This window comes from Anomalospiza imberbis, chromosome 6 (assembly GCF_031753505.1).
Source record: "Anomalospiza imberbis isolate Cuckoo-Finch-1a 21T00152 chromosome 6, ASM3175350v1, whole genome shotgun sequence".
Taxonomy (NCBI): domain Eukaryota; kingdom Metazoa; phylum Chordata; class Aves; order Passeriformes; family Viduidae; genus Anomalospiza; species Anomalospiza imberbis.
This window is the reverse complement of record NC_089686.1, coordinates 58,313,861-58,524,640: the sequence shown is the minus strand read 5'-3', so window position 1 is coordinate 58,524,640 and position 210,780 is coordinate 58,313,861. Positions and strand designations below refer to the sequence as shown.

The 210,780-nt window shown below is 42.3% G+C and overlaps 2 protein-coding genes across 5 annotated transcripts; both read right to left on the bottom strand.

Moving 5' to 3' along the window:
* Nucleotides 1–22,975: 22,975 nt before the first annotated feature.
* Nucleotides 22,976–86,110, bottom strand: PARVA (parvin alpha). 3 transcript variants are annotated; one of them, XM_068194660.1, is made up of 13 exons: nt 85,823–86,110; nt 46,829–46,918; nt 46,659–46,729; nt 45,941–46,043; nt 43,812–43,952; nt 41,742–41,857; nt 36,269–36,327; nt 35,411–35,430; nt 34,122–34,183; nt 33,386–33,454; nt 32,075–32,176; nt 31,199–31,271; nt 22,976–27,840 (listed from the first exon to the last, which is right to left on the bottom strand). In XM_068194660.1, the coding sequence occupies exons 1-13, from the start codon at nt 85,956–85,958 to the stop codon at nt 27,764–27,766; spliced, it is 1,119 nt and encodes a 372-aa protein (XP_068050761.1). In that variant the 5' UTR covers nt 85,959–86,110; the 3' UTR covers nt 22,976–27,763. The 3 variants fall into 3 exon arrangements, with proteins under 3 accessions (XP_068050761.1, XP_068050763.1, XP_068050762.1); XM_068194662.1 differs by lacking the exon at nt 85,823–86,110 and adding an exon at nt 74,085–74,166; XM_068194661.1 differs by lacking the exon at nt 85,823–86,110 and adding an exon at nt 57,492–57,827.
* Nucleotides 86,111–94,900: 8,790 nt separating this feature from the next.
* MICAL2 (microtubule associated monooxygenase, calponin and LIM domain containing 2) lies at nt 94,901–209,229 on the bottom strand. 2 transcript variants are annotated; one of them, XM_068194658.1, is made up of 36 exons: nt 209,102–209,229; nt 186,278–186,635; nt 168,664–168,871; nt 167,911–168,027; nt 166,829–166,930; nt 164,894–165,049; nt 163,879–163,979; nt 162,001–162,258; nt 161,058–161,173; nt 159,873–159,999; nt 159,593–159,683; nt 159,352–159,499; nt 157,097–157,296; nt 156,501–156,613; nt 153,386–153,457; nt 152,660–152,809; nt 151,438–151,542; nt 150,080–150,292; nt 149,767–149,868; nt 149,041–149,169; nt 143,451–143,549; nt 142,962–143,042; nt 141,430–141,616; nt 140,271–140,359; nt 139,844–139,943; nt 123,538–123,730; nt 120,399–120,571; nt 119,309–119,383; nt 115,335–115,432; nt 112,311–113,637; nt 106,742–106,836; nt 104,768–104,860; nt 103,264–103,357; nt 97,790–97,889; nt 96,489–96,562; nt 94,901–95,612 (listed from the first exon to the last, which is right to left on the bottom strand). In XM_068194658.1, exons 2-36 carry the CDS (start codon nt 186,539–186,541, stop codon nt 95,428–95,430), a joined length of 5,835 nt encoding a protein of 1,944 aa, XP_068050759.1. In that variant the 5' UTR covers nt 186,542–186,635; nt 209,102–209,229; the 3' UTR covers nt 94,901–95,427. The 2 variants fall into 2 exon arrangements, with proteins under 2 accessions (XP_068050759.1, XP_068050758.1); XM_068194657.1 differs by lacking the exons at nt 94,901–95,612; nt 96,489–96,562; nt 97,790–97,889; ... (19 more) ...; nt 156,501–156,613; nt 209,102–209,229 and adding an exon at nt 188,972–189,129 and having other exon boundaries at nt 156,781–157,296.
* Nucleotides 209,230–210,780: the final 1,551 nt, after the last annotated feature.

Here is a 210,780-nt window from a genome sequence, read left to right as displayed (position 1 = left end):
AGAGATAATCCATTCCCTGCTGCAACTAATCCTTGAAGGCCAGGTTTACATGGTTTTCTTGGTAGGAAAATTATGAAGAGTCATTTACAGTTGATTGGTAATGAAAGAAGAAAAAATTACCTAAAGCTGCTGGGAAATCCTCATGGTGTGTTGTTATGCAGTTAGATGGGCTCACCTCAGAGGGATGAGAACCACTGAACCAAGTTTCTGGTTGGCTGTTACAGAATCTGTAGTAGTAAATATCACCATGTAAATCCCGACCTTTCCTCATCCCTCCCACGGGGGAACCACAAACACTTTTCATCTAGCCGGTATTTAGGAAGACAGTTTAGAATCAGGGGTGGAAAAAGAGTCAGCTGAAGATGTAGGAGCCACCGGGGCTAGCTGAAAAGGATCATCAGAATAGGATCCCCACTTTTCCTTTCAGCATCAGACTGTCTCTTCTCTCACTGCTTTTTCTGTCGTGTTCCGGAAATGACAAACAGTAACTGGACTGACAGTGTTACTTGAAATTAAAACCCCTGTTTATTGTATTTAAAATTCAGAGTTTTGCAGCTTTGTGAGCTCCAGTGGATTGAGTGGCTGCTATGAAGCTTAATCCTGATTGCAAATGCTCTCTTTGCTCTGGCTTTTCTGCTCCTATGCTCATGACATGTTACATCTCGTCGAGAGCCAGTCAGGACACTGTGCCAGAGCTTGGAGCGGTCCATGGAAGTGAAGGACCGCCCCAAACCAGAGCCCTGCAGGAAGAGCAGTGCCTCCCAGCCCTGGGCAACAGCTGTGCAGTCTGCATGGCCAGGCTTTGTCAGCAGGAGGGCAGGGACGAGCAGAAGTCCGGCTGCTCAGCCAGTGCTGCCAGCCCAGGGCACAGTGGTGGCACAGGTAAGTGGGACACGCTCACACTGGGAGTCACAGGCCCTCTAGATGGTCATTAAAGAGCTGGGTAGAGGAGCGTCAAGCAATGAGATGATGCAATGGGCAAATGTTTATCATAAACACAGAGAATCCTGACCTCATTTCGCATGTGATTTCATCTTAGGTGACCTCACAAGCCCAGTTACTCCATCACCTGCACAACCTCGTCTGTTTTATGCTTCTTTTACCCTCGAGATCCTGAGGAAATTAATTAATTTGTTCTTTTTCATAATCAGTCCCAGATGGATGATAACTGTCAGCATTTTCCAATTGCATTAACATTTATCATTTTCAAAGCACTTTATACACACAAACCAGTTCATCCTCACACCACCCCTGTGCCCTAAACATCAGTATTTCCTTTTTACCAACTGGAAATTGTAATGGGAAGTCAGAGCAATCCTCACAGTAGCTAAGGTAACAGCAAAATTCAGTACCATCCAAATACACCTGTAGCACATCAGACTTTCCTAATGCAAGCACACACACCACGCTGCCCTCAAGAAGTATTTCTTTCTTATTTACATACAAAAAAACCCTCTCCTCAGCTCTGGTAGTTCTTCCAGCTTTCTAGTCTCTGGACAGTTGAAGAGCCAAGCTCCCAACCATTCCACAAGTCAGCTTCCAAAACGCTCTAAATGAGTGCAACTTTCTTATGCCTTAAGACATTTTATCCCAAATGTATTCCAGATACAATCAATAGTTTGAAAAAGTCATCTTTCTAATTTATTCGCTTACTACGAGGTCACAGGGTCATCTAAATTCCTTGTGGGTACAGAACTGAGGTTCACTGAAAATCAGGCCCCAGCTGAGCTTTGGTGAATTTTTAAAGTAAGCAATTAAATGGCTTGTAAAAGAGAGGTATTTCCAAGCTGCCATCAGTAACTCTTGGAAAGGACTGAAGCTCAGAGGAGCTGTGTTCTCAGTTGCAGTAGAGCATTCAGCAATGTGAAACTCCTTCCAAGCACATGCAATGGGGAGTAGTTTGATTTATTAATAATAATGGCCTTACATACACAGTTGTAGGCAGGTGAAGGCTTTTGAGTCACATTTAGCGGCCAAAGGCAAGTAAAGGAGAAACCCTGGGTAGCAGTTAGACAAAATTCAAAGCCTGTAACCCCTTCCCTGGGCAGTGTTCCCTCCTCTGATCTTGTCCATACGAGCAAAGGGCAGTGGTACCTGCCTGAGCTCTGCCAGAACACCAGCCCCTGCCACCCCTCAGCACAAAAAGGTTCTGTGACCCCTCTGCTCATGTGAGTCCTCCACACAAAAAATTACCTGAATCAAACCTCGACAAAAGCACCTTTTTTTTTTTTTTTTTTTTTCCATGAGACTGTATTTTCCTTCATTCCTTTCAAAAATGTTTTCCCTGCATGGTCTGCGTGACCCCGGAGCTGATGCTCTTGAGGATAAACCTCCCCAGCTCTGGGTGCCGCAGCGCTGCCCGACGCTTTCGTGTTTGACGATGCTTGGGAAGAGGCAGGTGCCCCACAGTGAGACTCAGCACAGGTAAATGAGAGGTGCACAGTACAGCTAGAAGGGAAATCCTGGGGAAAGCAGTTGGAGGCCTGTCTTTTGTGAGCATAAGGACACTTGTGTGGCACAGAAGAAGGCTGCTGTGGCTGGGGCCCCAGTGGCCTCTGCTGGGGGTGAGTGTCTCTGATCTGCCCTTCAAACTGACAGATGGCCTCTGTGCTTCGCAGAGAGGAGGAAGGGGACATTGCCATCCACTCCCTTGCAGCAAAGTAGTTAGGCTTCAGTCCGCTCAGCACTGAAGGAAACTCAAGTTTAATGTCCTCCTCTGCCCGAGATAAGTCCACTCCTTGAAGCTCCAGGGAGGCAGCAGTGCCTAGCAGGGGGCTGCTCTAGGGCAGAATAGCAGGTTCTCCTCCTGAGATATTAATTGCATTTTACTGTGCTCCTGGCAGAAGAAAGCAGTGGGTTTCTCCCAGAATTTCTGTGCAAGATTAGTATTATATCCAACAGTGGATATTTCCCATTAAACTGGGAATTGAAATGGGATATAACCTCCCCTTTCCATGAGACCAGGAGCATGGCCACCAGTGGACCTTTCACAGAGGTAAGGGGGCTCCATCAGTTGTGTGGCCTCAACTTAGCCCAGGAAAAACGTACTTGTTGGTTTAATCTGGACTGGAATTAGGCATTAATGTACCTCTGCATTGTAACTCCTGCTCACTCTGCTCCCTTTTGCAATAAAAGAATTAAAGGTTGAAAAAGGGCCAGAGGCAATGGGAAATCTAAAGCCAGTTGGAAGGAACAACTGCTCAGAAGGAGCACTCATTGACTTTACATTTTCAGTCCCTTCTAACCAGGCTCCTTCTAACCAGGCATTAAAGCAAAACAATGGGGAAAATAAATTTACATGGGATCGAGGTGTTTTAGTAACACATCAACATAAACATCCTACATGTGAAACACTGCCCATACCTCCTTAGTCTGTTTTCTTTTCTCCAGGTGACTGCTGTCTAACCTGCCTCATTAATTCAGGCCAGTAGAAAACAGTAAGTAAAAACAGTTTGTTTGAGACACGGGCTTGTTCTGCTGCCCAGGTTTGAAGGGTTTGTGGCTATTTACCAACATCTCATGATGAGCAGTGGCTCAGAAATGTGAGCCGGTAGCAGTGGCTTAGCAAGGCAATGCACATCAGCTGAGCTATGGCTGCTCAGTTATGTCAGAGCTTTTCCATGGCATCCATGTGAATCCTGCAAACGGGGAATGAATCTGGCATCCAGGCTGCAGCCCTGGGGAGGGACTTCATTTCTGCCTAATTTTTAATTTCCAAAAGCTTGAAAAGATCCATTTAAGTGTGGCAAATGGACGACACGTGCTGTGCTCTTCTATGGCACCACCTCTAACAACTGATGGCTTATGTTATTGGTGAGGAGGAGAGTTGAGCTATTAAAAACCTAATTTACTTCTCTTTCTTCAGCGTGTGACTCAAACCAGTTTTGCAATCAGTTACAGGTTAACTAGCCAGGGTTAGGCAGGGTGGGGCCTGCAGTAGATTGCAAAACTGGTTTATTCAATTCACAGAGCGAGAAAACATCCTTAAAAATAGGCGTTCTAGAAGAAGACCAGATACCTTTGCTGTCAATTACGGCACATCGTGCGACAAAGCAGATTTTCAGGCGCTGGGCGCCTCGCTGGTTGAGGCGCTGCCTGCACCACTGGTGACCCTGCACTGCTGCAGCTGCACTGCTGCCCTGCCTGCAGCCCGGGGCTGTGCTCGGGGCACACCCTCACCTGCAGCTCCCGTGCCAGGGCAGCTGGTTAATACATCACACATCACACAGCAGCCCGGCCAGCTGCCCCGCACACGGGGCACGGAAGCGCAGGGAGCAGGTCTGGAGCTGCCTGGAGATCCACAGCGAGGGAGAGACACGGAAAAAAACCTCTCGTGTTTTCAGCAAAAACAGAGAGGGGCTGCAGTCTGTTGTCACCTGCTGGGTTCTGCTCTTTCTGAGAGGGCAGGCAGAAAGGCAGAAGGTGAGAGCTGCAGGCTGTTTGGACCTGTACAGCTTCACGTGGATGTGGGAGCTACCACAGAGCTGGTGCACCTGAAAGCTGTCCTTCGGTGTTAAAGTGAGGAAGATGCAATACAGAAAGCATGGGGGGAAAAAATTAAATTGCATCAAAAGTCTCTTGCATATGTGTTAAAATATGTGACGGAATCTTGCACCCTGTCTTGTTCTCAAGGCAGTTCTTTTTATTATTTCCAGACAATACAAACGTAGGCATTGTACAACACACTCAGAGAAAAGATGAAGTATATGATCTACTTTTCTTTATGCAGCCAAAAACATCATTGTACTTGGGAGTTTTTCCAGTCCATAGCCTTAGAAAAGTCCTCAGAAACTGAGAACCCCGCTTTCACTTACATTAGTGGGCCTTTTGTGTTGCTCTAGCAATGTAAAAAGGCCCTAAATTTTAAGTTAAAAAGGCACTTTAGCCAATTTCACAGATATCACAGAGTATTCTGAGTGGGATAGGACTCACAAGGATCATTGAGTCCAAGTTTTAAGTGTAACATTGTCACAGCAGTGAACATTTGTTGTGGTGAGACACCAGAACAGACTGGTGGCTCAGAGGAACTTCCTTCACTGGAAGTTTTTGGGAAGTTAGGATGTGCGTGTGCCAGGGTGGTCTGGGAGCATTTGATCCCATTTCAGTGCAGGGCTAGACTGAGTGATTTTCTGAAATCCCTCACAGTTCTGCAGTTCTAAACATTTCTGGTTTCCTAAGAGAAAATTTCTTTGTGTGTCACTCAGTGTGGTCTGGTTCTATCGCCAGAACATTGCTCTATATTTTTGTAAAGGCTATCAGCTTACCCACTGTAGTAGTGAAAATTAAAAACTGCATTCCTGAAATTGGCCCATTTCCTAACAACATACCAAAGAAAATACACAGAAAAGGTATCACACATCATTTAATTAAGATTGTTTCTTATGTGTTTGCTACAGTGTAAACATATTTTCACTTCTTGCTCCCCAAAACTGTCCAGCCCAGCTGAGTTGTGAGCTGTGATCCTAAGGACATCCCACTATTGTGCTTTTAAAAAATGTAATTAAAGATTCCTCCTTTCATCTACAGATTCCCCAAAACTGTTTGAAGTCCTGCTCTGTCTGCTTGGCAGACTGATTTTTTACTCTGAAGATGTCAGCTTTAAAATGAGGCTGCCACCTTTGGTTCTGAGCACAGAAGCCCCTATTTGTTTCACAGTGACATCTGTGGGAAGGCACCTTCACAATGCTTCCTAGTGAAACTCCAGATATAACTGCTTTAACATCTAGAACAAAATCAGTGTTCAGGTTGAGTGGTAATCCACTGCTCTCCTGTCCCTTGCCCGTGGAAGTGGGCAGTTTTAAACCAAAGCTCTTCAAGTGTCCTCACGCTGCCCCACAGACGAGGCATGAGAATATCTTCACTGGAACCTACAGAGCAGTAGAGAGCCAGGGGAGCAATCTGGCTTGGGAACTCCTTCACTGTCATCCCACAGAGCTGTTTCGCAGGGTAACTAGCCCATGTTGTGGTCTGGGTTGCAATATCTCTTCAGGGCCAGTGTAGCCCAGCTCCCAAATTTCCACGATGAAAAAGAAACTCCAAGTTGTGTAGACATTACTGTCAGCATTTTGTCGTGTCTTATTCATGCTAGAGGCATCAGTCCCAAGGGAATCAGACTAGAGCAGGCATTTCCCTGCCCTGGAAGAGAAATGGAGCAGCCCTTGGTCAGAGCTGCTCTCTGGGTGACTGGAGTAATGAGGTTCTGCAGTCCATAACTTTGCACTGTGCATTTCCTCCCTAAGGAGTCACAGGCTGGTTTATTGAAATCACACACAAATAGGTCTCAGTGCATTTCTTGGCGGCAGATATTGGGAAAAAACCCTCAGATAATTGTGAAATGCTGTGGCGGAACCTGCAGAAATGTGGGCTTTATTCCTGGCTGCGGGACCAGCTGGAGGGTTGACTTCAAAGGAATCTTTTAACCTGTTTGTGTTCCAGTTCCCCTCAGCTGTAGAAGAGGCACACTCACCTGCTCTGTGCTACTGTCATGCCAGCATGGGCTGAGCTCCTTCTGGGAGCAAGGCTGGCTGGTGTGACCTCCCACCCTGTCCCCTGGATAGCTGGGCAGCTTCAGCTCCAGTGGCAGCCAGGACAAGATCTTTACCAGCACCCTTATCCACAAAACAAGCACGTATTTTTATTGTTGTTATGACTGCAGCTTGTTGACAGAAATCTCATAAAGCCTGAGGTTGTAAAAAAATAATAAAAAACATTTAAGGTTACAAAAAAGTTACTTTGATGCCAAGTGCCAAGTTGGCACGGCCAAAAGTGACCTATCACAAACACCAACACTGCTCCTGCTCCCTCCACTCATGGAGAGGCTTGGGTCACTCTGCACAGCCCCCTTGGTCCTGACACCACCTCAGCTCACCCCTTCCCAGAGAAATCCTCAGCCAAACCTTCCTCCACTCCAATCAGGCTACTTTCAGCAGCTGTACAAGTGGCTCTGGGTTGTGCTGCCCAATTCCAATTCAGAAATTGCACTTGATGAGGCAAAAGATACTTTGCCAACACCTCATCCTCTGTACCCTCTGCACCCCCTGCCCATGTAATGGACGTATTTGACCATTTCATGGAAGCCAAGCTCCTAATCTTTTCACTGCTGCTCTGCAAGTCATCATTAACATTGATCTGCAGTTATGTCTCATCTTGGAATGTTCTATCATAGCATGTGAAGTATTATGAAAGTTAGCATTTTTCTAGGGCAATAAAATCTGCCTTTCAGAAAATCTATGATGAATATTTAGGAAAAAAATTAGGCAAGGTTTAGTTTATTTTAATTTTTAATACTCCTCTGGATGGCAGGACAGCTGTATTGGCTGCATAACATATTTTTTAGAGTTAGAAATATATAGCCATCTGTTCAGCTCATAACATTGTGTTAATAGGTATCTCAAATTTCAACTCAAGAAATAAACATTTTAATAAATAACGTAACAGCAAGAAACTTGGGTTAAGTGATGGAGACCTAGCTGTAGTAGTAGTGCATCTGTTTGACTTACTCATTACAGAAATATTCAGGTACAAAGTACTTGGCTAAATGGGGACCTTTAGCTAAAAAGTATTTAAAAACTGCATTTCCTGGAAGCTTGTGACTGAGATTTTAAAAAAAGACCTGGCAAAAAGATTTCCAGGTTTGTGTTGACACTTGGATACATTTTAGAGAGATGAGAGACCTTTAGTAACCATTTACTCACCCAAGCTTCATAAACTTCTCCTACGGTCTTGGTGGGCCAGAGATGACCCTTTATAGAACTTCAGACCCAGCTGGATTTGGAGTTCAGGCCCCTAACTCTAGAGAAAGAAAAAAGCCCTTACAAAATAAATGAGTTAAGAGCAGCATTAAATTAATCCCAAAATTGTGCAGCCCCTGTAGGACAATATCCAGCTGAAGTTGCTGCAGTGCAGGCAACAGTCAGCTCTGAGTTTGCTCTCAAAGGTGAGTTAGCACTGGGTGATTGCACTGGGAAACCTTGCACAGGTAAGCATGAAACAACAAAGTAAAAGTGTGTTTGGGGTTTTTTTTCTGTTTCAAAAGGGTATTTTTGCTGCATGGTAAAAAGAAGTGCAAAGAGCTGTAACTCCAGGTCTTTGGTTGCCAAGATGAAGAAAATGTCACTCTCAAGCAGATGGTGCTGCTGATGCAGAAGGTCAGAGACTTGGAAATTCATTTAAACAACCCAAAACAAAAGCAAGGGAGCGGTAGAGACAGTCTGTTATTATCTTTGAATATTACAAAGAGGGCTGAGGAAGCACAGCAGAAAATGAAAGCCAGTTTATCCTTAGATTAGCTGCAGAAAATATATTTGACTTCCTTAATAAGAACTCGAGGGAATCATAAGCCACCAGAATAAATCCTGGTCAGATCCTTGGACTGACAGGTGCAGATCTCACCTGAGTATGGGGAACCACAGAGGACACAGCATCACCATAATGAATGGTCTTCACACCATGTTTCATTGCAGGGGTGCATTCCACTTCCCCACCAACCACCTGGCTGCTGGAGGGGGCTGACTGCCCTGGCTGATGCTGCTGCTGGCCCAGCCTTTAATTTTAGCACTGGAAAGAACACAGAGCAGTTGCCTTCTGCCATCCCCAGACAGCTTCCAACTCCAGCTCAGCAGACTGGTGAATTCCAGTCCTTTGTGGCTAGCCCAGGTCAGATGTGATACTGGAGAAGTTACAAGAATATGGCTTTATGATTTCATAAAGTACCTTCACAGGAACTAATTAGGGGGTACGTTTTTAACGGAGAAACCACCAAGTTATGAATGAACTGTCAGTTGCTGTGCCAAGTAGCTTGCATCAGCAATTACAGTCCTAAATGTTCTGGGTAAAAGCACACTTAATAGGACCCTTTCACGGGCTGTGCAGTCTCTGTCACAGGAACAATTTAGTGGTTCCTTTGTCTGTGCCAGCCACAGAAGGGCCTGGAAGATCTGTGATCTCTATTCAACTTCTGTGACATAAATTTGCACCCATCTTTGCTATTCATTAACCACTTCCCTCCCCTCCCCCAACTTTTTAGCTCTTATGCCTGGGGAGAAAATGTGATTCAAACATATTTTGGAACAGCAAGATCTCCCTGAGTTTGCAGACAGCCTAATAAGATCCTTGTGAATATAAACTGCCCTATTCACATTGATCAGTACCTTCACGTGTCTCACGACCACAGAGCTGCTAATTTTTCAGCAATACACCAAAATTGATTGAATTTTTCATGTGTGCTTTCCCAGAGACACAGGGCTTCACACTTTGTTTCTCCACTCTGCTGCAATCTCCCAGCAGCAGTTCCAGTGGTTCTCCTGGAAGCAGGGACCTGTGGGATTGTGGTCCATCACTCCCACTCCCTCCATTCAGTCAGGCAGCTACAGAACTCACCTCCGGCTCAGCCCCTGCTGGTGTGGCCACACAGAGGTGACACCAGGAGCCCACACCAAAGTTACAGCTCCTGGCACCCACACCCTGCCTCTGGATCTCCAAGTTTGCTCAGAAATGGGTATTCCCACGTGTCGACCTGCCAGCCCATCTATCTGCAGGAGCTAAAACCAACCAGTAAGCTGTATTTTTGCATGCTCTCCTCATCCCTAGAACAGCTTGTCAAAATCCAAGCAGCTTTTAACAGTTGCACAGTAAAACACAAGCATCATCAAGCTTTTGCAAAAACAGCTCCAAACAGAAATAATTCCCAAACAAATAGGCTGCCATAGCTCAGCAGCACACACAGAGTTTGAAAACTCTTGCAAACAGAAAGAGACGTGGCATCTGACTGGAAAGAACAACTTTCTATCTTGGTTTTAAAATGGAGTTGAAAAAAAAATTATCTTCCATTTTTATCTGTTCCTTATTAAGAATCACATAAAAAAAAAAAAAAAAAGAAATACTCATCTTAAAGTTTTCTAAGTAAGAAACTGGCTGTTGGTACAGTGCTTCCTATGTGTTAGTATTCAAGTACTTCCAGATTATGATTAAAATATTATGAGCTGCTTTTATGAGAGCTGAAGTCATGTAAGGAGACTTATATAGGCTATTGCAACCTTCCTATCAACTGCAACTTTGCTGCAGGCTACTGTTTACGCTTTCAGAAAATACTGGAGATATCCAAGGTCTAAGGCACCAGAAAAAAGGAAAAGGAGACAAGCATCTGTCATGCTACACAGAAAATGAATCCTTCTGGCAACTCCTGCCCAGCCCTAGATTAATATGGATTTACAATTAACATCATCAGTGAATCAAGCAGCGTTGTAATTGTTTTTGCAGCTATTCCAAAACTTTCTTCTGCACAGACATAACCCAATTCTAACTTAGTGAGACAGAACAGCTTGACACATTTGTTATCTAAAGACCACTTCAGCCAAAGAACATAATGAAAAAGCATGGGAACTTGACTCAGAAGCAAAGGCTCTTCTTTAATATTGGTTCTAAAAATAAAAAAGCCTCTCCCCCTTACAACTCTCATTATTTTTGATTCTTGAAGGTCTAATTTTGCCCCAAGGACTGCTTCAAAAATACATTCTCTTTGATAGGATTGCTTAATACTGCTCAGTCAAGTGGGATTAGAGCCTTCTGAGGAAAGGAACATATTTCTTATTCATTTTCTTGGCTAATTAGTAAAGATTACTTTGGGAAACCTTAGCTGTAGATGTATCACTCACCTCTTCTTCACAGTGGGGATTAACAAGCAGTGGGCTCTTGCCCAAGAGCAGTGACAGGCAGATCTGTGACACCAGAGCCTCGTGGAGCCAGTGCCGGGGCTGCAGTCCTCCTGTAGCAGCCACAAAGGGGGACGAACCAAGCATAACCCCCTCTGGAGTCGTGCCTCCAACCAGTCTTCAGGGAGAGCTGTGTGAATTCTCATCTTATGCACCAGCTGAGGGAAGGAAATATCCCTGTGACCACTGTTCTGGAAGTAAAGTGACACCAAGATGAGCTGGGAAGAGCAGACACGATGGCAGAATCAGTTTGACGTCCTTTCTTCTCTGTGCCATGGCTGGACACACCTCGTTTGGGAGAATTAATCATGTTCCTCCAAATTTCTTTCCTTAACTAAGTTTCTTTCCCTAAACTCAGGGAAATTGTACAGTCACACAGAGTAAATAAAAAGAATGTGCCAGAGTTTGTTCAGCTATGAAGTCTAAGAAGCAAACAAGGACTCTCACTTTGTGTGGAGCTGGGTTTTCACTGTGTATTACACCATCAATACATTCAGGTACTGACACTTGAAATGACTTCTGATAAGGCTGAGACAAGACAAAATCAGACCCAAGGATCTGAGGCTACAGTTCTCATTAAATCAAAAGCAGAACTGTTGTCAACATTTATGCTAAATAATGACCCAGACCTTAAAAATCCTTGATGTTGACTTATATTTGTGATTTTTTATTTTATATACCCGACTGTGTTTAGAGTTCTACCCGTGGGTCCAAGAATAAGACCTGGCCATTGCATTTCCTAAAGTTGATTTGCTGGAGTGTTTTTGTAATCCAGTAGCCAAAACTGTCAGGGGGTGAGGCAGAAAAACAGGCTTTAGGAAAAAAGCAAGAGACAAAGCTGAAATGAACTTCCCAGCATGAGGAGAAAGGGGTTTTTCCTGTTCCTCAGCACCACTGCCCACCGGCTGGGCTGGGACAGCCGCCCTGCAAACAGCCACCTCAGATGTTTGATTGAGCCACAGGGCTACAGAAGGTCTCCTGACTTCTTTGGAAGGCTGTAGCTCTAAAATTCTCTGGCTTTCTGGTCCAACTGTGGAAACTGGGGATGTCAGACAGATGCTCAGAATTAAGAATACAACACAGATCCTGCAAGAGGCATTAATTTATTTTTTTTTTTCTGAGAGAGGAAAGTACTCTAGAACAAAATTCCCACGCTTTGTGGCACACTTTCACTCTGAATTTCTGAAGAAAGAAGGATTTCTTCCTTTGCCTGAGTGTCTGGTCATTAGAAACACACTGACAAGTGGTCTTTTTTGTGGAGAGCCATATGCACCAATCTAGGTAATGACAGGATAACGTATTGGGAATTGCCACTTCCTCATGCCCAAAGAGCATTTTTCACTTGCTGGCAGAGGTCAATAGATGCCAAAAAAAAAAAAAAAAGAAGAACCAAAAGAATCCAGGAAGATCATTCTTAAAGCACTGCCAGAGCTTCCACTTTGACAAGAGGGGTTGGGTCTATTACAGCAGGTGATGAAATCCATTTCTCTTCACTTGACAGAATGGGACCTGATCATAGGATTTAACTGCTTGTTTCTCTTTCTTGAATTTATGTCCTAAAAAATGAAAATGGTCTCTGAGCTTGACAGCATTAGCGATATTATTTCTGCCTGACATTATTTTGGGACTTTTGCAAAGACCCCTCAACTAGCACTGAGCTGTAAAAAAATCCTCTTTTTCCCTAAATGTAGCAGAATGTCATGTGTTGCCGTGTCCACCAACTGCAGACATGATTTTTCAACAGCTCCAGGGATTAATGCAACACAGCTGTAAACATGAAGCTTCTAGGAAGCACAAAAGGACTTCTGGGAAGCACAAAAGGACCTCTGGGACTCTGCAAGCCTCCCTGACACCTCCAGAGAGGGGTTCTATGTCCAGATTTCTCTCTCAGGAAGAAAACCACCACATCATGCAGCAAGGAATCTGTGAGGTGCTTCCAAGCCTGAAAGATTGCAATGTAGCATTTTACCTTCCCCCAGAACATCAGAGGGAGTCTGAAGAGGCCGCTGTGCAAACCCTTCACTAACACATCTGCACAAAGCAGAAGAGCATCCACCAGGGCCAGTGGAGGAAACGCCCCAGCTCAGGGTGTGTGATGCCCCTGCAGGAGCCAGCAGCAGTGGGAAGTGGCACAGAGGCACGTTGGGCTCTGCTTGGTTGCACACTCACCGTGGATCATGTGAATGGCTCCAGGTTTGCTGCTGGGAAGCACAACCGGCATCTCTGGAGCTTCTGCTGAGCTCTGCACCAAGGAAAGGGCAGCCCCTTCTCCTGACAAACACCCCCTTGCCACAGGCTGCTGGTCCCTGCGTGTGGATGAACCAGGCTGACAGGAGTGAGGCTGGAGCAGGAGGAAAGGGCAAGGCTTTTGCTGAACATCCTGTGAAACTCACAAGGAGTCAAATGTTAGAAGACGTGGATGTTCATAGGAGGCCTTGGCCTCCAAAGACGCTGAAGTAACAATCTGGAGGGCTGTGAACAAACAAAAGCTTAGTTCTTCAATGATATTTGGGCAGCCAATTCCTACCTGTATTGGCAGGCACTGGGCCTTTAAGGATGTAGGACAGCAGCTCAGATTTAATTAGACCAGTGACCACCACAGTCCTACTGCTTCAAGCTCCTGCTTGACTCTGCCTTGACGGCAGACATTAGGGAATGCTTGACACTGGCAGTGAAGTGGGCATATCTGAAAAGTCCAAGTAAATTAGCCATGGTCTGGACGGAAACATGGTGGCAGAATAATGAAAGGAAATAATTTTATTGCTAGAGACATGGTTCAGTGCCTAAACTTCAGTGCGTACTTCATTTCAGAAGCCATAAGCAGTCATAACAGAATAACTAAACCAATCAAAACCTTTTCAAAATGTTTCACTGATAATAATGTAACTGTCTGGTTCTTTGCTACAACCAGAAACAGATGTAAATAGTAGTAAGAATAGTAGTATGATGAATTGTTAATACAAAATGAAGTTAAAACAGTAATTAAACCCAAATCTCTATATAGCAATGTACATTTGGTCATTAATCTTGCTGGGACAACATTCTGGCTAGGAGGCAGTTAAACTTTTGTATTTTCAATTTGATCTTGTCATGTCATGAAACGAATTTGAAAATTCTGTAGGTGGTATCTATTTAAAAACTTCCAGTCTGAAGCGCATGGTTAGCACAGGACAAATGTTCTACATTGATATGCGTGAAAGATTTTGCCTCAAAGATTTTCCTTAAATCAGAACACTTTCATAAGCACAGGTTCTCTATCCCCACGTTGGGAAGCAGGTCCTGTGGTCAGGTAGAGCACTCTGGGCAGTTTCATAGGAAAATGGTTAATGTGCATCACAACAAACTGTCGCGCTTTTGGAAAAAGCGGCTCTGCCATGGTGTGTTCTGAATTACAGGCAGGCCTCAAATGATCTCCAGATGCCAAGTCACCAGTTCAGATATCCCATCTGTCCCAATGGCTATTGCATTTCTTCAGAAATTTGGGCACATTAAAAAAAGGGGTTTTTTTGGTGCCTCTGTTTTCCCTCTCACCCTCCTCCACCAACTTCACCTCCTTTAAGACGTTATGCTTCCAAATGGCTTTGGGGGCAGCTTTTGCAAAGGAGTCCCACTTTTGGATGCTGTTCTGACTCACCACAGTAATAGTCTTTTCTTCTCCTTACACAGTAGTGTGCACTTCTAATATTGCAACACAAGATCCCTTATCCACGTACATCCCTAATACAACTCTTCTGAAGTGAATGAAATTACTTCAAGAACTGTTTTGGCTGTTGATTTTAATACCAAAAAAAGGTGCCTCATCTAGTGAGGAAGTAGAAACTTAACACAAACCTTGGCGTGTTAGACAGCCTCGTCACCACAGCTCTCTGTTTGCTTTTGAATAGGTTTATTATCCACATCCGTTACTTCTAAATCTGGATATTGCATTTGTTACGCAAAAAAGAGAATTAGCTTAACTGCTCGAGACAGGGAGTGCTGAGGCAGCTGAGTTCCAGCATATGTTAACAGTCCAACTGCCCTCATTTAAAGAGATACTCAGACCTCTAATAAAATGCTCGTTTTTAAAGGTTTCTTCTCCTAAAGTACACGTAACTACCATGTACCATTGCCATCTAGTGGAAAGGTAAGTAAGGACACAGGTTTTCTTCACTTTATAGCCACCCGTGACGATCGCTGAAGATTATTTCAGCTAATTTGGAAAACCTCTAGGAAGTGTATTGTTGGAGTCCACACATCTCAGTGCCTGCCCAGCTCCCAGGGAAATCAATACCTTTCCATTTTTCTTATCTTTTGGTACGATAAAGAGAAGTGTTTGATTGCTGTTAGCAATCTACTGAAAAGAAGGTTTTTTTTTTTTTTTCTGAAACATGGGAAACTTAGCTTGTTTTCTTATAATTGATTAAAAGTAACATTAAATACCTTAACAGAAATACAGCATGTTAGTGGACACCCAGGGTTGATGAGGATGTATTTCAGAGACAACTGCTATGACAGGGGAGGTGGTGGAACAGCAGAAATAGAAATAACACTGCAGTAATGCAGCTTCTCCTTGGCTTGTCTAAAAGATTGAAATTAACGCTGCTTTTTGCCATTCAAAGCATATGGAAGTTTTGGGAAGGCTGGCAGATTAAGCAGCAAATTGAGGAGCTTCTATACAAAAACTCTAGTCAGGCTGGAAGACTTATTTCTTGTAGCCATTTGTTTAATGACTTTGCATCTGCTGTAACATTCAAAGAAGTCAGCAGAGCTCAAGTGTTTGACAGCTGCTCTTAAAAAACCCAAGGAGGGTGCACTTTGCTCATCTTCCTCACAGCCTTTAGATAAGGAGGAGAAATGTTACACAGACACACTGGAAAGCCTTAAAGGCAAAATACATGATATCTAGTTTTACTAGATTCTTATAGTTTACAGCTCACCCTAAAACTCCCACACATTTGTTTCTTAACGTCCCTCATGCTCCGTTAAACCTCACTCCAGCAATGTTCCCATAGGAATGTGGCCACTTGCCAGACTCTCTCATGAACATTTCATTAATCTTCTTGGCTCTCATACAAACTACAAAACATTATTTGTTAGTAATTTAACTGTTTTGCTCCCAAATGTGCCAGAAATGTGATCTTTGCTATGCTTTCATTCAAGAATACACAAGGATAATTATAGAGTAAATGAAAAGAGGTTTTTTTACATTTAGCAAGATACAGTGCCAAGAAAGGTGAACTGATTACATCTCGTTTCTGGAATTAATTCTCATGCTGTCCTAGATGCCAAATCACTCTCCAATGTTAAGATCTAATTTAGCAAAAGTTACTTAGCAAAGTACATGTTTAGATACAGTTTTATTTCATTACACTACACAAATATCTCTGACTTCTTTGAATAATTCAAATCATACCATATAATGCATTTATTTCAGAGGATAATTTAACAGAAAATGTAAGTTCTGTTTTCCAGAAGTCTGCCCTGACCCATGCCCAGTGGTGTTGAGAAAAGACAATTGCTGGCTTTGCAGTAAGGAGGAAGGGTCTTGGAAAGCCTGCAAAGCTTTCAAAGCACACATGACTTGCTAAAGACAAGGAAAGCCATTTAAAGAAGCTTCATCTTCTGCAGACCAGGGGAATTTATTCTAGACATGCAAATACACAACTTTTATTTCATAAAATGGGAAACTTCAGAGTGAGATCTGTGGATAAAGCTGTCCTCAGGTGCATATGACACTGTTAGGAAAGAAGTAAGTTTTATCACTCAGTTTTTGTGGGCTTAAAACCCAGCAGTATCACACAGACACAAATGCAACTCAACTTCAAGTGAGAAGTGAAACATCTTAATTTCCTAAGTTCCATTACCTTCATATATGTAGACTCCATAGGGTTTGATTTTTTTGGGTTTTTTTTTTAACTTACAAGAAATACAGTTACTGCCTCAAATCTCATGTTCACTTTTTATCAAGGGGACTGTTTTCAACAATGTGAATCCGTGGCAGTGAACACAAAGGAATGTGCATCAGCAATGGAGAGGTGAAGAGTAAAGAGTGAATTAAGACTACAGCCGCTTAAATGGACAGGAACTGAGAATTAAAGGGATAGGGATGAACAACAGCACTTTTATGGATCTGTTTTCTCTTCTGCCTTCTGTAAGTGCACACAAGACACCAAAACACTTGGGAGGTATCCAAGCTCAGGCTCTTTTGAGGTTTTCCCAGCACATTTTGGATTTAATATTGCTCTGCAGTGTAATGGGCAGAGACATGGAGCCACACTCTTCATGGTGTGCAGGCACTAAACTTCAGTCTGTGAGAGCAGACACGTATTTGACCAGCCATGAATGAAGCAATGCCCACATCCTGTTTGCTGGCTCAGAATTTGGATATTTTTCTTAAAACAATCCTAAGGAGAAAAGAAGAAGGTATTGCAAATTATGTTGCAGGATGTGCTGGGCTGTGGCAAGAAGGGATTGATACAGATCTTTCAACCCTACCTTTAAAATTATAGCAGGAGGATGAGTGAGAGATTGTCCTGAGTGTGTCCACAGAACATGAGAGGCTGATGATAGAAATAAGAAGTTCTATCAGCTGTTACATGCAGCCAGATGAAGAAACCATTCAGAGCCTTTCATGTGGCCTGGAGAAAAGAAAGAGGAATGGCATGGTGTTTAAGAACAGTTTGGAAAGAATGGGGGTTTGGTGAAACAAGGGCATGATCAGCTGCATGGCTTTGATGGCTTGGATGTTGAGTTCAGTAGCTGCCTTAACCAGGGAGAAGGGACAGCTAGAAAATGAGGTAGGTGTTAAGGAACCAACAGATGAAGGGGTACTGGGGAGCTGGGAATTTTGGAAGGGTTACAGCAGTTAGGAAAATTTGGTACAAAGGCTCATAGAAGATCTCAGGAGAGTGAGTCAATCAGGAAATAACCAGTGGCACCCAGGAAAGTACCTGTGGCTCTCAGATGGTGATGGGACAGCTGCTGCAGCTCTTCTAGCGTGGGACTGAGAGCACTCACCTGCAGCGCTGCGAGGGTTAAAAGAGACAAGTCCATGTGTGCCAGCCCAGGGACAAGCACATTTGTAACTTGGAATGATTACTCCCAGTTTAGCTTTCAACCAGTGGCAAAGCCCAGCCAGAGCAGTGAGATGCCCAACACAAATTTAGGCAAAGCTCTGCTGCTGTGCACTCTGAAAGCTGCAGGACGAGGAGTCAATAGAGTATAACTGACCTCATTTCTTATTTTGATTTCATAACTAAAAACAACTCCAGGGAACCCTGAGCACAGAGTCTTGCTCAACCCACACCATAATTGGACTGGCTGATTGAACCAGCTGGTTGGCTAAAATTGTGTTCTGATTAAATTGTAGGACCTTTTCTCCAAATGGCAAAGCTCTCCTCCCTGTAATTCCTGGGAGATCTATCTGAGAATTACAATCTAAAGAAGAAGAGAGTGCACAGTGTCAGGCAGCCTCTGTTGTTCCCCTTAGCAAGTTATAAATAAATACAGAATACTTACAGTGCTCTGTACTAGAGAAAGCCAAGATCAAGGCCAAGTGTCACAGTCCTCCCTGAAAATAATTGCAGCATGCAATATAATCCCACATGCACTAGCAATATGTAGTCTAAATAGAAATGAACAGCATAGAACTGGATTGTGGGTGGTGGAATTGTACCAAACCTTGGGAATTTTATGTTAATTAAGAAATGCTGATTAATACAGAATCGTGAGTTTTAATAAGTCAGTAATAAAAGAGAAATTGTGTTTAAATAACAGGTGTGTCTTGATTCCTTGAAACAAATATTCTGATTTTTAATTGGGGGAATTCACCCAGTAGGAAATTTTGTCTGGCTTGAGAGAACAGTTTTCTGTTGCTGTTTCATTCCCCATCCCAGAGGTCTGCCTGGGTAACTGAGCCATTGGGAAAGAAGTCTAAGAAGCAGTAGAAGTTAATGGTCTTGACACCAAAATTCCTGGGTGAGGTTGTGTCACACTAGAGGAGAGAACAGAGGATCACAAGACTTCTGGGGTTAAAGTATGGAAAACCCAGCAGCACAAGACAGTTCAGCTTAAATTCCTGTAAGTGCTCAGAAGGCAAATTACAGGTTTGCTGAGAAGTATTTTAATGAAGGTGCTGGGACTGTTGTGCCCAGAGATCCATCTTCTTTCTCACATCAGGGTACAAATGCTTTTTCCCCCTTCTAGTGGCACAACTAAACATTCCTTAAGTACAAAGTGAAGGAGAGCCCTGGATCTTTTCAATTTCTGAGCACGCATGGTAACAGGAACATCCTGAGGTTTGATGCGGATTTCCTTTTACAAATATCCCCAAAGGAGGGAGAGGTGCCTGCAAGAAATTTGCCCATTACTGTGAAACCATCACATCATTCTCTGCACCTTGATGTAGATCTACAATGCTTTATAGATTATATAAAGGAGCTCTGTCCAATAGAGGGACATTACTACAAGCATAAAAAAGGAATCTAGACAGGTTTGGTATATCCAGCCTCAACCAATGATGGCATAAGAAATCCACTGTAGCAAAGGAAAAATGAAAAGCAAGGTCTAGTTATCAGCAATGGAATTTCAGAAGTTAATGCTCAAAACTTCCAGCTGAGGATCACACACGTCCCTGAAATGCAGCATAACTGTTTACAATATCTGGATAAATCTGTGCCCTAACTCTGCCTCCTACCACCTGGGTAACTTTCTACAGTGATTGGGCAGTGCAGAATGTAACAATTCACTGCCACACTACTTTGTCTGGCATGGGAGGACAGTGCTTCCTCCAAGGCAGAAAAATCTCTGGGTCTGGACATGGAGCTCTGGCTAAATGAAGGCGAGTCTGCTACGTGCCTTTAATTTCCTTGCCTTGATGAAAGCCTTAATGTCACCACTTAGGCAACGAGAAGGTGAGTTAGGGCTTTATCAGGACTAACTGGCAGCAGGCAGAGCTGAGGGCAGATCTCCATTAAGTGCTCTAAGACACTGGAATTAAACCGTGGGACTGCAGAGTCTGGGAAGTAGCGGTCCACATGCAAGTTTTCATTTCAGAGCTCCTCAAACGAAGCCTCTTTTAAAACCTGACCTTTTCCCTCCAGCTCTCCTCTTCATCCTCCAGGTAACCTGGGCCCTGCCAGAGCAGAAACCTAACATTAGTCACCAGACAGCTGGTGGCACACAGAGCCCACTCCTGATTAATTTATCAGTCTGGGTTAGTTTATGCCTAGCTGGCCCATCCTTCCCATGTTATATGAGCATGCTGCAAACTATAAAGTGATCACAGAAAGATACATTCCTCTCTCTTTTCCCTTCAGCCTCTTTGCTGTTATTCTGCGCTTGTTTCTTTAGATACTCGGTAGAGCCATCCCACCCCACCACAATCTCTGAGTGCCTGCTTCCCATTTGCATTCAGAATCCCTAAAGTGCCCTGAGGAAAGTTTAGTGATAAGTGAGATTCACCCTTTGATTTCTGTCAGGATTAGAGAGGGGTGCTTTTGTTTCCTTGCTTTTATTTTGATTCTTTTGAACTTGTGTAAATATAATTAGTATCACTTCTGTTTCGATATTACTTTAAGTGGTGGCTCAGATTACCCTCCCTGCAATTTAAATTTCAGGAGTTTATTTTATTTTAATATTGATTTATAAAGAGAAGGCACAATGATCCAATTAGAAATAATGATAAGGATACTGACCAAATCTTTACATTTTATCTTAAAAAAGAAAGAAAGAAAGGAAAAAATCTCAGGCAGCAAAATTTTGAAAATCACAATGGGAAGTGCCACCTTAAGACTGTACTTCTACTGAAATTCTAACCACTACAATCGTTTTCCATTTATCTGAAGCAAGATTGGAAATATTTTCCCAGTGTACTAAAATTCTGAATTTTTTTTTTTTTTTTTTTGTTCTTACAGTTTGCAAGGCAAACAATCCAACCCGATTAATTACAATACTTTAACAGTCTGTCAAATACAGCAGTCTTGTCACTTACCTTTCAGGCTAATGCATTCATAGGAATTTTTTTTTTTTTTTGGTAGCATTATCTCATAAAAATACACATGTAAGTTTAGCACAAACCATAAAAATGTGTCATACACTTCAGCTAATCTAGTATCTTTCATTTCTAAGGAGGATTTGGGTGGAGGCCAAGTTAATTAAAACCAGAATAGAAATGGGTTCTATTCACATGAGTCATATACCTCTGACTCACAATAGAGTCTGTGCAGCTAATGGGTTAATTTGTCCTGAAAACAGGAAAAAAATAAGCTGGAGGTTATGACTGTTTGGAGTGCTGGTTTCAGACAGTAGATGTACAAGGTTTTTATGCCATTGAGAACACAGACCTGCTCTAATGATGTTCTTTCTGTCTATTCAAGTGCTGCGACAAACAGTTCAGCAAGATCTGGAGGTACAGAAGGCTCAGAAATGCAGGACTGACGCCTTCAAAGCTCTATTATTGTAACAATATGCACATGGAAGTGTCTAAGTTACTGTCACAGAGAGGAAAGTCTCATGCAAGCAGCTTGTAATGCTGGCAACAGGATGATGGCCCTGCAGAACTTCAGGGGGAAGGATTCCTCCTCCAGACACCTGGGAAATCACACATTCACCGACCTCAGTGGTCCAGTGCTGAGCACCCACATCTCCACCACAGGAATGTGGAAATCTTCTAAGCTAACATCCTTCCTACCTCCTCTGGCCCCTTGCCCCTGGGGACTGGCATGCACACCAGCCTCACTGGTCACTCTTTAGCTCCTTGTTTTACACCACAACTTAAAGGCAGAAAGGTCCAGAAAGGGGCACTCGGTCCCTAATCCACATCTATTGTTCCTATCATGAGCTAGAGAAGTGCACAGCTCTTCTCCTCCTGCACTCCTGCAGGACTGTGAGCCTTTCAAGACAAGTACTTTATCACAGCATCACCATTCATGCATTCAGGGTATCATTACATATATGTTATGCAGAGTCCTGGCAGGGAGGAGACAAAACAGAAGCTCAGCAGGAACTTTGCAGTGAAAGAGAGGCAAGACAGAGGTCAGTCTGTTTTCTCTTCAAAATATGTTTGGGAATTTTAACACCTTTTGATTGACTGAAATACAGGAGCAGGCCTTAGAGGAGGCCCGGAAGACAGGTTCTTCCCCCAAATAATTTTCCAGCTTTTCAACAGCTTTATCACCAGCTACGCTCCCTCTTCTGCTCCCCCTTCTGTCTCAGTTAATGTGGAGCTACTCTACACACTCAGCTCATCTTAGGCATCAACAGTGCCCCTCCAACAATAGTAAAAACACCATTTCACCTTCATTTCATACTGCAGGATTCTAAAAAGGAGGAGGAATGACTCCCATGGCTGCAGAGGGGTATTAAAGCCTGATCTTCTGCTTTCTGCATGAACAGCAATGCAAAGATTGAGGTAGCCAGACCATGACCTTTGTGCAAGGTTTGCAGAAGAGCAAGTCTACTTGTTCTTCAGGACAAAACCCACAAAATTCAGGACAAAAGCTCCAAGTGCCTGTGGTGGGGGTTAAGAATGTGGATCCTAAGCAAGCAGAATTGCTTCTATCCAGCTCCTGAGTAACAGACTGGGATTGAAGACTGGCATTAAAACTCACCCTGTCTTTAGTGTTCCCTGTTGATTAGGCAGCTCTGCTTGGTGGTTTCAGCTTTACAAGAAGACCTAAAGATCAAACACCTGCTTCTGGATTCCAGCCAGTAATTCAGTGGCTATAAATGTCGATCTGGAGCACTTTGGATGCCTACATTTTGGACTGATTCCAAGCTCTGCATTGAAGCTCCTGCATTGAAGGGTCGCAACAAAAACAAGTTTATAAAAAAAACAGATCTCAAAATCTTCCTAAATTCAATTTTTTTCTGACACGGACAATATAATTTCAATGTTTTGCTAACATTTTGTTAGATTCAAAATTAACCAAATTGCTCTGCAGAGAATTGCATTATATCCAGCTGGGATATCCCCACTGAAGTGCTCAGCACCACAAAGTTCAAAGTAAAGGTGTTCTTTGCTATTTTGAGTCAAAGACAGCATTTTCCTGACCTGCTGCTGTTAATCATTTCAAACATATGTTTACATGACTGCTTTTGCCAACCCCCATTCAGCTGTCACCAGCCCCCACAGAATATAATAATAAACACCTTGCACACCCACAAAGGGGTTACTGGAAAAGGGCTGGGTGCATGGAGAGGTCTGGAAGTTTCAAGAACACAAAAAACACAGCTTCCCTAATTTTTTGTCAGAAACTCATCCTTTGACCCAACAACAACATGCAGTGTTGATTTTCAGGTGCAAATTTTATTGTGGATCACAACAAAAGGTTTCAGGAAAAGCACAGGGGAAAAAAAAATCAGCAAGAGTGTGTTTTTTACTTACAGAGTACATATATTCTGTGAAAACTACTAACTCTGCAGCTGAAGGCAATGCAGCTTAACTTAAACTAATAATTATTTTTGGATACTTGTTTAGCAAATTTTGAAAATATTATTTTTTCTCTGTTAGTTTGATATTGAAATTGAGGACCAAATGTTTCAATGACTCTATTATTGTTGCAGAGTGCATGGTATTACACATGGTATTATCATTAGAAAGAAAATAAAATCTCATTCTTGCAGAAACAGTCACACAAAATATTTTCAGAATACAGAAAATTAGCCCTTGTAAATGTTGAATGACTCAAAACCTCTTTGGAAAATCTGTGGGTACTGAGGTATGCCGAATTTTAAAATTTTGGTGTTCCTATCTCAATTTTTCATGTGACAAATCAAAATAAAATATCTTCATGCAAGCTAATTGTAACTTTTTACAAAGGATTTCTTCAGCCTGTAATTGTACTTTGACTGTAAAGAGAAAGCCCACACTAATTCTTACAATAAAATGACAGAAGTCTACTACAGGTAACAGTGTAAAAATCTTGCAAGAGGTCTTCAAGGCACTGTTTTCTCTTTGAATGCTTGGCCATTAATTAAGGTTGTTTTGAGAGGAAGACAAGAATAACAAAAACTACACCTAAGGCTGGCATCTAGTATACTAAATATCACATATATCTTTATCTAATGAAATAAACTTCTAAAAGCCATTCTGCTTTACAACACTGTGGCGTGCAGTGAGGTGTCTGCTAAAATAATGTGAAACATTAATTAAAAACAGTACTTCCAGAATAAAAAGTATGAACAAAAGCCAACCAAGTACCCCAGTCATCATGGTCTGCTTGAATGCAACCATTCCCCAGCACTGACACGCTCTGTAAGACAGAGGCTCAGGTGATTTCCTGCCACTTGGTCCACAATTCACTGCTGCAGATTAGGACCTCACCCAGCTCCTGCTGGTCCACTCGAATTCCTGAGCTATGGAGCTGCAAGGGCTGCTACCCTCTGTAACATGGAGATACTCCTGACTAGGGAATGTAAAGGACTGCATATTTTGCAGTCAGTGCATTTAATTGGAAACTTGGTTTGTCTGGACTCCATCAGAAATACAGAGCAACCCAATTCTGGGCTTTATGAGTGTGTCTTGGGTAAAATTATGCAAAGGTTCCTTTTCACAGGACTTATTCTTTATGGCAAATAACAGCCAGTCAGCTGAAAAAGAAACTGAAAGGAGCTGACCTCAAGATATTAGGATTTTGGGTAAGCATTTTGACAACACCTTATTGACATACTATGAAAAATCTGTAGCTCCTCTTTAAAAAAAAAACCCAAACAACAAGTTTTGGTGTGGTTGAAAGAGCATGCCAGGATCCATCAAGAGGGAAAGAATGCCCATCTCCAGCCACAGAAGAAACCTAGATACCATATTGCTGGATGCAATGGATGAATCAGAAGTCAAAGGACTGTGGTGGTTTCACAATGCCCCAGCAGCAGCAATGTTTACTGCTTGTTTGCTACTCAAGGCAGGCCAAGAATTGGCCACTTTTTAGTGGGCTCAGCTGCCTGTGGGCCTTCGTGTGCCATAGCACAACGGACAGGCACATTGGTCTGGTGGGTGGGATCCCAATACCACCACGAGATCCTCAGGCAGGGCCTTGGATTTACCCTACCTGGCTTTAGGATCCAAAGTGCTGAGACAGCAGCCTCGAGACCACAGGCTCCCTCTGGGACCACCAGAGGAACTGGCCTCTCCAGGTGGCTGCTCATGTCTTACGTGAGCTAAATCCATCAGTTTGGGTCTACTTAATTATTTTAAGTAATTATAAACAAACCTGGGATTGACTAAAATTTAAACAGCTTCTATCTTGATATAAACAGTGAGGAGAATTCTTCTTTCAGCAGTATGTCAGGGTGCACTGCTATGTGTCAAGAATAAAAGAAACGTAAGTGGGGCAGAATTTGGCCCAGATAACTTTTCCCTTCCCTGAAGGAAAGGGCTGGCCTACACCAACTGCTGAAAAGCAAGCTGTCTACAGTAGCATTCTATATTTCTCTTATATTCTGAATCAAAGCAATAAATATTAGATATAATCTCTATATTAGATTTTGTATTTATCTGATAGCTATTTAAATCTACACTGTCAAAAATATAAGCAGTGACCCACTCCTACATGGCAGCATATACTATTTGTGTGTAAGTGTTAAACCTATCACATGGATCTATATTTACATAGGACACTGTTGTTTATATAGCAGATTTTAATTTACATAAATTCTTACCATAGGATAGATAATTGTGGAAAGATTGGATATTGTTTAAATGCTTCTACGGTTCTGCATAATTGCATTTCAGCATGAGGTTTTAATAATTCTGTCTCAGTTTTATGTTTTATAAAGATGGAAATGGAGTCTGACAGATAAATCTCCAATAATGTTATTCCAATATAGCACAAGAAATACTTATTTGCAAGTCCAGGCAAAGAAAACAGTTTCACTGTTCACTTTACCCATATAAATCTCCTCTTTAAAGAAAGTGCACTCCTGAAAACAAAGGCTGTCAAAATCTTTCAGCACTGTTGAAATGTGGAAGTGTTACAGCTGAGCATGGTCTGCAGAAAAAAAACATCATTCATTTTTTAATTAGCTATTACAATTACCACTAGGTGTGCAAATAAAAAACTTGCATGTTAAACATTAAAATAAGCTGAAATTGCTGCTAATATATACGTGAGAAGTTCTGTCTCAGTTTGCTCAAAAATGTTTGGTTAATTCCTATTGTTTAGCTTCTCTGACACTAAAGATATAATGAAAATGCTCATTTTCATTGAGGTCAAAATGTCCAGCTATTTCTCCCGGTAAAGGGGAAATAACTGCTGTTTTCTGTACCTCTAATTTCAGAAACTCAGTTAAAAACACATAGGTAAGAAAATATTTTAATAAAGATATTTAGAGTGCTTATTACAATCAGATAATTTCTGAGATCAGAGAACATCCAGGTATTGTCCTTTGAATTGAATACTGACTTTCCCTTGAAAAAGTTCATATTATTTCTCAGGAAAATACTTTTATAGCCCCCCAGCAGAAGTCAGTATCACCTTATTACTAAACATCAGCTGATGTTTAGCAAAGACAGGAAATAATTGCTGGAGTTCCCTCTGTGCTAACGTTATACTGGAAAGCTCTACATAAATTAAAAAAAAAAAAAAAAAAGCACTGGAAAATGGAAAACTATGTAATGCTTTACATCATGAGTAACATCCAGCTGTTACTGAGTGTCCTTGCCAGCTCTGCCTTTCTCCTGATGACGATTCAAGAGCTGACAGATGGCTTTTCCTTTGACCTAAGCCAGTTCTGCTGCAATTGGACGGCTGTTAACAAGTCTCCTTCCTGCACTAAGCAGTCCCAAGATTTCCGAAGAGTTATCAAGGAATTTCAGCCTGAGGAATTTTTTTCCTGACTGTGTAAACCAGGATCTCAAGAATTTGTGGTTGCAATGGAACACTTTGTTTCAGAAGTGATCCAGGCAGCCTCTACCAGCTTCCTCTGGAAGCATAACTGGTGCTTGGTACCAGTCTAAGGGAAGAATCAACTCCTATTTCCCTTTTTTGTCTTTGTTAAAGCTAAAACCAAACAGAAAACATCTCAGCAGGTGGAAATGAAATAAAAAAATCTTTGTAGCCATGTAAAATCACCAAAGAACTTTACGCTCTAATGGAATCTTTGCAGATGGAAGTAGTTTTGGCCATTTCTAGAAAATGGATCTTATTTTTTTTGTGTTGAACATTATGCAGCAACATACATTCATCATAAAATCAACCAAAGGGACAATTCTAAATTCTATTTAGCAATCCATCTAAACTTGCAATCGGATAATCCTCTGATTAAACTGCCAAAATAAAAACAAGCCATTCTTCTACTTTCTAAAATTATGCAATAATACAAATATTATATAAAAGCTGTATTACACAGGTGTGTCTTCCTGAAAAGTGTTCTTTGCAAATAAGATCTCTTCCTTGAACAAAAACAAGCGACAAGCTGCAAAGTGTGGGTCTGTGGAGTGCTCAGTAGCACATATTGAAGCAGAGTATCACGTCATAGTAAGTCTGAAGGAATGAGTAGCCACTTCAAGTTTGTACCCTTAAAATTAAAGCCTAATAATAGCACTGGAACTATATATTCAGCAGGTTAAGTTTCTTCTTCTTAGCTGTCATGTGAACAAGTGTGTTTAACTGTTTCTCCCCATGCACATTCCTCACAATCAGAATGGAACTGTCTTATCATGGCTAGAAAATACTCTTCCCCTTCCCAGATTAAAAAAAGATATATATAAAAAATAATTAAGTACTCAGTACAGAATATTACTATGATTGGCTCCAAAGGCTGATTTGAATTAAACTTACTAATTTTTTTTCATTGTTGCTTCACCTATCAAAAACAATGTGAAGACAACCAAGGCATGAATTTTCCCAGAATATACCCAGATACCTTCCCCCAAACCCTTTTTTTCTCTATGAGTTATATTAGCTTTAAATCTACTGTGAAAATAGTAGTGCCAGAATAATCAACTAATAACCAAAAATTCTTCAGGTAAATGGTTTTGTTCCTTTTAGGATAGAGATGCAGAGGAACACTGATGAAAGATATGCTATTTATGATGTTCTCTTTGTTAACACTCCTTTGTGACTCAAATCAGTTCTTCACTCCACATTCCTGTATTTGGAAAACAGATTGTACAGTACTCTCAGTGTAGACTTCAAGTCACAATTAACAATATCTAGAAAAAAGACAAGGGAAGACAAATTAGTAACTTCATTAGCTCCAAATGTTCTCCAGAAAAAAAGTGCTCATTTGCTACTCCTTTCCCTTGCTCGCATTAATAACCATGAACATTAGATCACAAGGATAGCAAAAAGGAATAGAAATATCAATAAAACACAATTTTCAAACTGGCAACTCAAAACTTGGTGTTTTAGCCACTTCTAGTTAGGTATACAAATAGCTACTGCTGCTGCTGATGAAATGTAGCCGAGCTCAGATGCTCTTGAGCCAAGTGTGCCCAGGATTATACACTCTTACATGATTTCATCTTCAGACAGTTGTGGCTGAAAAGTAATGATTTTGAAAAAAAAGTCATCAGGCAGTAACCAATGGAACCTTCCTCTAATGTAAGAACTGTAGGGCATGGCACATTCTGGGCTGCAACATCCTTCACTAGGCCTAATTTCAGCAAGATAGTAGAGGCAAGTTTAAATCTTCCAGAGGATCTAAAGAAGGTAGGTGTACAAGTGCCCCTTGAACAAACATCTGAAAATTCTTTGAGTTAGCTGACATTCAAGTCTGAATCAGTCCTCAGAAACTCAACATCTAAAGTAAAGGATTTATATGAAACAAAAAGCTAATGAATACCTTCTGTTTCAAAGAGCAGTTCTTGAGAAAGTCAATATTATTTCACAAGAAATCTATAAAACAAACTGACAAGTACTACTGCAGCAGTCTACACTAGTGCTTTAGTCAATCTCAAACAGGGATTCAGAATTGCCCTTAGAAAGAGCAGAGTGGAATTAGAATTGTCCCATCTCCTTCTTCTAAGTGCATAGGAACTCAAACTCCTAACTGTGGCTCATGGAATTGGCCAAAAGCTCCAAGCAAGCCCAGTAAGTGGTGTATTGCAGTCATCAGAATTTAGCCATTGCTTTTATCTGCACTGAAGTTTCTCACAGACTGTGAAGGGCTCACACTTTGAATAATTAATCCAATCAAACCTATGCACGGTGTCCTAAAATGTGCCAACTAAAGACATTGAATTTACATCCACGGACAAAGAGTGGAAACAATCAAGGCCAGATTTTATGCCAGGCCTGTGCACGGTCATATAACCAGAGCCAGCATGGGTTTGTGCCTCTTTATAAATCAGATGAAAAATGCTTGGTATAAAATGAAGAGGAAATGCCAAAAGCTGTAGGAAAGGTGCACTGCCCCCACAACATCCCACTGCAATCTGTAATACTGTTTGCATGCAACACTGGAAATTTCCTCTTTCAGGCCAGCAGCAAGGTGCAGAATTACTTTTTTTCCAAATACAGAACTCCTATTATTAAAAGAAGTAACTTTGTTAGGTCTTTACAAAGACGCCACCACAAAAGAAGATACCACCACCACCACAGAATTCTACAGAAGGGCTCAAAGTAAAAGAAGCACGCTGCCAGAGAAAGATGGGTTATTTCCATTGCTACCTGGGTTTGATCGACACATGTAACATTTCACTGGTTGCAAGTTTCTAAAAGAGAAACCTGAGTTTGGCTTTGATGTACACATTGCAAGGAGCTCTGAAAAAGCTCAAACTGTAAATGAATTCGTTATAGATTCAGCAGATTAATGTTCCAGCCATTTTTGAAGTAAAAGGTCACAGAAAGCTTTTTAAGGCCTTTTCGATTATATTGCAAATAACCCAAATAAACTGTTGACCCCATAAAAATAATTGATTTTCATACTCATTTATTTAACTGCATTCTTTTTCCCCCCCTAAATATTTTTTTCATAGTCTAAAGCACTTTTCAGCATATTTTTTCCTCAAGAACCTCAAAGAAACAGTGTAGGAATTCAAAGAGTATTTAGTGTACACATTTAGGGTAAGAACCTTTTCAATACCCTTTTGCTCACTGGAAATTTTAAGCACAGGCATTGTGCCCAGTGTAACAACACATAAAACAGATGTGTTTTTCCATTCACTTTGGGCAGGAAGTTTCATATTAAGCATTTCAATAATTGCACAAGAAATGTCTTATATATGCTGAAATATCCTTATGGCTTGATTTATACTGGAAAAATTAGCTGTCCCCTAGAGCAATAAATACCTGAAAAATTAAATGCCATAAGAATTTTAAACCATCCATGGGGAGTAAGGGATCACAGATACTCTGTGTTTTACTTGGATCCCTCGACTTCACTGTTACCCCATTCTCACTTTGAGTATTTCAGACATAAAGGCTTGTGATACACTCACCAGCAGTACAGTTAAGCATGACGGTGGATAAGAGTTCAAGCAATCAAAAGAAGTAAAAACACCAAGCTGGGTAGGTCCAGATTGAATGCACAGGCTCAGTCCTGAGATGCATTATTTTGTGTGTGTGTGTGTGTGTGTGTGTGTGTCTCTGTGGCTGTTATAACCTGGAAGTTGGGAGGGATGGAAAAAGCCCTGAATAGAGCAGAACCTGACTCAGCAACGAGTGCCTGAATCTCCTGAGAGTTCTGACTGTTAGAAGCAACACTCTGACATGAGCTTATGTCAACTCCTCAGGGAATGACAATCCAATATTGTGGCAGGAAAAGACTGTGAGCACCACGGAATGTAAATCTGAAATTGGTCTTGAAAAGACACAGCTATGTTGATTATTGTGGCAGGTTACCAGCAGGAGGCCAGATATCATTCCTGGTGGGAAGAGGGGAGGAGAAGCTGCATGCCCAGCTCCTGCACGGTAAGAAGCGGTGACTTCTCACAGGAGGAGCTCCCAAAACACCCATTTACCTGGTGAATCAAGGGCTCTGTCTCCAGCCTGAAAAGCTGTATTTAAACACTGTATGTGTATGAATGCAGTGGAAATCCCAATGCTCCCAAAGTCAGCAGCAAAAACTTTATCCTCCCTGAAGCACATTCTACTGTCAGTCCCCAGCTCTACATCTAATTTAGATATGCATGATTAGGTCCTGCATTCAAAGGCATGCATGTGAACATTTGAAATTCTTCTTCCACAACATCTCCCTCTTTTGTGAAAATCTTATTAACAACAGGAATACTCAAGGTTTAGTGTGAAAATGTTAGATGGAGGAAAATGGAGCAATTGGAGCTATTCACATCGGTCAGTGACACCAATCACAACTGTGTTCTCTTTCTTTCAGGGAATATTGGAGTATTACTGCATATGTTTGGCCAATGAAGAAAGGAAGCATTGCAACCTTTGAAAAAGTGCATTTAAAACACAGAGTTCCTTCAGCACTAGAAAATGTACCTTGCCTTTTGCTGCTGGATTAACTTGCCTTTCCTTTAGCCACACTGTAACCTTGTAAGATCTGGAGCCAACACAAATTTTCCAACACAAACTTTTAAGGAGATACAAAAAAGGTAGAATAGGTACCTTCTGGTCTCGGCTTTGGTTTTTCCAATCCACCATCCTGCATTAGCTCAAATGCAAAGGACACATTGACGACCTGGCAATACAACAAAGGCAGTCACTCTTGTGAACTCTGAGCAGTGCAAATGGTCAAGACAAGATATATTTAAAGTTGCAGACCCAGATATTCAGAAGGAAAAAATAGTCAGGGCTCTGTATCTGGTCTTTGGAATCCAGACAATTTGGTGTTTTGCTGTTTCTGGGTGATGGTGGTTGCAGAAAGATAAAGGTAATTGAAGGTTAACATGAACTAACACAACCCTTAATAAAATTACTTACAAGTACTTACAACTTACTACTTGTTACAAGTAAGCACAGCCCACCTCCTACAAGTTCAAAATCTGGAACATGATGGCCCCTGAAGTGCTCTTGTCTTGAACAGACAGATGAATTGCATGGATAGCTACAGACACTGATGTAATGTTGGTCTTAAATTGACACATTGTACATATATGCCTTTATGTTTCCAAAACCCATTAAACCTTTCCAATGTTAAGTTCTTGGATTTTGGACACACAAAAGAAATCAATTCTTTCATCAGTGCTTGTGTGTAATTCTATATGTGTTAATGAACAGTAGGTCTTGTTCAATGACAGCACCACACAATGGCTGCCAAAATCTGTTAATACTTGCTAACCACCCCATCATTAATATAATTTTCTGTTTTATTCCAGCTAAGTATTAATAGTGATTTTTTTTAATACTTGGAAATGGTTAGCAGTACGATCCTTTCTTGATTTCAGCTATTAGCATCAAACTTCTGCAGAAAGTTTGTGTTGCCCTTCTACAACTAGACATATTTATATGTTTGTTTTTAACAGAAAATTTAAATCTAGTTACCTTTTGTTCAAAACTATCAGGAGTCAAGAAAAAGCTGTGCAGGGGAACAAAATAGCCTTCCAGGAGACCCATTAGCAGGACTAAGTACACTCCATCTGCAAACTGTGAAAAAAAAACGTTTCTCAGTACATTTTCTGAAAAACAGCTCACTGCTTTTCTTATTGAACAATGGAGTACTGGAACAGGATTGCCCAGAGAAGTGGACGCCCCACCCCTGGAATGGACCAAGGCTGGATGGGGCTCTGAGCAACCTGGTCTGGTGGAGGTGTCCCTGCAGGAGGGACGGAACTGGATGATCTTCAAGGTCCCTTCTAACCCAAACTATTCCATGTTTCTGTGGTTTTGTCACAGGCCTCCCACTCCTACCCCAGAGGCATCAGGTCTATGGGTCTATCAACCTGAAGCAGGTGATTTTCTTTCAACTGATGGAACTACAACCTCTCATTTCAGGGAATGTTGTTTCAGATAGATGCTTAAGGAGTTTCTAGGTCCATTTGAATGTTTTCCCCCAAGGTAAACCATGCAATAAGCAGAAACAGGGAATGCCCTTTTGAAAGCCCTTACACACAATTTCCACCTAAATCTTAATTTTACCTTTTAAAAAATCTCTATCAGTTTGGTAGGTGTGTAAATAAAGCAGAGATTCTTAAAAACGTGAATCAAGACATAAAATAAAGCCTGACCTAAAGACACCTGGGGATTTTTGATAGTGCAGATCCCATCCCTTCCTGCCTGACCCCGTAATTTCTGCAGATAACTGCTGCAATTGTTCACATGGGGAGGTAGGACTAAGCTTTTCTTTTAGCTTCTTTCCAGCCCATTTAGCAGCTGAGAACAAGACAGAAGAGCATGCAGCACATTATTTCTGTGGTGCAATCAAGCCTGCAGCCCAGCTATACAGCTGCCTGTACACTTGAGTAGCTTTGCTCTCGAGAATCCCCAAATTCCCCCTGAACAGAGGCGTTGTGATCCCACGTGGCTGCGTGCCTGTGCAAAGGTAGGCACACCAAGGGCACCCAATTCCTTCCTGACCAAAACAAGCAGGTCCTCCTTACAGCACTTGGCAGCACCCAGAAGGTAGCATTTGGTAATTAATTTTTATGCTAATGGAAGTATGAAATTGTTTTAGACGGTTAATTGGTGAGGGTCTTCTTTGTACAAAAATATTTAGAAATGAAGGGTCACCTGCTGAAATAACATCTTAGAGCTCATTCAATAATAATTCAGTGAAATTTCTGGATAAAGCGGAGGGCACAGTGCATAACATAGCCCAACTACTTCTCCCCTTTAAGAGAGGCTATAAAATCCTACCTGCGTGTCCAGTTCAGTCACCTCCAAATTCAGTTTATTCAGATGCTTGTTCACAAAGGTGATGAGAGTCTGAAATACAAAAACAGTGCAATGAAGGCCTATTCAGCAGGGCAGCAGTTTGACACCAGCAGTATGAGCTCCACTCAGAAGAGAATCTGAATGAGTGAAGAGACTGCAACACAATCTCCAAGTTTTGAAATTGAAATGTGACATTAAAAATTGTTTTTAAATTATTTTCTACAAGAATGAAGAACTGAAATAAAATGAATGTGATATATATAGAAGAAATACACTGTTAAAACACAGAAAAACCCCAAATTTTTAGCAGACTGTGGGGAAGTCAGTAATTGGACTCCACTCAAATCTGACAGCAGCCAAAATACTGCAGGGTCAGACCTCTGGCAGCTGTAAACTGGATATCTTGTTGGCATCGGTACAGTCAATGTACCAGTTGGGTTCTACTCAACACACACTTTGTGAGAACTTTTCTGATGGAAACTTTGATAACTATACGTTGTTCCATGTTCCAAAGTTAAGTTCATGCTGCTAAACATTAAATAAAAAGTAACATTATAATCATGACTTTGTGTATTTAAGCATAAAGCTTAATTGTATTTCATGTATGCAAAGCATGCCAGTTATACATCATATCCACACACACCACATCCACACCATCTAATACATGCAAGCATGCACATGAACACATCAGGTATTTTAAAAATAAAAAGCTTCCAACCTTTTTCACTACATTGAGCTTGTCTGGGGCATGGTCAAATAAAGTGTCGAATGCATCTCTTTCTGAAAAACATTCAGTGCCATTAATATACTGAGCAGCAGTTGTTCCAGTGCAGAATAAACACTTACTGAGACACACATTCATTTGAGACAACACAGTCAGCAAAATGGTTCAATATAGTCTCTGTATTCCAAGTACCAAGTAGTTTGCATATTTCTCTCTTGCTGCGAGCTGCTATTAACTTTTTCTCTATTATTCACAAAAAAGCATCATTTTCAGGTAGGATTTGGATCACCTAAAGACCCTGTTTCTCAAAAATGAGCAAAGAATAGCATCTTTATGCATGAGATCTTAAACAACCACATAGAGACAGCCAAGTAACCAAATAATTTTCTGCAGAAGACCATGAGTTTACATTAGTCACTACATCTACAGAGAAGGATTTTCCCCAAGGGCCACTGACTGCATTATTAAACATCTCAAGCAGGTTTATGATTATGCATCTGCAATACAGTCCTTTGCATAGAGGTTTTGGGCCATTCTCAGATGCAATTTAGGGCACTGCCAGCAGGACAGCCAACCTAAGGTAGCATGACTGGAGTGCTACTGCAGTCACCTTCTGAAGAAAACAGAAAAATATATAAAAAGGCACCAGAGCCTTTTCTGAGCAATTTGTGTTTCAACAAACACCTGAGTAACAGCAAATGACTCAACAAACATTAATATTCCTCAATTAAAAAAAAAAAAAAAAAGCTAGAGTAGATCCAAAGGAATTTGTAGAAGGCAGACTTTACACCAAGCAAGACTCAGGTGAGTGTTTTCCATTGACCAGCCTCAATCCTGGCAGTGAGACACACAAGGCACAGGACCTTGCATGGCATGCAGGCCTGCTGAATAATGACTCAACATCTTTAAAGTATAAGTAGCTGGTGGATGTAGAATATCAGCATTCACCAGCTGGTTCGTGATAAGACACCATTTCACATTATGCTGGGAACTCAGGACCATTAATACCACTGCACTAACGTTCTGGAGGTTAAACCACAAAGCATATGCAAATTAACATGTGCTGAAAAGCAATGAAATGTGTTTTAAAGATGGTCAGGGTGATTTCAGTGTTGGTTTTTTTTTTCCTTTTGTTAACTGCCACAACAGCCTGTGGCGCATATTTGCCAGAGCAACTTGAAATCCTCTCCTTTCTTGCCACTTGATCAAAGTGACCACCCACTGCAGAACTCATGTACCTTCTGGCTGCCTCAAGAAAAGAGACAATAATCAAATGAACTTACCATGCCTTCCTGATAATGCCCTGTGGGGGGAAAAAAAAAAAAAAGGAAAAGAACAAAACAGTTACATGTAACTCACTTGCAGATATTGTGCTGCAACAAAACCCAGCATACATGGTAAGATCTTCAGCTCGGTGAATTATGGAGTAGATCCATAGAATTAGGAGAATTTTGTGAATAACTTCACCAAGTAACTCCAGGGTTACTCTGGAGTCTATCAGTATAATATCTCTTGTCTTCACCAAAGTCTCACAGGAGGCCAGATCTCATATTCCCTACTTTGAACCAAATCAGCACACCTTGCCTGAGTAAAGAAGGCTTTTTCATGTTGATTTTGTGAAAAGTTTTCCCTCTGCTTTGAAGATGCATCTACCACACCAACCACAATAGAAATCCAGCCCAAACAAGGCTTGGGATGGGTTCTTAAGGACTGCAGGAGTTTGCTCCAGTTGATCCTTCATATAACTATCACACACAAATCCACGCAGATTAATAATAAATCAGTAGTGAAGCTTCTCTCCATTCAATTAGAAACCTGGATATTCTATTACTGTTCCCTTTTGGTTCGGAATAGCTTTTCTGTTACAAAATGTTCAGTGAGATGGCACATACAAGGCTTACTACCATGATTTTACACACCTAACCTCCTGCTTTTAGTTCCCCACCTCTCTATTTCCTCCCTCTTTTGTATTTTTAGATGCTTGTTTGCAGCTCTTGAAAAGGCTAAAATACAGTCACTGGCTGACGCATCATCTTCCCTGGAACCCCAATACTGAAAGCTAAATATCAGCAAATGTTTGAATTTCTGAGACACATCTGTGCTCAATTACTGAACTGCTGGCAAATGTGGTGTTGACATACTCAGTGTTACCAGTTATTTCCTCTTGGATTTGTCGAGACTGGAGGATTCCTTCTCGTTTCTGGAAAAAGGAAAAAAGCGACATTTTTCTCAGTAAAGTTTAATGCTTCGGATACAGTAAAAATTTGTGATCCACAAACATAATTAGATAAGAAACCTGCAGAATAAGAACTTTTATTATACAAATTTTCAGTAATGTATTATTTTACCTTGCAAGTATTTCAGAGAACTCTTTTATACATTAACAAGAAACCTGAAACTCCACCTGTAGAAGGAAGTATTTATTTTCCTTTCTCCATTGTTCTTAATTCACTTTTCTTTTAAAGGCCCCAATTCAGCGAGACATTTGAAACACCCAAACACATATGTAAGTATTTTAGTGGATATATGTCTAGGTGAGCTGAATTTAGCCCTGTATTTCAATGAACAGATTGGCAGATGGTACCCATGCTTCTCTTTTGCAAAAATCTTGCTCCCAGGCTATTTGTTCTTTTTGCCCTGCTCAAACTCTTTTTTTTTTTTTTGTTTTGTTTTTGCCTTAGTGTTTCCTTTCTCTGCAGACAAAGAGCTCTATTGGCTTCTGACAGAAAGCAGAATGGGGCTTCCATTCACACTCCTGTCCTGGTCCAGCAGTGACCCTGATGTTTCTCAGATGGGAGCAGCCCTTCCTTGCTGGTGCTGCGGGGCCTTTGTCCAGAGGCTGTGCCCAAGGTGGCAAAAGCCAACTCCAATCACTGCTGTTTGAGTCAGCTGCAAAATGAAGCACTTGAAGAGTTTGACATTGTTTCAGTTTGCTGATCACACTCATCTGGGGCTGGTGTAAATACCGCACATATGTCGTGCTTCTCTTTGTGTTCTCTCTGTCAATTCTGTTCACTGGTATTACCAAAAACTTGCAGTACACGGAGAAAAGTCAGGCAAATGCTGACAACTCCATTTCAAGTCTAGACATTAGGCAATTACTCGTGATTCTTCACTCCCTGTCATACAAGGAAATGAGAAAAATAGATTTATGCTGGTCCTAGACTCATCTTCTAAGTGTAAAAGAGAAAAGGAGAATAACCTTTTAGAAAAATCCTTCATGGCAGGTGAATTGGGGATGCTGCTTTTCCCTTTCCTTGAAGAAGACAACACATCCCTACCTGAGGCAGTTCTCAGAGTGAGATGTGCTGAGGACTATTCCTTTCCACACCGCATTACTAAAATACATTTCTTGATATATTTTTCCTTCTACACTGTATTACTAAAATATATCACGAAATATATTTATTTCTGCAAGAAAAGCTGAACATGGCCCTCTGGGTCACTCCAGACTGGCACTTGGAGTAATGTGAACTGTCCTTTCAGCTAGATGACAGCTTCAGGGGGTTTCCATGATATTTTTCCAAGTCCAGTATCCTGCACAAAGTGAAAAATACATTCAGGGAGGACCTTGGAGCACTTAAAAGACAGAGGGGAGTCCAGGGTGTTACACAGTGGAAGAGAGGGCACAGACCAGCTGCAGAGGCATTGCCTATCACACACCTTCAAAGCCTGAAGAAGAACATAATTCAGGGCTACCTCCACTCCCAGATTGTGCAGACAGCAGTGAGTGCTGTCTCCAGTACTAACTGAAGTAACTCCAAGTTACAATCTAGTTCATGCTAGCACAACTTAGAATTCCACTCTGTTTGGCGTTTTTGTTTATTTTTCCCTTTGCTGCAGGGTGAAAGGAAACTTTTATTTCCTCCTCATGATGACTCTGACATGCCACCGATGCCTTATGCAGCAAGAACCCTGCTGCTCTCATCTCCCACAGGGGCTGAGCACCGCAGCAATGCCATCTGTATTTTTCAGTGATCAGACTGGGAATATGGGAGCAGAAAAAGGTTTCTAATGTTTTACACCTTCTCTCTGTAAGCACACAAAAAAACACACAAAAGCTGTCTGAAATATATTCCAGCTCTGATATTAAGAATATTTCCTTTTTTGATAAACTGCAGCTAATATCTTAAAATAAAAAAGTCTGCACCTTAATCTTGTTGTTGGCAATAACAACAAAAACAAACAAAAAAACCCAAACCAAAATGATCCCAAGCCCTTGTTTTGTGTCTGGCACCTGACCACTAACACTGATGGGATTTCCACACTGCCCAAATGCAACGTGCATCCCCTGGACACTGATTTGATCAGCACATGTCAAGACAGACTTTCCTGTACTTCTGATTTGTAAAAAGACTGGTGAATTCCCAACAGAATGGACCATAAAATACTGGTCTAAGCACCTTCTCTGAAGGCTGCTTCTCATAATCTCCTGCTCTTTAAAAACTCTTCACCTCAAAATTGACCCTAACACTGATGTCACCTATTGTGAGGTTTGTCTTATACTAGACAATGAATGACACATTATTCCTGAAAATACAGAGAGGTGCTACTGAGCACTCAAAGACTATCCAGCATGTTCCTTAAAGGCAACAGTGGCTAAAAGTGAAACAACAAACTATAAAAATCAACAATTTGAAAGACTCTGAGAAAAGAGGCATGAATTAAGATTCTCCATTAAAAAGAAAAGCTGGACATGCATTCCAGTGATGACAGAAGACCTTAATGAACAGGCTTGGCATTTTCTTCCCTCACAGCTGAAAGACTTCACAGAAGGCCCTGAAGATATTCCTAATCACTTACCATTTAAAATTGGCAACTCCCTAGAACAGAAAAAAAAAAAAATCTGAAACTGGAGTAGTGTATCTGTAAATAGAAAAGATCTCTTCTTATCTCCTTTTGTGTCAGCATTTTTGTGTAACTGAGGGCCAACTGCTTAATTTCCCCTGCAAAGACCCAGTCTGAAAACCTTGCCATTATTTGGATGGCTTTTTACCTGTGTCTTGTTACAACTCATTTCACCTGGAGGAACGTGTTTTATAATTGCCCCACCAAAGTGAAATGCAGAATTATACTGGAGCTTGAAAGAACAAATACATTTGTCAGAGGTCCAGAGAAGGCTTCATTGGAACCTGGAGGCAGTGCTGCTCCAAACCATTTCAGACCTTCCCAGGTAGCAGTACCAATGATCTCTGATTAAGGTTGTGATTTACACACTCATCTAATTTCAATAATTTCCTAGCTTTGCCTAAGAGTAGTTTATGCACCCCAGAACATGCTGAAGCCATTCTGGCTGCTCTGCCAATGCATTCTTACACTCTCTGATTTCCATCTCTTGGACACAAACAATCTGTCATCTAACCATTTGTGGATGGTAAAAATACATAATTTTTAAGAAGAGGCAAAATGATGACAAGACCCAGCTCTCCAAAAAAGCTCTCAGTCATTTCAGTAGATACAATCAAACAAAGCCCGGGCTTTGTTCAAAGTTATTTATTCTACTGTTATGGCAGGAAAAGAAAATAAAAGAGTAACTACAAAAGGTCCAACTATCACATTTTTTCCTAAATCAGCTTAGACCCAGATTTCATATCACTCTCATTGCTAACAGCTTTTGTACAAGACAGCCAAAGGAAACAAGCTTTCATAAGAACTAGGCTGATTACCTGTTGGACACGAGCACATTTTTTGTTTCACAAATATGTTTTTTTCTATTTCAATAAACTACATCCAGCCAACACAGAAACCCTCACGTTCTGTTGTTTCTATGCCTAACAAAATCATGAAATGAATTAAGGGAGTCTTTCCTAAAAGACTTCATAAAAGTACTTTGTTCTTTTATTTCTGTCTCTCCTGTTCTCTTTATCAAACCATAAGTAGCAGAGTTTTAAAACAGCTACTGCATAGTCTGTTAAGCTTCCCTAGGCTTGATCTTTCTTTACAGAATGCATGAGTGTTTAGAATATGAGGTGTGCAAGTCTGACCACTAAATCAGGCATTAGGATCTGCTGATGGTTAATTAAAACTTTTATGAGTTCAAAGGGTACACACGATGCATGATAGAGAATCAGTCCCACAGGACGTCAAAGACAGATTTAAAAAATAAAACCCTCACCCACCAAAAAATAAAAATTATAAATGTCTCAAACAATTACAGTAAATATACTGGCGCTCACCCTCTGTTAATAGGAATCAGCAGAGCTCTGGAATTTCACTGACTGGCTTTCACCAAGGTCAGGGTCTGCAGGACAAAATCTCCTTCAACATTACTCGGATATTATTCTGGTGCAACTGCTTCCAGTGCAAACCACTGGCGCCTGAGCTGCAGCTGTGTAACTAAGAGTGAGCCAGATTCTCCCACTACTTATTGTTTTAAATTGGTTTATCTGTACTGACTTCAGTGGATTTGCTGTTGAACTACATTAGCCTGTTTAACAAGAGGACAATTATGCCCACTGATTTCAACTGGAATTTTGTCTGGACGTATGGAGTGACTGCAGAGGTTATGGTTCTTTCTTTAAGGACTCTGTCATTTTTCTCATTTAGCTTTTCATCATAAAGATGCCCTGCTCACTGTACTCCAGATTTCTTAAGCTGGCTTTGGTGGAACTTTGAGATAAACCAGTATAAATAATACATTTATAACAGCCAAAGGAACTAGGTTTCTTTGAAGCCTTAGACACTAAGTGCAGATTCCCAGGGATTCTCCTTCATCATCTGTAGAGAAACCCATGAAGCAGAATCTGAGTCAATGAGTCACTACCAGACATCAGTGACATATTTACCAGAGACTCTCCCTCAGCTTTCTCCCTAAGTTACAAAACTTGTCCTATTTGAATTCTAGAAGAGAGAATGTTTACTTTCTCAGATCTGTCTTGCAGATTTTCAGCCACACAAAACTTGAGCAATAATTCTTTCAACCAGTTACTTCAGGGTAACATCAGTTAAAAGGCATAAATAAAGACAGTTGCAGTGTGAAAAATAAAGGCAAAGAAGGGAAAGAAAAGCAGATTAAATGGAAAGAAGACAAATAAGATAGAGAAAGCACAAGTTCAGCTGAAAGAAAAATGATGAACAGAAAAACGTGAAGAGTTTGAATGGATGAGGCCCTAATAAGGAGACTGACAAAAGATTTAGTTGATGGGGATTTTTTTGCATGCTTTTGAGAAAACCAACACTGTAATCAGGCTAAATTAGCATGCACAGAGCTGAAAAAGAAGTTAGTCACTTAACATAAATGTGAATGTAATAAACAGTGACAATTCATCATTCAGTGCCAAGAATTATCTGAATCTCTACACAAGTGAGAAGAGCATCAAAAAATGGGGAAAATAATAATTCTGGGTGATGAACACATTCCAACAATAATAATGTTTCATATATTTTTACTGTCACAGTCTGGCCACTTCACAGTCAAAGTAAGAGATTGTGAGGCACAGCTCAATCTGCCTTTTTCTGGTTGAAGCACGGACAGCAGGGAAGATGCACGTGTGTTCCTTGTCAGCCAAAGAGACACGCGCGTGCCTGCCCAGTCAGAAACTCCAGATGCATTTTTCAAGAAACCCCTCAGTCAACTTCACAACACTACCAAGAGCTGTTTAAGGCCCCTCTTACCTGCACAACAACCACTTGAATGGACACATGGTCAGGGAGTCGGATTGGTGCTCGAAAATACTGAGATAATGCAACCAGAAGATGAAGTATCGCTACGAGACTTTTAGCATGAACAGCTGAAATAGATATTAAAAGCACAAGTTACAAACTGCACAGTAACTAGGGCACAGATTTTTACTTCCGCTTAGGATGTAGGGATTATGGGACTCTTTTCCTCTTGCCACCTGGAGCTAGGGGGCACCTTTAAGGCACTGGCTGTAGTGGTCTCCTGCAAGTTGCGTCAGCACCAACGCACTACTCTTTACAACATCTGAGCCACAGGCTCATGGAGATGGAAATCTAAAGTTAATCCAAAAGCCAGATTTTATGTACAACAGTTTAAGTGCTGTCTCTGCATTCTCCTTGCCTCGCTTTTATTCCCTTTATTTCAATAAGGATTTATGGACTAAGAGAAAGATATTTTTGTACTCATAACATGCACTTATTCATTTTTAAGTGTCACAATGTCTGCAGGATGATAAATGAGCCTGTTTTGGCACAAGCCTTAAGCAATAACTTATTAAACTCAATGACTCAAACATTCCTCATGAAGTTGTTCTAGTTCTGTTATTGAAGCTTTTTTTGCAGCAGGTTTCATATATGGGTAGTTAACACTAACACAACTTACAAGATATCAAAAGCCAAACTCTAGGAAATCCTTGATCAAGTATCAAACCATTGGCATGCACGTGGATAACTTCCTATCCTAATTATTGCCTTTCTTCTTCTTCTTCTTCTTCTTCTATTTTGTTTTTGCATTCCTCAAAGTAGTCTTCCTAGAAGATCTCTGACATTGCCATGCACTTAGGTTTTTTGTACTTGAACTAATCATTAAGTACTATCTTACTGCACTGCTGAAACACAATCAGATTCACTAAAATATCCTTCTTCATAATCTTACAGTGCAAGTGTCAGCTATGCCATGGAGATACACATTCATATAAAATGTGGCATTGCTGGCAAATGCTGCTGGAGTGCCCGTGGTCAGGGATGAGGTGCTTTAGCAGAACACTACAAAGATGTCTGTCTGCCTACCACTGGTGTGTGCTACAGCTGGACACAGCTGCTGCTCTCTATCTCTACTCCAGCTCTAAAACACATGTAAAACATTAAATTAAAACTAGGAGTTAAATTGTCAGGCCACTCCAAACACCCCGCCTCCAGCTGCATCACAGAGAATGGAAAGAAAACTCAGGGCAGGTTGAAAAATAAAAGGGGACAAAAAATTCAGCAGGACCACAGAAAGGGGAAAAGTCAAATTGCCAAATGTTCACTCTTCCTCCCTTGAGATATTTATCTCCTTCTAACTGATTTGTTGTGAATGGAACAGGATACAAAACTGCTCAGCACAAGACAGGTACAGGAGACAGGGAAAATGTGGTGGACTGGTCAAGGTATTCACCAGCATGAAATCATTCTGAAAATCAAACTTAAAACAGATTAAGAGACCTAATTTTCTAAAACTGATAACCTGCTTTCCACAATATGTATCCACTGAAGTGTCTTGTGTTGGGCCACTGAAGACATTTCTATTAGATACTGCTATGTTCACTCTTCTTACAATAGACCAGGAAGGGCACAGAATTAGTCTTGATTAGAGTTTTGTAACCAAAACTAGTGGTTCAGACTTTGCCTGAAATGATCAGAAATATTATTAATAGCTATGTTGCAAATTTCACTCAGAGTTCTAGGACCTAAATCTCCTTATGACCATCTACTGCATTTCTGCAGGTACTTGCCTGTTTCAACAAATCAATTTAGCAACACAAAACTTAAGCTGGCATGCACATGGACTTCAGAGCAAAGCCACCACACTTGGACAGACTCTGAGAAGACACCTAACTAAACAGAAGGCTGAGCACCAGAAAAGAGGACAGAGTGGCACATCTGGAAGTGCCCTTCAGAGCAGTTGCTACCATAAATCCCAGGTCTCAGCCATCCATTACCATTGGATATTTCAGAACCCCAGATGACACCGATGACCTCCCAGCTGTCAACAAATGAGAACAGTATAGCAAACACAAAACTTACAGTCAACATTCCACTTAATGCTTCTTGGAGGGAGTTTAAGGGTTTCATTGATCTTTTCAAGCACTGTCTGTAGCTTCTGCTTCTGAGCAATTTCGGACTGAGTGACTTCTGCAACATTCAGCTTCTCACTTTCAAGCTTCTCTGAAGTGATAGAAGAAAAAATGGAGGGGAAAAAATTGTCAGCACCATGAAGAACACAAAGACATTCTATACACCCAGAGGTACATTCAGGAGACATCAGACTTCCTAATTTTATATCTAGGTTTTTTTCCAGAGCCACTTTCCCTCCACACTTGTGAGCTCCTTAAGATAAGTTCACATTTTGCCTTTAGTTACACACTGACAAGGAGAAGGCCAAGTATTGCTCTATGCCACACCACTGGCTAACAAATGTTTGCTGCAACTCCCTTTAGGAAGCACCAGACTTGGAGATAAGGCCCATTATTTCTATTGCTTCTGGATGAAGGCTATTCTAGATGCAAGCGGCTTGTACAGCAGACCATCAAACCTAGGAAACACACACCAAATTTATTTCATCAGTCTCAGCCTCCCAGCTTCTACCTCAGATGCAGGAAATAAAAATTTTACTTGGCCTAGTAGTGATAAAACTGAAGTGATTCCGTATTCATAGAGGCAGAGGATGCATCAAAGAAAGGCAAACAAGTTTTCATGAAAACACCTAAAACCTCAGGCAATTTCTCTCCATGAAACCACAGCCATTTTCTGCACTCAAAATTTGCAGTAGATTTTAAAAATACTTTATGAATTGGTTTGTTACAATTAGTACAGTTGCTATGTATAACCATACATGGTTTACTGTTTACCCTTAAAGAGTAAGCAAATAAAATACAGCAGCTCCCTGGTGACAACACCAGAAACAAAATGCTTGGTCACTTAACAATTTAGTTCTACAGAAGAGTATCTTGTTAAGAATTATCTTATTTGGTAAGAGCTGATCTTGTTCCCATCAAAGCCAATTGAGCATCTTCCCAAAGTGAGTGAGCCTAAACTACCAGCCTAAGATAGCTGGTATTTACTAATCCTGCCTACGAGACTGCTAACTCCTAATCCTGCCTAAGAGACTGCCATCTCCTAATCCAGCAACCTCCCAATCCTGCCTAAGAGCTGCTATTTCCATAGGCTTCTTGCACCTCCTTAGAAATCAGTTTCTGCATAGTCTCACCACACAACTGGAGATTTAGTAAGCACAGACCTGGTCCACAAGGTACTAAGGGCAGTAGAAAAGATTCCTCTGCAATCAATAAATGCTAGATCATTGTATGCATATTTAGAGTCAGGCTGTGCCCGATACACATTTTTTGAATTTTGGGTGAAGTCACTGGAGGTCTGCCCACGACAATCCAATTGTTCAGTCTGGGCATATCCAGTCCATCACAAAATATCCAACAGCTTAACCATTCATAGAAGGGAATAGCCTGCGAAGTCTTTATTAGAAATGCTCACATGATGTTTCAAGATTCATTTAGGATACTGGAAAGAAATTTACTGGAGACTTTATGAGCTGTAATAACTAAGAAAATGGCCTTCAAGCCAACAGTGTAAAAAGCACATGCCAACTCTGCATTAGCAGCTTCTTTTCTCTATCTGTTTCTCAGCTGAAGTTCAGATTGCAGTCCACTGGGTACCATTACCTCAGTCATGTTAAAAGCCAGACATCAAACCAGGAAGAAATTCCAACTTTCCAGAGGAACCTTGCGATGAAGAAACTATAGCACGGAACGAGCAGAGATTAAAAACATCCACCATGGTACTGAGAATGCCCTCGCCTGCAAACTTACTTTCCACTTGTAACATGGCAAAGTTTGTGCAGCCCATATGCAGATAATAAATTTAATTGGAATGAATACTGTTGCCAAGACAAGAGCCCTCCCTCTGCAGCACCCCAGGTAGGCTTTGTGCTGTTCTCATCAACTGCAGAGCACCACACATTGCCCTGCAGCCACGAGGGCTGTGCACACAGCCCATTGCTCAGGGGTCTCATAACACAATGCTATTTTTATATCACTTGGTGGCATAAATGTAAGATGATACCGAGGCTCCTGAGCAGGAACAAGAGATCCACTTCTTGACAAAGTGCCTCAACACTGTGCACGTGTATTTTTTCTTACCAAATAATTTCTGCAACACTTGTCCATCATACAGGTCTTCAGCCAAGTCTTTCACAATAATCCTCTCTCCTACCAACACATCATTAATCCAGTCAATTAATACCTATGTGGGAAACACAAATTTGGCAGTATTATACACTATTCATTTCCAATTTAAACCACATGTCATTTTTCTTAGCAGAAAGAATACCAAAGCTGCAGTGGCTCAAAACACAGTCTGACATACCTTCAGGAGCAAACAGGAAAGACTCAGGAAGGACTCACCTGAGGTGGCTGTGCCAATGCACCACAAGGTCTAGACAAACACTAATCAATGCAGTATCTTCTGGACTGAAAACTTTCCCTTGCTTTCAGTAGCATTTTAACATCTTATTGTGAAGCAAAAGGTGTAGAAGTTGATTTTAATGAAGCATCCTGCTAAATTTGTAACCCCAAAAATCACAACGACAAGGGAAAATCAGTGTGATCTTCGACTGGGGGTGGGATGGGACAGAGACGCTGGACTCAGGATTTTAATAGAAACGTTTAAGTCTCCCTGTGCCACATCTAGAGAAATATACTGCCACAAATGACCTCCCCATTTCACTGGGATGTACATACCACGTGGTTCCAACTAATTAATATCTAACTAGTGCTTTCAAGTGTTCAAGTGAAAGAGGCAGGGATGGCATTAAAAAATAGCTCCACTTTCCTGACAGGGTTTACATGCTTTAATTACCTTCATTAGTTCTTGTAATTTTGGATCATTTCTTGAATTTGGATCCACCATTGTTCGGACTTCATTTTCCTCTGGAAGGTTTAAGAGAAAAACATTAGAAACTATCCCAGGCACAACACTTCATTTTACATCAAGTTTTCATGTTGAGATGTAAAATTTTTGTGAATTACCTAGCATAGTGTCCTCAGGGTCTAGTTCAAATGGAATGGGACTGAGAGGTAAGTTAATGGCATTTATTCCTTCTTCCTGTAATTCAGACACTAGGAAATAGAAAAAGAAAAGCTTGGTCAAATTTCAACTTAATTTTACTTACTATTTCACTCTCACCAGAAGTAGCATTAATTGTCTTAATTTCTTTGTAAGAATATGACTCTATTAGATAAGCCACTGCATGTAATTACAGCAATAAAGGAAAGCTAACAAAAATGGGAGGCCCAGCCAACAAACCTTAACTTGCATGAGTACTTTTTTCATGGATAATGGTGCTGGAACCAACACAATTACCTCAAATCTTTTCCAGGACATGGCCCATTGTCCTCAATTTTTCAAAAGGCTCACTTGCATGTTAATGGTCCTGACATTTTAACACTAATGAATCATTTCAGCTGAGGGAGATGGTTACTGCTCTCAGTATGTCATCATGGCTATGGAGATGCTTCAAGTTTAGCTCCTTGGGAAGAGCTGGTGTGGCTGTGTACCCACCCACCCAGGAGTCACCAGGCTGAGGAACGATTCTGGACTGAGGGTGCAGCTGCAGCACACAGCACATTCTGCTGTCCAGGATGCTGATGGGTCTGCACTCTCTAGAGTGCAGACCTGCACTGGAGCAGGCTGCAGGATGCTTCTGGCCTGTGTTCTTGGCCTTTCTTCAGCAGAAATCACAGCAGCAAGACACAGTGTAGGATGATGAACCCACAGAAGGGTTGCCTTAGTGTGGAGTCGAGGTTGAAAAAGAACTTCCCCAGGAATGGGGAAGTAATCCGAGACCCCACAGTTTGGACATGCCAGCAGTTGTCAGGAAATATGGACAAGGTCTTACTCAGACAGCCAAAGTCCCCAGATTCTGCAAAAATCAATGTTCTTGAGAAGAAAAGACTAGAAAGATCCAGAGAAGGGGTGTAAAGGGAAGCCTGTCACTTGTTCTGTACCCAGTACAGGCCAGAGCAACTTTGTTCATTCCTCTGGGTGACCCAAACTTTAATAGGTTGCAAAGACAAAACCCTTCCTAAACTGCCCAAACATGCCTCCCTAACAGAGGGCAAGAAAGACCAACAAGCCAAGACACAATCAGTCCTGTGCTGTGGAAGAACTCCCAGCACTGAGCAGGGAAGGAACCAGAGTGGGGATCACACAAGTTTGTACCTTGCTTCGTGAACAAGAAATCAGTGCAAAGCTCATTTACCAAACCAGGAAAAGGGCGCACTGTCTTATCCATGACCAGGATGTAATGTTGCATCGACCACTCAATTTCCAGTGCACACACCTTGAACAGAACTGGTTCTTATCTCATCTGTTCCAGTCAGAGCTCAAACTTAAATAACTTAATCCAACAATCCTACAAATGGCCTAAAGATTCAGGCAGTTGTCCACAGCTTCTGACATGTACTGAATTATCTGGCGTATGTGCAGATGCAAGATTCACCATCCAACAATTCAGATGTACCAGCTGATGCTTTCCTCAGTTTATTCTGAAAATTATAGAGACAATTTGGTTTTTAAGAAAACAGAGAACTACTCTAAAGATCTTCTTTTGTCTCTGCCCTCATGGCTGCCTCATAAGTTAGCTTTACTTCCTTGGTGCAATAAGTATAGCTAAATTCACGTGAACACTGTGATCATCAGTCAGTTGGTGCAAGAACAGGACTTAGAAATTTCCAAATATTTTCTGTGCTTCATGAAATGTTCTGTAGTCTGCCAGATGAAATGTTTCTGTGCATGCTTCAAGGATCTGTGTAGCTGTATTCAAGCATCTATGTAAGACTCACAGCAATAATGGCTGCTAGAATGTTTATTACTTTTCATGGTACAAAAATAACTCTGAAAAATCCACTACCTTCAACACTGAACCCATAGCTTCACTCCATACACTCACCCTGCTTATGTATCTGTAAAATACAAATACTGAGCAGCTCTAAAGAGTCATAAACCAATGCTGACAATAATAGTTCCCTCGATTGTTGTATATTCTCTAAAACTGATGGCTGAAAGCAATGGACCAAATTAATCCCTCATGTAACTCCACTGAGTTCTGAGGAGTTATAGCAAGGATGAAGTTGGTCTAGCATGTACAATCTCGGGAACTGCCTGCACATTAAGTAATGGCAATTGTTGAAACTGCTAGCACTCCTTAGAGAAAATCACTGTTGGTTTCTTGGTTTCATTAACCCCTTTGATTTTTTTAATTATTTTTTTTTTGGTTCAAAATGGTTATGGGCAAATGTCAGCGGGTAGAAAACTTCCCTGTGGAGGTCTTTCTGCTCTGAAATGTTTAGCTCATGGAGGGCTTCACACAAAGCTTCCTAGGCAGAAAATGTGGGATTTTTTTCCCATCAGTCCCAAGGGGGAGCATAGTAAATAAAATCCATTCAAGCCACTGCCTCCACTGAACTCTCCTGGCCCAAAGGGATGGATGCTCTGCTTGGGTGAGACACACTGGAGAAAGCAGTCAGCCCATTTTCCAAGTGAAGGACAGTAGTGAAAGCTTTTGGTTCCTCTCTCCAGGGAGCAGCTCGCTGGCAGAGCTTGTTGACAATTCTCCAAGGAGACAGAGTGGACCTTTCAAGGTTAAAGGTTATGTAAGGAATTCTTTACAAGGCCCACTGAACCCTGCCATACCTGTCCTCTAACGTGCACATCATTCTACCTTTAATAACATGACCTCCACCATATTCTCAGAGAAAATAAGAGAAAGCAAACACACCCCTGCCACATCTTTGCATGAAAAGTGAACATAAAATACAAATAAGACAATAATAAATATACATGGGGAACTAAAACACTGACGTGTTCTAGAATGCAAGTGTTCTATTTACTGCACAGCAGGGGCTAAGCTCTGCTTTCTGTACACAGCTGTAGGCACAGACATTTTGCACACCTGCCAGAGCCATTCGCAGAACCTACCCACCACACCTCCAGATGATCCAAAGATCCCAGATGGATCCAGTTTTTAGAGAGGACAGCTCCTCCTCAGCTCTGCTTTCTGCAGTGGACAACGCATGCCCCAGGCTGGTATTAGTCCCATAATAAAAGCTTCTCCTGCCCTCCTGTCCCCCACAAGCAAAAAACATGATGGAGAAACCCTGAGACTGACAGCTTCTTTTTCATTTTTTTTCTCCAATACTGAAGAGCAAAGATTTAACTGCAGATTAGTAATACTACTAAATGGAGCAGGTAAGCACATGCATTATATCAAGCTGTATGTAAACTGAGAGAAAATGTCTTATGTAGTACAGCCTCACTTTCTAAGACTTTCCATCAAAAAATACCATGACAAATCACTGCTATACACTTAGATGTTTATAGAGCAACCACAAATATGTGATTGAGGTTAAGAGTTTGCATACCACAGTTTCAGTAGAGGAGTCCATTTTTCAGCTGCTTTTCATTAATTTGTTTTAATTAATTTTCATGGAAATCACTTCAGCAACTTAGTATTTTAATAAAAAGAAAGAACACAGTATTGGGGCAATTTTTGCAGCAGCAGAAATTAGCATAACATAATCTGATTTCTTGAAATACTTTGAGGAGTGGATTTGGAGCATCATTAAGAGCTGCACTCCAAGCCCTACAGTGTAAAGCACCAGGAAGGGAGGAAGGGATGGGATGTACCTGCAGCAGCTCATCTCTACCACACAGGCTGCCAGGAGCCAGAGCAGTGCACTGGGAGCTGTGGCAGTTCCTGTGAAGGACAGCATCCAGGGCTGTGTGCTGGGCACAGGGCATGCTTGGCCACTGGACAAGGCCAGCAATTAAGAGTTAAGACCCCTTTGTGTTCTCACCCTCTGCTGTGACCCAGATCCAGCCCAGCTCATCAGCTACCACGGGGCTTACGCTCATCATGCTGTCATTGGGAAGATTAGGGACTTCATCTCTTTGGGCATGACAGCAAAATCCAGTCCTTCAGGGATTTTTTTTTCAGTCACCATGCTGAGTGGAACTGGGGGAATGCACTTTTAAAGCAAGACCCTGAAAAGCAACAGCTACATCTGGGCCAGACAAATCTCTGTGGATTGGCAATGTGAAAGTCCCAGTTTTAACTCTGGATGAGGGAATGGACATTTCTGCTCAGACTTCTGATTCAGCTCCACGTGCCAAATTTCTTATGATGTAATCAAGTGCAATTCCACCGCTATCAGCTGTCAACAGACTTCCTCCCATCACGCCAGCACCGAATTTGGCCCCAGAGCCGGGGAGCCCTCGAGCCTGTATCAACAGCAACTACAGCAGCTATTTTAAGCTGGATGGAATTCTTACTGTTTTAGATGCTCTAGGATTACGAGGTCATAAACCTATGCTATCAAATCCAGGCGTGTGCTCCGAGCCAGAGCCTGCCCTGTGATGTGTGCATCCAACTGCCATTGGAGCTGCACATCTGAGAGTGCAGCACTGCCCATACGGTTCAAATTGCCTTAATTCCTCCAAAACATGCAGCCTGTTGCTCCACATTGTATTTATTAGACAGTTTCATTTGGGTTTTTTACTCATTTATTTTGTGTGCTCGAAGGCTTTTTGCTGCCCTATTTAGTATTCAGGGCTTAGAGTTATTCTGATTTGAATGAAACACATCTCATTATTTAACTGAGCTCAGCAATGCCACATCACCCAGTGCACTCTCTGTGGTTTAGATGTATTTTATATCCATCAGAAGAATCATGAAACAAATACAACAAGATGCAGAGTAAAACAGCCTCTCCTCTGAGTGCTGCAGCCATGTCTTCCCCATCTGTACTTACAGAATTAAAATTAGTGAAGTGCTATGACAGGAATGGATGAATCCTGAAAGTGTGCAATTAACTAGAACCAAACCATTCTGGAGGAGCACAATGCCACACTGCTTCTAACCCCAATCTTTCAAATCCAGGAGGTTTAGATAGATGCATATACACCTACAGACATATAAACATACATAACATTTCTGCAGGTGTTCAATTTTCTTTCTTTCTCTAGCATAATGGTTTTCCATTCAAGATCCTCAGCATTTTTAAGGTTTCATGTACATTGGGTTGTTTTTTTTTTTTTTTTTTTTTTTTTTTTTGTTTGGTTTGGTTGTTGTTTTTGGTTTTTTTCTTTTTTTGTGGAAGCTGAGATTTGCTGACATTTATATGACTCCAAGAGTTTAAGCTTTCTCTGAGAAAGTCAAAATCTCCCTGATATTTTAAACTGCTACAGTAGGCAGCAGCTTTACACATCATGTCTCTGTCTTAAGCTATTTTTTCCTGGAACAAGCACCATTTGGAAGGCTAGCTGCAGACATCATATTGCCAGAATAACCCTAGATATTTGTATGTATGCCCATATTCAAACATGCATGCCTATGCTACATACATTTAGACATGCAGCCAGAAATTACAGCCAGTTTAGAAAAATGCTGATTTTCAGCACGATACATCTTTACTGCTCTTGTATAAGACAAACACTCAATTTTAGCTGAGCCAAATTTAGATGAATCAGGTTTTGGTTTCACCCTTTATTGGGTGCAAACTTCTGGTAAATGCCCATGACCTCGATGGTTTGCTTTTGTAACCACTCGTGCACAACAGCAGCTTTAGTTCTTCTACTGCCTGGATAGCCTGAATGCAGACTTGAGTGTAAATGACTGTATCCACACAGATCTCAGTGGATTTGTGCTGATTTATACCAGCTCACTGGCTCAGCATGACTGCTGTTCCCTCTCACATACTCTAGTTCTATAAACTGATATAATTCCAGTGTGGTAATTCTGGATTTGTAATGGTAAAATAGCAAACTGATCAAAATTACTTACGATAGCTATAGAATGAGAGAAAAAAAGAAAACAAAAACATGTTCAGAAAGTCATAGTTCAGGCTTCTATAGAATTATACTACTTAGTCAAGCAAACGTACATAATTACTTTCTGGGCCATCTGTCCAAAATGCTAATTTCTAATACCTGTGCACGTGCATCCAATACATCCACAAAGGGAAAAGAAAATATTAATCTAAAATAGTACTGCCTAATTTTCTGGAATACATAATTCATTAAACATGGATTCTGGCAGCTCAACTTTAACTCCAAAACAAAAGAAATCCACACAAAAGACAATAAATCTGCATTACACATGGTACTAAAATGATCCAATGGATTTATAGATGTTTACAAGTTTGCAGAGTGTGACACAGCGTCCACCAGAAATTTGATATTCACAGCACAAAACATCATAAACATATGTCTGCAACTACAAAAGGGCCTTTTTATGTGGGGATCATTGTTAAAATTGTCTTCAGAACATAAACCTTAAGTTGTAAATGCTACTCCCCATTTATTCTCCAAGACATAACAAATGAGGGAAGAAAAGCAGAGATATGTTTGTAATTGAAAATGTTTCTCAGGAAATGATCTGTACAGGAACATCATTCTCATTCCATTAACTGCTGACTCCAAGCCAACCATTTGCAGAAGTAAATAAATATGCAAACTGGCTGACAACAATGTGCCTGCCTTTAATGTTTCTGCATTAGTACTCAGCCTCCAAAAAAGAATCTATTTTCTTTTCTCATTTCTCCATTAAACCAAACATGGCATGCACACAAAAGGAACAGGAGTAATGCTGTTCACAATAAAAGATGGGAGAAATGCTATGATTTGATTTTCATGTATGCAAAACAAATTAAATGCCTTTTGCCTTGAACTTTCTCTGAAGTCCAAAACCACGCTCAAGTACTTCAGTGACTACTTTGCTGTTCCTTTCTATTTTTGCAATTGGCAGGGAAAGAACCCCTCCACAGACAGACAGATGTCTGGTTTGGGTAGGTAAAAACAACAAATCAGGAAGCAAACTCGGTCCTTTTTCAAAAGAGTACATGTGATTCTCTTTTGCCAGCTTCATTAAGCCTTCCACGCTTTCTCATTTCCTTTGGGACGAAGGTTCTTTCAGAACTCCAGAATTTCCTTCTAGTTTCTAAGAGGTAATAAACAGTGAAGTGCCAAGCTAGCACAGATGCCAATCATTCCATTCATTCCTTCTGCACATCCTCTCAATACGTCTTTTAAAATACCTAAGCAGTATCTGCAGACATTTTGAAAATCCTGTCACCCTACAGGAGGTGTTTAAAACCCTACTGAAAAATCCCAAAAGGCAATTTGGGGATCAAATACAGACAACAGTTCAACTGATGCTGGTTCTTACTCCCACTGAAGAACAAACCATGCGTATGAGAAATGCTGAGACCATTCCAAGTTCTTATCAAAATGTGCTGTGTGGAACCTGATCCCAAAACAAACTCCAAGGAGCCTCAGATACTTTGGTAGGGCGTTTGTGCAACAGAAACATACAGGTTGTTAGCTGGTCTGCACGTAGTATCCCTACATGCAAAATACTTTATGGAAACAAATCCTCTGACAGCTAAGATTTCCAACTTACTGAGGTATGTACTGAGAGATCTCTGAACCGATTTACTGAGGGATCTCAGCATAACACAGAGTATTTGGGGCCATACAGAGCAGAAGGGAAAGCATTTGTATCCTCCTCACTGACATTTTGATATTTCTCAAGTTACAACAAATCTGCAGGTAGTAATACCCAGAAGAGAGGCAGACAGACCTCTTGGTGCAAGTGGAGGCAATTGTTCTTCTTACATGCTCACCAGCTTGCTGCAACAATTTTTTCCAAACATTGTGGAGAGGAGAAGCAGATTTTACAGGGTTGATTTGCCTCATTTTGTGAATCACCAACCAGCTAAGAGCAGCTATTCCAACATCAACAAGAAGTGCTCATGCAGAGAAGACAAAACCAAAGATCTGTTCCAAGAAGTCTTTCCCAGCTCAACACGTTCTAGCTATTCCTAAGAGAAAACCCAAAAATAGCTCTCAGGAATGTGAGGGCACATTAGTAGCAAGCTGAGGATTTCCTGAATTTCTTGCTCTTTTCTTCTTGTGTATATAAGCCTTGTTTCTGAAGGAGAAAAAGTTAAGAGAGACTCACTGCATCTCAGTAATCTAGATGAGTGGTTTTTCTTGAAAGAAATAGAAAAAATGACTACTTTTCCTGGAAAGTTAAAGCTCCTTCTCAGAGACTACAAACTGGTTTATGTGTCACACATTGCCCCCATTTTTAAACTGCAGTTACTAGAACTACTTGTGTTTTGAGATAAGCATCTCATCACCTTCAAGGAAAGACTCTGTGACTAAGGATTTAATAAGTGGCCAAGCATTTCTACGTCCCAGAAGGAAAAAAAAACCCCAAAAAACCAAAACCACATTAGTATATTACGAAAGCTTCTCATGCTTCAAGATCTTTCTTTACTCTCAAAATCGACCAGGATGAAGTTTGGGGTCGACACCAAGGCTGGAGAAACAGCAAACACAAGAAAGATGGGCTAAGAGTCACTTCAAGAAATTAAAATAATAATTAATAAAAATATGTAGATATATTACTTATTTGCATAACTGGCAGTTTGCAGTCCATTTTTTGCTGCCTTCTGTGTCAGACCTGAGTATCTAGCCATGGTTCTCAGATTTAGGAGCAGAATTTACTTGCAACATCTAATTCTGTTTTTCCCCTTGACTTAAAAGAGTTTCAATTTCTTGCCATGTTTAATATTTGTGCCTAACACACAGATGGTTTCTTAAAATATCTGCAGTATGTCCTAGGGAATTGGAGTTTGTAGTCAAGGACAGAATCAGGATCTAATTTGGGAATTGGGATCTAAAGACAGGCCTTCAACATGGCAAAAATAGGCTGTGGCTTTGGCTGGATCAACAGAAACCCAGCTACATTCTGAAAGAAAAGGGGGTGGATTTGGTAAAAGGCTGCAAATAAAACCTTAAAATGGAAGAAATATATCTTCTAGCATCCTGAAGACTAAACTGCCCTTCAGGGCTCTCTTGGCCAATGTTGAGGTTAACGTGCATTTGACAGCAGAAAAGCTCCAGGCTTTGACTGCTACAGCAAGGATCTGAGAAAAGGGAAACTTCCTTACCTCATATGAGTGTGCATTATCAAGCTGCACACTCATATGTGTGGAGCCCCTCTGCTTTTCCCAGCCATGCAGCACTAAGGGCTAGCTCAGAGATGAGATATATCAGGGCTGTCTGTAGAAATCCCTGGCTAGAGGGAGGACTTTGGTCAGCTGGCATAAATCACAGTGTGGTGTGATCAATAGTGTAGCTGTGCTATCCTCCTAAAACACATTTACACAAAAGTGTAAGATGGTGATGCAAGACAGGACTTTGGTAGCACAAACTAGAAACTGTGTTTGGCTTAGGAAAGCAGAATTTGTTCTCAATTTGCACAGGAAATAAATCAACACTTCCCAGCCTAGGTTTTCAAATCCCTTAATCAGAATTAATTCATTTAACAGAAGAAAACAGCAGTATCCTCATTCTGCAGCACAGAAAAAACCACAATTCTAGTTTAAAGAATACATCTACATGTTTCCTTTCTGGAGGCAAATTGCACTTGTAAAATGGATGCCTGGCACTTAAAATACAGCCTTAATAGCTCATCTGTAATGTACATTAGCCTGACAGAGCAGACAGAATACCTGTACCTTCTGCTTTCCAAACCCCTGTCATGGCAAAGAAAACACCCTTTTTTCCACATAAACCAGTAATGATTTTCATCCATCCCTGTGGCTTGCCCTTCATGGGCCCTGCCTGGTACCCTCCGTGCATTCCTACTTTTGCTTATTTCCTTATAAAATCAAACAGCTGCTCCAACTTCCAAATGCCCTGTCTAAAACAAACCACCTGACTGAACTGTTCATCTGATTGGGGTGTTTCTTTGAAGACCAGCATCGTAAGGGTAAATCCCCAGCTCTGAACAGCACATGCACTGCCACTGTCTCTTCCAAGAGATCTCAATCACGCTGGAATTTTGGAGCAGCACTTGCTAGCACCTGTTAAGTGCATTTCCTGGGTTGCTGTCATTGCCAGTGTATCAATTTCATCGTGAGGAACAATCACATCAACAGTACCTGTGGCTTTATTTCCTGTCTCACTTTGCAGGTGGGCATACCTAAACCTGCAACTCAATCATCGACATAAATAACCTCAAATGGGTTTTACTCTATGGCACTAACACATTTAGAGTTTCTCCAAAATAATCTGCAGCCTTTAGTTTTGATGTTGTGAGTTTGTTTTACTATTCCTCTTAGAAAGTGCATAGTACCATGAAGTTTTCATTTTAATAAGCACGAATATTAAAACTTACTGACTGCATAACACATAGTCCATTTGAAAATTGCTATCCCAAGCGTGCTTTTGAATACAAATGACAACTTGCCCTGAGTGGAAATTCAGCTGATAAAAATCACTATTTTCACACTGGAGCCAGTGTTACCCAAACACTGCACCTGTACCAAAATGAAGCTAACAGAAACATAAAATCTTATGAAACATCACAGGGCAAAACAGCTAATTCTATTTCATATTTCAGAAATACTTTCATGGAATAATATTAACAGACTGCTGTATTTTCTTCTTCCTTTACCCAGGAAAAACAAAGTCTGACAGGAGTAAGAAGAAAATAAGCTCTCATCATTCTTATCTTCAAAATATTACAAACCAAAAATAACTACCATTGAAAAAAATACAGGGTCAGAAAGCAATAACCAGAAAAGCAAAACGACCGGATGAGTCGGTCTGGGCTCCTACCTTTAGGGCAAAATGCTCCACAGCCCATCGTAGGGTCGCTGGGCCACCCTCATAGTGCATCCCAGGAGGAACTGCAGTCCCTGAGGTGTTTGAAGCCCCTGGCAGGGCCCTGCTCTGCTGCTCTTCAGAGGAGCTGGTTTAGCTTTCGAGCCTGTTTTCCACCAGAATGGTCCAAGCACATCACAACTCCTGGCTCAGAGCATCGCTTCAGAGCAAGCGACTGACTGCCTATATAATTTAATATGATGCCACATGAGACTCATAGACCATCTGCAAAAGAAACTAAATCTGCTTTTTGCAGCTTGGTGAGTTGTGTTCTGAAGGCTGGGATGCAGTTTTGGTTGTGTGCTTTTGTTATCAGTCATACAACTAAACAAAGGGCTCAAAGGGCAAGTGCAAAACACACGTTTTTAGCAATCCCAGTCTGTTTCTGTTCTGGGTAACTCGTATCTTTTCCCCTTGTAACTGAATAAAGTCACAGGTCCCCTCAAAGCATAGGAAAAGTCTAGGCATAGACACTGCAACACTGGATGGGAAATTTCTTTCTCTCTTTTTTTTTTGTTTGTTTTCAATAATTTTTTGTTTGTTTTTTTGTTTGTTTTTGTTTTTTGTTGTTGTGAAACAAAGTCTAATCAACAGGAGCTACTTGAATCCTGTTGTCTGAATTGAGATGCACGTATGATATTGCCAAATCTTACCAAATTCAGATCCTGATCACAGTATTCTTTTCTCTACAAATACTTGCCTACTGAAATAAATAGCAACACTCACATGGAACAAGGACTAAGCCCTGAAACAGGCAAAAGCATATAAAAGCTAAAAAGCAGAGGAAAGGAGAGGTATGAGCCATCAAAAAAATAATAAACTACCGGTAAGAAATAAACTAGTTTTATGGTCTATGGGTTCTTCCAAATGGGGACAGTAATGAAAATGTAATCTAAAGCAATTACTTACTTGGGCTAAAAAGCGAATTCCTGTGAAGTTTTCTACAGACTAAAACTTTTCAGAAGCTATAAAATACCTAAGTGCTTGTTTCAACTTGGAGCAGGAGGGAAGTGACACATCCCTGGCTCATTTCTAAGTCATGGAAAGTAGTTTTCTAATTTCCAATGGAACTCTATTTAAAATACCTGTGCCAAAAGACAAGCATGGAGAATGGAGTGGTATTTACTGTTTAGGGTTATTCAGCTGTGCTACACAACATCCCTCCCCCACGTTTCATACCAAATGTGATTCCTTGCAGAAGAAGCCTCAGAGCTCTCATCAGTGTTCTGACATCACATTCTTTGCCAGTTCTAAGGAGTTGCTGATACAACTTTTGGGTCACTCCTAAAAGCAGCTTTCCCTGCCAACATTTCTGTTTCATGCTGCACTCACAAGTAGTTAATGGGGCTCCCCATTCTGACCCCTGGAGTCCCATTGCCTTCTGGCACTGAAAATCTGCATTGCTGGACTGCTGATTAACAGCATTCAGTTACAGACAACACTGAGCTGGCAGTTCTTTACCCAGCTTTCCTTTTCTTAATTTCTGAATAGAATCATAAGTGTCCCACATACTTTATTATGGCAATCTTGTTTGGGACACAACTACAGCTAAAGGAAAACAGTGCTTCACCTGAAATGTCAAGAACAATGCTGAAAATTATTATATATTAAGAAAATTCATTAAGTCTGAAGTCACAGCTACCTGCATCATCAATTCAACCTATTTTATAAGTGATTATTTACACCTGTTCATAAAGTGGTATTTTTTTGCATGCGCGAAAGTAGCTATTTTACAAAAAATAGTAAATGAAATTTGTTTCTTTTACATTGAGTTTTTATACATGCAGAAGCAGAGAAAAGATCATGCCCAGGTAATAGGTGAGGTTACAGCAGAGTAAGAAAGCTGCAAAATTAGCTAAAGCAGAGCTCTTTTCTCAGAGGGTATAACAGGGCACGAAGTTGAAAACTTCAGCAGGTCTGAAGTGCACAGCTTGGGGACCCAGTAGAGGAATTTCTACTCCTTCTCTCAGCAATTCATTTTCACTGGCCACAAACATAAACTCAAGCAGGGCTTGATTTCTAATTCCTGTAATATGACGACAACAACAACATCACCTATCAAAAAGCCTGTGCACTTCTTCCTTCCCTTAGCAGAGATCACTGCAGGGAGAAAATCCAGCACATGGGTAAGATGCTTCAGGCCTAGAATTTCCCAAACTGTTCCTAAGGGCTCATTTTCAACCCTGCAATTTTCAGCTTTGTAAAAACAGAAATACAGCCAGGGAGGACTAAAGTCTTATTCAAGCCGTTTTGGCCATCCATACAGGAAACAATTCAAAGGCAACATGACACTGATAGCTTAATTTGTGAAAATGGATAAATACTGGATCTGCCACATAGCACATTAACCCATGTAACAAATAAATACAGAAATAGCACTGCAATACTTGGTTAAAAGGTTTTGGTTCACAGAGGAGGAAATTCAATTAAAGCATGTAATGTCAATTACTGTCATTTGTAATTTTATTTTGCTTCCCTAGAAACAATACAGATGCAGGATTCTAAAGTTACCTGCATGTTTGATGCAAATGGGATAAAATTATCTAGGTTCTGAGAAAATCCAGATAGTAGTAAGGAAAAAACCCACAGTTTTACCTAACCTCACTCGTAGATCTTCTTCAGAGTGCTGGTCACATGAGAACTGACAAGCCTTCAATTTAAACGCGTAAGCCAAAATCCCAGACCTGAAACAGGACTTTTATCTTTCAAAAATGATGTCAAGTCATCAGAAAGGCTGGGAGGAGAGCAACTGCTTAATTCTCAGCTACTGCAAATGGACACAGCCTTACTAAAGCCAACAGAAGAGCACTGAGTGATATCAAAAGAGAATTCGCCTGTTTATACTGATTGATTCCAATTGGAAAATTACAGGGTCAAATCCTTAATGCTTCTGTCTCCTTCACTCTGCTCTGTGTAAAAGTGACAGAGACTAAAACCCACGTGGAATACTCCAAGCATCCCAGCAGCACAGAAACAAACACTGCCAAATCTCATCAGTCCCTTTTCCCCCTTGCCACGGGAAATGCGCTGCAGCATCAGCACCCAGGTCTGCTTTCACACCAACAGCTTTGCAGCAGCAGAGCTCAGTGCTGCACAGAAGCATCCTATCCATAGCATATTCTGCTCAAGTCAGGAAATAATACAAAAAAATAATTAATTAAAGTTACTGTTGGTGAAATAAATGCCAGACATTTTTCTACCTTGCAAACTACGATATGAGCTACACCAGAACTAGCAGAGAATCTGCTGTAAAGACCTCCAAGCCATTTTCCTTTAGGCATCACCACTTCTAAATATGGAAGCATCCTGCCTTTGAAAACCCATACTTTCCTCAATAGGGTAATGATACAGTAAAATGATAATTAGAATTATAGGAAAGAGCTAACAAAAGAAAGACTAAATCAATAAGATGCTTTCTTATGCCTCTAAATGATACACATAAATTGTGTCTATCAGGTTCCCCCAGGCTATTTCAGGAGCACGCAGAACACAAAATGATGCAGATTCATTACAAAACGTCTAAATCTAATCTACCTGAATTTAAAATGCCAGGAATAATGTAAATGGAAGAAAAGATGACAGACCTTGCATGTTATACATAAGCAGAAACAAGAGTCATATAAACTGGGAGTCACACAAAGAGCTCATTTACCAAGAAATTACAGGTGAAATCCCTGGCAGTGCCAACATCTATTGGTGTAACTGCAGTGAGGAAAGAGGTATCTCCAAACCACCTTTGTGCCTTCCCCTGCCCTCCAGAGGATGACATGAGCCTGGCACACGGGGCTTCAAGGGTGGCACTGAGGGTATGGGTGACATTTAACCTCCCCTCTCCACTCACCAGGGCTAAAATCCAAAAGTGAAGAATTCCAGGACAGGCTGTGTGATGCAAAGGGAGAAGGTAGATACCAGAGTTATGTTTTTAGACATAAATTAAAATGGTGTCTTTCCCAAATAACACATGAATGCTGACAAAAGTCATTTAAAAGGGTCAATCCCAACTAGATCTAGGCTGCAGATGCAAGAAAATTAGACTCTTGAAAAATAAAATACTACTGATGTGACACAGTTCACCTTTAATATAACTAACATATGGCAAAAAATACATTGACAAGAACCTGAGGAACTCCAGCTCTCCCAGAATGTTACTATTATTTGCAATGCACCTTGCAAGATCCAAGTGTTACTCAACACAGGCAGGCCCAGTGCCTTTTTCCTAAACACACAGGAGAAAGAAAATGATGTTATACCTATAAATACACACACTTTTTAATGCCTCGTATCATAAACAACATCTTTACTACAACCATACATGCACACAAATTGGGATCATTTGGAACACTCAATAATACAGCCTCTCTCTCTTAACAGGCCAGCCTCATTCCCTGCCATTAGATTAAGACACATTCAGGTCTAAAACCTTCACCTGGAGCCAGACTTCTTGACTTCCTATGTGCTGACATTTTAAACTGAATGCAGGAATAACTCTCTCATTTTCTAAGCTATGCTGGATCAAAATCTAAACATCAGCAACGCTACTGAAAATACAAAAACAACCTCAAAGTCAACAGAATCTCAGCAGCATAAATCCAGTATGCAGATCAGACCTAAATCATAACTCCTGCTGATTTCTCTTGTGGCACAAAAGAAATAGGCAACACAATTGATTACCAAACAGTTTACTCAGTTTTATGACATTATTTCTCAAGTGGAAAAAGTACGGACTTTCAGGGATGCACTAAATAGGCTCAAAGTTTGTGCTAGAGCAAGAGGGAAAAACCCTTGATTTACAGACCTGCACATTAACAAGTGCCTCTTTCTTGTTACTCTCTCTCTGCCTTCCATTTAGAGTTCATGTTACTGGAGTTGGATTTCCTCAGTGCCTGCATTACTACCCCAGTTCCACTGGAGATTCCGTTTCCAGAATCCTGCCAAGCTGGCAATACGGCTCCTGAGAGACTCCTTTGCCCGACATGCAGTAAGCTATTTATTGACACACCACTGTTCCCATTCAGTTCTGCACCTAAGCACTGAACTGGATAGCAGTTCCATATGTTGGATCTGTTACACTTCTCTGGAAAATTATATTACTTTGGGTAAATAAAAAGCTAAGAGCAGCAGGAAAAATATCATAAAAATGCAGCCGAATTTGTTTCATCCTGCCTCCATCAGCAAATTTGGTCTATGACCTCTGCATATGAGTCATGCAAATGCTTTAAAACTTGCAGTGATTTATATTTTCAGGATAGGAAGTTCAAGGCTTATATTTCTACTCCCCTACCATACATTATTATTTTTTATACACAATTTCTTGATAATTATCTATCTAAAATATATAGACATCTTTTTTTCCTACTTTGTGGTGCACATTAACCAAAACCATTCATCTCAATAACCAGTCTCTGGGTTCTTGGCAGAGTAGAGCTGAATGTGTAGGTTATTCCTGGAACCATACTAGGCTGATGCTCTCATCACAGTTTTAGTCATGGAAACAGGCTTCCACCAAGACAGGCATTGTTTGTTAAAAAGGAAATTCCCAGCATATCTGTGAGAAACGAGGAGTAACAGGGTACACCAGTTAAAAATGTAATATTTGCATAGGGCTGTTCATTAGAAGGCTTTAGTCTGCTCTACAAATCAAGTGATGCTTTTTGGAGCTTTGGGTTCGTGTCCTGCTGAGAAATCACTCTCTGTATTCACAGAGCCTCTGCAGCACAGCTTCGCTCCACGAGGCTTCCCTTCATTCAGGAGCAACAAGTTCTCTTCAAGCTTTGAAGAGCACCAGCAAAAGAGCTGACTTCTCAGTTTCTCCAAGCATTACCAGTGGGGCTTTTGGATCCACAAACCTGCGTTTTCTATGGCCTATTTGACCTTTACCACAACACTTGCAAGGTTATGAGGAGGGTCTAACTGAAAGGGGTAATTTGCTTCCCTTGTGATTCAGCCCCATGAGAGCCACAGGACAGCTCTAGCCATGGATGTGTGACTTTACCATGCAGGGACCAGCTCTGAATTGCTGTAGTGGTGAGCTGCCACTGATTAAGCACTCTTTGCCTGACTCCCTGTACAATTCAGCAAGGGTCCCCTCACTGAGTAACGGTGTAAAAATCTATCTCCACAGATAAATTCTTTGCAGCTCCGTGTCTTCAGCACTTGCCACTGTAGGATATTTCAAGACAGCAAATGCGAAGTGTCTCAATCATCAGAGTCTGGGGAGTTTGTGTGACACTGGTGTTTATCCTCTTTGCTCTCTTGGACTGGTCCTGCCCAGACAATGAAAACCTTTTCATTTCATCTCTCTAGAGTACTAACAGAGATCAATAATTCTGCTTTATCAAATGGAAAATCTCTGGGGTCTTGTGAATCAGGTGCTTTATTTAGATGGAAATCTGTGTTCACCCCTGGGAAGCCTTGTTTTATAAAACTATTTTCTGTAACATTTGGACTTCAGTTATCTTTCAAATAATTTCTAGGCTGAATGAGTTAAAACACAGGTGAAGTTTCCCTGCTGAATGATCAGCTCAAGCACAAAACCTGACCTGACAGATCTGGATCAGTTTTAGAAGTCGGCTGCAAAATGTTACATCAGTGAGCAAGTTAATCCTAACGCAGGACCTGAAAGCTTCTGTTTTTCTTCAAATGTTTCCATTTTCATTAGTACTTCAGGGCATGTCAGGCGAATCCTGCCCTTTGTTACTTGTGCAGCCCGATTGCAATTAAGCTAACAAGTCCGCTGCAGTACAGGATGGTGTCCAAACCCTTTTCATAGCCGTGGTAGCTCAGGAAGAAGAAAGCAAACCCTTAATTTGTCACTGAGGTAAGCATTTATCGACTGTGGGCACAAAGGAAGGTCAACACATCTCTGCTGTTTCAGAACTACAATGGCACTTTAAGCCTCCTGATACCACTTTGATGCAGACAATGGCCATTATCACTATTTCATGAATATGAGAACAGACACAAAGAAAAAAGAAAAGAAAGAGAATTTGCATGCAGCCTCAGAGCAGAAAAGGATTAGTGCTCAGAGGCTGCTGGCTCCCAGGCACAGGCTCAGTCCCGCCATCCATCACTCTCACCCACATCCTCTCCCTCACCACTGTCCTGATTCAAGCTGGTCACCTCCTCAGTGGTGCTCTCACCTTGTCCATCTCCCCTTCCAAGGCCCGTGTTTGTTATCAGCTCTCCAATCTCCCATTCTGGTGCTGCTCCTGCCACTTGCTCCCCACGGCTTCCCCCTTCTGCACCCTCCAGCTGCAGGCATCGAGCCAGAGCTGTTATGTCCAAGTGATCTTGTTTTCCAGATCCCACAGGGAGCAGAATCAGATAGGTAAATGATGAAAAGCAGTGTCCCATGCTGTCGATCTAATTTATCAAATTTTGCATGCAGGTATTAAAAATATGAAAATTATTATTGACTGTCTCTTGTCCCACTTAGTGGCACCTTAGACTGATCATTTGAACTTTGCCTTAGAAATCTGTTTCCAGAGCTAACTGCTGATTTTACATTACATCCTAGATTGAGTATTTCTCACCATAATCTCCAGCCCTCTCTGCTCCCTGTAAAACATTTCTTCCTGTCAATTTCTGAAAAGTCTTTAAGCAATATTAGGAAGAGAATCTGATAATCTGTGCTTCTAGAAACCAGTGTAGGCAGAACCAAATTCAAAAGCACTGCACAGGCAAAAAAAAAAAAAAAAAAATTCCTGGATCAATCAAAGCTTAGTTCAAGAAAGGGAAGATGTTGCCTTTAATAGTCAGAGGAATCTACCACCTTGTGAAAGAGGCAGCCAAGCTGTGCTGAAGAGCAAAGAGGAGGTTCTCAGTGCCTGGCCCCTCGCACAGCAAACCTGGGGGTTTATACAATTACAGCTCTCTCTGCCCTACCAGGGCAGGGGACAGGCCAGAGCTGTGCCCCACCACAGCAGCACCTGCATGCAAATGCAGCAGCAACAGCGCAGGGGCTCCGAAGGGAACCACTTGCCATAAGTAAATGCACTTTGACAGCAGCTCCTAATAAGAGGAAGGAAATGAGGGAGAGAAAGAAAAGTGATAGGAGACAAAAGGACTTTATAAACCAGGGCTTTATGGCTTTCATTTGCAGCATTTCCCCTTTGTTCTGTTGAGCCTTCCAATTCCAGATATTGCACAAAAGAGATACCTGTCTAAAAAAGTTTATTTCAATCTGAAACTGACTTGTAAGATGCTTCACTAATTCAACAGCCCATTATCAGGAGTAACAATGAGCTACCTCTAATTAATTTGGTGCAGCCTTTGCTTCTGATACCAATCAAATCAATATTAATGGGGAGTTTGTGCTCTCTCATTACAGCACAAAAAGGGTACCAATCTTCTCATGAAGATTTTTGGACCATAAACTGTGTTTGAGGTCAGCGTAGTTGGCTTCTTCCCACACCCTTTTTTTTTTAACCAGTATGGAAAAAAATACATAATGATGTGCTATTTAGTACCTGGATAAAAATCTACACTCAGGCTGCCTACACCGAAAGACTGAAACCAGTTCAATATGGAGAAATCTCAGTCTAAGAAAATAAAGATTTTAGTAGCTCGCGCAGCTCAAATTAAACACTTAAATAGGTAACACTAGATATTTCTCATGCTGCCTCACATTTCTCTATTTATTTTTATCTGCAGGATCAGGCGTGTTAGAGAGGGAGGCCTGGTAAGAATTGCCTCAGCCATCATTCTTGGTTACTTACATCTGTGGTCAATTTTCCACACTTTCTTCCATAAAAGGTAAACGAGGCACTGTACTTGCAACAGGATAATCTAAACAATATGAACAATGTTACTGTTGAAGACCATCTGGCTCATCAAGCACAGCTCCAGACTTTTAACTCCTTGAATAAAGTGTGGAACCCCGCAGTGGGTTTTTTTTTTTCTATCCAAAATTCATTTTTAAAATGGCAAAAGTAGAGGTCCTGGAGGCATGAGGGATTCAGACAGGGAGAAAATTCAGTTTCTGGTTTATGTACTTTTTCTATCTTATGTATGTTGCAATCCAGGCTACACACAAACACTCAGACATCAAATTTTTCTATAAAAAAAGCCCTCCATGGGCTTCTGGAACTGGTATGTGTGGGGTTGGTCTTTCAGAGGGGAGACAAGAGAGTTAAGTATTTCATAATTCACTTCAACTTAATGGCCTGATTCTTCCACTTCTTAAAAGGTAATAAAAGTCAAAGAAGGGTCACAAGGAATTAGAGGAAAACGGGGGAGGGATAAGGGTGAATGCGACCAAAGACGGCTTTTGCTAATTGTACAGACAATTTCTTATCTGTAGATAAATTAACAAGTGGCTGGTCTCTGGGAGAAGAATGTGAAAGCAGCGTAGGAACAAAATAACCTGGAAGAGCGCGAGCCAGCAGGGAGAACACAGCGATCCCAAAAGTCCAAAGAGCAGAGGAAGCACTGGAGCTGGCTGTGCCCCGTCCATCCAGAGGCTCCAGCCCATGGCTCTGTGCCTCAGTTTCCCCAGCCAGCCACTCCCAGGGGACTCGAAACCCAGGGGAGCAGTGCTGGGGCTCACCTCAGCTCCGTGAGACTCTGGAATACAGAACGGCAGCCAGCTCGTGGCCAACAGCACAACAGACACGCAGGAGTTAAATATTCTTACGCTTCCAAAAGGCCACAGACTTCAAGACATTCTTGTTTTTAAACTGAGCAACAGAAAGAATTAGATTTTGTCGTGGGTCTCTGTTCGGTTTTCACTCAGCTCCCTGATTTCTCAATTCTGTGATTTTTCTCTGCACGGAGCGGGTTAAAAAGCCCCTAAGCGTTGGCTGTAACAGGGCAGGGCTTTAGTCCTCAAGAGGGTTGTTATCCTCCAAAGAAGTTTTAATGGCATTATAAAAACCAAAACAAAATAAGACAATAAAAACATCCAAAACAAAACCAAAAACCCACAGCCAACTGGTTGTTGAAATACTTCAATGCTTTTTATTTAATTTCTAAACATATTTTTGGAAAGGAAAGCAAAGAAAATGAATTAGACCATAGTTGGATTTTTTCTTTTTGTGTAAACACAAAAATTAATTTTCATATTCAGCGGTTCCTTGCTTTAAATTCTGCATCTTGCTTTAACTAGAAACATCAGCCTATCTGGTTTCTAGGTAGAGCACACACAGGGCTAAACCTTCCCCTACAGTAAGTTCTTCCAGCCCCTCCCAAAAACATGTGCCCACAATCCTTTTTCAAAGTCTACTCTAATTTAGATCTAATTTTCATTGAAGCTAATATATCATAAGCCCACTGCAATATGTACTGACATACATATGCTGAATTCTTGGCTTACAAAATCATTTTAAGATGCAAGAAGGACTTTTAAAAATTATTTTAAAAGAAATTGTATTTAATATTTGCTCATGACTCATCAATTGAAAAGAAAAAGCAATGTTACAGTAAGCAAGATCAGACAGTTTTATGATTAATGGGGTCAAAAAGTTAGAATTCATGTTCAAAACTTTGGTTACTCACGCTGAAACAATTAACTCTATCTATCGAGCATCAGCCCCCGAAAACCAATTCAAAATTTCATAAAGAAGAAATACTATGTTACCAAACACTTATTTTTGGTGCATGCTCCTTCCCTTCAAAAACAGAGCAACAGATTCCACCCATTTATCAAGAGATTCTCTGGGTGTAACTCTTCCAAAACAAATCTGTCTTTGAAGCATGTTAGAGTTAGATGTTAGACTTGCCCTAAGGGCTATTTTTTTCCTGCAAAAGCATCCGGTTTTCTGCTGTCCCAACTGAAAGTCCCCTTCCTCCTACTTGAGCTAATATTAGGATTTGAAAAATGAAAACAGAAGTCATTTGATTAACAAGGAATCTGCTGCTGAAACCTCCCGTGCGTTCATGACAACACCAGTTACAAAAGCTCCTGCCACTCGTATCGTAGCTCAGAGAAAAATCTTTCCTTTAAATTTATTTTGCTGCTAACTCGACTGAGTGCTCATGATAGCGAGCATCAAATGCACTGTAAGCAGCTCCTGGATTTTAATTAAGAGCATTCCACAGGAATAATGCTAACACGTGCTGAGTGATAAACATATAAGCACTAATACTGTTCTGTAAAGCCTTAAATTACACGCTCCACTGCGCTGGATTTAAATCCTAGAAGACACTGGCACCAATTGCTGGGATTACAACTTTCAATTAAACCTAGAACTAAATTACTGGATTTCAAACCATTTCTTTAATCCACACCTGTCTGCTAAGCCTTTCACCACGTTCACACTTAATAACCCTTAACATTTTTCATCGAGAAAGCTCAAAGGTTCTTCCAAATTGAATCCCCATCACTGGTCCACTTCACACATCTAGAAATTGAGGCACACAATAATTAAATATCCCAAACTAATGCAGGAACCTGTGCCATGGCCACTGCTTTTGAAAGAGGCACCTTGCTCCAAACTTGTTGATCAATCTCACTCCCACATGATCATCGTCTCTTGTGCAAGTACTCATGTGGCCTTATGGTAAATTATGCCAGGAAAGAGCTTCAGATTAAAACTGAGGGGTAAAAGGAATTACATGCATGTAAATGAACACAGGTAAGTCTGTAGCCATTATTTATGAGGTGCCCCTAGGTGGGCACCTTTCTAGACTTGGCAACAGAATGCTATATTGACGCAGCACAATGAAAGTCTAGAGTTGCCTTTGAAAACCTCAGTCATGTTCCCATCTAATTGAAAAGAGATAAAAGAAGAAAACAAAACCAAATTATTTTTTTTCCTCCTGATTCAGGACTGCTCTCTATTTTTAAAAGTAGTTAATTGCTTTTCTAAATAACGCTAAGGTTACTCAGACTAAATCTCATCAAGAAGCATTTAGCCAACATATGAATTTCATGTAGCAAAATACTCATATTTTCTTAAAACCTCATGCCCATACTCTTGTCCACACCACAGCTGAAGAGATTCATGGATGCTGTGCATGGTGGAAAACCATGACACTGGGGAGAGCTTTGCACCTGCATTTCCACACCTAGAATGCTGTACCCAATTCTGGGCCACAAAGGTGCTTAGTGACCTGGAGCATCTCTCGTGAGGATAAGAACCAAAGTCCCAAACCTCTGGTGCACTCAGAGATTCTTCAAATCAGAAATGTTGAGAATATTGAGAGAACTGGAGAACAGAAGGACAGAACAGGACAAAGAATCTGCTCAGCCATGCATACCCTCAACTACTCTCTACATGCACAGACATCAAATAACTAATTCAAATTAAAGAAATTTAAGCCACATGCATATACACAAATACCTCATTCCTTTCCTGTACTCCTACTAGATTCATTTAGTAGCCTGGTAAAAAGTAGTCTATTGAACAAATATGCTCTGGGCATAAGATCTGTCACAAATCAAAATGATTGAGAATGATTCTGTCTTTCACCTAATGTTTGATATATTTCTTTAGGTATACTGAAATCCTTGTACACACCAGGAAGGAAATGGCCTGAATATTTTGAGAAGTGTGAAGCTAGCATGTATCTATACTTCTGAGGAAAAAAATTATCCTCTCCTTTTTTGGTTGTCATTACAAAGTAGGTAGTTGTTTCCTGCAGATGAAATCCCTGAAACTGCACATTCTAGTCTGTACTCTGTAGTAACTGCTTTGAAAAAAAATAAAAATTCTTGGGTTGCAGCTTCTTGTGCAAAGGTTTCCATGTCAGTAACAACAATGTAGGTAACACTTTTAAAGCCTGATGAACTAGAAGACAAGGAAGACTCTGCTAAACACAAAATCCCTTACAGTGCCTGGATAAAACAACTGAAGAAAACTGCTGCAGCTGCTTGTACTGTCTCTAGGTTTTGGCATTCATTATTTAAGTTCAGTGGAAACTGTTCAGCCTTGAAGTAGACTGACTCATGCACTTTAACTTCCAATTTCCTGCAAACAATCCATTAGTTTTTGGCAAGTTTCATACTGCACAGTACTTCCCTGAAAAGGGCAGCTCCCAAACTCTTCTGATTTCAGCAGCGTTTTTTTCAGCTTAATGAAAGTAGAATTTGTACTCGTGCCCTTACAATACTGAGTGTGATCCCCACCTGAAGAGGTCTGACACACTTATCAAAGGTAGATGAATGACTTTGCTCAGAAAGGTTCTCTTAAATGTACTTGTTGGGACAAATCCTACTGGGCTGTACTATATGGGCATTTCTCAGAGTTTAGATATGTACTGTTAAGTTTTACCTGACAAGGAAAGCAAAAGAAATATTTTCATACTACCTACATGTCTCCCAGAAGTGCACTACCTAATCTTACACTTCTCTGCTTTTATAACAGCTGAACTGAGCTACTTGATAAATAAATGCCAATTCTGTCATTTGTAGCAACAATGGTTTTAAAATTTACCGTTCCCTTCAAATATTTTGTCCCCAAGTAGTATCTGAAGTATGTCAGTAACTCAGAATGGAAAATAACTGTGGTATCTCCATTGCCACCAGTTGGTAACTGTATATAAATGTGGTCTAGTAAGCAGGGACTAGTAAAATAATTCTTCTATCCCTAGGATGCAATTATTTCAAAATGAGAAAAGAGATGAAAGCATCAACATAAATACGTGTGCATACAGCTTTCAAAGTACTCAGTGGGATTCCAAATCTCCAGTTTAGCTGACACAGTAGAAGAGCTTTCCACAGTAAAATTAATTTTTTTTGCTCTGTGCACCTTGCAGAGTGTGGTGCTGGAATCTTACATTTATCAACATCCTAAAAAAGCTACAGTAAACAGCAGCACAGATCTTCTCACCTCAGCATATCAAATCTCCATCTACACAAGGCAATCATAAATAGGTTGCACAGTTCCATAGTTTTCATGTTCATTCAGGTCCTTGGCCCTCTCTCCTGGGACTGTCAGCAAGCACAATTTAATAACTGAGATGTGCAAAATTCTCCACTCTTTGTACGAACTGACCCCATCTCATCCAAGGGATTTCACTTCAGTGATAAAACCACAAAATGGGCAGTGGCCATCGTGGGAAACTCCATATGCAACAATCTAGGCAAGGTGGTCTAGTAGCAAAAAAAAGTTTACCAAATGTAGGAGCAAGCTCTAGAATGTTTTGAAAGGCTTGTTTTTAAGTATTTAAAAATACATTGCGACTACCAGTGGATTTTGCATATTGCAGGAACTTAATTGTCTATGGCTGAGGAACTTGAGCACCGAGATCTGCTATGTTATTTGGGTGTTCAAAAGACACCTACCAGCTCTACAGGTGCCTGCATTCCAGCTGGGAAAGTCCAACAGGCATTTAATTCCCTACTGCTGTACATGAACACAGGCATAAACCTGACTCAAAACAGCAGGTTTGAGTCCCAGGTTATTTCATCATTTCATTTATATCCAGCAGGTTATTTCCCAGCTTCCAGGTCATTTACCAGCAGGTTATATCCCAGCAGGTTATTTCCCAGCTTCCTTTCCCAAGCTAGACTGTGCACAGGTTATTTCCACTGTAAATAAGATACACAAAGATGGCAGACTAAAGTTGTAGTAATTATTACTTACTGCTGAGGGTACCCTATTTTCTGCAGAATTATGTGATGTTTCATAGGAACTCTAGGTTTTTATTATTTCTTGGTATTTTTCCCTTCCCTTCCCTATTTCTGTTTTTTTTAATAGACTCTCATTTCCCCACTTTTAAAAATGTGCAATTTCTTGCAGCTTTCCTTAAGGCCGTCTGATAGATCCATTCCCTCTTTGCACTACATTTCCCAGCCTTAGCAGAGAATGTGCCTGATTTAGTCCTTAAGCTCTGCCTACTCTGACATGATCCATGTATGCACCTCTTTGAGCCATGAATGGTTTCTTGACTTGCATCCTTGACTTGTCTCCTTGGACGCTCTTTGTTAGGTGGGGAATTAAGTGGTTTGTCAGACTGATCCCAAGTGCTTAGCATCTGAACAGTGAAGTTTTACTCCACTGAGTAAGAAAACAGTTCCCAGAACTTAATCTCTCTAGCCATGATAACTGCCTACATACAACTCTACTTCCCTGACAAAAGAACAAAATTTACAGACATTCTTATCTCCCTGGGATTTATTACTGGAACTGGAGACTGATGGTTTCAACTAGGGAAGCAAACGAGGCAGAGCTAGTAGGCCAGTCATCCAGGGGTTAAGCTAATTTGTTAGTGCCCTTGCTGTTTCTTGCTGTCAGCCACAGTGCATCCACTCTTTAAATTCTGAAAAGAACACCGACCTTTAATCTGTGGTATTAGTTCCTTTGACAAAATGGAAGATTATGTCTTTCTCCCACAAGCCTTCATGCGAAGCTTAGCCAGCTTCCATCTGGTCTGGCTAATTAAATGTAAGTTAACATTAAGTTAAGAGCCAGCTCCAGCCCACAGACCTTCTATTCTGCAACGGCAGATTTATTAATTGCCCGAACTATTTGAGTATTTAATACCAGTTTTTGATTACTTCTATTTTCTTTGCTCTCTCATTGAAAACAGGGAAATGTTTTTGAAGACATATTTGCATAATTTCAGTTCAGAAACACAAAACACCAAGATGTGCTACTAAGATTCTGAGCAGCCATAAAACACTGTCAGGTTTTTTTTCTTCCGTAGTTGACATGTTAATAAAGCACCATCATGACAGTGTGAAGGATCTGCCTATTATGCACAAGATGTGGAATCCCTGGAGCTGTACACTTTAAGCTGGCCCTGACCCACAATCTGGCCCTACATGTACTAAAACTACAGCCAGTTGTTGTATTCCTTATTCAGTCAAAACTTTCTTTGACCCTAATGGGCGTTCTGTCTGAATGAAGAACAAAGGGATTACATCTAATATGGGGAGCTAGTAATTAGAATCATGCCCACAGCTAACTTTCAATAAAATTAATTTGTAAAAATGAAAATACAAAGAATTTACAAAGTCAAAAGGGTGCTTTGCACTGTTTTAACATTAACTCTGTGTAGGTCTGGTACCTAATCTATTTCACTGTATTTAACATTAGATGTTAGAGAAGAAAACTATACACTTCAAGACTTTTAAAATAAATAATACAGAGAAGTTAGATTTATAACTTTTTTTAACACCTGACATTACTTTGAGAAAGACTTAAACATCTTAAACCTCTTAAAACCAAGCCTTCCTTCTTTGGGATAGAGTCAAAAGATCACATTAAGAAAGGTTGTTTTTTCATATCTCTAATAAATAGAATTCCTGCTGCTACTGTATGCAAAGCATAGTTAAAAATTCAAACCCCAGGAAATGTCTACCTAGTTCACATATAAAAACCAACCAACCAACAAAAGAAACCCAACCACTTAAAAGTTCACTTTCACATAAAAATCTAAACTGTATCAGGACACACATAAGAGAGTTAAAAAACCAACAAAAACTGTGAATGGCACAAAGCTGCCTAATGGAGCAAGACTAAACACAGAAATGAAGAGACCACTGCTTCCTTCCACTTCTTTGCCTGCAGAAGAGCACATGAGCAAATCAATTCACCTTTTCTGCCTCAGTTGCCCAAGCAGATGGTGCAGGGAGAACAAACATTTTTCCTTTTCTGATCTCACCTTAAAATTCTCAGGTGTTTCAGTCAGATGAAGATGTTCTATGTAAGGGCAGACTGTTAGCAGTTAATATTATGTCAGAAATAGCAATGGACATGCAATTTGCTTCTAAGAGACTCTGAAAACAAAAATGCTATTTTACAGAGTGCAAGACCAACAACAGACACAATGCATTTCTGATTGTCTGTTTATAATATGGGGCTTTCTTACCAACTTATTCCGTTCTCTCATCTACCCATTAAATTATAATGACCTGTTTCCAAAAAAACCCAAACAACCCCAAACAAAAACCCCAAAGCCCTTCTCATTAAGCGTTCATTCTCTGTCCTATCTTCTGCCTCGCTTACTTTACATTTGTGTTCTCACTGTGTACACCAACCCTGTTTATTTCGACAGCTTACCCTGGGAATGCTGTTCTGCACAGAATTGTTACCTTTTACTCGGGCAAAAGGAGAATGTCTGATAAAATCCACTGGGGGAACTCCTTCAAAAAGGAAATACAAGGCCCCAAATGCAATCTAAATGTACCGGTCTGACTCTAAGGCTAGACACAGCTTTCTGCTAAAGGCCATAAAGATTCAGTTCATTTTCAGAATACCAGGCGTGCACACAGGATCTGCTGAGCTCCACTCTGACACAGCAGCCGCCGATTCCTCTGGACTCATTCCTGGCACTTGGGCTGCTCACACCAGCTTTCCTCGTCAGCTGGAGCCACCTTGTGCCCTACAGAGCACCTGCACCCTCCGGTCTGCTGAGGAAAGACTGTGTTTACATGCTGGCATCTTCTGCACGAGACAACAACTGCTAAAAACCATTTATTCGGATTCTACAGAAACCATTTCGCTTGGGAGTAACCATATCAAATCGGTTAAAGATGATTTACTTGCGGGTAACTATTTCAAGTCAGTTAAAAATGAACAAGATAATAAAGCTGCAAATCAATTGGATGCTGATTATTTTTTTTTCCCATTCAACCCACCACTGCAGTAAGGATTTACGAGTTATGCAAGACACTAAGTCACTTGGAACACTCGTGGTATAATCAGGAACACCACCACTATTTTCCAGTGCATTACATGTCCTTATGTATGACTGAGAATTTTAACAAAGCAGTGACAAGAATGCGAGACCACGAGCTGCTCTGCTGCGAGTTTTACTTTGCAGTCAAACAGCAAAGTCTCTTCCTCTGCAGTAATGAATTTGAGTGCACAGCATAAGAATGTTCAGAAGTGCTGCAATTCAGATTTGGCCTCTAGCCATAAAATTCTAATGCAGCTTTCAAACATGCCTAAAGTCACAGTTGAATTTTTTTGGTCTCATTATAAAATAGGGATCACATGAATCAAATAGGTCTGGACAAACTTCCAGAGGCTACTGGGGCAAATTGTGACTTGGGGCCAAATCTGCCATATTCCTGTTCTTTTATTCTGACAGGATCAATATCAAATGTGTTGAGGATAGGAGGGTACTGAGCCAATAGCTATCTCCCTTCCTTCTCAAAGCAAGAGTGATGTTCTTTATTCCAAGTGGGTAGGACAGATGTGATCGCACCTTCTAATAAAATTAATACTTATCATTTAAACACATGAGACCTGACATTTCCTCTTAAACCTGAAAGCATAGGCCACAAAAAACCCCAAACAAACCACAAAATCCAAACCCCTGAACTACACAGTTACAACAAAAAGTGTTCTGACCTTTTACCATTCTTCTTCTTCATGCACTCTGACGACAAGTTAGGCATATCATCTTTTGAATTCAGCTCTGCAATACATTATACTGCATTTACCCTGAGCACTCTGACATTATCATTATCTTCTTTTGTGCCCAACAGCAACTGCAGCTCCTATAATGCCATTATTGTAATTAAGAACAATCTGAACCATTGACAGCATTGCCTCGTTTGCTCTAGAATCCCCAGTGCATTAGTGTTCTTCTAAACCAATATTTCACTATTAATAGTTTGCTACTTTAGAACTGCCTACGGTTAAAAAGAAGAAAAAAATTAGGCCTCAGCCTAACTCGGTGGCCAAAGAAAAAACCTGCTAAGAAAAAAAAAAATGAAAGGCTCTACTGGCAAACTGTTACACTTTTCTTTACACATGTTGAAAATGGATTCACACCCTGCCAACCTATTCAGGCCGTTACCCAGGTGAGGAAGCTTATTTTGGCTTGCTTCAAAAGGACCACCTGTACAGACACAAAAGAAAACATATCTTCTCCCTCCAAAGTCTAAACTCTAAATGTACTCTGTCTAAACTCTCCCTTTCATTAATCCAGCTCACAGTTGGATAAGTAGGGCATGGCAATTCAGGCATTCTTGTCTGGGAAATTCTGACCTTAACTCCCTGCCCTGCAGCACACATGCTCTGCAGGCTGCCTGCACCCTGTCCATGTGTTTGCTGAGGGTGATACCTGCCCGTCCCTGGGCCAGGAAGGTGCCCAGCCATAGCCCTGTAATCAACTAACTTCCACTACTGTAATTCCAGGGAAACCATGAAGCGTGGGCTAAAGAACTGCAGGTGCAATGGCAAGACAGCACCGCCACATTAACATGCACCTCTTAGAACCCAGAAAGCCCAGAAATGGCCCCATCATCAGAAGCAACTACAATTTTCCCTCTGCAGTAAATGAGAAACTGGAATGCTAAATTCTACCAGAAAAGAACCCAGCAATCATTACCTGCATGCTGTCTGAAAAGGGACCATTGCTGGTAACGTGGAGTTATAGGTATTTTTAGTAGATGGGAATGTGGGAAAGCACCGTATGAAAATGATCAAATAAACATGGCTAGTGGAAAAGAGCTATTACTCCCAAGGAGATTTAGATAGATGTGGTGGCAGACTTTTTCTTCTTGTGAACACATATTCCATTAAAAAATTATCAATCTTATGTTAAAGGAATATTCAGGAAATTATAATGTTTAGGTTACATTTGGAATTTTTTATTCTTTCAAAGCTTTTGCAGTGTGAGATTGTATTTTTATGTCTGGGAAATCACTACTGGGCTGGAGCTGCTTCTCTCTCCACCAAACCCTTCAATCTCTGTCCAGAGCTTCTGATGGAGAACAGTGTTCACTGACAATTTTTGCCCCCCCTCTCCTCCTAAAGTCCCTTTTCCCAAGTGGGATTTCATAGGTTTCACTATGAATAAAGGCTAATATCACCCATCACTGGGTCAGTGCCACAGATTGCTCTACCACTCCACTGGAAGGGCAAACAGGAGCAGCTCTATGCTAAGCAAGAATCGGAGAAGCCAGAGGGACTTAACCATAACTGCAGCTACCAAGAATGACTCACAGAAATTCCTATTCCAGGTGTTTTCTTTCACAAAAATTATTATCCAAGAAAAAGTAACATTGTCAACACTGTGTGCTGCTTGACACAAAGATCAGTAAGAAGTCAGGAAGAGAAGTGCAAAGATTAAAAGGAAAGCAGTATCGCTAAGTCAGGACCCACGTGCTCTCTAATTTTGTATTAAATCCACATATATGATCAGAACATTTCACAGCACTACATGCAATTACTTCCCATGGACTGCTACAAAACTAAAAGGAAACCAGAGCATTTGGGAGACTGTAAAGCCTTGTTATTTCATCCTGCAATTCTTTGATATTTTCAGAAAGATCACTGCTTGATGAACAGTGGCACAGTCTAGAGCCAGGTGCAGGATTTGGGTGAACAGATGGTGGCTAATCTTCCTAATACAGCTCTGCCAGCACAACTCATTCTTGACCAGTCACATCCCTGGGTTTTTTCTGGCCCTTGGTTTTCTCTGGCCTGAGCACAGCTTTTCAAGGGGTAGTTGCAGAGTAGACTAAGGATTCACAAAAGGCTATTGATCTGATTTTGCTTTTGGTCCAAGACATCTTTTGTTTGTATTTCAGTTTGGTCACTAAAGTGAATTAACTCTCTGGGGCACTCAACACACATACACACCCAATTCCAACAGGGACAAGGGTATTCAAGCCAAATAACGTTATCTACTAGTAAGTATTAGCACACCAAGCAGAAAATGCATGATGATACATGTGGAGAGCAAGGCTTTGCTACTCAGTGCTCCAACTACAGCCACACACACAAGAGCAGCACAGGAACTACCATGAGCTGGAGAAGGCACACAGAACACACAGAGAGCAAGCTATGCCTTCAGCCCCAGCCCAGCCCCACATTTGGAAGAGCTGCAAGTGAAAATGTGAAGCACTGCAAAATGGCCTGCCTTGCAGCTCATCCTCTCTCAAGCAAAATGGCATAATGCTGCTTCCAGCACAGCGCTGACTGCACCACCTGCAGCGTCAACTGGCCTTTCAGGATGTCTTCTTTTGGGGTTGGCTGCAGTTTAGCTGATAAAACAGCTTATTGTTAGGGATACAACAACAACTGTATTTGAATAGGAACTGGTGTGGGGAGGAAAAGGAGCAGGACAGAAGCAGTAGGTGGAAAAGCAACACAATTTTAGGTACACCTCAACCTCTGATTTTCTAAAGTTTCACTTCACAAAAAACTGTGTCCCTGGAACTGCTGATTTCACCCACAGCAACAAGAGCATTTTGCTCGAAAAGACTGCAGAACTCTGGATTAAGTTATTAGGAAGCATTTGATCTCGGATACAGTGACATAACAAACAAACTGGACTGTCCTTATCTTAATCTCCGTGAGAAAGGCAGAGGCCAGTATGAGACTTTGTTCTGCAGGGAGGGCATCATTTAATGGTTGTGAAAGGAAATAAAGAAAGAGAATAAAAATTAGGATACATCCAAGAGATTCTGTCCAAGGGAGACTTCCAGAAGCTCAGACCTGTACTTACAGGAAGCTGTCTTTAAGATGAGGGGTTTCAGGAGATGTAAAGCCTACAAGCAGTAATCAAATCCAGTGAGAACTTTTCTCTTGGCCAGTCTTGGCCTCTAGGTCTTCTCTTACCTTCAGGGCAGATTCCTTTAAATGCTACAGGAAACATTACAGTTCTAAAACTCCAGATTCTCTTGACAGCTCACTCACTTCACTGAGGATGAAAACTTTATCCTCAGTTGAGTACCTCATATTTATTCTACGGCATTACTTGATTATACCCACCTTCACTCTGCAAACTGGATATATGTTTTTATGAGGATGATCTAAGGGAATGCGTGTTTTAAATCTGGAGATGTAAAGGAAAAATTAGCACTGAAACAAAAGTGCATCAATCTGAGTTGGTCCCTAGCTGTTTTTATTGTGTTGGTTTTTTTTCTTTCCCATGGCTCCATCCTGTAATCTGAAAGCACTGGAGGCTCTTCAACCAGTTGTTCAATGTATGTTTATTTTTAGCTGAAACCTCAGCTCAGATGATGAAGGAATTATTTAAATGGGAAAAAGTCAGGAAATAAAAGGCATACATCTGCAGCAGCTGACCTGCCCATGTAATTTAGGCTGCTTTTGCAAGTCAAATGCAAAGATGGAGTCCAGTGGCTCTGCTGCCCTCATGCAGGTAGTCAGAGAACAGTAGAATTCATGGCTGTTTTGGGTCTGAATAGAAGATCAAAGCCCAGGGCCCTGGTACCTGGCAGAAATGCCTTCTTTACAATACTGACAGGGAAAGGCAAACCAACAGAATTTGGTATAAGCTTCATAACAGCTTCATAATCCTAACAGATGACACAAGAGGTATTTTATGATTTCTGAACACAAGATGTCTCTGATGACCTACGTGATTCACATGTGGGCCACTGGAGACCCAGACTCACTTTTAGCCCCCACGCCCCGTTCCTTTTAAAAAACATTTCTGGCATCCAAAACACCTCAGAGGAGTAAGTTTCAGAAAATAATCATGCACAGCCTGGCTCTATGTTCCCTTCAGACACATCCCCTCACTGCATGCATGACTCCTCCTGCCTCCAGTGAGCCACCACCACGGGCTCCTTTGCCTCCTCTCTGGCTCACAGGAGGTTGGCACTGCCGTGCTTTGTCAATCTCAACACTGCCAGCACAATCCCACACCTGTGTGATCTAACCCCTCTGCACCTGCTGGGACGCACTCTCATAAAGCAGGCATGCACACACTCAGCTCTACCATGATAGCATAACTCTGGATATGCACTCAATAATCTGTCTGGCAAAAAAGCTGGCACCTGGGACTCACATGTTCCTGCAGATTTGAGTTGTATGTGAAACACGTGGACCGAGCATAACCAGACTGGGCCCTGCACAAATATTTGTTTGAAATAAGGAAATTTAAGAATAATTTTAGGATTATCTTTTACTTTTGAGATTCAGAAACGCATTGACAATATTTTCATGCCTTTCCCTGAACCAACTGGAGCCAGAGGCTATTAAAAAAGGGGGGATAAAGAAAGCTCCATGCAGGCAGAGCCCGGCTGGACAGATGCTGAACAGCCCAAAGCAGGGCAGAGCTGCCATCCACATTCCTCCCTGGGAGCTGCATCTGCAGGGCCATCACCATCCCAGCCCAAGCAACAGGAGGATGTTCAACTTTCAGAGGCAATGCTCTTCCTTTCCACCGAGCAATCCCTTCCACCACCACAGATATGCCCTGACAATTCGGCTTCAAAGCACAGGAACAACACCCCGGTGCTGTCCTCTCCTCCTGCACGTGTGCTCAGAAGGCATGAAGCAGTGAAGTGACAACAAACAAAGCAAGTGGACCCCCCCTCTATTTTTCTGTTTGTCCTCGTTCCTTCCACAGAACCGAAGTATTTTATCTGCTTAAGAGAACTCGCTCCAAGGCAATAATTCCTCCAGCGGTGATGCTAACAGGTTTTGCCCGGCATCACCAGGGACACGGAAATGTGCGGCACAAAATACAGGGAAAAGATTCTGAGCACATTCCAATTCCTGCGCAGTGAGGTTGGTGGAGAAACGCGTTCATGTCAGACAGCAAAACCAGCTGCTCAGCCACTCTGATGGCACTAGAAGGCCTAGGTGTGATGTGCTGATATGCACAGTGAAAGGCAGAATGTGAGAAGCACTGATAAGAGTGACAATAAAGCCTTTCCCACGTCTTCCTTTTCACAGGAGACAACACATGCCATCCTCTAAACACCGGTATGAAATTAGCACCCAGTGGTTCATTTTCATCATTCATGCCACACATTAGCAAATACCATGGTAGGACACAGATCAGTTCTTCCAGCTCCTGCTTTTAAATACAGCATCAGGGAAGAGCAGAGAAAAAGAAAAGCCTGCAGAGTGTCTCAGCCAACCTAGAATCTCTCGCACAAGAAACAGACAAGCACAAACATCTACTGACACAAAAACTAGTCATTTGCAGTTGTTGTGCAGTAAGTTGCAGAAACAGGTCCAAAGAAAATGAGTCTAGAAAAATCTAGCAGAACGCTTCTTCTACACCAAGAAATAAATTTATTTCCACTGGAAAAGGCCCAGAGCAAGACCACGGCATGATCTTTCTGTCAGTGAGCCACACAGCAAAGCGTTTTACTCATGGATTGCAGAAAGACAAACATTTTACATAAAACACCTGAAAAGCTTTCATCAGCCTACATTTACTCTTACTTTGTAATCTTAGATTTTTCTGATTTCATATTATACCATAAAATACAAGAAGTAAAGATTAAGAAAGTTAAGGTTACTATCGAAAAGCACCAGAATTTACAATATTTTACACTATTAATATACTCTTCCCTGAGGCACACAGAGAGGCACACTGTGACCCCACATACCAAAATTAAATCAAAACAAGACAAACACAAAAAGAAGAAATATCGTCAGTGGAGGATAGCAGAAAATTCATTCTTTCTCCTGCCCATCAACCCCAAATAAACCAGGCAGAAGAGCAGTCAAATTACTGAAATTGATGTCAAATCAATTGGAAAACTGACTGAGCCTGTACAATTGCTCTCCACCAAATTCACAGGTTCAAGCTGTCTGTTTCCCATCTGCTCCTCTGCAATTTAAGCAATTCTGAAATTCACTCTCTGTACCCAGACGTGTCACAGATTTATCAGCATGTCAGGGGCCAATTCTTTACATTCTCCACTAAGGCAAGCTATTTGGGGAGGAAATTTTCTGTGTTTGTAATTGCCAGGCCAGGAAAATTCGAGGACAATCACACATGACCTTACTAAATCCACCATGAAAAAATCATTAGATAACACAACCCTCCCCCCCCCATCTTTTAAAAAAAGGCCATTTTGTTATCCTCTTACACGTGTTTAAAGACATGTTTAGTACACAGTACAGAATACTATAACAAGCTTACAAAAAATCTAATTTGTGGGGTTTTTTTGCTCATATGATGAGCTCTGTCATGTATCTGAACTCCTGATAGATAAGGACTGGGATCCTTCACTAGCATATATGGGGTAGCCAGTCTTTAAATCCCTTTCAGCAATGAAGGGGATAGAACCTTATTAAAAACCACAAATAACTTCTGCATACCGCAGTTCAGTTTGCAGACAGGCTGTCAAGTATTCCAGTCTTTGTTCACAATTCTCTCAGTGCCTAAAAAGCTAATTTAATTAATTCCAAACATACTTAATAATTTGTAATTTTGCTACCTCAACAGAATGTATGCTCCATTTAAAGATGCAGCTGCAGATGCTCTCACAGGGAAGACCAAAGTACAGTGTTCTCATCCTTGAATTACACCACTGGTGATGTTATAAATGAAAACCAGACTACAGCTCTACGTGACAGACAACAACATAAACAAATCGGAGCTCCAAATTCCAGATTTTATCAAATACTCCCTAATATTTAATGGCAATGTATTTTCCATATTAACATATGTCTTATGGTATGACTAATCCCTGCTCACATCATGTGTGATATCTCAAGTATCTCAGGTTACTCTCTTTGTTTTGGTCAATAACTTGTTCTCTGATATTAGAGAATTAATTTCACTTGTCTAGACTTCCCTCACCTCTTCCACTGGTGGACCTCTTACTATTGCCAAGAACTTTGAAATGCATAAGCAAAGGTTTGCTATATATTTTATATGTATATTTATGCATATAAATTAATGCCAATACAGAAATTGCATTTTATGTTTTATCATAAACTATTTTTGCCACACCTAAAACTACATAAACTTTACTCTCTTCATAAATAATCTGCATTACTCTTCATCATAAAGTCACTTCAGATCCTAAAGGTTTTCATTTGATGAAGCATTTTGGCACTGGCTCTGTTGTTGCAATATACAAAAATGTAGTTTTGACAATTATCAGAACACCTGTTGATGACAACAGTTAACTACATATACAGCAGAGATGGTACTAAAGTGTAACCAGCATAGTCCCTACAAGAGATAAAACATTTTTGCACTATTAAAAACCACCAGTTCTTAGACCTTGTGGTAAAACACTGGAGGAAATCAGTATGCTTCTGTCCTCTATGCAACAGCAAAATTTACACCAACTGAAAGACATGGAAATTTTCAGTTGTCCCTCATTTATCCTGACTTATTCTGAATATTTTCCTACACATCCTGTATGTAAGCTGTTGAATAACCACTTGCACTTCTATGACCAAGACCCACCTCCGTAGGAAACCTGCCATAGGTTGGTTAAAGCAGGAAAAAAAACCACCAAAGCTCAGATCCTAGACGAACAAGTAATCTGACCTCTGAAATTCCTAGCTAGGCTTCAAAAACACCTGGAGCCCCACAAAAAAAAAAATCAGCACAACTTAAGATGAAACCTACATGGGCCACAGCCAGCAAGAACAATGCTCATTAATAGTTTGCAAACTTGTATTTCTTTTTAGTAGAGAAAAAACTAGGAAGTAAGAAAGAGGACAGGCTTCACAGTAAGGCTGAAGCCACTTGAATGTGTTAAAACCCAAAAATCAATAAACAGAAAGATAAGATGGCATACTATCAATTTCACATCTATATATGCTTCCACCAGAGAAATGTGGAAATTAACAGACAAATACACAGCCAAGTAAAAAAGATAGTGAGGTGAATTTAAGACAATACATTTTTGTCCATCAGCAAATAACAGTCCTTACAAAGTTAATAAAAAAATCCCAGCTCTCTAAACCAGTTATTTTTAGATAGATCTTGGAAAATTGGGAAACACAAAAGACATGGACAACGCAGTTTCAGAATTTCTAAAGCACAGACAATGATAATGAATTGGCAGGTGCAGGTTTTAATCAATGCATGTACTACATTAATGAGAAGAAGTATCATTTCACAGGAGAGATCTTTTTGTAAGATTACAAGATGGTGGATAAAAGCAATTGCTGCCTCTAATGGTTTGCTGGAGATTTGTGACTTCAGATATCTGTCACTAAGGAAAAAAGCATTTAATAGTAAAAACAGTACTAACAACAATATAATGGACGTACTCAAACGACCACAAATAGGCTTACTTAAAGATCTCTAAACATACCTACAACATGGACTCATCAAGGAAGACTGTTGCTAGTTCAGTGTTGCTAAGTCATGAATACTCTAACAGAATAATTTTTAAAAGAAGGTAATTAATGGAGTTGTCATTCTTTACTGTTTCATCAACATCTGGTCCATCTGCAATGACCAGAAAAAGCCAAATAATGTGCGCACAATCGTGCAACATGGATTTAATTGAAAAGCAAGACCGTACACCACAGAAAGATGACGTGATAGTTACAGAATGAGGAGCTGTGTCCCAAGTTGTGTCATCCTTGTCCACAGCACTGGCGCTGCTCTGAAACACTGTGTGTCACGCTTCAGCGCCCATGTGCACATGAGGAGCAAGGGGCTGCTAAGCCTCGCACCCTTCTTCACACTCGCAAGCAATGAATTTTGCTTGGAAAACTTGGTTTTGAAGTGACTGTTACGTTGTCTCTATTTGCATCGTATTTAAATTAAGTTCAGCTGCGCAAACGATGGGTGAGCAAGGTTAAATTCCAATTCTCTCTCTCATGGGATTTCATACAGGAAAATTCAGCGGGGGCGTGGGTATTAATTCACAAGCACGGACAAAGAACCAGACTGTTGTACACGCTCGGCGCTCTGCAAAGGCTCGCTGTGGCGAGGCAAGTCTCTTGCTTAGCACAAGGATAAACTGCATTCCGAGCGGCTGAGGAGCGGCCGCTGCTATCGAACCCCTTTCAGCGGCGAGCATTACGGCAGAGCGCTGCGTGCTGGCCACACCGCACACCAACACACCGCGTCTCGGCTCGCACGGGGCTACAGCACCGCGTTTCGGGCGTCCGCAGCCCCAGCTGCGGCGGCGAATCCTGCCGGGGGAAAAACAATCCCCGTGCGCTCCGGGCCTGCGGGGCCCGCCGGCCGCCCGGCCCGCGGCGGGCAGCGCTCCCTTCCTCCCTTCGTTCCTTCCTTCCCTGGCCGGGCCCGTACACGGACCGCGGGAGCGGCCCCGCACGCAGACACTGCACACGGACCGCGGGAGCGGCCCCGCACGCAGGCACTGCACACGGACCGCGGGAGCGGCCCCGCACGGAAGGCCCGGGAGCGGCCCCGGGAGCGGCCCCGGGAGCGGCCCCGGGAGCGGCCCCGGGAGCGGCCCCGGGAGCGGCCCCGGGAGCGGCCCCGGAGCGGCCCCGGGAGCGGCCCCGGGAGCGGCCCCCGCGCGGTGCCGGCGGAGCGGCGGGGCCGGGGCGGCTCCTCCCTCGCCGCTTGCCTGCCCACCCCACCCCGCACGTCTTTCCCCGCCAGCCCCTTCCTCCCGCTCCCCAGAGCCTTTTGCTCTACCCCTGTCTCCTCCCTCTCCCCCCCCCCCCCCCCCACCATAGTAAGGTAACTCCCAGGAAATATGCAAACCTGTTAATTTTTACCTTCTTTGGCTTTTTTCCTCCTGGCCAGCGTGCCGCCGAGCTTGCCCAGGAAGGAGTCATCCTTCTTTCTGGAGGGGGGAGATTTCGGGGTGGGGGACTTGGGGGAAGAAGGGGACTTCTGCGGGGACGTTGCCATGCTGGGCCGGCCGCCGCCGGCGCTGCGGGACGGAGCAGACGGCTCCGAGGCCCCGGTGCCGTGGGAGGCTGTTCCCGGCTCTGAACGGAAGCGGAATTATTTCAAGCATTTGAGGCAGCTCCTGCTCCGCTCTCCCGGCTCTCCCGCTCCTTCCCTCCCTCCTCCCGCCCTCCCGCCCGCCGGGGAGGGCCCGCTCGCCAAGCACGGCTCCCGGTGGCCCCGGGTGCTGCGGGAGCCGCGCTCCGCTCCCTGCTGGGGCACACTCGGCGTTTGGGGGGCCCGGCTGGACCCGGGGCAGCGCCTCGCCCCCTGCTCCATCCCCCACCCTTGCGGAGGAGCCGGGCACGTCTGGGGCTGGGGGGCTAGGTGACCCAGGGTGGGTGACCACGCGGGAGGGTGCCAGCTAGCGTGCCGAAAGGTAAAGGTAGACAGGGGCACAGTGCTAGGGCTCACACCGCTCAGGTCATCCTCAACTGCCCCAAGGTGAAGGGCCTGAAGGATAGGAGGGTCACAGCTGCCAGCAGATGTTTCTACATTCTGTGCTCAGCACGGATAAAAAAACAGAATCACGGTCGGGGTTGCAAGGGGTCTTAAAGATAATCTGGTTTCCAACACAGTGCCATGGGCAGGGACACCTTCAGTTAGACTTGATTGTTCAAAGCTCCATTTAACCTGGCCTTGAACACTTCCAGGGATGGAATGTCCAGGGCCTCTCTGGAGAGCTTGTTCCAGAGCCTCACCACCCTCCCAACAAAGAGTTTCTTCTTAATATCTTGTCTAAACGTACACTTCTTCAGCTTAAGGCTATTTCTCCTTTTTTTGTCACTACCTGCCCTTGCAAGAAGTCCCTCTCCAGCTGTCCTTGTAACCCCATTTAGGTACTGGAAGCTAGGTCTCCCTGAAGCATTCTCCAGGCTGAACAACCCCAACTTTCTCAACCTGTGTTCATGGGAGAGGTGCTCCAGCCCTCTAAGCACCTTGGTGGCCTCCTCTGGAGATGCTCTATCAAGTTCATCTCTCCTGTGCTGGAGGCCCCAGATCTGGACACACAAAAGAACTTAGGAAGTAATAAAGAGTCACTAAATAGCTTCCTGCAAGTTAAAGTTCAAGCTTACCACATACATTTCAGTCTGGATAAAATTTTGGAAAGCTCTTCTGCCTGCAGTTTTCAGCTGTGTCTGTGGTGGGAAGCAGTGGGCATCATCATATCCACTTCTACAAAACAAAACATCTGTTGTGGTCAGACTAGTATAAAAAGCCTGTGGAAAGAAAGGTGACTTAACATGATAGATTGCCTGTACCAACCCTGCTTTGATTTGCAGATGAGCAGCTTATGGGAGGTTTATAACAGATAATTTGCTGTGACTGGTTCAGGAGGCATCCAGGAGTGGAACAGCATTAATGTCATCTGGATGCACTACTTTCACTTACCACTTAATCACTTGATTAACTATTCAGGCAAAAAGCCACACACACTTCATGCAAATATCTAGCTATCCATTAGGCATAATAAGTGAAATGAAATTACCATGAGGATATTTCTAAATCAGCTAATAATTGTTATGTTTTTACAAGCTGGTAACATTGGTTAGCTGATGAGGGGTAGACATCAATGTCTATTTGTTGCATGCAGTTAGTATGTGCCCTGGAAAAAAACTCTGTTAATCTATCCTGCCATCAGTTATAAGCAGGAATGAGCCCAAGCCTTAGCACAATCCTTCCCTTAATTTGCTCTCTGGTTCTAGCACCAGTTATTGTCTCAGGCCTCTTGTCTGCAAATTTCAGCCTGAATTTCACACATTATTCTCCTTATACAGAAGTGCTGCTTATACAGTGTATGTATCATTTTTAAGAACATAATGCAAGTTTCAAAAGGAGAAATACACACATTAAGCACTTTTAAAAATATGCCTGTGGCATTTACAAACAGAGCAGTGACCCAGCTGAATCTCCATTTGGAGCCAAATGACTATACATGGATGTCAATATAGGATTTTGTGGGCACAGCAGAAGAGAGACCATTTTGGTAAGCACAAGTGCTCTTGCCTTTGTACCCTTGTGTTTGTGGTAAATAGAGAAGGAACAAGCCGGATACCTCACAAAGAGCAGAGGGTGCTGGGCTGTGCAGTACAGGGTAGTCAGAATTCAACATGCATTTGCCAACTCCCTCACAAAACTCTTGAAAACACAGAGACTTTCCTATTTCTCAGCACTCAGTATATGTAAATTAATGATAAATACAGTATTACTTATTTAATTGCCTCGTGAACTATGGGAGTTTGACATCACAAGGGGGAAAAAATGAAATGAAACAATGTGTTTGAGATGAACTTTATCACATCTGGAAACTCAAATACCGTGTGCTTTAAGTAATGATGCTAAAGCAACAGGCAGACCCTAAGCTTACAGTTTTGATTTTGGGATTTCTTTCAGGATTTATGTGCAGTTCATTGTGTGTAACATTACTGCAGTATTTTTCCAGCTGTGATATTTCGCTTTGAGGATAGCTACAACATTTTCCCCCTGTATCTTATATTTAGAATTATATAGGCTACCTTTTTTTTTTCTTGTTATGTGGGAATATATGTTAACATATAGCCTTAAATTAATACTGCATTCATCACAATAAGTTTTATAGATATACATAAGATCTAAGTCATGGCCTTAAATGAATATTGCATTCATCACAAAAGGCTTTATAGGTATTCACAAGGTCTGAGTTATGGCAGCTATGGGGGTGGAGTTTGCTCTGCTCTGTATTTGACAACAGAATACTTCCAGGATCATGCTCCACGAGCCCAGCACAGGACACAGCAGTGAGCAGGCTGCTGTTCAGGCTGGCCCTGCTGCACCTGGCATAGAGAAATGTGAAGCAGACCATGAGAACTCTCACCACGCTCCCTGTCAGCGCCTTGTTCAGCCAGATAAGCCAAACATTACATCAAATTAATTGTATCCTGCTCACATATGTACTTTTGCCAGGCAATAAAAGGTGGCTAAGTCCCTTCCCCTCCACCCTTCAAATAATTCTTATTCACCTGCATATCTGTCCATGCACAGCTGGTTTTTATTTCTTTTAATATGAGACTCAGAATGCTCAGGAGCAGAGTTTTACTTTCCCAATGAAACAGAAAAAGCAAGGTGTACAATATCCCAACCATGGCCTAGGCTAGCAAGAAAGAGCAGCCAATATGGTTAAAACTGTGCAATAAATCATCCACTTGCCTTAGAGTATTCCCCTAACATTTTTCTCCTAGGTGTAGCTCTGCTCCAGCCTTTTGACCATTCGGTCATTTAAGGAACAGAAGTGGAATTTTTAAAAGTGATTTATCAACTTGCTGCTACTGCTGTGCTTGCCTACAGGATCACCCTTTGCTGACTTCAGGAAGAGGAGAACTAGACCAAAGTCTACATGTTTTATTTTCCTAAGCACTTGCAGTCAGCCTTGTGCTGGCCTGCCAGCTCTGTGTGGTGAATTGCTGAACGTGCCCACCCCTCCCTGAGTAATAGTTAATAGCACAGTAAAGGAGCCTGCTGAGCAGAGAAGGTGTTTCCACACCATCTCAATGTGGCTGCATTAGAACAGCAGAAAGCATCGTATCAAGGATGAAAGGGCTCCAAATTTTCATTGCCAGCATCACCTAAGACTCACACTTGAGGATAAATTTCTTTCCAGCTCACAAAGTGAGATTAAGATTGGACATATTCATATGCTGGAATTTAAAGCACAGCTATGATTTCTACTCTAACTTCTTTGGTAAAAGAATATTCTGTTTAAATAATATAACAAAATAAGATAGTTTTATAAAAATAAGAGAGTATTTCCAAATAGTTTCTTAAAACACACAATAAATTTTTGTTGTACATCAAGGAGCAAAACAGATAGACTAAGATGTGATAAAGAAAAATGTACATGAAAGATAAAAGATAATATGTTGTATAGAGCCACAGAAATAAATAATTTGAAAGCTTCAGAGGAAAGAAAGTGGGATTAAAACTTTTTGGTAAAATGGCAATGTCATCCTGGTATTCACTACTTTTGGTAACATGTTGTTATATCAATTAGTTATTTACAAAAACTGGGCCAAGTTTACTTGCATTTACAACTGTCCTTCTTGAGACAGTTTTAGGAAAAAAAATCAATACTGTGATTTTTTTTTTCTTAATAAGCTTCAGTTGTACCCTTCGTTTGGGCCTGTAGTTACGTACAGGTGTGTTAGGTGAATATTCCAGCAAGCACAATACCGGCATGCAGGGCCATCAGGTCTCCTCATAGTTCGTTACAAACAACAGAAGAAACCATAATTTTTTCTCATAACTATCAGGCAAAGAGATCAGCAAATACCTTGCCCATCATGGAGTATTTGGCAGGACTCAGGCTCCTGAGATGGGGCTGCCATGAAGACTGAAGGAACAGTATTTTCATGAGAGCACAGCAAACCCGTTGTGCTAAACAATGCCAAAATGTGCAGTCCATGCAAAGCCCAGCAGGGACAGCTCTAGATCTTAACAGCAGCAAAGTGGTAAAAGATACACAGAGTCTCCAATCTGCTCTGCCACATCCTGTTACTTGCTCAAGCAAGGAAAAAACCAGTGTATCTTTCTGGAAATGACTACTAAACTCATGTGAAAATCTTAGTTGAAATCAGACATGCACTGGGCTTCAAAGCAGAAGTTTCAAGGCACAAGACCTCTAAATTTGTTTCCTGTTGTCCTGGCTTGTAAGATAAGCATGTATTCTATTTGCTGTCTGTTGGAGGTGGACAGTTTTCTTATCTCTTCCAAGAACAATGCCTCCCTCTGGGGAGAGATCTTCTGTTAATGGGCCATTGAATGACTCACTGCGTGACTGATGGGGTTGCATCATCCCATTGTGAGATGCTCCACCCAGAGGGAGGAGCCAAGCATCCCTACCTGCATAAGATCAGCATTTTTGAGACATGAACTCAGCCTCTTCGCTGGATTCCCAAAGGAGCAGCTTCTTGTCTGCTGGATTCCCAGAGGAAGATCAGGCCCATCTACTCTCTCACCAGACCTTCAGAGAAAACTACACCCTTCTACAGGACGACTGCTTCAGCAGCATTTCATCTGCCACTCTAGGAGGAGCAGCCACCACTTAACTGGACTATCACCAACACCCTGACTCCTCAGGGTGTCAGGTTTCTGACTCCATAAGTAGTTTTGTTTGTACTAATTACTTTTTTTTTTAGCTATTATTATTATTCAGTTTTGGTTTTTTTTCCTAGTAAAGAACTGTTATTCCCATATCTTTGCCTGAGAGCCTTTTTATTTTGACATTGTGGTAATTCGGAGGGAGGGGAGTTTACCTTTTCCATTTCACGGGATACTCTAGCCTTCCTTCACAGACTCCTGTCTTTTCAAACCAAGACACCTGTGGTCAAACACACTGAAAATCAGTGAGGTGTCCCTTTACCTTGGAGGCAAATGGATTGGTCTTGATTGAAACAGTGATTTACAAAATTGTTTTCTCAAGCTTTTTATAAAATCATAGAATTGTTTAAGTTTGAACTTTAAGATCAAGTCCAGCCATTAACCCAGTATTGCCAAATCCACACTAAACCACATCCCTAAGCACCAAATGAGTTTCTTTAGACCTGTGATCTTTTGAAGATTGGACAAGGAGGGTGTGTGTATGCACTGTGATTAGAAGAGCCTCAGTAAATTCCTGTGGTGGCATTTCTATTCTGCTCCTGGGACAGAAAAGTCCACAAGATGGAAGGGAAAGGACATGACAGTGAAAGGAAAATCACAGTTCAAAGATGCCAGAAATTACATTGACCTCTGAAGAGAAGCAGCTGTCCATCTGTCCTGTGAGGAGGAGAGACCTATCAAGCAGTCCAGAGTCATTGAGCAGGGGACAATCGTGCTGGCCCCAGTCTTGCTTATCCTCTTCTCTCTTCTGGGCAGCACATTGTCTTAGTCAGTAAAACTCCCCACTGCCAGAAAGCAACAAAATAAGATGACCTGATGGAGGTAAAGTTAGTGGCATTTGAGAATTGACAATTAATTGGCAATTAAGATTTTGATCACCATTTTATCAACACTTGTCCTTTGAATCCTCAAGGAGCTGTTGAAATTTGTGTGTCAAGCCCAAGGAAACCAGCTGGTGAATTCCTGTGTAAGCATGTGTGGAAGTGGTTGGTCTCCTGGGGTTTGTAATCTCTTCTGTTAGAGATGCCCCTTAACCTCAGAGTGTCATTATTTTGAACTACAAAAGGAATCTGTGCACTGCAAGATGCTGTGATTTACTTACCAGTGTATGAGTTCAGAAGATGATTTAATTTCTCAGCTAAAGATCTGTCCTCATCACACATTATTACACTGTAGGTATCAGTGGAAAGAAATTTCTATGGAAATGATCTGGGGACTTCAAGAGTGAGACAGAATTTTATTCTTTCAAATAGATAATTTCTCACAACCAGCCCATTTAGACACACTCAGTACATTCCAGCACATCACATTATACCCCAAAATAACAGTGCCATGAACTTAAAAATTAATACATCTATTATAAATTAGTGAGCCAAGTTACAGAAAGGATTGAGCAGCAAGAAAACTGATAACCAAAACAGTGTTTAAATACATTTCTAGTAGAAGCCAACCCTATGAAATTGACCTGGGAACAGTGCACACAGCTTCTCTTTTTTTTTTTTCACCCCCTTCTCTACTCTACACAAAGACCTGCTTTAGGAGTTTATGATTTTCTAAATCACTTGCACGGTTTATTTTTGGATCTAATCTTGGGAGGTACTTCATGTCAGGCAGGACAGCAGTAGCCTGACAGGTTTTTCCACCCAAGAGCAGACAGTTTTGGGTGGAACATGTGTAACAACCACAGGGCATCCAGAAAATTCTTTCTTGAGCAAAGAATATTTTTGATGTCCAGAAAGTTCTGATGGCCCTCATCTTCTGTAGACTCTGATACTCTAAAGAATGCAAATCTTTGAAGCTCAGGGGAAGGCACCCTTTGAAGTTTGGTTTTATAGCTGAACAGGTATCTGCTGTAAACTGAAATCTCAGGCCTTATTTGCAGCAACACTATTATGAATGGACTTCTTAATTGTGAAAGTGAGGTGAAAAAAACAATCTTTGATATAACTGGAGATTTCTACAGAATTATCCTCCTGTGCAAAGCTCTAAGAATTTTGCTTTCAAACTTCTAAAAATACCTTGAAATCACTATGACTTTCACAGAAAACTAAGACATTTCCTAGACTGTCTTTTTCTACAGGACTGCATGAGGCAGGATTGGGGACAGTGATAAAACCCAGAAATTTTCTCCACAAAACTGGAAATACCAGCAGATCTCAACAGAGAAAATTAAAATATTTACTGCTGCTCTGCCTCTCCTACTTTGTGTCAGTCTTAAGTAACAGAGTTAGTTTAAAAAATCAGTCACTGCAATCCATCTCAGTAAAAGTGTCATCTGAAGATCATGTATGCTTAGCCTATGAATGAGAGGGGGGGAAAAAATCTAGTGGTTATTTTGGAACGTATTTAAGGATTTCTTCCATGTCTTTTCACTGTGATGGAAGACAAATTATATTTTAAAGCCCTAAATGCTGCGTTTTAAGGGTATCCCTTCAAGTTACGGTCACTGAGAACGTTGTTGAAAATCTTGTATGAACAACAAATCTTGTACGAAAATTCATACTTTATTGCTAATTATGTACCAAATCTATAAAGCTGTCTACTCTACAATGCACAGTTTTGCTGTACAGAGCTTTTAGAACTAGACATTTTTCAATCAAAATCAGAGACAATATCCAAACTGTAAAATGTAACCAGACACTCTTACCCTCTCTAAACAGTCTAATAAATAGATGTAAATAAATATTGTAGAGCAATAGTATAAAGCTTGCACCAACAGAGGTGTATTATTTATCTGTGGCCAATAGCAAAAACTTGTTTTTACCTTTAGAAAGGGTATTTCAAATTTCTTGCAATACAGAAGGAAATAAAAATAACCAAAAAAACCCCAAAAAAACCAAACAAAAAAACCCACCCAAAAAAAAACCCAAAAAACAAACCAACTGTGAAGATAACTCAAAAATATTGTGACAGGATCCAGTGTGTCTGTTACTTTACCAGTACTCACCAAGAAGTTTTTCAGTTTAAAGCTTTTTTTAACAGGAATGCTTCTATCTTTGGTTGTACCACAGGCAGATGCTGCAAATTAGCACCATTCAAAAAATAATGAGAACATCAAATCTTCTCAGAGCATGAGGTAAAATGATATTCAAAAAACAGTCTTTCAGTTTCAACTTGTTTTTTTCCAGTTTGAAAATCTAGTGCACCACACATACAAGTTGGGAATATTACCAAACTTAAATTGCAGATTATCTCAGATTTAAGAAGTTACTTAATTTAGGAGAATTTCTGCATGCTTTTTTGCCAGTGTCTACAAATGAATGTACAAAAAAGATAGGAGATGGTCCCTTTAAGCAAAAAAATATGCTTATATTCTCAAGCAGCAAGATAAATTTAATCTAAATACACTCACAATATTTTCTATAAAATGTTGATATTAAAAACTCAACATTTTTTGCACTCCTTTTAAGGGATGATTGTCAGGGAGGTCTTTTAACTGCTGTACCATTTATCACACCCAACAATACAATTTGTGATGTATTTTATGAAGAAATTGTAAAATATGCCCTAGTAAAGTCTGCCCTATTGTCCAATTGAGTCTGAATTACTATTTTTAAATTATCTTTTATCTTAAAGACCTTAATCTTTGATACACAGAAACCTTTTTCTGCATGTAACAGCTGTAAGGATAGTCACCCCTTTGATAATCCCTTACAATTTTACAAAATGCAGAGATTTAATATTGCTTTAACTTCTTGTTCAAAAATACACAGTGCAATAAAACTTATAAATACCTGAAAAATTAATTTCTGACATTGCATTTACAGTAGTTTTAGTAAGTGCTTATATGTAGTTATTAGTCAAACGACTCTTCCTCCACCAGAAATAAAGACTAACCCTATTTTTATGAGATGCTTGTTTTCTGACTTTTCTATAGTTGACCATGGCTTGGCTGTGCCAAAATATTCACAAAGCCACACAGAGATTCAGACAAACAGATGGAAAGTAAGGCTGTCTCAGAAATACTAAATGATGTCATCATGTTCCTCAGAAACTCTACTCTCAGCATTAAAATAAAATTCCAGGAGAATAATGGAGCTCTGATTTCCCTTTCACAGACCCTGCTGCCTGTCAGACAGGCACATTCAGTCCAAATCTGTATCCCAGTGATCCTCTGAGCTGACAGTGAAATGCCTGTCTCTGGTACAAGCAAAAGACCTGCTTTAAAGCTTTTGATAACAAAATGATGTGCTTTCCAAATAAGTTGATTTTAAATTTGAATTCCTTCATTTTCCAGAAGAGTGTATCTCTGTGATAGGGAATACTGCTGAAAGGATGTTTATTTGCATGTGGCTGTTTAAATCCTGCTTAGCTGATAACCTGTAGATAATATAAGGCTTTCGAAGTGCTGGTCTTCTGCTCTTTCTTTCACTCTCTGCTCTTCTAAGGCACATACGAGTCTGTCCCTTTCTTCAACCACTTTCATCATCTCGGCAAAAATTTCATCCTCCTCGTTCAGATCCATCTCATCTTTAAGGCTGTCTAAAAGGTCACAAAATATAGCTTAAGAACCAGATCACTGTTTGCATTTTAACTGTTAGTGCACAGCTTGAATTAACATTATAATCAATGACAAATGTAGTCAATAGCAGTTAGTACTGTTAAAGTTACAGTTCAGGGAAATTTTCTCCTAGATTTGGGCCATTTGAAGTTGACCATTAGGGTTCCTAGGGTCTAGAGTACCCTTGTACAAAATTTAGACTGGAAGCGATAGGAAAAGCACTACTTAATTATAGAAGCAATTAAGCTGTAATTTAAATTTAGCTTATAAGGTAAAAATCCCAACATTAAATGCAGTACCTGTAAGAAAATGGAAAGCATTTTTCAGAAAATGTACTGAAAACTGCCATCACTTGCAATCCACATGCCTAGAACACAACAGGATATTTTGGGGTACTCAGTGCTATGGAACCAGTCTTCTCCCTGCATTGCACCTCCCCATGCTCCTTTTCAAATCCCAAATAAAAAGACAAACCCAAGCTGTAATCCCAAGTACCTCAAAGCAGTTCCAAAATACTGTGGTAACCAGCAATGCTGCATAAGAGCAGACAACCTTTTCTGCTTAGCTGACTGAAGAAGTTACTTTCCATTGCTGTCCATCATCAGCTGGACATTGCTGCCTGGAGAGCCAATTAGTGTAATTGCCCCTGCAGTGCTTCCAGTCCAGTTCAGTGTAGGACTGGGCAGGTTGGTTCAGCTGTCTTCACCAGGAGTCAGTTGAGAAGATCTCACATTTTGCTGGCTGAGCTGTGCTCAGAGGGAGCACAGGAGCCTCAGCCACCCTGTTTCTTTTTGGAGCAAACAGGGTTGGCACAGTCTGTCCCTGTAAGCCGGGGCACACTGTCCCCTTTGACTTACCATCAATGGCCATTTTCTCTCTCAGCTTTTGTTCCAGCCTGCTTTGGTGGTCCTCCAATTCTAGCTCTTGGGCTCTGGGTGCAGCAAAAAGTATGTTAAAGAAGCAGCTTTTTCCAATGAAGACATATATGTTAACACTATTTAATTACAAGATTCTGTGTTTTGTTTACCCAGTATTTTCTCCTCATGGGCTGCCAAAGCTAAAAGGTTTGCTTGTGCTAACATCTTCAGAGCAGCTCCAGGAGTACCACTGCCACCTTTAACATTATGTATGGGGTTAAACTCCCCCATACTCAGCAATGCTTAAGGCTTTGAACCATCTGTGCTTTGCTGGTGGCACCCACATTGTAATTCTGCATAGGGCTGAACCCACACATGAAGGGCCTCACCAGGCCCTCTGCACAGGGGCAGGTCCTGGGGCAAAGGAATTAATACATGAACACATCTAGACAACAACATTTTGTGTCCTGCAGTGCTAAAAGCAGCCCACTGTTGCCTTTTTAACTCACAGACAGTGTGAGAAGAAAGCACTGCTACCACGGCACCCAATGACAAGGAGAGGGGCAAGAAAGGTTTGGCCCCGGCAGCACCAGCACAGCTGGGGAGAAACTGGGGTGTAGCTGGAGCCCAGGGCTGGGCTGAGTGCTGTGGAAATGATAAATGGCAATGGGCAGCCTGCACAGGTGGGAAACCCAAGGGTGAGCGAGGACTGCTGTCACCTTCCCACATTGCCCACGAGTAGTGGAGAAAGTAGCTGAGAGTCACCTCCACCTGTCTCGAGTGTGTTTGCAGGGAGGTAAGGAAAGGCAGCTACAGCAAACATTGCTTCCATCAGCCACAACAGTGGCATCTGAGGTGGGTTTTATTTGCTTCTTGTGTTGGTGTATTTTGCTTCTTGTGTTGTGTTGGCACTACAGCCACAGAAATTCATGGCTGTAGTGAATTTCTAGGTCTTTTTTTCCTATGTCAAATAAAAACAGATGAATTTGTCAGGCTGTTTTTCTTCCCGAGAGAAGGTGTTCATTAGAGCCACATTATGTGAAGGCAGAGCATCTCTATGCCCCATTGGTTCAGAGTATAATACAGAATTGAAATGTTCGAACCACTGCAAGAGGGAAGGATGAGGAAGCCTCAGCTGCAAATCTGTGTTCAAAACAGGCTGTAGCTACTCTGGATTTTATTCCTCAGCTGTCTCAAACACAGCACACACAGGAAGGTATTCACAGGTGTATTGTGAGTTGTGAGTACATTTTTTCCCTCTCTCCTCCCCATCTTTAATACTTAGGCTTGTTCTTACTTACATAATCAGGAGCTCAGACTCATAACGCATTAATTTGTTCTTCTCCACAACCAGCTCAAACCATTCATGTAGCATCTGATTTTCGTCCTTTGTGCCTGAATCTGTGTGAAATAGGAGACTTCAGTGTGTTTCACCAGCTTTCTTCCAATGCTTTTGCCAACTAAGTTCTCCTTCAGTGGTCCTCCTGTGTAAGCCTACATGACCTCAAAAGGAGATGGTTTTGCTGTATGCAAAACTATACTTACCCCAGTAATGACTGAGTACAACAGGTATGACATTTTTATCTATTTTTGGTAGACAGTTGTGGCTTATAGCAGCTGGATTTTAAAACACTTTTGTCCTAAAGTTTTTCCTTTCAAATAATCACAGAGACTTTATTGGGCACTATTTCTGTCTCTTAGCTCTGCCTTTGATAAGATAGTGTCTTTGTTGAAACTGGGTGTCAGAGCTGAACTGTGTCTAAGTGGATATTCCATTAACTTCATCAGCCTTCAGGATGCACACACATTGGCAAGTGGCAACTTAATCCCTGCTTCCAGTGGACATCAGACACACCACGAAATCCTCTGCAAATTTCCCTTCACTTGTCAACTGGCCTCTAAATTTGCATCTGCTTTGAATGACAAATCTATGATAACTGGGTGGTTTTATAACACTTTGGCCAGGGCATCACTGATAGACAGCCTTTCTCCCAAAGAGCTCACAGCTTGACTCTGTCTTTCTGAAGAAAAGGGTGGATCTCTTTCATCGGGTAAGGACCTTTACTCTCCTAAAATACCATCTGTACAAAAGTCTTTGGCAATGAAGAACCCCCAAGTGTTTTCAAATGGCAAGTCAGAGCACATATGTATTTCTTTTCCTTGCTGTCCTTTTTAACATCCTCATGACTTCACATTTTCCATTCATTTTTTCATGAAACAAAGCCACTCCACCTCCCTTTGATGCAGAATTACAGGAACACTGATGGCACTGCCAACACACCTCCCACATCTGTTCTGCCCGTTCCTGCCTGCTGCCACAAAATGGTGATCACTTGTAGGAGGCAAATATCTTACACTACTCCAGGTTGAGGCTACAATCCAAGCGACACACTGGCACCTTCAGAAGCATAAAGCCAAAAGACAGCCTGTGCTCCTGCCCCATGGTATTTGCACTGCCCACCACACATGGAAGCAGAGATAGCCAGATTTAGGGTGAAAAAAAAAGGACTACTGCCAGCAGGCAGGGGAACAAGCTCTCTCCTCCTCAGTCCTTACATCACAATGCTAGATAACCAAGAATAAAATCCCCACAAACCAGCCTGGCTGTTTTCTGTGGATGGAAGCTTATACGATTCCTTCTACTTTAAGAGGAACTGAACCTCTATTTTATATGACTGAGAGCACTGAAACTTAACCCAAAAGGTCTCCAGTTAAAGCTCCAGAGACACCAATTACAAGAGTATCATTAAACTAGATTACCAAGGGGAGAGACAGCCAGAGTCCTGGGCAGTTCAGCAATGTTCCTGATGCCTTTCTGTTGTCATTTTGGAATGTGCTTCAACAGGTTACCCCCTCTTATCTCTACAGCTGCAGCTGCCTCTCACTCAGAGCCAGGGTTTGGACTCCATGCAAAAGCAGCAGTTTAAAGCCCACCTCCTTGGGGCAGCAACGATATCAGCCAGTGAAGCCCTTTAGCCATCTGCCTAAGCCAAGGGGAATTGCTGGGTGTTTGGGATCACCAGCCCCTTTGCATGCCTTCACCAGACACCATCATCCCAGGGAACCCAGGCCACCTCCTGCCAGCATCGGAGGAGTTACCTCAGCCCCCAGACCAAGGACAGGCGTCAAGCTGGCATGGGTGCAGTTGTCATCAGGACTTGACCCCCGCTGGAAATTACCATGGAACAGGAGGATAAACAGTGGGAGAAGGCAGAGCAATCTCTCTTCAATTCCTGCCTGATTCCATTAAAACTTGGCAGTAACGGATGTGTTCCTGTGCGATCTTCCAGGTCAGCAAGCGGTGATAAAAAGCGTCATCCCAGAGTGACTGCAGGAGCGCTCCTTGCTGGAACATGCCAGTTTCCCACTGATCCAATTCAGGGATGCAGCATTAGTACTCAGAGCCTTAGGTCTTTGAACACCACCATAAGAAATGGTGGCATCATCAAAATTTGATATATTTTACTGTCAGTAAAAACACTGCAATTGCTGTTATGCATAAGTGCAGCACAGACACAAAAGGTTACTGTTCCATTTTCCTTGTTTCCTTGTTTAGGCAAAAATATTCCTTCTTTTAACCTTTCCCCTTTACAGTTTAAACACTCAGTGTCTCTAATAAAAGACTGTGTATTGTAAGTTGATTGAGGTAAGCAGAGATAATGCACTTTGCAAAAAAAATTCATTTTCATAAAATCCACAAAAAGATGAAACAAAACTAGCCCTTGTTTTGCCTCCTCCTCCATCCCACAGAATGCCCCCTAAGTGTTCCCAGTGGCCTTTTTTCCCTGAGCTTTTCAGATGTTTGTTACTAGCAATGTTAATACTTATTTAAGTCTGATGGAGGGCTTGATGCCTTCCAAGGACAGAACAAACCAAAGAAGAATTTTGGATGTTGCATTTCGACAGATCTTTTTTATAGGTTAGAGGGAAAACAGTTTGTGAGTTTGTTTTGTGAGCCATGTTGGCTTTTCCCTACAGTATTGCTAAAGCAAACCTTTCCTCCTGGTTTACCCGAGTCTCCTCTAACTGAGATCCATTTGAAAGTCAGACATTCTTCTAATTACATCATAGGTATTTCTATTTTCATCACTTTTGAGGGAATTGTATAGGCTGTGGAGGAGTATTTACTGAACACTCTTCTGAAAACCTGAACCTTCTCTTCTCCAGATTGATGCTTCACTGTCCCTTCTTACAGTCATCACACAGTAAAGGGATCCTGGCCAGTTTGCACCTTTTTAGGTACAGTTAAACCTCATATTCCTTATTTCTACAGGCTTGCAACTGATTTCTTTTGTCTCTGTTGAAAATTCTGAGACACCCCGGATATGTTTTTTTGTGAAATCAAAAACTAGCTACAACATGTGCAGATATTTATTCACCTTCCAAAGCATGGAGACATTTCCTAACATTCTCTCAACGTAGGTTTTCTTCTTTACCATCATTGTTCATGACTTGTTTAGTCAACTGAGCCCTTATGCTAATTTCAGTGGAAAACGTGTTTTGAGATTTTTATTTCTGTATTTTCTTGTAGGCAGAAGCTCTCCATAAGCCTTCACAAATGTCAGCAGAAAACAAAGCAACGGTACATCAGTGATTTATTATTTGGTATTTTGAAGCAGAATAAAGGAAATAATGAGCATGAAAAATTATTCATAGGACTGATATTATTTCTTCTCATTTTTGGGGGGTGTTTTTTGGGGGTTTGTGGTTTTTTTCCTAATGCATGAATTATTGTCACTACAATTACAAGATCATCAAAACCTCATTTTGCTCATCAGTCTTCATGGCAGTTGTTTCGCACCCACGCATGTTCTCTTCTAATTCAGTTGAGGAGCTAATGAATAACTCCCCCTAACAAAGAGGCCATTCATCCCAGGCTTACAGAATTATTAGAGGAGAGTTGCGTAAATGTCACTGAAAACTGGTATTTGCAGGCCTGCCTCTAAATTTGGTTATTCACAACCTTTGCAGCTCAATATTATTGCTGAACTGTGATCGTTTTCTAATTACCTTAATAATACCTATTAAATCACTTGAATTGCATAAGCGCAGACCTGCTTAAATACAACTTAACCTAATAAACACTGGTCATTCATTAAAAAATAATGCTCATTATTTTTAGGAAGCTTGAACAGAATATTAAACTCACCAATTCCTGCATCATTACACACATGTTATTATGAGCAACAAAGCACTCACATTTTGTCTGGGAAGCTCATGACTTTGTGCTTTTGCACCAGAAGAGAGACAGTAACATCCTACGTTTCAGAATCTGCCCTATTTGTAACTGGCCACCTACACACAAACAATCAACAGGGAGAAAAAAAAACACTACTTTCACCTTAATGAGGGCAATCCAATTACCAGGGATGGTAAGAGAATGAGAAGCATCGATCTCTTGGCAGGCAGCCTTCCTTAGGAAATGCAATTGTCAAAACAGCAACAACAAGAAGTGGCTCTAGGCCATTTATCCTGGTATTCGGTGTCTATCCCAAGAGCTAGAAGCTTCTCGTTCCTCTATATTTTTGAGGTTTACAAAAAACAACCACCTTTATACAAATCAGAAGAAAAGAGCTAACTCTCTAAATTCTCACAGCCTTTTTAGCAGACTTTCTCATGGGCGGTAAGGGGGGTGCTGTTTGATAAAGGGTTATGATTTCATTTAAGAAAAATAGATGATAAATTTTAAAATAAAATTTGGGATAGACTAACATGATAAATTCTAGGAAATCAGTTAATAAATATAAAAGGTTGGGTGAATGCTGTCTTGGTGAACTGATTAGTGCAGTGTCAGAATAGGGGTGAGAGCTGCTATGAAATACAGCATTAAAAAGGCCAGCACGGAGGGGTTGGACTGGATTGCCTGGTTAAGACAACAACAAGATCAGGTGCCAAAACATATCTGGGTTTTCCATGTTGTGCAACTGCCTATCAGGAAAACACAAGGCTTAGTTTTCGAAAGTGGGGGTAAATAAATACACATTTGCAATCAGTCTGTCAGCTCCTTCAGCACAGACCCACAGCCCCCTCTGAAGTCCCTTATGGGCATGGTTCACACTCCCAGCCCCATTCTGAGCCTGGCAGGAGCCCCTGGGGGTCCTGTCCCTCTGCTTCACCCTGTATGTGCTGGGGAGCAGTGCCAAGGCTGGGCCAGGGGCAGGATCCCACAACCCTGGGTGCTTGGGAGTGTCGGCTCAGGTAAGGGGAAACCTTGCCTCTAGCTGGGGCCAGAGGGACACCCCTGTCATTATCTGCCCACTGGGAGAAAAGCTGTGCTGTTGGGGTCTGTGTGTGTGCCTGCAGGCTGCTGTTGCTATAGCATGGCCACTGGCTCTAATCATATTAATGGCATTTCACACTCCAGGAAAGTCATTAAAGACTCCGTTACTAGGCATGGGCTACTGCTGGCTTGGTAACTGAGATACAGCTCCTGGAAACCTCACTGGTTCCCTCCACAAGATGAAATTAAGCTCAGGATGGGACTTAAATTTAAAAAAAAAAAAAAAAAAAAAAGAGGGGGCAGTGTTGGGGGAAATGTAAATTCACATTCAATAGCATGGTCAATAAGAACCAACAGAAAATTTAAAGCATTCAATGTAAAGGTGCTTGAGCTAACAGAGAGTTAGAGAAAAAGGTTTATCAATCATTTTTGTCCTGCCAGTTATTGTTCCTTTTCAGATTTTGCACCAAACTATTTCCATGACAACCATTAAAACCCTCTGCTTTGGAACAGGTTAAAAATCCCACCACTAAACAAGCAAACTGCTTTGTGTACCTGCTTCTCCTCTTAGTTCTCTCTCCAGTTCGACACCAAAAATCTCCAAAGCTCTTTGTCTTTCCTCCAGTTCTTCTAGCTGGCGCTGGATTGCCTGCAAAAATGTAATGATAGAAAAGCTACAGACAAAAAATTCAGAGACAAAAGATGGTCTCAGTGCTTAGAGAAACAGCTTGGAAAGGTCTCGGAGGAGTCGTGGCTCTTGCCAACTCATTGAGTGTACCAGGCACCTAAGCAATTTAAATGTGGCACTAGGTGTCTATCACAATTTCATGTAAGTATCACAGGCACCAAAAGAACCTCAGTTTTTTTCTGAGTTTTAGCTCTCCCATTGTAAAAAAGAGATCATAACATTTCTGTGTCTCACAAGGTGTAAAAAGTCAATACTTTCACATTCAGAGACATATTCTGAGATACTACATTAGTAAAGCTCATATAAATAGGGAAGGTTTACAGCTTGAAAGCTCTGCTAGCTATTTTTATTGTCCATGGGATTTTGTTTGGTTTGCTTTCATATTTCACCAGCTTTTGACCCAGAAAGAAAAGGGTCTAATAGCTGTGACAATTCAGTGGTACTTCAGGAAAGATTTCTACGTCCATTGTCCATTCCCTTTGAAATAAGACTTTTAGAGGTGTGGCAGGGATAAAAAGCATGAAACACCTTAAAAGGTTGAAATGTCAAAGACAGATGCTCAGCAGTTCACATTTCGGGCTGTGTTAGGGCATTCCAAGCCAAGCCCTCAACTACAGCCTAACAAATACGAAAGATGATTCAAAAAGTTTGGACTTCATTGTCTCCACGAAGCATTAAAACAAGAGTAGTCACGTATGCATCTAATGTTACCTGGAGATAATTTACAATTCTCAGATAAAAAATTAAAACATAGCTTCTCTTCCCATGTATTAAATATGATACATCTGAGATCAAATAGTGCAGAAGTGCATTTACAAATCTTAAACTGTAATTGGAAATAACACGTCAGTAGAGTCCAGAGCTTTCCTAGCATTTTCTGAATATCAGGACCTGTATAAAATGAAGTGACTTTCTGTCATTAAGGGAAAAAAATGATTCACTTTTGTTGTTGTAGCAAGGAGAGAACAAAAGCCATCACTGTATTTTTTGTATTCCCCTGTAATGCACAGAGGTAATGGCTGAGATTCTTACATTCTACAGGGTTGATGTTATTTTCCCTTTCTATGTCTTTCCCTCTTCAGTTCCCTTCTCATATTGCCAGTCACTATTCCCTCTTGTTCTTCATGCACATTTACAAAATTATGATGGTAATTATGATGATCTCCAGGGACTGACATGGGTTTGTCCCCCAGAGAGATGCAGGGCCCTGCCACACACACCTTCCTGCTGCTGATGGCTGGGGGGATTTCAGCACAGAGGGCAGTGAGCCATACTCGGGAGTGAGGGGAGGTGCAGACCCCGTTTTGGGTACCCCATCCTCACGAGTCACTCTTGGGAGACAAAGGGGACATCTGCCAGCTACATTTTCACCTGTGCTTTGTGAAGCCTCTTCAGTTCCTCTTGTTTAATCAACTGCTTTGTCTCCTTCTCCAGCTTCCTTCTCTTTCTGAGAGCCCTTTTTGCCTATAAAAGACACAGAGGGAAAGAAAAAGGCAATCAAACATAAGTATGCCATTGCAGCTTTCCTCAAAGCTCACCCAGAAGCACGGAGCCTTTGAGGTTGGGACTGACTCCTGGGGACAGCCTGACCCCATCCCCTGCCCAGAGCAGGGTGAGCTACTGCAGGCTGCTGGGGCCAAAGGGAAGCAGCCATGTAGGAACATTTACATGCATTTGCTATGCTGGCTTTAAAGCATTACAAGCTCCTGAGGCAACCCTAAGTGAGTGTCAATAAAACATTTCCAAATCACAAAGCTGACTGTATGAAACACCCCACTATACATGGCCATACACAGGCTGGACAAAGCACCAATTTAAGGAAATTCAACCCATTTCCATTGCTAGAGCTATAAAGTGGTAAATTCACATCATGGGACACTACTTGAAGCCCTATGAAACCTTCCCTATTGCCATTTCTGTGCTGCATTACAGAGATTTTTGCTTTTCCCCAGGGCACTTGTTGCTGCTGTTGGGAGATCAGGACAGCACATGCTGCAGGGCTGGGCAGGGAATCACCTGCCATTTCTCCATCTTCCCTTTGACCCAAGCTGTCCTGAAGTGCTTCAAGGCTGTGGTTAGAGCACATTATTGAGGAGGCAGGATACATGAGCACCATAGACCAGACAACATTAAAAAATTAACCAACCAGGAAGTCCCTAAGTTTTTTCCCACCAAGTTTTGCCAGATACAAATCGTGGCACTGGCAAAATAGCAGCCAGAACTGGCATGAAAAGGGATGGTAGAGGGCAGCTGAAAGAAGCACACCGAGTGGAGAATGTGCATCAAAACTGAATCACTGCTAATGCCCATGTGCAACAGCTGATCCTTCTTCCCATTTCTGGCAGCTTTCCTGCAGCTCTGCCTTCTCCCCGCCCTCTCTGTGACTGCCTGAACTGCTGGGCGTCACTTCTATCCAGTTTGCTCCCATGCCTCCCTTCTTTTCTCTATTTTATTTAAACCTTTTTAAATTCACCGTAACATTATTGAACTACAGATTGTCTTTCCTGTAACAGGAAAGATGAATGAAGAATCCTGCCATCTCAGCACATCCTGACACAGAGCCACTGGGGCCAAGTGCTGCCACACATTGCTGTGCTTTGGTTCATCTTTTTCCATTCAAAGTCCCACTTGGCTTTCATATTTTTCAGTCTTTTTCAGTACTTTGTTTTCCTTCCTCTTCCCCCCACCCCCAAAGACAGCAAATCAGAAGGCCACCTCATACTATTAATTACATTTACTGATATTCTGCACAGGAAAGAGATAAACACACTTCTGACGAGCTATCCAGACAACAAAAGCTGTGTTTCCTCACCTCAGAGCTGGGTGTGGAAGGTTCAGGGTGCTGTAGCCCCCTGGCTCCTGCTGTTGGCCCTTTTGGGGTACAGGGCCTGGGTGTGACTTTATTCTAATCAGCCCAAGTGTGTGAGCCACAAACAGAGTGCTTTCCAGGCAACCTGCCTGCAGCACTTCTCAAATGAATCTGTATTCCCTCAAAGGAAATCTGCATCGGTTTGGTTTATTTTTTTCAATAGTTTGCTTGTTGGGCTACATATTAAGGCCACTTAAGAATCTGCTTCAAAGCAGTTTCAGTGAAACATTTCTGTTTGTCAGATTAAGACCTCCCCTGTCAGCACTGGTATAACCAGGGGAAATTAAAGGTCCAAAGAGGTAAAAGAAATGTTGATGTTCATCTGTCTTAATGTATTTTCTCTCCATGACATGTAACCTCCAACGTTCCACTCCCCACTTCAAGGAATTGCTGCGTGTTTCAGATCAAAATCATATGATGAATTTTAAATACAACCCAACTAAGGAAATACCTTTCTATTTCCAATTCAAGATTACCTTGTGTGTTAATGAAGGCTTGGATTCAAACTCCTCATCAGAGGATGAAGTAGAATACTCAGTAGCTTGTTTTCTGACAGGTAGGTATTCATATCCTAAAGCACAATAACAAAATGGTCAGTGAAGCAAAAAATGCTGTTCTTTAACCTAAACAGACACTTTGCACCTGCCCTGAGTTCTAATCAGCAGCACCTAGTGCAATTTGGAAATTCAGCTGACAGCACTAATTAAATTTTTGATCCCTGTCAAAAACTGTCTGGCTATATATTTTATTTTATTTTATTTCTTTCTAGGTACTACAAACAAATAAATTAATTCCTTGAGCACCCTGCATGTAGCACACTGTTCTGAATGCACTCAACATTCATTAAAATGTATATCTGAAGTTAGCCATATTACCCAAATGATTGTATAAGGTTCACTATGCAGTGTAATTGAATGCACAAAGTCTGAGCCAGCTCTTAAACAAATTACCCTTATGTGGCTTGTAGCATCTGGCACCCATTTTTACTACATGACATCTGCTCAGTGTAAAATAGTTGGCGTCAGAATGTCTGGTCATATAAAAAAATCACAAATGTAATCAGAAGCAAATGGACTAAGAGAACAGGGCTTTATCACACAGCCTCATGCAACATAAATATTTCATTAATTATGTCTAAACAAATGTCACTTATTTTTCTGCTTTAGGAATATTATCACATCATTGGGCTGTTGATTAAAATGCCATAAGAAGTCAGGAAAATCTGTACATCACAACAATACACTCCATAAGGAAAACTCAAAGTCTGCCTTTGGAAGAAACATGCTTTCAGAATTATAAATTAAATTACGTTTAATTGCAGCAATTTTATCATGTCTGTTTTTCCAGCATCTTGTTTCAACTGGGTGTAAATATTTGAATTTCTTCTTAATTTGTCTAATGCGTAGCTTCATTCTCTTTAATTCAGAAAATAAAACCGCTTTTGGAACATCTGTGTCTATGCTTCAACCTGCTACAGGGTTAATGATTAACAGCTGGGCATCTTGGAAATGTACATTATTTAAAGCTAACAGTGTTAGTTTTTCTTTGTATCTACAAGGCAACAGTTGGCTTTCTAGGTGTATTCAGATTAAAATCTCCTCCCCTTCTCCCAGTGTAGATGTTTCTTCTTCGCCTTGCTCTGGGTCCCAGGACTGAAGTAGGACTTTTGCCTCCAGCCCTAATTTAAACTCAGGATCCATGGAATGTTTCATCCCAGACAGTAGAGCAATAAAAGCAAATCCAAGTAATTTGAGGCAGAAATTCTGATTTATTTTTTTCCAGCAATCTCAGTTTTAGAAGCACCCAAGGACTTTAGAAGCCCTTGTGCTCAGTGAAGCTGCAGGCTCAGAGGGCTCAAGGTCTGGAGGAGAAGCAGCCTGCTCCAGCACAGTAAGACAAACAAACAACAGGAAACCCCAAATCAAAATGCAAAAACCCCTCAAACTAAACAGCATGGGGTAGGCAGAACTTAGCCAACAGCTGTGAGAATTTCGACAAAACAAACATAACAATGTTCAAACTTAGGGACTTTACTGAGTCATTAAAATCTGAAATTTAGAACTGCAATACTGAAGTTAGATGATAATAATTTGCCTCCCAATATGCCAAGCATTAAAGCTTGACCTGCTGCAGAACTGATCTCAAAAATGTAGGTTCTTTTCCAAATATTAACTCAAGTCTTCTAGACTTGGGCTTTCACTTTCCAGGCATCTCATTCCTTCAGACTTGGAGTTATTTATTACATATTTCTTATTTCCTGAGTAGTCTAGCAACTCCCTCATATCCAAATTAGCATATGTTATACTAGAGCTTTCCCTCCCCATGGAACAAGACCTCAGATGAAAGTGCAATGCTTTTGAGAACCTCGCCCTTAACATGAACATCCAAGGTACTCATCTTCCCAGGAAACCTGAGGTCCTCTGAGAAACAAGGGAGGTGTGATGTGAAGAGGCTCATAAGGTGATCCCTTGTGTTAGATGTGGGAGCTCTACTGATTGTCCTGGAGATTCCTAGGGAAAACCCACCACTGGTGTCAATCTGCCTGTCACAGCTCACTTCCCTTTCTTTCCTGGGGTGTTTTTGTGTCATGTAGTTACTGCAGCCTAAATTCACAGAATGTCTTGGAGCAGGAACTGTTTTGATAACATAATGCTGTATTAATCTGTTGGCTTCCTCCATAACTGTCCAAGATTGCATATTTTTGTAAAGTCATGGGATTAATCCTGACCACTTTAAGAACTATGGTGTTTTACAAAAGAGAGAGATAAAGTTACATATATCTCCTGGGGCACTGGTGTCCAAAATGAGATGGAAGCTGGTAGGAAATGGAAAGAATGGCCAGCAAAAATCCAGAAGAATGACCAGCAGAAAGAGAGGACTTGGCTATTTGGTTTCACATCTCTGCTTCTCCACAGGTTTCTCATGTGGCCTTATGCATGTAATTAATTTTCTGGTGCCTCAGCTCCCCTTCTAAAATACAAAATCAGTGCAAAAGCAGTGTCCTCACTGAGCAGAACACTGCAAACACACAGACTTTCTGGGGCACAGCAAGGCAGTAATGGGAACCTGAAACATTTGCAAACAATCCCTTCCCAGTCTGAGAGTGCACAAAATCAGCAAAGTGAGTTCAAAGCATGTTAAATTTTCTCATCAGCTGAATTGGTTATCCTGCTTAAATTATCAGTAATTAACATGGCACTTTGGCATTTTTTTGAATTTCAAAAGGTCAGGTAGGCTTAGGAGAGAACAGTTAGCCATTTGATTGAACAATTTTATGGTTCAGTTTTGTGGTGGGAGTTTTACTGCAGGTTGGAACACAAAGGAAGCATCAGAGGACAAAAGCCTTAAAGATATTTGTGCAGTAAATCAAAAATCTGGAATAGTACTTAGGAAGTCCAGCATGGTTATTTGTGGACAGTTGTATATTCTACAGGCAAACTTTGGATTTTTTTTTTTTTTTAAGCCAGCCTCTGACTGAAAAGTTTGCATGAACCCCCATTAATTCAGTGAGCTTTGTCTAGGTCTCACACAGGTAGTCTGTGCATCTGGATTTCTGCACAGCCCCAAATTTCCAAGTGTCTCTGAGGACAAGCTCTTATGAAACAGAGGGGAAGTGTTAGGCAGAAAGCCTTGAAATCAGGCTGGACATCAGAAACTGGAATGAGCCATATGGAAGGTACCACTGCAGGTGTAGGTTTGAGCCACAGGCAATCTGCTGCTAAGATTCTGCATTTTTGCAAAGATTGCTTCTTCATGCTGAGCTTCAGCTGGGGGCTGAGCACATGGCAGGAAGGGACAGGAGGACAGAACCTATTAAATATCAGAAATGGTTTCTAAGTACTTGGTTACTCCCCAGGGGTTTTCTCTGTGATGAGCTGGCCCAGGCTCATCTCAAGCCCATGGACTTTTATCACCCAGCTCATTCTCTGGATCCACAAGCCACTGAGGGAGAAAACACCAGTGCAATGCAATACCAACCATACCTGCACAGAGCAAGTTTGACCCCAAACAGGATAGGAAAGCCCTACTGTAAAGAGCAAAGAGGAGTATTAGAAGGAGTCTCATTAAATTTGCTTCTGAAAGGGGCTGGGAGTATTTTCTTCCTTAAAGAAATTTTCTGAAATTTGTAGTAAATTTCAAAAGAGGAAAATAATAACAAGAAGTGTGGGCTAAAGCTTGTCATCACTTCATGACTAAAGTTTGCCAAGCCTGGGCCTCTGACAAGTGCCTGTATGAGACAGAAATGCCATTTCTGAGAGTCAAACATGACTCAGCTCTTTACTAGTTTTACTATATATAGACGTACTCATATATGAATGCTTTAAAAACTTCAGAGAGCTACGATGTTGAAACGTTGAAGATAACAGATTACTGGGCAAATGACTAGACTAGAGCTTCATTTTCTTTTTTTTTTTTTTCTAAACAGACTTTGCATTGTCTGTATTCAATAATTGTAATAATTTAATAATTTCTTTTCTGGCTTGCACAGCAGAGGAATGCAACACGTTACACCAGCATGTTATTTCAAAATATTTTCAGCATAAATAAAGTATAGCATTATTCCAACTTGCAAGAACCTTTCCCATTTCTGTGTAAGCACAACTTACCAATTACTGCAATTCATTTAGTTAAGAGCAAGTCAGGTTGGCTTAGTTGACGAGCAGTGATGAGGTACAGACTCTGAAAAGGCCTTCCATTTAAGAACACAGTGAGATGTGTGAACTAGCAACTCTCTGTGGCTTCAGTTCAGTCCTCAACATCTTCTGGCTCAATAGGAATGCCTGGTTTTGTGAGTTGTTGGATAAAGGATGCTCCAAGGATCCAATTCATAAATTTAGCAGTGAGATCAGGAGCTATTCTATCAGTTTTAATGAGCTCCAGATCAAGTGGCTTACGTACTGTATCTTTCTCACAGTTTGTGGCAGTTGTGAAGCAGAAGGGATGCTAAAGGATCTGGCAGCTCCCTGGGAACATTTCAGTGACTTTACATTCTATATACAGGCTTTATTGCTGAGGCACAGCAGCGATCTTGGGGTTACAGTTTGGATCACAATTTCATAAAGCAAGAGACAAACAGGCGTGTTGACGAAATTCAATAGGTTATTTAGTTAAATACCTGGGTCTTTCTGCACTGGGAAGATGAATCACAGAGAAAGACAGGTGGGTGCAGCTCTCATGCCTCATATTTCACACCTGAATCTGTGCTGCACTTAATTCTTTCTGAGCCTATGATCACTCAGATTGCTCTTGGTCTGGCATCAATATTTCTTGGACTTGTCTGCAGTTTTAATACTAACCTTGCTCTTGCAAGCAAACAAGAAAATTGATGCCTTTTAATCACTGCCCAGATAGACTCACAAATAGGTCAGAGGAGGTCAATAAGGTGCTCTCTCCTCTCAAATTGAACAACAAAGGGATATTAATGACACTGCAAAGCTCCCAAAACTATGTCCACAGCATGGTCACTCTGAGAGCAGAGCTGAGGAGACACCTGCTGAGGAAGCACAAACACAGAGCAAAGCTTCTTGCTGCTGCATACTGTTCCAGTCTCTGGTTCCTCATGGGAGGGAAAACAAATGTACTCTGCACTGCAAAAATAGGAATTTTCAGTGCTTGTCCTTCTGCTTGCCAGCTCTAGTCCCCCTTCCACAACTCAGTGTCGCTGCAGAAGCTGCTCTGCCCAGATGCCACTTTGCCTTGCCACCCCTTCCACCTCTTGAGGGCAATTCCCTGACCCAAACATGTCCCAACAATAGCGAGCAGCAAACCAAACTTTGGTCCAGCAAACTGGTTCTGCTTGCAAATCCACTCCACTCCTTCAAATCTGCAGCAACTCCTAAACTTTAGCCACAAAATGTATTTATTAAATCTCTTTATGTAGACAATAACTAGAAAATAAACACAGCACACCATAGATGTGTGCCTGCACGGTCACACACAGGTCTTTTAAAGGTTAAATGCTATTACACAATAATAATAGTAATAATAATGATGATAATGATAACAGTAATAATAATAACAAAGTAATTCCACTAGGGTCCTCACCTGTGAAAGGATAACACAACCTTTCTGGAGAATGGTCCTTAATGACAGGCAGAGATGACACCAAGGAATTCTGTTCCCTTTCACAAGCTTTGCTTCTCAGTCTGTTGAAGAGTGACCCTTTTTGTGCAGAGTCATCCAGACTGTCCTGGAAGGAGTTCTTGGGCTCTGGAGACGAAAGAAGAGTGGACTTTTTCTTACGGATACATATTTCATCCATGGGAGTCCCTAGAGGACTGTCCTCAAAGGTAAACTTTTCTAGGAGTCCTGGGACTTCCTCCATCCTAGTGCCAGCTGGTTTCTGAGGTATATGGGTTGTCTTGGAGGGCCTGTGGGGTGTGAGGGATACCTCCTCTCTGTAATCCCTTAGGGATATCCCTTCTGAGCCCACAGAAGAATGAGATCGATTTGAGTAAGGGCTCCCATCTCCTACATATTTTCCTGCCCACTCTCTTATTTTAGGATCCTGTGACTGAGTGTTATTGTTGTTCATGTTCCTTTGGCTTAGGGAATACCCAGGAGTGCTGGGGAAGCTGAAGAAGGCTTGTTCTGAAGAGGCTTTGACTTTTCTGTCCAAGTCCTGCTTTAATCCTTCTGGAGCTGAGGTTAGAGGCTCCCAAATGGACCTTTTGATAGCATTGGCTATGAGCCTCAGTGGGGATTTTGGCTGGGTGGCTGCATGCTCCTTGGGAACCACATCTGGAATACTCAGAGCACTCTCTGTGTCCACTGATGAAGTTGGTGGAGCACCATCTGCTAATAAGAGAGGCCCAGGACAACCAGAGCGTTTGAACTCTTCTTTTCTCCAGCCAGCATCCTTTTTCTCCATAGCCCATGGGGCTCCGTTGTTTCCACACCCTGGACTGCTCCCACCTGGGTCTGTCCTGTTTGAGCCATACAAGGGCTGCTGCTGAGTATGAAGCCCCAGCCTCTGTTTTGCCTCCTTTAATTCTTGCTCAAGCTTTTCTTCTGGGTGTCTGGTATTTTTGCCATCTTTCTCTTTCCAATCCAGAGTTGACAGTGCTTTTGTCTTGCTGGTAAAGTGCTCTGGTTCAGAGCTGTATTTCCGTGTTTTTTCCTTCCAGTCCCAGGCTGAGCATGTCCCAGTGTCACTGTCTGTGTCTTCAGGCTCATAGAAATCAGCAGCCAATGCCTCATTCCCAAGAGATGTTCGTGGAGAACCTGTGGTGTTGCTCTGAAAAGGACAGTGGGGAACATAGCAGTGTGTGTCTTCAGGCATCTCCTTGGCTTCTTCTTTTCTTTGAAATACTGGGCTGCAGGGTTTGAAATGTCCTCTTAGAATTTCTGGTGGCTTCTTGTAAGAAGCCAACTGTGAAGTGCATAAAAAATATTTTAGGGATATAAAAACACTGCTTTGTGTAGCTTCTATTTCATAAAATATTTTATTCCATTTTAACCTCAACATAATAATAATGAACATAATATTTAATTTATACACAAATACACATGTAGATGATAATGTGAGAAAAGCTTTTCTCCCTAAAGGGCTAATATTTCTCTAGGAGTAGAGATCTAATACTACTGGAAATTTTAATAGTCTAAAAATAATGTTATTCATGCTAAGAATCTGTCATATCTTTATGAATTACCTTTAATATTTTCTTTAGAAAGAAACAGTCCTATCTCCAGGAAAACAGACAATAGCAGATCTGCTCTATTCTCCTGTGTGTTCCAGTTGCATCACCTTAGAGTTTTGAGCAAGCAAAAGAGACCATTATTCATCCTCTCTAAATGTTTTTCTAATATTGCATGTTTATGTAGCGCAGGTAGGAATGGAAGAGATGACCCAGAAAAGATTGTAAAATGTAAGATGGCAGTTTTAAACAATTAAATTAGTTCCCTCTTGTGATTATTTTTCCTTTGGTAAAGGTTTAAATTCATTACTCCAGCCACCAAAATCTTCTGCTGAAGATAGTAACAGGGATAAATACCCACTTTATGTAGCCAGTAGAACGAAACTAGAGTTCTTCCTTCTTAAAAGGGAGGCATTGTATCATCAGTGCTATGTGATAATGGATGGTGTGAAGATTGAATCCTGCTAACACTTATGTGCCAGATACCCAAATTCACATGGGTGAAGCCATTAATCTGTCTGACTTTTCATTTCCCAGAAGCATCAGAAGTAAGGCAATAATGATTGCACTTTGTTTCACACTTCTGTTTGATGACTAAAGTTGTTACTGGCCACGATCTTGGATTGAAAAAAAATTGTAAGGAACACAATAAACAAATAAACACCCTCTTAATCCTTGCTTTTCAGAGTAAGAAAAAGGCCACTAAGCAGTGCCAGTAGAGCGGGAGCTGAATGGAGTCACCTCTCCTCATGGCCAGGCAGCATTGTGCAGCTCTGCTCTCCTGGGACAGTTCCCTTCCTGGCCCCATTGTCCTACACCGGATTTCAGCCATCACCGTGGATTTGGAAGAGTTGATTTTTTCCAAGCACAGGCCCTGAGGTCAAGTAATTTTAGTCATGTTTAACCCAAGGGCGAGGACAACTGTCCAGGGCACAGAGGATGTGGGCTGGACCCTGCTCCAACTGGCTCTAGGAGTCCAGGGACGTGATGCTCTTTGCTCAGGATGGTCAGTCATGACTCCTGCAGTGCTGCACTCATGACAGGTCCACCTTTCCTCATTCTTAAAAACCTAAAAATAAAAAACCTTCAGAAAATACCATGGAAATCTGAGGTCTGGAAGGACACAGGAGATGCTCCTGGGCAGTGGCAGATGTGAATTCCTTTTCCAGCCTAAACTATTCTGTGATTTTATGACTGATGCAACAGGTTAGTGGCTAACTCCTCGTGTGATTGAGGCCTGAGTCTCACAGCCGCTTGATTTGGGAATGATGACATCAAATCCAAGTCTCTTTCCTACGTACAGTACAAATCTACTCCATCCTCAGTGGTTACTGTGAGGACCAAAACTACAGGAGCAGAGACAGCCTGCTGAGAGCAGACATGCCCCAGCAGCGGTCACAGGCATTCTGCTCTGCTCACTTCTCCTTCGTACCTGTGTTTGGGAGTGCTCCTCTGCAGCACCACTCTGGCAGCTGGCTGAGCTGTCCTTCCTGTGTAGCCCAGGTTTCTTGCTTGACAGCAGAGGAAAGCCTGCAAAAGACACAGCTTTTACCTTCCCACTGGTATTGACTTTGTCTTAAATGAAGTCTGCAATTGAAGAAGAAGAGTAGAAGATTAAACAGCCTCCTGGGTAGAGTTAAACCTGAAGAACTGACCTGCAACATTGGAGTTTATGGCCTCGCTCATGTGTGTGTGTGCGTGCTGTGCCAAACACATGTTGATATTTTCAGCGGTGGACCTGAACTGCTTCCACTTCTTGGCTGGATGTAGTGAAGCAGCTTTTGAGTTCCAGGAAACTTTCTGGAAAGCCAGTCCTCTTTAGAGGGCCTTCAGGCCTCAGAAGCAGAGGCAGTCAAAACAACCTGTGACTTTTGAACTTTGGGCAATTCCAAGAAATGAAGAAAATGGATGACTTCTGAGAGGGCTGTCCTTCAGAATGGGGACAAAATGGGAACCTGCAGGCAGTAAGGACAGAAAAAAGTCTCCCAAGCCAGGACAACAGGCAGTATGATGGGGGCTCTCCTAGGACCAGGCAAGGTAATTAATTACTAAAGGAGGCAATTTGCACCTGAAGAGAGGCAGAACTTTCCACTACTTGTGCCTATGGGAATTTTACATAACAAATAATCTTGGGACAAACAAAAGTATCCCTGATCCGAGATATTATCATGTCCAGCTATAACTGGACAAGTATATTTACAGCTCAGTTGTTAACTCCCAAGCCCAACCATTAGTTGTGAAATCCATGCAAACTTTGGTTCTTCTACATGGGGATTAAAAGGTGCATAAGGACAAAAGCAACACTCCAGAGACAGAGAGGGCAGCTCCTGCATGTGGACTTCAGCAAAGCCAGGGTGGGGGGAGGCTGAGTTTCCTCTCAGTGTCTCACCTATTTGTATCCAATCTTGATGCTACTTGTTATGTTTGATCAAGACTGGAGAGACACACTGTGCTGGAGCCTGTTAAGGAGCTCCTGCAGGGATGGCAACCAGAGGCTGACCTTTATATTCTGTAATTGAGTATGGGAAAACATGAGAATGCACAATTAGGATAAAAAAGCCACTACCACCACCACCTGCATGAGTGAGCCAGGGGGCTTCAGCCTGATCCACTAAAGCCTCCTGGCAGGAGCAAATGTGATGGTTCAGGACACTGAGGGGAAATGCAAGTGCTGCAGCAGTGACAGCTGGAACACTGAGGAAGGCATAAAACCCCCAGCCCAGGGGTCTGCTCATATCCATGGGGAGAACTGCTGCCCACCCCAGCTCTCATAGGTAGGCTTACAAGGACAGGCCTGCACACGGGAGAACATTGTTCCACATAAAGCCACAGCTCCCCATCTGTCACAGGGAAAACAATTTCATTCCCACCAAGATGCTGAACCTGTATTTTCAGCTTTGCTTTCAAAACAGGAATAAAAAAAAAAAAAACAAAAAAGTTCCCTAGGGCACTATCATGATCTTCTTGGCCCAATATCCCAAGATAAATTAAGAGCACGGCGTTCCCTGTGGCCGTGCAATGGGGATTAAAGGTTTTGAAAGGTAATATCCTGCTCTGAGCCTTTCAGCCAATATAGCCATGACACTGATTTCCTCTCCTTGGCTGCCTACCCTGTGCTGTTTATGAAACATATGTGTTTGGGGAAATATGTCTGAAAAGGAGACAGAGTTTTTTTCATGTGACTGATGATCATATGAATTTCTTTAATCAAACTGGATTAAATATAGAAACTATGACTTACAGTCTTCCTCCAGAGAATAAAAAAAGCCTTTATTCTGCTCCCAGTGTATGCTGACTGTGCTTTACACCTCATTTTAACAGCATGCTTGAGGTTCAGGCAGGCTCCTGCAGCACATCGCTTCTCTCTCAAAGGCTTTTAGCTCCCTCTAGAGCCCTTGAGGCACACGGAAGATTTTAACAAAATGATGGAAAAATTAATTGGCAAACCATTAAGTAATGCCCTTGCTAAGAACAAGCTGAAAATCAGTCAGAATTAAGAGTGACAACCCCTCCAGTCTTCCTGCTTTCCTCTCTAACAATCTTTCTTACCCCACATACAAACCTGGATCATGAATCATTATTGACTGATCTTTTAAAAACTGAGATCAATTCAGGCAAGACTTTAAATCCAAGCCTTTGGTGGAGCCAAACTCTGAGGTCTGTGCCTCTGCCCACGTGCTTTACTCAAGAGGCAGAGCCAAGGCTGACGGGGATGCCAGGAGATGTTGAGGACACCCTGTTCCACCTTCTCATGCCAGGCATGGGGGAGCCCTCCCCTGGGTGGGACACCCCACACAGCCTCTCAGAGGATGGCAGAGCCTCGTGGCTGGTGGCACAGGGAATTCCAGGGAATGCAGCCCTGTCCCGTCTGCCTCTCCAGGGACAGACCCTCACAGAGCTTGGTGGGGGCCTCCTGTCAGGACCATGAAATAGCCCTGTGGATGCTCTACTGAGACTGACTGAGTTATCCCACATGTGAGGCACACGAGGCCTCCAGGGGACTGTGGGTGGGTCGTGACAGTGCTCATGTGCATCTGACTTGAAGGCAAAGCTGATGCCAGGAAGAAAAAACACATCATTTGAGATATAAAAATTCATCCCACAGTGGGTACTTGCAAATAATATCAAAGCTTTCTTGTGCATTCAATGCCAGCAAGCTGAAATGCCTCTGCTTGAGCACTGGCACATGGGCACAGGGGTCATCATGGGCACGGGGCTCCTACTTGCTTCAGAAGCAGAGCCATAACTTCTCTGAAGGCAGATGGGACACTGAGCAGCAGCAGTTGCAGAGGGCAGCTTAGGGCAGGGTTAAAGAGCAGCTGTCCCCACCACTCCCAAATCCTGCTGTCTCTGTGCCCAGAGACGGTGGCACTCAGACCCGTGCACAGATCCCACCCTGCTGCTGCAGGATGTGTGTACATCCATGTTTCACACTCCAGTCTGCCAACACCCCTGGCTCCCAGACACAAATGCACTTCTAGCAGAGCTCTGAGGGGCTCTGGGGTGCTGGTAAGCTCCTCCAGCCCCACTCTGGTGAGGCCAGACCCAGCAGGAACCTGTCACTCCTTAGGGCACTGGCAGGAAAGTGTTTGCCCTTGCTGAGGGCTGTGCCGAGGCAGGAGGGAGATCCAGCCCCAAGCAGCAGGGGGGAAGCCGAGGGTGAGTGTCTTGTCCGGGGACCCCAGCCCAGGAGGAAGGTTATCTATGCAGCCTCAGCTGAGAGGGGTGACCACACTCTGTTTCAGAAGTGAATAGAGCACAATCTCTATCAAAACCACTGCATTCCTGTGTGATTTCCACAGGGAAAGGCAGGTCAGCCCAAACCAAGGGAAACTGCTAGAGGACAAGAAGCACTAACACTTATTTTCACCATCTCACCTCTTGGGATTGGCTTTCTCCCTTTCAACAACCCAGAAATATCACCTGGGAGTTTTTTCCCAACAGAAAAGAGGTGACAGAGCACCTGTGGCAGTGTGTCAACAGGCACGTCCAGGAGCACCTCTAATGAGTGACACCAGGTCAGACCCAGTGTCCCGCCTGATCAAAAGCAATCAGGGCAGGCAGGCTAGAGACAAAATGTGCAGCTCTGGGACAGGAGTGTGGGTTCCCATCTGGAGAACTGAAGTGGACACCACCCGCTGATGGCTATAGTTACACAGAGAACAGTCACCCAGAAAGGGAGTTTGGTCTTTTGAGGGTAAGAAAATGGAAAGAAACATTTGGTGTGTTTTAGATGTCTGTTTTCTCAACTAGTGACTCAAAATACAAAACTAGTAGTGACTAGTGACTCAAAAACTAGTGACTCAAAATATCAAAAATTCTAAAGGAAAGGAGGGAAAACAGACAACTAAAAGACAGGAAAACAGCATGAATAGAAGATACAATCACTTCTCAGGCTCTACTCACTCGTTTGGATTTTTCTCCTCCAATTCTGATACTTATTTAACGCCGTGGACTGAAAACTGTTGGCTCTCTGGAGTGCTGAGCAGAAACAGAAGGGACACAGGGTCAGCTAATGCAGCAAAAGCCAGAGAGCAAAAGTGGAGCTGGGCAAAACGGAGGAGTGGAGGAACAAAAGCCCAGTTTCCCGGCGGCAGGGGGTCCCTTTTCCCGAGCAGCCTGCAGCCGGGAGAGGGCAGCGCGCACCCGCCGCGGGATGCGGCAGCAGCTCCGCATCCCTCGCACTGATCCCAAACCCAGCCAGGGGAGGGTGGCAGGAAAAGCACCCCACCGCCAGGGATGGGGCGGCGTGAAACTGGGGAAGAAGAGGGATAAAATCCTTTAGTGGCTACATGGAGCTGCGCACGTTTTGGGGTCTGCTGCTGTCCTTTTGCCTTAAACAAGGGCTCCATTATTCAAGGGTTGATTTAAATTGCTGTAAAAAATCCCCTCTTTTCTGCTGGGATTAAAAATGCATATATGAATGTGGGGGTGGTGGGAGATGGAAAGAAACGAATGCTGGTGGCCTTTTATTTTCTGCAGAGCAATGTCTTTGGCTGTTTTTAGCACATCTTTTAGTTCTGACCAGCTCCAGAAAAGAGTTTCTTTCCATTTGAGGGCAGATTGTTCCCAAACGTCTCCCCACCTCCCGGCCAGCTATATCCTTTCCTCCCTGCACTTTCACTGGCTACAAAACCATGCAGCACCTACCTGTAGAAACCCAAATTGTTGCAAGAAGAGCTCTCTAGTGATTCCCAGCCTCACCCTTGCCTAGGCAGTGCTGCAGATATTGCATTGCCTAACACCATCCTAACATTTTACTGATGGGAAAACATTCATCCCACCCCTGCAAGCCAAGCACGGGGCACAGCTCCTCCAGGTTACCCTGCACTATGGAAATAGTGTTTGAGTTCCAGCACCAAAAAGGCAGAAACCCCCCCAAAAAGATAACTTGGTCACACTGCAGGGAGCACCCTCCACTTTGAAAAGTCTCCCCCAGTCCTACCTGCACCCTCAGAGAAGCTGCTGGTCATGCCCAGGTCAGAATACTGCTTACCATCAGCGACTTTGGATGTTTTGGAGCTTTCCTCGGGCACCACGGGGCTCCTGATGAGCGATGCCCACCTCTGGATGGGGCTGGAGCAGGCAGGGGGCTCTGGCAGCGAGGTCTGGCCTTCGCTCACCTCCGAGTTCGAGGAGTCCCCATTGAAATCAGACTCCAGCTCAGAGCTACAGGGAAAAGGGCAAGATGGAAATGGGACGTTTCAGGGGGTGCAACAAGCACCAGCATGAGCCCCGACAGCAGTGTGGGTGTTTCAGAGGAAGAGGTGCCTGGCAGCCAAAGCTGATGTCCTCATTTTCCTTCTTTCATCACCGTTATTGACAGGACTGTGATTTGCTGTAGGTGCTACCCAGCTGAGCTATCCCATTCCCATCAGACTCTGGATTTGCACCCTCACAACGTTCAGCAGCTGGAATCAAAGTGCTGCTGAGAGGGACTTGGGGTGAAAGCCCTCACTGCTCACACAGCAAAGCCAGGCACTTCTGCCTGCAAGGCTGTGCAGCAGGATGAACTAAGGGAATCAGCATTTGCAATGCTGTGATTGGCCTGGAAACAATGCACAAGGGTCAGAACTCTACACTTTTCACATTTTTTCCTGCAGATTTGTGAAAATAAGAAGAGAAAGGAGCCCAGAGGAGAGGTGTGAGGATAGCCACAGACCCAGCAAGCAAGGCTGAGTCAAGAAGCTGGAGAAAATTTTAAGCATAAGTCTAGAGAAAGAGGATTGAGAGAAGCTACCTAAGCAGCCTTCAAATGTGCAAATATGTCTGTAGGAAAGAAGGAAACAAACTCTCCTAATTCCTAGGAGCTGCAGGGCCAGCCCATGTAACACTGAGCAGTGCAGGGAGGCACCTGAGCTGATCACAGAGGCAGATTATGGCAACCCCTTGTGTAAATGCAATTAAAAATACACCACATAAACACACATGTGGATGACATGCACATCCCGACCTTGCCTCAGGGCACAATAACTGTTTGAGGTGATTATTAGCCCTTTTTCTAATAATCAGGCCATTTCTTTCATCTCTGAAGTCCAGGCTGTAGGGAACAGACACCATCAGCCCTTCTGATGTGACCCCATTCCCACTGCCACACATGAGTGCAGCAGGATCCCACTCAGCCTCTTTTGCATGCAAACCATACTGCCAACCTAATTCTTAGATTTACTGTGATGATTAATAGCTGTGCCTCAAAAGAAGAGGAGCTCACACCGTGAGAACTCCTGTTGGCTTGGCAGGAGAATGCTGCTCTGTGCTTATACAGAAGAAAGCAGGGTTTTGTTGTCACAGCCCAGGGCACAACTCAGGAGGAAGAAGAGGAAAAGGAGAGGCTGCAGGCCTGTATAAAACCACACATTTGGGTAGCACCCACCAATCCTGGCCCCCAGCTTCACCCAGATCAAGCCAACAGTACTGGGAGGCCAGGGCAGACAGGACAGCAGGCAAGCGAGCACTTCTCCAGGTGCACTGCTCTCTCAGCAGGCTGAATCAGAGTGGCCTTGAATTTCACGCTAAAACACACTTTTTAAGCTGACTTTCAAGCAATGTCAACCATACAGATAGATATAGACATATATATGTAAAAGTATAAATACATGAAGGCTTTGATAGCTGAGACCCTGTGCGGATGGAGAGATACCACACTGAGATCGGGCAGAACGCCACACCAAAGGAAAAGAAAAAAGCCCTGCCATTAACATTGATTGATATCTTTCTGCTTTAAAGAGCATAACGTGTGTTTTCCTTGGCCAGCAAGGAGGTAAGGAGGTGCTCTAGTATGAGGTTTCTCCTCTCGTCTCTGCTGGAATGGGGGTCATTATTCACAGTACCTAAAGCCTGAACTGCAAAGCTGTGTCACCGAACTGGTCGTTTTCCCAGTCCCACCGAGTTCCTGCAGCCAGCTCAGCAGTGCCATTTGTCACTTGCTGTTTCTCTTGTCCCCCCTTTCAGGCAGGGACTGTCCTGCTGGAGCAGCCCAAGGCAGAGGGGGCAGTGGGACGTTTACCTCGGAGCCACTGGCACCCGCTGTGCTGTCACCCCCTGTGCCATGTCCTGCTGGCAGGGAGCCAGAGGCGCTGCTGTCCAGCCACGGGGGAAGGAGCTGATCCCTCAGATCAGGGGGATTAGCCGGCTCTCATCGCTGCCTGGACGCCAGCAAGGCACCACGAGCTGCAGGGTGTTAGCAGGGGATGCGAGCACATGCTCTGCAGGGGAGCTTGAAACAGGTAGAAAACCCTTCCCTGTGTTCTCCAGTTCCTCATGGACAGGTTCATCCTTCCCTGTAAGAGCACCAAGCACTCACAGAGCACAAACCCCACTTAAAACCACCTCGGGGAATAGCAGAAAGTTGCTTTTCTCAGAGCCAGGTTGCTGTCCAAAAGCTGCACACAGCAGCACAAGTGGGCATTTAGAGGGTGTGGGGAACCTGAATGAGCTTCCCTGCAGAGCAGCAGTGTTTGTAACAGTTGGACTCTTGGGTTTGCCTTTTTTCCTTTTTGTTTTTCACTCCCCCTCTTACTGTTTAGTTCTCAGTAAGGAAAAGTGCTTTACTCAGGGGATACCAATCCAATCTTTAGATGGAATCAACTGCCACAGAACCCTGCCCAAAAGCAAATATATTCTCATAAGTATGTAGAAATTTGGCTTCCTCTGACAGCTCCCCAAGGTTCATCAAATTTCAGATTTCTTAGGGATGGGCAGGCTCTCAAAACCCAGGAGAGGCCCAGGGTGTGGAGCTGCAGGATGAGGCCCAAGGTGGGAGGTGGCCAGGTCACAGGATGCACCTTTTGCCATAACACACCCATTGCCCAAATCCCTGTGTAACAAAAACTGTCCATTCCAAGAGCTGAACCCAAGCTGATCACAGCAATGTTTATCCCTCTGATTCAGGCCCCTGTGTGGGATGGGAATGTTTGAACATTTCCTGCAAAGTGATTCATGTGCCTTGTGGGGATTCATGGCTGCAGTTTAGAACAATTGTTATTCTGAGCATTTGTGGGGTTTTTTTTGTTTGGTTCTTTTCTCCCAATCCCCCTAGTTGTACATACATCCAGAACTATATTTTGTTACGATTTTCTTTAGCATTCCAGAGAAAACCAAACTGCTCTTGTAGGTTTACTTGTATTTTAAGGTACCTGCTAGCATCACTGGTGACCATGACTCGAACGGCGAGGAGGTTGTGCTCAGCCATCTCCTCCTCGGGGATGACCCTCACGATGGCCCACTCGGGTGAAGGGGGTGAGAACCAGCGCTCCAGCTCGTGGTGTTCAGGGATGCTCCTCGCCTTCTTGGGGGAGGTGGGCTCATCAGCCACAGGCAGGTAGCAGCCTGGGAAGGCACAAAGGTGACAGCAGGCTGTTAGGGGAGGAGGGAGTCCATGGGGCACCTCACCCCTGCACTTGAGTGGTCCTTGGCTGGTGGTTTCTCCCTGGGGTCCTGGGCTGTCCCCAAAGCACAGGCAAGGTGTGTGCACTGACAGCCTGGCATGGCAAAAACACCCCTCCAGCCCAGTACAGCCCTGTCAGGGCTCCTCAGCTTGGATCCAGAGAGAAGGAACCTTCAGGAGCAGCCTCAGCTTCTGCAGCTGCGGGTCCTGGTGCTGCTCAGTGGGATGGACATCAGCCTGGTGCCTGGTGGCAGCAGTGCCACACGAGCCAGCCACACAAGTAGGGATTTATGGGCTCTTTTCCTTATGGACCTGTGTGTGTGGCTGGAGGCAGATGAACCAACCTTGCTTGGGTGGATGAACCTTCAGCCTCACACTGCAAGTTTAGGTCAGTTTAGGACAGTGGGAGTGAGCAAAATAAACACAGACCCTTCAGGTCATTTTTGATTGGGTACAGCAAATACAGACCCTGATTTGTGAAAAGAAGCGGCATCCCAGCAGTTGAACAGCGCTGTCCCTGAACTTCACACTCAGGCAGGGGCAATAAAGACTAAAACCTCGCTCACCCCAAGTGATTAAGACAGGAGACCATTTCTCCCTGTGAAATCCTTCATTTCTGAGCAACCTTATGTACCCACAATCTCCCACTCAAGCAGATACAAACTTTTCAGCTGCAAAGTTCCCTGGGGCTGGGTGCAGAAGGGACACATGACAAGCTCCAGGAGAGTGGCTGTGTTTGGTTCACTGCCCATGTGTGGTGCTTTTACTGTATCCAATTCAACACCAGTGCTTCTAATTTACACCTGTGTAACTGGGAGAAAAATATCAAACTTGGGACATGGCTTATTTTCTAACCTGCTGGAGCAGACCATCTAGTTAACATCAATTAAACTCCTATTTAACTTGCAGTGCCTCCATTTATTGCAGGACTGCATTCACCCCATCCTTCTCCTTGCAGGAGTTTTTATCTTGAACGTGCTCAGGCCCTACATCCAGCTCAATAGCACCACAGCAGCCACGTGTTTCTTGACTGCAGAGGTTTCATTTCCTCTGGGAAATGGGAAGAAATTCATACCTCTCTGATTTTTATGTCTGACTTCTAGTTTGGCCCAACTAGGCTACCCACCCAAGGATGCTGTGGGCTCCAGCAGCTAAGTAAAAATCAGTGTTTTGAGCCAATTTGTAAACCCCAAATCCTTCAACTCAACTTTCTCCTTAAAAGATGCTGCATTTTACATGAAAATCAGAGCAAGCAAAGGCAAATAATAGTTTGCCAGCTCTTTCTATAAATTCTGCACCCATGCTGGCAATAAACACTGCCCAAGGTCACTTCAAGTGGCTGCTAAAGAAAGTCAGTTTTGCCGTTGGCTTGCACACTCAGTATGTTCCTTTCCTCCCTACTCACTATGCTTTCCCTGCCACACTACCAGGAAAGAGGAAAAAACATGTTTATGACTAACAGACACACAGCTGGAGACCATCAAAACCCACAGACAGACAGACAGACTACCTACAGTGATCCCTAGCATGGTTCCTGAACGTGAACACATTTCCAGTCAACACGTCCCCCTGCAATAGCTTGCAGCACATCCAGTTTCCAACCATTAGGGACATATAGTAGTCAGAGCTGGTGAAGGACCTCAGGGTGCCATCCAGGACAACAGATGACAGTGATGGATGGCACCATTACCTCTCTGAAGAGATAAATTTCTGTGCTTGCTTTTTTTCTATTGCATTCTTCTTGGGTTTGGTTTTTTTTTTTTGCAAATTTCATTCTGGCATCTCAATCTCTCCCCTTCTTGAACTTTGCACCCAGAAGCTGACCCTCTCAGAAGGCTGTTAAAACAGGAAAGCCCTTTCTGAGCAAGTTAAGTTTACATTCACAGTGATACCAACCAGGCTCAGGACCAGCACCCCAGCTAATGGCAGGGGGCTTGGACTAGTCCTCTGTAGATGCCTTCCCACCCAAACCACTCTAGGATTTGAAAGTAAACCCACTCCTTACTAAGATATTTTATCAGTATTTTAGTGAGACATATAAATTGAATAAATTATGTTGCACTCAGCTCCATAAAAGCAGAGACTAGGCCATCTTGGTGTTTCAGTGCATGGGACACCCACATGTGCACATTAACTCCAACACTGGCTTACACATTCTGCAGGGCATTGGGAAAGTTTAATGCTAGAACCTCTGTCCCTCATCACAGGGCTGCACCTCGGCTAACAGGCTCAATCAGAAAGCAGAGATGTCCCAGATGTCCCACACCACTGGGATTTTTTGTAGGGTCCCTCCTAAGAAGCAGGAGAGTTTTCAATCCCTGAGGACAGCAGGGATCCGGAGCGAATTCAGGCAGCAGGGATGTGCTGCTGCCAGCCTCGTGTAAGCACCGTGGGGAGAGAGTGTGGCCAATCCAAACAACAGCCCAGAGCTCCACAGGCCTGGATCCCACCTGGCAGTCATTACCTGCTCCCCCACAGCAGTGCAAACACATCCGTCCGGCCACCACTGCTCCCGTGCCACGGGCCAGCACTGCCGCTCGCGTTTGAGGAGGATCCAAAAGGAGAAGTTATGCTCTGATACAAACAAAGCATTCAAAAAGAAATCTGGGACTTCTTTACAGCTCTTACTTTGCGCAGTTAGAGAAGAAGGGCTATGTGAACTAATTTCTGATGAATCAGCCCAAAGGTTGAGTACTTACATAAGGGTGAGGCACACGTTTATGCTCCTGGAGAGATGTTAGGCTAAATTAGAAGTAGGTCATTCAGAAAGTTCCAGCCTCACAGCTCTCCCTGAATCCTGAACAGCCACCCATCCTTGCAGCACCAGCAAGGTCCTCAGTGAGATGTCAGCACAGCAAGGCCGAGCAGGAGGACCCTGATTTTCTGGAATTCTGACTTCAGGGTGGAAACTAGGGAATCAGATCCCTGATTCCCATCATAGTGCAGGTTGAGACTGCCAGGACCTCAGAATGCTAGTGAAGGACTTCAGGCTGCTGCTGCTTGAGTCCTTTCCTAAGTCTGTGCCTGGCTCTTGAGTATCTCCAGTGAAGGACACTCAACACCCTCCCTGGGCAACCTGTTCCTCTGCACAGCCATTGCACAGTAAAGAAGTTCTTCCTCGTGTTCAGGTAGAACCTCCTGTGCACCAATTTCAGTCCCTTGCCTCTTGTCCTAGTGCTCAGCACCACTGAGCAGAGCCTGGCTCTGCCCTCTTTTCACCCTCCCTTCAGATACTGGTAGACTTTGATGAGGTCCCCTCTCAGTCATCTGTTCTCAAGGCCCAAATCTCTCAGCCTGTCCTCATGAGAGAGATGCTCCAGCACCCTAATCATTTCCTCCCCAGGACAGGAGATTTTTGACTAGAAGCCAAGAGACTGAGTCAGAGTAACTGAGCTTTATAAAAAGTTAATGCTGCAGAGGCATCCCATGTGCAGGATGGAAAAGGCACAGCCCCGTTTCCTGCCTGTGTAAAGTGGTGCCGTGCCACTGACCTCTGCGTGGCAGCAAGGGGTCTTATCAGAGGAAACCCCAGTCCTCAGGAAACAGTCCCTCAAAATAGCATTTGCGTAAGGTAGGAAATGTGGAGTGAGCACGATGGAAATGAAGTAAGTTTGATTTCCATCATGCTCACTCCACATTTCCTACTTCCTGTGCCTCAGCACACTAGAGACTTCCAGCAGGGAATTTGCCTGCTCCACAGTACACTTTGGACTGGAGGCCTTACTAATCCTTGGCCAAAACGTTCAATTGACCCATGGAAGGGGGCTGGAGGAGCACGGTCAAGCCACGTGTGGGAAGGTGTCAGTGCTGTGTCACAGCCAGGGCAGGTCTGTCACACCAGCACACGCCACCAGAGTCCCTCAGCAGTGGTTAAAGTGGAAACAAGTGCTGTGCCCTTTCTGGATGCTGAAGCTCCCTGAGCCAGCCAAGGAGCCAGTGTGCTAATTCCCAAATCCTGCCTGTGCTTTGGGGCTGTCGGCAGCCCTCAGGCTCTGCTTGGTCAGGAGCTGCAGGTCCTGCAGCCAGCATAGCTCGGGGTGTTTGTGCTGCTTTAGGGTCTGCGTGTACCCAGCTCCAACGTGCTGACAGGATTAAAGGAATTTATGTTTTCCATTCCTTCAGCTGTTAACTTCCTCCTTACTTTGCTGTCACTCACATAGGATGACCCTGCTCATCCATAACCCTGCCCCAGTCTTTGACTGACTTGCATTTGGAGCAAAGAACATGACTTTAGAGTTTGTGGGGGAGTTTTTTGTTTGTTTGCTTGTTTGGTGGTTGGGGTTTTAAATTTTTTTTATGCAAGCAGTGAAGCTTAGCTGCCTTCAGCTACTTAACAGCACCAACACAGCCAGTGATTTGAACAGAACAATCACATATTCATCTGGCCTTCCCACTCAAACACGATGAAAAATGTGGATAAAAACAATTTCTCCTTTGTCTGCATTTCAAAACTCACCTCACCCTCCTCACATGGGCAGAGAAACAACTGTTTTCCTTACAGGGCAAGGATTCAGCCAAGCCCTGTGGTAAATGAGAAGTATTCCTAAAGCTTCAGCTTGCAGGGCTTGTACCTGGGTTGGCTCTCACCCAGAGGTCAGGGCTGCTCAAAACGCACTCCAACCCATGGGCTTGGCCTGCAGACCCCAAGGACAGATACAGATACAAACCCCTTTCCTTTAAAACATCGTTTTTCTCTCCATTAAGTGTCATGTCAAGTGTTTTACTTCAATCTTGTGCCAGCTCACCTTTGCATTTGAGACAGAAATGTCTGCACCAGGCCTTGAATTAGTCAGAGATACAGCAGTGAGGGACAAAGACATTACAAAAGACCTTTCCCTCCATCTCTCTGGAGATGCTGTCCCTGGCTAAGCCCTTCAGGAAGCTCACTGGCTTGAGGCATTGTCTTGCTAACCAAAAGCAGGCAAATTCAGCACGGCTCTTCTGCTCGCTCAAAGCTCAGCGCAACCCTGATTTTCTCAATGACAGGCTTGTAAAATTCACATTGCTCACAGAGTGACAATCCACCATAATCTAAAAAGCATTTTTACCTTTTTTCCTTTTTTAAAATAACTTTTTGTAACAGCAACCTCAGTCTGAATGCATTTCAGCATCCAACAGGGCCTTCATGCAGCATCACTGTCCTGCAAAGGCTCTGTGCCCAAGTAAGGAACGTGGCAGTGAAACCTGATGTCCCCACAGTTGTTGCCTTTTCTTATGGAAATTCTTCCAAAACTGTGCCTTGGATCAACCCATTTGGAGAGCCAGTCATCCCAAGGTCCAGGAACAAGAACAGAGAAATCTCCTGGGATGTGGGATCAGGGACTCTGGGATCTCAAGAGATTTTGCTCATACTTTGGGTTGCCTTTCTTCCTCGGGCACGAGGGCAAAGCTGACAATGCAGCACAGCAGTGGAGAGATCTTTGTTGTCTGTATTGTGCTGCCTGTTACAGACCCGAGCTACATGGATATTCTTACAGCCCTGAAAGCCTGCTCGGAGGTGAGATTACAATGGGTTTTGCTGAGCTGATGAAAACACCCCGGGAGTCCCTGGCACGGGTCCCCTTCAGAAACGTGCCCAGCAGCAGGAGCGTGCCGCTGCAGCCGTGACAAAGCAGCAGCCCTTTCCAAAGGGGCTTAGCTCTACCCACCCGGGACACCTTCTCTGATTACCGTTTGTGAGGCGTTGACCGCTGCAGCGCCCGAGTGCCCCCAGCCCTAGCGCCAGGGCCGGCACCAGGCACGAGCAGGAGATGCTGTTCCTGCTGCGAGTCCTGCCCCACAAGGCAGCCTGGCTCCAGCCGGGCTGCTGCTGCTCCTGACTCATCTGCCAAGCTAGATCACACTGCTGTGACCTGGCACCGAGGTGACAAGGCCTTGGGAACCCGCCAGCTTCGGGCAGAGCCAAGCTCCTGCTGGGGCAGCTGGACCGGGTCAGCCACTTCCTCCCCACCTCAGGCAGAGCACGCGCTGCCCACAATGGCACAAAGCCTAGGCTCTGCCAAAAATCATTCCCCTCCCCACCAGCAGCGCTGTGCCGAGCGGCTCGGACCCCAGCTGGCCCAGGGCAGCTGGCTTTGATCAGCTCCTCTCAGGACTGGCTGCTCCCCACGTGCCTCTCTCCAGCATGGACAAAAATGGTCAAAGATGCTCCACTGAAAATCCCCAAACAAGGCAGCTGCAGCCAGCTCCCCGTCAAGTCGATGCTGCTGGGCCACAAACAGCCAGAAGTGTTCACATTTCTCCTCCCTCCTCCTCTTTAGCTGGTTTTAGGCCATGTGAGGGGAATTAAATTTTAAGCAAATCCCGTGGGATTTCTTGGCTAAAGTGAGTCAGACCAAACGGGAGCCCCACATAAGAAGAAGGGGAGAGCGAACCTCGCCAAGTCAACCAAAGTATGAAAACTCACACAAACCCAGAGGACATCTCTGAAGGCAGATGAAAAGCATGAACAGAGCCAGGAAACAACAAATTTAAAAATTATATCTACCTTACTTCTTTGGCCTACAACGCACTCAAGATACCGGCCATCAGGAACAAGGTATTTGTGGGGAGGGTGGTCCAGAAAACAACTCCAAGAACTCCTGATCTGCTCAGGCTGGGGGTCCCCACACACCAAACACAAGGTCTGGTGGCTGACCAGGTGGAGACGCCCCAGCAGGGCCCTCAGAGGGGACAAGAAATTATCCCTCCCTGCTGCTGGCAGTGAAAGGGGACCCTGCCCTGAGGGCAGACAGCTCCACCCCTGCTCCATAGCTATGGAAAAGCAGACAAGAAACAATTCCTTGTGGGCCTTGTTTGGGGCACAGGGAGGAAGAATGAAGCCTCCTGCAATGAATGAAACCTCCTGCAGTTGTCCCAACCTGCCGTGGGGATGCGATGCTTTGCCACCTCTGGCACACCCTGAGGGCTGTGAAGCAGGAACAGCACAACCGTACTTACCCAAAACCGCCCCAGCCACTCAGGACTGGCACGGGGCTTTCTGGTCCTCAGGTGAAAGGTACCACCAAAATCCAGAGAGCTCCTCTGGTCAGCAGGTGTGGGTGCCTGGCACCCAGGGCTGGCAGAGGGCTCACCCTCCCTGCTGGGCAGCTGCCTCACACAGCACAGTGCCCCCATTCAAGGCTCCAGCCTAACTGGCAACCTGCGTTCCCAGCTGGCAATCCCGAGGCTCTTGGCCTGCCATCACACTGCGTCACCTCATCACTCATTCACCGGGCAAGTGCGCCCTGCCTGGCCTTGTATGGAGCTGCTGACTCAGGCACTGACAGCAGTGGGCAGTTCTAAAGTGGAGTTACTCACAAACGTGGGCAGCTCTGATGGTGACAGCAAACACCTGCTGGCATCAAAAACCAGCATTAGGAAACTCAGTCAGCAGACCAAAAATTGATCTGCAGCGCACCCAGCTCGACTTTACTGCCCGACTTCTTACTGTGCAATAACAAAAAAAACCAATCCGAGTCCAGCTTACAAAACAGCAGTGCTTCAGGAAAGCTGTGGGGGCAGAAGGAAGGTGTGGTAACACCAGAGCTGCGCAAGCACAGCCGAAATGAACCCAGTGAGCTCAAGGGCAAGATCCCAAGCAGAAAGTACTGTCCAGGAAAGCACAGCCCATGTGCAACTGGCACAGGGAATGGGGAAACACCTCCAGCTTGGTTAGCCCTTGGTGTTGCTGAAATACAGGGCTCAGCAGCCCACACAAGTGAAACCCAAGCTCAGACCTGTCAGAGCTTCAGCCGCATCCTGCAGCCTGAGCTCAAAACACACAAGGCTGCATGGGAGCACTGCCTGTGTCAGAGCTGGAAACTGAATGAAGACATCCCCCTGAGGTGTCCCACAGGTCTGCCCTAGGAGGCTATCAGGCTTCCAGCAGCATTCCCAAACTGATGCCCTGTCCCAGCTTCAACTTTTCATCTCACCTGAGATACCACCAGGTAGGTTTTTGCCCTCGGAAAAGGATTCCTACAAAAGGTATGATAGCTGACATTTCACAGATTTCAGTTCTTGCCACATATCCCCTTCTTTCTCCTCACACTTCTAACAGAAGCAATTTCCACTTTGCTGTGGCTAACACATGGCAAAGATTAATGCCATTAATGCTGCTGCCATCATCCATGGGGTGGCACTGAGCTTCCTGGGGCAGCAGGACCAGATCACCTGCCTGGCTTCCAACCATCACTGCCTACAGAGGCTTTCCTGCCACCTCTTCTCCATCCCTGATGCAGGGATGAGCCCCCTTCTCCTGCCCCTGTGCCAGGAGATCATCTCCTCCCACTCTCCTGTGAGCCCATGCCAGCACCTACACAAGTTCTTCAGCAGCAAAACACTTTCTCCAAGTCTCCGTCACCTACTTTGTAAACAAACACTTCTGAATTCTGGCACAAAATATAACCACTGAATTTGAAGCTCTCAAAGCCAGTCAGAGACTCCTGTGATTTTTTTTAATGCATCTGAGGAGACAGTGCACATTTATGTACTAATACAAACTGAACAAAAATTAACAAAGGAGAAAAAAAAGAAACTTAGAGGAAACTTATTAGATATACTGAATATGTGTCTTTAGGAAAAATTGATTCTCAAACAAAACCTGCTATGATAGCACACTACTTCTATCATTTGAGAGTAAATATATATATTTAATTAGAGCAATCTGTGTTAGTCTGGTATATTAAGGCATGAATTAATTTTGAATTTGGAGTGCAGCAACAACACTCATTTTCCAGTGTCCGTCAAAATAGTGTTTTTGGACACAGATTCAAAGCACCAAAAACCTTAAAACAAAGACATGAATGAATGAATACCTGCAGAACAAGTGCTGAAAGGGCAAATTCAGTACTACAGCAATACGGAAATGTCATCATTTCACATTTCAAAAAAACATTTCAGAAATTCCATCCGTTTCAAACAAGTTTGGAGCCCACCACCTGATGAGATTAAAGCCTCCCTTCTTTTTATGTGAGCACAGTTCATGAAGAAAAAGAAAGAGACTTGAGGAAATATTTACATGACTAATACGTATGCTTGCATCAGGCATTAATACATAATGTCTTCTTATCTTTAGTGACATGATCTTTCAGGCAAAAAAACTCAAGTCATCTGCATACACGTCATGTCTTCGAAAACATAAATATTAATGCAGAACTCAGTGTATTTCAAAACTCAATGTTTTGATTGGAATGTGAGGAATGAGTGAGCCAGAAGTGAATTAAAGCCAATTATAGTAACTAATTGCTATAATGCTGTGGAAAAACGCAGATCATAGTCTTTGGTTGAGGTTGGAAAACACACAGAAATAACTTTCACTGGCATTTTACAGCTGTAGCAATTTAGAAGAAACTCAGAGGAACAGAAATTACTCTTCTTGGTAGAGTTAATGAAAGGCTGGTGTTTGAATTTGAGCAATTCTAAGAAGTTTTGTCTGTATTCTTCCATTCAAATCAACTATGTTTAAAACCTGCAAGATCTTTTTAATTTTAAAGGCTTAGCATAATTATAGTAAAGGTGGGTTACCTTCAGTGAATGCTAACATGTTTGATTTTCATTAACAGACACCTAGGCAGTTAATGCTGCCTGGCTTCGAGAATGAAAGGTTAGCCTGGCTTTTCAAAAAAAGAAATTTAATAAAGAAAATAGGCACATCTCTGTACTTATTTTCAGTCCAAATGGCCCTAGTGGCAACAGACAGCTCAGAAACTATTTGAAGCAGTGTAAAGAGGAAGAAAGAGCAGTTCCTGAGCCTGCCAGCGTCACCTCTGCCCTTTTCATGCCATAATGGCATCTGTGACAACAGGTCTTAGAGGGCAAAGAGGCACTGGTGTCCCCTGCTCTGAAAGCACAGGGTTTGGGGAGGCACCCAGTCCCAGGGCAGGGCGAGCCCAGAGGAGCAGCATGCCTGCCTCTCATTTAAGCAATTGCAGCTCTGCAAAGCGACAGCATCACAGCTTTGGGGGGCACTGCTGACAGCCGTGGGGCTGGGAACACCCCAGACTCTGGAAAGAACTCCGGAGCAGAGCAAGAGGAAGATCCAGGTCTCCTGCTCACAGGGAGCTCTGCTCACATGGCAAGATAAGGAATTCCAGTGAGCTTGTTACATTCACACAGACCTTAACCCACCAGGCTCTCCCTTCAGCAGCACTACCAGCAGCAAAACAGGGAACGTGCGGTTTTATTGTGTAATAATTTTGACCAAGAGTGAGGGAACCAACACAAACTTCCTCCTCTCATGCTGAGCATTTCATCTGTTTTATTTCTTATCCATACACTGTGTCCTGCCTTGTCCACGAGTGCACGGGCCGTCTCCTGTAAGGTACATCCCTCTGCTGACAGGATTGGCTAGTGATGCGACTGCTTGGGCCTTCTGCATCTCTGGGAGAAATAAATCCAGACTCTAATGTAACCCCAATTCCAAGTTATTGTACTGATATTTTAGCAGGAATGAGTGAAACTTTATGAGAACAGCACGTACATCTGATGCCTCTCAACGCTTCAGTGCCAAACAAATCACACCTTCTGCAGGCAAAAATACTCTTCTGATGTTTCCCTGCCACTGCCTCCGCCTGAAACTGGAAACTGTGCAAAGAGTAAATTCAGTTTTGCCCAATTGCTTTGTCTGTTAAAATTAAGTGCCAAGTATTGTCCTCAGTGGTATTTGTTGCCCATGTTTTCATAATGGATATCATCTACCTCTCAGACAGCAAACTTTTAACTGTGCCTGGTGGCTTTTCCTTTGACAGGGAAGATGGAATAGTTCATTGAGAATAACATTTGTTCCTCTTTGGCAATGATGTTGTCTTTAGCAACAATTAAAAAAAAAATCATTTCTGTCGTTCAAACAACCCCAGTGAGGTTCAGTTTTAATTCATTAAGAAAAAATAAAATCACACAATCTTTCCATTAAACTCTTGGGACTATTCTTTATAGGAATTGTGTTTTTTTCCCTTGAAATGCAAAGGAAGAGATTATAGCTAAGAATTGCAGAGTAAGCAAAAGAAAGAAAATGAAGGGGAGGAAGACTTAAGAAAGCTCTTTTAGAGAATCTGCTGTTTAAAAAGAATTCCACTAGCAGCTTAAAATACAAAAATTAACATAAAATTTTAAACAAGTAATGAAATAAAGCAAGGCAACTGTTAACAGGCAATGGGTCACCACCAGCTTCAGCTTCCAGGGGTCCAGCAGGTACTGGGAAGAGCACTCCAGAGCGAGTAGCAAAGGTAAAGATTTATCCTGGGTTATTACCTGCTTTTCCTGAACACAACAAAAAATCCAAACACGTTAACTTATTACCTTTATGACATGTTAATATGTAAAACAACAGTGTAAGGAAAGGTAGCAGAGGCCAAAGAGAGGAGGACAATGCCGTTTGTGTGTGCCCCATGCCCACCAACACCAGCTCCTCATCCCCAGGAAGGGTAAATCCCAGCACCAGTCACCCCGGATCTGCAGCGAGGGGATAACTCCTCAGGGACCTTGATGTGCATCACAAGGGACACACATGCAATGACACCACCACAGCGAAACTCTCGGGCCTCTGGCTCAGGCCACAAGCAGGGTAACACCACAGCATCCACCACAAGAGGAAGGTGCAAAACCAGTGTGAAGTCACTACTAAGTCTCTGTACCCAGGAAATTTTTATAAAAGGAAGAGATGAAACAAGGAGACTTATAAAGAACTACATTTATTGTTGTTTACAGCAGATATCATAAATAAAGCTAAAACAATTTTCACCATGTGCAAAATACAGAATTTCCATGTGAAAATTTAAATACAGAGTTAAAAACTATTTAATAAAAATATTCAGTTAAGATTATAAAGTAAAAGGAAGACAGAAGATTTAGGAGAAGGACAGAATCCTCACTGGGCAGGAAGAGCAAGGAAGACTCTGCAACAGAGAGTAAAAAACACAGCAATAGGAAGTGGTTTGAAATGGCAGACCTTTATGTCATGACCTTCATATTAAAGCATGCTGAGCTTTATAACAACACACTGCAGCCCTGAAATACACTAGGAGTCACATCCCAGCCATTTGTGCAGGAAATGACGTTTGAAACACAGAGAGATTCAGTGTGGGCACAGTGTGGGGACTTTCAGAGCCATCAAGTCATTTTAGGATACCCACATTAATAAACACGATTGGCTGAGTCGTGCAAATGTACAAAGCAGCAAGATCAGGAGCCTGGGGTCTGGCCCTGCTGCCTTCCACGTTCCTGCCTGAGGCCTGTGAAATGGGGCAGAGGGCAGAGGAAGTTTTGCCCCTCCTAAAACTGCTCCTAAGATCAATCCCCAAAGGTCCTTCCCTTTGAGAGGGGTCCTCAGCAAGGACAGCTGGGTTATGACCACATCAGCCAGACCCTCGGTGTACTTGCTGGTCAGCCTGAGCCCTTGGTTCTTGTTGGGATTCATTTCCCCTTCTAGATTTCACCTAGTGATTATACAAACTGGACCTTATGTAAAAAATACATCCCAAAATAATGGAGGGAGTTGGTCATGGAGAGGGGTGGCAACGTCTCATGCAGCAAGAGAAACCCAATCGGAGTGCCAAGAAAGGCCCAGGTAATAAAACCACTCAAAGCAAAGCCCTCTGGAACCTGGCATGCTGATAGTTCAGCCTGAGAACCACATGCACTTTTAGGCCTGCTACGATGTCACTTGGGGTGGAAGACTAGAACTTGCATCTTTTTGGCTACTTTGTCTGCAGAACCTTTTATACCACACTTTTCCAGTAGGAAAGCAGGGACACTGCTTGCTCATTGGTGTGTGAGCTCAATGCAAATAGGTGCTCATGTTAACCTGGAAAATCAGCTGGGTAATCACACCCTGACCTTATTTTAAATCTTTCCTTTAGTTCTTTGAAAGAAATAAGGCTTTAACAAGTTCTTTCAAGAAACCCTTTACTTGCCTAACTTACCTTAAAGGCACAGGGAAGCACACATGCACAGACACAGAGAGAAAAATATTACCTTTTCTAGAACTGTGAATTCAGCAACTGGTTAAATAATCATGCCAAAGCTCCATTAATATACCAGACACACAGATTGCTCCAACAGTTAAAAAAAAAAACCAAAACACACAATGAAATGCTTTCAAACAACAGGGTTAGTCATGTAATTTTGGAACTGGAAAAAAAATCACCTGAGAGCAGAAAGGCTTCAGCCAGTGAGTGGGTGCAGCACCGGAATGTTGAGTTGGACTAAAAGCAATGAGGGAGATTGGCAGAGAAGACAGCAGGGAAGAAAACACAGAACTTCACTTGGTTATGTAGGAAAGCATCAGGAAGATTACATCGGTACAAAGAATAACTGGCCAAAATGAAACTGCCTTTTTCTCATTCAATTATCAATGAGGACAAGCAGGTATGAGTATTACTAGCAGAATAGTAAGATGAAGTCAAAAAATCAACCAATTGGAGTGATACCAATAAATAACCCTCCCAACAGAATCACCTGCAAAATCCCAGTGGAATATGCATGGTAATTAAGATTCCTCAGGAAAACATTTTCATTACACAAGTTCCTGAATTCTGTTGTAGAAATGCAGGGATTTATGTCCCATGATACAAATCTATATAAAACCAATACCATATTTTAAATGTTTAAATTTAAATTTTTAAATTAAAAAAAATCTTATTTAAAGATTTAAAAATCTTATTCTTACACTTTCTACTAGTAAGATTCATTTGGTTTAATTTCATTGACCAGAGATTTCCAAGTTTCTTACTACATCACCATTTTCTCTACATTTACCATTATACTCGCTCTGCTGTAGTAAACAGGAGAAAACTTTAGGAAGAATTGTTCCTGAAGATTCTCCTACTGACAAACTGAAACTAAAATTGATGGCAGCCCAAATCTGGAAAGCTGACTGCCCAGCAGTTTGCTGTGTAGCAGGAGTAACCACACTGCAGACTGCCTCCTTTTTAGGGTGAAACAGTCACTATCATTAGAAAATAATTAAAAATAGTACAGTGTTTCCAAGTCAGGTTTTTTAAATGCTGCAAGAAAGGTACAGATACATTACATATACACAGATGGCCACCATGTAACTGTAATTATTGCTGTGTCCACTCAATGTCGGAGCAAAGTTTGGCTGAATACATGTTTGAGTATTAAAGGCAATTTATGTCAAAGGAATGCTACCTTATAGCTAACAATTTTCTTCAAGCACTTTTTCAAGTTCTGTGCATAAAAATAACAATTTTTCCCCAAAATACATAACCACTCTAAAATGGGAAAAGCTCATCCTCATAGTTTAAAAAAAGTCAAACTATCTAGAAGAAAGATCCAGTTTGTCATTTATTTTAAACAGCAGACACATTTCCTTCTCATACCTGAGAGGCAAAATAATTCAAATCACCTTTTCCCACATTATATTAAATCAAATCAAATCAAAACAAAACAACAAACCCCAAGACCTGCCAGCCCATAGGCAGCACAGTCATTTGAGACCACTGGCAGGTGATCCTCAGTTTTGGTACTAAATGAATGCAACAGTATTTCCTATTGTTTATGCCACATTCTTCTGGCTACAAATAAATGCTACAGATGCTTTTCATTTTAGACTACACATATTGCCATGTTTAAGGATTTACCTATTTCCTGGTAAACTTCTGAATACAAGTAAGTACTTGAAAGGCAGGGAGCATGCTTACCTCACTGGCTAACTAGGTTGAAATAATGAGCATTGGGATGTCACTGTGTCCTTGCTGTTTAACAGATTAAGGTAGACCTTCTGATAAAGGTTGAGGGACATCTGAAAGAAATTTACTCATCTGCTGCTCCAGATAATAGAATTTCACCTTTCTGCCACCAGCTGCACACGTTGAAATGAATTACCCAAGTAAGAAGTTACCGCCTAAGAATACATTTCTAGGCTTTTGATGTTTATTCTAAACCTGCATTTTTACAAAATTCCCAGAGAGACTGGGAGTAGTGCCTGCCCAGAGGCACAACTGGAGTGACTTCAGTTACAGAGGAATGCTCCTTAAATTGATATGCCTCATATCAGCCACCAAAATGAGGAAGTCTTGACTTGAGGAATGTTTGGTCTGCTTCTTTCTACCAGTTTCTTTCACTTAAAATTTCAATCAAGCCTTCACTCAACTATCATTTGCTCTTCAAATTTATTGAAAAACTTCAAATAAATTAGTAGAACAGATAATACCCACTATCAACAAAACATATCCATCACATGTAAAGCAATGTAAGAGGCATGACTAGGAGCAATGTGAATTATGTACATGATTTTTTTTGAAACATATTCATGCAAGTAATATCTCATAACCTAGAGCAAAGATGAAAGCAAGAAAAAAAAAAAGCTACGTGCCATACTCAGGTTTCAAACCCCAGTAATTTGTCAGAAATATTCCTGAAAGAACACACATTCTTTCATGGTCTAACTGAAAAAAGAAAAAAAAAAAAAAAGCTGGGGAGAATAGGAAGAAAAATGGTTTCAAAATGTACCATCTTCTCCAGTGGTCTGATCACAGAATAAAATGGGAGGGGAAATCTATAAAATATCCTTCATCTGACTCCATGTTCTAGAAATGTGTTTGGACACTGTCCTTCATGCTCTAACATACAGTACATTTTATGTTGAAAATTTCGATTGTACCTCGCTTCTATCGGAAGGAATCCACCATTCAATGAAGTCAAGCATCAAATTGCACGAAGAGCAAAAACAAAGCCCTCCAAACCAAAAATTCCCCTCCAGAAAATAGCCAGGCTGTTAATTTTGAAAATTTGAAAGGCACAACTGAGCAAGACGCACAGAAGGATTCAAACCCTACAGAATCTTTTCACCCATTCAAGCACATTTTCAAGTGATAGCTCTGCTTCCCGGTACATGTGAGTGAGTACCTCTAGGAGAGCACAGAGGAGTGGCACCCCAAGGCTCAGGAGTTCGTACAGGTAGGTATAGTTATATGCATTGTCCCTGAAATGGAGGTGGGTAGCGTGCAGGAAACCATGCATCCAGTTAGACAGGCGGCTGGGAATGTCAAGCAGATCCCTGGTCACCCGCAGGGGCCAGCTTAGCGTGCCCCGTAAGAAGGAAGTCAGGATACCTGGGGACCTGTCCTCTGGACTGCTAGCAGTGGACAAACTGCTTTCTGTGGTGATCTCTGTGGGTTTGGCTTCCACTTTCTTCCATGCGTCTAGCGCCTCCTTAGAAAGAGCATTAAAAAAATAAAAAGTGTTAAATATGCCTCTAAAGTAGGTAAGTCCAGTTTCTGATACTGTCTTCAAGTTTTTATATGCATTTTCATTTCTAGTTGCTCCTAAGTTCAACTTTACTTTACACAGAAAAGCTAATTCGTTGAGAATCAGATTATTATTAGATATGCCGAACTCACAGAATGAGGAGATTTGTATTTTAGCACTGATTTTACTGCACATGAGGTAGGAAACATCCACACACACACACACAGGTATTTCACCCTGCCCCAGATAAAGCTCCCTCAAGATTGCACTGGCAATATAATCACTCCATACCTTTCCATGGATCTGTATTGTTGCCCTTCTCTTTCTGTGTTTCGTACTGATTTTGCAGTGCGTAAAATGAGGTTTACAGTAAAATTTACCTACAAGAGGGAAAAATCAGTTACAGGATATGTTATCTATACATATATGGACTGAAAAATGACTGTTGCATCTATAAAAAAATGAAACCAAGATAATGAACAGCTGGGCAGCAAAAGGAATGGGAAACCTGGCACTGATTCTGACTAACAGCTCTGAATAGGTTTCATTTACAGATTTGCACATTAGTTCAATAACATTAGGTCATTTATCTACCTCTCAGGTATAAGATTAATAAACAGCAAAAAAAAAACCAACATCCCATAAACACAAAGTTACAAGCCAACACAAGATATCAAGCAGAAAAAAAAAAAGTCTATAATCTGCTCAAAAAGACATCTTTGCAAATTCTCCACACTGAAAAAAGAACCACTTTGACCTTGAATCTTTAATATGTTTGCAGATGGAGATCAGGTTAATACCCTGATCTACTCAAATACTTTGGGAGAGACAAAGGAATTTCAATTCAGTTTGATAATTCCATTACAAACTAGGGAAAAAAAAAAAAGAAAAAAGGAAAACCCCAGGATTTAGGTGGGATGAAGCACCCAAGAGCTGAACCTCTTGTTCTACATCAGACTGGAGCCTGGAATAAATCACACTGTGCTTGGCCAGTCCTACTGCTTTCAACTCCTGACCATAACATCGTAACAGAAATAACCTACATTTCCTGCATCCATGTAAATCTGCCACTGCTATGGCTTGTCTTTATAGATCATGTTATTTAATGGCCAGCTTTAAATGGAGATAAGAATAACGCCATATTATTGGAGAAACCTCACCCCTTTTTTCCTCCCCTTACTTTGACCTGTGATTCGACAAAGTGCATTTTGGCCACTGAACTCATTTTCCACCGAGGATTTCTTCATTTACAGCTCAGGTCTGTCATAAGTCAACTCTTTTGAAAACTAGGACTGCAAGTACAAGGACTCAAAGATCAGCAGGGACACAAACAGCACAGTGGGCAGATCTCCTCCTGACTGTGCTGCCAAGACAGGTCTTTCTCCTTAGTTCCAATAAAAGCACCAATACTCAGACATTTCAAAATACTCCTAAATAGCTCCTAGATTACCTTCTTCAACATCAAAGGCATAAACTCCTAAGCGGAGTGTTGTAGAACATATTTCACACTTGAAGCACTCCCTGTGAAAGAAGTGGCCTTCTGCACTCAGCCGCTCCATGACATAGACCCGTTTCTTGCAGAAATAACAAATGTCACTCCCCCCGATGGACTTGGGGAATTCTTTTCGCAGAGAACCCTGTTCAGAGATAAAAAAAACCATAAAGCTGTGGCTCCACACCCAGATATAAATCCTTATGAAGGGGGCAGCTGCTTAAACTGCTTGAAGCGTTGCACAGCACCCTCCAAGCAAAATTACAGTAGGCATCAGTCAGCTTTTTTATTACTCATTATTACAATTCTGTAGGTTTATGCAGCAATTAATAAATCAGACATCACAAGGACTTTAAAGAGGTTACTTTGATGCTGGACTTGCATCCAGTTTCCCTCTAGGAGTTCACCAACATTTTGATTACTCAGGTCCAAGAGCAGCATCATCCCTGAGCGTTCCCTCATCACCCTGCACCATCCTGGCTCTAGGACTCATGTCTCTCTCAGAAGGTGAAGAAACTCCTCACCAGCCTCAAACAGCAGACTTGCATCTGCAGCCAAGCAAAAAAACACCCTGAACTCAGTTCAGACACAATCTGGAGGAAAATGCAGGCTTGTGCTTTAAGTTCCATGAGGGAAAAGCAGTCTTCAAATGCTCCACCCTTCCCATCGCCACAGTCATGCCTCCCCTCTCCGCTGTGTTCCTCCCGAGACTGCAGCCCAACCTGGGGCTTGGTTAGCTTTAAAAATCCCTTTATTTTCTACCACATACATTCAGAACATTTCTAATGCATTCAAAATACAATCCATTTTAACCATGTGAAACTATTTTGAAAGTTTGTTAAATTAGGCTGGTAATTAACATTCTTTAATTGCCATGAATCTCATCCCCTCTTATATACACACACAAAAGGTACAGAAAAGTGAATTAGAAATTGTTTAGATACCACTGGTCTTCCCTTTTCTTATTAGAGGCAGGTATGAGGATGTTACTTTGCATTACTGTATTATGGTTGGTTACAGGTCGGTACAGGTTCTGTGCCTGCCACATCCATCACCACCTCCCTCCCCTTCCACCATCCCTGCTGCCACAGGAGAGGTACCACATGGATAGAGGAGGAAAAGTCCAAGGCACATTCAGACAGCAGCACACAGTCCACACAACTAATCTTTCATTTGTGAGCAAAAGGCAGCCTTGGAACCATTTTTAAATGTTAAGTAGAACTCACAATTATCATTGTCACATAGTCTTCTGCTGAAAAGTTGAAAATTCCATTCCAGATCTGCCATTAGTAATCCATTTTGCTCTGATGGATCACTTCAGAGCAGGAATCTTTCCAAAGAAACAACCATGCAAATGGAAAACCACACAGATGTGTTTTTAAAGCCATGGTGTTAATAGTTACAGTGAAGCTGAAACAACTGAGTTTAGTGCTGGCTGGTAAGTAAAGTGTCATCACCACAACACAACACCTTACTTGGCTTCCCAGTACCTGACAGCCCTGAGTGGTGGAGGCAGCAGATGGTAAATGAGGAATGGGGCAAGAACCTGCAGCTCTGTCCAGAGACCGCTTCTGAATTCAACACAGAACAGTGTCAGAGTTGAGAAACAGCCCTCTTCAAAAGGAGGCACGGTGATTCAGCACTCGAGTGTTAAAAATAACTGCATGAGCATGTACTGCACAAAACTTTATTTAGAAGCCACCCTGTGTAATAATCGTCTTTTGTTACTAATTCTACAGTAATTACATTTAATAAAAGCCTCCTGAAGTTTTAATTCACAGCCAAGCAAAAGAAATAGAAGATGTGGAGAGCAACGTTTCCATCAGCACATTGTGCTGATGTGCACCTGATTCTTTCCTAAAGTGTTAGACCTTTCCTAAGGCTTCAAGTGCTTCACAACTGGGGTCTCAAGCCAGGATGGCATTCTGGGAACATTACTCTTAAGTCAAGTTACTGTTTCTTTGTGGGTTTAGCCTTACCAGTTCAAGCTGTGCCTTGGGTCTGTGATCATTCACATACAGATTTACAAGAACTTCAGCCACAGCTCCAATGGCATGTGAGACCTTTCCTACAGTCGTCTAATCAGGAAAGGGGAGAAGATGAAGAATAGAAGGAAGAGCTTTAGTTACCCTTGAAAGAGAATTTAAAGACAAAAAAGGACAAGAATGATTTGGGCACATGCAAACATCAATACAGGGAGGCAGGAGAAAGAGCAGAGGGGAAGTCCAGCAGAGCACAAGCATGTTCATGCATGACTAGCGTGGGGCCACAGAAGGCTTCTGTGCAGCCCACAGACTTTTCTCTAGGATGACTGAGAAGTTCCTGATGGGAGCAAATGCTTCTCCTCAAGGCTTCCTGCTGTGTCCATGAAAGGCTGAGTTGGGAGCCAGTGCCTGGCTATCTGAGCTGGACATTCTGACATGAAAAAAACCCTATTGTTCACTTCAGCTTCTCTGGGACTTGGTTGTTACATTTCAGAACAGGGGTGGGATTGAACTCCTTATTAACACTCCCCAAACTGTGACATTTCAGGGAACATTCTATGAAAACGTATGAGCCAAGTCCCACACAGAAATGTTTTGTTGGTGCTCTGAGGGCAACCATTTGCCCTCTCCCCCGTGACTCATTGCAGTGCCAGAGAAAAGTGGAGAAACCACGCTCATGAGAGGGAAACATCTCCTTCAATCTGCTTCATCACACTGCTGCAGCCACAGAAGTTAGGCTGGTTTTAACCAAATGCCTCAATCAGGCCTGCAAGGAGCCAGCAGTGGCTTAGGCTGTGGCTCCAAATGCACAGTAGACAGATCAATGACTGCATGGTCCATGCTTCCCTGCCAGAACACCTGCCTGGGGACTGGAACAGAGGAAAGGTGTGTGTGCATGAGTGTGTGAGAGGCAGCAGGTAGGCAGGTACTCTGCTCCTGGAAAACAGACACTAAAGGCTTCACAGATTTACAGAAATATTTTCTACTCTAAATCAAATTTCCTGTATTGATTGGGATTTCAGCTTTCTAGTCAATGTAAGATCCCACAGCCTCTCCTGGTAGCAAATGCAGCAAGGGCCATCCTGGTTTGGCCAGGGGTCTGGTACTCTGCTTCTGAAGCCAGGGACCTGTTTTTTTTCCACGAGGACAGATACATGATATCATATCTAACTCTCCATTTGCCTCTCACAGAGCCCAAATCTCAAGGAAGTCCCCCTCTTCTCAGTGAAGTGATTTGTCTACTGCCACCACACCAAGTACTGCTAATTGAAGGCTTTAAAATACCTGAAAGTTACCATGAAGAAAGAAGAAAAATATAAATGCAACAGTATTCGGAATACTTTAAAACAATTTTAAAGCATTTTCTATCAAGTTTAAAAACACTTATAATGCACTGTGGGTGTGTTTTCAAAAATTATTATGGATTAAAAAATTCAAGGGAACATGTCCAACCCTTTACAGCTCCCCTTATCTTTTGAGAGTTATCTTATAATTTATCCAGGCAGGTACAAAATATACACGTTAGGACTACAAAGGCCATTTAAGGGATAAATTTCTGTCTTGTTTGGTTTTGTTTAGCATAAAAAGACTTTAAAATATCATTCAATATCTGGATAACTTGTGGGTAAAAACTGCAAAGTGAACTGCTAATTACAAACCACAACGCTGTCCCAAGTGGCAAACCAATTTATAAACCACTACAAGAAGTGCTACTTGCTACTACAGGAAAACTACACTCCTTTGATTTGTTTAAGAACATGGAACAAAAAAAAAATTCCTCCCCAAATTCTGCACTTCTGAATATGCTGAGCAGTTTCCAGGCTATGTACAAGTTCTTGTCCACAAGATCCAAGGTAAAAGAAAGTGTTCAAAGTCAGTCGAAGCAGATAGTTTTCCTTGAACTAGATAAATACTGGAGTAATTAATTAAACAACAAGGCTGTGCTTGAAGTGCAAGTAGTTGAATTTCAAGAAAAGTATCCTTGAACCTGAACTACACTTTGAAATTCACCAGGTTGGCTGATTTCTGTTCTCCTTCCATTGGAACTATCTATGTCAACATTAAAGCAGTCAAAACAAGAAAATTGCATGTTTACAAACACTAAAAATGTTATTAAAAAGGAAATGTTTCTATAGTGAATGTGAATTCACATTCCAAGTAAAAGCAAGTGAGATTTCAATTTAATTTAGCAACAATGCCCTTAAAACCAAGCTTTAACTTTTGGTCAGCCCTGACTTGATCAGGCAAGAGATGTTTGTTGTACATCCCTTCCAACAGAACTATTCTGTTCTGTTGAAGTGCCACTCAATCACCAACCAGAAACATCAGGGCAGGATGAGGATCCACCAGGGCAGCCCCAAGAGCATCTGCCACCCTCAGAGACACGCAAAGAATGTCCTCAGTGCCTCTGAGGCTACTGCTCTACTCAAGTCACACACAGCTTTGTAATGCTGGGGCCACTGTCTGCATGGAGCAGCTACTGCTCACAGTTCAGGGAGCTTTATGCCAGCAGCTTTAAAGCCTTTGCTGAACAGGAATCCTAAAGAGTTACCTCACACGGTGAATTTCGGGGAACAGCCAGAAAACACTTAAAAATCCCAAGTGTTTGTGATTTCCTCAGACTGTTGAGCTGTCAGCGGCATGCTGCTCTTCAGCAGGTTGACCAGGGTGGTTATTACCATGGGAAGAGAAAGCTGCCTTCTGTATTCCCCTGTGTTATTATTCAGAACTGCACAGCCAGCCAAGTAAGCCTCAGTAGCATTCTCATAAAACAAAGGAAATATGCTCTCTGCCTCCAAAAGCATACAGTGCTTTCCCTTTGTTCTTTCATATCCTTAATGATTTTCCTGGTCTTATTTTGCTTTGAGGGTGATTTATTTACTTTTCGTACAAGCTGCTACGTATATTTTCCCTCTGAGATAAACAACATTTGAGTAATAAGTTACTGTGTGTAGGAAACACCCCAGCCCTGCTTACTGCTGGTAATTAGAGTCACGTCACTGAAAGGAAGTTGTTGGTCCAAGCTCTGCAGGGAGTAAATTGATTGCAAAAACTTCCCAGTTCTTATGACACACTGTGTGGATTCACTCATGCAAAGCTCAGATTAACAGAGTTTTCTGAAGGTCAATCCAACCTTGAGCAGAAAACAGGAATAACCGAAGCCCAGCCTGTAGCATAATGTATGCTAACTCATAATTCTAGCTATGTGAATTTTGACAGCTGATTGAAGCTAGAAGGTACTTTTGAACATTATTGACATATTGCACACAGAAGGTAATTCTTACTAAGTTGTAATGACTGCATGTCTTGAAAGAAACAATACAGTCCTGCAGCCTTCTTTTCAAGCGTTCCTTGCAGGACTTAGACTTAATAACAAGTTTCTGTAATTAGGCAGTATGATTTCATAGCCACCCTTTTCAATAACTGTGTCCCCATAACTAATACTGTTCCAAGGAAAACTCAACAGGTGCAATGGTTTGTCATGTCTGGTAACAACCTCAGAACTCACCTGAAATTAAAATGACAGCACTAGCTATTTAAAACCATGGGAGGGTGCTGATATTTATAGGTCATATATTGTGAAGCCTTACAGAACTCAAAACACTTCTATAACCTTCTGTTTGTCTGCTGGGGAAAAAGCAGAAACACTGACAGCAACACATAGCAGCTCTTCCTGTTGGTTTATCAATTCCAAAACACTTTCTGATACTGAAGTCTACACTCAGCTGATGCAAATTCTCAGAACAGAGGGTAGAAATTCAAATTTTGAGACCCATAACCCCCCTCAAGATAACAGAAACATAGGCAGTTCCTGGAACATATTCACAGCAGAGAGGTCCAAACGTATTGTTGAACAGCACTTGGAAATGCACACTGTGCATCTGAAATACTGCTGAATTTTTATTTACATAGCACTGCACATTTAGTCAGTGTTTTATAGAGCAGGATAAAATTTTCACATTCTGAAAAGAGTGCAATCTGTAAGGATAAAACACAGGGACAACAATTTGACCATGAAAGGGCAGGGACAGAGTCTATTACCTCCTGTGCTCCTGACAGGAGGAGTAAAGATCACATCATCATTACCAGACCTGCTGCTTAAAAATTCTCCAAAATGCCACACAAAGTGCACCATATTTACACCTATGAAATGCACAGTGTACAAGAGGCTGGCAGCCTGTTCAACACATGGAGCTGTGTACGCAGGCATCAAAATGCTCATGCATGTAGATCTGCCAAAGTGTAAATGCAGTCCTACTTAACTAGCCAAATATTTACCCAGTGAGATGAACATATATTTACTGTGCTGGTGACAGAACTAGATTTTCTTGCTTCAGCTGTGCTGCATTCTGCCAGTATCTCTGGAGAGAGCACTTTTCAGCTGAAGTAAACTCAGCCCAAGTGAAACCAAGTAACAACAAACTATTGCCACAGCATTTAAGTACAAAGGCCAACTAATCAAGGCTGTCAGTGCACTTTAAACAAAATCCAGTTTTTAAAATATCTGGAAAAAAAGATTGTTTAGAACAAAGGTTCTCCAAGAAGTGATGTTAAAATCCCAATGAAATTATTTCTCACAGAGTTTCCATATGATTAAAAACCTAGTTCTCATATTCTAAAGGGTTTTTCAGATAGCTTGGGGTTGTCTTTTTTTTTTTTTTTTTACTCTCTTGGCAGAGTCACAATAGTTCTCCAAATCAAATGAACATCAGCCCCCAGTCTTTTGGAAACCATGACTTAGCTTAAAACCCATCACATGCTATACCTCTTAGGTCATAAAAAGTAAGAGGTAAATCCAGGCAAAGGAATTACTTTCAAGATGAATGAAGGGAATTAGGGGATTATTGCAGCAAGGCACCTGCTGAGTTGCAGTGTCCTTGAAGGGCCGTGTCCCCTGTATTTCCCTGGGGACTGGGAGCCATGCTGTCATTGCAACACAGCCTCAGAAGTAAGAACTGAGTATCTCTGACCCAAGTGTCATCTTCTTTCCAAGTATGGATGTTTCCTCTCCATAAGGCCTGCTGCTACAAAGAACTGTATTCTAGCTATTCACATGCAGAAGCAAGTTTAAAGTACAAATAATTAAACAAACAATAATAAAATGCCTGTACTGGTAAATACTCATACAATTCTAAGACATGTCCATCCTAAGATGTGGTTAAAATAGCCATCATTGTGCAGGTTTTCCCCTGCAGAGCAGATGGATATTCTTATGAAAAGAAACATAAATGCCACCCAAGCATTCAGTTTGCTTTATAATGTGAAGCTTTCTTCAGCATGCCTGTGGTATCATCCAACAGCAGATCTTATTATTTAAAACAAGCAGCAATGCATAATTTTCAGGATTGAAGTAAAAAATGTTAACCATTTGTTTTGTTCCTCAGCTTTTACCTGAGCCATTTCTGACGATGACATTTCTCTTACAAACATGCAGAACTAACAACAGCAAAAAAGGAAAGTTTGATTTAATTGTGAATTACAACCTATACAACAGGTCTGCTGGCAGCACCTTCCATCCAAGCCATTTCTCAAGCAGCTTGAGTACAAGTTTGGGTTTTACATGAAAAATCTCTTAATAGAGTACCTGTTGAGAAGAAACAGCAGAGGAAGCTGAACCAACAGATGATGAAGCAGCAACAGATGAATGATGAGGTGGAGGGCAAGAGGGAGTTGGGGGCTGAGAATGGGGTAAGCCTTTAGTAGGTAGCTTATTCTGTGTAGAGCAGAAACAGGAGAGTTATCCAAGAGACAGTGACATCAACACAGGTCAAGTTCAGAGTCATGCATCAAAAAACCCAGAAATAACAATGAGAGTTCTACTCTTCTCGCTACCTCTGCACAGTAAGGGCCCATGGAAATCATCAAGGCATCTTCATGGTAAATGATATTATTGTACTGTTTCTTTAATAGAAATATTCACAGTGAGCAGTAAGGTAAGATAGTGCTGGGAGAAAGCATAATGAAATCCAGCAAAAACCAGAGCACACCAAGGACAACCGCTCAGCAACTGATTAGAAACTGTGAGCCAGCAGTGTGTGCTTAAGCACGAGACATAGTTTATTTGAACATATTTCTCTCCTGCCAAAGCACTCTGATTAGCTTTATGATTCAGATTGTTTCACCTCAATTAAACGATGCAATAATATTTGAACAACACTTTTTACTAGTTTCAGTGGAATCCACATTACTTTTCAGATCCACACAAAATGAAAGGAAGTTAAAACCAAAACCACTGCAATTTTGTTCCCTTCATGAATTCTTATCCATCTTCCAATTCAGCAGTTCTTCAGGTGCAAAACTTAAAATTCACCTTTGGAAACTCCATGTATCCAAACATTGAGGCGAGATGTGCTGCCTTCTCTTTAATGTTCTTTTTATGGAATTCCCTATTTGCTATGCTCTGAGCTCTTTTCTGCAGTGACAGCCAGGGAAGGACAGCCAAGAAAAGAAAGAGAGAGATTTCAGTTAAAACCACATCCATCAACAAAACATAGAAGTTTGTAGAAAGACTTCTTATTGTCTTAATACAACCTACAGTCAACAGACAACAAGCCAGCAGAACCACAGTACACAGATTATCAAAGGCATTTAAGAGACAGAAAGGAAAAGAAGTTGCTTGTCACCTGTTTCATTTTTTCCTCCAGGTGCTGAAGACGCTCAAGCACTCCAGAAAGTACAAATGCAGCAGAACAGGCAGACGCGAGATTTTCAGAGGTTTCTGACAGACTGGGCTGGGGATCTGTTTTGTGCACAGTCTTTGCTCTCCTGGCCATATGATCAGAACCATTTAAAGACTGTTTGGGTTCCCTGACCTCGTGTTCACTCCTAGCTACCACCTGAAACTGGGAAACACTTGAAGTGAACAAAACTCTGCTTTCTGCACTACCATGCAGTATATGCAGCTTTTAAGGATGCTTCCGAAAGAACGGCACAGTCATGCACATAACTAGAAACAAAATGTTCTCACATCACTCTTTGCACGCTATCTACTGCACTTCTGGTGCTTGTGGACATGCACTGAAATAAATCAGTCCTACACAACTTGTGCGGGCCTTAACATCCTTCTCTATGTTTCTGAGCATTTGTCAATAACCTCAGACAGCAGCAGTGCAGAAGAACATCTTCTTCTAGGGTTTATAGCAAAGGTTTTAGGTTCTAGTCTGACCCAAATCAGTATATAACGTATTTCAGATTTAAGGCATTTTCTGAGGAGTTCAGAACACATCTCTGAATTTGAGTTTTCATATAAAATAGTTTCTGACCTGCAGATTCCCACATGCAATACAGATCACATTTCACTGCAGACTGCTCTTGAAGTGCCACTACAGGATGTTTACTTCAATTTAAACTTCATTTAAAACTAGATGAAAAGTGAATATCAATACTGTTTGAGATGAGATTGCTTTCAGTGAAAGCACTAAGAGAAAAATTTAGACTACATTGTCAAAATTTTTTCCCCATATATGTGATGCTGCAAAAGAGCTTTCAGCAGAAATTCTTATCACAAGTTCTACTTATAGAAATAAAAAACCTGAGCATCAATATCAGCTTTTCAATGTTCAAGCTTTTATCTTAGATATTTTTGCCAGGTTTCTCTCTTAGCCTTATCATTACAATAGCCCAAAGCATCGAGTTCATGCATAAATTTTTGGGTACTGCTGCAGTTTTCTCACATGTTAAATGTAGCTGTGTAATTACATTCATACAATTTGGAGCCTAGATATGGTAGCACAGAAATCAACACTTATGTTTTCAGGGTATTTCCACACTTTCAGAGAGTTTTCTCATCTGGCAAAGCAGGTGTAAAATAGCCTTAATTTTCTAATGGGGTTTTCACAATTCTCAGCTAAATGTGTCTGTGAACTCTGCAGTTTCCATCCAAATATTGTTTTGTGTCTTGTGTAGCTCTGCAATAACAGTGAGTTCCCAGCAGTGATAGAAATGCTGTGCTTGCCAGGTGTTACCCACAGGAGCTTCCTACCTGCCTTTTTGGTTGAGGTGGAAGAAGGCTTGGATCCATAGGTTTAGCAAAGCGAGGATTAACAGGAGGTTCAGAGGAGAGCAGGGCTGGTCTATCTGTTAGCTCCTTGTAAAGCATTTTTAAAATTGCAAAGACAGAGTGAAGGAGGAAAAAAAAAAGGAAGACAGTAAATAGGATTCAAAGAATTTCCGAGGCAGAAAGAAATAAAAAGCTTATTTTAAAACGCATTACTATGAAGCTTAACAACACATTCTGCACATTTTTGCCAGCCACCCATTTTATTAGCAACTTCTACCATCAAAGATATACTTAAAGTTGAACACATTCAGTACTTTTTAACAGAGTTTATGATCAAAATAACTTCCTTCAGCATGGCCAAGGAAATCTCTGGCCACTTACCACACACCGAAAGCTCAGGGCATTGACAAATAGCCAAGTAGCGTGCAAACAACTTTGGTTCAAGGATAGACAAAGTCACTGGACATCTATAAAGCCTACACTATTGAAGGACCTAAATATTTAAATAAACAAATGAATACAAGGATGAAGAATTAAGAAAGCCACCATCTTTGTCAAAACATCCACACCTTGCTCATCCTTCCTTCAGATCTTTCAGATGACAGGTCTAAATTCTGCTGATTCCAACTATTTCTGGCTGAAGTGTGATTTTTAGCTTTTCCCCCATACCTTTGCAGCATGGGATTGTTTTTAAAACACCTCTAGTCACACTAACAGCAAACCATGAAAATGCTGTACGATGCACAAATGTATTCCACTCTGCCTAGTTTTGGAATGGAAATGGCAGCCAGATATCTTGTAAGAGATTAAGTTTCCTTTTGACACTCCCTAGATTTTCCATAAAGACAGACTGCACAGGATATGCAGTGTCCTTTATTTGAAAAATACAGGCAACAACAGGCCTTCTGCAGCCAGCTTAGATTTCCAAATAACACAAATTCTACAGGCTCACTTCCATGGGACGTCTAGACACTGTAACACATAGCAACATGTTATTGTTAGACGCTTTAGTCAATCTGTATGAGTTGTATTTGTTTACCAAGTATTGAGAGAAATACTTTTAATTTGCATGTAGTATTAAAATAGACAACCCACTTCAAACAGCCAACAGACTCTTGTCTTCCCTGGGAAATTTGCATCACCTTCACAAGGAGGGACTCCAGTTCAATTTCAGAGATGGCTTTCATGTTCATCTATGACCTACCTGTCTCCGCAGAATTGTATTTGAAGCATTCTCTTCAAACTTTGCCAGCAGCTGAGTTGCCATTGATTTGACTTTGTTCTGGTTCATTCCTTCTCTGCCATCACTCTGTTCTTTCCCATTGTTTGTCCCCTGGCTTGGAAAGCCTGAAGTCTGCAAGGAAACAACAAACTGTTTTTCTTATGTTTCCTACAACACTCATGAACGGAGAGGAGGAGAGAGGTAACATCCTTTTCAGCAAAGGGTGAAAGAAAATATAATCTGCAGTATACTAAAATGACATGTTTAGCATGCAAAAGTTGCCAAAAAATGTTTTCTTGAGTCCCAGAGTACAGTAAAAGGGAACATTCATCAGTGCTGCTATTCATAAAGCAGAGTCACAAAGGTGACTAATCAGAGAAGGGCTAGAAACCAAGCTGCAATGCAAACTCTTCAAATAAAAAATTGTCTCAACAGACAATTAAGAATAGGAAAAAAATCCCAATACCTTAAATGTTCCTGTGTCAGAACAAAAACTAGTGCAATTTAGTTAATGCTCTACTCCCTACCAAATGATTAAAATTAATTTAGCTCTTCCGTGCACGCCGCAGTAAATTCAAGGCTTCAAGGCAGAGGTTCTTTCCCTGCCACGCTCCAAAGGCCAAACCTTGCCCCCCCAGCTCCCACTGCTTCCTCAGCTCTGGTGCCCATCAAGGAGCTGGACAGGAGTGGGCCCCACTGAACACCAACCTGCTCAAAGACACCAAAGAGTCCTTTCCGACGCCTTTTGTTAGTCTCATTTTCTTCTGTTCTCCCTTCAGCCTGAAAGAGCAAAGCCAAAACAAGTTCCATGGGTTACTGCAGCAATTCCCAAGTTTACCAGAGCAGCTCCTCCCAGGAGAAGTACCATCCCCAGGCAGGTGAGGTCTGGGCTGTGCTCAGCCAGGCACATACAGGTGAGCAGTGCCAGCATCAGAGGGTCTCGCTGCCCCATCAGACCCCCCAGCTCAGCAGGATTGCTCCTTGTGCAGGTATCAGGGCAGTAAAAGCTGTCACACAGCCCCTGACTGGGAGCTCTCACTGGACTCCAGTGCATGAGAACACATGCTTGTACACTGTGCTCAACAGGCCCTTCAACTTAGTGTTTATCTTTCCCTCTTTCGGTACTGAGGAGTTTATAATTCATAAAACACTAACATATCCTTGAAGAAAAAGGTTTTACAGCATGAGTTTTTCTGTCAATTTTCAGCTAGACTGCATTGTTTTCCAGAGAAGTAACAAAGTCCAGAAACCCCTCACTCTTTCACTGTAGCCCCCAAATCTCTCTTAAGCCATCTGTCTGCATGCAGATCATGAGTTCATAGCGCAGTCATACTTCCTTTTTTGAGCAATTACTGGCTGCCTTAAAGGTCTGGCTCCCTCATAAGGTTCACCTCCCTGACTATGGCTGAACATTACAATCCTTAAGCAACCAAATTGCTTCTTTTGTGCTCGAGCCACGCACATATTTCATTATTTTACTCAACTAGAGATTACACAAATCGATAATACTTTATACTCAGTCTGCACAAACTTGAAAAGTAGTCAATGCTGGCAAATTTTTATCACTTATTATAACATTCAGTCATGAAGATTTGATACAGTGATAATTTATTAACAATAAACTATATTCTACTTATTGGCATTTGCCCACGCTGTAACTTAGTGCCTGCTCAGTCAACTTAAAAAACCCCAAAAAGGAATAAAGATCAAAGAACGCAGGCTTCCTTTTTACATATAGACTGTTTGTAATAAATCATTACGCAATGAAAACGAATAATACCAAACAACTTGTGGGCAATCACCAAAGGAATCAGATTACAATATTTCAATTACTTTGCTTTGCTACTTTGTCTTTCAAGCAGCAGCTCAGTATAACCTAGCTTTGCACGACCTACAGTCATCAGTCTACCCAGAAAGGGTGAACACAGAACAGCACAATGTATTCTACATAATAGCCTGGGCCACATAAAAGCAGATTTTGCTTGAGTGAATAGAGCAAAGCAAGATGCTACCTTGCAGAAATCGGACAGAAGTGACTCTCATTAACATGCTGACAAAGAAGTGAAAGACAAAGCAATTTAATTGCCGAGCAAGACTGCAAAAGGGCTGCGCCCTGCATTGTGTAAACACCTCCATTCATTTATTAGTCTGGAGCACAGGAAATCTCAGTTCCTCTCCAGCCAGGCTGACACTGAGAGGAGAATGGAAAACATGATGCAGCTCAGCACAGGCTGCCAGAGCAGCCACAGCCACCCCAGCTCCAGGCCCCGCTTCCTGGTCTCTCACAGCCTGTGCCCAGATAAGGATCCCTCCTCCAGCCCAATCCAAGGACAAACTACATACCATGGAAGTTCAGTTAGCAACACTCTCTGCTCTCCTAAAGCCTGGACAGAATGTTTGATATATATACACCTGGATAATGCTCAGCACCACTTTTTGCAGGGGAAAGAGCCCTGAAAAAACTTAAGCCACAGCCAAACCCTGAAGTCAAGCAATTACTTTCCAAGGAGCTTAATTTTCCAGCTAGTTTCAGCTGGTTATGGTACTCCCAAGTCTGTCCTAATCCAAGTACCCTAACTCACCTTACTTGGTTTCACAGCCCATCCATGACAGAGCTGCAAAACCTCGCACAAAATGCCTTGTTTCCCAAGCTGATTTGGGAAATAATAGTTCCACTTCTAATTTCCAACAAGCCCCACAGTGTGAAACCAGAGGGGTCCTTCAAGCAAATCACCTCGTGCTTTCATGTACTGCCAAAAACTCCAGCTCCTTCTATGACAGAAGGCTTATTTCATGACAGGAGGTTAATCAGAGGCTCTGTGGCTCAGTAATGGAAAGCTCTCCCCACTGCTAAAAGTCTGTTTACTTCTGCAAACAACTCATTGAAAAACAACATTGTGGTCATGAAAAAGGTTTTCCTTCTAAAGAAGTCACCCACAAGAAAAAGCAAAGTTTATTCTGCCTGTTTGGCTTCTCACTGCTTGGCTATCTGGGAACCATGTCACTTGGTTTTGTGTGTATGTGGGTGGCAGGAAAAAATTATTTCCTAACAAGGATATTTGAAGTTACTGGACAATTGACTGTCCACAGGTTTTGAAAACGTGTTTACGGATAGAAAATATTCAAGACAAAAGTCAGCATAGGAAGTATCTGGAAATTCTGGAGTAATTCTTCCAGTGAAAAAAAGAGAAACCATATTGCTACAAGACAAGAGAGCAACAAATTTTAAAAGCCATATACTAAATACTGAGAAATGCAGTAGATGTGTACATGTGTTAATTCAGGCCTCTGCAAAGCTTCAAGGCTCTGAAGTCCTTAATCACAGCATGTATGGGCATGGACTTTTTTATAATATGGGGACATAACAGGGCCTGTCAGTAAGTCTTCATTAAATAGTAACCAAGAGAGAAAAGTACATGGGCATGACTAAGAGATTGTTATCCCAAAGCTGCTGATCAACCTGTCCACCAGTTTGTCACCATTGCAGCTTTCTTCTCTAGACTTGGAAAGCTTCTCTTCAGAACCCTGACAAGCATCCACAAACTGCAAATCACTACTTTTTTCAAAGAGCAGCACTCCCTCCCAATTAATAAACAGCTTAGCATAGCACTGATTATTTGAACTGATATATAATAAAATGGCTGTATATTTAACTCCAGGAATATGGAGCTACAGGACTCTTTTTCCTACAGGTAGAAATAGCTCAGAAAATTATAGTAGTGTATACATAACCCCCTATTTCTGAGCCTCTATTTATATAAAAGTTTATTTTCATCCTCTCAGAAAAAAAAATTCATATGGCAAGTCTTGCTTCACAACTCACCTTTGGTACTCGTTTTCTTGGTAAGGTTAAATTGATATAATTATTAAAGATGAAATTCGATGATTTTGATGAACCAAGATCATTATTTTCTCCATTTTGCTTCTCAGCAGCATCTGTTGATAAAACAACTGCTTAGGATATTTAGTTAGATTTGATTTGAAATTATTCTGACTAAGCCAAAGCTTTCCAGTTGAGTGCTGGTAGCAATTATATATAAGAAACACAGGCAAATAAAAGTAAATACATAGAATCTAGGGTGGCTTTTTAAAAAAAGAAGGAGAAAAACACAAGCATGAATGTGCTGTGTGCAGTCATGCCTACCAGGGAATCACACCAACAACTTGATACATGCCCTTCATGATGTCAAGCAGCAGTTATCCAGCTGCTCCTACTCCCTGAAACCACCAAGGACCCACAAAACCATGGTATTCAATCAAATTTTTCCCCTTTCCTGTGTTAAGCCCGAGGTAACTCTTGCAGGCCAGAATGGCTCTGCTGGGAAAAGACTCTTGGCCCAAGAGCAGTGCTTGTCAGCAGCCTGGATGAAGCGCTGCCCCTCGCCCACTCGCCAAAGCTCAGGGACTGCTGTGCCTCACCCACTGCGCGCAGAGGCGTGCCCCGGAACAGCTCGTAGAACTTGGACAGGTAGAGCACCATGCTGAGCTTGTCGGGCTCCCCGGCCGAGCCCAGCTCCTTGCCCGTGGTCACCGGGGGGATCCCGAACTCCTGCTCGGCCACGTCGAATGCCAGCTGGTTGTTCCTCACCGCGTCCTCTTCGTTCAGGGCGTCGAAGTCGCTGCAGGGACAGCACAGCAGCATCACTCGTTCCCTGCTCCCTTTGGGAACACACAGTGCTCCCGTGCCCATGGCAGAGCAGCACCAGGAATGAGGGCACAGGCATCTCACTGGGTCAAAGCTACAGAGTCCACACAGTGCCAAAGGTAAGAGCCTCACACAAATCCCGTTATTACAAATATTGACTTTGCCAGAAATGTAATTTAAAAGCTTTTTCACTGAAATGGACCTCGATGTAGTCCCACAAAAAAATATCCTTATTTATTGAAGAGATGCAATTCTTCCTCAGAAGTGCTAAGAAACCTCTTCCTTCTCCAAATACAGCTGAACTACCACAAACTTCATCCATTACCAACAGATTAGTTAGTTTCAACTGGTTTTATAAATCAACAAAGCCTGGAGGAATAAATTTAGGACAGCATTCTATGGAAGTAGCATATTATATGTGTGCACACACGCATGCACAGGCACTCTCTTTCCCTTTTTAAGGTGTTACACACACAGTTTGAGCAGGGACCTCCTGTCCAGATCATAACTGAATTTAGCAGTGCACTAAAGTACATCACACATCTGGAACTCTGTTATCCACTCTCTAATCCATTTTCTATGGGACCTATTCTAAGACTCTGATCTTTTGAACAGCTTCCAAAATTCATCATTAAAATAAACACATGAATAAATTACAAAGCTCCAGGAAGGGTAGTTTCTTTCTCCTCACAGTGGAATGTGAGTTTTTGAATCCCCAAAGAATTTCTCCTCTTGCCTCACCCACCCACTGCCCATTTCTGGAGCTGGGGGCTGTCACTGGCAGCCACCTCTCTTGCCTGCCTAGCTTTCATCCAGCCAAGTCCTTCTGCAGGCTCATTGAATACAAAAAGCCAACAAGATCCAAACATAACATTAATCGAATAGCAGGAGGTCTGTTAGCTCAGGAAGATAAATTTATCGACTTTGTAGAGAGCAGTGTAGAGAACATGTTTTCCACAGGCAGCAAAGATTACTTTGCTTTCTGTACCCTCTCTCCCAAAAACATCCATAATTTTAATTGTTTCAAATGAACCCAAGGCAAAAAAAAAAATTCCTATTCTTAAAATCTCAGCTCTTCCTCTAGCAAAACTGTACAAACAAGCACCCCAGGTACCACTCCTATTTTTTCTCCAATTTATCACACCTCATAAAAAAGTTCAATCATTCCTTTCATTTATCCACAATAAAGGGAGGTTGACAGTAATTCATGTGTGACTCCTAAGGCTCTATAGGAAGACAAGAGAGTGCATTTTGGAGACTGGTGAGAAGAAAGAGTCACCCACAGACTGCACCCAGCAGTGCCAGCAATTGCCATTTCCTGACACCTGTTACACACTGACCTTCTTGTATCTAACTATGGGACATTACAAAATATTCAGATGCATGGAGTTGGTTCATACAGCACTAGGACCCCAGAAACTGCCAAAAGGGGAATGCTGGTGTACACTTATCCCCTAGGGCAGTTAATTTTCAAGGCCCAGCCCTTGCTTTGCCCACGTGAAAGGACTCTGTGCTCTCCTGGACAGAGCTGTGCAAAACCTCCATGTCCACGGTCCAACATTTCCCTATTTGACTGTCACAGCAACCAGTACAACACATGGAGGATGGCTCATTCAGGCTCACCCCACATTTCTGTAACTCAGGACTGTGCTTCATGGCTGTGGTTTCAGACACTAAAACCTGTCTCCAGGGATCTGGGAACTCAGCTCTACACATTCCCCCAGAACTGCAAATTTTCGTTTTAAATAGACACATGACTCCCACAAACATGATAAATCATAGGGTTCAAAACCCTCCCAGCTCTTTGAAAGCACATATATTTCATTTTAAACAGCATGCAAGGACATACAGAAGAAACAAAGCAAACCCAACCCCACCCTTCCCCCCTCCAAACCTGGCCGTGGTGTGCACTTCCTTGCAGAAAGCAGCCACAGAAGGGGACTGCAGAGTGTCAGGGTTGTTCTGGTCTTTGCAAAGGGCAGTCCCTTTGCAAATGCCTCACCTGAGGAGCTCCACAGCTGTCACTTACATGAGGTCAGGCCTGAAGCGATGGATGATGGCACACAGAGCAAGGCCACTTTTCCAGGAGGTGGTCAGGTCAGTGACATTAACGTTTCTGTATCCCTCTGTCTGCTTCTGGCACCACGTCAAAAGCTTGTTAGGCCGAATATCTGACTCTGCAGAAACGGGAAAGCAAACATTTCAGTCAGCTTTTGCATGCTCAGAAGGCCACAAATGTTAAGCTACAGCAAACAAGAGATGCCACTTACCCTGTCTTGTGAGGTTCACTGATCTTCTAATGGAGCTCACTCTTTCAAGAGGACACTGCTGTAGCTCACTGGTAACATATAATTGTCTCACCTACAAGGAAAAGCAATTACCAGCAAAATGTCAGACAAAAAAACCAGTTTTGTTTCCAGGTTAACTTTATCAGCAGCTGATTCTAAATTAAAGAGTCTCCTGAAGATTTTGTTGACACACTCCTTGCAGTTCTATTTACCCTTGATAAAAAAAGAACTGATTTCACAAGCAAGCCTTTTAAGTACTGACCTGGTGAGGTCGAACACAGCTCGAGTTCAAGTTCGGGTATCTTGTTCCCGGGTCAATGGTGTACTGGTCAAAGTTCTTATTAATATTTTCAGGGGTCGTCTGAGGCAAGAGTCGATAAATGCTCTCTCTTGCAGAGGAAAAAGATGCAAGAGTTATGTATTAAAATAAATATTTATTTATAAGAGTTTGGGGTTTCTTTGCAGCTGCCTAAACCTTATTTTGGTTCTTCCAGGACAAGTGTTATGGACCAAATGCATAATGCATCCATCCCATTTCTTATCCCCACTCAACAGAAGGATGGCAGACAGAAAAAGGACAAGACGGACACTCAGAGCTTATGCCCATATTTTCCTGAGGCAGGAAGTGAGCAAGAAAAAGGAGGGAGGAAAAAAAAAAAAAAAAGGAGGTTACATCATCCAGTCATCTGGTTTTGCTTTAACATCTACTCAAGAAGTAACTTACCACATAACAGCACTAAATCCTGTCATCCTGCAATTCCTATAACCACCACAGCTTTTTTTACTATGCTGTTCAATTTTCCATTTGGGACTAGGCTGTGTTTGAGTCATCCCACAGGCTTCTATCTTAAAACTTCCCAAAGTGCTGTCGTTAGTAAAGCTCCTGCTTGCATTCCCATAACCATGACTCTTCCTATTACGTATTTGCCCCAAAACCTGGGCAGCTGTAGCAGAGCAGGGTGGCTGCCAGCAGAATCTAAGTCAGCAACTTCAACCACCAGACCATGGTGACACCAAGACTGCTGCTGTACTTAGCAACAGATTTTCCTGCTCCAGTCAAAAAAGGTTTCTGGTGCAGCTTTATAACAATTCTCCACATATTTATCAGCCTAAAGAGAGGACCACTACACCAAAATGCATAGTTAAAATCACAGAGACCAACTCTGAAAGCTGTTAGTGTTGAAGAATTTATTTAGACTCCTTTCAGGATTTTTTTTCTTTTTTTTTAATGATAAAGAAACAGGTGTTGCGATGGCTGGAGGTTTGGGGTTTTTTGATACAAGGTCTCTTTGGTTTATTTCTTTAAGGATCACACTTAAGCGACATAAATCAGTGTTTTAAACCCTAATAATATTTCTCCTGATAGCATTCTGAAATCCACTGCCTTCTAGGAGTAGCTGTGGCTCTTTCAAACACTGGAAATGCTGGGGACCAAAGCAGCACTCACCGTTCAGCCAGGATCTCCAGCGGGGGCTTCCCCTGCGCCCAGCTCCTCACCATCCACGCCGTGTCAAAGGCAGCCAAGAAACCTCTTGCACAGCCAGTACCCATTGGCCAGAATGGCTGCAAGAAGCATTTACACTTCAATTCTTTGCATTTCTTAAGTTCTTACTACAAAAGTAACTTTCAATGTGAATTTGGAGTCCAGGGTTTCATACTGTCTTGGAAAAATAGCCCAGAAAGAGTCAAAATGCAACACAGGCCAACACTTGCAGGTTTTAAATGTGCCTCTCCTTTAAGTCTTAGGCAGGGAAAAAATATTCGTTTTTTCATTTTTCCTTTTTTTTTTAACTTCTGCATATAAAAAAAAAAATTCTTAGCCCCAAAAGGTAAAGGCTGAGAAAAAAAGAAGACTCAAAAATTATTAAAGGAAAAAAAGGAAAACAAAAAAAGATGCCCTTTTCACCTCCTAAATTTGCTTTCGACTGTTCTTTTCAAATGCCTCAGGCTGTCAGCATGAATTAAAAAAAAAAAAAAAAAGCTGCAGCATATACTTTTCACTTCAGAAAGAAAAAAAGGGAACATACGAAGGCAAAGAGACTGCAATAATAATTTGGATCAGGTTTTTGTCTATGATGGAATTCAGTAAAATTGTGCCATGCACCCAAGCTGAGGACACGAAGCTCACAGTTTTCAGACAGCAACACAACTTGCATAAAGCAAAATAGGATCTCAGCCACAGGCTGCCAGCCAAGGATTAGCTATGACAAACTATGGCATAAAAAAGGAGAAAAGAAAAAAGGGGGAAAAAATCTATTCCAAAGAAGGTACCACTGTTTCAGGACATGTAAAACAGGACATTTTATATTGTAGGCTAGATTGAATGGTTGGGTTAAGGAAATAAAATAAAAAACCTGAAAATACTACTTAGAAGGCATTCCAAGATATACCTCAAGCAAACTATCTCCAACAAGAGCCACCAGGAGCTGATGTCTGTGCCTCTCTCTCACTAGTGCAGCGTTTTCAGATGCATACATGGAGGTAAAATCAAACATTGCCACATCTGGTTGGCCATAATGATTAATTGCAAAATCCAAGGAAGGCAGCTGGTAGTTGGTTGCAAAGTCAGCAGCTTCTCTGGCGTAGGAGAGCAAATTGCTCTGGTTTACATTTTCCCCACAGAGCAGCAGCTCGGTATCAATGGAGTCCTGCAAGGAGAGAAGGATGTGGGATGAGAGACTCCAATATCCTCTCTGAATTGGAGCATTGCAGTCTCACAGCAGGACTGGGAGCCACAAATCTCACAGCAACAAGAAACAAGTGACACTTGTCATGTCCTCCAAAAAGCCAATGCACAAACACAGGTACTGTCCCAAACAGAAACTCTCCTTGCCCACACTGAACAAGCAGCTTCGTTTGCAATAGAAGATTATAGCTTCTCCCAGTTCCTTGGTTATGTGATGTTTTCAGAACATTATTTCCCTCAGATCAAAAGATGTCATCCACATCACTGCAACGCTTTTCTGCACACGTGCACCCCACATCTGAATCCACAGGAGAGCAGAAACACTGATGCTGTAACATGGGGGGCTCAGCCTCAAGGTTTGACTCGACATCTCAGTAACAACACCACATCCAAACCTGGATTGTAGCAGCTTTTCTGTTCATTTTTGGGCTGGGTTTTTCCTTGGGCAGAGTGGTAAAGGACCATGCCTTTACAGGTCATCCTACTTAAAGGCAGTGATTATTAATGAGGCAGGTTCTATTTCCAGCCTAATCATGGATGAGACCCCTAATCACAGATGATACCACAGAACCGCTATTAGCCCAGTTGCACCAGACACACTGGGGTGGTTGATTTTTTTTCCACTCAGAGCTGAGTAGGTCAGGAAAACAGCTCTGATGAGCCACAGCTGCTGCTCCTCTGCTTCAAACTCCCCACAGATCCCCTGGGACTGCCCTCACCTACAAACACCAGCCCCACAACCTCAGGGCCCACCAGTCACTCCTCCAAGGGGTTCTGCCCTTCCTCTGTCCCACTTTGGTTGGTCATGGACAGCAGCTCTGCCCTGGGAGCCCCGGGTCTCCAAAAGGGCAGAGAATCATGGCACTGAGCTAAGCGGTCCTATCAGAAAGCCAAAAGCCCTTCTGACAGTTCCCCACAAGTACTTCCTTCAGGAAATTACACTTGGCTGTTTTGGCACTGCCTTACTTTGCAAGAAAAATTGAACTCTTTTGCGTTTCCAGAAAGGGAAATTTAAGTGGTTCCATAACACTTTCTAGAAATAAAAGAAAATAAACCCTATGTTTTACAGAAGAAGAAAATAAAAAAGGAAAAGAAAAAAATCCCTCAAAATCACGAATACCCCTGAAAGGTCCGACCATCGTTTTTATAGCCTTCTTCTATCATGTTTCACCCACTTTAGAGAATTTGCAATTTAGCCTAGGGTAGGTTTTTACACTTCCTTATTTGACTGATAAAACTGAACATAGCTGTGCTAAGTTCACTCTTAAATAACTGAGGTTTTTATTTTCTGCTGTGACGATCCCACCACGTATTTCCAAGGTGAGTCAAGATCTCATTTCAGCCAGTTTCAAAGCTGATTAATTTAGGTAGTATTGTTTTCAGTTCTCTATTGAAACTTTGAGCTGACTGAAGGGAAAAGCAAATTCTAAAAATGTCAGAGTAAGATCCAAGTGACCTGAGCTTGAATGAAGTGATTAAGTCTATAAACACCCTCTCTAACATGCAGCAACGTTTATGCAGATGTTCACACTTACTCTGTGCCAAGCAAATAAAATAGGGTTTAATCAGCATTTTTACATACGTTAATAATCACTCCTTTGTCCAGAAGACTCTGCTTTTTTGCTGTCATCACAAAATAATGTGTGCTGTCTTTATAGTAAACAATATTCTCCAGGTCAATCCCTGAAAAGAGAGACACATTTGTCACCAAACGCAGCGCCCTGCCTATGTCATTTACTAACAGCGTGGGATTGATCCCGGCAGGTGCTTTTCCTTCTTGGGATGCATCCACTCTCCCAGCTGGGATGAAGGATTAGTGGGCAAAATGCTATGAAGCAGAACAAGAGAGGAGAGTGGTCTCGCCCAACAGGAGTTCTTCTTAGCACAGTTTAAAGTTACTCAGCGTTCTTTCAGGGAACAGCTAGTTAGCTACAGCATTAGCAGTGCCTGAGGTAGAACTGGGTGCCAAGGGAGCAAAGTGTTTTTTGGGTTGCTAGGGCTCTGGCACTGGGTCTAACCAGGGGGTTTGGTTTCAATCATAAGAGTAATTCTTTAAAAATCAGCTGTAAATCAAGAATAGAGTTGATTCATCTTCCTTTCCATTAAGATGTGCTTCACAGTTTATATTTTTAATATTTATGGCAGATTCTAGGTCTTCTCAGTTTATCAGCTCCACACATCAAAAGCAAGAATAAACTCCTCCCAGAAGGGCAGAGACTTTTTCAAAGGGTTTAAGCTGTTCATCATGTGAACAGATAGAAACAAAACAAATAATGTCTTAAGGGAAAATCTCTGGGCCCTGAAAATGCTCTTCCAAATTTGTTCAACATAGCAGACATTTTTGCAGTTGAGAAAAATTTAAACACTAAAACAAACCATGATGTGGCAACACCCAAGCTAAAAAAATATCCCACTGTACCATAAATGGACACCTCCATCTGCAAGCTTCTGACATCAACAATATTTTATCACTTGGAAAATTTTTTTACACAGATTATTCAAAACTGATGTTACCAGTAACAAGAGGGTGGCCTGGCACATAGAGTTCCCCTGCTGCCTCTTGTATTTGGTAGTGGAAAAAATGAGGATGCACTCACCCGTTTCCTCTTTCAGGTCCTGGAAGAACTTCTGATTGAAGATAAAAGCAACCCCACTAATTTCTTCTACCTTGGCTTCTGCAGTTGTATTTCTGTTTATAAAATTGGCAGTGATCGCTATAGCCAGCTTTCCACGAAATTCCTTCCTCCTGAAGCCTGGTGAGCAAAGACAGGAATTAGAACCACTGCAAACTCCAGACTGGACTTTCAGGGAGGATCAGCTCAAGACAGCTCAGTATCGTTCCTACACTTCATCAAACAACACACCAATTCCCTTGAATGTAAAAAGTCTATTCTCCCCACTTTCAGCTGCAAAACTAGAGCTGCACTGCATTCAAGATAAAGTCTCATTAAAAAATGGTTGGGTGGGGAACTAAGGGAAGAAGATAATGAAAAATTATGACTAAAGAAAAACATGGAAAAAATTTTTGACAGGTCTGGGAATAGAATAGGCCAATTTCAGTGGAAGGAGGCGTTTTTAACATGCTAAATGGCAAGTTAGGTATTTGTTATATAGGTGGTAAACAGCTAACAGCTCTTGAAAAAGAAGCAAGACATCAGCAGTCAAAAGCAGCAGAAAATGATGTGAAAAATAGAAACCTCTGTAGCAGTGCTTAGATGCACACACTACCAGCTAATGAGATTTTTCACAGGTATTTGGAATTGAAAAATATTCAGTGGGTTAATTGTAATATTTCCAAGGTGAGACCAACCGAGAAGCTCCTCGCTCCACCTTTCACTTTTCACTGAAAAAAGCCCCCTGAGCCACAATCTTGCAATCACACATTGAAGTTTTTCAATGTTCCCCTCATCTGTAATTAAATTATGAAGTAGGACAGAGGATCCTTAATGTATTCTTAGCCCACTGCAGATGACAACATAAATATGTTATTTTATAACAAGAAATAAACTGGTTATGGGTTTTTGTCTCTGTGCTTCTTGATATGCTCTCGTTATTTCATTGGGATAGATTTGATATGACAACACGAGCTTCTGTACATATCTTCAGTGCACCAATCACTCCCCTAGATCCTCATATGATGATAAACATCAACCTCTTGATAGAGTCTGCAGGTGAGGTAAGAATAATTAGGTTTTGCTGGTACCTGACTATTTAAACAATCTTTTATGGGGGGCAGCCCGACAACAATATAGTACAGCATTATAAGGAATTAACTGTAAGCACATTGTAGTTGGCAGATAAAAGAATAAGCAGACAAACTATGTAGCTAATTAAAAAAAAAAGGAAAAAGTGTACTTAGAGAACGGAAACACGCATGGATAAAATTAGAGTTAAAAGGGAAATATATAATTAAGTAAAAGGTTTGTTCCTGTGATGCAGGAGCAGCTTAGCCAGTGTCTCTCTAAGAAACACAGGTCAGGTGGTCTGAATTCTCAGCAGTGACTCAAGTTCAGGAAACATTTACACCCTCTACTCCCACACACCTTAGAGCTATTTATTATCTTTTCCTACTGTTCCTAAAGGAACTGCTTCTGAAGTTCAGTCTCATTTACAAAGAAGCAAAGCCTCTGTTGCCTTCATTAAATACCTTACAGTCACCTTCTGGTCATGAGTTCAAGCACACAGGGCAAATTCACAGCACAACAGCAAAGGCTATGCCATTCCTGACATCTTGTCAGCTTCCTTCAAGTTAAATCATCATATAATTACTTAAGCTTGAAGCAAGCCCAATGGCACCACAATGCATTTGTAGGCAGTGCAAATAGACAGAGCTCAGAAGCAGTAATGACATTGTCTTTTTTTTGAGCTACGACTTAACAACAAAACCAAAAGGTACCACATAAAATAACAGCTTTCACACAGACTTCCGTGGATTGAAAGGTAACCTGCTGCTTTGTGTTCTCCTCTAACTTTCAGATCTTTCAAGGTACCCTAAAGACCACGAATATGGCTAAAAACACACATTCACCCACCTTCTAACGTGTTCCTGCGGCCATCTGCACCAATGATAACATCAAATTCATACTCTGACAAAGGGTGATCCATGGGGAGAAATTCAGCCCTCCAACCCATCTCTGAAAACACAAAAAATATTTATTAATTCTTCAGTATTACAACAGAGAAGTGATTTCAGAGTCTGAGGAAAGGGCACTGAGATAAAGGGTGCATTTCTCATTCTCTGGGTCACCTAATGCAGTAACTTCCTCTCAGAGCCACACCACAAGAAGATGCTCAAGCACTTGATTCTCACAGAAATAACCCCACAGCCACCTTACCAGAACAGTACATACATGTGGTCACAGCAAGGAAGAGCTGGCTACTAAAGAGCAAAAATAGCATTCCATCATCAATGCTTTTAATTGTCTTCTAAATGGAAAGTAAATGGAAGCATTTAGCACAAAGCTAAATTTAATCTTTTTACAAAGCTGATTATGTGAAAGTGTTTGTACTGTCCATGTTTTAAAATTAAATATACTTTAACTACTTAAACTAATATACCTGTTCCACTGTCACTTTATGACCCTTTGAAGAGATACCACAGTATTTTAATTAAAATTTTAAAATATTTTAGTATTACTACATCCTCAAAACTAATATTTAAAAAAAAATAGAAATCTTTTTCTATTGTTTAAAAACCTTGCATAAGAATGCTGATAAGACTCTGTGTGCCAGTGGGATTTATATCAAATGTGAACGCAAAACTAGGCCCTGGGCACTTAATCCATCCTCAATATTTATATTATCAATCAAAATATGTTTTTGCAAGAAGATCCCAAGAAGCCACACCTGACTCCCTACAGAGCCTCAAACATATGCCAGAAGACATAGTGCAAAACTTCAGCTTCTCTGCCTGGGTTTTGTTTTAAGACTTATCAGTGCTCTGTCACACTGATACTTAGCACGCCTGTAACTGCACAGAACAAGGTGGCTGAATAAGAAGGGCAAAAAACTCTATATTTCTTCAAACAGCATTCGACTGCCTTGTACAACTTCACATAACACCTGCCACAAAAAGAAGTTGCTGTGAACAGAACTGTATTATGATAAATAATACTTTGGTTTTCTTGATCTTCAGGAGGCTCCAGGACTTTCACAAATTCCAGGTTCACGTGAATTTCCACTCCAAGGATAAGTGCAACTTTGAAGAGGATGAGTTGAAGCTGTCGAATACCTGTGGAGAGCAAGTGACAAAGATGTGTTTGATAAGTAAGCAACCCCAGCTGCCACCAGCCTGCCAGAGAACTGAAATTCATTGTTAACACAAGTGTGTAGCATTTCTATATCCCATACTGTAATGAATGTAAAAATAGCAACCACCACAGGATGTTGTTCTCTTCCACCTCCTTTTCCTCTTGCAGCACAATCTTGTTGGCAAAACTAATTTCAGTTGAGTTTCTTAGAATGCTTTTGTAGAGGTTTGTCTCTTGATGACACTTAAAAGATCTTCTAACCAGCATGTTTTAGAATATAAAATTTTACAGCACATTTCCCTGTAAAATAGTCCACTCTATTATTTGTGTCTACCTTCAACATACTGGAATATATATCAATATTCTTCATACCTCATAATGAAAACCTGCTGTTTAATCATACCACACTAACAAAAAAAAATATTCTCCATAAGTCTGTAACTTGTTCTATTTCCACCTTGTTTAAACAAGACCATTTTTTTTCCTCTCTGTGTGCATGCATGCAGTGACACATGGTTAAGGCAGATGAACTTTCTGCCAAACCAAGAACGTCGCCACCAATCTTCTGATCCTGGTAACCTCTTATCCAAACAGTGCCCATGCCTTCAGATACTTACTGATGTGATCAATAGATCCTGCGCAGAACTTTCCATAAAATTTCTTTGCTCCCAGTCCCCGAAGGTCGTGGATGGTAAAGGGCCAGAGATGCAGCACATTGTTCCTTGAGAAAGTGTCCCGCTTCTCCACAACGACAACCTTGGCTCCCAGGAAGGCAAGTTCAATGGCAGTCCGCAGGCCACAGGGGCCACCTCCAATAATTAAACACTGGCAGAGAAAAGGAGGAGTGTGACACAGTGTTTTGTATTACTTCCACACAGTTTCCAACTTACTCTATTGGTATATGTCTTGAAATACAACTGGACTTGCACTGCTGAGAGCACAAACAAATAATTTACCTAAATCAATGAAAAGGAAAATTTTTTTTGCATGTGGTGTCCAGCCTATTTAAAAAAGAGGATAAACTGTGCTTAATGCAGACACAAAAGCATCTGATGAAGAGATGTAAGAGAAAAAACAGCAAAAAGCCAAACATTTTTGAGCATCTGCTTGCACATTTCTAATCCCCATGCAGCGTTTCTCAAGTGCTTGCAGCTGTTTCTCAACAGCATTGCAGTTGTGTAAAAGGGAGGGGAAAGGAAATAAGTGGTCTTAGTGTAGGCTTTTTTTATTTTAAAGAGGAAATGGGTGTACACTTACTAGATTTGTTGAACAAACCTATGATAAGCCAGTAGCCTTACTCTATTAGCTACTCTCTCTCAAGCGAGGGTGGATGTAACAGCCTGGTTCACCTACTGATGTAAAGCAGGACATGCCAAGGAAACTCAGCAGATTTGCCCTCCTCTGCCAGGGCCAGGGAACTCATCCTGTCCTATTCCATTTCACCCAATGCTAAACATCCTCACTTTCAGGACAGTCACACTTGAGAAGCTTAAATCTAAGGTTGGGCACCCTTGGAAGGATCTCTTCCATAACAATTACTGAGGATTCCTGCCCAAATTTTAGTTGACAGCTGTAATTTTTCACAGTCCAACAGGCAAAGGATTTCCAGAAAGCAAAGTAATTAAACCCCAAGCATATCTATTGCTTACATTTCCTTGACTGATTACTGAAAACTGATTAGAAACAGTCTTATAGCTGGACAATGCTGTTGTTCCATACCTCTTACGAACTCCCTCCGCTCCTCTAAACCCCCCCCCACCAGATTTCACAAAATCCATGCCATGAGTTCCAGCTCTGCCATGGCTGGAGCAGGGAGAGCTAAGGTGGGTCTGGGAGGATGGGAGAGCTCCAGCACAGCCAAGCTGGGCTGTGTTGCAAATCCAAGACCATTGTGTCAGAGGTCAGACACGCTCCTGTGCGTCCCACACACAGAGCCAGACACCGACTGCAGTTTCAAAGCAAGCATGGGCTCAATCTGCAGGCTCGCTGGATTCCAGTCTGGTTCCCATTACATTGCAATTTCAGAAAGTAGAGTCATTTATTTATTTTGGTTTGGTCATCATTTGTTTTCAGATCTAACAACTTGAGCAAAAAGTATCTGGTGCTGACTTTTGTCCAACCCAATTCATGGAGGTGCAAAAATGTCTTTTTTCAATTTAATACATAATTAAAAAAATTTCCCATTGAAAGAAAAACTCCTGTCAGGTGCTTTGGCTTCACTTTAGGCAAGTGTTTTGTTAACCAGAGATATTAAAGTTAGGCTGTTGCCTTAGCCACTTGGCTTTGTTCCTCTTAAAAGAACATTTAATTCATAATTTCAGAAGAACACTCCTCACTGAATGATGAATATTAAAAAAAAAAAAAATCAACAGATGTAACAATATAAAGGAAGAAAATAGAAGGCACATGTAGCCCAGCTGAAGAGGATCACTGATGGATCTGGGTCAGACTTTTTGCGCATGCTTCTTGTGATTAACATGGGAGCTCTGAGCTCTGACAAGTGAGTGACTCAACTGAGCCTTCACAGCTTCCAGTCATGTTGAGCAGGCAGTCAGAAACATTTTACAAATAAAGCCCATACATGGTCTGATAAGGTGAGGCTGGTTTTTTTTTTGCTTACAAGCTGTATTATTCATAAATAAATGCAGCTTTAAATAAGATAAAAAATAAAAAGAAACAGCAGTCTTTGGAGATTTGGTCACAGCAGACCCTGCCAAGTAACAAAACCCACACAGAAAACCTTCATTCCTCCTGGTGCTTTGCAACACACTATGTTAGCATTTTAAGGAGGATTCTGCCCTCTCCTCTCCTCCGATCACATTGACAAAGTATCTTCATAATTGCATAGAGTCACCATGAAAAATGGCTGTATGTTTGCCACCACCCATGGTTACCTCCAGAAACACATTTATCTATATCACAGAGCTATTTGTTCTATGATTTATTGAGGACGCTTCCTGCTGGTGTAGAACTTACTCTTGGCACTTCATCTAATTTTGAAACTTCTGGGGTCAAAACCAGCACAAAATCCTTGCAAAAGTAATTCTTACTACATTTGTGTTCCTATCTTTATTAAATAAGGGAAGGGCCCATGCCACTCCCGGGTGGTCTGCTTGCCAATAGAGTCCCAGAGGAAACCTTCTGGCAGCCAGACTAGAACAAACTTTGAATGGCATCCTATTTTCCCCTCCTGTTATCCCAGTCTCCTGGCTCATCAGGGACTGCTTTTGAAACTAATTTCTTGCAATTTAATACAGATCGTGACAGCTGGTATCACATAAGGGAGTCTCAAACAATCAATCCCGAATGAACAAATGCCAACGGCTCCTTGACATCCCCATCACCATTCACACATCAACTGCCTTTTAACAGTGCCAGATCATCCCCTACAAAGCTAAAGGGCAACTTGACTTTTCAAAGCATCTCCTACAAATTATTCCAAGTAACAGTTGCTGAAAAGAACAAAGAGCTTTTGCATATTTCTTGCTCAAGCTGGAAACGAAGGGAGAAAGTCTTGTTTAGTTTTACAGAGCAGCTTATGAAAGAATAAAATCATGACCAGACTTCTATGACCTGCCTGAGGAATCAGTATCATGTTGGATGCTACATCTTGTTTTACTACTGAGAGTATACCATGTTAGTGCAAGATAAGAATACCAAGAGAAGACACTTTTCTTGGTGAAAACGTCTTAGTACAAATGGCTGATCTTCTGCCTGCAGATGTGAGTGAATATTTTCTGTCAAAAGAGAAGCTTCATTGAATTTAACACATTCCCCAAGAAGAGCACCTATGTTAAGGAAAAAAATTACAGAAAGAATATAAGTTACAAAATTCCCATTGAATGAGACTAATGCAAGTTTCCAGGCCAGTAATAGTTGCCTGGTGATTAACTTAGGACTATTTCAGTTTAAATTCATACTTAATAAGTAAAGCATGGATATTTTTGCACTTCACAATAAAACATTAATAAGCCCATGCATATTTTATAAAAGTTGTTTATTCACGTTGCTGAGTAAATAGTCTATTTCTATGATACTGATAAAAAGTATTGTACTATTCCCTAAAAGATTATTGTTTCTGTATAAATCTTGTCCCACACTACAACCAAAGCACAGTACACAATACATTATTTGTCTTCAGACAGAAATAGAACAGAACTTCACTGATTTCTTCCTTGTACGATTTAACTGTATCAGAAATATTCACTTATATTTACTAATATAAGCACACACAGTATTTGTTAAGTCTCATAAGCTTGATTCCACTCAAGGGTCAGTCAGACTGTAAGAAATGCTACTTTCTCTGAGTATGTTTAGGAATGGCAATGCCATGAAAATCTCCAGGAAATATTCCCACTGCCGAGCTAAATGGCAGCACAAGTCACCTCTACAACAGCAGAATGGCTTCTGTGCCAGGCACAGGATTTTGATATGATCTCCTGTATATAATGTACAAATACATGACTCAAAATAGGAGGGGAAGAAAGGGAGAGGGGTAAAATGTAGAGGCCTCTTGCAATCCCTCCTTTCCCCCACCATTAAATCAGCAGCCTGTGAATCCAGGCACCTGCATCCCATTCTGGAAAAATCATATGCAGTTTAACAGCTGAACACCACCACTGTGTTTAACGAAAAAAACTCAAACAAAAAAACAAACAAAAAAATCCCAAACCAACAAACAAAATATCCCCACAACACCAACGAAAACTACAAAAAAACCCTACCTCAAAATAACACTCCACATCAATCTAGTCACAAAAATCTCATCCACTATAACTGAAAGGCTGAATTGACCTCGAAAGAAGTAAAAAACACCATTAGCTCTCAGCATTTACATGCTCAAGGAATATACCAGTTGGTAGTAGCATGGGGGTGAGGGATGCAACAAACAGCATCTCTTGGCATAGCTAAGAGCAGACAAATCCTGTTGCAGCCCAGTGTATTATCCCACTGCTGTCATTCCACTCTAAATCCCTCAGTCCCTCTCCTGCCCAAGGTACCCAAATATTAAATTAGTCTTGGAAAATAAAGGGGTGTTAAATGATGATCTAGTCCCTGTGCTTGGGATGAAGACATAAGCTTCAATCATTCCAGGAATTCAAGATTTCCTCATTTCTGCCTTTCAGTTGCTTTGGAGGTGAAGAAGAAGGGATTATTTTTAGCCTCCAGCTCAACAACAGTTGGACAGACAGAGGCACACCCTTTGCTGTCCTATGGCACACCAAGCCAGAAGCATCACTGCTACTCTTCAGGGGAAATGCACACACACACACTGGTGAAAAAACAGCAAAACCCATCTGCCCAGGTTACTGAATTGCCTTTAACCAAACCATCAATTGGAAGTCGACCTACAGGCATGGATCATGCTCCCAGAAAGGAGCAGAAAGGGGTAGCTTTCCCCACAAACCTCAAAGCCCCCTAATCCTCACAACCACAGGTGTCCTCAGCAGCTGTGGGCCTTCCCACCCAGTGACAGAAGGCTCTGCCTGTAGGACACAGAGAGGGACAGTGCTTTGCTTTTCCATGGCAAACATTCATTTCCATAGTCTGCAGATCTGAGACTGTGAGAGAAGACAATTTCACACTGGCCCAGGCCTTTGTGCAGCACCCGGAGCACCACGGGTGCACCAAGTACTAATTTGGCTGATTCCAGGGGCCCACATCCTACATGGATTTGGACAAGTGTTTATTGGTGATAGGGCTTAATGTGCTGCAACACAAGACAGGCACGAAACAACACATTTTCTGGAACAGCAGCAACCGTTCCCCTGGAAAGGCTCCAGAGAAAAATAGCTGCATAAGCAGCTACGGCAGACGGCCACCAGGAGCTTTCTCCACCACGATGCTTTCCAGCCCATCCCTTTTACTAGATATGAAAATGCTTCTGGCAAAAATAGGACTGCTCAGCGTGACATTCCTGACTTACTGACTTACAGTTCATCTCCCATTTGCAGCCCCAGATTTTATCACATAAATCCACTGACAGCCACCGGATACAACACTGCAGCCAAATGCACCCTGAACCCACTGAACAATCAATTTAAAGTTTGAAACATCATCATGGAAGACACTGAAAAATTAAAATCTATATGCCACTTCAGACAACATTAAATATGTCACAGGCTGAAGATTTATTTTTAATAAAAATCAATTCTTCCATCTTCTCCCTCCAGAAAGTGGGAGAGAAGGCCTAGGAGCTAATCAAACTTGTATAAAAAGATTATGTACTCTTTAAAAGGTTTGGTTTTTTTTCTCTGTTGTACTGTTTTATGAGCTCCTCATAGAATTAGCAAGGTTAAAACATGTGCCATTTGGCAAAAATAATTCACTGAGATGTATTTCAATGAGAAAACCAAACTCTCTAAAGGGTTATGTCGACACTTCTTAAATACACTACAGAGAGGTCAAAAAATGTACCTTAAAATATTATTAAGACTAGCTGGATCTTGCTGAACAGGCATTTTTGGAGAGTGAGCATCACATAAATACCACTGTTGGGGAAGTTCAGAGGTACCTGGGAACAGCGAGGCTCACACACCCCTGATTGCAACAAAACCCTGCACCAATGCATGAATTCAGTGTCTCACCACGAGTCCACTTCTGCTTTAAATCCCACCAGTATTTTACCCTTGGTACTCCCAGATGAGCACCTCAGAAATGTGCAGTTTTGTCCTCTCCCAGATCAGTGATTGGCATAAACGGAGCCACAGCTTTATTTTTCCCCCTGTACCGTGGATCTGAAGCCACCTAACACAGGGTGACTTTGGCCACAGCTCTTTCCCCAGCCCTGTGCCCAGCAGCTGCTGCACTCGCAGCTGGACGCAGCACAATCCAGGGATCAGAGGATCTATCTTTACTGCCCTCCTGGTTTTATTGAGTCAAAATGCCAGAAGTGAAACATTAGTACATTTATTGCATTCATCTGGCACATCTTTACTGGGATTTTTTTCTCTTTTTTGGAAGATAAGCTTCTGCACGGAAAAAAGTACGTGCCTTCATTTTTCCGGGATGTATTTGGACTCACTTGTCCATCCATCCTCTCTGTCACATGGATATATGTACTAATATTAGACCTGTGTATTAAAAAAAAAAAAAAAAAGCTCTTTCCGTAGTTTGAAATTAAAACAATGGTATGAACGATGTCTGTAACTCATATTCTGCTATGCCACACATTAAAGAGGGGCTGTGTGCACTCAGGGTGTTAGAAAGTCAAGAGTGCCTTCCATGATGCATCAGAGCTGTCAGGACTTTGGAGCTTTTCTGAAGAACTCTCTCAGGAGGCATTTGTTGTATTTAAATCTGGTGACTTGATCTCAGATCTTTTAGAACAATTTGCAAAAATACTTCTTGAAAAAATTGCAATTGACAGTCATAATGCAGCAAAGTATGCCTGGAAACTTTATGTTGCCCTGAAATAGTTACAGTTATCCAAAAAACCTAGACATTACTAACAAAACAATGCTACACTCATGTCAGTAAACATATACACTATAAACCAGGCAAGTGCTTTAATCCACAAATCTCCTCAAATAAAGCACAAAATAAGCCCTCCAACATCCTTAGGAATTAAGTGTGTTTGCTGTTTTCTTACCTGCCTTTCATTTTAACTAAAAACACTGGGAAGAAAAAAAGAACAAGCCCACACCCAAAACCCAGAAGAGATTGCTTTCTTTTCTTTTTTTTGGCCAGCTGCTTAAACAATCAAAACTAAAACAAGATAAACCTCGCAGAAAGAATGTTGCCTGACTATCCCAGCCATGAACATGGCTGGCAGCATGTAAGTACCTGGCCAGTCACACTGAGATAGTGCTCTGAGGCTACAATTAAAAACTTAGCAAACAGAGCCCAAAACAAAACCATGAAACAAAGAATTCATCCAGAAACAAAGAATTGATGGAGAGAGATAAAGGAATAAAGGCATCAAGAGCCTCACCTCTGAGCATAGCAGAGACCAAGCCATGAGTCTTGGGAGCTTTGCGAGCAGCGATAGACAGAAAATGGTTAATCTTCTGCATGGTTTCCAGGGGCAGGGGCTTTGCTGGGCAGCCAGCAGAGGACCTGTCTGTGTACCCAGAGGAAAGGATTTCTCATGCTCTATGGCATCTAAAGCATGCAGGCAGGTTGGTCAACAACCATGGCTTTATTACAGCAAGAGCTTGGTAACACACTTTAAAAATACCCCCTCTGTTGCTCCAGTCTGGCCCATCTACAGAGAAACCTGGACCTTTTAACCAAGCATCACAAGAATCTAATAAACAAGCTGAGCTTCCACGTGGAAATTGGCTTTTCAACTAAGTGGGGAGTTAACTTATTTTGAGGGTATTTCACAGAATATTTTAAAATACGTTCCAAAATTCATTTTTCTATTAGGTGAATTGTTAACCAACACTCATTAAAAGACATGGCTTTCAGAAGCCAGTCCTGAGTAAATAAGCTCATATAGAAATAGACATCAGGTCTAAGTCAGAATCCAGATTTTTAGATTTTAGTTATTTTTAAAGACCATAGTCATTTAATCCCATCATTCCTAACTCTCCTAAGCAGAATGACTGTGCAGCAGTGTACATCAGCTACAGACAAGCTCAAAATGCAATACAGTACCAAAAGGCAACAGTTCTAGGCTCTTGGAGTCCTTTTTTTTTTTTCCCAGCTCAGCATGCAGCCTTCAAAGTCACTGAATTTCCACTGCTGGCACGGACAGACATTTAACTAGTAAATCTAAATACAGCTCCAAAAAGAGTGATAATCTGACTTTTTTCTAGCTTAACTGGTCGCTTGCACAAACCAGTTTACCATAGGTAGACAATGCCTTTGCTTTTGACAGTTTTTCTTACAATTTGGGAACACTAGGAATTACCAACCAGCACTTCTTAGTAACACAGCATCCAAAAGTGCCAGCAAGCAAGATGGACTTGAATTGTTCAAACAACCAGAATTAAAAATATTTACCTTTAGAGTATTTTTAAGAAGGGTTCTGATAACAGGGAAAGTTAACAGCAGTCACAGAACCCACAAACCAGGCTGCTGGCAGCACATCACACAGTGAAAGTTAAATTTCAGCATCTCTAGCTCTTATTTCCAAAACCATTCTTGGCTGAAATCAAGGGTGGTACATAATAACCCTTTTTACTGAGGGAAAGGGCCTCAAAAATAAATATAAAATGGTGAAAAAATATAAAAATAAGCACTCTTCAAAAAGAGAGGCAGAGAGCTGGAGACAAACTTAGGCAGCAAATGGCACATCACGAGGTGCAATAGTCTCTTTTACACCAACATCCGACACAACAGAAGGGAGATAAACATTCACAGAAGACCAGTGTTTATTTACACGTATTAATGAGTCTGTTTTTGCATTCCAGGCAGGGTGAAATGCAGATGGAGGCAGCTGCCTCAACAGCACCGGCCACGCTTGTTCTGCCACTATCAGAGCTGTATCTGGGCTGGCAGGCAGTGAACTTCCTAGCCCAGGTGCCTCCAGGCAGGCAGGGCATGCAGAACCATGGCTGGCCAAGCAGGGACCAGACCCAGCAGCAGCCCCACCAGCCAGGAATGGCTTCCTACCCTATCCCATTGTTTCCTACCTTGCTACAGCACAAGAGAAAAAGCAGGGAGAAGAGACTTGAGAGACCTTTGCCTTCCACCGAGCACTTGCTGATCTGCATGACTTGTTATTACTGCTCTGGGTGTGTAGTCCTTGGCAGGAAAGCTCACTGCCATCTCCTGCAATTTTTCTAATCTGAGTTGCAATTTACCCCGGAGCAGTTGTTTTATCTGAATTGTAAATCCTGCAAGAATGGCAGGCAGAGTGCAGGCAGGACAGGACTGGGAGGAAGGAACACTTGCTGTTGCACGGGTCCTTTCAGAGCTGCTCTCATAAACCTTCCAAAGGCGCAGGAGAAGGAAACAACACAAGGCTAACTCCCAGCGTGGCAGAACCACATGGTTTCTGCTCAGACAGTATCTCAGTCAGATGAACGGATCCAGAGAGCGGTGCAAGACAAGTCAGGCGGTGTCTCTTGGCTGCTTTGTCAATTAGAAACAGTGCGCCCGTGGAGAAACACGAGCTGCTCTTCAGGAGCAGGAAATGTCCAGGGCAAAACGCAAACTTTGAAAAGCTAATCAGAATTTGATCTATCAGCATCAGCAAGATGACAAGAGACAGAAGGTGAAATGCCACAGCAGTTCTGGTTGTGCTCCAGCCAACCCCATGGTGCTCCCCTTGGGCCTTCCCTGGCACAGATTAGCTGAAGGTATTGAAGCCTCTTCTGCTGGTCACATTCTGCAGAGCTCTGACCATTCCTGCTGCTCTGCTCTGGACTTGCTCCAGTTTATCTGCCAGAATATGTCACCTGGGCTTTCATCTGCACCAAGGGGGTGGCTGGATGTGTGGGTCCTCACAAGCACCAGATCATTTTCTGCAGCATATTCACAATTTTCTCTGAGTATTACACTCCTCTACTGGAAGTTTCATAATCTCCTCGTAGCTTCTAGCAATTTTACCCTGTTGATCTCAGGTTAAGAAACAAATATCACAGAGACCTGAGATGGCAAACAGTTTGCAGAAAGCTGGCTGTTTGTAGAAACAAATTATGTAAGTGCAGACTTGTTAGGGAAAGTGGAAATTTCAAAAACTGTCTGACAAAAATAATCCCCCTTTTATCAGTGTAGCAGTGAAAATAAAGCAAATTAAGCCAATTTCAAGGGCATTAAAAGGGAATTTCTACTTTTTCTTTTCAACAGATAACAGCTAAACTTTTTTTTTCACCATGAATGCCATCAATAAGCAAATAGAAATTTTCTTGCTTCTATAAAGTAATCTTCTAGTAATCTATTTTACATTTTCTTTTCTTATACAACATCTTAGAACTGTGGTATTTTGCATTCTAAGAAAAGAGTATTCAAAGCTATCTGCACTGAGGGCTTAACAGCAGATAATGTAGAATTTTGTTTGTCAGCAGAAAGAGAGCAACCACATCCCCAAACCCCCTGCTCTCAGGGCAGACATGGGAACCTCAGGAAGGACCTCAGCTGCAGGAGACAGGAAATTGCCTTATTGTCTGAAATCGGGGGTTTAGCAGCCAAGTATTTAATCACTTCTTGGTAGCAAAAGTTATGTATTTCCTCACTTATCAGTACACAAACATTACCAGAGCGAAGCTGGAAGTATAGCTAATAACTAACCCCTAACAACCACATGGGTCTCTTGGAAGGCAGGAGAAAGACCTGACCCAAGAAAGCATCCTGCCCTGGAGCTCCCCTTGCCTCCCACAGCAGCCTTGCTGGTGGATGGACACAGCCCAGCTGCTTCAAAGAACCAAACCCCAAAGCCCTGCAGAGCCGGGGTCATGGGAACGCACCCTGTTGTAACCTTTTGTTTCATTCAGACCTAATTAAGCCACTTGCGGTGACAATAGTGGTGGCTTGTGTGAAAGTAACTGCGTGTCACTCCCTGTGGGAATATTCATAAAATATCTAGGAAATCAGGTAGGGTGGGACAGTTCCCTTCTCTCGATTACTTGCAAAGCCATTAGGTGAGAAACAGCAGAGTTCTGTTAAAATACAGATGTAAAGCTACTGTTACCTTCCAAGCCAAAAAAATTTAAATTCCACATGCCTAAAAAGTCTTATCTAGCCTGTCTGATAGCTTTGCTTTGGCCAGGCTTCACTGCCTTTCATGACTGATAAAGCTGAAAAAACTGTGTTTGTGGAAGTGTCTCCAGGATAATGAAAATAAAGTGATTTCATTACCAAATCACATGCCAAACATTTGCTTTTGCTGATGTAATTTGGCCCAAACTCAGTTTAAAACACATCACAAAGAGTCATATACTTTGTTTTGTTCTCAAAGAGCTGTCTGCTGTGTGTCCTGTCATCACCCCAGCTTCTCCCTATCCCCTCTCAAAATCCTTAGAGAAATGAATGCGAATGCAGTGTTCAAGAGCTGTGGTTTCACTACGCGTTCATAGGTGATTTACTGCTTCTCCACTCATCTCAAGCAAACCTTCCTTGCCACTCATCCTCGTTAGTCCCATATTTTCTACAGCTTTGAAATAGAAGTTGCTTATTAAAATCCTTAAAAATAAATCTACAGTGGAAATCTGGTGCAAACTTTTGGAATCCCTGTCCTAAAAGGCAAAAACAAAGCCCCAGTATCAAGATAAACAGTTTGTCTTTCAAGTATACCAAACACACCTAGGTGCCACTTAAAATGTCAGTAGAACATGTGGCCTTCAACATTCCCCAAAACCTTGACAGCTTCTGGATTCTACTATCCAAGCACTGTTTGTTTGTTTGTTTAAAGAAAAAAAAAAAAAAAAAACAAACCACAAAACACACACACACAAAGCAGCTGAATGTCTCTTTTTACAAAGCCACAACCTTTCATTCACTCAGCTTCCTAACTTGGCAGTCATCTTCTGGCTGACTAGTTCAAGTTTTGTGGACTTCACAGGAATGCCTTTTTATTAAAATAAGCAAGCTAGCAACACTATCTAGTATATCTGCAACAAGTTTCGTGTGTTCATTATAAACCCTGATTATCAGGTATGGAAATCTCCCCATTCCAATAATTATTTTGAAGAATTAGTAAATCCAGCAAAAAGGATTGGTATTTACTCTTTATAAGAGTAAAGAGGTTAAAGTTTTCATTATAATATGGATATTTTTTCCGTTGGAGCATAACTGCCTTTGCCTTCTTTCATCTTAAAATTCAATTACTCAATTAAAAACCAAATGTTTGTCTGGAGGGATGCAATCACTCAGGTCAGTCGCTCACTCAAACTCACTGGCTTTTGTACTAGTATGTACAGCACTGGAGAAACCTGGCTGAACATCCCTGTTGCCTCTGAAGGATCAAGAAATGCCAGCACTTGGGGAGGAAATTTGGCTACTTTACCTGCAGGTCCATACATGCTGGATGATTTGCTTAATTAATAGACAAGTATCTGTTTAGCACCCCAGAGGAAGGTGGGAAGAGGAAGACATGTGGAACCCAACCCGCGTGATTTACCACGAGGGGCAAGGCTGCAGAATGGGATGTTTGTAAACAACTGAGGAGTGGAAGGAAGGCACTTTTTACCTAACAACAAGCAGAGAGACCTGGCACCCTCTGCTCGTCCTGCCGATCACCCGGCAGCATCCAGTGACACCATGAGCTCCTTTCCCTTTCTCAGCCCTGTGGGAAGGACAGCACCGGCAAAGTAGGTTTGTTAACTCCCAAAGCATTCATTTGGCAGTCTTTAGAAATTGAAACAATGTGAAAAGGAGTGGAAGGGGTTTGTAGATGAAGACCATCCCCCATTTTATTGCTCATGGGTACAGCAGTGTGGTTAGAACAGGGAGACATGGCTCCAGTTCAGTCAGAAAACCTCCAACCCCAACTCCTCTGACCCAGGGCTCCTCCTCTGCTGACTCACGCCATGGCCCAGCTCCCCTGGAACCACAGGCTCTCTGTACTGCTGGGCTGGATAAAGCATCACCATGGAGCCCTCTCTGCAGCAGTGCATGCCCTCGAGTCCCGGCCAGACTGACAGCACGGGACAGTACCAAAAAGAGACACTCCATCCCTATGTAAGTCCTGGAAACATGCTTAAAAACAATTTTAGAGTCATTCTCTTGCAATAAGTCTCCCAACACGAGGTTTTGGAAGGAAACCTCATCTATTGTAAAACAAGATTTGAAAGGCCGAGTTCAGAAATGAGTAGAAGAGAGGCATCTGAGCTTAGTGGTGAACACAGTGGTACTGGGTTAACCAGCTGGACTCAATCTCAGAGGCCTTTTCCAACCTAAATGATTCTACTATAGACTTCAAGATCATTGAATTTGTTTTTTAGGATTTTATACGATTCCATATACACATATACCTACAAATGCACATATGTGTGGTTTTAAATGCACAGCTTTCAAAACTTCTTAGCTTAATTTTATTTATCCCTGCTTTATGGTAATATTGTTCAGCCTCAAAACAGCAGCTCAGACTGTACAAGTCTCCCGCCCAGGAACTGTGCCCAAGGTGGGGTCCAAAATACAGACAATGCTCAGAAGACCAAAGCTGCGCCCAGGAATTTGTCCCTCCTCCACTGGGGAGTTTTATCCCAAAACTGGAACATCCAGAGAGAAATGCCAGAGTCTACCAAAGCAGCTGATAATTACACGGTAGCACTTTAAGCAAAGTTTTCTTAGTTCCCAAGTGAAAGCATGTATTTTGCAAAAACAGCATGCGCCTTTGAAGGGGAAGGCAACACCACATTTGCATGCTTCAGAGAACCAACACCCCCCTCTCAGAGTAAGCCTGGGATGTTTCCATGTGCAGAAATCTCTGCTCCCCTGGAGCATGGGAGAGCCTGAATTTCAGGTGCACATCATGAGCCAGGTGCTACCCCCTGACACATATTCATACCTATCTCAAGCTTCAGTGGGAGCCTCATTTATATGTGCATGCACACATTCCTATCATTTACACGGGTAAACTGAAAGTAAATGTAAATCAAGTGCAAGTAATGAATCTGCTCCATACAGAGAGGCAACATTCACAGATGTCTTAAAAAGGCTAATGAATATACTAACACTAGCTGTTATAGATATTCTTGTTCATCATTGCATGATGTTTTGCATGTTCAAAAATTTAGACTGATATTCAAACTGGCAACATAGGGAACATGCATTTAACCTTTGATGTTCTTCGATTGTCCAGCTTAATTTCCTGAAGAAACAAATCATAATTTCAGAGTCTAACCATGCCCCTCTGCATTAATTAGTAGAAGATGAAAGCCAGAGAGAAATTTTGTCAGCAAAAAAAAAATCACGCTTTTTCTGCGCACATTTGCAAAAAGCACAGTGTGATATCTACAGTTTTGCCTGGTTAGTACAAACTTGTGTTTCTCTCCAATGCTGGTGAACTAGGCAGGTGCCAGCTCCAGAAACAAATTTTGAACAGGATTTAATCCCAACTCAGAAGTTCAAGACTGAAGGAAGTTTGTGTTTTGTGAAGATTTAACACTGATATAGGCAGACTCCTACAGTTTCAGAAAGTTCATTTCTGCTCCAGTTCTGTCTTTCTACAGCACTCTGGTGTTATTTTGGGGCAGGGTGGGTTTGGTTTTTTTGGGGTTTTTTTTGTTGGTTTTTTTTTTTTTTTTCTCTATAAAGAATTCAGGGAAAATAATGCCCCCAATAAGACAACTCTGAAATAGCAGTGGGTTTGAACTTCTTGAAAATTGCTCAACCAGTTTTATTCATCCAGCTTAAAATTGTATCATTGTACAAACTTTGAAAGCCATAATTGGCAATGCTCTTCAAGAGCAGTTAAGACACAGGATTATTGTTATTTAGCTGGAGTGGAACATTCTGTATGTAAAAAACATGTGTATATTGCAATGAGTAACTTAAGCGTGGCTGAGGAGTTTACAAGCACGAAAATCAACAAAGTACAGCATTCAGGTCTTAAATACCATGCAAAAACAAAACAAAAAAACAACAGTTTTGGGATGAGGCAGAAGATTTTCATTTTGTTAAAAAAAACAAAAACAACAATAATAAAAACAAACAAACAAAAACCACCAAAAAAAACCCCAACAAACCTCCTATGAGTCATTTAGAACCCAACTGCATCTGCTGCACCTTCTCTAAAGATTGGGAAGATTGCAAAGCCGTATCTAAGAACCAGGAGCTGCAGGCTCAGCTACAGCATTCAAGGCCACAACCTCATTTAAAGCCTTGGAGTCATATATTTTTTTTAAATGATGCCTACTAGCAACCTTGGCTCTGTTTACAGAGCTGCAACTGCAAAAATCCACTTAGCTCATTGCTCAAGTTGTGATCCTGCTTTAACAAGTAGGGTTTTTACTTGGGGCAGATCTGCCTCTAGCAGTCCCGGGCAGCCCCATGGAGGCGAGCGCTGGGCACGGCTGCCAGGATGCAGCTGTGAGCTCCTGTTCCACCACTGCAAGCAGCACTGGCACGGCACACAATGAGACAGAAAGCGAAAATCACCATTTGGACTGGAGGTAAAGGGTGCTGTGCATGCTGCAGCCTAACCTGTCTGCACTGGCCGGGCTGCCAGCATTTCTGAGAACCCCTTATCTCTGAGTGGGGCTCTCAGCCTCCCCATGCTGCAGGGACAGGCACAGATAGGCTCTGCAGCAGCCTGTGATTCACACCCCAGGAATGTTTGGTAGATATCCCCACCGAGCCCGCTGACTGCGGCTGCTGCTCTCATTCCCAGCAATCTGAAGATTCATGTTCCTCTCGTTAAATCAGTGATGACACACTGACGTGCAGGTCTGGGCACGGGCCAGGTTCATGATGAACATCTCCAAGTATTTCACGGAATATCTATACCCACACTCTTCCCATGCAAACATTCTACAGCCATTTGCAAGTTGGTCATATGTGCATCATAGAAACGTCCATTAATTTCTGCAAATACTTACACCATGCCACTAAAAATAAATCTTTAATCTCAAGGGGCAGTAATACCATACTTTCAATACTGTGGAAGGTGTTGATTAGCTTCCTCCTTGGCAACATTGTAAAGCATTACACAGCCTATATATTTTATGTACCAACCCATTTCCACGAGTCTTCTCACAAAATAAAAATTAATCACTTTTCTTAGGAAGTTTACAGAAAAAAGACTTGGCTTTGTAATGTCACCATTTGAGAGAAGACTTAGTTTTTACATTTCACATGGGTCTTAAAACTGCTTTTTTGTGCTGCAAACACTTCCTCAAACTTACCACTAAGGAAATTTGGACCTGGGGCTGTATGTGTATGGTGAGGAGCATGTGGAATATTTCCTATAATTTGTTAATCATCAGACACTTTCTCATTCCTTCCCTTTCCTGTCTGTTTTCATCACAAAGATGCTCCATGACATATGTTCAAGGACTTTTCCAAAGAACAAAAAGGGAGGAAGGAAGCACAGGTCAAAGAGGGAAATGAAGGGAAAAAGGAGAGGAGAAAAACAGAGCCTGCAAGGAACACAGTGCAAATAGCTGCAATGACACTCCTTTACTAAATAAAACTATATTAAGGACCCTTATGACCTTAAAATACATTAATAATCACTGGGAGCTTATGAAAAGTGAATAAAATCAGAGGACTCTCTATGTAATGAAGGGAACTTCGTGTTCTTCTCACTCATGCTTTTGAGAAGTTTCAGTCAATGATGCAAACCAGAAGACAGAGACTTTCAACACTGCCTATCTTCTGAGTCCATGAAAGAACACTTCAGTAATAGTTATAATTAAAAAGCCCTCCACATTTTGGTGTCTAGTTATACTCCAGTATGCCCCTCCTCTCTGTTCTACCTCTATTAGAAAGTTACCTTCTTGGGGCAGCAGAAGGGTAACAAGAAAGTTACCCTTCTTGGGGCAGCATTTTAGCCTTTACTTGGCAGTAAATGAATGGATTGCTCTTGGGACAAAGCTAATAGAAATATTCTGTGATAGCCAGATGAAACAACTGGCAGGAACGAGAGTATTTTGTACAGTTTTGTCAGCAAGATTTACTCCAGTGCTCAATGGTGCATTCTATCAAAATATGTATTGCATGCTCTGTGAAAAGATCATTTCCTGTCCTCTCCACAACCAAGCAGACCATCTCCCTCAGTAACTACCACAGAGCAACTACCCACATTCTGCTTGTGAAAAAGCACTACCAGGAAAGGACTTCAATCCATAAATTTAGCAGGATTGTCTTTTGCTGTTGTACAGCAACTGGAGCCAATGCCAGGTGACAGAGACAGACCTCCAAGCAGCACTTGCAGAAAGCAGCTTAGGAACTGCTGCTGACACACATTTGGCCAGCCCCGGTCTCTTACAGCATGCACAAAGCTGAGGAGCCTGCTGAATATGTTACAGTTTGTACCTTGCAAACCCCTGTTTAATAAAGCAAGTAGTTCTTGAAAGTCTGTAATGAATGCAGCCTACTTCTTCAGAAACTTGCATCTTACACTTGTTTGGTGATCAAGTATAAAAAGGACAGAAAGTCTGAGACAGACTGGAAAACAGGATGCTTTAAGGCCCACTCTTATATATTGTGAGATTCCACAGAACTTTCAGAAGAAAAACACCTTAAAATTTGTCCAAATCAGTCGATAACCAGTTTCAGCATATTAAAGGAAGGGTTACTGTACAGACACACTGTATGTGATGGTAGAAACCTTGCTTCTGCAGAAAAACAAGTTTAAAAATTCCCAAGCTATGAAATCCAAAACTGAATTCCACTTACCTTAGTGTTCATACAAGACTTTCCGCGTTTATACTCTTTGTGACTTGCTCTCTTATCAAGCTTGTTCCACAAAGCTTTGGCCTTCCATGTGGTCACTCTCGATTTCAGTTTGGTATAAAAGTTTCTATTGTCCAAAGGATCTAATTCAAGTTGGCGAGTGAGAATATTGAAGGCCTGAATGGTGCCTTTGCATGTTGATGCTTGTACAAAGTTTTCAAATATCTGGCCAGCTTGATTGTATTTTTCATCATCATTTTCCCCCATGTTCTGAGAGCAGAGCTTGAGGATGATTAAGCTGGAGCTCTTGTGCTGGGGAACAGGTGATCAACAACAGCAAGTACTTCCACACATGTTATTCCTAGAAAAGACAAACACAGGTCATATTAAAGCAGGTTCTGCATGATAAAATGAAATCCACAAACTGCGCATGCAATATGAACATAAAACCCCAGCACACAGTGACTAGACAAGCAGGCACAAGAAGTTTGTAGTGATACCCAAGTGTTACAAACAAACATAACATTTGTGCTGTGATGACTTGTACTCACAAAGACTGTTATAAAAACCCTGCTAGCTCAAGCCTACTGCTACAAGAAGAACAAACTTCACTGAGAGCTTGAGGATTTAATTTTTGTTGTTGTTGTTGTTGAGTCCTAGATAACTGATGAGCAAACCCTAAAAGTCCAGATTTTCTCCCCAAGCAGAACTTATGTAAAAGCAAGTGACATTTTGGTCTTAAGAATTTATGGAAACCTGCAGCTAAAAGTCAACATGGTTTGATGGATTTTTTTATGCTGTTGCACAAGTTAGGGCCAAGGGTACAGCTTACCCAGAGCAGTTTAGAATTGGCACAATCACTTGCCACAAGCAAATGCACAAAACAGGCTAAGCAGAAACATCATCACAAGTTACACCAGAAACAAAGAAACCAGAAAACAAGTAATCACAAAGAGCCCCCCCTTTTCCTAAGACTCTTGCCAAAATGAGAAAGGGTTTGGTGCTGTAGTGCATAGAAAGGAATTTTATCTCCACGTCTCCACATGTTCAATGCTGAAGTTATGTGTTTGGAGTCTTACCTTGTCATGTGCTGATGATATAAAGTAATGATGTTTGGCCTGCTAAGCCTCACTGGCTTTTCCTAGTAACATGATTACTGTCAAACTGTGCCTGATATTCCAGATAAATACCCTCACATTCTGCAAGAGCAATGCTATTCTAAATTAACACAAGTTTCAAAGAACTAAAATACTTTCATTGCGGCACTCCCTTATCCTTCTTTAACCTTGTTCTTCATCTCTAATGGGGAGCATCTTAGAGTCAGCCAAGGTCCACAGAAAGTATCCAAGTGGCTTTCACATTTTCCAAGAATATTGTTACAGGTTATGTATAAACTTGTCCTCAGAAGAAGTTTTACCTGGACTCAAGGTCAGAAATTGAAGTCATGTATCCTTTTTCTTGCCATTAAAGAATTATCTGCCAGTCCGAGAAACCAAAAACTAAATTAATACTTGCCTAACTTCCCACATAATTAGTTATTTTACTTGGAATGTCATCTGTTGGCTGATAGTTTCAGAATAAATTGTTAGAAAGGCCTTTGAAGTCATGCTTCTCAGTTTAACACCGTTCACAAACTATTCATTCTCTGCTTGCATTTCCTTCAAAGAAGAAAAAAGAAAACATAACCAGCGTATTTAAGTAAAGAAGAGACCCACCATGCCTATCTTACCATCCTCTAATACAGAAAAATATTATGCAACTTATTAAAGAGATCCCAGAGGGAGATATAAGGAAGCATTTGGAATACTCACATTCCCTGTCTGTGCTCAAAATAAATAACCTTTGTATGCACATCATCAGACTGTTGTGGGTTTGCGGGTAAAATAAATTGGCAGTGTTGAGAGTTTGTACATTTTCTTAGACCAAATGTCATGATTAAATGTTTGGTGCCAAGAAAAAGTCAGGAAATTCTTGTTTTCCCCTCTGAATACTTCACTTATAGTACATTTCATGCCCTCTTCTACAGAGCTTTGTGAGGTAAAAGCACAAATGTTTTACACGCCCCGCCTTTCGGAAGATCTAATTTTTCAAGCAGCAGAGTGCCGTGGACTCCCACTGGCTCAGAAGGAGTTCAGGACATGGCGCACTGTCCCAGGTTGGAGCCCTCCGTGATTAATGAGCAAAGCCCCCAAGATCTGCGTGCCAGCAGGAGGGAGCCTGGCTTTGCCAACCCGGTGCAGGTGCGAGGGAGGCCCGGCATTCCCCTCACTGGTGCTGGCTTTGGGAATGAGGAGCCACCCAACGGGTTTAGGTCGGTCCAAAAAGGATCAACACATCCAAAAGTTCCACGGAAAAGGCAGGGAACATCCGTGCGACACAGTGCAAGATGCTACAATGAGGCTCGAATAGCTTGCTATGCATGCACCTCAGGATTTGAGGCCCACTAAAAATAATACTTAAAATCAAGGCTCGACGCTTACTTTACCCAACTTTTATACTTGCTTGAGATATTTCTACAACATAAAAGTATTCATTTTCCTTTTCTCCCCAAAACAATTGTGAGCAGCTTCTCAGGGAGTGGGGCGGCCTCAGTGAAACGTCCCACTACGGACACGTCGGCCGAGGGAGGGAGCGGCAGCCAGGCACGCTCTCCTCTGTCACCAGAAATTCACATTCTGCTGCCTTACTCACACCTACCAGAGACTTTGCTGACACCACAGCTACGAAACGGCGCTTCCTCTCCACTGTTTTATTAGCTCACCCCAAAATGGTTGTGCTCATAAAACACAAATACCTTTAAAAGTTAACTCTTGGTGTAACTGATAAGCGAATGTGATCACAAGCTCTTAACTCAGTGCCTTTTTCTGCTTACAGAGACTGGAGTTTTATGGCCTCAGCTGTTGCCATCCAGCAGGGAAGTGGGGGAAGAGCAGAGCTAAGAGAGGAGAGCAGTATCTGAACCAACCAAAGAAGAAAAGCAAGCGTGAGGCAGTGCTGATAACAGCAGGGACAAGGCAGGACCCACTGCAGGCAAAGGGAAGGGACAAAAACATTTTTAGCATGCAGTGGAAGGCGGTGTTACACACACACAAACCTGGCCTAGCCTTCCTCTGCCATTCCACTGGGGAGGACAGGCAGGACACCCTCTCCAGCCATAAAACCTCCCTTCTCCAACACCACAAAGCCGAGACTATTTTTTCTGGGAACAAAATCTTCTCCTCAGGAATTTCCAACACACTCCCTTCTTGCCCATACTGAAAAACTGAGGAGTGGCATCTCAGTAGACATTTGCTCACAAGTGAAGCATTTCTCTTAGCTGTGTCAGAGGTCATATTCTCCAAAAAAGTAACATTTTGTGGTCAAAAAAGCAGGATGAGACAGGAGACTCTGGTTACTAAGGTTTCTGGATTGCTGGAAACACCACTTATTTTCCTTTTTTTTTTTTTTTTTTTTTTTTTTTTTTTTTTTTTTGGCATGAACACTGTGTCGACAGATGACAGAGCTGAAGATGATGCTCTAAGTATATGCAGCTGATGGAAAAGCATGCATTTCTTTCTGAGGAGTCACTGATATTTCACTGCAGTATTTATTGTATATAACTCGCTAGAAGCAATGCAATAAGGATAAGAAGTTCAACAGGGTCTTTCTTGCCTATAATTAAAGCTGCCTGTTCTATAACTGTTTCAAAGACTTAAGAGGCAATGCATTAACTGCTTACCTGTAGTAGAAAAATTAACAGTTTTTGGCAAAGTACTTGAGTTCTGAGAGTATTATCATTTATCCTTTCACTTCCTTCATCATATAGATCACTCTAGGGATGAAATACAAAGCCAAGAATCTCATCAAGGTGAGTATTGATGCTGAAACTGCAAACCATGCTTTTTAAAGTGACTTTTAAGCTTCCTCTAGTAGCACAACCCAAAAATAAAATGCTTTTTATTTTAAACTTCACTAAAGTGGTACAAAGCCCAATAAAAAATTGGGTCAGTGAAAGGAAAAGAACGAGAGAGCAGGAAATAGTCTGGACAAACAGTTCCTTTAAGTCAGAACTGAAGCATCTGTGGGTTAGACACAAGAATTGCCATTTTAGGTCCCCTGCATTGATGTATTAAGCACACACAAGAACTTGGCCTTCCACACAGCTTCCTGGCATTGCAGGAGTCTCTGGAGGACACAGAGTACACACTGGGAGGTAGAAGGGCTCCATTTCAATGGTCCCTCCACTGTCAGAAGTTATCCATGCCTCCTTTCTGCCTCCAGCCAGGGCCAACAGGAATGTCAGATAAGGAAAGCTGAGAAGTGCTGCTCATGCCTGGTGGCTGCTCAATAAGAAAGTGAAGATCTTGTTACAACTACAAGGAAAGCAATGCAAAAGAGGCAGAGAGAAAGCAGAAGTTAAAGCAATGGCACATGCACAGATGTATCCATAGGAAAGCTAATGTCTCCAGTCTTGCCTGAGATTTCCTGTCAGCAAAACAAGCTCTGCTACTGCAGGCAATCTTGAGAATACTGAAAAAAGCAGCTCCACTGTCAGGGCAATTCCACTAAATATCTCTAGTCAGATGGATGGATGGAGCTGGTTCACATCTGCACATGGAGTCTCTCAGCAGTAAGCTGAGCAAGCAGTAAAGTTGACATATATGAGTCATTACAGGAAAATAACATAACTTTTTGACAGCAGCACCATACAAATTGCTTGTCAGCAAGGTCACGAGGTACTACCCGCAAAAATTAAAACCCTCTTTTGGCTCATTTGTCCCACCGGAATGAGAACAGCCCTAATTTAATTCAAAATTGAAGCACTTAAGTTCTTCCTTAGTCCCTTAATGTGCTGCTTCTAATAATACTTGAGAACACGTTCCGTGGGGAAAACGGAAAAGGATTCAATTCCTAGCATTTCAATACCACTAATCCTGATTCCACTTTCAATACAACACTAATTCTGCCATCTTTAACCAAGAATAAATTCTTTTATTAAGACTCCAGTTTGGCATGCAGGATACAATACATTTATTGTTGTCTTAAGGTTAGAAACAACAACAGAAATAAAAGACTGCAGCAATTTTAGCAGTCATCTACTCCAGCTCTTCCTCATCATCAGTTAAAAGTACAATATTTCTGCTGCCTCTTTCCCTGACTGGTCTAAGAGATCAATGCCATCACAAAATGTGAAGTTTGCAAGTGAAACTGGCCATGTTACAGGACTTCCTGAGTTTTTCAGCTTAGTTTCTACTGTGATGCACTTTGTTTTTGTGGAGACCATTTTAAATGTAAACATTTCTACTTGGAGGAAACACAGCTATTTGGTGGTTTGGTTTCCTTGCATGTTGTCCTAAAAATGACATAAAAGGAGAAAAGAATTCTGTGTTATTCTGGTAACAAGTGAAACTCTCATTTGTTTTGCTTATAAAACTAGTTAAAAGCATGTTGGCCTGAAATACTAGTTTTGTGCTGGCAACAAACAGACAGCCCATTCCTTAAGATGCACAGTCCTACCAGAAACATCAGTGAAGGGAAGCTGCCTCTGAACAAAGTCTCTACAAACTGCCTCTGTAAACAGCCAGATTACTCTTCTGTATTTTTATCAAAAGCCGACTTCCACAGAACTCCTGCAAAATAACTTTTCAGGCCAAGTATGGAATTCAAAACAGCTCCCACTGAGACACTGTGTGCCTGTGAACTTCCAAGGTTACCGTACATGCTATCAGCTTGTTTTGCAGTGGTTACATGAGACATTTCAAACACAGGCCTTCCAACAAGTGCTGCTGTGCCCGTTTAACCTGCTGCAGCTGGGAGCATCCATGATAAAACACAGCTGGAAACGTGCACAAGTACACTAAGGCTTGGCACTGGATATTTTAGATAGGCTCACAGGAAGCATAGAATAAAATGACCTATCTGTAGGATTTTATCTGCCACACAGACTGAGTCACATTCCACACGTTTTAAAGCTGGAAGCTTTAAAAATAGTCCGGTTTGTTTCTTGATGTTACCGACCTGAGCTTTGCTGTGGGAATGCACTAAGACACGGACAAGTAAAATGAGATCAGCAGCTTGCATGCATCTCCATTCACAGAAACACACGGTGCTGGCTGGGTAAAGCGTGGGAGGCTGCCCCATGGGCCACATGTGCAACCCCAGGGATGGGGGCAAGGTCCTCTGCTGGGCCCAAGGACACAGCATTTGCCAGCTTTCAGATAAATCCCAACAGAGAACTGGCAGCCACAGGGCTCACACTGTTCTGCTGCCTGCACAAGAAGTCCTGTCCTGTGAGCATCACTAAAATCCTCAGATGCTCATTTTGCAAAGCAAAGGCACAGGTTTTTCAAATGAATGACAATACATCATTTTGTGTGCAGCTTATACTCAAACTACTCATCTACTTATCAATAATACACTATAATTTCTAAATAATAAGCTCTAAAATAAAGAAATTTTCTTTTTATTTTTTATTTTAAAGCAATGTTATTGTAGCTACACCAGTGGGAATTATAATTCTAAACCTTCAAGTCCAATGGTTTTAAGGAGAAATGTCTCTAGCTCAATTCTTATTCTGTGCAGGTTACAGTAAGTACTTAAAAATTATTTTTTACATGCCTGCTAAAAGCTCTGCTGCAAAGTCCCAAGTTTCCACATAGACTACATCTTCAAAGGTAACTGTAGATTATTATACCACAGTCATTTGGGGTTGATGCCATGCATAAACAAGATATTAAAACCTGACTCTTGTTTAGACTGGTTATGAGGAAGAACATTTTTCAGCTCTGTTGTAGCAGATGAGAAACACAATATAAACAACAGCAGAAAGTTTATGCTGATGTTTTCCAAGGTTAGGATCACAAGAACAAAGGAAGACAGTATACCAGAAGGGTAACATCAGCCTACAAGAAAGCATATCTCTTAAGAAATAGCACCTGTTATTTAAGCTGGAAAAATTTTATGGATGTAGTCTCAGTGAAAACAATTTAAAGGACAATCTTTAAGCTCTTTGAAACCCCTGCCTTTCTTTTCCTGTAGTGACACTTATAATTTCAAGCTCACAAGCTGGAACAGCATAGATAGTAATCACAGAATAGGCAGTTCTGGTTGCCCTTTGATCAGCACAAGATTTTCTACTTTCAATAGGATGTTTGGAGCACTGAGCCAGACTAACTTGGAGAGCAAGTAATACCCTATTTTCCATTCCCAAAAACACAGTAGCAGGGAGATGGCAGGGCCAGACACACTGAGTAGGGATGGATGACATGAGGGGATGATGGAGAGGGAACTCTGGCACCACTCCTGCCCAGCTGCCAGTGGGAACTTCAACATCCCACTTCTCTTACAGCCCTGTGTCCTCCTCTCTGCTCCTCACCCTCAGGTCACAGGCAAAACTTTGATGGCACAATTTTGACCATGAAGAAGACAAATAAAAGCATACCCTGCAGCTGACAGAGCTCTGTCAGCAAAATCCCTGGTGTATATAAAGTTATACCATCAAAACTGAGCCACACTCAGCAGCAGCTCCTCTAGTACAGCTTTCCCTTTGTATGCATGGGGACATAACTACAGAGGCAAATACATCATAAAAGAAAACAAACACGTGAAGCAGTAAAAAGCAGACTCTCTTAGCAATCACAGAAATGATGCTGGTTTATGGCACTTTGAGAATAGGAGTAATGCAGAAGGATGGGGCAGCAAGATAGGCCATGAACTGACACAGCAACGTGGGACTGCCGGTGCCTCTGGCAGTGTCCAGGAGGGGCCACCTCATTTCTGGTGGACCCCAGCAGGGAGCAAGGGACAGAGTGCCCCCAGTCTTGAATCCTTGAAGCCACCTGATGCCCAGATACAGCCTGTCTGTCCCCTCCCTGTGATCTCCCCGAACCCAGAAAGCAAAAAAGAGCAGCAATGCTGCTTCTCTGAGAGCTGCCCAAAAATATCTGCTGGAGACACCAGAAAGTGCCCTCAGAGAACACTGGATACCAAAGCAAGGCTGTCTTTTGTTTCTTTTAAGGATTTCTGTGAGAAAGGAAATTAATATTTATTCAGGATTTTTTGAAGCAAAAATATGAAATTATGGCTGTGCTGAAGCAAACACTTCAGGTTATGTCTTGGGGAAGAAAAAGAACAGCACCAGCATTAGTTTTCATAGATTTGTGCCAAAAGCTCTCAGGAGTGTTTCAGATCATCTTTCCAAGCATGGATCTGTAGATCTCTGCTCTCCAGCATGTGTCCCTCTGGTTACTGGGGCTGTGGCAATTACCCAAGAGGAATAAACAGCCAGCACTGGGGCTGCAACACCCTGAGGGCTCCAGTCCACAATAATTCATTTAGCAAAGCTGCCCTCATCTGTAGACATCAGACTTCCAGATCAGTAGAGAGGATTAATCCATTGAAAACACAGACAGGATTGCTTTGCCAATAATCAAAGAAATGAAACATTCTGGGCAGTATTTCATATGCATACACATACATTTTTAGGAACCAACACATTCCATTGCTGTAATTTTTTTTTTTTTTCCAACACAAGGTAGCACACAGTTCTTCCTGTGTTTTACTGGGGCATTAATGTTATCAGTCACACTGAAATCCATGGAAACCACAAAGTTAAAGAATCAAAGAAGCCCAAAAGCAGTCTTGAGTTGCAAATTATAGGTTCATTGGGTGCAGCAATGCCAATTCACCACCAAAAAGCAGCCATTGAACGGCAGTGGAGAACTGAGAAGCTGCACCCAGACAAGTCAGCCAGAGGGTGATGGGAAACAAGAAGATTAGGTTAAACACTAAACTCTGCTCCAAGGAGCATTTACATAAAAAGACAAAAACGGAAAGAAAGCTGTTTTATGTTTTTTTTGTCCCCATAAACTGGACACAGAGTTACCAGAAGAGACTGGAAAAGACATAGTTTCTGAAAGTAGAAACAGTATTTCTGGAAGAAAATGTGCAGGACAATTTCTACCCTCCCTTTGCCCAGACTTCCCAAAAAATGAAGAAAAACAAAGTATAAAAAAAACCCAAATAAAGATGCCAAGAGAGTTACAAAAACATAATCCATTTCTGCTGCAGAAAAATCCTCACTGTCAAGCTATAGAATACATCCTGAAATATTAGTTTTGGGATATCCACCAGAAAAAGAAAAAATAAAAAGACCCATGAGAGTAATATGCTAGGAAGCAGTCCCATCAAGAAATTTAAAAAAAAAAACAACTCTGAGCACAGAACATCATTAACCAACAACAGGAAGGATGACAAATGCATCACTGTTTTCACAAGGCAAGCTGAGATATAGTCAGGATTAAATTACAATTCAACTTCTCCAGCACAGCAAAGTTTACTAGAAACTGTGAAATACCAAAAAAACACTTCTTCATCGTAATTGTTCATCACACAGCCTAAGGTTTTTCTCTGTGTAAGTCCTGTCAACAGTATTGAAGGTCAGAGGTGGTTGCACCTTCTCTATTGAAGTTTTTATGCAACAATGGCCATTTGCTTACAGTCATCTCCCAAACTGAATGACCTATGCTGTAATATGTAGATGTTATCATCATGCTCTTCACTAGTCATCCATTCATTTGGAAAACTTACTTTATCATGTACCTGTATTTCACTGCATGTAAGTGGGCAGACACCAGACACTGTAGCATTGGAAGTACTTTTAAAGTTCCAAGGCAAAGGACAATGTTGATTTTTTTTCTAGCTGGTTACTTTTCTCACTGTCATCTAGTCCTAACATTCCTTTTACTCTACAGAAGAGTCAAAACCTCTCAGTGAAAGCACGCATCTGTGGCCAGCATCAACACACATACCCAAAAGGCAACGCGAACAGGGCATTTAAAGACTTGAGCCTGTGTAAGTGCAAAACCATCACAGGTATGTTACACAGACCCAGGAAGCTTTAAGGCAGTGCTGCTGCTTCATTCCCCTCTACTGACATGAGGTTACGTGGAGCAGCCACAGCTGACTGGGGATCCTGAAATGCTGCCATGTGTGACGGCATGGTGCTTACTTAAGCGTGGTGTTTTCAGGGCAGAGGAGATATAAGGCATCACATTTCTTCCTACAGCTACAGGAAGACAGAGCTAAAGCTGCTTTGGTGCCCCAACTCTCAAACAGCCTGTAATTTTCAGAAAGGGAAGGGATTAACTGGTTCGGGGATCACAGAGTGCCTGGTGCCCAAGGTGCTGATTAGAACTGGCTTTATTAGAGAAAATAATAATTTAGGAAGGCAAGTGGTTTGCAGAAAACATCTTGGGTCAAGTTGGTTTTGCTTTAGCTGAGCCTGCACTGCTGATCCCCTGGGCATCACGTTCCTTCCTCACTGTGCCTGCTTTGCCAAGAGCAGGTGCTGGGGAATGGGAACAGTCAGAACACTGGGATTTTTTATCCAGCTGCTGATCAGGAAACTCAGAATCCATTCATCCAATGTACCTACACAAAGCAGACCAACTGAAGACATTGACGATGTCTTTCATCATTACAGTTCCTTAATATAGTTCAAACTTTCCCCAATTTATAGAGATCAAGAAGGAGAACAGAGAACTGACCTTCAGAAAAAGGATGGAGAGAAAAATGTGTGAATCTAAACTATTCACAAAAGAAATACTGTTTAGTTCTCCACTTCACAAATACAATTTTTTTAAAAAAACATTTTGTTATTGAGCCCAAGACCTTATGTTGGCTTGAACTTCATTCTGTTTCTATATTACTACAGATTTCTCCCTCTCTTCTGCATCCAGGTAAACAGTATTGCTTTTATTTCACTGAAATGTGTAACCAGATCTTTATCTATGCTCCAGTTATCAAGGTTTAGTTTACTAGGAATAAGGAGTTGGCTAATGCCCTAATACTGTATTACCAGTGTGATTAAATAGAACAACAACACAACCAGTGTCCCAAAAGCCATATGCACAGAAAAGGCTTTGTTGCACCATCTTTCAAAAGTAGGACATCCTTGGAGCTCACTATATGGGCTCTGAGGTCATAAACCCATGAAAACAGCACAGAAACTCAGCTTTTCTACCCAGACAGGGATTTTTAAAATATATTTTATCCCCCCCCTAACAATTACTTGGAACTGCTACTTGGATTACCAAAGAGAACAAGCCAGTGATACACCGCATAAAAAAGTTTGGGACAGTTGGCACACCAAGTCCAAAAGGATACAATTTACATTCTGCATCAAGGGGGAAAAAAAAATTGAGTCAACATAAAAACTAAATCTCGGGTGAAGATTAAAGGGTATTTACATCAGCTCTGGAAGCAAAAATTTCAAAAAACAGTGCTTTATTTTGTGTGTAAGTTATACATACTACTTAAAAGAAAACAGTCACACCAGTAACCAGAGTAAAAAAAAAAAAAAAAAAAAAAAAAAAAAAAAAAAAAAAAGCTCATATGCCAGGCAATGCATTTCTAAATCAGAAAACTAAACTTTATGAAAGGAAGTCTGGAAGTGACTGCAACAGTCACTGAGTCAGTCCATTTCCTTGAGGTACAACACGAGAGGTTTTACCCTGCCCTCATTCCTGCCAGTGCAGAGCACTGCGAAGCACATTAAGTTCAAATCCTCCAGAACCTCCTGTGTGCAGCACAGACTGTCCCAGCACAGGCTGGGAACATCCCTGTCCCCTTGGTGCTGCTCCTGGTGCAGCTGGGCAGGGCTCTCAGACCTCGTGTTCCTACCAAAGGCAGACTGAGCACGACTTCTTCACTGATGCCATCTACTTCAGGAATTCCTTTCAAACGGGGCCCATCAGTCAGACCAGTCTGTGTCTGGGGAAAACAGGCTCCTCTTTAGGCAGATTAACCTGCTGCCTCAAACTGTTGTGTTTAAAACCACACACACAGATCCAGGGAATATTGCAGTGATTTGGCTTGGAAGCATATATCCCAGCACTCCTGCTGCCACTAATGATGTGGAGCCTTTCACAGGAGAAACTTTTGCTGTATTTAATTTGAGGGTTTATCTGTCCTCCCTGCTCAGAATTCTGCCTCCCTCCACCACACAGAGCAGTTCTTCCAACTCTGCCCTTCGATGAGCACCAGTCCTGCCAGAGAACACAACCAGTGCCCTGCACGGGGGAGCAACACAAGATAACACAGAGAAAAACCTCAAAAGCCTTGGTAACAAAGGGCTTGCTTACCAGACGCCCGAATGCATAAGCCAACAAAATCCAGAATAGTTTATTCCTAGCTTTCTGTGATTGACAGGACGAGCTAATAGTGCTAGAATCCTGTTTTCTTCACTGGACAAAAGATGCCATAGGTTTGCATAAAAGAAGACTAGAAAAATTGCCAAGAGGTACAAGTTACAGATGTTGAGCTGGCTGCTACAACCCTCCTGATGTTGCCCATGAATATATAAACAGAGTCTAGGGGAGATTGCTAGGAAAAAAGTACAGAAGACAGCACTTCATTGGATTCCTAATAACCAGCATATCAACTAATTATGAATCGACTTCTGCAGAGCCCATTTCCCCAAGGCATCTTGGCAGGCAGCGTATGGCAACACATGAACAGTTCCCCTCAGTATTTTCAGGCCAGTGCAGCACCAAGCAGAGGTTGGTTTCCAAAAACAGAAGCTGACAGCTTTGCACAGGCCCCTTCTAGCCCATCTTCTTGCTGCTGGGGCAGCTGCACTAAGGTGCTGGCTCCTTTACCTTTCCTGGCAGGGCCACTCTGGAGTCACCCCGTCTGGTCTGGCAGCTCTTAGGCAGAGCCCTGATCATCTCCAGCGGGTTAAAAGGTCAGCTGAGTAAATCTGCTTAAGGCAGAGCCCGGCAGGCAGGAGCAAGGATCACAAGGACGTCCAGCATAGCCACTGTTAATGTGGCTTCACCACTCCGGGTCTGCAAGCCCTGGAGCGGGAGAGGAAACACCCTGGGCACAGAGGGAAGAGTGCACCCAGCTCTGACAGACTCTGTGACTGCACAGGCACAGACATTTCTGGGGTTAACTACAATAAATACAACGTCCTTGCACTCCCAGACAGAAAGCCCAGATTTTAGCAACAGCTACCTACACAATTACCAGGTGGTTTTCTCCCCTCTCTTGCCTATGCCCTATTTTTTTGATCCCTGCAATGCTGCACTCACTGGTGCATCTCACAGCTCAAAGCAGACCATTTTACTGCTGGAAGTTTAGTCAACAGTGATAAGAACATAATCTAGAACATAGGCTTAGAGGAGAAAAGAAACAGGCAAAGAAACTGAATGAGCAATTAAAGTACAATTTTGGTGGAAGAAAGAACCTTTGGCCCAAGTCCCAATGCCTCTCTGACATTTCCTGACAGAAGTTCACAACAGCCTTGTGACACTGACCAAAACCTTCAAGTCACAGTATCTTTAGTGAAATTTTTAAACATGCTATACAAGCAAAAAGCTCAACTGTCTCCACCTCTCCTGAGCATTGGCAAGGTTATCATTACAGTGTCACTGCTGTAAAACAAACCCAGTCATCTACAATTGCAGCACGGAGAGGACAGCTCTGCTGAGAACAGGGGAGGGACTGCACCTGCCAGGGTGTGCCAAGCGAAACTTGCCATCAGCACAGCACATGACTAAGCACATATTGGCTATGCCAATACCCAGCCACCCAGCTGAAATAAAGGTAATTTCTCCTTTCCTCCCATGGATCAGTGAATACAGGAAAGCCTGAGCACTGCAAATGATATCTGAGAAACCTTATGAATTAAAAAAAAGCCCAACATGCCAAAAGATGCAAAACAACTCTTCACACAGGACAGTGACTACAAATACTCTTTTTAAGATTAAACTTTATCAAGTAAGAAATATCAGAAATGTGGATCCCATTGCCAAAAATATAAAGGAAATGCAGATACACTTAACAGAGATTCTCCATGTGACTATAGATCTGTTTGGTAATTAAATAATTAATGTAAATGTTTGTTTTTTGGTTTTTTTTTTTGCTTCATCCTGATTGGGAGAGGTAATATTTACATTGTCAATACTAGTTTCTAGCGATGAGGTCCAAAATAATCTATGAGCGTTCATTTTAAATTCCCCAGACCTGGCAGAAAAGAGACAAGTGCTCAATCCTCTGGATATTCTTCCCAAAGAAATCAGAATCATCATTATAATCATAATGGAATCATCAGCCAAAAGGAAGAAAACACTGTTTGACTTCACCTCCTCCTCCTCCAAAATTAAAAGAAACACTTAATTTCAGCCCTGTGACTGGCAAAATATCCCAGCTAAATATTATACAACAGACAAAACCCAAAAGAAATGTAGAAAATTGTGATTCAAAACACGAGGTGCTTCTTAGTATGACAAAGGTGGTTTTTTTTTTTTTTTCCATTAGAGGATATAGTCATTAAAACTAAATGTAGTGACGGCTTCCATGAACTCACCAGAGGCTCTGATCACAACCTTACAATGCCTCTTGAAATCTAGCAGGAAAGTTGGCTGAAGTCATGAAGTAAGTTGGCTTTGTAGAAGACCCAGTAACTCTCTCTTGCCCACACTTTCAATAAATTTTGCATGTGGGTTGGCCTGCTGGCTGGATAACAACTGATTAGGGAGAGAGGCAAGGAAAACCCTGCCAGCCTTTGCTACTTCAGTAGAGCAAATAAAACTGAGAACTAGTGGTTCACGTTCTTTGCTCACAAGAACTATTAAAGCAAAAAAAACTCTGATATATCTGCATTAATATTTACCTCTAAATTAAATCTTGTGTGCAAATGTAAATCTGCTGTACTATGTATGTCATTCCTGCATTTACCTTGGAAATCAATGAACTAAGAGAAACACTCAGATAATTACGTAGCTGGTTTTAGGAAGCCAATGGTTGGAACACTCTATTGGCTTGAGATTTCAAACGAGCCAAACTGCATCACAAACATGTATCCTGTCAAGTTTTGAGTCAGAATCCACAAAACTTTACCACAAAAGGCAGAAGTTTCATATCGACACTGCTTTGCAGAACCACCTGACTATCGTAAAGGATGCATACAGGTGCTGCCTTAGAAAAAGCTGAGTCAAGAAACTCTGTCAAACACAGCATTAAGTTATTAATGTATTTTACTGAGTGTCAGGTGGAACCTTGGACTAACCTCTGTAAGGGAAGAGTATTGTGAACAACACACAAAAATATCTCACCTTGCTCTGAAACAGCCATATAGTTTTCTTTTTGGTCTCTATTAATGCCTGATAAACAAAATAATTAGGAGACATGCTTTGACTCCATAACTGAGTTTGAAGATGCTTCTACACACAAGTTACTAATACCATCAATCATTACATCAGGTAGCAGCTGAAGAAGCAGCTATAGATGTGGTGGTCTATATCTAAATGCATAAATAGGGCCTTTAAGATGTCAAGCTTCTGCACTCATCAAGAAATAACATCAGAAATTCTGCTGGAACCCTCTAAGTGCATGCATTCGGCAGTCCTGGAGCCCTCTGTGTGAATGTATTCAGCAAACAATCACAACTCTTTTCTCAGTCAAAAAGAAAACAGAGAGAGAGAAAATAACACTGCACTTTGCATTTTTGCATAGGTAAGTGTGAGATAAAAACCTCATGACCCTCCTTTCCCACATAAATACACAGAGGTGAACGCTCTACTGTGATTTTTCATTCCCAGGTGGGAAGGAAAGCGAGAGAAATCCTTCTCTCTGAGTGAGGGTCCAGCACCTAGCTCTGCCAAGCTCCCGGCGCCTGTGCCAGCACTTGCTGCACCACATCTCCCAAAGCCACATCTCCCTCCCAGGGCTGCCAGCTCCAGGACACCCTAACTCTGCTCTGAAGCACAAACCTGCCCTGTCCCAGGTCAGCACCCTGCTGAGCCTCCTCCAGGGGAGAACCAATGCTCCCAGAAGAATAACGCTGTTCCCCTCTGTTCTGTTCTATCTTTAACCTGAAAATTGATATGTGAAGTGGTAATCAGAATTACTCCACAGGGGATACTAAAGGCAGTCTTTTCCTCACAATGTGCACAAAGCTGGCCTGGTGCACATTAACCTATTTTCCTGTCTGCCTATCTAAGCATCCCAGCTACAAATAAGATGTGTCTGAGCTGTGGCACTGCGTGGTTGTGCCTCCCTGCAGCGTGCAGAGCAGCCCTGCAGTAGGTGCAGGGGAGAGTTACATTACCCACCACCCCTGAGCTGCAGCTCAGATACCTACTGGCAGATAGATCCCAGGTACCCAGGACAAGTCCCAGCACATCAGTAAATATTTGCACGTTGTCTCCAACTCCCTTTGCCACACAGGGCTATTTATACACCGTGGCACACGGCGTGCCTCTGCAACAGGGCAGCATCACACAGTGCTGTGTGCCAGCAGTGCAGGCAACAGATTCAAACCAATCCCCTCTCCTTGACACTTTCATGAGGTAGCAGGTCACAAACAGAGTCATACCCGCTTTGTGCGCTGAAAAATGTGTGCTATTCACTTCCAGAAAATAAAGTCAACCACCCTAACCCTTCTTCCCTCTCATACACAGCCCCCAACAGAACAACAGAAAGATGGTTTCTTTTGTCTGAACAGGTTCACTGCTCTTTACACAAGCTTTACCCTTCCTAATGCATTTTTGGGACACCTAATGCTGACTTGGTGCAACGGCAGAGTTTCTGAGAGTAAGTACAGCAAGAGGCATTTGATTACATTCACAAACTCAGTTTTTGAATGCACCAATAGTTCATATTCACAGAGCTTGTGTCCAAGCCTTAACCATGTGCATGTTTCTGGCACTCAGTCAACCACATTAATGTTCTGAATGCAAATATTGTACACAGGGGTGCCAGCTGTTACTTTTTGAAATCCAGATAGAAATGGGAGGAACCTACACTCTGCATTCACACTCCAAAATCTTAAAAATGGCTCCAAACTTCAATATTCTTCTGTCCCTATAGCCATGTAATTGCTGAAACAATTTTCTGAACTGACAGAAACAGTTGGCTGCATAGGTGGCAACCATAGGAATTTGTAGCACTCAGTGAAAGAGGAAAATCAAATACCAAGCAGAAGGCCAGGAGATCAGATCTGAATGAGAACTCATTCACATAAATTATCCAAGCCCAAATATCACATTCCATCAGAAGTTCTTTGAGTTCACCTAGGATGGAAATGAGACCTGGAGAAGTAAGCTCTTATGTCAGGATGCTCACTCTTTTACTGCCTCTGAAAGGAGAAAAGCAGTGGCAATTCAAGCGCACAAGCAGATCCTGTGTCTGACCCACAGCTGGGGTGAATGATGACATGGGGGTGATTAGCACTGACTGCATATTTACCACCACGAAGTCAAGCCCAACACAAGCCCGTTTTTTCTTCTAATCAGCTCCGTTTGCTATTTTAAATTATTCCCCAGATCAGCACAAGGTGCCATAAGACAATCAGTAAAAAACCAGCCTGATTACAAGCACGTACAACAGGTGAATCTGTATGAAAGGAGGTCAAACTACGAATAAGCAGAAACCAAAAAGTACCCAGTATCTTGTAAAGTTCTCGTTTAACCAGAGGGTTTCCTCAGCTAGAAAGGGTGTCAGCAGAGAACACTGCATTCCGTTCTGAATTCCTCCCTTTGCTTTTAGCAACTGCCTTCAGAGCCCGCATTTGTTTCTGTAAATCCTTCTGTGCTGCTCCCTGCGTGCATGAGTTTAGAGGGCAAGGGTATTGCACATCCCTGACACCACTAACAGATGGGGCTCACCTCAGCCAATAACACAGATTATGGTCTTTGCAATACACTCTTATCTGATTACACGCAAAAAAAGAATTCCGCTATCTGCCAAACATGAGTCTTCTCAAAGAGAGGGGGAAATTTGTCTTCTGCTCCACCTTCTGCTTTGCTGTTTATAAAACTGTTTTGTTGTTGGTTTTGTTTGTTTTTTTTTTTCCTGGATTCCATCATACATGATTTGCACATCATAGGTTAGGAAAAAAAATCTTGGAAGATTTAAAAGCCTTCCAGTTAGCTATAGGAATCACCTATTCAGGTATGAAAATGACAAAATATGTCACCAGAATCAGGTATTTTAATGTCCTTAGTCTTCTAAAAGTAACACGATATAATAAAAATATCATGGTTCCAGTGTCTCACCACCCCCACAGCAAAGAATTTCTTCCTGATAGCTAATCTAATCCTGCCCTCTTTCAGTTTAAAGCCATTACCCCTTGTACTATCACTACCTGCCCCTGTAAAAGGTCCCTCTCCAGCTCTCTTGTAGCCCCTTTTGGTACTGGAAGGGTGGTCTAAGGTCTGTTGAATTACCACAGGACTATTTAAAGTTGATTACAAAGCATCCCTGCTTATTCCCAACAAAAATTTCACATGGCTTCAGAAATTCTATTTTGATGCTTAGAGATGGCAGCAATAGAGAACGATGAACTGCAGCACCCCTTTGGGCATTACTGAAGTCTAAACAGGCAATAAGCTGTGAGCTTAAAAGGACTGAGAAGGATTTATTGTGGACTAAGGGGTCCAAAGAAACTGCTTTTGAGGAAGCTGAAACTCCACAACACACAATGCCAGGCACAGTCATTTTAAAATCTGAATTGGTAATGTCCCCTTGGTAGAATGCAGCAATTAGAGAAACTGCTGCCATTACTTCTCCAGAGCACGGCAGAGGAGATGCCAGAGCCAAGAACAAAAGTTTAAATCTAATCCACACAATTGCATAAACCACCTGCCTTTTGCCATCACAACTCTAGGGGGCCAAAAGCAAGAAAAAACAAACCCAAGTTTTCTCCTAATTACATCAGTGTTACTGGGACATTGAAACAAGAACAATCAGAATTTAACTAAATATAAGCTACGGCAGTAGCGTCTTTCTAATTTGTGCTGTGGTATCACCTACCTTTACTAACACAGAATGGGGTTGCTCTTGCACACAGTAAATTGCCCACAAAAATTTGGAGGAGATAATAAAACCTCTGAAAACATAACTCCCACGGAACACAGGGTTATCAGCCCAGAGCAGAAAGAAGGCTTGATAGCACACACAGCTCAGATTTAGGGACAAGTCTGAATTTTTTTCCTTTCATGGAACTAGGAGTCTAAATATAATTTTGGGGAAGTTTTTACTTGCTTGTAAATGTAACTATGCATACATGAAAGCATTAGTCATCTTCTCCAGGTCAAAAATAAACACAGCAATTTTCAGAATGTGTCACAATACAATATTAACTGCGTATCTGCACAGTCACTGAATCAGTGGACACTTAATAGCCTTAATTTAGAATATCTATATTTTCCAGAATCAGTCTAATGTACCCTGAACTACTAATACCACTTCTGAAAGAGTCAGTTTGCTGTATAAACACCTCTAAAACTGGTCCCAGTGATGAGAAACAAGCAGTGTGCCCTCCCTGCACAGCTGAGCTGCCAGACACAGAGTGGAGGCTGCGCTTTTCAAGTTCATGGGCTCCTCACACAGAAAGAGCTTGAACAGGAAAGGTGCAGCCAAGAATTTGCTCACACACACCAAACTCCCATAATACAGGTACATACCTACTATACAGATGCATGCAAGCCAGGCTGCCAGCACAGACACAGAAAGTAACCCCTCAGCCTTTCTGTAGCTCCCTCGATGCTGGATCCAAGCCCTGAGCAAACTGAGAAAACAGAAGGACCATTGGGAGGCAGGTCTCTGTTTCAGACACCTGAAATTGTCTTTATTTTAAGGGAATCAAAACACACCATGCCCTTAAGAAGCAAAGCCTCTTCCACTAGGAGAGAGAGCTTTTCTGCTGACACCAGGGGAATCACAGTGAGGCAAAGAAACAGACACAGGTTACCAAGCATTCACAACAAATGGCACAGCCACATGGAAGAGTCCCAATGGGAAACATATAGCATTTCAAAGTTTTCACTTTTTTCCTCCCTTTTCAAGGTACTAGTTATAAAATACCACAGCAGTGAGACAGCTGGAGCAGACACAAGGTATGTGCTAAAAGAGGTGAAAGACTTAAAGCATACTCATGAAGAAACCTGTTTTATGGTTAAAGAACATCTCCAGCCAAAACATAGGCTCTCTCACCTCCACAAGGAACGGGATATCAACAGGAGACTAGAAAACCCTGCTTCAGCATATCTTAATAAAAACAAAGCCTTTTCAGATCATCCATCTAGATTCTAGGCGAAACTGAAGGAAATCTGATCTCCCCACAAACAGCACCACCTTGATGTCAGGGATCTGGTAATGCCATGCAACTTCAGAGCAACATTGAGGCAATTAACTAAAAACAAACAAGAAAGAAATTCAGTGAAACAGAGGCGATTTCCCATTTTTATATGCTTTCCTTTATACTAATTTGTTAAGAATCCACCTGATTTTACAGACAGGGCAAGAAAAGTCACATCACTTGCAGCAGACCACACGGCAAGAGGAAGTGGAATGAAGCCCGCTTCAGTTTCCCTTCAGAACTTCATTTCTCCACCACACACTCGAAGATGCATCTGCAGTAATTTTTCCTAGTACGACGAAAAGAACAGCACTAACAAACATCAAACAGCGTTTTAGAAGGCGTATTTGTCAGGTATCAACGCTGCAGGTCCATTTAGCAGTGGGGAAGGACAACACTGCAGCAACGATGCTGCAAGGGAGAACTGAATCCAACGTAGGAGTCAAATGCCGTGTCACAAAGCAGGCTCCGAGCACACGGACCCGCCCTACAGAGGAACCGAGATGCAGGGAAAGGACTGAGAATTCAGCAAGCCCAAGTTTTAGGTGAAAAAGCCCGTGGTGCCGGCGCTGTTAAGGCAGGGTGTCCACTCACATCAGCTGGTTCATGACTACTGATGTCTTCTGGTGTGTGTTAATGGTGACCCCATCATCCCAGACCCCTGCTATTGCCGCTGCAGGCTCTGCTATCTGCCCGAGGGGGAGGCAGCAGCGATAAGGAGGAGGTGGGGCAAGATTCAAGTCACGGGGAGTAAAGTGGCTAATTACTCCTTTGAGCAGCAAGTAAAACGGTTTGAAAGATACATTTTATATTCTAAAGCTTGTATTTTCAAGAAGAGAACTGTAAACTTGTATGTTTTCTCCATTTCTAGAGAAGTAGAACAGGACAAAAACGGAGACTAAGGTAAGATTCAGGCGGAGTAAGATTTAAGATCAGGGACATGCTGAGAGTTGAGTCAACAGCTTTAATTCTTAAAACCTTTACTGACCTCATAGTATACAGAAAAAAAAAAAAAAAACTGTGTGGTATCTCTAGAGTTATGAGCAAAAGCCTGTTGCTGCTTCAGCGCAATTTCTCAGATGCACTTTCCAGAAAGGATAAACCCCGCCGTTTTTAGAGAAATATCCAGACACCTCAAACTAAGCATAAGTGGGCATACACTCAGAGTGCCTGTGTCAATGACAGCAGACACGAATTCCAGTTCAGCTGTCAGACATTCTGTTTTCCACCCATGTAATATAATTAGCACCCAAAATAAAGTGGCGAAATGAGGGAAGCAAGATGCCCTCTTTTCTCCCAGATCAAGGCACTTCGTGAGCATCAATTAGATGTTAATGTTCCTGGGAGGCAAGCGTGACAAGTCTTATTAAGCCATTTTAAAGATTAGAACACTGAGTCACAGAGAGATTAAGAACTTCCTCAAAACCAAAAGCAGAGTCAGAGAGGGGGCAGCTACGCCGCAGCTGGGACTGGCAGCAGAGGACTGCACTGCTCCACCTTACTGCAAGGTTTAGAGTCTTTAAAGAGAAAGAAAGGCAGGGAAGAAGGAAAAAAAAAAAAAAAAAAAAAAAAAGTTCACGCTCCCATGAAGTTTCCCGTCCTTGCCAACATGCCTCCGTTTTGACCTGCAAGGGACCATCTTTAGATACAAAAATGCAGTCCCATTTCCACACTCGGATCTCATTTTGGCTCAAGACACTAACAAGGTTGCCAATTGTAAACAGTTTTTAAAGTCGACAGAGACCTCCAGATCTTTTTCAATAAGCTTCAGAGAGAACTTAAAACTTTTTGATACTGGCTCAACCTTTCAGGCGTAGGGGCAAATAACCGTACAATCGGCACTTCACGAGCCAGCTATCTGAATTCAAGTCACATGCTGAATTTACACGTGAAAAACGGAGCGAACACGACAAGACAATCCCTATTAACAAACTCTTCGAAGCGCAAAGAGAAACTCAGCAGATGCCATTCTCAATTAGCCCAAAAGGTGTGCAGAGAAGGATGTTACGCTGATTAACACACTCATTATGACCCGTCCAAACTAATAGCCCACTCCAGCGTCGTAACACGTTCGGAAAGCGCTCGGCTCTCTAAATCGCAGGGTACTCACAGAGCGAAAAGATTATTTTGACTTCTCCTGCGTGGCCGTCCGAGCCAGCGCGGTGCCACCGTCCGGGAGCGCCGCATCCGGACCCGCCAGTGGGGCACAGCTCGGTACAACCCGGCACGGCTCGGCACGGCAGTGCCCGGCACGGCAGTGCCCGGCACTGCCCGGCACGGCACGGCACTGCCCGGCACGGCACGGCACTGCCCGGCACTGCCCGGCCCGGCCCGGCTCGGCACTGCCCGGCACGGCACTGCCCGGCACTGCCCGGCCCGGCACGGCACTGCTCGGCACTGCCCGGCCCGGCACTGCCCGGCCCGGCACTGCCCGGCACTGCCCGGCCCGGCACGGCTCGGCACTGCCCGGCACGGCACTGCCTGGCCCGGCACGGCACGGCACTGCCCGGCTCGGCACTGCCCGGCCCGGCACTGCCCTGCCCGGCCCGGCACGGCACTGCCCGGCCCGGCCCCGAGCGCCGCCGCCCGCGGAGCAGAGCCCGGCTCGGGGCGCTCGCTCCCTCCCGCCCGCCCGCGGAGGGACCCCCGTGCCCAGCGCCCGCCCGCCCGCGGGTCCCGCTCCCTGCCCGGCCCCGCCGCACCTGCTCCGCCTGTCCCGCAGACCCAGCGGCTGCAGCGGCGGCGCCGCTTCTCATGCTGCCGGCGCTGGCTCGGCGCGGCTCGCCGCGCTTGGGGCGGGGCCCGCGGCCCGCCCGCCCCAGGCCCGGCCCCCGCCCCGGCCCGGCCCGAGCGCCGCAAGGTGCGCGTCCCCCGCTGCCCCGAGCGGGGCTCCTGCGGGGCCTTTTCCCGCGGCCGATCCGGTGGTTTCGGGCCCCGAGCGGGGCTCCTGCGGGGCTTTTTCCCGCGGCCGATCCGGTGGTTTCGGGCCCCGAGCGGGGCTCCTGCGGGGCTTTTTCCCGCGGCCGATCCGGTGGTTTCGGGCCCCGAGCGGGACGAAGCGGCCCCACCTGCCATGGGGGAAGCGCTGCGAGGGACAGCGCGGCATGGGGACCCCGGGGCGCTTCCTCTCGGCTACTGAAGTTCTGGTGTTGAGGAAGCATAAAGGTTGTCGCATATTCGGCAGGTTCAAGAAGGTTTCGGTCAGGAGGCAAACAGGAAACCACTGGGGAGAAAGTTCAAGATCAGCTAGCAGCGCTGGCACTGTAACTCCCCGACTGCCATCAACAGTAACATCTTGCTGACGGCAGATGTGAAGTTGTATGAAAAAGGAATAAAGAAAAACAATCAGGAATCACTTGAAGTGCTGCAACAGAAAGGGCAAATGAGCTAAAGCCCGTATCTGCTAACCTAAAGCCCCAACAGGCCCACTTTATAGGTAACCTCAGGCAGTCATAAATATTTTGACATGTGCCATACAGTCACTACACCTAAGTGGTGCTGCAGAAGGCTGTGGCAGAGCAAGGGAGCAGGACCCTTGGCCTGCCATGACATGAGCTCTGACCCTTTTCACACTTGAGCCAAATTTGTAGTGGATTTGGATAACGTGGAGGGAAACAAGTGTGAATGTGGCCGTTTTCATCCATGCACAGCTGAATGTAACAATCTCTAGTGACCCAAGTGGTTTAGCCAACTCTCAAAAAAAATATTTGTTGATCTTAAGGTAAGAATTTTGCTGTAGAAAATACCTCTCATTTGGGTTGAAATTTGTCTTCTAGTTTTCTGCATAGTGCTTGGCTGAACCCAAGTTTTACTCAATGATTAACTTTGAATTGCAATATGTTTGTCTGCTGATTTAACTACAGGAGATTAACTGTACATTTTCCTCCAAGTGATAAAAGCAAGAATATAGAAGAAATGGTGCATACCATTTCCCTCTTATCTAAAAGACTATCATCTTTGGGAGCCTTGGGAAAGGCAAGAACAAGGAATGAGAAAATTCTCTTGGCAAACTTCCAGAAAAAAAAAGTGATCTTTAGTTAGTAAAGAGGCATGGGTGTATGAAAGAAATCATATTTATATGATTTTTACAAAGTCTTGCTAGTTTCAGTCCACCACTGAGAGTCAGAGAACCCAGAAAATATAAACTCTGAAAGACTTCAGCCCCTACTGGGAAATATTCCAAAACTTCTTTCTTTAGGATAGATGTTTCTTTTTTTTAGGAAAGATGCTTACAGCACCAATCTCCCACATGTCTGTTCACCTTCACAACTGTCCTCTTCCCCTCCATGCCTCTCAGAAAAATAAATAAGTCCATAAAAAGATAACCCTTTCCTGCCAAGTTCTTCCAAAACTTTTCTGCATGATCAGGGGCTGCATGAAG

Coding starts and splice junctions, on each gene's coding strand:
- PARVA (XM_068194660.1), bottom strand. CDS start 85,958: ATGGCAACGTCCCCGCAGAAGTCCCCTTCTTCCCCCAAGTCCCCCACC. Junction 46,919..85,822: donor GAGGAAAAAAGCCAAAGAAG/GTAAAAATTAAC, acceptor TCTATTTCCTAG/TGTCTGAATTACAGGAAGAA. Junction 34,184..35,410: donor GGCATTATCAGGAAGGCATG/GTAAGTTCATTT, acceptor AATGTTTTTCAG/AAAGAGATGCATTCGACACT.
- MICAL2 (XM_068194658.1), bottom strand. CDS start 186,541: ATGGGGGAAAATGATGATGAAAAATACAATCAAGCTGGCCAGATATTT. Junction 159,684..159,872: donor GCTGTGTTCGACCTCACCAG/GTCAGTACTTAA, acceptor TTTTCCTTGTAG/GTGAGACAATTATATGTTAC. Junction 113,638..115,334: donor AGGAGCACTCCCAAACACAG/GTACGAAGGAGA, acceptor TGCACTTCACAG/TTGGCTTCTTACAAGAAGCC.